The sequence below is a fragment of the Salmo salar genome, chromosome ssa12 (genome assembly GCF_905237065.1).
Source record: "Salmo salar chromosome ssa12, Ssal_v3.1, whole genome shotgun sequence".
NCBI classification, from domain to species: domain Eukaryota; kingdom Metazoa; phylum Chordata; class Actinopteri; order Salmoniformes; family Salmonidae; genus Salmo; species Salmo salar.
In genome coordinates, this window is record NC_059453.1 from 23,335,000 (window position 1) to 23,623,357 (window position 288,358).

The 288,358-nt window shown below is 43.3% G+C and overlaps 9 protein-coding genes and 1 pseudogene across 21 annotated transcripts; 4 read left to right on the forward strand and 6 right to left on the reverse strand.

The window, feature by feature from the left end:
* Nucleotides 1–5,898: 5,898 nt before the first annotated feature.
* LOC106564529 (Kruppel-like factor 1) lies at nt 5,899–9,328 on the forward strand. 2 transcript variants are annotated; one of them, XM_014130652.2, is made up of 4 exons: nt 5,899–6,299; nt 6,707–7,631; nt 8,833–9,027; nt 9,238–9,328. In XM_014130652.2, the coding sequence occupies exons 1-3, from the start codon at nt 6,222–6,224 to the stop codon at nt 9,006–9,008; spliced, it is 1,179 nt and encodes a 392-aa protein (XP_013986127.1). In that variant the 5' UTR covers nt 5,899–6,221; the 3' UTR covers nt 9,009–9,027; nt 9,238–9,328. The 2 variants fall into 2 exon arrangements, with proteins under 2 accessions (XP_013986127.1, XP_013986126.1); XM_014130651.2 differs by having other exon boundaries at nt 5,900–6,299; nt 8,833–9,328.
* A 41,945-nt stretch (nt 9,329–51,273) lies between these two features.
* On the forward strand, nt 51,274–54,979 carry LOC106564532 (nuclear factor interleukin-3-regulated protein). 2 transcript variants are annotated; one of them, XM_014130661.2, is made up of 3 exons: nt 51,274–51,542; nt 51,777–51,915; nt 52,476–54,979. In XM_014130661.2, the coding sequence occupies exon 3, from the start codon at nt 52,586–52,588 to the stop codon at nt 53,879–53,881; it is 1,296 nt and encodes a 431-aa protein (XP_013986136.2). In that variant the 5' UTR covers nt 51,274–51,542; nt 51,777–51,915; nt 52,476–52,585; the 3' UTR covers nt 53,882–54,979. The 2 variants fall into 2 exon arrangements, with proteins under 2 accessions (XP_013986136.2, XP_013986135.2); XM_014130660.2 differs by lacking the exon at nt 51,777–51,915 and having other exon boundaries at nt 51,281–51,542.
* Nucleotides 54,980–65,343: 10,364 nt separating this feature from the next.
* Nucleotides 65,344–76,356, forward strand: LOC106564531 (filaggrin-2-like; annotated as a pseudogene). Its single transcript, XR_006757927.1, has 2 exons — nt 65,344–65,662; nt 72,724–76,356. The product of XR_006757927.1 is annotated as a filaggrin-2-like (transcript).
* A 26,893-nt stretch (nt 76,357–103,249) lies between these two features.
* Nucleotides 103,250–122,489, reverse strand: LOC106564574 (ral guanine nucleotide dissociation stimulator-like 1). Of its 4 annotated transcripts, none has more exons than XM_045691108.1 (19): nt 122,175–122,489; nt 121,339–121,485; nt 119,490–119,706; nt 114,353–114,523; nt 114,027–114,175; nt 112,755–112,799; nt 112,503–112,672; nt 112,133–112,287; nt 111,750–112,037; nt 111,479–111,582; nt 111,195–111,279; nt 109,752–109,820; nt 108,709–108,795; nt 108,484–108,516; nt 108,153–108,370; nt 107,410–107,545; nt 106,859–107,134; nt 106,549–106,663; nt 103,250–106,313 (listed from the first exon to the last, which is right to left on the reverse strand). In XM_045691108.1, exons 3-19 carry the CDS (start codon nt 119,673–119,675, stop codon nt 106,159–106,161), a joined length of 2,442 nt encoding a protein of 813 aa, XP_045547064.1. In that variant the 5' UTR covers nt 119,676–119,706; nt 121,339–121,485; nt 122,175–122,489; the 3' UTR covers nt 103,250–106,158. The 4 variants fall into 4 exon arrangements, with proteins under 4 accessions (XP_045547064.1, XP_045547063.1, XP_045547062.1 ...); XM_045691107.1 differs by having other exon boundaries at nt 121,960–122,489; XM_045691106.1 differs by having other exon boundaries at nt 121,339–122,489.
* A 6,876-nt stretch (nt 122,490–129,365) lies between these two features.
* On the reverse strand, nt 129,366–140,497 carry LOC106564573 (outer dynein arm-docking complex subunit 3). The gene is made up of 14 exons (XM_045691110.1): nt 137,887–140,497; nt 137,246–137,367; nt 136,966–137,043; nt 136,653–136,832; nt 136,394–136,429; nt 136,131–136,232; nt 135,693–135,818; nt 134,946–135,068; nt 134,036–134,182; nt 133,559–133,719; nt 133,142–133,298; nt 132,833–132,982; nt 131,191–131,275; nt 129,366–131,102 (listed from the first exon to the last, which is right to left on the reverse strand). The coding sequence occupies exons 1-14, from the start codon at nt 137,963–137,965 to the stop codon at nt 130,972–130,974; spliced, it is 1,677 nt and encodes a 558-aa protein (XP_045547066.1). The 5' UTR covers nt 137,966–140,497; the 3' UTR covers nt 129,366–130,971.
* A 544-nt stretch (nt 140,498–141,041) lies between these two features.
* LOC106564572 (choline transporter-like protein 2) lies at nt 141,042–163,450 on the reverse strand. 4 transcript variants are annotated; one of them, XM_014130716.2, is made up of 21 exons: nt 163,202–163,409; nt 156,116–156,286; nt 154,737–154,785; nt 154,524–154,597; nt 154,052–154,136; nt 151,141–151,342; nt 150,990–151,050; nt 150,597–150,723; nt 148,840–148,923; nt 148,407–148,519; nt 147,872–148,003; nt 147,052–147,244; nt 146,620–146,704; nt 146,150–146,412; nt 145,699–145,793; nt 145,401–145,504; nt 144,843–144,916; nt 144,570–144,640; nt 144,357–144,445; nt 144,026–144,110; nt 141,042–141,454 (listed from the first exon to the last, which is right to left on the reverse strand). In XM_014130716.2, exons 2-21 carry the CDS (start codon nt 156,129–156,131, stop codon nt 141,342–141,344), a joined length of 2,115 nt encoding a protein of 704 aa, XP_013986191.1. In that variant the 5' UTR covers nt 156,132–156,286; nt 163,202–163,409; the 3' UTR covers nt 141,042–141,341. The 4 variants fall into 4 exon arrangements, with proteins under 4 accessions (XP_013986191.1, XP_045547069.1, XP_045547068.1 ...); XM_045691112.1 differs by lacking the exon at nt 141,042–141,454 and adding an exon at nt 141,771–143,772 and having other exon boundaries at nt 163,202–163,412; XM_045691113.1 differs by lacking the exon at nt 156,116–156,286 and having other exon boundaries at nt 163,202–163,450.
* A 5,937-nt stretch (nt 163,451–169,387) lies between these two features.
* On the forward strand, nt 169,388–176,906 carry LOC106564571 (glutaryl-CoA dehydrogenase, mitochondrial). The gene is made up of 12 exons (XM_014130714.2): nt 169,388–169,545; nt 170,001–170,119; nt 170,252–170,287; nt 170,481–170,621; nt 171,036–171,098; nt 171,220–171,390; nt 172,022–172,151; nt 173,110–173,326; nt 173,571–173,674; nt 173,893–174,018; nt 174,223–174,383; nt 174,871–176,906. The coding sequence occupies exons 2-12, from the start codon at nt 170,011–170,013 to the stop codon at nt 174,942–174,944; spliced, it is 1,332 nt and encodes a 443-aa protein (XP_013986189.1). The 5' UTR covers nt 169,388–169,545; nt 170,001–170,010; the 3' UTR covers nt 174,945–176,906.
* An 11,977-nt stretch (nt 176,907–188,883) lies between these two features.
* Nucleotides 188,884–193,759, reverse strand: ppa5 (Tartrate-resistant acid phosphatase type 5). The gene is given in 8 exon segments (NM_001141418.1): nt 188,884–189,415; nt 189,632–189,781; nt 190,748–190,930; nt 191,210–191,372; nt 191,830–191,954; nt 192,155–192,354; nt 192,769–192,859; nt 193,697–193,759. Coding segments are annotated over 7 exon segments (1,035 nt in total). The 5' UTR covers nt 193,697–193,759; the 3' UTR covers nt 188,884–189,292.
* Nucleotides 193,760–196,392: 2,633 nt separating this feature from the next.
* Nucleotides 196,393–211,629, reverse strand: LOC106564530 (interleukin enhancer-binding factor 3). Of its 4 annotated transcripts, none has more exons than XM_014130658.2 (20): nt 211,378–211,629; nt 210,641–210,801; nt 209,890–210,004; nt 208,649–208,866; nt 207,871–208,045; nt 207,377–207,554; nt 205,628–205,725; nt 204,903–204,998; nt 204,618–204,729; nt 204,373–204,470; nt 203,996–204,107; nt 203,728–203,847; nt 203,328–203,536; nt 202,788–202,907; nt 202,308–202,433; nt 201,824–201,991; nt 199,099–199,216; nt 198,808–198,846; nt 197,839–198,231; nt 196,393–197,192 (listed from the first exon to the last, which is right to left on the reverse strand). In XM_014130658.2, exons 2-20 carry the CDS (start codon nt 210,763–210,765, stop codon nt 197,059–197,061), a joined length of 2,754 nt encoding a protein of 917 aa, XP_013986133.1. In that variant the 5' UTR covers nt 210,766–210,801; nt 211,378–211,629; the 3' UTR covers nt 196,393–197,058. The 4 variants fall into 4 exon arrangements, with proteins under 4 accessions (XP_013986133.1, XP_013986132.1, XP_013986130.1 ...); XM_014130657.2 differs by having other exon boundaries at nt 204,014–204,107; nt 205,628–205,815; XM_014130655.2 differs by having other exon boundaries at nt 205,628–205,815.
* Nucleotides 211,630–214,900: 3,271 nt separating this feature from the next.
* On the reverse strand, nt 214,901–221,072 carry LOC106611398 (prostaglandin E2 receptor EP1 subtype). Its single transcript, XM_014211569.2, has 5 exons — nt 220,650–221,072; nt 217,999–218,126; nt 217,223–217,783; nt 216,600–216,860; nt 214,901–216,303 (listed from the first exon to the last, which is right to left on the reverse strand). The coding sequence occupies exons 2-5, from the start codon at nt 218,083–218,085 to the stop codon at nt 216,025–216,027; spliced, it is 1,188 nt and encodes a 395-aa protein (XP_014067044.1). The 5' UTR covers nt 218,086–218,126; nt 220,650–221,072; the 3' UTR covers nt 214,901–216,024.
* Between the last annotated feature and the right edge of the window lie 67,286 nt (nt 221,073–288,358).

A 288,358-nucleotide genomic window follows, 5' to 3' on the forward strand; every position in this document is an offset into this window, starting at 1 on the left:
AGGCCTGTTCCAACGCCCCGTGCTTGCCGGGCTACGGGGAAGATCCAGCCAGGACGGGTTGTGCCAGCCATATGCTCCAGACATCCAGTGCGCCTCCACGGCCCAGTATATCCTGCGCCAGTTCTACGCACTGTGTCGCCAGTGCGCCTGCACAGCCCAGTTCGTCCTGTGCCAGCGCCCTGCCCTTGCCGGACTAAAGTAAGCATCCAGCCAGGACGGGTTGTGCCAGCCCCACGCATCAGGACTCCAGTGCGCCTCCCCAGTCCGGAGCCTCCAGCGACGTTCCCCAGTCCGGAGCCTCCAGCGACGTCCGGTGAGAAGTGTTCCGGCTCCACGTAAGAAGCCTCCAGTGATGATCCATGGTCCGAAGCCTCCAGTGATGATCCATGGTCCGAAGCCTCCAGTGATGATCCATGGCACGAAGCCTCCAGTGATGATCCATGGCCTGGAGCCTGTAGTGATGATCCATGGCACGAAGCCTCCAGTGATAATCCATGGCCCGGAGCTTCTCGTGATAATCCATGGCAAGAAGCCTGTAGGGATGATCCATGGCCCGGAGCCTGTAGGGATGATCCATGGCACGAAGCCTCCAGTGGTAATCCATGGCCCGGAGCCTCCAGTGATGATCCATGGCACAAAGCCTGCAGCGATGATCCATGGCACGGAGCCTGCAGCGACGGTCACCAGTCCGGAACCTCCTGAGACGGTCCCCAGTCCGGAACCTCCTGAGACGGCCCGCAGTCAGGAACCTCCTGAGACGGCCCGCAGTCAGGAACCTCCAGCGACTGTCCGCAGTCAGGAACCTCCAGCGACGATCTGCAGTCCAGAGTCTTCAGCGGCGGTCTGCAGTCCAGAGTCTTCAGCTGCGGTCTGCAGTCCAGAGTCTTCAGCGGCGGTCTGCAGTCCAGAGCCTCCAGCGGCGGTCTGCAGCCAAGAGCCTCCAGCGGCGGTCTGCAGCCCAGAATCTCCAGCGGCAGTCTGTAGCCCAGAGCCTCCAGCGGCGGTCTGTAGCCCAGAGCCTCCAGCGGCGGTCTGCAGCCCAGAGCCTCCAGCGGCGGCCTGCAGCACAGAGCCTCCGGCGATGATCCACGGTCCGGTGGTACAAAAGCAGATGGATCAGCCGGCGGAGCGGGGACTACGCCCCGAACCGGAGCCGCCACCATGGGTAGATGCCTACCCGGACCCTCCCCTATAGGTTCAGGTTTGCGGCCGGGAGTCCGCACCTTTGGGGGGGGGGTACTGTCACACCCTGACCATAGAGAGCCCTTTTATTTCTATATTTTGGTTAGGTCAGGGTGTGATTTGGGTGCATTCTAGATTTTGTAGTTCTATGTTCCATTCTATGTTTTCTATTTCTTTGTTGTTTGACGAGTATGGTTCCTAATCAGGCAGCTGTCTATCGTTGTCTCTGATTGGGAATCATACTTAGGCAGCCCTTTTTCCCACTTTCAGTTGTGGGATCTTGTTTTTTTGTACAGCTCAGTTAGCCTGCAGAACGTGACGTTCGTTTTCCGTTGTTTATTGTTTTGTTTTAGTGTTCTGAGTTAAATTAAAATAACCATGAGCACTTACCACGCTGCACCTTGGTCTACTCCTCATTACGACGAGCGTCACACCGACAAAATTTACATTAGATCAGAAAACATGAAGTGGTGGCTACATGTTGAAATGGTTGGCAACTGTGCCAAAGGACAAGACCAGAGAACGTGGAGATCATTCCCACGTTGAAATGGTGAAGAAATCTACAAACGAAAGAACAATTATTCAGACTACAGCTGTTTAAATACTTTAGTCAGGGAAAATTCTAACAACATACGACTTTGATCTCCATGACTATCCAGCAGACAGACCGGCAATCGCAGAGAGGGACAACAAAGGCAGACACTTGTAAATATGTAAATTGACATTTATTTTTGAATGAGCAGTTTTTCATGTTCAAAGTATTAGCAATTTCTATGAGTGTAGTAATCCTCCATGAGTTTCCCACTTTTGAGCGGTCCCCACCCCCTTTCCTTTGTCTACCAAGCCGTCATATCGGTTTCGTCCGCTAGGGACTTTTTCTTTGTATCATGTTGAAACCAATGTGTGACTATTTGTGTGTGTGTTTATGTAATTCTGTGATTTATTTTAAGTTAGTTAGTAAATAAATAATTGATCCAATTTGTATGTCGCCGATTCATGATTCTATGCTGGGGTTCGTGCAGATATCCAAGGGTTTGCGACGTTCAATAATGATACTAATGAGGTAAAATTCATTAATAAACGACTGTTTTGATAAGATATGAAAATATCTGAAGAGTTATATTCAGGAAATTGAAACTCTATAAAAAACATGTTCCCGTGGTGCCTCAACTTCCTAGTTAATTAAAGTTACATGATTAGTTTAATCGTGTAATTAAATTACACATAGAGAATTGATTTGATATTATACAGTCTTCACATTTAATGATAGTCAACGACACGACACTGCTGATGCACAACCAAATTTTGAAATTGCACCTTATGCACCTATTATTCTAACTCTCAACAGTAAGTTGAGACCCTGACTGTATATAAATATATACAGTACCAATCAAAGGTTTGGACACACCTACTCATTCAAGGGTTTTTCTTTATTTTTACTATTTTCTACATTGTAGAATTTTAGTGAAGACATCAAAACTATGAAATAACACATATGGAATCATGTAGTAACCAAAAAAGTGATTCTTCAAAGTAGCCAACATTTGTCTTGATGACAGCTTTGCACAGTCTTGGCATTCTCTCAACCAGCTTCATGAAGTAGTCACCTGGAATGCTGAAACTGGCTCTCATGAGGACCGCCACAGGAAAGGAAGACCCAGAGTTACCTCTGCTGCAAAGGATAAATTTCATTTGAGTTAACTGCACCTCAGATTGCAGCCCAAATAAATGCTTCACTGAGTTCAAGTAACATACACTGAGTTCAAGTAACATACACATCTCAACATCAACTGTTCATAGGAGACTATTGTGAATCAGGCTTTCATGGTCGATTTGCTGCAAAGAAACCACCACTAAAGGACACCAATAATTAGAAGAGACTTGCTTGGGCCAAGAAACACGAGCAATGGACATTAGACCGGTGGAAATCTGTCCTTTGGTCTGATGAGTCCAAATTTGAGATTTTTGGTTCCAACCGCCATGTATTTGTGAGATGCTGAGTAGGTGAACGGATGATCTACGCATCTGTGGTTCCCACCATGAAGCATGGAGGAGGAGGTGTGATGGTTTGGGGGTGCTTTGCTGGTGACACTGTCAGTGATTTATTTAGGCACACAACCAGCATGGATACCACAGCATTCTGCAGCGATACGCCATCCCATTGGGTTTACACTTAGTGAGACTATCATTTGTTTTTCAACAGGACAATGACCCAAAACACACCTCACAGGCTGTGTAAGGGCTATTTGACCAAGAAGGAGAGTGATGGAGTGCTGCATCAGATGACCTGGCCTCCACAATCACCCGACCTCAACCCAATTGAGATGGTTTGGGATGAGTTGGACCAAAGAGTAACGGAAAAGCAGCCAACAAGTGCTCAGTATATGTAGGAACTCCTTCAAGACTGTTGGAAAAGCACTCCTCGTGAAGCTGGTTGAGATAATGCCAAGAGTGTGCAAAGCTGTAATCAAGGGAAAGGACAACTACTTTGAAGAATGTAAAATATTAAAGGTATTTTGATTTGTTTAACACTTTCTTGGTTACAACATGATTCCATATGTGTTATTTCATAGTTTTGATGTCTTCACTACTATTCTACAATGTAGAAAATAGTAAAAATAAAGAAAAACTTTTGAATGTGTACTGTAAGTTTGTCCAAACTTTTGACGTGTACTGTATATGTTTTTATTTTGTTACCCGTAAAACCTGATCAGAACCCGGACAATGTCGCCATGGAGAAAGAGCTGTTCTCTGAGCCCCTGCCAGAGTCATTGACCACAGCCTATTGTCTGCAGTTCGGCCCCAGTGTAAAATTCATGAGGATCTACAAGAGGGCGTTTGGCCAAAACCAGCAAGTGGCCAAGCACAAGCTCCATTGGAGGTCAACAAAGCTCTTTGTGGACTTTGATGCCACCTATAACATTGAAAACATGAATGCCCTCAACGGCTGCATGGAGGTATATTTGAACCTCTACCCGGAGGTGAAGCCTTTGGAGGAGGAAGATCTTCAAGAGGTGGAGCCTCTGGGGAAGGAGTCTCTATAGGTGAAGGCTCTGGAGGTGGAGAAGGAGGTGGTGGAGTAGGTAGTTGAGGGGGAGGTAGAGAAGGAGGTGGTGGAGAAGGTAGTTGATGTGGAGGAGGTTGAGATGTAGGTGGAGAAGGAGGTGGAGGTGAAAAAGGGTGTGGAGGAGGTTGAGAAGTAGGTGGAGAAGGAGGTGGTGGAGAAGGTAGTTGATGTGGAGGAGGTTGAGATGTAGGTGGAGAAGGACGTGGAGGTGGAGAAGGAGGTGAAGAAGGATGTGGAGGAGATTGAGAAGTAGGTGGAGGTGGAGAAGGATGTGGAGGAGTTTGAGAAGTAGGTGGAGAAGGAGGTGGAGGTGGAAAAGGATGTGGAGGAGGTTGAGAAGTAGGTGGAGAAGGAGGTGGTGGAGAAGGTAGTTGATGTGGAGGAGGTTGAGATGTAGGTGGAGAAGGACGTGGAGGTGGAGAAGGAGGTGAAGAAGGATGTGGAGGAGATTGAGAAGTAGGTGGAGAAGGATGTGGAGGAGGTTGAGAAGTAGGTGGAGAAGGAGGTGGAGGTGGAAAAGGATGTGGAGGAGGTTGAGAAGTAGGTGGAGAAGGAGGTGGAGGTGGAAAAGGATGTGGAGGAGGTTGAGAAGTAGGTGGAGAAGGAGGTGGAGGTTGAGATCAGGTCTTTCAGGGGAGTTTGGACATTTCAGACCAGCTCTTCCAACCTTCCCAAGGATGACTGAGCCCCACCTGAGCTGCCTGCATCTCACACACACACACACAGCAAAACATTAGATATATTTGCATAAAGCAATACTTGCAATGAAAAAAAATTGAATTGCTTGGAAAATATGAACATTGTGTCCTTGAGTTTTTTTACATTAATATAATCTGATTATTATTACAATTAATGTGTACCAATACAGTACATTGAACTTTATTACACCAATGATAGCACCAATTCATGATAATGATGATGCCATAATATAAACAGTATTTGTAAAAGGTGGCCATAGGGCATTCATAACAAACTGAAGTGTAGCTCCTTTCTAACACAAGGTTTTTCCCAAGTAACACTCCTCTGTAGACGGAAAGTGAAAGATTGTAAAAAAAAGAGTGAGAGAGTCTTTATCTGTGTATGGAGCAGTCAGCAGGGACAGGCAGTAGTCAGCAGCACCATTATCTGTTGTCAAACAGGGGCCTCTCTTGGCCCCCATGCACACTGATAAACACAGCCTAGCACATAATCACCTACTAGACACACAGGTCTTCTCAGAACCACATGTCCCAGAGGTGTGTGTACTGCTCAATGTGTGTGTAGCAGTTTTAGTAGTGGGGGAGGGGAGTTTGAGTTGGTTCATGAAGCTGAATGAAGAGGCGAATGCCAGTATGGTATTCTGCTTGCACTGTACGCCATAACATGTCAGAGAAACAACAATTCTAATACACTTGAAATTACATTTTCAGTTGTTTCGTGCAAAACAAAGTGCATAACATTCATTAGCTAGAATTACATCTGTTTATTGTTCTTTTTCAATTCTCTTTCTTTTTGGAATTGTTTTGCTGGCCATAGATTTCTGCTCAGGATCCAAAAACAGGGAGGGGTAGCGAGGGGGGAGATAGCTTAACTGTTCATTCACTCTTTCTCCTGGTTAAGAGGAGAGGACTGGAGTAAGAAAAGGAGTAGGCATAGAACACACACACACACACACTTACGTCCCACCCCCCAACAGTCATCAGAAGATACATGAACAGAGAAGATTTGAAGTCACGTTCACAACTGAGAGAGAAAGAGGGGGGGATACGGTAGACGGGTAGAATGGAGAGACGACAACTGTAAAAAGAAAGTAGGTTACTTGGCATGTGAAATTGGATAAGAGACAGGTGTAACTGTTTTCAGGATGACTGGTTACTTACAATTTGCAATAGTCTAACCATTGTGAGATGGTCATGTAAAAGAAAATACAAACCTCACATTACTGTCACCACTGTAACCTGTGTAAAGTTGACATCTAACTCGAACTGATCAGATGGCTGGGACACAAGCTGCTGTGCTACCATCCTTCAGCTCCTTCTCAAACTTTGTTCACTCTAATGACAATATGAAGGTACGTATTCCACTTGTTACTTTTATTTGGTTTCTACATTTTGCTGAAACAATAAAAAGGGTTGTCACTTGTATAACTTTGTTTTAAGCGGGTGAGTCTTGGGGCTAATAGCAGAGTGTCTAAATGCCATCAACTTTTCTTTGAACAAAATGTTTTGACTCGCAATGAAGAGGCCCTGTGAGCACAGCCTCATATCCCCAACACATTTAATACAATACGTTTATTTTGATTTAAGATCTGTTCAAATATCAAATGGATTTTATTTTAAAAGTTATTACAAAACTAGGATTTAATTATAAAATTGTTATTTTAATTTGTTAGTGGGTGTTGTTTGGTTATTTCCATATTTATGTGAAGCTAGTAAGAGAGACTCGATATGAACTGATGTTTTTGTATTGTCACACAAGGTGTGGAAATTTGAGGATGGCGCTCTCAGTCTGGACTCTCAAACCAAGAGGACGTCACCTGGCAACACCAGTGACCAGCAGCCAGTTCTTCCTCACCTGGACGATGAAAGTGAAACCTCATGGGACATGGAGTTCTTGTTGTCTGACTGGAGCAGCCCATCACCTGAGCTGAACCCCTCTCTGGACTACAACACTCAGCGTCTTCCTCAACCGGACCAAACTGGACTCTACCATGATGGAGGAGGGGTGTTGACGGACCAAATAAGTCCAGACAGGCTTCATATGGGCAGCAGTAGCCTGATGGTTGAGCTGCTCACCCCCTTGGAGACCATTGGTTCAGGCATACCAGAACTTCACAACCAACAGGTTTGGTCATCATCATCATTATCATCATTCCCCATTCAACCAAACGTGGACCAGTATGGTTTCAACCCCGGAAGCAACCAGGAGAGACATGGCAGAGATAGAGCCACTGCTGTCCTCACTAAGGCCAAATCATGGGACTTTGGAATGGGACACTACTACCCCCAACAACACACTTCCATGGTGACGTTTCAAGATGGCAGATTCCTCCAAGCCCCTGTCTCCATGACAACCTCTATGACCTCTGAATCTCGAACCCACCACTACAGCTTCCTCCAAAACTACCCCCACCACCTGGGTCTGTACCTCAACCAGAGAGACTACAACCTCCACAGCCACCACCACCAACAAGCCTCCTCCAACCACTTCCCCTACTCCCAGCACCAGCAGTCCCACCTAGCTATCACCTCCTCAAGGGTTCCCCCTGGAGGCTTGGAGGGGAAGAACGGCCGCAGGACTGTGGTGAAGAAGAGAGCTGCTACACACAGCTGTGAATACTCAGGTTGTAGTAAGAGCTATACCAAGAGCTCCCACCTCAAGGCTCACCTCCGCACGCACACAGGTAAGAATACATAAATTAGAATACATTACACAGGTAAGAATATATAAATGTATATAAATATAAATAAATATATATAGAAATATATTACACAGGTGAGATTAGGACACATTACACAGGTAAGAATACAGAGATTACATTACACAGGTAATAATACAGATATTAGAATACATTACACAGGTAATAATACAGAGATTAGAAAACATTACACAGGTAAAAATACAGAGATTAGAATACATTACACAGGTAATAATACAGAGATTAGAAAACATTACACATGTAAAAATACAGAGAGTAGAATACATTACACAGGTAAGAATACAGAGATTAGAATACATTACACAGGTAAGAATACAGAGATTACATTACACAGGTAATAATACAGATATTAGAATACATTACACAGGTAATAATACAGATATTTGAATACATTACACAGATAAGAATACAGAGATTAGAATACATTACACAGGTAAGAATACAGAGATTAGAATACATTACACAGATAAGAATACAGAGATTAGAATACATTACACAGGTAAGAATACAGAGATTACATTACACAGATAAGAATACAGAGATTAGAATACATTACACAGGTAAGAATACAGAGATTAGAATACATTACACAGATAAGAATACAGAGATTAGAATACATTACACAGATAAGAATACAGAGATTAGAATACATTACACAGGTAAAAATACAGAGACTAGAATACATTACACAGATATTGAGGCATTAATGCATATTCTAGGGATTGGAATACATTACGGCTAATAGGCAGAACTGCATGATGGACAACTTCATATGGATGAATAATGATTCATGGCTTTTAGTAGTAATGGCTATTGAATAGAAAAAGTCAACACGATCCTTGGGACGTCCCAACTCTGACGTCAACCCATTGAAGTTGTTAAAACAGTTAAGGAAAGGGTTAGGGTTAGGTAAGGGTTAAGGTTGGGTTAGGGTTAGGTTAAGGATAGGGGTTAGGGGTTAGTGTAGGGGTTAGGGTATGGACGTCCCAAGGATCTTTGATTGCATTAACCCTATTGAATAGGATACAACTTACACTATGAATTCTCAACACATTTTATCAACAAATGCAGAGGGACTACAATTGCTACGGAGTGTTTAAAACAAGTCACTTCTGAGCCAACTGATTTTGACACTGGTTGCTTTTGTGTGCTATTAATTCCATAGGGGAGAAACCATACCACTGTACGTGGGAGGGCTGTGGGTGGAAGTTTGCCCGTTCGGACGAGTTGACCCGTCACTACCGTAAACACACGGGTCAGAAACCCTACGCGTGTCTGCAGTGTCAGAGAGCCTTCTCCCGCTCAGACCACCTGGCCCTGCACATGAAGAGACACACATGATGAGAGGAGTGGAGGATGGGTATGACTGGGGCTGTGTGAGATCATACACACTAATATGTGTGTACCTGTATACACACACTCTCCACTGTCATTCTGGTTCTCATTCTCTCTCTCTTTTTTTCTCTCCCTCTCTCTCCCTCTCTCTCTCTCTCTCTCTCATTGTCTCCTATCTCTCGCACACTAATCTAATCAACACACGCGGTGCACACGCAACTACTGGGCAGAGTAGTGTTATCATGGATGAAGAGGAGACGTGACTACTCAAAGATATACAGTGGACACACACACGTTGTCCACACACTATAAACAGCTAAAGTAACGAAGAACCTTACAGTTACAGACTGACTTAACACTAAAAATAAACATTTACATTTTAGTCATTTAGGAGACGCTCTTATCCAGAGCAACTTCCAGGTAGAGTTAGGTGGGACAACCACATATCACAGGCATAGAAACTACTCTTCTCCTCAATAAAGTAGTTATCAGCAAAGTCAGAGCTAGAAAGGTGGGGGTGGAGTCAGGAGCAAGTGTTGGTTCAGGACTTTTAGATTTTTTTAATGTTTCTTTGGGGGGGGGCTCGAGGTGAGGAGGGGGATTATTTAAAATACTCGTTGAAGAGGTAGGGTTTCAGATGTTTTCTGAAGATGTGCAGGACTCTGCTGTCCTAGCTTCAGGGGGAAGATGGTTCCACCATTGGGGTGTTAGGACAGAGAAGAGCTTTGACTGGGCTGAGCGGGAGCTGCCCTCCCGTAGGGGTGGGAGAGCCAAGACACCAGAGGTGGCAGAACGAAGTGCTCGTGTTGGGGTGTAGGGTTTGAGCATAGCCTGAAGGTAGGGAGGGGCAGTTCCTCTTGCTGCTCTTGTAGTGGAGACGTCCAGTGGAATGCATTCTGGAAAGTAGGTTAGATAGAACATTAGCACCCAAAATGTATACAAAGTTCAAAGGTCAATACAGGCTGTGTCACTGGGGAGTGTCATTCTGGCTGAAACATTGTACAAGGAACTTCATACAAATATGGGTTGTTTCCAATATCCAACACTATATTTATGGATCTTAATATTTCCTGTAAATTATCTAAAGATGTTTTTTTTTAATTAAGGCTAAGATGTTTCTTGAATTAAGGTTGAGATTTGGTTAAGATATCAACTTTTCATGTGGTAAAAGTTGCTAATGTCTTAATTTCACGGAGACAGATCACCTCAACTGAACCACATTGAACATACACCAAGCAGATCAATTTTGTATCATTTCCAATTGAATAAATGTATTTCTTTGCAAGGCTTTTCATATTAATATAATTCATAACTTCATACTTTTTATATCACTTTGGTAATTGAGTGCTTTAAACTTTTCTCAAAAGTTTTATTTGTATAATTTGCAAATTGTAATACATTTATTTGACTCTGCATGATTGAGTTTGTTTCTAACTTCTAAGTTATCTGCATTAAAATGTAAGTTAATTTAATAAATGTGTACACTTATGAGTGAAGCGCAAATGTATAATTTAACCACTAGGTGTCTCTGTTCTATAGGGATATTATGAAGTGATCATTTTTTAAAACTTTTTAGTCATTTAACGGACACTCTTATCCAGAGCAACTTAGTTCATGCGTTCATCTTAAGGTAGGTAAGACAACCACATATCACAGTCATAGTAAGTCAAACTGTTCCACAATATCAGCAAAGTCAGTGATAGTAACAAAAGATAAGTGTAAGTGTTAGCGAAAGAACGTATACACTGAGTGGACAAAACATTAGGAACAGCCTCAATTCGTCGGGGCATGCACTCTACAGGGCGTTGAAAACGTTTCACAGTAAGCCTGGCCCAAGTTGACTCCGATGCTTCCCACAGTTGTGTCCAGTTGGCTGGATGCCCTTTGTGTGTTGGATCATTCTTAACACACACATCAAATAAAATTGTATTTTTTTTTATTATTTCGTATTTTTTTTTACGAGCCCTTAACCAACAATGCAGTTCAAGAAATAGAGTTAAGAAAATATTTACTAAATAAACTAAAGTAAAAAATGTAATAAAAGTAACACAATAAAATAACAGGTTAGTCATGGTAATTTGTACATGTAGGTAGGGGTAAAGTGATTATGCATAGATAATAAACAGCCAGTAGCAGCAGTGTAAAAACAAAGGAGGGGGGGGGGGGGCAATGTAAATAGTCCAGGTGGCCATTTGATCAATTGTTCAGCAGTCTCATGGCTTGGGGGTAGAAGCTGTTTAGGAGCCTTTTGGACCTAGTCTTGGCGCTCCGGTACCGTGGGGTAGCAGAGAGAGCAGTTCATGACTTTAGTGACTGGAGTCTTTCACCATTTTTGGGGCCTTCCTCTGACACTGTTTAGTAATAGGTCCTGGATGGCAGGAAGCTTGGCCCCAGTGATGTACTGGGCCGTACGCACTACCCTCTGTAGCGCCTTACGGTCGGATGCCGAGCAGTTGCCATACCAGGCGGTGATGCAACCGGTCAGGATGCTCTCGACGTTGCAGCTGTAGAACTTTTTGAGGATCTGGGGACCCATACCAAATCTTTTCAGTCTCCTGAGGGGGAAAAGGTGTTGTCGTGCCCTCTTCACGACTGTCTTGGTGTGTTTGGACTGTTCATTTCTAAATATCAGAGTAAGAACTCGACGTACACTATGAAAGCTTAAACCAAGTTTATTCACCCCAAAGGATCGAACACCTGGACAGACAAAAGACATATTCACACAAGCACTGATATTTAACTCTTTCTCCTATTTTGAGTCTCCTCCTACACATCTGAACAGCCAATGCATCTCTGTTGCTAGGCAAAACCTTAGTAATATCTGTTCTTCCTCACTTCATCTGACCTGATCTCTGCCCCAAAATGCTCACTGCTTCCCAACTCACGGCTGTCATGTTGACTCATAACAGACTGTGTCTCTTTTCCTCCCATAGGCTGACATAATTTAAATTGTATACATTACCCTCTCTCCCTCAGTGACATGAATAAGTATATTTCATATTCTCAGAACCCAACAGGACCATGATTGTTTGTTGGTGATGTGGACACCAAGGAACGTGAAACTCTCGACTAGCTCCACTACAGCCCCATCGATGTGAATGGGGCGTGTTCGGCCCTCCTTTTCTTGTACAAACGCGTGCGGTAGCAGAGAGAACAGTCGCACTACGCTTCGCTCCACAGGTAATATTACACTTCATTACATTACAACGGTTTGATTTGTTTGATCTGAGCAATTTTTCTTAGGTAGCTACATAGCCGTCTTTGTATCAAAGATAATCGTGTAGTTTAGAGTAATTAGAGTAATTATCGAGGTTAGCTATCTTCGTCCTCCTAACGTAGTCATCACTGCTAGCTAGCTAGTCAACACTGCTAGCTAGCCAACCAGCTAACTTCTACCGACTAGCAGCACTGTAGAAACTATTACATTACAACGGAACGACTTGATTAGTGTAGTGTTAGTGTTAGTTAGCCAGCTACATAGTTATCTTTGCTGTCTTTGCATCTAAGATAATTGTGTAGTTAGAGTAATTATCGAGGCTAGCTAGCCAGCCGCGACGTGACGCCAGACTTAGTCAACACACCTAGTCATCATTAACCCACTGCTAGCTAGCCAACCTCCTCCCAGAGTGCTAAGAACCTTGGAGTGACCCTGGACAACACCCTGTCGTTCTCCACTAACATCAAGGCGGTGACCCGATCCTGTAGGTTCATGCTCTACAACATTCGCAGAGTACGACCCTGCCTCACACAGGAAGCGGCGCAGGTCCTAATCCAGGCACTTGTCATCTCCTGCCTGGATTACTGCAACTCGCTGTTGGCTGGGCTCCCTGCTTGTGCCATTAAACCCCTACAACTCATCCAGAACGCCGCAGCCCGTCTGGTGTTCAACCTTCCCAAGTTCTCTCACGTCACCCCGCTCCTCCGCTCTCTCCACTGGCTTCCAGTTGAAGCTCGCATCCGCTACAAGACCATGGTGCTTGCCTACGGAGCTGTGAAGGGAACGGCACCTCCGTACCTTCAGGCTCTGATCAGGCCCTACACCCAAACAAGGGCACTGCGTTCATCCACCTCTGGCCTGCTCGCCTCCCTACCTCTGAGGAAGCACAGTTCCCACTCAGCCCAGTCAAAACTGTTCGCTGCTCTGGCACCCCAATGGTGGAACAAGCTCCCTCACGACGCCAGGACAGCGGAGTCAATCACCACCTTCCGGAGACACCTGAAACCCCACCTCTTCAAGGAATACCTGGGATAGGATAAAGTTATCCTTCTAACCCCCCCCCCCCCTTAAAAGATTTAGATGCACTATTGTAAATGGTTGTTCCACTGGATATTATAAGGTGAATGCACCAATTTGTAAGTCGCTCTGGATAAGAGCGTCTGCTAAATGACTTAAATGTAAATGTTAAATGTTGTAGTCCACGATCAGCTCCTTTGTCTTGCTCACATTGAGGGAGAGGTTGTTGTCCTGGCACCACACTACCAGGTCTCTGACCAGGTCTCTCCCTATAGGCTGTCTCATCATTGTCGGTGATGAGGCCTACCACTGTTGTGTGGTCAGAAAACTTAATGATGGTGTTGGAGTTGTGCTTGGCCACGCAGTCGTGAGTGAACTGGGTGTAAAGGAGGGGACTAAGCACGCACCCCTGAGGGGCCCCCATGTTGAGGATCAGCGTGGCAGATATACTGTTGCCTACCCTTACCACCTGGGGACGGCCCGTCAGGAAGTCCAGGATCCAGTTGCAGAGGGAGGTGTTTAGTCCCAGGGTCCTTAACTTAGTGATGAGCTTTGTGGGCATTATGGTGTTGAACACTGAGCTGTAGTCAATGAACAGCATTCTAACATACCGTTGAAGTCTGAAGTTTACATACACCTAAGCCAAATACATTTAAACTCAGTTTTTCACAATTCCTGACATTTAATCCAAGTAAAAATTCCCTGTCTTAGGTCAGTTAGGATAACTACTTTATTTTAAGAATGTGAAATGTCAGAATAATAGTAGAAAGAATGATTTACTTCCGCTTTTATTTATTTCATCACATTCCCAGTGGGTAAGAAGTTTACATACACTCAATTACTATTTGGTAGCATTGCCTTTAAATTGTTTAACTTGGGTCAAACGTTTCAGGTAGCTTTCCACAAGCTTCCCATAATAAGTTGGGGGAATTTTGACACATTCCTCTTGACAGAGCTGGTGTAACTGAGTCAGGTTTGTAGGCCTCCTTGTTCGCACACGCTTTTTCAGTTCTGCCCACAAATGTTCTATAGGATTGAGGTCAGAGCTTTGTGATGGCCACTCCAATACCTTGACTTTGTTGTCCTTAAGCCATTTTGGCACAACTTTGGAAGTGTGCTTGGGGTAATTTTTCATTTGGAAGACCCATTTGCAACCAAGCTTTAACTTCCTGACTGATGTCTTGAGATGTTGCTTCAATATATCCACATAATTTTTGTTCCTCATGATGCCATATATTTTGTGAAGTGCACCAGACCCTCCTGCAGCAAAGAACCCCCACAACATGATGCTGCCACCCTGTGCTTCACGGTTGGTATGATGTTCTTCGGCTTGCAAGCCTCCCCCTTTTTCCTCCAAACATAACAATGGTCTTCATGGCCTAACAGTTCTATTTTTGTTTCATCAGACCAGAGGACATTTCTCCAAAAACTATGATCTTTGTCCCCATGTGCAGTTGCAAACCGTAGTCTGGCTTTTTTATGGTAGTTTTGGAGCAGTGGCTTCTTCCTTGCTGAGTGGCCTTTCAGGTTATGTTGATATAGGACTCGTTTTACGGTGGATATAGATACTTTGTACCTGTTTCCTCCAGCATCTTCACAAGGTCCTTTGCTGTTGTTCTGGGATTGATTTGCACTTTTCGCACCAAAGTACGTTCATCTCTAGGAGACAGAACGTGTCTCCTTCCTGAGTGGTATGACGGCTGCGTGGTCCCATGGTGTTTATACTTGCGTACTATTGTTTGTACAGATGAATGTGGTACCTTCAGGCATTTGGAAATTGCTCCCAAGGATGAACCAGACTTGTGGAGGTCTACCATTTTTTTCTGAGGTCTTGGCTGATATCTTTTGATTTTCCCATGATGTCACGCAAAGACGCACTAAGTTTGAAGGTAGGCCTTGAAATACATCCACAGGTACACCTCCAATTGACTCAAATTCTGTCAATTACCCTATCAGAAGCTTCTGAAGCCATGACATCATTTTCAGGAATTTTCCAAGCTGTTTAAAGGCACAGTCAACTTAGTGTATGTAAACTTCTGACCCACTGGAATTGTGATACAGTGAATTATAAGAGAAATAATCTGTCTCTAAACAATTTTTGGGAAAACTTCTTGTGTCATGCACAAAGTAGATGTCCTAACCGATTTGCCAAAATTATAGTTTGTTAACAAGAAATTTGTGGAGTGGTTGAAAAACAAGTTTAATTGACTCCAACCTAAGTGTATGTATACTTACAACTTCAACTGTAGGTGTTCCTTTTGTCCAGTTGGGAAAGGGCAGTGTGGAGTGTGTGGATCTGTGGATCTATTGGGGTGGTATGCAAATTGGAGTGGGTCTAGGGTTTCCAGGATGATAGTGTTGATGTAAGCCATGACCAACCTTTCGGAGCACTTCATGGCTATCGAAATGAGGGCTACGGGGCGGTAGTCATTTTTTATTTTATTTTTTATTTAACTAGGCAAGTCAGTTAAGAACAAATTCTTATTTACAATGACGGCCTACACCGGCAAAACCCTTACGATGCTGGGCTGATTGTGCGCCGCCCTATGGGACTCCCAATCACGGCCGGTGGTGATACAGCCTGGATTTAGGCAGGTTACTTTCGCTTTCTTGGGCACAGGGACTATCGTGGTCTGCCTGAAACATATAGGTTTTTAAGACTCGGTCAGGTAGAGGTTGAAAATGTCAGTGAAGACACTTGCCAGTTGGTTTGCGCATGCTCTGAGTACACATCTTGGTAATCTGTCTGGCCACGCAGCCTTGTGAATGTTGACCTGTATAAAGGTCTTGCTCACATCAGCTACAGAGAACGGGATCACACAGTCGTCCGGAACAGCTGGTGCTCTCATGCATGCTTCAGTGTTGCGTGCCTCCCTTTGTAGTCCGTAATAGTTTGCAAGCCCTACCACATCCGATGAGCTTCAGAGCTGGTATAGTAGGATTCAATCTTAGTTCTGTATTGACGCTTTCCCTGTTTGATGGTTTGTCTGAGGTCATAGCTGGATTTCTTATAAGTGTCCAGAAACAGGAAACAGTTGAACGTGAAAAACCCAGCAGCGTTGCAGTTCTTGACAGAAACCGGTGCGCCTGGCACCTACTACCATACCCTGTTCAAAGGCACTTCAATCTTTTGTCTTGCCCATTCATCCTCTGAATGGCACACATACACAATCCATGTCTCAATTGTCTCATGGCTTAAAAATGTGTCTTTAACCTGTCTCCTCCCCTTCATCTACACTGATTGAAGTGGATTTAACAAGTGACATCACTTGGTCAGTCTATGTCATGGAAAGAGCAAGTGTTCCTAATGCTTTGTACACTCAGTGTACATACCATGTACATATCAACAGGGACGGAGCCAGAGGGGTGTCTGGGGTGGCACTGGACACCCCTGACATCTGATTGGCCACCCTGGGTACCACCCCAAAATGTAATTTGTTACTGGCAGTTTGATGCTGATTGACATCTCATTTCACCTCTTGTTGAAAGAAGCATTTATTTTGACGTTTGGCGACGCATTTTTCAAGTTGAGGACGAGGAATAGAAAATATTAACATTGGTTGCGAGATACAGAAGAATAATAAGAAGAAGAACATACAGAAGAAGAAGAGAGAATATTTCCACAGCTCCACAAACTCTTTTCACGATTGGCGAAAGCATTGTATTTGAAGTAAGTTTTAAGGTTTAGCATCGGGTTTAGGTTTCCTGAACAACTTTTATGAAAGTTGAGTCGCTGTGTAAGTTAACGTTAGACCTTTGGCTCCATTAACAGACAGTTAATCAGATAATAGAGATCGGTTCCCAATTTAGCCTAACATTATGTTTACGTCTGTGCTAGTAATACACGCATGTACAGAGTGCAGTGTCGTAAGTTACAGTATACAATTGTTTAGCTAATGTGGGGTAACTAGGACTAGGATTGGACTAAAATGTGGGTAATTGGATGCTTAGATGTAACCATAGACTGTCTGATTTTTGCATAGGGTCAATTACGTAAACATGAAAAGAAAGGGAGAGATATCAGACTTCTGTTCCAAAAGGACCCAATGGTAGGCCAGGCCTATACTTTAAACTACACATTTTAGTCAGCAGCTGTTAGTATATAATCTTGTGGATCCCTTACTTATACATTTCCATAGAGATATGACACATTATTTAATATGTATTTCAGACATTTCAAGATCCAGAGAAGAGGGTCCTGTACAGCCGTGTTTGAAAACATTACCCAGAACTCAGCATGGCACTAGGAAAAGGGCTTTCAACAGCTCCTGGTATAAGGAAAATTCATGGCTTGAATATTCTGTAATATTCTGACTTATTGTTTCGCACATACGCCTTTTTCTCTGCCCAATACACCTGAATCTGCCTTCACATCACAGTCAGGTTTTTGTAACTGGAAAAAGGCGCTGTTTAAAGATTCTGGGTTTAAGCTCCATTTGAAGGCAGAGCATCATATCAACGCTATGTTGTATGCTTGGAATCAGCATCAAAGGGCTATTGACAGCAACTCATCCATGTTAGATGTCATAAATGAGGGCCGGAAAAGAAAGTGGAAGAAAACTGTACTTACATTAAAATAATTGCAGATGTGCTCCTATTAACTGCCACTCAAAATATAGCGCAGAGAGGCCATCGAGAGTCTGATGACTCTCACAACCAGGGTCATTTGTTGACAATCTTAGAAGAAATAGCAAAGCATAGAGAAAAGAGAAAAGGATGAAGAGAAAAGGATGAACGCATGTGGCAATGCTAAGTACACAAGCCACCAAATCCAGAACTAAGTTCTTGAGGGCTGAGCTGAGATGGTGCAAAGTGAAATAATAAGAGAAGTAAAATAAAGGGACATTTTTTGGGTAATTGCAGATGAAACCAAAGAGTTAAAGAAAAAATAACAAATGTCTTTAGTTGTGAGGTACTATTACAACGAGGCCATCCACAAAAGCTTTTTACACTTTCAGTCAGCTGAAAGCTTAGATGCAGCAGGTCTCACAGAAATGATAATTGATTGCCTTGAAAAACATGGTCTGGACTACAGAAATAATCTTGTGGGGCAAGGCTATGACGGTGCATCTGTCATGAGTGGAAAGCATTCTGGTGTGTCTGTACGGATTAAAAACAGTAGAAGATTTTCATTGTATGTGCACTGTAATGTACATTGTTTGAATTTGGTTCTTGTCGATGCTGTAAAATCAGTGCCTGAGGCAGTTAATTTCTTTGCTCTCCTGCAAAAACTTTATAACTTTGTATCTGGCTCGTACGTTCATCTCAAGTGGCTTGCCGTTCAGAAAGAGCTTTATCCACAGCAGCAGCCCAGGGAACTACAGAGACTTACGGATTTAAGGTGGGCATGCAGATACATGGCATGCCGTAATCTAAGGGACAGGCTTCCAGCAGTTCTGAGAGTGCTACAGGATATCACACTTGAAAATAGTGGTGATAGATCAGTGGAGGCAAGGGGCCTTTTTTCTCAGACACATTTACATTTCAAAGGGCTTTTGGTTACCTTTGTAAAGTGCTTGGTGATGCCAAATGACTTTCTGACATGCTCCAATCAAGCTCTCTTGACCTAGCAAGGTCTGTGGATCTAGTAGGTGCCCTTACAGACACATTACAGGACTACAGAAGGGAGGGTTACTTTGGAGAGCTATGGAAAGAGGTTGAAGAGATTGCAGAGCATTGCAAAATAAGTGTACAAACAGTGTGTAAAAGACAGCCTAAAACAAACTTTAAGATTTCACGACTCATTGATGATGAGCACTGTAGGACAGAAAAATAGTGACCAAAGTGATGGTGAGAGCTTCCAAGGAGCTATCTTTTATCAGGTGCTTGACAGTCTCACAGCTGAGCTGCAGGGGCATTTTTCAAAGAAGAATTGCGAGATAATGCAAGGGGTCCAGTCTCAACCCAAAGAATACAACATTCTTGAATGAGAAGCCTCTGTTTGCCTTTGCTCAGACCTTTGAGTCAGATTTAGAGGTCCTCAAACATGAGATTTATCAAACCAAGCAGCTTCTTGATAGGAGAGAGAAAAGTGGAAGGGACAGACGTCTACTCTCCTTGACTCTGTTGTGCTTCTAGAACCTTATAAAGAGGTCTTCCATGAGCTATTTTGACATTGTAAAATTTCTGTTGTTACACTAGTCAGCAGTGCTTCTTGCGAGAGAAGCTTCTCAGCTTTAAAACGGATTAAAACCCACCTTAGGACAACAATGGTTGATGACAGGTTGTCACCTCAGAATTCTCAGTGTTGAGTCAAGGAGGGCACGCTCCCTCAACATGGATGAGTTTGTGAAACATTTTGCCAGTTCTCACCAGAACCGCAGAATTATGCTGTTTTAAATCTACCTAGGATAATTTGGCACATAGGTGGTCCCTCTGGTCATGATTAACACCTGCACTGTGTACTAGCTAGTACACTGACATTGTAAAATGATATATCCAAAGGGTATCATGTCACACAGATTTAATTTGGTCTTGATTAGGCCAATTCCAAAACTCTTCTTTGCTATTAGTTAACATAATATATATGAGGATAAATATGATACTGTACGTTTGTAATACTGATGGGCACCAAAATTACTTTTATTTTTCAACACACAAACGCTATCTTATCTCCTTGGTGCTTGAGCTTTATTTTCTGAAAATGTTTTGGATGTTCAACACTTATAGACCCAGATTATATATTCATGAAAACAGACTGACCCAAGTCTCTTCAGAATATGAATACAGTGTGTGTGTGTGTGTGTGTGTGTGTGTGTGTGTGTGTGTGTGTGTGTGTGTGTGTGTGTGTGTGTGTGTGTGTGTGTGTGTGTGTGTGTGTGTGTGTGTGTGTGTGTGTGTGTGTGTGAAATAAATAAATTGAGCTGCAGTTCCAAAGTAGAGACACTAACTATTCATGTTAAATAATTCTAGTGAAGTAACCCTTTTGGACCACACACTCCAGGTTAAGTGAATTATCACTTCAACCTCTAATCAGCAATCATAGGATTCATTCATGCTCCTTAGATGCCAGGTTAGGGTTACACACACATTTTCTGTCATGGTCTATGGACCCCCTGAAGTGGCCTTGGCCACCCCCTGGCCACCCTATGTATAAAACTGTAGTTCCACCACTGCATATCAAGTTCATCACTTCTTAGTTGGTTTGATTGTTTACCACTTAGATACTTGAAGTACAACCAGAGGTGTAATGGTATGAAGCACAAAGACATGGCGGTAATGAACGTGGTGTAGCCTCCACTTCCTCTAGTGGAGAAGTTGGTGCTCTTGGCCTAGCCGCGCCAGCCCACCACGACGGTCACCAGCACCGCCAGGTTCCTCTCTAGCCAGCCCACCATCTCCTTGCCGTATACTCGGTGGTCATCACAGCCACCGTATCAGCCGTACCTTCATGTGCCATTAGGACAGTGGCCTCCTTGGAGCTGTTGTTGTGGACAAGCACGATAGGGGCGTTGAAGGCCAAGGCGTTGAATATCTTTTTCTTGAAGGTGCAGTTGCCGCGCTGCAGCAGGGCCACCCAGTGTCCTGTCCGGGGGGAACCAGTAAGCGTGTGTGGGGGTCACAGCCCTGGCGTTCCACCACTCCATAATTCGGTGCAGGTGCAATCGCGATTCCTTTCGCCTCCACTTTTGGTGAATTGTAGCCATACAAGCCATCGTCCTTGGTTACAGTTTGAGTTGGATTGCCTTCGGAGTCAAGTACGGTGGCATTGACCGTAGCCCTAACATAGTCTCCCTTGCTGATGGGCAGAACTAGCACCAACAAGAGAATGGGGAGATAGCTGCATTGCATTGCTGCGGTCCACATCTTGGGCATCTTCTGAATGTGATGGTGCCCATGGACTTGACTGTGTTTGCTGTTGGTCAGATGGTGTTATTCACAGAGCTGTTGTGTTCTGTTCTACTGGCAGGCAGGAGGGATGAGAGAGAGAGAGAGAGAGAGAGAGAACCCAGCCGCACTGTGGTGATTCACCCACATTATGTCAGATGCAGCTCATCACTATGTTTGTTTATCTCTCTGTCTCTCTCGCTCTGTCTCTTTGTCTCTCTGACTCTCTTTCTCTCTCTCTGACTTTCTTTTTCTCTCTCTCTCTCGCTCAATCTCTTTTTCTCTCTTTCCCCCATCAATCGTTCTTTCTCTCACACGCCCACTCTCATTCGTACACGCTATGTTGTCTCTCACCGTCTTAACAGACCACATTTTATTCCAAATCCACATGATAATGTGATCTAAAACTCCCATCTGTCTGTTTGCTTCACATACCGGGCTTCGACAAAACGCCACACAAACACATCTCATCATATTCAGATCACAGTTTGAACACAAGCATGGATTTAAATGTATTATAAATAGTGTTTTTTTATTTAAAAGGGTCAGTGAACTGACATCCAAGCTTTATCATATTGATGATTTCTACTCATAATGGGCACAGTGTAATATTGACAGAACGTCAAGGGATGAGAAGGCTGACGTCTGTATTTGTAGGAGAGATGCGGACCGGAGCGTGTAGACCTTAGTTTGAAGCAGGGTCAGGGGTGAAGCAAGGTCAAAGTTGAAGCCGGGTCAGGCTATCTATTTCCATAGATTTATAGGTAGGCCTAAGTGGACTGGTGTCAAAGCCAGATATCTACTCTGTGCTACATTGGAAAAGCACACATACAGTAGGCTTAATACAAACATTTGCTCACTAAAAAAAGTCCCCCACTCATGATAATGCATGATCAATGATTACAATGGACGCACTGTCTCAAGGACACAAACTATTGGTATTTGCCAAATGGTGCAATATTGACATAGCACCCAGGGATGAGAAGGCTGACCTCAGTACGTGTACCTGTTGCTTACTGTAAGAGCCAGGGTTGGAGTCAATTCAAATTGAAGTCACTCAATTCAGGAAATTATTTGAATTTAAACTTCATAAATTAAACAACTTTTTTAATAAATAGCTTATCCTTTTCAGTTTTTTTTGACAAATCATTGAAATGAAATGTACTTTTTTCCATTATTGAATTTGATATTCAGTTTACTTCCTGAATGTGCTCAACCCTGGTAAGACTTATGCTAAACTAAGAGAGTGGGCCAGGGGGTGAGGCAGGGTAAGAGTTGAGTTAGGGTGAGGCACAGACACAGACACCCTGGCATCAGAACTGATGAAAGAGTTCCAAGTGTTCTGTTGGAACCCAAACATTCCAAATGTTCTGAGGGTTCTGTTGGAACCCAACCCCCTACAGATGTGTTGAGCTGGGCAGAGAATAAATAATTCATCATTGTATTATCTCATGTTACGGCCCTGTCATTGATAGTCATGTAGTGTAAGGCTCTCTGAGGATAAAACCGAGGGAAGCAGGGATGGAAGGAGAGGGAAGGAGAGAGGAGGAATGGAGGGAGGAAGAGAGGGACTTAGGAGGTAGTTTGAGAACAGAGGCTGTGTCATGGCCCACAATGCCACCTTTTCCCTACACCCTCCCTTCTTTCTTTTTCTCTTTTTCTCTCGTTCTCTCTCTCTCAAACAAAAAAAACAAACAGAAAAAAGAGAAGAAAATCACACATGTACACACACGCACGTGCACACACACACAAACCAACACACGCCATGAGGGGTGATGTAAGGGAAGATTTGGAACTCAGTGTCCCAACAGACTCTATGCATACTGCCCCTCAAATGAATGAATACATGTATTCAACTATCTTTCTCTGTCTTTCTCTCTCACTCTGCACAAAGAATCTGCAGAAAGGGGAAAACAAGAGACAATTCTCCCTGGTGTTCTTCGATGATCATCCTACCCTAACCCTAGTCTCAGCCCTAACCCTAACCCTAGTCTCAGCCCTAACCCTAACCCTAACCCTAACCCTAGTCTCAGCCCTAACCCTAACCCTAGTCTCAGCCCTAACCCTAACCCTAACCCTAACCCTAGTCTCAGCCCTAACCCTAACCCTAGTCTCAGCCCTAACCCTAACCCTAGCTTCATGTTCACACCTCGGTTCAACCCTAACCCTAGTCTCAGCCCTAACCCTAACCCTAGTCTCAGCCCTAACCCTAACCCTAACCCTAACCCTAACCCTAGTCTCAGCCCTAACCCTAACCCTAGTCTCAGCCCTAACCCTAACCCTAGCTTCATGTTCACACCTCGGTTCAACCCTAACCCTAGTCTCAGCCCTAACCCTAACCCTAGTCTCAGCCCTAACCCTAACCCTAGTCTCAGCCCTAACCCTAACCCTAACCCTAGTCTCAGCCCTAACCCTAGTCTCAGCCCTAACCCTAACCCTAACCCTAGTCTCAGCCCTAACCCTAACCCTAGCTTCATGTTCACACCTCGGTTCAACCCTAACCCTAGTCTCAGCCCTAACCCTAACGCTAGTCTCAGCCCTAACCCTAACCCTAGTCTCAGCCCTAACCCTAACCCTAGTCTCAGCCCTAACCCTAACCCTAACCCTAGTCTCAGCCCTAACCCTAACCCTAGTCTCAGCCCTAACCCTAACCCTAACCCTAGTCTCAGCCCTAACCCTAACCCTAGTCTCAGCCCTAACCCTAACCCTAACCCTAGTCTCAGCCCTAACCCTAACCCTAGCTTCATGTTCACACCTCGGTTCAACCCTAACCCCAGCCATTTCCCTAACCCTAATCCTAGTCTCAGCCCTAACCCTAACCCTAGTCTCAGCCCTAACCCTAACCCTAGTCTCAGCCCTAACCCTAACCCTAGTCTCAGCCCTAACCCTAACCCTAACCCTAGTCTCAGCCCTAACCCTAACCCTAGTCTCAGCCCTAACCCTAACCCTAACCCTAGTCTCAGCCCTAACCCTAACCCTAGCTTCATGTTCACACCTCGGTTCAACCCTAACCCCAGCCATTTCCCTAACCCTAACCCTAGTCTCAGCCCTAACCCTAACCCTAGTCTCAGCCCTAACCCTAACCCTAACCCTAGTCTCAGCCCTAACCCTAACCCTAGTCTCAGCCCTAACCCTAACCCTAACCCTAGTCTCAGCCCTAACCCTAACCCTAACCCTAGTCTCAGCCCTAACCCTAACCCTAGTCTCAGCCCTAACCCTAACCCTAGCTTCATGTTCACACCTCGGTTCAACCCTAACCCCAGCCATTTCCCTAACCCTAACCCTAGTCTCAGCCCTAACCCTAACCCTAGTCTCAGCCCTAACCCTAACCCTAACCCTAGTCTCAGCCCTAACCCTAACCCTAGTCTCAGCCCTAACCCTAACCCTAACCCTAGTCTCAGCCCTAACCCTAACCCTAACCCTAGTCTCAGCCCTAACCCTAACCCTAGTCTCAGCCCTAACCCTAACCCTAACCCTAGTCTCAACCCTTACCCTAACTAACCCTAACCCTAGCTTCATGTTCACACCTCGGTTCAACCCTAACCCTAGTCTCAGCCCTAACCCTAACTAACCCTCAACCCTTACCCTAACCCTTCCTGTCAAACGTATTCCTTTTTCTGTTTTCCTTCCTCAAACAGAATACAGTACAATAACACTAGTTAAGTAACTAAATGAATAAAACATGTTTTCAAATCAAATGTTATTTGTCACATATACAAATTTAGCAGATGTTATTGCGGGTGAAGTGAAATGCTTGTCACAGCAAAATGCTTTCCTTTACCCATTGGAACACGATGTACCATGATGCTCATCTCACATACAGTACATAGCCTACTGCTACACTTCCTGGGAATGCTACACTTCCTGGGAATGCTACACTTCCCTCTCTAAGCACTCTAGTTAGAGACACACAAAACCCTTTTTTTTTAACTTAATATCAAATCATTTCTGGGTGACAATTAAGTACCTTACTGTGATTGTTTTTAATAAAACATTATGAAGAAGAAACAAAAATAGCTTCTTAGCAAAAAGCAATTTCTAAAGCAAGAATTTAGCTTGGACTGTCTGAGTGAGGGGCCTAATTGGAGGAGCCTAGTGTTAGTGGATATGTAACCTGACAGTAGCTGTTATTGGCAGAGAGGAGGGCAAACTTTCTTTGTTATTGGTCTATTAACTTACACCGCCTGGTGATGTCACCAAAACCCCACCCATGCAAAACAAGCTGACTTTTCAAACAGCTAGCTCTTATACAAAATGGGCAATATCATTACTTTCACAATTTCACAGTATTATACCAACCTCATAGTGGGGAAATATTTATAAAACACAGGCATCCAAACAGCACCAACAATGGGAGACTGAGTTGACTAAAAGCTCACTTATCAAATATGTATCCTTCCTCTATATTTTTTACTCTGGGTTCTAATTACTTCCAAAGCCTGTAATCAAGGGGCATTAGAAGAGCATCTATGGTACTACTTTCTCTCAAGTGTCCACTGTCCTGGCCTACAGAGGCTAATTGCCAGGCAACCCCAGTCTGTAAGAGGATCAGTACTAGGAAGTGAGGGGAAGTTGTTTACTAGTTGTCCTAGTGTGACCTGACCCACATCATAGGAGAGTTCCTGGATGGGTACGGCAGAGCTTAAAAACAATAACAACAACTGTTTGTATGCAGGATAAGGGACAGGCATAGCTTTCTCTTTGGGGTTTTAGTCTGGGCATCTGTATACTGCTGACGTAAAAACTGCTGAAGTAAAAAGGGCTTTACAAAATAGATTTCTTTGATTGATTGAAAGGAAAATATATGTTTTGGTAAAAAAAAAATTACGCGAGATCCTATCATCAAATACAGATATACTGTGTGTGCATCAAATCATATTTTATGTTTTGTGAAATATCACTCCTTCAATACTAGTAGTTCCTGTACTGCACCAGTCAGTCTACTGTAGCAATGCAAAGTTACCATGTTATGTTACCCCTGTTATGTTACCCCTCCATATGTTATGTCACATCATGGTCATGTTATGAAGACAACAGACCTCTGATGTCATGTTATGATGACATCACAGACACTACAGAACCAGCAGCCCAGCCCGAGGAAGGTTCTATGGACTCCTGAGAATGTCCTGAGTATGCACGCACGCACGCACACACACACACACACACACACACACACACACACACACACACACACACACACACACACACACACACACACACACACACACACACACACTCCATCCAGAGGAATGTTCTAGATTTCTGACAATGCCATAAGTATGCATTGTACCCTGCATACACTCTCTCTGCCGCTCTCCCGTCCCTCCTAAAACTAGGCCATCTATATCCATTGGACCGTTGACTTCTCTCTTCACAGACGTACACGCTTACATAAGTACTCAGGCAGGGTGGATTACGCAACATATACCCCCCACCCCTTCTACCCCCTTCCTCACACACAGACACATGTCCCCCTTGCGCATATATACACAAACACTCCTTAATATTTCAACAACCCTCCGTCACTGAACATCTATAAAAAGATGTGTACTCTGCATTATTAAATGGAGCCAATTCAGAAATGCAAACATGTAGTGTATTCAAGTTTTAAAAAGGTTTATAAAGTTTGTAACCCCACTTTAACATTTCAGACTTGATTTACCCCAACCAAAAATGTATCAACCCCTAATCCTCGTAATAATTCGCATTTCCTGTTGAGCGTGACTACACTGAGTGTACAAAACATTAGGAACACCTACTCTTTCCATGACATAGACTGACCAGGTGAATCCAGGTGAAAGCTATGATCCCTTATTGATGTCACTTATCCACTTCAATCAGTGTAGATGAAGGGGAGGAGACAGGTTAAAGACACATTTTTAAGCCTTGAGACAATTGAGACATGGATTGGTGTGACATTCAGAGGATGAATGGGCAAGACAAAAGATTGAAGTGCCTTTGAACAGGGTATGGTAGTAGGTGTCAGGTGCACTGGTTTGTGTTAAGAACTGCAACGCTGCTGTTTTTTTTATACTCAACAGTTTCCTGTGCGTATTAAGAATGGTCTTCCAACCAAAGGACATCCAGCCAACTTGACACAACTGTGGGAAGCACTGGAGTCAACATGGGCCAGCATCCCTGTGGAATGCTATCAACACCTTGTAGTCCATGCCCCGACGAATTGAGGCTGTTGTGAGGGCAAAAGGGGGTGTAATTCAATATTAGGAAGGTGTTCCGAATGTTTTGGACACCCCAGCACTGAGAATACAACTCATTCATGGAGAACTTAATCTCTGCTGATTTTTGGTTTTTCCTTTCAATTAAGACCTAGACAAACAGGTGAGGGGAGTTCCTGACTAATCAGTGACTTTAAGTGATCGATGAAGTCTAAGGGAGGAGCGAAAACCCGCAAACACTAGGCCCTCCGTGGAATGAGTTAGACTCAGTGTATTTTCCTGCTGTAAGAAACTGGTCAAACTAAGATGGCAGATCTGTATAGCATGGATGGTTTCCTTGGCAATACTAAAATATCCATGGACTTGGATTCAGTCTTTTTTGTAAATTATTATGTTGTTTGACAGATTGTTGTTTTTGCAGAAGGAAGACAATAGCGTGTATGTCAGGGATAATTGAGGATATAGAGGGTGTTCGTAGGAAACTATGAATGGGGGGGGGAAGAGGGGGGGGAGAGATGTTTTGTTGACCTCTTTTGTTCAGGGCATGCCACACAACTCATTTAGACAGAGTACAGCCTTAGTGTGATCCTGGCACAATGCTGATTACATCCATTGTAATCCAATCTGGCTACCGTCCAGAGAACATTAGATAAACATTCCAGAACAGTGCAGAGAACGTTTGATGAAACTTCCAGAATGGATGGGGGCGAGCAGGATAAGGGGGTACATAAGCAACAATGAAAAGGCTTTACATTTCGATACTGTAGGATTATGGTATTTTACAATCACTTTTCTATGGTACACAACCCATAGACGGTGAATGGCGGTCAATAATAAGGCCATACTTCAGGCTCTTTAGACCAAGTTCTGCTCTATTTTGCATACGTCTTGTTGAATCCTCCTATTGTCTGTGTTCAATGGCCTTTTATAAGCTGGGTGGTTCCAGCCCTGAATGCTGATTGGCTGATAGCCATGGTATATGAGACATTATAAACTGTGTGGTTCGAGCCCTGAATGCTGATTGGCTGATAGCCATGGTATATGAGACAGTATAATCTACTTCTATGGTGGGTATGATCTTTCTCAGAAGAGCTTTGGACAAAAGAGGTTCTAGACAGTTTGGGTTAGTTTGGACAATGTTACTCTATTCTTGGAGGACATCTCATGACAATTTTCCATCCCAGTTCCTGTTATAATTAGAATAGGATATCTCTCTCTCTCTGTACTCAATATGTGGACAGTCACCTTAGTGTGAGGACAAAGGCAATATTGTTTCCTGAGCTTGTTATTCAGCAGAAAATCTGTTTATCCTGCAATGATCTTTTTCACACAAACATCATTTCAATCAGACTTTGTTCCAGTTGTTAGATGGTGGTTAGCTGGTAAGACCATTTGGCTAGTGGTGTGACTGCTACAGGCCTGTTGGTGGGTGTGAAAAACAATCAAGTTTGTATGTTACCTCTGCATTTGCGGTTTGTATCCTATCCTAACTCCCGTACCTAAAGTCAGTGTATCGCGTGTGGTGGATAGATTACTCAGATACTAATATAGGCACACACACTCACACACACACACACACACACACACACACACACACACACACACACACACACACACACACACACACACACACACACACACACACACACACACACACACACACACACTCTCTCTCTCTCTACTCCCCACAGTGGGTAAGCCAGAGTAAATGTTGGTATAGTTTTTTCAGTTATTACACAAACTCTCATAATGTGAACTTTGGCTCCCTGTCCATCTCCAGGATAAGGATTAGTATAAAGAGCTCTACTGCAGGTGAGTAGAGTGTTGTAGGGAGGGAGGGCCAGAGTCAGGTTAGGAGAAACTGACAGAGGGAGAGGGGGTGAGGGATGAGGGGAACAACAGAGAGGGATAGCGGGATGCAGGGAGAGAGGAAGGGAGAAGGGGTGATGAAAGGGGTAAGGGAAGAGAGGGATGGAGGGAGAGTCAAGTTATATTTGTCACATGCGCCGAATACAACAGATGTGGACTTTACCATGAAATGCTTACTTACAAGCCCTTTCCCAGTGAGTATTTTTACAGTGAGTATTAGGGTCAGGAGAAACAGAGAGCGAAAGAGAGAGATGGAAGGAGAGAAATAGGGGGTGAGGGGATGAAGGAAAATAGATGGTGTGATAGTTCAGGTTAGGAGAAACAGAGAGAGAGAGAGGGATGGATCCGGAGAGAACAAGAGAGGGATGAAGAGAGAGAGAGGGAGGGGTGAGACGCTTACTAGCCTCCTCTGTGAACTGCTAACCACGTACTGAGTCATACAAGACTTTCCAACTCCCCTCAAAGCTAATGTACACTTTGAATAGCTGTACGACTGTGTGTGTGTGTGTGTGTGTGTGTGTGTGTGTGTGTGTGTGTGTGTGTGTGTGTGTGTGTGTGTGTGTGTGTGTGTGTGTGTGTGTCTGATACTGTCCCCTTGGTTTGAGGTTAGTCAACGCGTGACCTTATTGTGCAAACATGCTTCAGTACACATCCCCCGCCCCCCAGCACACGCACTCACTGTAGTTGTATCGACCTGTGATTACATACCACTATCGCAACCATACCTAACTTAACCTCACTGTTAACGAACACACGTGCTGTACTTTGAACGGATGGCTTTATAGGCAGTAGGGTACAAAGTGAAGTGCATAGTACACACTGTGGACTATCCTTCATCTCAGTTCGTTCTATCATAGCATTAAGAATGTATCCACAATGAACACTTATGTGTGTTTAAATTGCACCCTATTCCCTATATAGTGTACAGGACTCTAGTCAAAAGGTGTGCACTATATAGGGAATAGGGTGCAATTTCAGATGCAACCATTGTCCATACACTTTAAATAGCATTGAGTGCTCTATTATTCCCAATCAGACCATTGAGATACAATTTTAGAATTTTATTAGGATTCCCATTAGCTGTTGCAAAAGCAGCAGCTACTCTTCCTGGAGTTTATACAAAATATTACATAATACAGGATATTAATGGACAAGAACGTCACAAGGACAGAGCTACATACATTTTAAATACATGTATAGAGGATACAGGATATACTGATTTATTGTCCAGTGGGATCAACAGTGTACTATTTTCACACTAAGCCGGTAATACCAGGAAGACCCTTATCAACACATCAACACTCGATGTGGTTAGGAAACCACTGACAGATAAGATAACAGGAATTACTCATTGAATTTGCTGTGTGTAGTATATCAGTTGTGGTTTGTTGTTGTTGCTGCTGCTGCTGCTGCTGTTGTTGCTGCTGCTACTGTTGTTGTTGTTGCTGCTAACTCATGTGGCCAAAGTAGTTGACCCTGAGGGGTAAATAACGTTTTTGAAATTGTCATTGGACTAAACTACAATACATTTTTTTTTATTGTTATTATTTCATTTTTTTTAGGGAGTAGATCAGCTTTAATATTGCAGATAGATTGTGGCTTCCATCAATGTAATTGTCTGCATCATGTGTGTGTGTGTGTGTCATGAAGCTGGTTGAGAGAATGCCAAGAGAATGCCAAGAGTACTTTGAAGAATCTAAAATCTAAAATATATTTTGATTTGTTAAAAAAACAACAGAAAAAACAATAGCCTAAAAAATTAACAACTCTCACAAATAAAGTACAAAGACAACTTTTGATTGTCTTTAAGACAGCCAACCCGAGCCGCCTACACGCCAGACCCCCACCAGTCTAGTCAATAACTTAACTCTTTCCCCAACACAACTTCCTTCCCATCTTTTTTTTATTTCTCAAGGGAAAGGTTTGGAAAACAAGAGTTGAATGAAAACACACATACACCTACACATTAACACACAGAAACAGTACACCCTCCATATAATTCATATAATAGGCCTAAAAGTACTGTAGAGCTCTTTTCACTTGCACACAATATAGCTGGGTCACCCCGTCCCTAGGGGTCCTCGGCCCTGTAACGCCCCAAACCAACACACCCCACTCAGCTTTCAGGTGTGTTAGGCCAAGGCCGGAGTGACAACAGTACAGCAGACCCCCAGGGCCAGAACTGAGCAGCCCAGCAGCTAGGGATTGCCTAAATAGGTATCTCCCCTGACATAGGCATGTTTTCAATACAGACTCCTTTTGTCGTACAGTATTCCATATAAGGCATCCAGACCTTATGAAAATTGCACAGTATACCCTTAATCTTAAAACAAATCTAGTGATACTGTACATAACTTGACATTTCTTCCATACATTGTGGGAGGATAACCGACCTTCCAATTAATGGCAATGCATGTATTAGCCACTATAAATGCTGGGTTACAAAGTTTCTTCTGATAACAGTCTCCAGTATCAACATTTCAAAGCAAACAAAAACAGGGAAAAGGGAGAATCTGTAGACATGCTGAGATAAAAGAACATACTCTTTGCCAGAATTCAGCCAGCCTTCACAAGACCACAACATATGCAAATATGTCCCATTTTGTGTTTTACGCTTCCAGCAGAATAATATAATTTCTGAGTGCATGATATTCAGATTCACTGGCATATAGTACATTCTATGGATGGTCTTAAACTGCAGTAATTTATGTCTGAGATTATATGAACACGACTGGGCATTCTAACATATCTGTATCCATTCATCATCATCAATAGTGTTTCCCAGGTCTTCCTCACATTTTTGCTTTACATGTTTTGTGTCATCGGGAAAAGCCTCTATCAACCCTTGATACAGTTTAGAAATCATCTTTGGAGGTTTGTCAGACTGCCTTAAAATAGCATCTGGCTTGTCCAGTGTTTGCTGGGCAGAGAGAATAAAGTGTTGTATCTGTAAAAATTCACCTCACGTCTGTCACAGACTGGTCTTTCCTGGCTGCCTGACCCTGCTGAGACCCCCATCACCAACTGATCCTCCTAAAATGACCTTGGTGTACATTTGTATATTATACACTGCTCAAAAAAATAAAGGGAACACTTAAACAACACAATGTAACTCCAAGTCAATCACACTTCTGTGAAATCAAACTGTACACTTAGGAAGCAACACTGATTAAAAATAAATGTCACATGCTGTTGTGCAAATGGAATAGACAACAGGTGGAAATTATAGGCAATTAGCAAGACACCCCCAATAAAGGAGTGGTTCTGCAGGTGGACACCACAGACCACTTCTCAGTTCCTATGCTTCCTGGCTGATGTTTTGGTCACTTTTGAATGCTGGCGGTGCTTTCACTCTAGTGGTAGCATGAGACGGAGTCTACAACCCACACAAGTGGCTCAGGTAGTGCAGCTCATCCAGGATGGCACATCAATGCGAGCTGTGGCAAGAAGGTTTGCTGTGTCTGCCAGCGTAGTGGCCAGAGCATGGAGGCGCTACCAGGAGACAGGCCAGTACATCAGGAGACGTGGAGGAGGCCGTAGGAGGGCAACAACCCAGCAGCAGGACCGCTACCTCCACTTTTGTGCAAGGAGGAGCAGGAGGAGCACTGCCAGAGCCCTGCAAAATGACCTCCAGCAGGCCACAAATGTGCATGTGTCTGCTCAAACGGTCAGAAACAGACTCCATGAGGGTGGTATGAGGGCCCGACGTCCACAGGTGGGGGTTGTGCTTACAGCCCAACACCATGCAGGACATTTGGCATTTGCCAGAGAACACCAAGATTGGCAAATTCGCCACTGGCGCCCTGTGCTCTTCACAGATGAAAGCAGGTTCATACTGAGCACATGACAGACATAACAGAGTCTGGAGACGCCGTGGAGAACGTTCTGCTGCCTGCAACATCCTCCAGCATGACCGGTTTGGCGGTGGGTCAGTCATGGTGTGGGGTGGCATTTCTTTGGGGGGCCGCACAGCCCTCCATGTGCTCGCCAAAGGTAGCCTGACTGCCATTAGGTACCGAGATGAGATCCTCAGACCCCTTGTGAGACCATATGCTGGTGCGGTTGGCCCTGGGTTCCTCCTAATGCAAGACAATGCTAGACCTCATGTGGCTGGAGTGTGTCAGCAGTTCCTGCAAGAGGAAGGCATTGATGCTATGGACTGGCCCGCCCGTTCCCCAGACCTGAATCCAATTGAGCACATCTGGGACATCATGTCTCGCTCCATCCACCAACGCCACGTTGCACCACAGACTGTCCAGGAGTTGGCGGATGCTTTAGTCCAGGTCTGGGAGGAGATCCCTCAGGAGACCATCCGCCACCTCATCAGGAGCATGCCCAGGCGTTGTAGGGAGGTCATACAGGCATGTGGAGGCCACACACACTACTGAGCCTCATTTTGACTTGTTTTAAGGACATTACATCAAAGTTGGATCAGCCTGTAGTGTGGTTTTCCACTTTAATTTTGAGTGTGACTCCAAATCCAGACCTCCATGGGTTGAAAAATTGGAGTTCCATTGATTATTTTTGTGTGATTTTGTTGTCAGCACATTCAACTATGTAAAGAAAAAAGTATTTAATAACAATATTTCATTCATTCAGATCTAGGATGTGTTATTTTAGTGTTCCCTTTATTTTTTTGAGCAGTATATTATCCAAGAATAGAATCAATGGTTCAATAATTGAAATGACCATTATTCCCAGATCCCAGACTGTAGCTTTAAGCTTAACCTGCTGTCCTAAGCCATGATGAGCACTGTGCTGTGTACTGACTGCACTAGAGGGCTGCATTCCCGCGGGATGCCCGTGGATCCCGACAGAGATCATTGCGGCGCATCTGCATTATTCATGCTGCAGGCGGCATCGGCGGTCAGACAGACAACTTTGGGATTCAAATATTTCTGTTGTCCCATAGATTATTTTGAAACAGTCCTCTTTCTGCTTTGTATGCGTTAGCCTACCTGTTGTATTAAAGCACATGTTTTTCTCATTATTCACACGCTCAGAATTCACTGCTTCATCTTCAGTAGCCTACCTCCTAGCTGGGCGTATGGTTTCATTGAAATAAAGTAGGCTGCCTACTTGGCCAGAGAATCACCTTTCAGTTCACTTGAATATGAAATGAACTTAAATATGATTAGACTGTGGTTTACTACAGTGTCTGTAAATAAATATTGATCATGAAAAGAAGTGGAGGGAGCTCAATCACAGTGAGTCGAAGTGCAATCAAAAAATGTAATCATGATTGAAAAGGAAAAGGCACATAGGTTAGGCTACTATGGTGAGCGAGTATTGAGCCTTTTCATTTTCAGTAAGTATGGATTACCCATTTATTTGTCTGCCTGCAAATTGTCCTCCTGAAAGTTAGGTTATATCCCATAGGACTATGCAAAACGTCGCTCTCATCATTATTGCTGCTTCCAGATTTTTATTTTTTATTTTTTATTTCACCTTAATTTAACCAGGTAGGACAGGAGAACAAGTTCTCATTTACAACTGCGACCTGGTCAAGATAAAGTTGTTCAGTAGCCATACCTGCGAGATCATCTGCACGTGGGGTCTCAATTAGAGTAGGCTATAGCCTATGTATACATAGGCGGAGAAGCATGGGGCAGTTATCATTCCAAGGAAATGTGCTTCCTAAATAGGCCTATGATTAGGCTATAGTTTGCCTAGAAATAGGTCTAAATATTGATCACCCATATTTCTCAGTCTGAAAATCTTCCCACTCCTAAAAGGTAGGCTATACAAATAGCTCAAGCGAAAGTGCAAGTCTCTCCAACTCTGCTCTCTTCAAACTACATCTAGCATATCGGCTGATATAATTTAACCTATTTCTTAAGTTATTTTTGCGTATTTGATATTGCCTATATGGCGCCAAATTGCTGGGACCATGGCTAGCACGTGAGCTGCATCACATACGCTTGAAATAACATTGTGGGACTGTGGTTGGGTTTGGGACCAGTTCTTGAGGTAGCGGGTGGGAATTGGACAGAAAGCAAGCGGTGTGGGCGGGAGCGGGATGAAAAAAATTGTTCAGCGCAGACCTGTACTGTACACCATGACAGTGAAGCCTGTAATGTTATAGCTGTTTATTACTGTGTCAGTGTGAAAAGTAAGGAATTAGCTGGGGAAACTGACAGATTAATATATTTTTTTATTTCTCCTTTATTTAGCCAGGTAGGCAAGTTGAGAACAAGTTCTCATTTACAACTGCAACCTGGCCAAGAATAAAGCAAAGAAGTTCGACACATACAACAACACAGAGTTACACATGGAATAAACAAAACATACAGTCAATAATACAGTTGAAGAAAATCTATATACAGTGTGTGCAAATTAGGTAAGAAAAGGGAGGTAAGGCAATAAATAGGCCATGGTGGCGAAGTAATTACAATATACCAATTAGACACTAGGGTGATTGATGTGCAGAAGATGAATGTGTAAGTAGAGATACAGGGGTGCAAAGGAGCAAGATAAATTAATTAATTCACTATGGGGATGAGGTAGTTGGATGGGCTATTTACAGATGGGCTATGTACAGGTGCAGTGATCTGTGAGCTGCTCAGACAGCTGGTGCTTAAAGCTAGTGAGGGAGGTAAGAGTCTCCAGCTTCAGTGATTTTCAATAACGTTACATTGACATACTGACTAATAAAACTCACATTGCACTGAAAAACGTCATAATATCAATCTTCAATCATTTGGCAGATGGTTTCATTGTTTGATCCAGGTCTAGTTTGAGTGAGGCAAAAATAATAGCTAATGTTAGCCAACTTTTGGCCAGCTCTCTCTCTAACGGTACATCAACTGGCGAAAGCTTGCCAAGTTCATTTACTTCTGAAATGTGGCAAAACAAAGGCTACAAAACATTCCCAAACAAACAACTGCTGTTAGATAGTAATAATAGCCACCTACAAACAGCCTACCCGACCGCTCGGAGGCGTCCACATGGTCCTAAAGTACACCGTTGCCATGTTTTGTATCACATTCCAATGATCAAACTGGGACAAAAATGCTATTTTAGAATGTGGGAGGGACATATCCCACCTACCCCCATTGAAAGTTGCGCCCCTGCTGTAGAGTATCATTCATCATGTTATGTTTGCTGTTCTTACCTTGGCAAAACCTCAAAAACGTCCGACATGACTGATTGCCCATAAAGTTCTTCTATTTGCTTCTGAGGGATTCCTAACATGCTCTGAAAGGTACTAAAGAAGGGGAAATAGATCTTGACTGTGTTGGTGAAAAGATGCTATTCCTTCCATCCGATACACACACGCGCACAGACGCACAGACACACACACACACACACACACACACACACACACACACACACACACACACACACACACACACACACACACACACACACACACACACACACACACACACACACACACACACACACACACACACACACACACACAGACTGAAGGAATGACTAACAGTATAGGACCAGCCATACACACTGAGGACAGCCAGGTATAATCTCCTTATTCTGAATAACTAACCTCACTCTCCATTTCTCTCTCCCTTCCCTCGCCCTCTCCCTTCTCTCTCTTCCCTCAACTCTCTTTCTCTCTCTCCCTTCCCTCTCTCTTTCTATCTCTCTCTCCCTTTCTTCCCTCGCTCTCTCGCTCACTCCCCATTCCTCCTTATTTCCGAGTAGCTAACCTCTCCTGACCAGAACCTCTCTCTCTCTCTTTCCCTGCCTCTCTCCCCCTCTCTCCCCATTTCTCCTTATTCTAATTAGCTAACCTGAGTCAACCTGGAACCTTCAGTTTACACACTAGTCCTCATATGGTCTGTAGAGGCCTTACATAATAGCACCAGCCCCCCTCCCATTGCTTTCCCACTCTCCTTTCTTTTCTCCATCGCTCTTTCTTAATCTGACTGCCCTCTTTTTCTCTGCTTTTCGCTTCATGTATAATGTATATTGACATGGCCCAGCATGAACCTTTGGGTGAATTAGTCACTTGCCTGTGTGTGTGTGTGTGTGTGTGTGTGTGTGTGTGTGTGTGTGTGTGTGTGTGTGTGTGTGTGTGTGTGTGTGTGTGTGTGTGTGTGTGTGTGTGTGTGTGTGTGTGTGTGTGTGTGTGTGTGTGTGTGTTTACCTCATATTGCCTCTTGTTTGATGCCTTACAGCATGAAGAAATGTATCATTACATGGATAGCCATGTAATGATACATTTTTTCATGCTGTTTCTCAGACGTCCTAGTACAAAGAAGTCCATTGTTTTGTTCTAGTCTGGTATAACCTCTAGTTAGGTGTGCTTGCTGAATGGAAAGCACAGCTTTAGAACCTGTTCATAAATCAAATAAAATCTAAGTTTATTTGTCACGTGCGCCGAATACAACAGGTGTAGACCTTACAGTGAAATGCTTACTTACAGGCTCTAACCAATAGTGCAAAAAAGGTATTAGGTGAGCAATAGGTAAGTCAAGAAATATAACAACAGTAAAAAGACAGGCTATATACAGTAGCGAGGCTATAAAAGTAGCGAGGCTACATACAGACACCGGTTAGTCAGGCTGATTGAGGTAGTATGTACATGTAGATATGGTTAAAGTGACTATGTATATATGATGAACAGAGAGTAGCCGTAGCGTAAAAGAGGGGTTGGTGGGTGCTGGGTGGCGGGACACAATGCAGATAGCAGATATCAAGGCAGATATCAAGGCAGTTAACCCACTGTTCCTAGGCCGTCATTGAAAATAAGAATTTGTTCTTAACTGACTTGCCTAGTTAAATAAAGGTAAAAATAAAAAATAAAACAATAGCCCGGTTAGCCAATGTGCGGGAGCACTGGTTGGTCGGCCCAATTGAGTTAGTATGTACATGAATGTATAGTTAAAGTGACTATGCATATATGATAAACAGAGAGTAGCAACTGTCTTGGTGTGTTTGGACTATTCTAGTTTGTTGCTGATGTGGACACCAAGGAACTTGAAGCTCTCAACCTGCTCCACTACAGCCCTGTCGATGAGAATGGGGGCGTGCTCGGTCCTCCTTTTCCTGTAGTCCACAATCATCTCCTTAGTCTTGGTTACGTTGAGGGATAGGTTGTTATTCTGGCACCACCCGGCCAGGTCTCTGACCTCCTCCCTATTGGCTGTCTCGTCCTTGTCGGTGGTCAGGCCTACCACTGTTGTGTTGTCTGCAAACTTAATGATGGTGTTGGGTGAACAGGGAGTACAGGAGGGGACTGAGCATGCACCCTTGGGGAGCTCCAGTGTTGAGGATCAGCGTGGCAGATGTGTTGCTACCTACTACTTATTATTATTCCGCTGGAACCTCTAGTGCCAAAACCGTAGAAGCTACCAACACCAGAACAACTTAAAAACGTCCAGACTACCATGGGTCAGTATGCTAAAAATACTGTTTTGATACTACTTATACTTTTCACACTAACACCATATTTGCATTAATCACAATGCATTTAATTGGTCTTAGGTTAACATGGTAAAAGTTTGAAGCGTAACTTATCGTCAACCATCAACGCCATTCAAACTACACCCAGTGGCCAGTTTATAAGTTACACCCATCAAGTACCGGGTTGGACCCCCCTTTGCCTCCACAACAGCCTTAATTCATTTCTCAATTGGTATGAAAGGACCTAACATCTGCCAGGATAACATTCCCCACACCATCGCCACTAGCCTGTACCGTTGACACCAGGCAGGATGTGGCCATGGAACCAGGATTCATCAGACCAGGCAATGTTTTTTTGTCCAGTGTTGGTGATCACATGCCCACTTCTTCTTGTTTTTAGCTGATAGGAGGGGAACCCAGTGTGGTCATCTGCAGCAATAGCTCATCTGTGACAAGGACAGACAAGTTGTGCATTCCAAGAAGGCATTCTGCACACCACTGTTGTACTGCACCGTTATTTGTGGCTCACCTGTTTGATTGCACAATTCCTTTTTTTTACCTTTTTATTTAACCTTTATTTAACTAGGCAAGTCAGTTATGAACAAATTCTTATTTTCAATGACAGCCTAGGAACAGTGGGTTAACTGCCTTGTTCAGGGGCAGAAAGACAGATTTTTACCTTGTCAGCTCAGGGATTCGATCTAGCAACCTTTCAGTTACTGGCCCAATGCTCTAACCACTAGGCTACCTGCTGCCTCATGAGCTGTTTTCGCCCACAGGACTGCCACTGATTGGATGTTTTTTGTTTGTCACACCATTCTCAGTAAACCCTAGACGTGTGTGAAAAGCCCAGGAGGCCGGCCGTTGCTGAGATACTGGAACCGTTGTGCCTGGCACCGACGATCATACCACGCTCAAAGTTGCTAAGGTCACTATTTTTGCCCATTGTAACGTTCAGTCGAACTTTAACTTAATGCCTCGGTGTCTGTCTGCCTGCTTTATATGGCAAGTCACGGCCACGTGACTCACTGTCTATAAGAGCGAACCATTTTGGTGAACCAGGTGGTGTACCTATAGCCTACTATACTAGCCCACTATAAGAAGTTCACACCTACAAACCACCTCAAAATAGGTCACTATAACTAACACATAGCCTATGAAAACCCTATTACTACCATTTATACTACTACTACTACTACTACTACCGCTACCACTACTACTACTACTACCACTACCACTACTGCCGCTACTACTACTACTACTACTACTACCACTACTACTGCTACTAATACTACTACTACTACTACTACTGCTACTACTATTTCACAACCATAAATACTTCAAGACTAGCAAGCACACCACATGTACTTCAGTAAATGTCCTTTTCTAGTTGGAATAACATGATATTGATGCGGTTATAGGAATTATAGTATAAATAATAACAGCTAAATAACGTATTGACTGATACAGTAAGAATGATAAGACCATCATGTGCATAATCAAGGGGAATTCAAGGTAGGTCTGTCTGGCAGGCACATGTTTTCAATGTAACCAGGGACCTCTCTCTCACCCTTTGCCTGTGTTTGGACACCTGTAGTTTGAGGTCATCTCCAAACAGTGTATATAAGGACAGTGACCCAGGTTGCCATACCTTGGGGCGGCAGGGTAGACTAGTGGTTAGAGCATTGGGCTAGTAACCGAAAGGTTGGAAGTTCAAATCCCCAAGCTACAAATCTCTCATTCTGCCCCTGGTGAACCACTGTCATTGAAAATAAGAATTTGTTCTTAATTGACTTACCTAGTTAAATGAATAAACTGTAGTCCAACACAGGTAGGCTAAACATAGTTAACCAGGGGACATATTCTTTACACCGATTCTGTTGTGAAACGTTTCTTAAGAACTGCAGACCCCATGGTGAACCACTGTGGTGAATGGGATACGGGATTATGCATTATATCTAATCTAGTTATCCTTAGATGCCCGCATCCAATTTTGGTTATCAAATCACTTTCTGAGAAGTCAGTTTGTTAAGTTCAATGGAAGACTAAAAGAAGCACTTAATATGCAACCATCACATTATTATGTTGACTGCCTACAGCAAGGTTAGGGACAAATCATTTATTGGAAATTCAATTACTGACTATGAACAGATTGGAAAACTAACCTATTCTTGACTGGTGATTCAATGCAATGCATTATTGAATTGAATGAGATGAGATTGTATAGAACCCTGACTCCGTTTTTTACCATAGTTTCGCAACTGGGATCGTATAAATAGCATTCCAATCCACATCTGAGTGTAATCGTATGCTTGCACCAGACGTTTTTCTTGGCTATGAGAACTCATCTCATTTGAGAACAGTGCAAGAAGGAAATATGTAAAAAGATAACAGACATGTACTGTACTCTAAATGGTCTAGAAGAGTGTAGCCTACACGGGATAAACAAGATTGGATCAGATCAAGGGTGGAAATTGTCTAGGACACATCATTCATTATTCTGTATGTAAATATGCTGTCCGTAGACATAACATCATATACAGATCATACTGTACATATTGTGTACATTGCTCATAGCTAATTAATCTACTGACACACACTATACAATACACGTAGATAGCCTTGATGATAATAACATAAAGTATGTTGGCTTGCTTCTTTTTGTGTCCTTCCAGCTCCAATAGATCCTGTTACTGTAAACATTCGGGAGCATTAGTGTATTTCCTCAGGGAGGGCAGACATTGGACAGAGAAGGGGGGGAAAGAGAGGCATAGAGAGAGGGGTGACTGGCTGTATGGTGTGTTTTCGTGCTTCTGACCACGTAGGACTACCAAAACCTTTTTTGCTCCCATTTTCTCTATCTGTGCATTCCTTCATACCATTACATGTTTTCATGTAACATACATAACATATAATATGTAAATAAAGTGCATTCCTTCATACCGTTACATGTTTTTGTGTAACATACTGTATATAACATATAATATGTAAATAAAGTGCAGTCCTTCTGTAGTTGTAGACTACATACAGTACCATTACATGTTTTACATGTAACATATACTGTACATACAAGTATAGTAAATTAATAACAAATAGCAGGTTTGCTTTCTGTAAATGTTGTCCTCTGAGTCATTCAGATGTTCATTGGCAGACTTCAGACGGGCCTGTATATGTATTCTTGAGCAGGGGGACCCTGCGGGCGCTGCAGGATTTCAGTCCTTCACGGCGTAGTGTGTTACCAATTGTTTTCTTGGTGACTATGGTCCCAGCTGCCTTGAGATCATTGACAAGATCCTCCCGTGTAGTTCTGGGCTGATTCCTCACCGTTCTCATGATCATTACAACTCCACGAGGTGATATATTGCATGGAGACCCAGGCCGAGGGAGATTGACAGTTCTTTTGTGTTTCTTCCATTTGCGAATAATCGCACCAAATGTTGTCACCTTCTCACCAAGTTGCTTGGCGATGGTCTTGTAGTCCATTCCAGCCTTGTGTAGGTCTACAATCTTGTCCCTGACATCCTTGGAGAGCTCTTTGGTCTTGGCCATGGTGGAGAGTTTGGAATCTGATTGATTGATTGCTTCTGTGGACAGGTGTCTTTTTTACAGGTAACAAGCTGCGGTTAGGAGCACTCCCTTTAAGATTGTGCTCCTAATCTCAGCTCGTTACCTGTATAAAATACACCTGGGAGCCAGAAATCTTTGTGATTGAGAGGGGGCCAAATACTTATTTCCCTCAATTTATAACATTTTTGACATGCGTTTTTCTGGACATTTTTGTTGTTATTCTGTCTCTCACTGTTCAAATAAACCTACCATTAAAATTATAGACTGATCCTTTCTTTGTCAGTGGGCAAACGTACAAAATCAGCAGGGGATCAAATACTTTTTCCCCCACTGTATGTATTATACATGCTTGTGTACTTTTTATGAAAGTGAATTCCATGAAAGTGAATTCATGGAAGGAAGGATTATAGGCTGCTTATCAACACAAAGTAGCTTAGTTGTGAAAGTTCAGCTAAGTTCAGCAATTTCTTTGGGAAATATTTTCTGATTTTATTGTACAGATAGAGAGAGGATGACACTGGGGAAAGATGGAAAGAGGTTGTGTCAAAGGACAGTAAGCTGGATTCAAACCTATAGCGACACCATAGACATAGTAAATGTACATTTGTTCCCCTCCAATTCATATGTACTACACATGTACTAAATGCTTATGTACTATACATGTCAGCCTGGCCTCTCAGAATAGACGTAACATAGTAAATGTACATTTGTGTCATGCTGGTGTAAAGGATTTGGAAACAGGCACAGGAATACATCATCTGGGTTTTTAATACACCCAAAACACTGGGATGTACCAAACAAAAGAGCGAGGGTAAACCTTTAAGAACGACACGGGACGAGACCCATAATACACAAAACACGCAGCACAGGCTGAGACAATGCATAGGTACTCACACGACCAACGGACATGGGAACAATAATCAACAGCCCAATGAGGAAACAAAGGGCACATTTATGCAAACACAATCAGTGAGGAATTGGAACCAGGTGTGCGTAATGACACAGTTCAGTGCAGCCTAGAAGGCCGGTGGCATCAACCTCCATCACTGGTGAACAGAATGAGCAGCAGTACCGGGGGGATCCATGACAATTTGTTCCATTCCAAATAGTATGATGTGTTATGTTTGGTATGGTTACATAAGAAAGAAGGTTATTTAAAGGGATAGTTTACCCAAATTACAAAATGACATGTTGGTTTCCTTATCCTGTAAGCAGTCTAGACAGGGAATGACAGAATCCATGCTTTGGTTTTATTTCCCTGGCACCATTTTCCAAATGCTAATGTTTTAGCATTAGTGGCATTTTTTCATTCTGCATTTTTCATGCATCATGTCTAAATCATCTGAATGTATTTCAAATGTATTGTGCTCAACAAAGTCACTTATAGATGATTTGAACATGATGGAAAAAAAGTACTAATATCGGTACCATGACTTGTATGGGATTCGTGCCACAAATGCTAATCAAATGTATGTTTACTATGGTACGTCAACCCCTGAGTCCATTATGTAAATGTAGCCTATACATACTATGAAAGTGATTTCCCTGGAGGTTTGATAAACTGGATAACTACCTGAGGTAGCTCTATTGAATGTTAGTCTGAGGACCATTCAATGGCTCCATCTGTGCAATCTTTCAGTATACATATTGTTCACATTTTAATTGAAAGACAATCGCAAAGTGTACATGCCATAATTACATGTTTACATGGAACATATAAGATAACAACACAGTATAGTAAATTAATAACAAATGGCAATTGCATTTTTGTTTTCTGTAAATGTATTACATATATGTACAGTACCAGTCAAAAGTTTGGACACACCTACTCATTCAAGGATTTTTCTTTATTTTTACTATTTTCTACATTGTAGAATAATAGTGAAGACATCAAAACTATGAAATAACATATGTGGAATCATGTAGTAACCCAAAAAGTGTATTTAAGATTTTAGATTCTTCAACGTGTCATGGTTCCACCTGTCACCAGAGAGCGGCAGAGACCGTCCTAGAGACATTAACGACACTCAGGTGTGTCCTATTTACTCATTATGATTTGCCTGTTAAACGAGGTGTGTTTTATGTTGTCCTGTGTTGAAGTTTGAATTGTGTGCCGCGTGCGTTTGTCTCCTGAGTGAGTTTTTGAGAGTGTTTGTGGTTTTCCAAGTGTTACTGTGATCCTTCCGTTACCATTTCTCAGTAAAGTATTATGTTTATCCTGAACCACTGATTCCTTGTCTGGTCTATTCTCTGCACTTGAGTCCAACCTCACCATGTGACAGCAAGATTCAGCCTACAACATGGACCCAGCAGAGAGCACCCAGATCAAGAATGTTGTAACCCACCAAAGAGCACTGCTGAGGCGGCAGCAAGAACAACTCTTCCAGATATCAGAAACCCTCCGGCCACTTACCGACTCCCTCCAACCACAGTCCAACCCCAACCCAGGAAGGGCCAATTCCCAAGTCTCATCACCCAGTGCTACAGGCGTCGCCGTAGTGTCTCCAGGGATCCTGCACTGAGAACACAAGATCCCAGCCCCCGAGCGGTATGACGGCCACCCGGGAGGATGCAAGGGGCTCCTCACCCAGTGCTCTCTGGTGTTCGAGCAACAGTCCTCCTCGTTCCACACCGATCGGGCCATGATCGCCTACATAATCTCTCAACTCTTGGGCAAGGCCCTGGCATGGGCAACGGCAGTGTGGAAACAGCAGCCACCATCCTGCAGCTCCATATTGGCCTTCACTGCCGAGCTGCGATGAGTCTTCGACCACCCAGTTGGCGGATGCAAAGCGTCCAGCCGACTGTTTAACATCCACCAAGGGGCCAGACCAGTGGCTGACTTCGCCATTGAGTTACGCACTCTCGCCGCGGAGAGTGGGTGGAATACAGAGGCACTAGTCACTGCTTTCCACCAGGGGTTGTCTAACTCGGTCAAGGATGAACTGGCCTCTCGGGAACTGGGAGAGGACCTTGAGTCCCTGATAACGCTGGCAAACAGGATCGACAACCAACTCCAAGAACGCGTGAGACAACGCTTTTTTGACACCAACCCAGTATCCCGGTTGCCTGAGCACCCCAAGCCCCCCAAACCCAGCATTGAGGAGCCTATGCAGCTGGGACACACACGTCTGAGCCCACAGGAGCGTGACAGGCTCATGCGTGAAGACTGCGGAGGTATCGGCCTTCTCCGTGCTACCTGCCTAGAGCTGACGGGCAACACCAGGACAGGGGGAGTCCGTGACGAGCTTTCAGTTACCTCCCGGTTACCCAGTCACCGTCTGATGCTACCCGCAACCCTCCACTGGGACAACCGCCAGCACCAGATTCAAGCCTTTGTGGACCCCGAGGCCGCCAATAATTTCATTGTTCAAGACTTCGCCAGAGAATTACAGATCCCCTGCATGAAATATCCCATCCCTCTGCAGATTCAAGCCCTCACTGGACGCCCCATTTTCTCCAGTCAGGTGGAATATCAGACCAAGCCCATTCTACTGCAGGTTGGGGTGAACCACTCTGAGACTCTTAGTTTTCTGTTGATCGCTGCTTCCGAGAAACCCCTTCTCCTAGGGTAGCCCTGGCTAGCGCTACATAACACACTAGTTTCCTTATCCACGGGACACCTGCTAGACTGGGGTAAAGACTGCCAGACAAAACGTTTAAGACCCCCACCAAGAGCCTCGCCGTGTCCTCCTGCATCCCTTGAAGACCAAGACTTTTCCGCTCTCCCTCCCGAATAATTCGATCTCCGGCCGCCACCCTTCCCCCTCATAGTCCTTACGGCTGTGCCATAGAACTCCTACCCATCGCCACACCTCCCCGGGGTTGTTTGTACTCCCCCTCAACCACTGAATCAGCAGTCATGAACAATTACATCCGGGAGTTGCTGGAGGCAGGTTTCATTCGCCCCTCTACATCCCCTGCTGGTGCAGGCTTCTTCTTTGTGGGTAAGAAGAATGGAGGCCTGCGTCCCTGCATTGATTACAGAGGGCTGAACCAGATTACGGTCAAGAATTGTTACCCCCAGCCCCTGATGTCCTCTGCATTGGGGTTGGTCCAAGGGGCCAAATTCTTCACCAAACTGGACCTCCGCAATGCTTACAATCTGGTGAGAATCAGGGAGATGATTGGAAAACTGCCTTAAACACCCCTAGTGGCCACTGAGTATTTAGTCACGCCCGTCGGATTATTGAACTCACTGGCAGACTTTCAAGCATTGGTGAATGACACCCTGAGGGATATGTTGAATTGGTTTGTCTTTGTTTACCTCGATGACATATTGATCTCCTCCAAAACCCTTCCGAAAGACATACTGCATGTCCGCCAAGTCCTGAGATGCTTCCTGCAGAATCAACTTTATGTCAAGATAGAGAAGTGTGAGTTCCACATATCCCCGGTTTCCTTCCTGGGTCACATTATGTCTACCGCAGGCATCCAAATGGACCCAGTAATGATTGAGGCGGTCGCCAACTGACCCCGTTTTTGGTGGACCCCCAAGGCTGACAGGGCATACATGGAGTTCAAGGGATGTTTCACCTCTAGATCCATCCTCGTTCATCCTGATCCGACTCGTCCCTTTGTGGTGGAGGTGGACACCTCGGACCCCAGAGCAGGCGCAGTCCTTTCACAGCGGCACGAGGAGGACAAGAAACTGCACCCATGCGCCTTTCTCTCCAAGCGGTTCTCACAGGCGGAATGCAACTACAATATAGGCAACCTGGAGCTCTTGGCAGTTAAGTGGGCTCTTGAGGGGTGGAGGCACCGGTTGGAGGGGGCTCCTCATCCTTTCGTGATCTAGATGGACCATAAGAACTTTGTTTCCATTCACGAAGTCAAGAGGTTGAACGCTCGCAAGGCTAGATGGGCTGTTTTTTAACAGGTTCGATTTCAAGCTAGCCTATCGCCTGGGATCCAAGAATCAGTAGGCAGACACCCTGTCCCGCCAACACGATGTCTCTAATGAGGAGAAGGACCTCGAGCCCATCATCCCCAGCTCACGCATTCTTGCCCCTGTGATATGGAGTATTGAGACTACGGTCCGACAAGCCCAGACCCGAGAACCTGACCCTGGCAGGGGGACCCACTAACAGACTTTACGTTCCGTGATCAGCTCAGGTGCCGATTACTGCAATGATGATTCTCTAAATTAACTGGACATCCAGGGGTTAATTGGACACTGGAGTTCCTGAGGCGGAAATTCTGGTGGCCCAACATGTTGGAGGATGTGAGATCCTTTGTTGCGGCCTGTTCCATCTGGGCCCAAAGCAAGTCTTCACCTCAGTGACCAGCCGGTTTGCTTCAACCTCTGCCCATCCCCAGCCGGCCCTGGTCTATATGTCTGGAGACTTTATCACAGGGTTAACTCCATCTCAAGGGCTTACCACTATCCTGGTGGTCGTTGATCGGTTCTCCAAGGCAGCCCATTTCATCGCCTTACCCAAGTTGCCCTCAGCAAAAAAGACCCCTGATATCATGTTTATCCATACACGTACTTCCCCAGGACATTGTCTCAGATCATGGGCCCCAGTTCGTCGTACGTAAATCAGGCCTTCATGGTCAAATTGCTGCAAATAATCCACTACTAAAGGACACCAATAAGAAGAGACTTGCTTGGACCAAGAAACACGAGCAATGGACATTAGACTGGTGGAAATCTGTCCTTTGGTCTGATGAGTCCAAATTTGAGATTTTTGGTTCCAACTGCCATGTCTTTGTGAGAGAAAAGGACTCGGTAAACACATGACCTCCGCAGGTCTGATGGTGTGGGGGTGCTTTGCTGGTGACACTGTGATTCATTTAGAATTCAAGGCACAATTAACCAGCCTGGCTACCACCGCAATCTGCAGCGATACGCCATCCCATCTGGTTTTCGCTTAGTGGAACTATCATTTGTTTTTCAACAGGACAATGACCCAACACACCTCTAGGCTGTGTAAGGGCTATTTGACCATGCAGGAGAGTGATGGAGTGCTGCATCAGATGACCTGGCCCCCACAATCACCTGACCTCAACCCAATTGAGATGGTTTGGGATGAGTTGGACCCCAGAGTGAAGGAAAAGCAGCCAACAGGTGCTCAGCATATTTGGGAACTCCTTGAAGACTGTTGGAAAAGAATTCCATGTGAAGCTGGTTGAGAGAATGCCAAGAGTGTGCAAAGCTGTCTCTAAGCAAAGGGTGGCTACTTTGAAGAAAATAAAATATGTTTTGATTTAATTAACACTTTTTTGGTTACTACATTATTCCATGTGTGATTTCATAGTTTGTAGAAACAATATAGAAAGTAGTAAAAATAAAGAAAAACCCTTGAATGAGGTGGTGTGTCCAAACTTTTTACGTGTACTGTATGTATTATACATGCCTGTGTACTTTTTATGAAAGTGAATTCATGGAAGGAAGGATTATAGGCTGCTTAACAACACAAAGTAGCTTAGTTGTGAAAGTTCAGCTAAGTTCAGCAATTTCTTTGGGAAATATTTTCTGATTTTATTGTACAGATAGAGAGAGGATGACACTGGGGAAAGATGGAAAGAGGTTGTGTCAAAGGACAGTAAGCTGGATTCAAACCTATAGCGACACCATAGACATAGTAAATGTACATTTGTTCCCCTCCAATTCATATGTACTACAAATGTACTAAATGCTTATGTACTATACATGTCAGCCTGGCCTCTCAGAATAGACGTAACATAGTAAATGTACATTTGTGTCATGCTGGTGTAAAGGATTTGGAAACAGGCACTGGAATACATCATCTGGGTTTTTAATACACCCAAAACACTGGGATGTACCCAAACAAAAGAGCGAGGGTAAACCTTTAAGAACGACACGGGACGAGACCCATAATACACAAAACACGCAGCACAGGCTGAGACAATGCATAGGTACTCACACGACCAACGGACATGGGAACAATAATCAACAGCCCAATGAGGAAACAAAGGGCACATTTATACAAACACAATCAGTGAGGAATTGGGACCAGGTGTGCGTAATGACACAGTTCAGTGCAGCCTGCTTTGGTTTTATTTCCCTGGCACCATTTTCCAAATGCTAATGTTTTAGCATCAGTGGCACAAATTCCATTCATGTCATGGTACCGATATCATTTTTTTGTGCATAATGTCTAAATCATCTGAATGTATTTCAAAGTCACTTATAGATGATTTGAACATGATGGGCAAAAAATGATAATATCGGTACTATGTACTAAATGCTTATGTACTATACATGTCAGCCTGAACTCTCAGAATAGACGTAATTAGTATGATATGTTGTGTTTGGTATGGCTGCCTACGTCAGCGGGCCTCCTAAGTAGGTAGGCTTGCTTCTTCGGGATCGGTGTCCCTTCCACGGGACAGTTGAGCTAATGTAGGCTAATGCGATTAGCATGAGGTTGTAAGTAACAAGAACATTTCCCAGGACATCGACATATCTGATATTGGCAGAAAGCTTAAGTTCTTGTTAATCTAACTGCACTGTACCATTTACAATAGCTATTACAGTGAACGAATACCATGCTATTGTTTGAGGAGATTGCACAATTTTGAACATGAAAAGTTATTAATAAACAAATTAGGCACATTTGGGCAGTCTTGATACAAAATTCTGAACAGAAATGCAATGGTTCACTGGATCAGTCTAAAACTTTGCACATACACTACTGCCATCTAGTGGCCAAACTCTAAATTGCACCTGGACTAGAATAGTTCGTTATGGCCTTTCTCTTGCATTTCAAAGATGATGGTACAAAAAAATACAAAATAACGGTTGGTTTTTTTCTTCGTATTATCTTTTACCAGATCTATTGTGTTATATTCTCCTACATTCCTTTCACATTTCCACAAACTTCAAAGTATTCCCTTTTAAATGGTACCAAGAATATGCATGTCCTTGCTTCAGGGCATGAGCTACAGGCAGTTAGATTTGGGTATGTCATTTTAGGCGAAAATGTAAAAAAAGGGGCGGATCCTTACTAGCCTGTGTTGCCTTTGGTCCAATTCAAAAATCACCTTTCAGACTAGCCAGCCTAATGGGAATGGTGATCCCAAGACATGAAGGTTATAGACCGCATTGGAAATCTGTTATAACCCCAATTGAACCCATTTTACATACTCTGTTATTATTATTAATATTAATATTAAGTGTTGTTCGGTGTTTACTGTATCTGTATTGTGTGTGTACTGTATATAGACTATGTGTAAATTCCTCTGTCTACATTCTGTCTGTATATTCTGTCTGTATATTTGCTCGCCCTAATATTAAAATGCCCGTCCTAATATTTATATATTTCTTAATTCAATCATTTTACTTTTAGATTTGTGTGTATGGTTGTGAATTGTTAGATACTACTGCACTGTTGGAGCTAGGAACACAAGCATTTCGCTACACCCGCAATAACATCTGCTAAATATGTGTATGTGACCAATAACATTTGATTTAACTTGATTTCAATTCTGGCAACAGGTCAAATTCCTGGTACATGTAAAAGTAAACTCCAATCATAACATAAACTGTACAAATATATAACAAATAGTAATTTAACTTTTGCTTTAATCATATCTGTACATATTTTGGTCATGTATCATGTATCCAGATATACTCACAGTCAGTGCATTCAACTAAGGTTGCAAGTAAACTTTCCTCAATAAAGCAGCTATCATTCAAATCAGTGCTAGTAAGATATGCTCCGTGTATTACACATGGAGGTGAATTCCATGGATGGATGGATAAATGTCAAGTCCAGTTGAGCACTGAGTCAGTGGGCATCCCAGTTCAGGAGAGAGCTCTCAGGTCAATCAACATGAGGGATTGGAGGTGTATGGACAGACAGCATGAGACATCATGAGACATCTGTATCTGTAAAACCAGAATCCAACCCCTATTATCAGTCAATGTCTTGCAAAAGGATATTTGGAGAGATGGTGGACTGGATTTGCAACTTATTTGGAGACATTAACATACAGTAATATGATCAAAGATGTTGAAAACATGGTTGAAAATCAGAGAAAGAGAGAGAGAGAGAGAGAGAGAGAGAGAGAGAGAGAGAGAGAGAGAGAGAGAGAGAGAGAGAGAGAGAGAGAGAGAGAGAGGTGGATTGGGGTGAGAAAAATAGTGTGTGACGCGTAGCAGCTGAAAGCGGATAGGCTCGCTCTGCTGTGACTGAATGGCGCATTGGCTTCCAGGCCGAGGGGGAGGCGGCTTTGCGTTCCATTGGTGGTGGTTCTATTATATAGGCTGAGGACGCGGGTTCAGGCGAGGTAAGGAGACAAACCTAGTTGAACCTATACTGGGTGAAGAAACAAATATGAGTAGCGGCAGTGTTCGCTGAGCAGAAACAAGCGCGAAGCGAACTGGGAGAGACGCGCCCTATCATCCAATCTATTGAGCATATGCAGTCTTTCTAATAACATTGTGGCCATTTCAGACCACTTTGAAGCACTTTGGAGGAGATTTACATGAAGAAGAGGAACTTCATCTGGCTATTTCACTGACAGGTAACCTCATCTCAAATGGAAAAGAAAATGTGGATGTATTATGCTATATAGAAATGTGACTAAAATGTGTTTTTTAATAATTGTATTGTGTGTGGTGCTGAACGAGTTATTTAAGGTGGATAGGGAAAATATAAAAAGTGGTTGATAAAGAAATGTAGTCTAAAGTTAGGACTAGGCACTATGCAGCATATCAAAACCAGATCAAGTTTATCGACTCCCTTGTTCGATTCTCAGTTACCCTGCGCATGCTGCCGCGGTTCTTCATCCGCCAGTGCTGTTTCTCAGGGACACCGGGTCAAATCATGCATAAGTGCATGTCTGTAACGTTGCGTAACGCGAGGGAATGATGACAAGCCTCGCGGCTGCCTTCTCGGTGGGTGCACTTAATTAAACTTGTTCAGACTGTGTGTGGGAGCAAATAGTTGTTAAAGACTGTTGCTGTGAAAACTACAGTATTCAGCGTACTGTTGAATAGACAGAAAGTTCACTGGATTCCTTTACACAACCTCTGTTATAGCCTATAGACGCTTTATTATAGGCTTTATTATAGGCGAGTAGCCTTGTGTTTGACATTCTTTGAAAATTCCCTCATCCCAATAAAACATTCAGGAATGTATTGCATATAACTGTATAGTCAACATAGAAATAATAGAATAGTATAGGATAGAATATTCTTCACAAATGAGCAGCTTACTTCCATCCTCAACTTGCTGATATCCTTCTAGCATGTCGCAAAATGGAATTGGCCTAGGGATGTTTTTCATAATGACAAATATTTGCGTGTTAACCATCTATGTGCATCTGTTCAGTACACTGTACACTACAGGAATGTTTGGAGCTGTGACAGAATGATATAACATTGTGTTGAACTTACATAAGGTTTACTCAAATCTCATTAACCTCCTCGCTGCCTTTTCTCTCTCTGTCCACTAGATGGTGGCATTGCAACGTGATCACAGCCACTCGAGCCAGCATCATTATCAAAACAACCAGAGAGCGTATTTCTAAAGTGAGCTATTAAACGAAACTCAAGCACACAATCTATGAGTTTGGCAATTACCCTATCACACCAGGGCTATACAAGCATGAAATACCATACTAGACCCACCAGTAGCGTCCTCCAGGATCTGTCTTGTGGTCCCTCCCATCTGTTGGGACTGGAAGGCCTGGACCCGAGGCCTCTGAGCGAGGCAATGTCCTTCACTGACGAGGCGGTCTCCATCCTGACCTCCAGCAGCCAGCTAGCCCGTTCCCTCCTGGGCTGCACCTCTGCCCTGAAGCGGAAAGAAAGCCTAGCCGCCACCGCTAACCATGCTAACGCTAATGCTATCTCTAACAATGACGGTGAGGATGACTTTGACGATGGCAACAGTGCTCTGCGCCGCAAACGCGAGTTCACTCCCGATGAGAAGAAGGACGACGGCTACTGGGATAAGAGGAAGAAGAACAACGAGGCGGCGAAACGGTCGCGTGAGAAACGACGTGCCAATGACATGGTCCTGGAGACGAGGGTTCTGGGGTTGTTAGAGGAGAACGCCCGGCTAAGGGCCGAACTCCTGGCCTTCAAGTTCCGCTTTGGCCTAGTCAAGGACACCTCCGACATAGCCATAATGCCGCTGTCCGTGCCTCCACCCAACCATCTTGAACCGAGGTACTACCTACCCCACGATGATGGTTCCTACCCCAATAACACCGCCGCCACCACCTCCCACCATCCCCACCACTCATCCTCATACGAGGTGAGGGGAACTGGGCTGCCAGCAGGGCGTGATGTGGGCAGTAGTATATCCAAGGACTCTGGTTTCTCCCCTGGAAGCTCCAACATCGGCAGCCCTGTGTTCTTTGACGATGGACTAGGGGACCACAGCCGAACTTCCCCCAGAACGGTAGAGGAACAGGGGCGTTATGAGCCTCGCGCCTCCCTGGAGGCAGAAGGACAGTACCACGGCAGGCAGGACTCTAGCCTACCACACAAACTGCGCTTCAAAACCCCCGGTGGAGGTAGCGAAGGTGGGGAGATACCAGCAAGGTCCCCTAATAGTAAACACCCTTGCCCCGTAGCTACAGTCGGACCAAACATCCAGAGGAGCCAGGCTGGACGGTACAGTCATAGGGGAGAGGGCCAGGCTGCATGGCCCAGGGAGGAGGCCCGTGCTGGGCATGATCAGCAGCACCACTACTCCCTCTCTGGAGGGTCTCCACACAGCCCCACCACTACCACAGACTCCCAGTATGTGGTGGAGAATGGCGCCCTCAAATCCCAGCTCAGTTCTCTATCGCAGGAGGTGGCCCAGCTCAAGAAGCTGTTCTCTCAGCAGCTGCTCTCCAAACTGGTCTGAGGTCAGCTTGAACACACTCACAGCCTCACCTTACACACATTTTTTACATTTACATACAGAGAAGAGCAACAGAGAGAAGGGGAGAAAGGGGTATAGACTCAAAGAAAGTTACATTCACTTCAACCTGAACATTGACTCTCACAGGACACTTTCACTGTGTCTCAGCTGAACTTGACTCACAGGGCACAGCACTGCCCATTTTTATTTGACCTAGGCAAGTCAGTTAAAAACAAATTCGTATTTACAATGACGGCCTAGGAACGGTGAGTTAACTGCCTTGTTCAGGGGCAGAACAACAGATTTTTTACCTTGTCAGCTCGGGGATTCAATCTAGCAACCTTTCGGTTACTGGCCAACGCTCTAAATACTAAGCTACCTGCCACCCCATTGAGCTCAAGCAAACAGCTACATCAACTGTGATGAAGCTGAGCGAACCATATGACAACCTGAAACCTACTTCAATAACACATTCTCCAGATACTACGATACAGTGGCCTTCACCACTATAAAAGCACACCAGCACAGGAAATACCAGTTACAATAGCAATCAGCAGTCGAAAGCAATACTTCAGGATACTCTGTTTGATTTAAAGTACTATAAAACAGCATTTATGGGTAACTTATATGATATACATTTTTGTATTTATATTTTTAGTAATTTAGCAGACACTCTTATCCAGGGCGACTTACAGTAGTGAGTGCATACATTTTCATTCTTTTTGTATGATATCTGAAATACTCTTTTTTTTGTACACTGATCTGTCCTGTTTCTTTGATATAGTTTCACATTCTTTCTTTAGAGACTTTTATTGAACAGGTCTTAAAACACTGGATTACACTGGTAAACACGAGTACATGCAGCGGTACACACACTGATGTCATAGATAGATCATTTGTAAACCCATTCTGTTTGTATTATTACTTTACATGTCTGATTATCCTGCTGCTGTAGGACATGGTATTCCTCACCTCGATTTGTTTCTACACAGTTTGACTTAAACGGTTTGGCTAAAAAATAGAAAAATAACAGATTCTATGTACATATTCTTTCATACTGTACATTTACGTAAATAAATAAACAGTTTTTCTTAATCAGTGTTTTGTGTCTATGAGTTTCTATTACCTGACTAATACACATTTATGATACTTTATTACGTGTGTCTTACACCGCTAGTCTCACATCCACTATTCTCTTAGAAATGCAGGGAGTCTGAAGTTACTAGTAGCCTTGTACACGAGGTTACGACCCCACACGCTCATATGAAGTGTTCTCGCAGCACATGACGAGTAGTCTCCGCTGAGTCATATGAGGGATCGAGATAGAGAGTAAAAAACAAACATGATGTATTCCTGAACAAACCAATGTGTTTCTACTGTGCTAAAAGCATGCATTATAAAGATCCACCAACACAAAATACATCACTAACAGCTGATCTAAATGGATTGACAGTATACACAGACCACCTTTCCACCTGAAGTGTTTAAGTGCTTTACATTGTAATGGAGGGAAATATCCTCATCCACTATGAATATATATAGCAGCCTTCCCACCCAGCTCGTGTTTTCTGCATCAGTGATAGACTATAATTGTGCTCTTTTCCAACCCTCTATATATACACTACTGTTTGCGTGCTTGAACCTAATGAGACAGGCAGGGTCCCCAGTGAGCTACAGAGGCCTTGCATCTCTCTCGCTCTCTGTCTCTTGTCTTTCTCTCTCTCTCTCTCTCTCTCTCTCTCTCTCTCTCTCTCTCTCTCACCAACGATGAACGGGTGATTTCTTTCTCCCTCTACCTCTCTTTACCTCCCTCCTCTCTATCCCCCCCTCGCTCTCTCTCTTCTTACGTACTCTCTCACTACCTCCCTCTCCTCCCTCCATTCCCATCCCTCTCTACCCTCCCTCACTCTCTGCAGCTCTGTGATGGCCTAAGGTTCACTAGCACGACACAGCAGTGCACACAGCTGAACAGAGCAAGGCGTTAAAGGGGGGAAAAGGAGGGGTTCTGTAGATACAATGCATCTCTACAATATTTACATGAAGGTAAAGTACGGACAGTGCAAATGTGTTACAATAAAATATAATAAAATGGATAAAAATGGAGATTTGGGCATAATCTAGGCCTCCCTCTCTGTTCAGTCATGGGATGGGGGGAGAGAGTGGGTCTCTGAGTGACTCATACGTACCACGTCAGCAGTAGCATCACACACACACACACACACACACACAGAGAGAGAGAGACAACGTCAGCAGCAGCAGGAGGAGAAGTTATTTTAAGCTTCAAGGAGAGGACAGGATATTGATTGGCCCATGTCAGGACGCACTTCTGGACCTGAATATGAATGGGACGGAGAGAAAGAAAGACTTAGAGACGAAAGAAGGAGAGGAAAGGAGGGGTAGAGAGAGAAGAAGAGTAGATAGAAGTAGGGAGGTCAAAGGAGGGAGGGGGAGAGACACTAACACAGGAGATATGAAGATAGTGTAGAAGACTATACACTTCGTATAGAGTAAGAGATGCTAACTGTTCACCACTGGCTCGGTGATATTCAGAGATACATACAGAACAGGTCTGGAAGCTGTTGTTCTTCAATGATCGAAACCCAACACCAGGTGGCATCTGGCACTCTCTGTAGCTGAACGCTTCACCGACAGCAGAAATATCCATTGAGGTTCTCAAATCGAGTAGTAGTCTCTCTACAGTGTATTTGTCAGAGCACATGCCTCATGCTACACCAGTCCTTATCGTTCCAGTAGTAGACTCTCTACAGTGGTTTGTCAGAGCACATGCCTCATGCTACACCAGTCCTTATCGTTCCAGTAGTAGACTCTCTACAGTGGTTTGTCAGAGCACATGCCTCATGCTACACCAGTCCTTATCGTTCCAGTAGTAGTCTCTCTACAGTGTATTTGTCAGAGCACATGCCTCATGCTACACCAGTCAGTATCGTTCCAGTAGTAGACTCTCTACAGTGTATTTGTCAGAACACATGCCTCATGCTACACCAGTCCTTATCGTTCCAGTAGTAGACTCTCTACAGTGTATTTGTCAGAGCACATGCCTCATGCTACACCAGTCCCTATCGTTCCAGTAGTAGACTCTCTACAGTGTATTTGTCAGAGCACATGCCTCATGCTACACCAGTCCTTATCGTTCCAGTAGTAGACTCTCTACAGTGTATTTGTCAGAGCACATGCCTCATGCTACACCAGTCCTTATCGTTCCAGTAGTAGACTCTCTACAGTGTATTTGTCAGAGCACATGCCTCATGCTACACCAGTCCCTATCGTTCCAGTAGTAGACTCTCTACAGTGTTTTTGTCAGAGCACATGCATCATGCTACACCAGTCCTTATCGTTCCAGTAGTAGACTCTCTACAGTGTATTTGTCAGAGCACATGCCTCATGCTACACCAGTCCTTATCGTTCCAGTAGTAGACTCTCTACAGTGTATTTGTCAGAGCACATGCCTCATGCTACACCAGTCCCTATCGTTCCAGTAGTAGACTCTCTACAGTGTATTTGTCAGAACACATGCCTCATGCTACACCAGTACTTATCGTTCCAGTAGTGAGCCTGGTTACTTAGACGTATTTAACGTATTTCGTACGTATTTAACGTATTTCCTGGCATAGGTTTATTATGTTTATATTCTGGTTCTTTTTCTCTCATCTTTCCTTTTCACTCTTTAAAAAAAATGAGTGTGAGATAACTGGTGATAACATGGAGAGTGTGAGTGAGACACCCCAGATATTGTTTTTGACAGGCATGGACTCCATACATGGTAACCCCCCAGTTCACTGAGTCTACCTCTGTCTGTCTCCTCCCCGCCTGCCTAACAATAACACTGAATAGCCCAATAGATACACATCAGTTGTTTTGTCTACACTACCCCAGTCCCCAACTCCCCTCCCTCTAGTCTAGTCTACAACCAACCCCCATTCCTATAATCCATAGACCATAAAGACAGTCTGGTTGCTGGTTGCTAGGCAGACGCTGGCTATGACGGTTGCCAAGGGAACACTGTGCAGCAGACGCAGCTCTGGGGGGAGTGCGTTGGGGGTTGGGTGGTTGTTGTCGGAGTAGAGGGGGTAGGAGCTACCAAGTTTAAGGTCAACGTCTCCCCAAGATTGTCTGACTGACGGTGGTGTGGTAACAAAGAGAGGGGGCGGGAAGGAGAGGGAGAGAGAAGGAGAGGGGGATGGAAGGAGAGAGGGGAATGGAAGAAAAGGGGAGTGGAAGAAGGGATGTATATGAATCTGTTCTTTCTTAATCCTTTCCAATTGATTCCTCTATTCCATGTGGCCAAAGGGGCTTCTCCATGACATATGTAAAAGCAATTATGTAACATTGTGAAAAAAAAGTTTTAATGAACATATGCACACTAAAAAAGTGGCAAGAAAAAGCATTTGAATTGGCATTGGAATTGAATGGATTCCAACTGGATATTGGAGTATAGAGTCAGATCTACTGTAAGATACCCTTCTCTCTTCTCTGTGTGCGTAGGGTTAATAAGAGAGATGACTAACCAGCGCAGAGGACGTAGGAGTAAATGATGAGCTGACCAATGTTATAGTCCATAAAGTTCAACGGGTTAAACACTCTACTGACACTGATAACGATACTATTCACGCTTTATGGCCTTTCCTCTTTTGTCTTACAGAGATAGAAACTCTCCTCAACACTACTTGTCGAAGGTTTATTGGAGGCAATGAAGAGATTACCATTAGATTGAAGAATGACGTGTGTGTGTGTGTGTGTGTGTGTGTGTGTGTGTGTGTGTGTGTGTGTGTGTGTGTGTGTGTGTGTGTGTGTGTGTGTGTGTGTGTGTGTGTGTGTGTGATAGGGATCAAGTAATAAGCATAAATAAGTATTTGATGTTTGATGTCTATGGAGAACAGGATTTCTTTGTGTTCATGTGTCTTTCACCCTTGTAGTGCAACAGGTTAGTTTACAAATTCCATATATCCAAAAATGCTTAAAGGCAATATGATAAGAAGTAATTCGATTTTCCCCCATTTTTATAACTCTGAAATGGGAGATGAAAGGGACAGCAGTATTGTATTAGAGAAAATGTGAGAGAATAACCACTTCTATTGAATGTGTGATAACCTTCTTCCATTGAAAACAACATCATTGCTTTCGCCAGTGGCTGTTATTTTCTTATCTCCAAGGTCATTGTGAATGGCAGGCCTGCTCTATGATACAATAGAGAAAACACTATGGACCGAGAATAAAAACCCATTCAGAGCGCCAATAGAATAACTGAAGCTGTCCTTGACTATAGTTATCTATCACCACGGACATCCAGAGAGACTCTTGATGTTGTTACAAAAATCTCCTTGGAAACAGCTTCTCTTATGACATAAAACGGAGCTTCAGGGCTCAATCGTTACGACATAAAACGGAGCTTCAGGGCTCAATCGTTATGTTCCCTATGTAATCCAAATGAGTGTCCTTGCGATTCAAATCTACATTGAGTGTACAAAACATTAGGAACACCTTCCTTGATACACAAGAGAAACTGTTGAGCATGAAAACCCAGCAGCGTTGCAGTTCTTGACACTTTCAAACAAGTGCGCCTGGCACCTACTACCATACCCCATTTAAAAGGCACTTAAATATTTTGTCTTGCCCATTCACCCTCTGAATGGAACTCATACACAATCCATGTCTCAATTCTCTCAATGCTTAAAAATCCTTCTTAACCTGTCTCCTCCCTTTCATCTTCACTGATTGACGGGGATTTAAGCTAGGGGGCAGTATTTTCACGTCCAGATGAAAAGCGTGCCCAAAGTAAACTGCCTGTTACTCAGGCCCAGAAGCTAGGGTATGCGTATGCATGGTGGTAGTGGATAGAACACACTCTAAAGTTTCTACAACTGTTAAAATAATGTCTGTGAGTATAACAGAACTGATTTGGCAGGCGAAACCCTGAGCACAATCCATCCAGGGAAAACATTTTTGGAGGTCATTGTGTTTTCTAATGCTTTCTATGGGAAACCTGATTTATTAGGACCCAGATTGCAGTTCCTATGGCTTCCACTAGATGTCAACAGTCTTTAGAAATTGTTTGATGTTTTTCTTTTGAGAAATGAACAAGTAGTCCTATTCTTTCCATGTGTCACTCAGATGGACTCAAGTCTTTTGGTGCGAGTAAACAGGAGCGCGCTCCTCATAATTTTTCTCCGGTATTAGAAACAGTTTATCCGGTCTTAAATTGTATCGATTATTTACATTTCAGGGTACCTGAGGTTTGAAATGTTTGGACCAAGTTTACAGGTAACTTATTAGATACTTTATAGTCATGTTGGGCGAGTTGGAACCGGTGTATTTCTGAATCAAACGCGCCAAATAAATTGACATTTTGGGGATATAAAGAAGGAATTTATCGAACAAAACGACTATTCATTGTGTCACTGAGACATTTGGGATTGCAAAAAGATGAAGATCTTCAAAGGTAAGGCATTTATTATATCGCTATTTCTGACTTTCGTGTCGCACCTGCCTGGTTGAAAAATGGTTTTCATGTTTTTGTATGCGGGGCGCTGTCCTCAGATAATCGCATGGTGTGCTTTCGCCGTAAAGCCTTTTTGAAATCTGACACAGCGGCTGGATTAACAAGAAGTTAAGCTTTATTTTGATGTATTACACTTGTATTTAGATGAATGTTAAATATTTATATTTCTGTAGTTTGAATTTGGCGCTCTGCAATTTCACCGGATGTTGTCAAATCTATCACGGTAACGGGATTCGAGCTTAAGGGATCTCAAATGGACAATGATCCCAGCATACTTCCAAAGTTGTGGCAAAATGGCTTAAGGACAACAAAGTCAAGGTATTGGAGTGGCCATCACAAAGCCCTGACCTCAACCCTATAGAGAATTTGTGGGCAGAACTGGAAAAGTGTGTGCGAGCAAGGAGGTCTACAAACCTGACTAAGTTACACCAGCTCTGTCATGAGGAATGGGCCAAAATTCACCCAATTTATTGTGGGAGGCTTGTGGAAGCCTACCCAAAACGTTTGACCCAAGTTGAACAATTTAAAGGCAATGCTACCAAATACTAATTGAGTGTATGTAAACTTCTGACCCACTGGGAATGTGATGAAAGAAATAAACTACTATTATTTTGACATTTCACATTCTTAAAATAAAGTGGTGATCCTAGCTGACCTAAAACAGGGAATTTTTACTAGGATTAAATGTCAGCAATTGTGAAAAACTGAGTTTAAATGTATTTGGCTAAGGTGTATGTAAACTTCTGACTTCAAATGTGTGTATATATATATATACTGCTCAAAAAAATAAAGGGAACACTTAAACAACACATCCTAGATCTGAATGAAAGAAATCATCTTATTAAATACCTTTTTCTTTACATAGTTGAATGTACTGACAACAAAATCACATAAAAATAATCAATGGAAATCCAATTTATCAACCCATGGAGGTCTGGATTTGGAGTCACACTCAAAATTAAAGTGGAAAACCACAATACAGGCTGATCCAACTTTGATGTAATGTCCTTAAAACAAGTCAAAATGAGGCTCAGTAGTGTGTGTGGCCTCCACGTGCCTGTATGACCTCCCTACAACGCCTGGGCATGCTCCTGATGAGGTGGCGGATGGTCTCCTGAGGGATCTCCTCCCAGACCTGGACTAAAGCATCCGCCAACTCCTGGACAGTCTGTGGTGCAACGTGGCGTTGGTGGATGGAGCGAGACATGATGTCCCAGATGTGCTCAATTGGATTCAGGTCTGGGGAACGGGCGGGCCAGTCCATAGCATCAATGCCTTCCTCTTGCAGGAACTGCTGACACACTCCAGCCACATGAGGTCTAGCATTGTCTTGCATTAGGAGGAACCCAGGGCCAACCGCACCAGCATATGGTCTCACAAAGGGTCTGAGGATCTCATCTCGGTACCTAATGGCAGTCAGGCTACCTCTGGCGAGCACATGGAGGGCTGTGCGGCCCCCCAAAGAAATGCCACCCCACACCATGACTGACCCACCGCCAAACCGGTCATGCTGGAGGATGTTCCAGGCAGCAGAACGTTCTCCACGGTGTCTCCAGACTCTGTCACGTCTGTCACGTGCTCAGTGTGAACCTGCTTTCATCTGTGAAGAGCACAGGGTGCCAGTGGCGAATTTGCCAATCTTGGTGTTCTCTGGCAAATGCCAAACGTCCTGCACGGTGTTGGGCTGTAAGCACAACCCCCACCTGTGGACGTCGGGCCCTCATACCACCCTCATGGAGTCTGTTTCTGACCGTTTGAGCAGACACATGCACATTTGTGGCCTGCTGGAGGTCATTTTGCAGGGCTCTGGCAGTGCTCCTCCTGCTCCTCCTTGCACAAAGGTGGAGGTAGCGGTCCTGCTGCTGGGTTGTTGCCCTCCTACGGCCTTCTCCACGTCTCCTGATGTACTGGCCTGTCTCCTGGTAGCGCCTCCATGCTCTGGACACTACGCTGACAGACACAGCAAACCTTCTTGCCACAGCTCGCATTGATGTGCCATCCTGGATGAGCTGCACTACCTGAGCCACTTGTGTGGGTTGTAGACTCCGTCTCATGCTACCACTAGAGTGAAAACACCGCCAGCATTCAAAAGTGACCAAAACATCAGCCTGGAAGCATAGGAACTGAGAAGTGGTCTGTGGTCCCCACCTGCAGAACCACTCCTTTATTGGGGGTGTCTTGCTAATTGCCTATAATTTCCACCTGTTGTCTATTCCATTTGCACAACAGCATGTGAAATGTATTGTCAATCAGTGTTGCTTCCTAAGTGGACAGTTTGATTTCACAGAAGTGTGATTGACTTGGAGTTACATTGTGTTGTTTAAGTGTTCCCTTTATTTTTTTGAGCAGTGTATATATACCCATTTGCGACCAAGTTTTAACTTCCTGACTGATGTCTTGAGATGTTGATTCAATATAGCCACATACTTTTCCCGCCTCATGATGCCATCTATTTTGTGAAGTGCACCAGTCCCTCCTGCAGCAAAGCACCCCCACAACATGATGCTGCCACCCCTGTCCTTCACGGTTGGGATGGTGTTCTTCGGCTTGCAAGCCTCCCCCTTTTTCCTCCAAACACAACAATGGTCATTATGGCCAAACAGTTCTATTTTTGTTTCATCAGACCAGAGGACATTTCTCCAAAAAGTACGATCTTTGTCCCCATGTGCAGTTGTAAACTGTAGTCTGGCTTTTTTATGACGGTTTTGGAGCAGTGGCTTCTTCCTTGCTGAGCGGCCTTTCGGGTTATGTCGATATAGGACTCGTTTTACTGTGGATATAGATACTTTTGTACCTGTTTCCTCCAGCATCTTCACAAGGTCCTTTGCTGTTGTTCTGGGATTGATTTGCACTTTTCGCACCAAAGTACGTTCATCTCTAGGAGACAGAACGCGTCTCTTTCCTGAGCGGTATGATGGCTGCGTGGTCCCATGGTGTTTATACTTGCATACTATTGTTTTTACAGATGAACGTGGTACCTTCAGGCATTTGGAAATTGCTCCCAAGGATGAACCAGACTTGTGGAGGTCTACAATTTTTCTTCTGAGGTCTTTGCTGATTTCTTTTGATTTTCCCATGATGTCAAGCAAAGAGGCACTGAGTTTGAAGGTAGGCCTTGAAATACATCTACAGGTACACCTCCAATTGACTCAAATTATGTCAATTAGCCTATCAGAAGATTCTAAAGCCATGACATCATTTTCTGGAATTTTCCAAGCTGTTTAAAGGCACAGTCAACTTAGTGTATGTAAACTTCTGAACCACTGGAATTGTGATACAGTGAATTATAAATGAAATAATCTGTCTGTAAACAATTGTTGGAAAAATTACTTGGGTCATGCACAAAGTAGATGTCCTAACTGACTTGCCAAAACTATAGTTTGTTAACAAGAAATTTGGGGAGTGATTGAAAAACGAGTTTTAATGAGTCCAGCCTAATTGTGTGTAAACTTCCGACTTCAACTGTATATATTCAAAAAGGTAGAAGTTTGTGATGCTATATATAACCCTCAAAAGGGGGGAAGCATGTACATAAAAACAGATTAATGATATGGTTATAAGCATCATTTTGAGGATTATACATGTTTAAGATGTAACACATCACCTAATAGGTCAAAGTTAGCGATTTATTGACTAATGTCATTATTTTATCTAGAGTGGTTTATTTGAACACTCATGCCCATTGTGATTGATGAGTTTAGTTTGAATGTATATTGACGCGAGCTGAATTGGGATAAACACTTTGTTTTTCTTATACAATATATCTCTCTCAGCCCTGAGTGCTTTTGCTATGAAAAATGACTTGGGCTGCTGTCACGCCCTGACCATAGAGAGCCCTTGGTTCTCTGTGGTGTAATAGGTCAGGGCGTGACTAGGGGGTGATCTAGTATGTCTATTTCTATGTTGGTGCTAATATGGTGCCCAATTAGAGGCAGCTGTTTATCGTTGCCTCTGATTGGGGATCATATTTAGGTAGCTATTTCCCCACCTGTGTTTTGTGGGAGATTGATTGTTAGTGTGTTTGGGCACTACGTCCTCACGGTCTTTGTAAGTTTTGTTAGTTTGTTTTGTTAGTTTCACTTAAATAAATATGTGGAATTATACTCACGCTGCGCCTTGGTCCGATCATTTTCAAGAATGTGACAGCTGCATCCCAATGCACCCTGTTCCCTATGTAGTGCACCTTTTTTGACCAGAGCCCTATGGGGTAAAAAGGGTGCCATTTGGAACACAACCTTGAATTAAATAGCAGGTTGTAACTGATGTAATTTTAGTTGTGTGATGAGGCTGATGACCTCATCCTTGCGTTAATTCTCTCTATGCCCCCATTCTGGCTCTTTTATGCACACACCTATAATAACACACACACAATGCAATGATCCACTTCAATCACATATGGTATGTTATATCTTGTATCTTGCACACAAACACACACACACACACACCTTGTGAGGACTTTTTGGGGATGAACAATTGATTTCCATTAAAAATCCTATTTTCCCTAACCGCTAACCCTGAAAGTAATCCCAAACCCTAAATGTAAACCTGAATCCTAATTCTAACTGTTAAGCCTAAAATACAATTTTTGCAAGTAAAGCAAAATGGCCTCACTTCTCTGAATTTTTGTTGGTTTACTATTCTTGTGAGGACTTTGGTACTTACAAGTATAATAAAATGTGTACACACGCACAGGTAGGCTAAACACGCTTTAGGCTATTTGTCTTCACCTCGCCCTTTGGGCAACCTAACCAAATCTTTGACCGAAATCTAATTCTGTCTGGCGCTAGTCACTTCAGATATCACTGGTCCGGTGGCCCGATCCTGCCAAATTGTGTTGCATCAGGTCGAAGCAATAGGGATCAGTACCGTGGGGCAAACAGGGAGCGCGCGCGCCAACAAAAAAGACGTGACGAGGCAGCCTATGAGTTGTTACGCAACCACTGACCCACTAACACACATTCTAGAGGGGAGAGGGAGAGAAACTGGAGCAAGCGCCCAACATAACAGTCAGGACTCAATGCAAAAGGGGGAGACACTGCTTCTAGTAAGCTACAACCAGACAGACTGACCTCAGAGCAAGTAAGAGGAGCTAGAGCTGCTCCCGAACGCTTTTTTAAAATTCTCTCAGACAACTGAAACATCTAGCTATTTGACCATTTCTGTTGAAAGAAATAGAGGATACGAGCCAACTTCAACTGCGGAAGGCGATTGCTTTGTGTCCGGCATTGTGCATTTTTTGCTGGAGACACGTCACTTGTTCGTAAAAGGTGCGTTGGAGTCCTATTGATGTGCTTAATTCTGTGCGTAAATGTTCGATTGGTTTGAATGCTGGATAACGAATTATTTCGAATTTGATATTTGTTTAAAAGTGCAACACTTGCGGATTCAGATTCTCATTATGCTTTTAGGTATGGGTATTGTTCACATGCGGGCGACTCGCCCCTACCGGTAGACAGCCACTGTATGTGTGACTTTCAGTTATGTGTAGTCATTGTGGTTTATTTGAAACCAGTTCCCTTTCCCAATTATTCATTCATACTGTATATTCCTCAAGCTTAGCAAATTCTCTGTTTTAATCAAGGCATTGTATTGTAAAGTCTGGATGCTGTTGTAAAAAGAAGCCGATTCACATTGCTCAATGCGCTCAATGTCAGGTCGGGCGTTTTTCCCTCATGGTATTTGTTCAATGGATGGGTAGTAAATCCACTGTGCAATAGATAGGAATATCAAACCGTTTTTGGGGTTGGCCTCTTGCTGTGAAGAGCATTGTCTGGAGTTATTGTAGTTTAAAACATGTTTTTTCTTTCTTTACTTAAAAATATTTGTTTCATATTTATTTAAATATTTGGTTTATTGACATGTTGCTAAATCTAAATAGCAGGTGTGTGACCTATATTTTATATATGAAGTTGTCATTAATAGCGTTGATACGTCTAATAATATACAGGTAGGTTAATTATAGGCAAAGTATACTGAAAACGAATAGAACATTTTTTTTGTTATTTCAGTGCAATAAATGGTCTACTGGTGCAGGCAAGTTATTGATTTCGTTCCTATCGGTGACCTCCTTTTGTCGTGTTGTAAGTCAGACCCTCAGACATTCCATGTGCCTGGCGAGGATGTTCGGCCGCCTTTCTCTGGAACTTGGAACAAGAGTGATTACTAGCTATAAGTTGCATTTGCCTCCATGCTATGCCATTAGTCATTTTATGTGATAAATATTTGGTCAAAATTAGATGTCATGGAATTTTGGCATAAAGGATAGTTATAATCATGTTATTACACATCTATAAGCAGTCCATAGAGTTTTTTTTAGTTGGGGGGGGCTGAGGGGTGGTATGGCATATGACATAATAGCTATGCACTAGTAAGCTACGCAGTAGAATGAGAGGAGGAGAATGAATAGAATCATGGTCTTTCATAAGGGCTGGGGGAAAGTTTGCAGAATTAATTCATAGACAAAGATCTGCAAGCATGTGCCTTGATATTTAATAATTAGGAATATCACATGTATTTTTAATTTTAAAAAAAATGTAATCTAGAGGTATTTGTATTTGATTGACCTGTTGCAAAGTAAAAGCAGGTGTTGCCAATCAAGACTTGTGCCCTGAGGTTTTCACCGGCCATATGTTTAATGTTTATCACTAGCCTGTACATGATTTCCCATAGCCTAAGCAGATTGCTTTACAGTCATCTCCCAGTCAGTACAACTATATTTTCTATTTATATATTTCTTGCGAAATCTGTACTAAAACAAAACACTCAAATCCTATTTAGATGTAATTACACCAATTATATCAGGTGGTTTAATTCTGGTATTTTCCGGCAGTCTGTATAAAGTTGCTTGTTCCCATAGGATCTTAATGAGACTAGCTCTATTGCGTAATTAAAATAATAACCAAAAACAGGGCTTGTGTGTGTTGAGTTGTCCAACTCCAGGACATGATGCAATAGAGGGAAACCCCTCAGTCGGCAGAGCTGCAGTCACTGAGCTTTTTAGGCTGCTGCCAGTTGGTCTGTTTACAGAACAGCCTTTCTTTCCCAATTTGAATATTGGTCAAACCAGTCTAACTCAGACTGGGGGAAAGCAGGATGTGTGGAAAGACCTAGAGCTACATTTTGGTCTACAACTCGGTTCACTGTAACATCAAACATAATCAGGAGGGCTTTTCTTTGACTTTGCCACACAGCCTCATTGACAGAATTCTTATTAAGTGTGTACCTGCCTGGTACAAGCTGGCCATATCTAAAAACACTAGAAGGCAAACGTTCTGAGGGTTCGTAGTACTTAGTTGACGCCACTCTTAGATTTAGCCTCTGTGGAATCTGAAGTAGCTGAACACTTTGGCTGCCCGATAGTGAAGTCACTTTTAGGGTACTTTAATCTAGGCTATAACCTTGAAGGATGCTTGGACTTACACCTAGCAAACAACACCCTCATTTTATTGCAAGTGAATGGAGAGCAGAAGTCCATGTTACAGTATTACAGATCTTTATGGGTAGGAAGTTGTAGAGGGATTAGAGATGTTTGGCACAGGTTTGGTGCCATCTATATTGGTCAATTGGACCGTATTGGCCTGTTCAAATGATGATAAGTACATCCTAAATGGACATTGATAAGGAACATTGAACATAAATAAAGTGCATTTCCCTAGTTGCAGATGGAAAAGAAGGGGGGCAGCCTAGTCCCCAAGACCATGTGACAGAGAGGACGATATGCTTAAATAGAACTCAGAGTTGACCTAGAAGGTCTCCCTAGATTCTAGGTGCCTTTTCTTAGAAGACAAAGCCAGAACCCAAAATGGAGGCGCCCTGACCGGCCTCTCCACCACATGTCCATTTATGTGGGTGGCTCATCATGTCTTGGAGATGGAGGGGAAAAGAGATGCTTTGCATTACTCAGTCTTGCCTTCGGGGGTCAAAGGTGGTGGTGAAATGCCTGAGAACGGCTTTGGCAGTGCTAACATTTCCCATCCGTCTTTAACATCTCCCCCCAGCTAAACTCGCTGGTGGTGAAATACTAGCTGTGAGTGAGTCATTCCTACAGCTTGATAATTGTGTGGGAAGCAAGGGAGATTCTGGCTTTTGAAAATCTTCAATGCTTTTTTCTTTGTATTATCCCTTTGGAATGATAATTTGGCTTTAGCATCCAGTATTTACTGCAATATTACAGAGAGAATTCAACCTCTAAAATGTACTCACCCTGACCTCCAGTGTGTAACCTGTAGGTGTGGCTAGTATTTCAGCATTAAGCAAGCTCTGCTTTGTAAACTTGTCACAATGACATTCAGAACACGAGCACATCAGCCCGGTCGCTCACAGCTCTATGAAATATGTTCTGTCGGATTTTGACATGGAACATGGGTGTGTGCCTTCTGACGTCAATATATATATATATATTTCACAAATGCATGCTGTTTATCGTCTGCATAGAGATAGAGTAGCATAGAGACCCCTCCCGGTGTCAAATAGAGTATCCAGGAATTAATGTTGCGTATCAATCACCAGGGGTTTTATAATCCGATTTTGCGCTGCTGACGTAGGCTATTCAAGTTAAAAAAAATGTTTTTTTTTACATCGTACCGCAGTGTCTGTAAAATTCCTTTAATGTCGTGTCCACCAATTGAATTCATCTAAGCCTTTCTCGCCAGCCTTCCTCCCCAATACCCCTTCTCTATCGCTCTATTTTTAGAGCGCACTGTAATCCCTCCCCCTCTCCATTTTCCTCCCTCTCCAGCTCTATTTACCTATTTTATGGCACGCAGTCAAAGGCAGAGAGCAAGCTCTGTTCAAATCAAATCACGTTTTTTTGTCACATGCGCCGGATAGAACTTTACCATGAAATGCTTACTTATGAGCCCTTTCCCAACGATGCAGAGTAATAAAAAAAACCCACAAGGAATAAAATACACAAGAATGAAGCTATATACAGGGAGTACCAGTAGTATATCAATGAGGCAGATGAAAATGCGCAGCGCTCCGTTTTTAGGTCAGTGGGACACGGAATGGCGCTCTCTCTCTCTCCCTTCTTTTGATCGACGAGTGGAAACATTGTGACCTTCCTGACATTCTAGTTTTCAGTTTTCCCTCGCAACTTTGTTTTTAAAACATACTACACCCTCTAGTATTGTGTCTGGGTGAAAACCGAGACAGAGGAAGAGATGGCTCATCTGGTGGCTGTGGTGATTCTTTAGGGGAAAGAAAGAGCAGAGCAAAATAGGAGGGAATTCCTAGCTGTCTGTCTCTCACTGTGAAAAAAAGACAGAGAAAAGTGTCCTGGAAGGTGTAACCACTAAAACTATTATGCAAATGAGGAAATGAGGAAGGGAGCTGCCACTGTGAGAAAGATATACTGTAAACTAGTATTATTATGTAATAAAATGGTCATACTCTAGATTGTTATGATGAGGTTGAAGCTAGGTCAAGTTGTTATGATGAGGTTGAGACTAGATCTATATTGTTATGAGGTTGAGACTAGGTCAGGTTGTTATGACAAGGTTGAGACTAGGGTCTAGGTTGTTATGATGTGGTTGATACCAGGTCAGGTTGTTATGATGAGGTTGATACTAGGTCAGGTTGTTATGATGAGGTTGAGACTAGATCTATATTGTTATGAGGTTGAGACTAGGTCAGGTTGTTATGACAAGGTTGAGACTAGGGTCTAGGTTGTTATGATGAGGTTGATACCAGGTCAGGTTGTTATGACAAGGTTGATACCAGGTCAGGTTGTTATGAAGGTTGAGACTAGGTCAGGTTGTTATGATGAGGTTTATACTAGGTCAGGTTGTTATGATGAGGTTGAGACTAGATCTATATTGTTATGAGGTTGAGACTAGGTCAGGTTGTTATGATGTGGTTGATACCAGGTCAGGTTGTTATGATGAGGTTGAGACTAGGGTCTAGGTTGTTATGATGTGGTTGATACCAGGTCAGGTTGTTATGATGAGGTTGAGACTAGGCAGGTTGTTTGATGAGGCTGTACCAGGTCAGGTTGTTATGATGAGGTTGATACCAGGTCAGGTTGTTATGATGAGGTTGAGACCAGGTCAGGTTGTTATGATGTGGTTGATACAGGTAGTTGTTATGATGAGGTTGAGACCAGGTCAGGTTGTTATGATGAGGTTGAGACTAGGTCAGGTTGTTATGATGAGGCTGATACCAGGTCAGGTTGTTATGATGTGGTTGATACCAGGTCAGGTTGTTATGATGAGGTTGATACTAGGTCAGGTTGTTATGATGAGGTTGAGACTAGATCTATATTGTTATGAGAGGTTGATACCAGGTCAGGTTGTTATGACAAGGTTGAGACTAGGTCAGGTTGTTATGATGAGGTTTATACTAGGTCAGGTTGTTATGATGAGGTTGATACTAGGTCAGGTTGTTATGATGAGGTTTATACTAGGTCAGGTTGTGTAACCCAGACAAGCTCTAGAGCCAAATGAAGTGGCTAGAAAGTACTCTACTTGTACTGAGTTCAGTTAGTGTGTCAGTGACAGATGGAGTAGAGACAGCTTTAGATTAGATCCCAAAAATAAAACCAGACCTTATTTAGTCTTACTTGAGCTATTGTTAGATATAGTGGTGGTAGCCTGATAGTGGTAGCAAAGACCAGAAATGAACAGATTAAATACCTAACATTAGAAACAATATTGAATCTATAGAAAAAAGAGATAAGAAAACAATAACTGACCAAAAGCTTCTGTTACTGATCTACGGGTTTTCCTGTTTGACTCAAATTTGAATCAATAAGACAGCAACCAATCAGAACAGGCCATCATGATTACCTCAGCGTTCTGTTTGATCTGTTATCAGAATCACAAACGGCAACGGACTCTGTCAATGTTTTGACTGATGCAGTCTTGTTGGCTCAGGGAGTTGCTTCAGAAAAAAAGAATGAACTAGTAATTGTAACACAGTAATGACCTAGATAGATTATTACGTTGAATCCTCACAGATCTGTTTTTCTGGTGGAGAAATAGAAAATCTAGATAGGACACACAGTGCCCTGTTAAGTGATGCATAATGAATGTCTCTGAATCATCAGCGCAACAGATCTAGAATTAGCGCATTTACGTTATGTAACATCTATATGAGTCAACTGAACTGCGTATGCAGCAACACCACCGACCGATGTTGGTGACTTGTGAGAAAAGGGGATGTTGAGCAATGTTTCCCGTCGGTAGAGGCACAGAATGCACTCGATACATACTTGAATAACAAGTGATATGTCAGCTTCGGGACATCAGCCCACTGTTATGACACATAGACAGACTAAGTTAGTGATTTGCAGAGGTGTATTTCTTTGAGTTGACCTCTTTGATAGATTATTGCAGACAATTGTGCCATAAGAGACCAATGTGACCTTATAGCTACATTTACAAATATCCCACCTGGCAACTGATAAAGGTTATAGAGGGACATTATTAGAGGTCGATACATAGACGGTTTGCCCTCCTTCCCTTTCTCCCTCCCTGATTGCCCATCGCTCAGTAACTGCAGCCCTGGCACTAGGTCAGACTGGCCCTCTTATGTGATTGTTGGATGCAGCGCTGTTACACAACACTGTACAGAGAGAGCTTTAGACACTGCAGCTCAGAACCTCCCTTACCCACACCACCTGCCTATTTTTTTATTTTATTTAACTAGGCAAGTCAGTTAAGAACAAATTCTTACTTGCAATGACAGCCTTCCGGGGAACTGCCTTGTTCAGGGGCAGAACGGAAGATTTTTACTGGCCCAATGCTCTAACCACTAGGCTACCTGCCGCCTAGCACCCTCTGAGCAGAGTTGACCTATATTCCTGTGAGTGGAGTGGAAAGGGTACCGGTCGTGCCGCTGCCCTACTCACCCTCCCTCTCTGTATACACCCAGGCTGGCCCACCCGCCTTCTCCTCCACAGAACTCCAATAAGGGTTACGTCTAGCAAAGTAAAGTCCTTTTGAGTATGAGGGATTGTGAAAGGTGATAAAAGGAATGTTCAGATTCAAATCCAAGATGAAACATTTCTTACATAATGTTATGATTATGTCATAGTAGCTCGTATACTTTCTGGGCACAAGCAAATGGTCACATGCCAGTGTATGAGTGATGGCAGATCCATTGCAGTTTGGATCAAGTGTCAAATTTGCAGTTATGAAGTCATGTGAACTCAAGAATACCCTGAACTAATCACATCATGAGTTTCTAGGCCTGTATGTTCTGTCTCGATCATCACCATTGTACAGTAACATTGAAAAACATTGAGTGCCTAATGTATGTCACAGTGGGAAGGCATAGTATTTATGGTAACTAATGAATGTTCTCTCTCTTATTCTTTCTCTTTCTATAGTGCGTTTCCTCGTGAGCGATCCCAGCCTACAAGAAAAAGTCTTCCAGTAGACCAACTGACCTACTTCACTTCTGCATCCTAGAGACTTCAACGATTATAGAAGAACCTACTGTGAAACTCAAATTTCACAAAACTTTGTCACATAATTTAACCAATGAGGTTCAGCCTTAGAGAAGCACAAATACCTCACCCCGAGTTTTTCGCAGATCCTGCGACTTAAAGAGAAAGTTAATACAAATAAGTCCTCTCCCTTACCCCCATTTGGCCTTAATGCCAGATCACCAATCTGGTCAAAAGGACTCAACAATGGAAAGCCTGAATCTTCACTTTGCATCTCCCAACAACAACAACGACCTGGACATAGACACATACTCTAACTACAGCGAGAGCCTCCCGCCACTGTCTCCCAGACCCGGTGACGATGACGTCCCGCGCCGCCAGACCAAAGGTGGCTCAAAGAACAGCATGTCCAGCCGTCGCAAGCGGGAGTTCATCTCCGACGAAAAGAAGGACGCTTCCTACTGGGAGAAGCGGCGCAAGAACAACGAGGCGGCCAAGCGTTCCAGAGAGAAGAGGAGGATGAACGACATGGTGCTGGAGAACCGTGTGATGGCGCTGAATGATGAGAACAGCCGCCTGAAGACGGAACTCCTGCAGCTGAAGCTTCGCTTCGGCCTCATCAGCACTGCTTCCTACATGGAGAAGAGCCAGCAGCTCTCCAACAGCGGAAATGGACAGTCCAGTGCTGGTAACCCCTACTTCTCCAGTAGCGGGTACTCCAGTGCCTGTGGTAACACTCTGCTGAACTCCGACTCGTCCGAAGCAGAACAGTCCACAAGAGGGGAACGCCACACCCCACTCCCAAAATACTCCCCAAGAGGATCCCTCTCCGACGGGTGCATGTCTGACGACTCCTCCAGCCCTGAGCCCATGGGCTATGAGATCAAGATGGAGTCCAACGACACTGACATGGATGCTGGTCTCCCCCACTGGGATCTCCTTCAACGGTGGCCACCAACACAGGTCCCAAGAGGCCGACTGTGCCATGGACTTCCACCACAACCATCAGAACGACTACCGCCAGGAGTCTGCCAGCCCAGCACCCCAGCAGGTAGCGGCCCCAGCCCAGAGGAGTGTGATCCAGATGTACCGCTCCCCCAGCTCCTCCTATATGGAGAGCCAGAACCAGAGGCATGCAGAGGACATGGAACAACAACAGTCCCAGGTCCAACAAAGCAGACAGTCCGAGAACACAGAAACCATTACAGAGGAGGTCCAAAGGTACCGAGCCCGCAAGGAGCAGCAAAGACATCAGGAGACACAGAGAAGCCAGTACAGCTCTTATCAGACCCAAGATGACGGCCACAAGGAAGGATTCGCCCCAGAGCTCCTCCACCACAGTAGAGAAGAATGCAACAAGTCAAGCCACTCCTCCAACCAGCACCACATCAACAACACCTATCTCAGTACCCTGGATGAGGAGGAGCCCCCAGTGCTCACTTACGAGGGCGGCCCCAGGGCCGGAGAGGACTACTACACAGAGTCCCACTCTGGGAAAGACACTTCGTCCAGTGATGGTGATCAAAGGAGCTCAGACAAAGAAGGTGGTTCCACTAGCGATGACGAGTCACCGTCATCTTCCGAGGTCGGAAGCTACAACCAGAGGGCGACATCACAGATGTCGGTGCCACAGAGTCAGAGGGGAGACGATCAGGCCACCTACCTGCCCCACAAGCTCCGCCTGAAATACAGAGCGCTGTCCAATCAGGGGGAGGCGCCAAACAGAAGCCCCGCCTCCTCCACATCCCCCTCCCCCTCTCATCCCCAGCATCCCTACCTGGCCCTGCCTAGCAACCACCAACATGGCGGCCATAGCAATGGGGAAAACAAAGAGGCAGAGAACGAGTCAGAGTTCTGCTAGCAGAGGGAAGCAAGAGAAAGAGGTGTGGAAGGAATACTAAAAAGGAATCCAACGCAGGGAGGAAGAATAAGAGGTGTGAATAAGGGAGCACCAAAGACTCTTTGAGATACTGCGACCAACAACCAACCTCAGTTTTGCTTCATCATCAGGTGTCTCGCTCCTTTTCACCTACCACTATGCCAACAGACACTCCTCTTCGATGATGATGATAATAACAAGGACAGTCAAAGTGATGTTCACAATCACCACAGACAGATTCAAAAGACTTGGTTCACTGTGTCACCATGTTTTTATATGGACCCTTCCCTCACGCCATGCATTTATCCAATCCATGAACAATGATAATAATAGATCACTTATTGATTCAGCAAATGTGATGGAGTGAAAATAATGAGGGGAATGGAATAAATGGAACTCACATTTTGTTTCCTTCGGGAAAAGACAAACATCACATCACAATGGAAGGTTAGAATAAACGTTAAAATGTAAGGCTGTTTTCAGGCTCTGATTTGAACTCTCAAATGGCCAATTGCTTTGTGGGTGGTAAGGCATTCTGGGAACATTCCCATGACCAAAGAAACACGTCCAACCCCCCTGACAATGAGTTCCATTCTTCCTCCCCACCAACAAAACAGCTGTACCAGTTTCCGTTACTCCCTAAACACCTATCCCTGCTTTATGCAGAATAGGACACCCAATCATTTTTCAAGCACTTGGATTGTACATAACTGTGATATATAAAATGTACATATATTTAAATATATTTTACAAAGAAAAAAATGAAAAACAACAAAAAATAACAAGGAGAAATGGAAGTGGAAAAAGAAAAGTTATCAGTCTGTCCTTGTGAGAAAGTGTTTGTACAGTCCGTTCTCAATGTCAATGAAATGCCTGAAGTTGTTTTCTTAAATGTCTGTATGAACCACCGCTTTAAGAAACTCTTTCTTTTAGATTCCATGTCACTAGCAAATGCCTGGAGCAACCTACCGTCAATTGACCTTTTACTGACCTCTTACACATACATACAGAAAGCCCCTGTTAAGGCCAGTTATGAACATATCACAAGACTACACACAACACCTTTTGAACGGTGAAACCATGAATACAAAAGCACATTGCAATCCAGAGCTCAACAAATTCTCAATTCATTAGACTTACTGATCATAGGAATCAAGTAGTAATTGCACTTGAGAAGCAATGGGGAAACTACTCTCTTCTCACTCAAAGGTGCCTCTACTTTTCATAGGTCAAAAGAACCAATCCCCAATCTTGGCCTTTACATTGAGTTGCTTTATCAGCTGTGGATCATACAGGCTGTACTGGTTAAACGTCTCACATCCACGTGCCTGCCTACTGGCCGTTCTGTATAAATGTAAAGTTCTCGATCTCTCTTGGATACTGTTATTATTATTATTTTATTATTATTTTCTATTTTATTCAGTTCTTTTGGGGGGTTATTGTGTGTTTTTCCGTCCCCTTGTATCTTCCTAATTGTGATACTGTAATGTATGTATTTTACCCATGTCCCTATCCCTTGACATTTGTACTCTGTGATATTGTTCAACGTTTGTGGTTTGCCGGATGGTTAAGGAAATTGATTGTCCAGAAATGGGTAATGCAATGGTTATAATGACAACAACTCATTCTGATTGTTGAAAGATTGAAAACATTGAAAAATAAAAGGATGTTGAAAAAGACATTATAAATTAAAAGTATTGTTTCATGTGATTTTTATACTTTTGTTGCGCTCTTTCTGGTCTAATGTTGAAACATCATTCACACAAACACATGATAAAATGGTCATAAATGGAACACCACTGAAGTTGAGGGGGAAAAAATATATTTCAATCAAGTTGGCAGATGACTTATGCAGTTTAAAAGTAGACATATTATATGACATATAAAACATATACATGTAGAAAACACCCCAAAATATGATTTATTACAGGACACATCTAGGCACAGAACACACTGATCATTTCGACTCTGTCCTGTACTCCTATAAACACAGCTACAAATCTGCAACATAAATATCTTCAGTATTTGAGTGTTCCTCCCCTCTTCTCCTCTGTCCATTCCTCCCTTAGTCCAGTTCTGTACCGAACAAAACTTTTAAAACGAGGCCGTCAAAATCTACACAGATACAAACACAAATAGCTTCAGTATTCTAGTGTTCCCCATCTCCTCTCCTTCTTTCCTCTCCTTTCTCCCTCCCATCTTTCCTGGCAAAGAGGATTAATAGTAATGTGAGGAGCATCAGTGTGACACACAAGCACACTGTGTCCCAACGGCCAGAAATACACAAACACACACACACACAAGCACACTGTGTCCCAACGGCCATGCTAGTTAGGGCACCGGAATCTAACATCCATGACGTAACCGTGGTGACCTACTTACTCATGTCATAAACTCTAAACTCCACCAACGGACACACACACAAGCCGCCGGGCAGCAGAGTCCTGAGTACAACACATAAACACACACTAAGCTACTACACACTCTCACACTCTAGTCAGTAATCACATAATGGGTGAGAGGCTTTTGCTCCTCAACATTTTGCAGAAAACTTTTGGGTTCAGTTTATATAATAGTGTTGCTACAGTGCATCATCTGTCTCTTGATAAACAAATATGCCTAACACAGTTATAATATAGTACACTATAGGCCCAGGCTTCCTGTTATGGAAATATCCACATAAACTAATTTGGCAATAGTATAAAGCTCATCTCTAAATAGATGAACCTTTTACTGCAGTAAATCAGGGTCACACCTAGTGTTTATTTTCTTGAAACAAAAGTATACACCTCACACACATGGTTATGGGCTTAAAAACAGAAGACACCTGTACCATGTCAGATATACAGTTGAAATGTATTACATTTAGAGTTTGCATCCCAATATTACTCATCACAGAAGACTGAAATAAAACAAAACCGTTTGACATAGAAACACCGGATTTTCGGTTGCTTTTAAAAAATAATGTTTATGAATTATGAAAAATATGAATAACATTCCACCCATGAGGCCACTAGGTCATTTGACTGCAGGAAAGGGCTACTACATGTAATTCACACATCTTACAAAGTGACATAATATATATTTTACAGTAGGTTTAGGCTGTTATGGAAATATCCACATAATCCATCTCATGAGAGAATAAACTAATTTGTCACCGTTTATATATCACTGCATCAGCTACAATATAAAGGTGTGTCTCTTTGTAAAGAAATACATCTACAGAATGAGGGTGTCCACAGAGCCCTATAATCATGAGTTATTAATGTAAACTCATTGGTCTCAGGTCAGGTTATGCTGTACAAGGTGTGTCTCTTTGTAAAGAAATACATCTACAGAATGAGGGTGTCCACAGAGCCCTATAATCATGAGTTATTAATGTAAACTCATTGGTCTCAGGTCAGGTTATGTAACACCATAGATGCTATGCTGTACAAGGTATGTCTCTTGATAAAAACTAATATGTCTAGTAAAGTGCTACATATCTACACCTACTTATACACATACACCCTATATACTGTACAGTATATACACACCACACACACACACACATACATATATATATATATATATACACACACATATATATATATACACATATATATATATATACATACACATACATATATATATACACATATATATATATATATACATACACATACATATATATATATATATATATATATATATTTACTGCTCAAAAAATAAAGGGAACACTTAAACAACACAATGTAACTCCAAGTCAATCACACTTCTGTGAAATCAAACTGTCCACTTAGGAAGCAACACTGATTGACAATAAATGTAACATGCTGTTGTGCAAATGGAATAGACAACAGGTGGAAATTATAGGCAATAAGCAAGACACCCCCAATAAAGGAGTGGTTCTGCAGGTGGAGACCACAGACCACTTCTCAGTTCCTATGCTTCCTGGCTGATGTTTTGGTCACTTTTGAATGCTGGCGGTGCTTTCACTCTAGTGGTAGCATGAGACGGAGTCTACAACCCACACAAGTGGCTCAGGTAGTGCAGCTCATCCAGGATGGCACATCAATGCGAGCTGTGGCAAGAAGGTTTGCTGTGTCTGTCAGCGTAGTGTCCAGAGCATGGAGGTGCTACCAGGAGACAGGCCAGTACATCAGGAGACGTGGAGGAGGCCGTAGGAGGGCAACAACCCAGCAGCAGGACCGCTACCTCCGCCTTTCTGCAAGGAGGAGCACTGCCAGAGCCCTGCAAAATGACCTCCAGCAGGCCACAAATGTGCATGTGTCTGCTCAAATGGTCAGAAACAGACTCCATGAGGGTGGTATGAGGGCCCGACGTCCACAGGTGGGGGTTGTGCTTACAGCCCAACATCGTGCAGGACGTTTGGCATTTGCCAGAGAACACCAAGATTGGCAAATTCGCCACTGGCGCCCTGTGCTCTTCACAGATGAAACCAGGTTCACACTGAGCACGTGACAGACGTGACAGAGTCTGGAGACGCTGTGGAGAACGTTCTGCTGCCTGCAACATCCTCCAGCATGACCGGTTTGGCGGTGGGTCAGTCATGGTGTGGGGTGGCATTTCTTTGGGGGGCCGCACAGCCCTCCATGTGCTCGCCAGAGGTAGCCTGACAGCCATTAGGTACCGAGATGACATCCTCAGACCCTTTGTGAGACCATATGCTGGTGCGGTTGGCCCTGGGTTCCTCCTAATGCAAGACAATGCTAGACCTCATGTGGCTGGAGTGTGTCAGCAGTTCCTGCAAGAGGAAGGCATTGATGCTATGGACTGGCCCGCCCGTTCCCCAGACCTGAATCTAATTGAGCACATCTGGGACATCATGTCTCGCTCCATCCACCAACGCCACGTTGCACCACAGACTGTCCAGGAGTTGGCGGATGCTTTAGTCCAGGTCTGGGAGGAGATCCCTCAGGAGACCATCCGCCACCTCATCAGGAGCATGCACAGGCGTTGTAGGGAGGTCATACAGGCACGTGGAGGCCACACACACTACTGAGCCTCATTTTGACTTGTTTTAAGAACATTACATCAACGTTGGATCAGCCTGTAGTGTGGTTTTCCACAATTTTGAGTGTGACTCCAAATCCAGACCTCCATGGGTTGATAAATTGGATTTCCATTGATTATTTTTGTGTGATTTTGTTGTCAGCACATTCAACTATGTAAAGAAAAAAGTATTTAATAAGATTATTTCTTTCATTCAGATCTAGGAAGTGTTGTTTAAGTGTTCCCTTTATTTTTTTGAGCAGTGTATATATACACACATATATATATATACAGTGGGGAGAACAAGTATTTGATACACTGACGATTTTGCAGGTTTTCCTACTTACAAAGCATGTAGAGGTCTGTAATTTTTATCATAGGTACACTTCAACTGTGAGAGATAGAATCTAAAACAAAAATCCAGAAAATCACATTGTATGATTTTTAAGTAATTCATTAGCATTTTATTGCATGACATAAGTATTTGATCACCTACCAACCAGTAAGAATTCCGGCTCTCACAGACCTGTTAGTTTTTCTTTAAGAAGCCCTCCTGTTCTCCACTCATTACCTGTAGTAACTGCACCTGTTTGAACTCGTTACCTGTATAAAAGACACCTGTCCACACACTCAATCAAACAGACTCCAACCTCTCCACAATGGCCAAGGCCAGAGAGCTGTGTAAGGACATCAGGGATAGAATTGTAGACCTGCACAAGGCTGGGATGGGCTACAGGACAATAGGCAAGCAGCTTGGTGAGAAGGCAACAACTGTTGGCGCAATAATTAGAAAATGGAAGAAGTTCAAGATGACGGTCAATCACCCTCGGTCTGGGGCTCCATGCAAGATCTCACCTCGTGGGGCATCAATGATCATGAGGAAGGTGAGGGATCAGCCCAGAACTACACGGCAGGACCTGGTCAATGACCTGAAGAGAGCTGGGACCACAGTCTCAAAGAAAACCATTAGTAACACACTACCCGTCATGGATTAAAATCCTGCAGCACACGCAAGGTCCCCCTGCTCAAGCCAGCGCATGTCCAGGCCCGTCTGAAGTTTGCCAATGACCATCTGGATGATCCAGAGGAGGAATGGGAGAAGGTCATGTGGTCTGATGAGATAAAAATAGAGCTTTTTGGTCTAAACTCCACTCGCCGTGTTTGGAGGAAGAAGAAGGATGAGTACAACCCCAAGAACACCATCCCAACCGTGAAGCATGGAGGTGGAAAAATCATTCTTTGGGGATGCTTTTCTGCAAAGGGGACAGGACGACTGAACCGTATTGAGGGGAGGATGGATGGGGCCATGTATCGCGAGATCTTGGCCAACAACCTCCTTCCCTCAGTAAGAGCATTGAAGATGGGTCGTGGCTGGCTCTTCCAGCATGACAACGACCCAAAACACAAAGCCAGGGCAACTAAGGAGTGGCTCCGTAAGAAGCATGTCAAGGTCCTGGAGTGGCCTAGCCAGTCTCCAGACCTGAACCCAATAGAAAATCTTTGGAGGGAGCTGAGAGATCGTATTGCCCACCGACAGCCCCGAAACCTGAAGGATCTGGAGAAGGTCTGTATGGAGGAGTGGGCCAAAATCCCTGCTGCAGTGTGTGCAAACCTGGTCAAGAACTACAGGAAACGAATGATCTCTGTAATTGCACACAAAGGTTTCTGTACCAAATATTAAGTTCTGCTTTTCTGATGTATCAAATACTTATGTCATGCAATAAAATGCAAATTATTTACTTAAAAATCATACAATGTGATTTTCTGGATTTTTGTTTTAGATTCCGTCTTTCACAGTGGAAGTGTACCTATGATAAAAATTACAGACCTCTACATGCTTTGTAAGTAGGAAAACCTGCAAAATCGGCAGTGTATCAAATACTTGTTCTCCCCACTGTACATACACATATATACATATATATACACACACACACACCACATACACATGTGTATATATATATTTTTACCCCCTATTACATCATGATTCGATTTTTCGTATACGATCGTCAAGGGTCACTAGCTCTGAAACAGTAACGGCTTTTACGTGACCGACTGGGATCCGTCCCAGAATGCACCCCACCACAGCGCGGATAACAAATTATATAACAGCTTGGATGAAAAAAATGCCTCTAGAGGAATTTGAGTAGGTTGGCACTTCAGTTGGAACATGCTGCCGATGTAGAGAAATAGCACAAGCTCTTCCTTTCACTGGGATGTCAGGAACAAGATGATATTTCACAGTATGGTTACCTGATAAACATTATAAATAGACTATTAGCAATTATGAGTAAGTTCTCAATAAATGATGTACAATAATATCAATCAATCGTTCTCAAGTGCCTTCTACAAGTCACTTTGATGCGGTGGTAATATTTCACAGTATTCTTACATGATGAGAATAACAGTGACTATGACTAGCTAGTATTTATAGGTTCTGATATTAATAATTCACTACTTGAAATAAAATAAATGAAACAGTCCAAGTGCCATTCACAAGTCAATACAGCATGATATTTATAATCAATCTATTGGGAATATGGTAATATATACCCTAAAAAGGTGTATTACATAATACATTCTATAACAAGCCTTGAACATAATTACAACAATCAAATCATTGCGTAATAAGCAAACATGTAAATGCAAGTCATTGCCTAACCACCACAACCATTAACCACTCATTTCCTGTAAAAAAAAAAGAATAACATCACTCAGTCTTCTATCAGTGAATCTATAGATACAGGAGAGATCTAAAGACCTAATGGTGTTCTGTGCATCTGTTCAGGAATACAGACACCCTGCTGTTGGTGATTAGTTACCAGAGAGCTGTGGGCTCTATCCTAGCTTGTACATTTCCCCTCTGGCTGGGCTTATAGATGTTGCCACGGCAGCCAGTCAGTCATAGCAAGGCTTTGTCCCAAATGGTGTCCTATTCCCTATATAATCCATATGGTTCTGGTCAAAAGTAGTGCACTATATAGGAAATAGATTGCCGTTTGGGACGTACTCAAGGTGACATTCCGTAGAAAACCGCAGTGCTTTGTGCATGTAAGTATAGATAGACTACTGGTTCACTTCCCTTCTCGCTCCCTCATCGCTCCCCCTCTCTTTTTTTCAACCCTTTTTTTTCAAAAGCTGTAGTATGCAGAAGCAGCTCAATGGAAAGTAGGTCATTAGGGAGGGGCAGAGAGGAGGATGAGGGGTTGAGGGAAGAGAAGGGGAATTCAGAGTGAGGAGTGGAGAGGGAGGGAGGGAGGGAGGGAGGTTACGTCACATGCCTCTGCAGTGTCAACTCGGACAAACTCATCAAAGCAGCACACGCGCACACGCACGCACACACGCACGCACACACACACACCAGTGACTCAACCCATATTAAACACAGCCTCCTCACATTGTACATAGCCAAATCACTATGGGTAGAACTACCTAATGCCAGAGGCCACAGACCTTGTTGACTTCCTGCTATTGGTCTTCCCTGTGGCTCAGTTGGTAGAGCATGGTGTTTGCAACGCCAGCATGGTGTGTGCAACGCCAGGGTTGTGGGTTCGATTCCCACGGGGGGCCAGTACAAAAAAAAAAATGCATGAAATGAATTGTATGCATTCACTACTGTAAGTCGCTCTGGATAAGAGCGTCTGCTAAATGACCTAAATGTAACTAAATTGTTACTGACGTAACTTCAGCTGAAGTAAAAGCAAAACAAAACGTGGCAGTCTGATGTTCACACTGATGCCATCTGATAAGCTCGTGCATGTTTTTCGTGCACGTTTTGATTAGGCTTGAAGGAAAGAAACTTGAGCGGTTTGAAGCTAAGGGCAAAAGGTAGTAAGGAGTGCCACCATTTTGGTGCAAAGACGTGTCATCATTGTAGAACAGGCAGGTTGACGTTTATTGTCATGAGTCTTGTCCTGGAGTAAGAACTGAGCAATTTCCCCTTAGATAGACAATTTTGACTTTGCAACTGACCTATGTAGTAAAAAGAAGGAAGGGAAGTCCTGCTAAGTTACACAATAGTAGGTTTTTATAGACAGAAGGTAAAAGTGGTGAATTGGTAATCAAAAAGAAAGTGCCTTTATTTGCATGGCATGTTCAATGGAAACAAAGTTTAAAAACTCCGACACGTTTCAGCTGATGGCATTCGTCAGGAAAATTGGCTATATTGTAAAAATTCATGAGATTATTTTTTTCTTTTTAGTCTTAATTTAAAGTTAGGGTTAGGCATTAGTGTTAACAGTGTGGTTACGGTTAGATTTAAAATCAGATTTTGTGGCTGTGCCAGCTAGTGACCACTCTGCAGAGCTGCCTCCAGAACAAGATTCATGACAAAAAACAGTAACCTGTGTAGAACAGCCACAGGTGGGATTTGAAATGGTTGCCATGACCAGTAGCAGGAAATAAGGTAATAGGTCTACCACTGTCCCGCCCTGTTACCCTGGGATACGCAGCACTAGAACACTGTTTTCTTTCATGAAGAAAGATTATATTCTGCTATTTTTATACTCTCTCTCACACACACACACACACACACACACACACACACACACACACACACACACACACACACACACACACACACACACACACACACACACACACACACACACACACACACACGTGTACAGTAGCCTATAATATAGCATTAGTGGCCCTGGTGTGGTTTCTGGGCTTCCGGTCTACCCAACTTCCTGTCTGGAAATACAGTTTAATACCGTAGAACACAATGCAGCTCTGACTGTAGGTTGTGTGTGTGTATATATATATGTGTGTGTGTGTGTGTGTGTGTGTGTGTGTGTGTGTGTGTGTGTGTGTGTGTGTGTGTGTGTGTGTGTGTGTGTGTGTGTGTGTGTGTGTGTGTGTGTGTGTGTGTGTGTGTGTGACTGCAGAGTGTATAGAGTCCGCCCCTCGGCGAAGCCAAGCCAATGCAATGGGTCTGGGTCTGAGCCTGTGGTGAACAACACAACCCAGAGTTACATAACCAGCACTCTGATGCTGGATGTAGGTCAGAGGGGAGGGAGGGATGGAATGAGGAGGGAGGGAGGCAGGGAGGAAAAACACAGAGTGTTAACACTATATGTTGGTGAGTGAGTGAGTGTGGAGGGGGTGAGGGAGTTAGTGAGTGCGTATGCATTTTGGGTTTCTACATGTTGTATGGGTGTGACTCGATGCAGGAAAGTAAATGAACCACAAGTAAATGCTGTACTCTGTTCTATCTCTCATATTTCCCTCCTTCTAATCTAAACCGAAGCGTGTTCTCTCAAATCAACAATCTTTGCCACTGCCTCATCTTACATGTGACAGGGGTGTGTGTTACGCAATAGTTACTTCTTTCCACAACCAACAGTTTCCACTCTCATCTGGCTGTCAGGTCATCAGGCTGTCAGGTCATCAGGCTGTCAGGTCATCTGGCTGTCAGGTCATCAGGCTGTCAGGTCATCAGGCTGTCAGGTCATCTGGCTGTCAGGTCATCAGGCTGTCAGGTCATCAGGCTGTCAGGTCATCAATCAATCAAATGTATTTATAAAGCCCTTTTTGCATCAGCAGATGTCACAAAGTGCTTATACAGAAACCCAGCCTAAAACCCCAAACAGCAAGCAATGCAGATGTAGAAAACTCCCTAGAAAGGCAGGAACCTAGGAAGAAACCTAGAGAGGAACCAGGCTCTGAGGGGTGACCAGTCCTCTTCTGGCTGTGCCGGGTGGAGATTATAACAGAACATGGCCAATAATTATCATAGTGGTTGTAGAGGGGGCAACAGGTCAGCACCTCAGGAGTAAATGTCAGTTGGATTTTCATAGCCGAGCATTCAGAGGTTGAGACAGCAGGTGCGGTAGTGCGGGAGGGAGAGAGAGAGAGAGAGAGGGAGGGAGAGAGAGAGAGAGAGGGAGCGAGATCTACTAACTTTTGTAAAAGCTTTATTTTCTAATTGTAGCATATAAGCTTCAGTATTAAAACATCAAGTCCTGGTCAAAAGTAGTGCACTGTAAAGGGAATAGGGTGGCATTTGGGACACACTCTTGGTGTAGTGTAGATGTGGGTCAGGGAGGGTAGGGGTTGTTGTTGTGTAGAAATAGAGACATGCCTCTCCAACATGCGTGGCTACATGCCTGTCTGCTGAGCAGTTCAGCTTACCCCTGTCTGCTGAGCAGTTCAGCTTACCCCTGTCTGCTGAGCAGTTCAGCTTACCCCTGTCTGCTGAGCAGTTCAGCTTACCCCTGTCTGCTGAGCAGTTCAGCTTACCCCTGTCTGCTGCCTAGCACCTCCCATTCCCCCAAACAGTTTTCTGTAAGAATTAGGTTAGATGGCTACACTCCTAGAAAAAAGGTGCTATCTAGATCCTAAAATGGTTCTTAGGCTGTCCCCATAGGAAAACCATTTGAAGAAACCTTTTTGGTTCCATGTAGAAGCCTTCACACAGAGGGTTGGAACCAAAGCAGGTTCTTACTGGAACCAAAAAGGGTTCTCCTATGGGGATAGCTGACAAACCCTTTTGTAACCCTTTTTTCTAAGAGTGTAGGTGTGTGTCTGGGGGTGTTTGTGTAAGTAGCTGTGAGGCTTAGACTGGCTGTTTTCATACCACAACCAATACTGATAGAAAGGAGGAGAGAGAGAGAAGGAGAAACAGTAAGAGAGAATGAAGGAAACTAATGGGGAGAGGGAGATGGAAAGGGAGAGAGAGAGAGAGAGAGGGAGAGAGAGGGGTAGAGGGGTACAGTAGAGGTAGAGAGAGAGCGGTAGAGGTAAGTAGAGGGAGAGAAAGAGATAGGGAAAGAGGTAGAGGGAGAGAGAGATAGTGTCTCATAAAAGCATTAAGGAGGGTAAGGCCTTGGGGGAGGGAGGGGCAAGGGGATAGAAGGGAGAGGGAGGAGGAGGGGGGGATCGAAGTGCTCAGTGGAATGTAGGTCAATCTTGGCCCTTCACACACAAACACCCCTTCAGGGCCTACATTGACCTTACAGTCGACAGATCTCCATGACTGTCTATTACATTAAGAGAAAGAAAAGGGGAAGAGGGGGAGAAAAGAGGGAGGGGGGGAGAAAGACCTTAACCAGGCAACCCTCATCAGGCCTTACATTTTATCGGAGATGGAGAGGCATTAACTTTCTGTGACACTATGGACATAATCTGGAAACACTAAAACCAGCACGCCAGACTAAAAAGCATTTTGACTCTAACACTTTCAACTTAATGTGGGAGTGGGATCAAAAAGGACAGCGGGTGGCAGAGACTTGAGACTGCAAAAATAGAACTAGGGGAACAGGAAGTAGGCCACTGGGCTAACTGCTGGTTTGTGTGTGTGTGTGTGTGTGTGTGTGTGTGTGTGTGTGTGTGTGTGTGTGTGTGTTTTTTTTTTAGTATGTCAAGGAGAGGCACTAACACCATCCTAGGTATGTTGGCATTTACAGATCCAACACATGATACTCACACAGTGCCCATTCCCTGCCTACTGCCTCTAGGACTGCCAATCAACTGTATGTTCTACTCTGTCACTACAGCAGGAAAGTGTTTAGAGAATGACCCAGTTCTGTCATTCCAAACATTGATTTGTGTTTTTACGTTTTTAGAACATATTACTACTATATGTTTGTATATGGCCTATACCAAGTTCTCCAACTCTGTTCCTGGAGAGTAAACCTTCTGTAGGTTCTCTTCAACCCCAGTTGAAACTAACCTAATTTAGCTTTTCAACCAGATAATTATTAGAATCAGGTGTGCTAGACTAGGGTTGGAGTGAAAACCTACAGGATGGTAGCTCTCCAGGAACAGGGTTGGAGAGCCCTGGCATATACACTGAGTGTACAAAACATTAACAACACTTTCTTAATATTCAGTCCTCAACTGGCAGCTTCATTAAATAGTACCTGCAAAACACCAGTCTCAACGTCAACAGTGAAGAGGCGACTCCGGGATGCTGGCCTTCCCGGAGTCGGTCGAGCAGGTGGATCTAAATACATAACTTTCATAGCTCTACAAGAAACAACGCCACCTACGAACTTCCTTAAACCTAAAATAGGTAAAAAAGTAATTTTGTGTGGAAGTCAATCAATTGTTTTATGTTGGCGGCAGAACGACAAAATCAAGCCCTTTACACAGCACCTCTCCCCTTGTCTATAGGAGGAAATAATGCTGTTTAAATGGCCCAAATGTTGGTTTAGACTTTCACAAATTGGATAGATTTTGACTATCACTCATGTCATGATATGTTTGGTAAAGTAATAAAGGTAGATAGATGTAGATGTTTCTAAAACAGATTATAACTATATATGGACATATTATAAAGTATGAAAAGGCAGATGAAGGGGGGACACTAATTCATTCATAAAATATTGCCCTCTTGCTAGATTGATGACTAAAACCATAACAAAACAGTGCAATAGGGCTGTCAGCTCAACTGGTTTCCTCCCCTTCATCTACACTGATTGAAGTGGATTTAACAAGTGACATCAATAAGGGATCATATCTTTCCCCTGGATTCACCTGGTCATGTTCTTAATGTTTTGTACAGTCAGTGTATATGCCTATACGACTCAATCTGCTGTATATTGTCAATAGTAACCAACATATCTGCTGTATTATACAATTGTAATGTGTAGATATTAATATGTATTTACCGGTAGGTCTGTAATGCATTGCATTTCCATTGACATATATACAGTATATTTGTATGTACAGTAACAGTATGACCCCATTCCAATATCTACACTAGCATATTCATTTGAATGAAGCAATGTATTGGGCATGCCGCTGCATGTATTTTAAGTGGCATGCTAGTGTGAAGACAGGAACGTACTGTAACTTATGAAATTTAAGCGTGTTAACCCTCACAACGTCGCCGGCCCAGATGGCATCGCAAGCCGCATCCTCAGACCATGTGTAGACTAGCTTGCTGGAGTGATACGGACATATTCAATCTCTCCCTATCCCAATCAGTTGTCCCCACCTGCTTCAAGATGTCCACCATTGTTCCTGTATCCAAGAAAGCAAAGGTAACTGAACTAAATTACTATTGTCCCGTAGTACTCACTTCGGTCATCATGAAGTGCTTTGAGAGGCTAGTTAAGGATCATATCACCTCCACATTACCCGACACCCTAGACCGACTACAATTTGCATACCGCCCAAACAGATCCAAGGATGACGCCATCACACTACCCTATCCAATCTGGACAAGAGGAATATCTACAGTATCTAAGAATGCTGTTCAATGACTACAGCTAAGCGTTCAACACCATAGTCCCCTTCAAGCACATCACTGACAACCTAAAATTGTCCATCCACACAGACAGTGTGGTAAGAAGAGCTGTTGCGCCTTCTTTACCACACTGTCTAGGACCCCCTAGGAACCTCAAACTTCTACAGATGCACCATTGAGAGCATCCTGTCGGGCTGTAGCACCGCCTGGTATGGCAATTTGGCAGTCCGCAACTGCAGGGCTCTCCAGAGGGTGGTGCGGTCAGCCCAACGTATAACCAGGGGAACACTGCCTTCAGGATATCTACAGCAGTGGTTCCCAAACTGTCAGCCATTGCATACCTTAGAGAGCTATTCATAACTTGTCAGAATTGTCCAGATCAACTAGCCCATGTCAGCTAACATTCTTTAGCTAGATTTGTTAGCCCACAGATTTTGTTGTAATGTTTGAGTCACTCAAATATCACATGAATACACATTAAACATGGCAAAATGTATAGAATTGCAAGACAATTAGCTTTTAAATGGCAAAAATTTGGCACCCCACGACAAAATGTGTAGAATTGCAGGAAATAAGCTATAAACCAGAAAAATGTTCTTTCTACCAATAGAAGGGGTGTGAACAGTTTGTGTCATGAACAGTCCTTGTGCCGATAGAAATGCATGTGCGCAAAATAGGGGCCTGAGAGAAACAGTTTGGGAACCCCCAATCTACAGCACCTGTTGTCACAGGGAGGCCAAGAAGATCATTAAGGACCTCAGCCACCCAAACCACGGCCTGTTCACCCTGCTACCACCTAGAAGGTAGAGACAGTACAGGTGCATCAAAGATGGGAGAGAGAGACTGAAAAACAGCTTCTATCTCCAGGCTTGTTAAATAGTCACCACTAGCCGGCCTCCGCCCAGTAACCTGCCCTGAACTTACTCAGCTACCACCCGGTACTCCACCCTGCACCTTAGAGACTGGTGCCTCATGCTTGGCATTGCGATCTTAGGTTTGTGTGCGACTGCTCGGCCATGGAAACCCATTTCAAGAAGCTCCCAATGAACAGTTATTGTGCTGATGTTGCTTCCAGGGCTGTTTGGAACTCGGTTGTTAGTGTTGCAACCGAGGACAGACAATTTCTACACGCTACACGCTTTAGCACAGGGCGGTCCCCTTCTGTGAGCTTGTGTGGCCTACCACGTCGCGGCTGAGCTGTTGATGCTCCTAGACGTTTCCACTTCACATTAACAGCACTTACAGTTGACCGGGTGTCACGACTCCCGCCGAAGTCGGCTCCTCTCCTTGTTCGGGCGGCGTTCGGCGGTCGACGTCACCGGTTTACTAGTTGCCACCGATCGATGTTTCACTGTTTGTTTGGTTTTGTCTTTATTGTGTACACCTCTTTTTGATTTTTCCCTAATTATGTTCATTATTTAAACCTCTGCATTTCCTGTTTGTCTTGTCGGTGATTGTTTCCTGTTTTGTGTGGTTGGAGGTGTTTCTCCGCGATACGTATTTTTTATATGAGAAGATTTATTGAATTTTTAGTGTAAACACGTTTGTTTACATTGATCCCTGTGTCCTGCGCCTGACTCCTCTACTTCTTTAAGAAAAACCATTACAGAATCACCGACCAGCATGGAGTCAGCAGGAGCAGCCAGCCCTCCGATTCATATAGAGGAGGGCGTTCAGCAGCAAGAGAACATGATTCAGAGTCTCATGACTGCCATGGATTGCGTGCTGCAGACCATGGAGAGAGTGGAGAGGAAAAGATGTCCCATCAACCCAGCCACACCACCACCAGTCACACCACCACCAGTTGCTTTCTCCTGATGAACACATTTCTACCCATCCTCCGTCTGTATCCAGTGGGATTCGGCTCTCGCTCCCAGGAGCGTATGATGGAACAGCTGCCGGGTGCCAGGGGTTCCTACTCCAGCTGGAGCTCTACCTGGCGGCTGTCCAGCCGGCACCCTCGGGAAGCAAGAGAGTGAGCGCTCTCATCTTCTGTCTGACTGGTAAAGCCCTGGAGTGGGCCACCGCCATCTGGGAAGAGAAAGGCCCGACTCTGGAGGACTACGAGGACGTCTCCCGCCGCTTTCGGGCAGTATTTGATCATCCACCGGAAGGGAGAGCGGCGGGAGAGCGCTTGTTACATTTAAGACAGGAGATGAGGAGCGCTTAGGAGTTTGCAATGGACTTTAGGACTCTGGCGGCTGGTGCGGGATGGAATGAACGGGCCCTGATCGATCACTACAGGTGTAATTTGCGAGAGGACGTTCGTAGGGAGCTAGCCTGCAGGGACACCACCATCCACCTGGACCAGCTGGTGGACTTATCGATCCAGCTGGATAATCGGCTGGCCTCCCGCGGACGTCCGGATCGGGGTCCGTTGGTTCCATCCCCCAGTCCCTTAGATCCAACTCCTATGGAGTTGGGAGGGGCTGGGACTAGGGAGACCGGAGGGGAGACCATTCCAGGCACTAGAGGTGACCGCAGAGGGTACACTGCTGGTCGGTGCTGGGGAGGTTTTCCAGGGAGTCGAGGTGGTAGGCGGAACACTGGTGGTTCATCTCAGGTGAGTAGGCACACGACTCACCCAGACCCCCCTGTTGCTCACATGTGGGTATCTATAGGATTTCCGGGGTTTTCCCCGCATTCCCAGCATAAGGCGCTAGTAGATTCAGGCGCAGCTGGGAACTTTATTGATCGGTCCTTAGCCCATAGATTAGGGATTCCTATTGTTCCTGTTGATGTTCCCTTCCCTGTACATGCCCTAGATAGTCGTCCGTTGGGGTCGGGGCTTATTAGGGAGGTCACAGCTCCCATTGCTATGGTAGCGCAGGGGAGTCATGAAGAGAGTATTAGTCTCTTTCTGATTGACGTTCCTGCGTTTCCCGTTGTGTTGGGTCTTCCCTGGTTGGCTTCTCATGATCCTATTATTTCGTGGCAACAGAGGGTTCTCAAGGGATGGTCCAGTCAGTGTTCGGGGAGGTGTTTAGGTGTTTCCTTAGGTGCCACTACGGTGGAAAGTCCAAACCAGGTTTCCACCATGCACATTCCTCCCGAATATACCGATTTGGCAATCGCCTTCTGTAAAAGGAAGGCGACTCAATTACCACCCCATCGACCGGGGGATTGTGCGATAAATCTCCTGGAGGGCGCTGCACTTCCCAGGAGTCATGTGTATCCTCTGTCACAGGAGGAGACGGCGGCTATGGAAACATATGTCGCTGAATCTCTGGGACAGGGATACATTCGGCCCTCCATTTCACCTGTCTCCTCGAGTTTCTTTTTTGTGAAGAAAAAGGATGGTGGTTTACGCCCGTGCATTGACTATCGAGGTTTGAACCAGATCACTGTTAAATACAGTTACCCGCTGCCTCTGATCGCCAGTATGACAGAGTCATTGCTCGGGGCACGCTTCTTCACAAAATTGGACCTCAGGAGCGCGTACAACCTGGTGTGTATCAGGGGAGGGATGAGTGGAAGACGGCATTTAGCACCACTTCTGGGCACTATGAGTACCTCGTCATGCTGTATGGGTTAATGAATGCTCCATCCGTCTTCCAATCATTTGTGGATGAGATCTTCAGAGACCTGCACGGGTGGGGTGTAGTGGTGTATATAGATGATATTCTAATATACTCCACTACCCGCGCAGAGCATGTGTCTCTTGTACGAATGGTGCTTGGTCGACTGTTGGAGCATGACCTTTACGTCAAGGCGGAGAAATGTCTGTTCTTTCAACAGTCCGTCTCCTTCCTTGGGTACCGTTTGTCCACGTCAGGGGTGGAGATGGAGACTGACCGCATTTCAGCCGTGCGTAATTGGCCGACTCCAACCACGGTAAAGGAGGTGCAGCGGTTTTTAGGGTTTGCCAACTACTACCGGAGGTTTATCCGGGGTTTTGGCCAGGTGGCGGCTCCCATTACCTCCTTACTGAGGGGGGGACCGGTGTGATTGCGGTGGTCGGCTGAGGCGGACAGAGCTTTTGGTAACCTGAAGGCTCTGTTTACCACAGCTCCAGTGCTAGCGCATCCTGATCCCTCCTTAGCGTTCATAGTTGAGGTGGACGCATCCGAGGCTGGAATAGGGGCTGTGCTATCTCAGCGCTCGGGTAAACCACCAAAACTCCGCCCCTGTGCTTTCTTTTCGAAGAAGCTCAGCCCGGCGGAGCGAAACTATGATGTGGGGGATAGGGAGTTGTTAGCTGTTGTCGGGGCTCTGAAAGCGTGGAGACATTGGCTCGAGGGGGCTAGACACCCTTTCCTCATTTGGACTGACCACCGAAATCTGGAGTACATTCGGGCAGCGAGGAGACTGAACCCTCGCCAGGCTAGGTGGGCCATGTTTTTCACACGCTTTAATTTTACTCTTTCTTACAAACCAGGTTCCCAGAACGTCAAGGCAGACGCACTGTCCCGGCTGTATGATACAGAGGAGCGGTCCACAGAGCCCACTCCCATAATCCCAGCTTCATGCCTGGTAGCACCGGTGGTATGGGAGGTGGACGCGGACATCGAACGAGCATCACGTGCTGAACCCACCCCCTCCCAGTGTCCCATTGGGCGCGTGTACGTGCCGTTTGATGTTCGCGATCGTTTGATCTGTTGGGCCCACACATCACCCTCCTCTGGTCATCCTGGTATAGGGCGGACGGTGCGCTGCCTTACGGGGAAGTACTGGTGGCCCACGTTAGCCAAGGACGTGAGGGTTTATGTGTCCTCCTGTTCGGTATGCGCACATTGCAAGGCACCTAGACATCTGCCCAGAGGGAAATTACAACCCCTTCCCGTTCCGCAACAACCGTGGTCACACCTATCGGTGGATTTCGTGACGGATCTTCCCCCGTCACGGGGTAACACTACGATCCTGGTCGTTGTGGATCGGTTTTCTAAGTCCTGCCGTCTCCTTCCTTTGCGCGGTCTCCCTACGGCTCTACAGACTACGGAGGCCCTGTTTACCCATGTATTCCGGCACTACGGGGTGCCTGAGGATATAGTGTCTGATCGGGGTCCACAATTTACGTCTAGAGTCTGGAGGGCGTTTATGGAACGCCTGGGGGTCTCGGTCAGTCTTACCTCAGGGTTCCACCCCGAAAGTAACGGGCAGGTGGAAAGAGCAAACCAAGAGGTGGGTAGGTTTCTGCGGTCCTATTGCCAGGAGCGGCCGGGAGAATGGGCATCATTTATCCCCTGGGCAGAGATGGCCCAAAATTCCCTGCGCCACTCTTCCACTAACCTTACCCCTTTTCAGTGTGTGCTAGGGTATCAGCCGGTCCTGGCACCATGGCATCAGAGCCAGATCGAGGCTCCTGCGGTGGATGAATGGTTTCGGCACTCGGAGGAGACGTGGAACGCTGCCCATGTACGTCTTCAACGAGCCGTCAGGCGGCAAAAGGCGAGTGCCGACAGCCACCGCAGTGAGGCACCGGTTTATGCACCGGGGGATCGGGTCTGGCTCTCGACCCGAAACCTGCCCCTTCACCTGCCCTGCCGGAAGCTGGGTCCGCGGTTTGTGGGGCCATTTAAAGTCCTGAGGAGATTGAACGAGGTTTGTTATAGGTTACAACTTCCCCCTGATTATCATATTAACCCCTTGTTCCATGTGTCTCTCCTCAGGCCGGTGGTGGCTCGTCCGCTCCAGCAGTCAGAGGTGCGGGAGGTTCCTCCGCCCCCTCTGGACATCGAGGGGGCCCCGGCGTATACAATACGAGCCCTTATGGACTCTAGACGTCGGGCGAGGGGTCTTCAGTACCTCGTGGAGTGGGAGGGGTACGGCCCGGAGGAGCGAATCTGGGTACCGGCGGAGGACATCCTGGACCCATCATTAATCCAGGATTTTCACCGCTTCCGTCCGGATCGCCTTGCTCCCAGTCCTCCGGGTCGTCCCCGAGGCCGGTGTCGGCGCGCTGCTAGAGCCGCGCGTCAGGAGGGGGGTACTGTCTCGACTCCCGCCGAAGTCGGCTCCTCTCCTTGTTCGGGCGGCGTTCGGCGGTCGACGTCACCGGCTTACTAGTTGCCACCGATCGATGTTTCACTGTTTGTTTGGTTTTGTCTTTATTGTGTACACCTGTTTTTGATTTTCCCTAATTATTTTCATTATTTAAAGCTCTGCATTTCCTGTTTGTCTTGTCGGTGATTGTTTCCTGTTTTGTGTGGTTGGAGGTGTTTCTCCGCGATATGTATTTTTTTCTATGAGAAGATTTATTGAATTTTTCAAGTAAACACGTTTGTTTACATTGATCCCTGTGTCCTGCGCCTGACTCCTCTACTTCTCTAAGAAAAACCATTACACCGGGGCAGCTCTAGCAGGGCAGAAATGTGACGAAATGACTTGTTGGAAAAGGTGGCATCCTATGGCGGTGCCACACTGAAATTTACTGAGCGCTTCAGTAAGGCCATTCTACTGCCAATGTTTGTCTTTGGAGATTGCATGGCTGTGTGCTTGATTTTATACACCTGTCAGCAACGGGAGTGGCTGAAATAGCCGAATCCACTAATTTGACGAGGCGTCCACATAATTTTGGTGATGTACTGCAGTTTCAAGCATAGTGTTGGCTGCATCATGTTATGAGTATGCTTGTAATCATTAAGGACTGAGGAGTTTTTCTGGATAACATATTTTACAGAATGGAGGTAAGCACAGGCAAAAACCTGGATCAGTCTGCTTTCCACCAGACACTGGGAGAAGAATTCACCTTACAGCAGGACAATAGCCTATAACACAAGACCAAATCTTGACTGGAGTTGCTTACCAAGAAGACAGTGAATGTTCCTGAGTGGCCGAGTTATAGTTTGACTTAAATCTTCAATGAAAATCTATGGCAAGACCTGAAAATGGGTGTCTAGCAATGACCAATAACCTCTTTGACAGAGCTTGAAGAATTCTGAAAATAATCAATGGGCAAATGTTAAACAATCCAGGTGTGTAAAGCTCGTAGAGACTTACCCAGAAAGACTCACAGCTGTAATCGCTGCCAAAGGTGATTCTAACATGTATTGACTCAGGGGGTTGAATACTTGTCTAACCAAGATACAGTATATCAGTGTTTTATTTTTCATCTTTTATTTTACAAATGTTAGATTTTACTTCGACTTTGACAGAGTATTTTGTGTAAATCGTTGACGAAAAACGTAAATTAAATCCATTTTAATCCCACTTGTAACACAACAAAATGTGGAAAAAGTCAAAGAGTGTGAATACTTTCTGAAGGCACTGCAGTCGTTAAACACTGGTCACTTTAATAAGGTTTACCCACTGGTTTACCAACTGATTTTTATACTGTATTCTAGTGAAGGCTCATCCTATATAACTAATGCTGTACACACATTTTCTATTCATATACTGTCCATGCAGTATATACACACCATCATATATTCTGGACTCTGATATTGCTCATTCTGATATTTCTTCATTTCGATTTTTTGAATTTGTGTGTATTGTATTGTTTGGTATTACTTCACTGTTGGAGCTAGAAACATAAGCATTTCGCTGCACTGGTGATAACATCTGAAAAACATGTGTAAGCGGCCAATAAAATTTGATTTGGCTCCATCTATTAGCCAACAGCAACCTACAGTAAGCCCAGTAAGTGTAAGTGTGTGCTAATAGTCATGTGTCTAAGTAGTGTTAGCCTGTTGACAGTGATGGACTCCATGAGGTTATGCAATGTTATCTCCAAAAGCCTAAGTACATGTAGGCCTTCAGTATAAATCAGCCTATTAGCCAGCAGAAGCTTATGTCTTATGTGTTGAAGTACTAGTAGTAACCAGGGCCGGACTAACGTATGTGGGGCCCCGGGGCATCTACCTCCAGAGGGCCCCCCAACTCCCAAAACTTCCTGCATTTCAACACATTTTGCCATTGGGCAGAGTGAGAAAATTGCAGTTGTATAATGCTATTCTACACATTTTGTCATGAGGCGGAGAGAAAATGTTGCCGTTTTAAGCTAATTTCCTGCAATTCTACACATTTTGCCATTGCTTATGACGTGTTCATATGCTATCTGGGTGGCCCCCAACCGTCAACAAAAAACCCTGCTTGGCCTTTCAGTAATCCGGCCCTGGTAGTAACCAGCCAGCGTGTTGACAGTCAGTGATGGAATCCATGATGTTCGCTGAATTCTCTATAAGCCTAAGTAGGCCTACAGTACATTTGTATGTACAATATAAGTCTCAACCTATTAGCCAGCAGTACACAGTATATTCCATGGTTAAGTAGTAGCCAGCCTGTACACAGTCAGTGATGGACTATATTTGTATGCACAGTACAAGTCAACTTAATAGCCAGCAGTAGCTTATGTGTTGAAGTAGTAACCAGCGTGTTGACAGTCAGTGATGGACACCATGGTGGGCCTATAACCAGATTAGCTGTTTAGATTAGTCTCAGCCTTTTACTCCATCTGGCTGTTACACACACACACACACACACACACACACACACACACACACACACACACACACACACACACACACACACACACACACACACACACACACACACACACACACACACGTCATGAAAAGACACACCCACAGCCCCCAACCACCTGCTGTTACGGGACATAACAGGCGTATTGCTCTTGCCCCATACCTGCATCATGCAACTAAACAAGCACATACACCATCAGCAGCAGCAGACACATGTATCCAGCCACACATGTATCCAGCCAGACAAGTATCCAGTCACATATGTATCCAGCCACACATGCACCCAGGCATACACAGATGTACATGAAAGGGACACACAGGTAAACACACCACCCACTCACACACACAGGCCTACAGACACGCATGGACAGACACATAGACAGAAACACACACACACACACACACACACGCATGCACATATACTGATCTCTGATTAAGACTGCTCCTGAGTTTTCAGTCATGGTTGAATAAATTAGAGACATTATAAATACAGGTCTACTTTAAATAAAGGTCAGCGTCCCAAATAGCACTCTATTCCCTATACACTGAGTATACAAAACATTTAGGACACCTGCTCTTTCCATGACATACAGTGCATTCAGAATCCTTCCCTTTTTCCACATTTTGTTACGTTACAGCCTTGCTTGTAGTGTCATACCCAAGAAGACTTGAGGCTGTAATCGCTGCCAAAGCTGCTTCAACAAAATAAGTAAAAGGTCTGATTTTTTTTTACTTGTAATAAATGTGCAAACATTTCTAAAAACCTTTCCTTTGTCATTATGAGGTACTGTGCGTAGATTGATGAGGGGAAAAAAACATGTTATACATTTTAGAATAAGGCCGGTAACGTAACAAAATGTAGAGAAATTAAATTGGTCTGAATACTTTACAAATGCACTGTAGACTGACCAGGTGAAGGCGATGATCCCTTATTGATGTCACTTGTTAAATACACTTCAATCAGTGTAGATGAAGGGGAGGAGACAGGTTAAAGAAGGATTTTTAACCCTTGAGACAATTGAGACATGGATTGTGTATGTGTGCCATTCAGAGGGTCAATGGGCAAGACAAAATATTTAAGTGTCTTTGAACGGGGTATGGTAGTAGGTGCCAGGCGCACCGGTTTGTTTCAACAACTGCAACGCTGCTGGGTTTTTCACGCACAACAGTTTCCTGTGTGTATCAAGAATAATCCAGCAGTCAAAGGACATCCAGCCAACTTGACACAAATGTGGGAAGCACTGGATTCAACATGGGCCAGCATCCCTGTGGAACGCTTTTGGCACCTTGCAGAGTACGTCTCGACGAATTTAGACTGTTTTGAGGGCAAAAGGGGGTGCAATTCAATATTAGAAAAGTGTTCCTAATGTTTGGTCTACTTTTGACATTGGCCCTGGTAAAAAAGAAGTGCACTATATTGGGAATAGGGTGCCATTTGGGACGCAGTCCTGATCAGTGTGTTAGGGTCCAACTGGCTGGAATAGGTGACGCACAACTCTAGACCACAGCTGTCGGTCTGTCTCTATGGACGGAAATAGAGGCAGGCGCGTGTGTGTGATGGACACACACTCTCTCTCTCTCCCTGTAATGGAAGCAGCCTAACTGGGTTAGAGCAGGCATGTTCACGTGGAGCGAGAAGGAGGCCAGTTAGTCATTATGTCAGTGGGGCAGCCTGACACTGATCCACATACAGGTAGTAAGGTAAAGTTACACAGTGGGAAGGATAAAGGAGGTTACATACACAGATTACACACCAGTTGTGTAGTGGAGGGTAAAAGCACGTATATGCCGCTTACACACCTTTTGTATTGACCGTCACCGTTTACCCACCTATCGTGGAAAATTGCTATGAAAACATAAGGACGGTGGCTTTATTCACCATGAAAAGCCGCAAATGGCCTTGAGCGTTTACCCACCTATTTTTTGTTACTGATGCACACATACACACTCACGACCATACACACACTCAAAGTCAGTCAGTGGGGCAGCCTGATACTGATCTGTAAAATGACACACTGGGAGGTTTAACGTAGGCTACATAAACACACACAGACTCCCACACAATCAGACGGAACAGAACTACTCCTACAAAGGCCCAGGTAGTCAGTGGCTCAGTGTCAGTAGGGCAGCTTCACACCGATCCACAGGTAGTCAGTGGCTCAGTGTCAGTAGGGCAGCTTCACACCGATCCACAGGAAGTAATGTAAAGTTACACTCTCCATAGAATAAAGTGGGCTACATATGACCCACAAACTCTAACACACACACACACACGTTCAAACCTCACAGAAATACACAATACAAAAGCACAACACAAATACAAACCACATACAGAATATTATCCTATCAATTACCTTCCAGTGCCATTTTAACTTGTTTCCAATTCTTACCCAAACAAGCTTGAATACCTGCCTACTACTCAGACTGTTCATAAGCCCACACACCTAGTTTAAATAGAAAGATTTACATTTACATTTACATTTAAAAAAAAAATAAAGAAAGATGAAGGGAGAAGGGGAGTGGGGGATAGTGGAAAGGTTAGAGAGGGATAGAGAGAGGAATAGGAGAAAGGTTAGAGAGGGATAGAGAGAGGAATAGGGGAAAGGTTAGAGAGGGATAGTGGAAAGGTTAGAGAGGGATAGTGGAAGGGTTAGAGAGGGATAGAGAGAGGAATAGGGGAAAGGTTAGAGAGGGATAGGGGAAAGGTTAGAGAGGAATAGGGGAAAGGTTAGAGAGGGATAGAGAGAGGAATAGGGGAAAGGTTAGAGAGGGATAGAGAGAGGAATAGGGGAAAGGTTAGAGAGGGATAGAGAGAGGAATAGGGGAAAGGTTAGAGAGGGATAGAGAGAGGAATAGGGGAAAGGTTAGAGAGGGATAGAGAGAGGAATAGGGGAAAGGTTAGAGAGGGATAGAGAGAGGAATAGGGGAAAGGTTAGAGAGGGATAGAGAGAGGAATAGGGGAAAGGTTAGAGAGGGATAGAGAGAGGAATAGGGGAAAGGTTAGAGAGGGATAGAGAGAGGAATAGGGGAAAGGTTAGAGAGGGATAGAGAGAGGAATAGGGGAAAGGTTAGAGAGGGATAGAGGAAAGGTTAGAGAGGGATAGAGGAAAGGTTAGAGAGGAATAGGGGAAAGGTTAGAGAGGGATAGAGAGAGGAATAGGGGAAAGGTTAGAGAGGGATAGAGAGAGGAATAAGGGAAAGGTTAGAGAGGGATAGAGAGAGGAATAGGGGAAAGGTTAGAGAAGGTTAGAGAGGGATAGAGGAAAGGTTAGAGAGGGATAGAGGAAAGGTTAGAGAGGGATAGAGAGAGGAATATGGGAAAGGTTAGAGAGGGATAGAGAGAGGAATAGGGGAAAGGTTAGAGAGGGATAGGGGAAAGGTTAGAGAGGGATAGGGGAAATGTTAGATGAGGACAGAGAGAGATTAGAGGGGGGAGAAGACACAAGAGGTCAAAGTCTGTTTTAAGTGGGCGCCAATGTGCCTAGGGTGAGTGTGAGGCAAGTGTTTACAGTAAAGAGGGAAGTACATTGCGTCAGGGTTGCGTAAACCCACACACTCACCCTCACAAACTGCACACATACTGCCTCCCTACCGTCAACACACCAAAACGTGAATTCAATTACATATTTCTTTTTACAACTTCAAATTCAAACAGCATGCAAAATGTTTTTCACACTCATCTGCAACCCTAAACCTAAACCTGGCCTAAACCCATGTTTTACTTCCATACACAACCCTAAACCTAACCTAAACCCATGTTTTACATCCATACACAACCCTAACCCTAAACCTGACTTAAACCCATGTTTTACATCCATACACAACCCTAACCTTAAACCTGACCTAAACCCATGTTTTACATCCATACACAACCCTAACCCTAAACCTGACCTAAACCCATGTTTTACATCCATACACAACCCTAACCTTAAACCTGACCTAAACCCATGTTTTACATCAATACTCAACCCTAACCTTAAACCAGACCTAAACCCATGTTTTACATCCATAAACAACCCTAACCCTAGCTAACCTAAACCCATGTTTTACATCCACACACCCGATGAGAGGTCAGAGGTTAAACTGGAGGCCTGGTTCATGGTAATGAGGACCCGTGAAGACCACAACAACATCGACCACCACCGAGAAGGACCACCCCCTCCCCCACACAAGGAATGTGCTAGACAGGGTCACAACCTTTGGAATGCTGGGTTCGCCAGACAGCGGTCACAAGGAGGAAGGGAGGACCTTATTTCCTTATTTGGGGTGGATACTTAGAAGAGGTGTGTGATGTCTCGGCCCTGGCGGACTGTCATTGGGTATATTTCTATCTATAAAGGGCTCACATGAGCATCTGGCACTTTGACCTCTGACCTCTGTTTGGTATCCTAACCAGTGGCTGAGACGGATGTCGTTCTTTCTCCTTCCCCCATGGCCTTCAGCTTATCGTTGAGGATGTGTTATGATTTCAATTATGGAATATTGACGTCAATTGACTGACTAGTCTTTTGGGTTCTTTTTGAATACGGTGTGAAAGAGACGCATCGTTTTTCGAGTTAATAGCCTTGTCGTTTTTTAACTTTTGTATGGTTTTTGAATTGTATTCAATGTGCAAAAACGTTGCGCAATAGACTTCGGTGGCAAAACTTCATAAAATTCATCCAGACACGTGTTTTATTAAATTACAGATTTTTCCTGAATTTTATATAATCATCAAACCCATTCAAAAGATTAGGGGACAGCAACAGGAAGGATGATGTAGTAGGACAATATCACTTTCACATGTATTGGTCATTTTAATGTTAAGGCTATGCTTGCCGTAGGCCATTTTAGAAAACATGAGTTAAATCCAGACTCGCCCTGTTTCAGTCTGTCCTCTCTGGTACAATTAAAAAGAACAGCCAGTGCTGAACAAAGTGGTTAGATCACAGTGCACTCCACATTCCCTCATGGGGTTGTGGTGTGCCTGTCTGTTGATGTTTGTTTAGGCAGCACAACGATAAGGCGGTGAACGGTGAACATTTCAAGATTTACAGTTTCATAATGTGTACAAAACATTAAGAGCACCTGCTCTTTCCATGACAGACTGACCAGGTGAAAGCTAAGTTCCCTTATTGATGTCAATAGTGTTAATGTCAAATCAGTGTAGATGAAGGGGAGGATACAGGTTAAAGAAGGATTTTTAAGCCTCGAGACAGTTGAGAAATTGATTGTGTGTGTGTCATTCAGAGAGAGAATGCGCAAGACAAAAGATCGACGTGCCTTTGAACAGGGTATGGTAGCAGGTGCCAGGCGCACTGGTAAGTGTCAAGAACTGCAACGCTGATGGATTTCACACTCAACAGTTTCCCGTCTGTTTTAAGAATGGTCCACCACCCAAAGGACATCCAGCAAACTTGACATTGCTTTCAACACCTTGTAGAGTCCATGCCCCAATTAACTGAGGCTGTTCTGGGGTTCTTAATGTTTTATGAACTCAGTGTATGTACATTCCAGTGGTGTTGAAATGGATTTGGAACAGTCTTACATTCTCTTCATTGTTCTTTGTCTCTTCAAGCTCTTCTGCCCACTAGTGGTTGAAATACAGACTGGAGTCAGCAGATAGGAGACTGGTCTGCCGATCACCCCTCCCTACTCATCAAGCGGACCGCTGGCCGGAACCGGACCCAGAACGGGGGGCAATACGGACCGCGATTCAAGACTAAAAATAAATAAAAAATGTAGGCGAACTCAGTCGGGCTTCGACCCCTAGTATCATATGAACATACATAAGACATGGACAACTGTGTAGAATTGCCAACAAAAGGGGTGTAAACGTTTTTGGATGGCATGGTTTGCGAGGGGTGGGTGTTTTACTACAGCGATACTTTTCAATATCCATTTGGACCTTTGTCAAATAATACTTGACCCCGGCCGGCTCTATCGGTTTCATAGTTTGACTAATGCCACCATGTGGCGAGAAAGAGCATAACCCAAATGAAATGTCATACATTATTTATTCAACGCTTAGAGGACAGGTTCAATATCACATCTCTATAAAACAGAATAAACTTCAAAACAAAGATACTACTGCAGTGACAGTAATGTATTTTAACTGAAAGCAATAAATAATGCAATAGTCTGACAGACTCAAACACTAACAATCGAAGTAAACACACAGTGCAATTACCTTACCACACCCAAAACATTTCTTCAAACAGCATGGCTCTCCAAATGGTTCTCAACACAGCATAACAACGACACCACACAGTCTCTTGAAACTATAGGTACAAAAATGCTCACCTGCATAGGTCTAAGGGATGCTTTTTTTTGTTTACTTTTTAACCGGTCCCTCCCTATTTATAGTCCCAGGGGAAAGACTGACCAAAACTGATGTTCCTACCCTATCACAACTATCATGTAAAATAAAGCTATATTTTTTGCATGGACTAGGTGATAAATAGCATGGACTAGGTGACTAGTGCGTAAGATATAATGCAAAGTCAACATGAGTTGAGTATATTAATCTTTATTAATTAATATCCCATAGTTTAAAACAAAATTACATTGAAAGAAAAGTGCTTGAATTAAAACACCCAACTATGTCTTACTATACTTGTGAGGACCAACAATGATTCCCATTCAAAATCCTGTTTTCCCTAACCCTAACCCCAAACCTTAACCCTAATATAGCCTTTTATAAGTGAGGACCGGCCAAATGTCATCATTTCTCTGAAGTTTTGTTGGTTTACTATTCTAGTAAGGACTTCGGGTCCTCACAAGTTTAGTAAAGTACACACACGACAAATGGCTCTGTGAATAAAACACTGATAGGAGTTTCAGCTAAATCTTAAGCAGCACAAAAGGTCAATTCATGCTTGTTCTCTGTTGTCTCCCCATCTGACTTGTAAACAGTTCTACACTTCACAACACTATCAGCAATACCCACATTTACCAACCACCCACTGCCCTCACACTGGTTAATGAATTCACCATAAATAACACCATCACATTCTGTGTCTTTCCACATTCAATAGCCATTCTCATGTAGTTATGTCCCCACTGAAATCAAATGGGCCTGTTTTAACCACGGGGGGGGGTATTATCAGACATTGTTTGGGGGAAACCCTCTCCCTCCTCCACATTTCTTCAGAAAGCCTGTGGTCACGTACACCTTCCTAATATTGAGTTGCGACCTCTTTTTTTCCCCTCAGAACAGCCTCAATACATCGGCACATGGACTCTACAAGGTGTCGATAGCCTTCCACAGGGATGCTGGCCCATGTTGACTCCAATGCTTCCCACAGTTATGTCAAGTTGGTTGGTGGACCATTCTTGATACACACAGGAAACTGTTGAGCGTGAAAAACCCAGCAGCGTAACAGTTCTTGACATACTCAAACAGGTGTGCCTGGCATCTACTACCATATCCTGTTCAAAGGCATTTCAATCTCGTATCTTGCCATTCACCCTCTGAATGGCACACATACACGTCTCAAGGCTTAAAAATCCTTTAACCTGTCTCCTCCCCTTCATCTATATTGATTGAAGTGGATTTAACAGGTGACATCAGGGATCATATCTTTCACCTGGTCAGTCTTGGAAAGAGTCCTTAATGTTCTGTACACTGTTTATATCCTTCATTTGACATTCAAAATAACAGTCTGATAAGAGACTTAAAGTGCCATCTTCCCATTATAGTTAAGACATTAAACATACTGTACATTTACCAGGCACTGCCCCTCCCTCCATTGAACAAATCACTCAAATTACAAATAACATCACGTTATAATTTGTAAAAAATTAAAAAAATCCCCTCGCTCAAAGATGAAACGCAACATAGCATTGAGAATAATTACTGAAACGATCTGGTCTATATACATATTGCTAATAACACTATCATATCTACTGTTATTAATTTCTGTCTCGGTCTGTGTAAATATATCAAAAGCCTATAGCACACACCCTGCTCCAATACTTAAACGCACCTTTCCTTCCTCACTTTCTGAAATGTTAGGACCGTGCACCAAGGGGTGTGGACCATGTGAATGGTCATCCCCTCAGCCCATACAGACTGCATCATGTGAGACCTACACACCCCACTCAATCATGTTGGACACTTCCAACGACCCAGGGTAAATGACATGCATGCCCTTTCTGTTGGAAGATAACACACCTATTTAGAGTAGAAGGGAAGATTTCCTTCCTCCAGGTTCCTTTTCTTTACAAATAAGTAGATGCATAGTCACTTGTGTTGATAATAGTCTTAGCTGTTCGGAGCTAAATTAATGACGTGCAGTGCATTTGGAGTGTTGGTTAGATACACTGGTCAACATTCTAAAGTGCCATAGTATATTTGTTGACATTAGCTGGTGTTAGTCTTGTGTAGAAAATAAAAAATGGTTGTGGTTGATTTCTCATGTCTTCCATTGACATCCATATGGCTTAAATCCACCGAAGTGGTTATAAGGCCACATAATGTCTGCTTGCGTCACTTCAATTCACCTGTTCAGTTTCAATCTCTGAGTACACACCTCCACATACTTATCCCCTCAAAACGGCACCTCTTGGCATATCTCTCTTGGTTTTCAATCCTTCAATATGGAACCTCCTGGAATGCATCTAGTCCCATCCTTGAATCCATGAGTATCAAAATAATCTCCTTTCCAATGATGAGTCAACCACATCCTGGTGCAGAAGCTTCATAATGGTGTTCACAATGCAAGTTCTCAGGCTGTGGCCAATGAAAGGCTTAAATGTGCATTTCTACCAAGCATCAGCAGCTAGCTCAGTTACTGTCCACATATACAGTGAATACACCATGGTTCCAGTGGGGCACAATTCCATTTCCACCCTTTTCTTTTGCTGTAGTTCTCCCTCCAGACTAGGAGGTGGAGCTGTGGTGCCGTCTACTTGGCGTGGCGTCCCCTGGCCTGGGCCCCGGGGCTAGAAGAAGCGCCCAGGCGTCTGCTGTGGCTCCTCCAGCGCTGGCGGAGGACAAAGTCGTAGTTGGCCGAGGTGGCCATGGCGTAGAACACGTTGGCCTTGTCAGGGATCTGGAGTTCTGGTGGGAGAGAAAGGGAACATATTGATCAGTATGGGTTGTATGGGGATTATATTGAGTGTCATACACCCCAAATGTGTATCTCAATAGTCTATGGTGGCTTCTTTTCCTTGTCTCCTCTCCTTTATCTGTACTGATCAACAACCGAGGGGAACGCAATGCAAAATGTAGTTTAAAAGTGCAGAGGAAGAAAGGAGACAAGGGAGAGTAAGCTTCTTTCCTACTCTGAGCTCACCTTTGTCCTGGGACAGCAGCTGTGTGAGGCTGAAGTCTGTACAGCTCATGTTCTCCAGGTTGTGTTTGTCCAGGGCCCTCTGGATCACCTGGGGACTGTGGTCCTGACTGGTCAGCTGGACAAGAGGAACATAGAGACAAGGTTAGTAGAACACACTGGACATATAAGCTGCTTGATGTGTACACTCTTATGAGGTGGAAACCCCAATTATTATTATTACAATCTAGAAAATCAACTATCATCCCTAACCAGTAAAGAGAGAGATCTACATTGGCGCACTTTAAGGGAGTATTTGTTAGAGTTCACTCACCAGAATGCTCTTATAGACGTTGCCGTTGTTGCCGCACTCCACGCTGACCCTCACGATGCAGGAGTCAGCTACCTGCTTGTTATAGACGGGTTTAGAGCACGGAGGAGAGGAGGAGGAGCAACAGGAGGAGGAGGAGGAGGAAGAGCAGTCAGGGCTCATGGCCGTAGAGGAGTAAGAGAGGTCGGGCTGGGAGGAGCTGCAGGAGGCGTTGGAGGGAGTGGGGGAGGTGTTGGAGGAGAGGCCTTCAGACACGTTGTGGAGTGAGCCTGACAGAGACTGGGAGAGAGGAGGCATAATAAATGCTCCATGCTAACTGGCTAATAACTGTTATACATAAACAAGGTCAACATATAACTTCAGACCTGGATTCAAACAGACTTTAGCTGTGCTTTGAGCTTGCCTGGCACATTGGAACCAATAGAACACTCCCCAAAGTGCAAACCCCACCCAAATGGCTCTCCAGGTAGGCTCAATCAAAACGCAAAAACATATTGGAAAGAAATCAAATATTTGAACCCAGATCTGATTGAATCCTTGACATGGTTATCTACCTTGAGTTTGACGCTGAGAGGAGAGGGCTGTGGTGAGGACAGATCCTCCATCTCAGAACCACTGGAGCCTGATGATGACACACTGAGCTGGTCTGAATGGGTCCTTCTGCTGGAGACATCAGTGCCCGACAGCAACCTACACACACATGAAAACGTAAAGAGTTCATTAAAGTGCTCACAAATACCTCAAACACTCACATGTTCAATAGAGATGAGGTATAGACAGACACCCTGATGAAGGCATTAGCCAAGACGCGCTGGTGTGTTTTAATAATGCTGTAGCCCACACAAAGGCTTTTTAACTTTCAAACCCACACGAGTGCCTGGACTTAGATTTTTTTAACACCGCTTAACAACCATTTGTGGATATAAGTTTTCCTTTAGCTTTTCAATGACTATTCCCCTCCAAGAGCACCTGCTGCTGTTTGGGAATACCTGCAGGACTCTTGCTACTTCTTTTCCCTCAATAGATTAAGTATATTCCTAACATATATTGTCTTTGGCCAATGACAGGTGTGCATTCTGTATTTATTAGGATGCCCATTAAATCACTAAATATACTCCTGTCATTGGCCAAAGACAAAGAGATGACAGGAGTGGAATGTTAGCTAGAAAAAGACTGGTACCCACCCTTGCTACAACACAGTGGAGTATTGTATTTGGGTAGACAGTGGCACAGGGTAAATAATACATTATGTCAGAAAGGATTCTTGACATTCTGGCCATAGGAAGGTCAGACTTACGAGGCAAGCTTCTTGTTGAGCAGGCGCTGGCTCCAGGAAGAGGGCGAGTTTGGACAAGGGTCGACCGGATGCTCCAGAGCGCGGGACAGCTCATAACTCTCCTGGTCATTGAGCATGGTGTGGTTCTGCAGCCAGGCTGAGATGGTCTGGTCTACCGGGAGGCTGTAGCAGGAGCAGAACGCCTGCAGCTGGCCGATCTGAGACAGGATCTCAAACTCCTGATAGAGGGAGGGAGGGTGAGAATGTCATGATACAGCCCACTCACACAGTACTGTATGGTTACTGAGATTGGTTGCATTTCTTTTAAAAACCACTAGGGGGTGACACTTACCCGTCTACGTTTCTCAAAGTTAATGAGGCCACCCTGTGAATTGGGATACAAATAGGATTGAAATGAGCTCATATCAGACCATTGTAAATGCAGACAAATAATAGACAAGGAAAGTGGGTCATATAAATAGGAGTGAAAAGTTGGGATGTTCTGACCACCAAAAGGTCTAGGAAGGCCACACTCGTATTGAATACATTGGGTTAGATATTAGAATTGTGATCTCACCTCTACTGTGTCTGTGAGTGCAGTATCCAGCATGGTGAGGACTGTCAGGTAGGTGCCCAGGTAGGGGACTACACCACTGGTAGGGCTCTGTTTGAGGGACGATAAGACACTACGTCATACAGCAGCCTATCCTAGATTATACACGCGTCCCAAATGGCACCCTATTCCTGCCTAGTGCACTCATTTTCACCAGAGCCTTGGTCAAAAGAAGTGCACTAAATAAGGAGTCATTGGGACATGTTCTAACCAATGTAAACAATTTATATTGTGTGAAGGACAATGGGATGGTACGTCATAAAACAGTTCACAGCGATTGTGTTTACACAGAAAGCATAGACAAAATCATTATCACCTAACCTTTATAACATTGACCTGATGATGATCCACAAATGACTAAAAAGGGTCTAAGTTAAGTTAACTTTGTACAACAAAAATTCAAGTGTCATTAAAGTGAGCAAAAGACAAGTGTTGTGATTTCAGCTGACTAAGAGTTTCCACTGGACGAGAGGACGGAAATTAAAAGGAGGAAGGTTGGAACGGAGAGAGATCTATATTAGGGAATCACGGTGTGACCCAAATGGCACCCTATTCCCTAAATAGTGCGCTACTTTTGACCAGAAAGTATTGCACTATATAGAAAATAGGGTGCCATTCGGGAAGCATCCAGTATCACAGACAGAGGCTGCATGTAACTTGTTTCGGAGAAGTCGAAACTAGGACGGGTCAGGACCATTAAGGGGTATTCCTACCTCACTTCCACTTTTCGCTCTAAAGCATTAGGAAGAGATTTGTTTGCTGAGCTAACAGTATTATTTTAGTCTTCTCCATGTATCTCGTGCTCTGTGGTCCAAAGTCAAAGAATAAGGAAGCCACATAATGTCGGCAGATTTTAATGGATTCGCACGATTGTTGTGGACAGTAACTGAATATTATCAGCATGCTAGCTGTTCATACAATATACTGTAGGTGCTCAGACATAAGTTATACAATTTTAGTACAGATCATGTTAGAACATCTAAAGCACAGGCAGAAAGTAGTCTTACCATCTGTTTAGACATGGGGCACAGCTGGGGTGACTTGGGGGTGGCGTTGTCATCCGGCTGGCTGCCATCCTAAAGAACAGCAAAAACAAGTCACATTAGGCTTGGTTTAAAATGGGCACGGAAAATCATTCAATTGCCATCCATTAGCCAAGAATCAATAAAGTCTTCTAAAGGTTCCTACACATGAGAGTGCTTGAAATAGCGTGCATTATTCAGTCACACTACCTGCATCTACTTGTTTTGGGCTTAAACAAGTACATGGAGTTTGATATGAGATGGGTGGGGCAATCATAGCAAGCCAAATAGCTGTTCTATAATACTTCCTTGTACAGTGAGTGCAGTACATAGTTAAGTTAATTAATAACTACTTAGTTCTTGTTATTATTGGGTGTGGTGTCTGATTGGTTGTCCCCCGTCATGATAAGGCTGAGATTGAATCACGTATAAAACGCAAGCAAACACCCTTCTTTAGACAATCAGCCAGTGGTGGCACTTTAAATGGGAGGACGGGCTCATAGTAATGGCTGGAACGGAATTAATGGAATTTTATCAAACACCTGGTTTTCCATGTGCTTAATACCATTCCATTAACTCCATTCCATCCATTATGAGCCATCCTCCCCTCACCAGCCTCCACTGGAATCAACACACACCACGCCCGGAGGCGTGTGTGGGTTCAGTCAAAGCGGTGTGACTCAATGTACCCAGCCTCAAACTGGCAGTCATATTGACTACGCCACCTTTAGATGTGGGCAGTTTACAAAGCCAACAAGTAAAAGTGAATATAATATGATAGACAGTGATATCGGATATGACTGACCCTATTTGATTGTGTAGCCAAAGTATAAAGTACAATGGCTCTTTTGTGCTGAAGTGTACACTTCCGATATGATAACAACCCTATCATTATACTGTATTAACACCCATATCAGTCTTTTAGTAGGCGGAAAGTAGCCTAGCAGTTAAGAGCTTTGGGCCAATAACTGGAAGGTCGCTGGTTCGCATCCCTGAGCTGACTAAGTGAAAAATCTGTCAATATGCCCTTGAGGATGGCACTTAACCCTAATTGCTCCGGATAAGGGCATCTGCTAAATTACTAAAATGTAAATGAAAAAAAATGCTTATGGAACAGAACAGTAAATGTTGCTACTCAGGTGGAAAATGTATTTTTAAGTGGTGTTCTTACTGTTGAACTAGAACTCTACGGTTGTGGTGCCATCCTGTGTTTATTTTTTTTAATTGAACCTTTATTTAACTAGTCAGTTAACAACAAATTCTTATTTACAATGACGGCCTACCGGGGAACAGTGGATTAACTGCCATGTTCAGAACGACAGATTTCTTTGTACCTTGTCAGCTCGGGGATTCGATCCAGCGACCTTTCGGTAACTGGCCCAACGCTCTAACCACTACCATACTTGGGTTCTATTCTGTGGTTCTTACCTCCACCAGGATCTCTCTGCTGGTCAGAACACAGTTCTCATCTGGGAAAGTCTCACACAGCTGGTCGAAACAGGCCATACAATCCCTAAAATAAAATTATTGTCCGTTTTCAGAAATGTGCAGTATGCATCTCAGCCACCATATTCAGGGTTGCTTTCCCCTCAAAGAAGAATATCCAAGTGGTTTTCAGTTCAGAAGTAGAGTAAATCTGGGTCTGAAAACTTACCCTCAGAATCACTGGCTGACAAAATGTAAACCTGCTACCGTGCCTCTGCATATCTCACCTGTTGACGGCAGCCCAGGTCTTCTTGAGGCGGTACACAGCGTTGGACTGCAGGGCTGACAGGATGGCTCTCAGAGAGGAGAAGTTCTTCAGCGTTCTGCACTCCTACAGAGGACAGGACCGAACACAATGCCTACATTTAGCCACTTAAGAAACAGTTTTCCTGTTGCTTTCCTAAATATCTACATATTTTTTTAGAGCTAAACATGTCTCTAAAGATCTCAAAATGTAGATAAATATATGTTCTAAGTATACCATCTGGGCTTGCTGACCTGTGCTATGGAGATCCACCACTCTATCACCCTGGCCCTGAGGGTGGGGCTGGTGTGGGGGAGGAGAGGGGAGCTAGGGGCCATAGATGGACTCGGGGTTGAGGAGGAGACAGAGATCGGAGACGTTGACGAGGAGCACAGCAGGGAGGTGATGACCCGGTTGGTGACAGCGTTGAACTGGGCGATGGTGGCGCGGACGGTGGGCGCCACGTTGCGGCTCTCCTTCTTGTCCCGCTGAGACCAGACACAGCCCAGGCACTGGAACGGGACAACCTTGATGAAGAGGTCCTATAGGAAGGAGGGAAATACACTTTGTAAGCTTTGTCATTCATGCGGAGTGATTGAACAGAAAGGGTTGGGTCATAAAGATGATTAAAACTTACAGCGTCCAATCGTGTCAGCTGCTCTGCCACGTCTATGACAGGGAAGTCCATAAAGTCTCCAGTCGCCTCCTTCGGTACTTCCTCTCCTGATCCCTCCTCTTTCTGCTGACAATCACTATTGCCTATTGGTGCAGACTGATGCAGACTAATGCGATCTAGGAAGAAAATAAGCAAAAAAAATAAGCAAAAATCACAACTTGTAAGACTTCTACTGGTGAGGTAGGATGCAGTTTTTTGCTTGTGAAAGAAAGGGGCAAGGATAAAAACTTGAAACAGCAAGGTACTACCTACATTTGTCCAATATAAAGCCAGAGTTTGATTTCTGTTGAAAAACCTTTTTCTACAGTTTGCCTTACTGAATGCTACCAACCTTCTTCCTGGAGCTTTTTGAGCAGCGTCTCAGCTGTTTGTGCCAGGCGACGGAAGGCGAGGCGGTGGCGGAGGTGGAAACAGAGTAGCCTCAGGGAGGGGTGCCGAGGGGGTTCCCTGAAGTCCTCCCTGTGTTCCTCTAGCCAGGTTCTGATCAGGGGCACCAGGGTGCTGGGGGGGGGAATTAATATCAAGGGTGTTTTATGGTAAGAAGACATTGTAGAAGTAGTTGAGAGAGTGAAGTTCCTCATACCTCCTTGGGCAGACTGTGTTGTCCAGGTTGGCAATCATATCATCCCTATGGAAATAGAGACATGCAGTACTTAGAAAAAACCTGAATGTTTGCTCAATGGTTACTGCTCCTACAAGGGATTTAGAGGTACAAAGCAATGTTTTGACCAACATGGTCTTTGTCAAATAAATAGTTGGCCCTCTGCTACTCTCCTCCCACACCATGAATCTGACAAGCAAGAGTAGCCCTTTACTAACATATAAACTACAGAGACCTGACCTTCGGTGGAAAGCCCATTGCTGTCGATTACAATCCATGTGCCCTGGGGCTAGCATATGGTGACGTCAGTTTCATAAGGAAGCCTGTTGCTACCAGCGCTGCAGAAATGAGGATGACAGCTTAACAACCAATTAATCATTATCTCTAGGGTTCTAAATGTCATAGGTCAAAGCAGATAGCCTTTTACTGGAGTTTAATGCTAACTACTGAACTGGTAAAGGGTCTTACTAGTCGATAGCTCAGAAAAGTTCAATACAATGTTATCACAGAATGAGGTTCCCAGATTTTCCAGAAATCCCATTTAGAGAATTCCTGGATATCGTGAGGGAATAAGCAGGAGATGCAGGAATCCTCCAACTACGATATCTGGAAAACTTCAGTTTTATTTGTTATTTATTTTACATAAAATATTATGAATAACCTATGAGGCAGCATTTTTAAAAAGGAGTCTTTAGACATTCTTGTTAGACCCGTCATGTGGTAGGTAATTAGGAACCGGTTAGGCAAACTCATAACTGAGTGACTGTCGCCTCCCACAACATCACACAAATATGTATGGGGTGAAACTGAATTATTCAAACTAGGAAAGACTTACAACATTAGACTGGTAGTCCTGCATCATGCCAGATGCCTTCCAAATATTGTTGAAAGAGGTGCAACCAAAGTGCAGCCTCGGAGATTAGTCAGAGGTTATTAGTCTGATAAGATTTCAGGTCATTTTGTATGGGTCCTATCTAGGCCAAGGACTCCAGGCCAGACTCAAGGGTTTACTTTACAAGATGTCTTTAGTCAACTGTTTTCAATGACTTTTCCCACTTACCTTTTAAATGCATGCGTTTTTGTATCTTAACAGTAAGTGTCTGCTAAACACATTATCATATCATCAGATGATCTCTGTAACCATCTCACCAACAGCACAGTGCCACATACTGAATTACATTTGGGTTAAACGTATGTTGCTCTGAATAACAACAAAAAACAACAACCACCATGAAATCCTATTCTGTGTCTCACCTCTGGAAGAGCAGTTCTATGAGTGTGTTGGTGGTGGTGAAGGTTCTGTAGGTGGACAGAAACACTCTGACATAGTCAGATTCCTGGTGTTCTGAGTCCAGCAGGTGGGTTACCAGGCGCTCCAGGGTCCCCGCTTTCAACCGACGCACCTTCAATCAAATACAAATCCACTTCATTCATAATGAACTTTTTACATTAGCAGTTGTCGCAAAGTGCTCGTCTCCCTCTCCCTACATCTTTCCCTTTCTCCGCCTCTCTTGTCCTTTGTCTATCCCCAGTCTTTCAACATCTCTCTCTGATCATTCATTCTCTCAAAGTGCTTTTACCTTCACTGTGTGGTACTGGATGAAGTTGAAAGCCGATGGAGTCGACGGGGACATAGTGAGAGGCTCTGAGGGGTCCTGGGTGGAGGGGCTGGGGAGCACAGGCTCCCTACATAGCGTTATGCCGAACACAGCCCCCTCTTCCACCTCCTCCCCCCACTCCTGCACTGGGTCCTGGTGGGAGACAAAGGGAGTGGAGGTGAGACTTCAATAGAATAGAATAGTAATTGCACATTAAGGGTTGTTGACCAATTAGCCAAAAGTGCCATAACACACAGAATTAATCAAAATAGTTTGACGGTCCCACTAAATTCACATAGACGTTCAACTTCAACTGCAGTGAAGTGGCCTACATTTTCCTCATGCTCTGTGACAAACACCACAAGTCACATGTAGAGATGTTCACATTCAAAGCATTCAGGCAATGAGCAGTTTAAGTGAGAAGGTTAAGCACAGCTACGTCAATAGCAGCGTTCCACAGATGCTGCTTTCAAACAACATAGAATTCTCAGTTCAATCTAGGCAGGCACTGCAGAGGCATCAATTAGTCTGTCTAGCAGCTGGTATGAGAATTTTTTAAACATTGATTGCACATCTCACAATGTAAAGGGACCAAATGTAAAAGGTGTGGCATGTTTTTAGCTAGACATCCATCTATGCAAATGTAAATGCTGCAGAGGCGCCTGCTATTAGACTGCATGCCTGTACAGCAACAGGTATGTGACGTCATTAAATAGATATTATACATTCACAATGTTAGGGACCTAAATGTCAACATGTGGCATGTTTTCAGCTAGACATGTTTTTGGTAACAGATGAATTTACTATAATGTATGATTATATCCCATCTGACTGGTATGGGAGCACATTATACATTTTGAAATGTATAATTGCTAGTTATAGACCTCCATGTCTAAAATGTGGAACGTTTTTAGCAAGACATGTGCAACATCATTGCTCCCTCCACTCAAGCTATACTACATCAACTCCCATTCCATCATCCAGAGCAAAGTAAAGATAATATTCAATATCCATCAAAGAGAACCACAATGGAAATACATTTAAGTTCTCCTCAACGTTTTTTTAAATGCATTGCATCCATGTGTTGTTCAATTGCGCTATTAAATGGTCAAATAAATACAATTGCAAAAGTAGTGTACTAAATAGTGAATTGGGTGCCATTTGAGACACAGCCAGACACTTCCTGACATACAGAAAGAGGCCCACATAGCCCATATTAGCCCAACATCGTATAGACTAGACAGAGGTTATACCCTCACCATGTAACCAGAGGATCAGGTTTCAGTTTCACTGATAGGGCAGAGTGTAGAGTGGGTAGGGTGTGGCGCTACCAGCTCTGTAGTCCCTAGACTTTGACCCGACTGGGTGGGTAGACAGACAGAAGACCCTACCCAGACCTGTAGCTTTTAGACAAAGCAGAACTCACTGTATCCATGGGGCCTGCCTACCCATGCACTGGAGAGCACTACAGTACCTCTCAGTATCTCGGTCTTCTGTTCACATCGGTAACAAAATCGGAGTAACACATTTCAGTAACATCTAGCAGTTCCCAGTCCCTGGAGAGAGCCCATGAATTCCATATAATAACTTCTAGGGTGAAGATTCTAGCTAGTATCCCACTGACACACAATGGAGAATCAAGCCATAAATAGAGGATGAGGAAACAAGGAAGTTTCCACCCGGTCAGACATATTGGAACTGAGTCATATAGACGGCAACGTCCAAACTCTCTCTATATCCGTCTCTGGTTGATGCTATTCACAGCCACTAAAAGCCTGTCGATATCCATAGTCTGTCGTAAAGAACATTGACAGGCTCCAAATGAGTGTTCTGTTGTCATTATACAACACCTAATTGAGTCTGGCTGGCTGCAGAGGGAACAAGAACAAGGGCCACTATTTACTGTGCCCTCCATATCTGTGTCCTCCATATGACAGACATGCAAGTTTTGTTGATAACTCTCCATGGTACACTGGTCTGGACCAATAGGCTACCTCAATGTTTTGTCCCTGTCTGGTGTGTGAACACATACACACAAAAGCACCTTCAAGCACCTTCAAAATAATTTAAAAAATGACAAAAACCTAAATATGAAATCTTGAAGACAATACTGAGTTAAAGTTGTGATTACACTATATGGAAAACAAAATACTATTAGCAGGAGAAAAAAATAATAATAATCACAATATGGCCCTATAATAATACTTTTGATTCTTTGCTTTGTCAGTAAATGTATTAATTATTTGATAAATTAAGGAGGTTTCATTATTTTAGGCTATTCATTTTTTAAATAGTAAAATCTCACAGGATAAAAGGCTGTGTAATTAATTGATTGCATGCGACAAAAGTAGACCAAGTAACCTAAAATAACAGAGACATTTCAAAAGTACAGTAAGCAATGAATAAAGGTAAGACTAATACCATTGACAAACGCCATTTCCCCATATTTCCCAATCGTTTTAGTTGATGAACGAAGGTAAAGTTTCCAGTAGTTTAGGGAGCCATTTCTTCTGTTTTGCTGCTGGTAGGTACTGATATTCCAATGAAGTAATCCGTGAGTGACCGAAATAAGTATTGGATGGCACAGCCAGTAGCCTAGTTCCGCAAATTACCTGGGATGTCGCTGATCCGACCAAAAGAACAATTCTGAATTGCGTATAATATAGAGTATATTTTATATACTGTAGCAACTCAAACGACATTAATAGATGAATATACTTCTAAGCAGGCTTCAAAGTCGATAGGCTGTGTAGCGGCTAGGCTGTCTGTGTGAGCTTCGCTATGAGCTGTGCGACAGCCGGTTTCTATGCAAGTCGCAGTGACTGATTGCACCTGAGCGCGAGAGCAGAGACTGTACTAGCAGGTGAGGGCAGGGCGGGAATCTCGATACCACGCGCTTTTACGTCAACATATTTGGTGATAGCAGTGTCACAAACAGACGGTAACAGGCCATGTCAGTCACAACTTTCACACTTGTAGTATTTTTTTCAGATTATTTGGGCAAATTAAAATAATTTAAAACAATGTAATAAACAAACATTTGCACCATCTTAGTAGGTATAGATGATGTCTGATTACTGTAGGCCTACTATAGCCATAAAGGGAACATTTGCATTTTTCCTTAAATGCATTAATCCTCTTTCTATTCTCTAGGTACAGTATGTTAAAAAAAAAACTGGAGGCACTATGAGCTTTTTGCTGTTAGTGTTTTGGGAATTCTTAAACCATCACAAGTCTGAGAAAATTCTTCAGGCAAGAACCATGTGCCTGTAATGTGCTTCTCAGGTGACTGCTCCTGGTATCTCCTTCATACCTTACTGCCACTATTCTAAAATCCAGTCGGGACAGTTCTCAGGACTGCTCTCAACCCATGGTGTCTGTAAGAGGTATGGCATGGTTGGAAATTCCACAGAAAACTAGTCTGTTTTGTTCCTATTGAGTGTTCCAAGCCAGTGTCACCTGTTGCTGTCCTTTTCTACTGGCTGGCTGAAAGTTCCAAAATGATGTAGAAGCAGACCATATTTATAATTTGGTGAAGAGAAACATGTAGGGTTTCTGTTGAGCTGATCAGTAGGTCTATAGTCCCAATGTTCTTCTAGCCTTGGCTTGTGCGAGCCAGAAAGAACAGCTCATATAGCAGGATCCTATCTCCTGTTTCTGTAGCGCGAGGCAGCTTAATGTACAAGTACCCCCCTGGACAGGACACTAGTCTATCGCAGGGCCTTACCCCCAACATATCTCCTTAATTCTGAGTACCACTCGAGACGCATCGGGTCCCGTTTTTACAGCCTTTGGTATGACTCGGCCAGGGATCGACCTCCCAACCTTTCAGTACTCATATCTGATTATACAATTGTCACTGTAGTCTAATCTACTTTTATCCCTAAATTGTCCCAATGAGAAAGCGCCTTGACCGCCCCAATGATAAAGTGTCAACCATCTCTAGCTCAGCAGATGGCGTTTGATCAATGGCGGTTTCTATTATAAACCCCCCTCATTAGCAAACTGTGGGTTTCAAAAGGGGAGAATGGGTAACTGTTGCTTAATGAGTTTTTTTCCCCCTCTCTCCTCTGAATATCTGAACCATGACCATCTAATGCCACACTCTGCCAGTCCAGAGGCACAAAGAGAATGAAAGAGGGTAGCCGAGGGGGCAGGGTGAATAATTAACGTTAATGAGACACACTGAATTCACAACAATTGTCCAATTAGATGACTTCAAAACAAATTCATCTCGATTTTGTATAATCGATAACATGAGTAAACTGTCTTTTTGGAACAATATTTTTGTTGGTATGAAATACGGATTACAACTGTGGGTCCTGTCCAAATTATAGCCCTTATCAGAAGAGGCATGTTAAAACCAGCACGCTTCAGAAGTGACAGACACACTTCCTGGTGGACTTCCTTCCTCCTCAGTGTCAAAATAGCTACTGTGTTCAACAACCCAAACTACTGAAGAAAAAGGAAACAAAAGCAGCAGCCTACATGAGAACCACATCTGCTCTGACGTAAAACCACCTCACACTGAGGTACATGACAGTTGTTATACAGCACACTGATGACCCCTCCCTCTTACCATTTACGCAGTAACCTAGACAGTAAAGCTGGCCCCTATAAATCTCAACCCTAGCTCTGCAACTGACGTCACTGGAGATGTCAGGCTCTTATAAATCAATTCTGGTAAGAGGAAGCTTCCAAAAGTAAGGCAACAACTGGATATTCTGACACAAGAAAAGTGTTTGTCATATTCAGGAAGCTCCCGCTCACTGGTTTCACTTGCCAAGTCCCTGTAGGTCTAATACCTGAAATTTATTTGGTTTTAATGGAGCTACCAAGCTAACTGACTGCTCAAATGTGTATGCACAATAACTAAATAAGGTATCAGTCAGACAAAACCCTTCAGCCTCTACACATTGAGACTCAAGCAACTCTTTTACCTAACTGGAAGGGGGAAACGCCATGCCACCAAATCTAACCTCCTAAATTAATACATTACACAATACTGAGTCAGACAGACCTTTAATCCTCTACGCATTGACACTCAATGCAACCCACTCCACTCTCTTTGGCCCTTAGCTATAACGAAAGAGCAAACATCACCTTTCCACCAACTCACCTCAGTGACCTCTGCGTCCAGCAGCTGGAAGCGCCTCAGCCAGAGCCCCGGCTCCATGTCCGTCAGGACGTCCACACGGTGGGTGTGTCGAAGGCACAGCAGTCTCTTCATCCTGCCTACCCGGGCTTTCAGGCCCCTGCCCTCCCCTTCTCCTCCACAGAGAGAGAGTGTAGACCGCATCCTCATCCACAGGTAGTAGAGTCATCAAGGTTCTCACCTGACAAGGGGAGAGTAGAGAGAGCCCTTACCACCACACTATAGTACAACTATGAAGGACAAGTGACAATAAATGACTGACAGATCTACAGGACAGAATGAAAGTCATCCTTTGTTATGTTACATTCCGATACTTTGCCAATTTTCTTGGAAATTCAGTAATCTTATGTTGCGAGGAAGACGTTCAATAAAGAAGACGAGTCATTCAACAGTACAGTACTTTATGGGAATTTCTTAATGGCATTTAGAGGGCTGGATAGCAAATATTTTGGAACATTGAATTCCTGTTCATTACCCTAACATATTCATTGGTTTATAGAAGCACAATGACATCCATTTTCTGACCCAATTCCATGAAAAGGGAATGTTGTCTACTTTTAAGAACAGGAAAAATACCCAAAATAATTTTAGACAACTCCTCCAGTCAATCTCTGAAACCATGACCACGTCAATCAAGTCACCATCTGTCTACGTCATCACTGCTCTTTCCATTACCGACAGGCTTTGTTCGCTCTAAACCCATATAATCCTTTGTTGACTCCACACCTTTGGAGGCATTAACATAAGTGACAAAATATTATGGTTACAGTTTTGTCGTCACTTAAGTTGATCTAAATAATGGTCCACAATAGTGTACTGTGTGAATATGAGTGAGGCTGGTCATACACACCAATCCGATTCACTATAGTCTTTTACATGCATCTCAACCCGTCCCTTCACCCAAAGGTGTAGACAACACATAGCCTGGTGCAAGACTATGTTCTGTAGCCACAAAGAGGAGTTGACTGAAGAACAAAACAGACTATATTACCAGGCTAGGAAACACAAACAGTAACTTACATTTGATTGGTGAGCTACTCCTTAACCACAGTTTAACAGATCAGCCCAGATTCATCTTTGGAGCCACGATTGACGGCTGTACAGTTTCTCTCTGAGTCATGAAAATAACATTCCATACAGGGAAACTGTGTTGAGATGCCATATGATTTGGCAAGACTACAAACAGATCTAAGAACCACCCAGCCTTTTCTTGCTAAGACAGATGAAGTAAATACAAACAGTACAAAATATATCTGTTGTGTCAACAAGAAGATGCCAGACAACATGTGTTGTCACAACATGCCCTTTTGTAAATGGGGCTTCTTTTACCAGCTTTACGGAGAAATAGGGAAAGGAGGCATAGCATGACCTATAATAATAACAACACAGCCATTTTTATCCATATAATCCTTTGACTCCACACCTCCATCTTTGAGTCATTAACATAAGTGGTGCCAAAAATATACACAATCAAATATTTAGAAGACAAAACGGAATGGTCACCCAGTGATTGTTGATTGTACTGGTTGGTGCTTTAACAACTTATGGTTACATTTTGGTTGTCACTTGGGTTGACTTAAATAATGCTCCGCAATAATGTATGAACATGAATGAATGACAGTATTGGTCACAATCTGATTGACTATTTTTCATATGCATCTCAACCCGTCCCTTCCCCCAAAAGGACCTAGACTTTAAGAGTTCTGTAGCCAACTCTTCATGGCAATGAATGAACACAGAGAGGAGTTGGCTAAAGCAAAAACAGACTCGATTCCCAGGCTAGGAAACACAAATAGAAAGTACAGTAACTTACTGCATTCGATTGGTGAGCTTCTCCTAAACCGCAGTTTGGCAGATCAGCCCAGATTCATCTTTGGAGCCATGATGGTTTTACAGTTTCTCTCTGAGTGATGACAAGAGCATTCCATACAGGGAAACTGTGTTGATGGGGAGCTTGGAGCTGGAGAGAGTGGCATTGAATGGTCACTCAGTGATTGTTGATTGTACTGGTTGGTGATTTAACAGCTGAACTATGGATAGAGAGAGGGAAAGAGAGAAAGAAGGGCGGGTGGTCCCCTTTTTTTCTCTTTCCCTGCTCTCCTCTTCTCCATTGTGTAATACGGTCCTGTATAAGTAATCTGTTGATTACAGATCTGTCAGGTCCAATATCTTTCCGCTTAACTTATCTCTTCATTAAAAGTGAGCGAGCCCCCAACTCTGCCGCCTCGCTTTTGTTTTCTTGTTGGCAAACCATCAACAATGAAGAGATGAGCCATGCTACTGGCTCTCTGTGTGCATCGTGCCTGTATTTCTGACAATTAATATATAAGGAAATACTAGGCCTAAGGCCTACAACTATTAAAATGAAACCAGTTTTGACCGTCAACTATATAGACAATGGCTTGTTTCTTACCTGCGAATATCCCCACATTACCTGTTTGCATTGATTTTTAACCAGGGCTGATGCATGTTTCATTATCATTTCACATGATGGTCATTTCATAAACATTGTTTTGATTAGAAGTCCATGCATACACACTGGCCTCATTGACAGAGTGTGTGGAGTGGAAGGGTAGTTCAATTTAGGAAAACACAGGTGTACAATGACTAATTGATTGCCTAGCTAATTATCTTAAAGAGGGAGGGTACCTGTTGGTCTCTCTCAAGTCATCAGGTTGAATAAGGGCATGAGGTAGCATGCCTTGAATGATGTTCAGTCAGGTTGTCAGAACATTCTCTTCAAGAGAAAGAAAAATGTCATTTGGAAGGTGTGTCTCATAGGCTACGTTCACACAGGCAGCCTAATTCACAAAAGATCTGAATTAGGCTGCCTTTGTAAACCTATGAGTTTTATATCCAGAACTAAGATTAAAAGCACACAAATCATGAACATTTAAAAGCTTAAATTAACGGTATAGGCCTATACATGAAAAGTGAAAATGCACAGATGCTTCCAAACCTTATTCCTTATGATGTATTTGTTTACAGGTATGTTTTGCCATTTATGAATGTGTCATTCAATGAGTTTATATGGGCTATAGCAGTAAAGGCCAAATTCAATATATATATATATATATATACTGCTCAAAAAAATAAAGGGAACACTTAAACAACACAATGTAACTCCAAGTCAATCACACTTCTGTGACATCAAACTGTCCACTTAGGAAGCAACACTGATTGACAATACACATGCTGTTGTGCAAATGGAATAGACAACAGGTGAAAATTCTAGGCAATAAGCAAGACACCCCCAATAAAGGAGTGGTTCTGCAGGTGGAGACCACAGACCACTTCTCAGTTCCTATGCTTCCTGGCTGATGTTTTGGTCACTTTTGAATGCTGGCGGTGCTTTCACTCTAGTGGTAGCATGAGACGGAGTCTACAACCCACACAAGTGGCTCAGGTAGTGCAGCTCATCCAGGATGGCCCATCAATGCGAGCTGTGGCAAGAAGGTTTGCTGTGTCTGTCAGCGTAGTGTCCAGAGCATGGAGGCGCTACCAGGAGACAGGCTAGTACATCAGGAGACGTGGAGGAGGCCGTAGGAGGGCAACAACCCAGCAGCAGGACCGCTACCTCCGCCTTGGTGCAAGGAGGAGCAGGAGGAGCACTGCCACAGCCCTGCAATATGACCTCCAGCAGGCCACAAATGTGCATGTGTCTGCTCAAACGGTCAGAAACATACTCCATGAGGGTGGTATGAGGGCCCGACGTCCACAGGTGGGGGTTGTGCTTACAGCCCAACACTATGCAGGACGTTTGGCATTTGCCAGAGAACACCAAGATTGGCAAATTCGCCACTGGCACCCTGTGCTCTTCACAGATGAAAGCAGGTTCACACTGAGCACGTGACAGATGTGACAGAGTCTGGAGACGCCGTGGAGAACGCCTGCAACATCCTCCAGCATGACCGGTTTGGCGGTGGGTCAGTCATGGTGTGGGGTGGCATTTCTTTGGGGGGCCGCACAGCCCCCCATGTGCTCGCCAGAGGTAGCCTGACTGCCATTAGGTACCGAGATGAGATCCTCAGACCCCTTGTGAGACCATATGCTGGTGCGGTTGGCCCTGGGTTCCTCCTAATGCAAGACAATGCTAGACCTCATGTGGCAGGAGTGTGTCAGCAGTTCCTGCAAGAGGAAGGCATTGATGCTATGGACTGGCCCACCCGTTCCCCAGACCTGAATCCAATTGAGCACATCTGGGACATCATGTCTCGCTCCATCCACCAACGCCACGTTGCACCACAGACTGTCCAGGAGTTGGCGGATACTTTAGTCCAGGTCTGGGAGGAGATCCCTCAGGAAACCATCCGCCACCTCATCAGGAGCATGCCCAGCCGTTTTAGGGAGGTCATACAGGCACGTGGAGGCCACACACACTACTGAGCCTCATTTTGACTTGTTTTAAGGACATTACATCAAAGTTGGATCAGCCTGTAGTGTGGTTTTCCACTTTAATTTTGAGTGTGACTCCAAATCCAGACCTCCATGGGTTGATAAATTGGATTTCCATTGATTATTTTTGCGTGATTTTGTTGTCAGAACATTCAACTATGTAAAGAAAAAAGTATTTAATAAGATTATTTCTTTCATTCAGATCTAGGATGTGTTGTTTAAGTGTTCCCTTTATTTTTTTGAGCAGTGTATATATATTTTTTTATACAGTTACACTTTTAAGAATGAAAAGCCTGTTGTATTAAATGAAGTGCCCTTTAATATAGACCACATGGAGAATTCAATAAAACTGCAAAAATGTATGTCACATTCGATCTATACATTTCATGTGTGTGTATGGTGTGAGAGCAACCAATGGAAATCTAGCTCTGTATTAGGCCCTTTGAAATGAAGTCAATATTGTTTCCTGCTAGGAGAAAAAATAACAAGAATAACAAAAATACACACCCTTTATACCCTGGCCTTTGTTCTGTCTCTCTGCTTGACATTCACCTCTTACACTCTGTAGACCTACTGCGTCATAACTTCAGAAACGTCAAACGCCCAATCTAAAGCAAGCACATCCTTCTTTCTTGTTGCGTCTGTGGAAAAAAATGTACTGCTTAAACATTGGTCGCTAAGGCCTGTTACAGCCCTTTGAGTATCAATAATGAAATATCTGATAGAATTGCAGGTGCTGCAAAACTACAAAAACTACTAATTGAAACCTGTTCTCATTAACCAAGCAGGGCTAAAGCGATTTCCAAGTACGTTTCTTCTCAGTACTCCTACAGTACACTGTCTGAAACATGTTGTACACAATGCATGCCAGGCACATACTGTCAAACTCACACAAACACACACAACAAAGAACGCTTAATCCCAATGACTCATTGTGCTGGTTTGAAAAAGCATTTGTCCCTCTGCATGTCCCTCACCCCCAGCTGTCTGTCTGTCTGTCTGTCTCTCGTTACGTAAGTCACACAGCCAGCATCATGTGAGCGAGCATGGAGAGAAGAAGGAAGAGAGAGGGACGGAGGGGAAGAGATAGGGAAGGAGGGGAAGAGAGATAGAGATGGAGGGAGGGGAGAGAGGTGGGGGGGAGAGAGAGACAGAGAGAGGAAAGGAAGGAAAGAGAGAGCGAGCGAGAAGGAGGGGAAGAGAGAGACAGAGAGAGGGGGGGAGAAAAAGAGAGAGACGGAGAAAGAGGGAGGGAGGGGAGAGAGAGAGAGAGTTCTTGGACTTGCATCTCTGATTCTATGATATGAGGAAAGGTTGTCCCATCAACAAAGTGTTGGGAGGAGATGACAGTATCATTAGTCATAGTTCAACTGAAGCACTAACAACTGGGTTGTTACACCAAATGAGTGCCTTTTGCATCCCTTTGATATTTTAAGTAGAAATTGTGCATCAATATTGAATTTTAAAAGCCTGTTATATTAAATGAAGTGCCCTTTAGTATAGACTACATGGAGAATTCAATAAATCTGACTAACTAGTGGCAAAATGTCTCTCCGTGCATCCTCTGTGACTTCTAGGAAGATTTTAACTCACAAAACCCCAACATTTCTCCAAGTTTCTCTTGTTTTAATATGGTGAAACTTTAAATAAAAAAATATATAAATAAAATTCTCAAAAGAAACATTGAACATCTAATAGTCAAATCATAGTGTAAAAGTAGACGAGGGGCCTCCCGAGTGGCGCGGTGATCTAAGGCACTGCATCGCAGTGCTAGCTGTGGCACTAGAGATCCTGGTTTGAGTCCAGGCTCTGTCACAGCCATCCGCGACCGGGGAGACCCATGGGCGGCGCACAATTGGCCCAGCGTCGTCTGGGTTAGGGGATGGTCTGGCCTGCAGGGATGCTCTTGTCCCATTGCGCACTAGTGATTCCTGTGGCGGGCGGGGCGCAATGCACGCTGACACAGTTGCTAGGTGTACAGTGTTTCCTCTGACACACTGGTGCGGCTGGCTTCTGGGTCTAGCGGGTATTGTGTCAAGAAGCAATGTGGCTTGGCTGGGTTGTGTTTCTGAGGACACACGGCTCTCGACCTTCGCCTCTCCCGAGTCCGTACGAGAGTTGCAGCGATGGGACAAGACTGTAACTACCAATTGGGTACCACAAAAAAGGGGTAAAAAACAATATTAAAAATTTTAAAAAGGAGATGAGCTTTGGTATATTTATGTTTACCAATAGATGGCAGTATTGACTCAAGACGGGTTTTCTTTTCCGCATCAGTAGCCATTTTCTGTCTGCCATATACAGTATAACCATGCTTGAGAAAGCCTCAGGTAGCTTACGCCAGGTGCATTAGGGAATGTTATTCTAAGTTACAATTAAATACTAAAACGAACTTATGTGTCCGGTGTCATCAATCTAAGAAGCATTTTAAGATACTGTTCTACTCTTTTTGGCCAATTTTCAGGTGTTTTGTGGTGGGAAACTGAGTGGGTTAAGCATAACACGTCAACCCTGTTACCCAACTTGCATTCAATTGCACCTCCCTGTGGTTCACAACAAGCTTCCATTCCCCCTGTCACAAGGGAATTTATGGCTGATTTAAGATGAAATTGTCAACCCTGACACGGTTGACCCTGTTACTTTATTTGGCACTTAATAGGCATTTAGTATAGTATTTTTATGTATTTAACCTCTTCAGATGGTAAAATGTGTTTTTATGAAGTTGAACATTTTCAACTTTATGACAGAATGTAAAAAGTAGGTGACCAAGTTACACTTCTCAAAAGGCAACGGATTGGTGGAACGACCCAACTAATTGAATGTCAGGTATAAAGGAGAAAGCAAAAAGAGTCCATTTTTTTTTTCTTAATTAGGACACTAGATAATTGAATCATAGCGCAAGGGTGTAGGTTACGGTTCAGACTGACAGAAAGCATGTCTTTAGATCAGTAGCGTGAGGTTCCCTGTAGTTCCTCGGAGGTGAGGTGTGTGTCTTTCCCGTAAGCCCACTGATGTTACACAGGATCTCATGCCAAACATGGACAATGGCACTCGTTTGTTAAGTAGTGTAGTGTATTGGATTGTAAGATGACCCCTTTATTCACAATAGATGGGTTTGGACCATAAAGAGAGAAAAAGTAAAGAACAGAAACAGGTGACCTGCTCTTATGAAACCAAGTGATGCTTTCATACTATTCACAATACCTTAGGTATATATATATAGTGGATGTGTCAATATACTTGGTAGTTTCATTCAAATACACTATATTGTCAGGGTAAACACTTATTCAATTATTTTCAGTTTCAGTGCGTACAGTACACTAATTAAAGTTGGTGTTTGGTTTCATATTGTAAAGACATACAGTACATAATGGTGTGATTGATGTGATTGATGTGTAAAGACAGTGGGTCCAAAATGTTAATGAAGCCAGATAATATTATTTCAATGTTTTATATATTTAACCAGGCAAGTCAGTTAAGAACAAATTCTTATTTACAATGACGGCATACCCCGCCAAAACTCAGAGGACGCTGGGCCAATTGTGCGCCGCCCTATGGGACTCCCAATCATGGCCAGATGTGATGCAGCCTGGATTTGAACGAGTGCCTTAGACCGCTGCGCCACTCCGGAGACCCAAGTGTGAGTAATAGTGAAAGAAATGTTTTCGTGGGTAGGCTACCATGTTTGGCATGACAATGACCATATGATTTGGCAAGACAGTACAAACAGATCTGAGAACAGCCCAGCTTTTCTTGCTAAAACAGAGGAAGTAAATACAAGCAGTACAAAAGAGAGAGAATATCTGTTGTGCCAACAAGAAGATGCCATATAACATTTCTGTTGTAACAACATGGCCTGTTATAAATGGAATTTCTTTTACCAGCTTTACGGAGAAATAGGGAAAGGAAGCATAGCATGACTAATTCAACAGTTTTTTCTATTGTATATTCTACTAAATCAGGGATCATCAACTAGATTCAGCCGCAGGACAATTTTTTCTTGAGTGGATGGTCAGGGGATCGGAACATAATTAGAAATAAATTGAGGACCCGCGTGCCGGCAGTTGGAAAACCCTGTACAAAATTAGAGCAGGAGTGCCTCATTCAGTCTTCCCCGAGGTCAAGAGGGCCTCATTTTAGATTGATTATGTTTCCTCGCTGTCAAAATTAGCAAAAATCTCTATCCATTGCTTTTGGAATTTTCCCATGCTCCCTGAATGTCTAGCTTTCGTTCCGATGACGGTTATGAATCTGGGCAGAGTGAAGAGACTGTAGATGCAGTAGCGGTTCTAGACCATTTCAACTGGGGGGGCCAAGCTGGGGCCAGTTGTACTGTTAGAGGGGCCAGTTACATTAGACGTTATTGTTGTCATATTATTTTCTTCACTGCATTGCAGGCATTAGCAGGCAAAATACCATGTTCATAATCATCATCGTTGCCACTGTCTAATAACGGATGTAAAAAAAAGAATGATAGCAAAAATTAGTTATGTAAAAAAACATTTAGGGGGACCACAAGGGGGTCCAAAATTGTTGTCACAGGGGCACTGGCCCCCCCAGAATCGCTAGACTGTAGATGTAGGGCCATTATAATTTCCAAGGCTCGACCTTAAGGTTTGTCCACTTGCCTGGGGCAAGTAAAAAAATGTTTTTTTAATTATTATTATTTTTTAAATCGGACAATCAGAATATATAGATTTCAGAAAAAAATAATCACAATATCAAACAATTACTCCGATCAGAATTGGATCAGACAGCAGGGTAGTAAATTGCCTATATTCCTATTTGCTATAGCCTATTTCAATAAATGTTATATTTACAAAAAGCAAGAGGACAAAGTAGACAGAGCTAAGAGTCTCACCAAAGCAGCGCAAAATATCCGGTCAGAATCGTAATTTTTTTTCTCTCTTTCTTGAATATCAGATGATCTGGGCCAATAGTCAAAGTCTATTTTAATAGCGGACACTCCGGTGTCTTACTGTTATAGAATCCCAAATGTTCTATTTCCTCTCCGTTTTATATGAATATGACTTGGCCTAGTACACCATTCTTTCAGCTAAATGCATGCTAGGTTTCTCCTGCCGCGCAATTTTATGATCAAACATTGAATTAATCTAACGGAGTTCTAGGCTATCTCAGAAAGTTTTAAGTTGTTTTTGAATAACCCAAACACGTGGGAGGACTAAGGTAATAATGAGAGAGATATAAGACACAATAGAAAGATATAAAAAATCGAATGAGAATTTTGAACAAACCATGACAGTTGACCAACGCATTATAAGACAGAAATGATGCATGCATTCTAGGAACGCGAACTGAACGACCAAAAGCCTAATCCTACTAACCGAAATATCATAAAAGCATTGACAAATTAAAGTTATGTGTGTTTAAGTCCTAAAGTTGCAGCTTTCAAAGGGGAAAAATTATGAAAATCGGAGTCTATGCTATTCTCATTGCCAGATTTATTTTGAATTACATATATTTTAGGCCACAAGAACTGAAATTGAGCAATACCAAGATGGACAAATATAATGAGTAGTCAAAAGAAAACTTAGGCTTCAGCTGAGGAAAGCTGATGAAAGAAATGATGCTTAGTTGGCCTAGACCTATTTCCATGTTATTCTAGCAATGTGAAACCTACCTACAACACATACTGGCATATAGTAAGTAGCCTAGATGTGAATCAGTGTATAGTTATCCAGTTGTGAGGAGAGCAGAGTTGTTCTGCAGTCCATGATGATTTACAACCCATCACAAGACGCACAGCCAGCCATCGTAGACTGTGTCACTGCTCCATCTGCACACTTCCGCACATACAGGGTCATACAGCAGTAATCATACAGCAGTAATCATACAGCAGTAATCATACAGCAGTAATCATACAGGAGTAATCATACAGCAGTAATCACACAGCAGTAATCATACAGGAGTAATCATACAGGAGTAATCATACAGCAGTAATCATACAGCAGTAATCATACAGCAGTAATCATACAGGAGTAATCATACAGCAGTAATCATACAGCAGTAATCATACAGCAGTAATCATACAGCAGTAATCACACAGCAGTAATCATACAGGAGTAATCATACAGGAGTAATCATACAGCAGTAATCATACAGCAGTAATCATACAGCAGTAATCATACAGGAGTAATCATACAGCAGTAATCATACAGCAGTAATCAAGGCCTAGTGCACCAATTTAATCACCAATTGTGATTTATCAGGGGGTGCTGCTGCACCCTCAGCACCCCTAATTCCCACAGATATGTGTACTTCACTCATTTTCAGTCAGCCTTTTGGCCTGTGTTACATACCTTTTTGGGGGGGACAAGTGACTTCAGTAAACAAGTAAAAAATCTGTCCTACTTGTCCGACGGACAAGTGGCTAAAAAGGTTAATGTCAAGCCCTGATTTCTACAGTTTCAATTTTTAAGTCATTTCAATGCCGATTAAAAAATATATATATTATACAAAAAAACGTCCCACGGGCCGTATGTTTGACAACCCTGCATTAGAGCAATCCTACCTATCCAAAGATTGAGTAATTCTTCAAATCAAGCATTTTATTGATTTTCATTCCTATTTTAATTACAATTTTATAATCTACAAATCAGTGGTGCAAGTGGGAAATCAATTATTTTGTGTTGAACTGCTTGTGATAAAAAGTAGCTAATGCGGTGACTGCAAGGTACTATATGATCTGCCACCACAACACAACGTTCCCATAGCTACAGTACTACTTACGGCTACTTTCATCCCAAATATAAATTTACTGTGCATTCCATTAGTTAATAAGGAATACAATTATTTAGCTAACTGAATAATTATATGAGAGGAGTAAGATTTCCCTAAAGTCTGCGATGCCATCTCAAGCAAAGGTATTTTCACTCAATCCAGGGCACAAATATGACCTATGACCTCACACTAAACACAAACTCATGGCTGCTCTCGTCATAGAAATATAATTACTAGAGCTGACATCCCCATTCTAGCAATTATATTTCTATGGCTCTTGTGACCTCTAGCCAGCCTAACTGATCTAGGATCAGAGCTTGCCCTTTTTCTTCTTGGTCCTGGTCTTCCTCTTAGTCTTGGAGTCGATGATGAGCTGAGACTGGTGCTTCAGTATCGCCCTGGTGATAATGTCACCCTCATCGTCCCCGCTCTCCTCCTCTTCTGAAAGAGAGGGAAAAGAGAGAGGAATTGCGAGATAGAGTGCGTTTGTGTGTGTGTGTATGCAATTATGCATCTGATCCCATCTCACCATCATATGGGTCCTGTCTCTGAGCCTCAGGCAGCTTGATGCGGGTGTTGCAATGGGGCAGCTTCCCCTCGATGCTGGCATGGAACTGACACAGACACAGAGAGACAGTTGTTCTCATCAAAATAAGATGTCAAAGGGAACATTTTAGTCAAGGAGATCTGTTTATTCAACCATAGGAGTTGGCTATAAAGCACAAAGATCTGAGACCAGGGCTTATGCCTTCAAAATGCAAAGGCATACAACTTGAGACCAGTCAAAGCCAACGTCATTAGAGAATCCCAGACAGACATTGCTACATCACAAGCGCTAACGGTGTACCACTACCCGTACCCTCCGACTCCTGATCTACCCGTACCCTCCGACTCCTGATCTACCCGTACCCTCCGACTCCTGATCTACCCGTACCCTCCGACTCCTGATCTACCCGTACCCTCCGACTCCTGATCTACCCGTACCCTCCGACTCCTGATCTACCCGTACCCTCCGACTCCTGATCTACCCGTACCCTCCGACTCCTGATCTACCCGTACCCTCCGACTCCTGATCTACCCGTACCCTCCGACTCCTGATCTACCCGTACCCTCCGACTCCTGATCTACCCGTACCCTCCGACTCCTGATCAACCCGTACCCTCCGACTCCTGATCTACCCGTACACTCCGACTCCTGATCTACCCGTACACTCCGACTCCTGATCTACCCGTACCCTCCGACTCCTGATCTACCCGTACCCTCCGACTCCTGATCTACCCGTACCCTCCGACTCCTGATCTACCCGTACCCTCCGACTCCTGATCAACCCGTACCCTCCGACCCCTGATCTAACCGTACCCTCCGACCCCTGATCTACCCGTACCCTCCGACCCCTGATCTACCCGTACCCTCCGACCCCTGAACAACCCGTACCCTCCGACTCCTGAACAACCCGTACCCTCCGACTCCTGAACAACCCGTACCCTCCGACTCCTGATCTACCCGTACCCTCCGACTCCTGAACAACCCGTACCCTCCGACTCCTGAACAACCCGTACCCTCCGACTCCTGATCAACCCGTACCCTCTGACTCCTGAACACAGTGTTCTCAAACACACACCAGGGGGTGACTTCGAGGTGGCCGGCTGGTTGTGACTCATTAATAATCAAGATCAAACACCTAATGGCAATATTTCCATCCAGGAACAGATAAGCTATTCAAGCACCAGTGCACAGATTAAAGAACATGGTCTGTATGTAGCATCTAGTCTGGCTGGCGTGGCTGGTAAAAACCTTGGGAGTACAGTAGCGAATGGATGGAAAATAAGCAGATGGTTTCAGGTCATAAAGCTTTACCCTGGCAGGACCTATTTGAGTAGATGCTCCATGTACTGTCTGAAACACCTGTCTGTCTCTACAATACCCAATTCACTGTTGGGAGCAGCAGCCACCGAAAAATAATGAGTGTACACATGTGTACTGTCAAATTGGCCTAGTCTAAGGGGCTTATTCCCATTCATTCAATCTATGGAAACAACAGTCAATGTTTAATGAATAAGGAAGAGTCCTATCTCTGATCCTCTCCTCCATCTCCTTCTTGATGGCAGCCATGTCCTTCCCCTCTCCCTCTCCCTCCCCTTACCCCCACCTCTCCTCCTCCCCCTCCTCACCTCCTCTTCCTCCATCTCCTTCATGACGGCGGCCAGGTCCTTCCCCTGGAGCTCCTCCTGCAGTAACAGCAGCTTCTGCTCTGACTGGGACAGCAGCTCCACCACATACTCCTCTGAGCCGGGGGGCAGCTGGGGCTCCGGGCCCTCACCCTGGAGGAGGGGAGAAGGTGTTTGAGGACACAATTGACATAATGTTTCTGAGCACCGTCATATTTTTATTTACAAGGTTTCCCAATGCAACTTGATCTAAATAATCTGACAGGTCTCAGGTCAATGTACATTATATTGTTAATGGGGTCTTCTCTGTACCAGCTTGATGTGCTGCAGTTTGTCAGATAGGTGTTCCACCCCGGCCCGGACCGTGTTCAGGGTACGGCTCAGCCAGTCCAGACGCTCCTTGGCGGCGTCACGCCTCCCCTGCTCCGCCTGCAGGTGGCGCTTACAGTCCTCCAGCATCTGCTGACCACTGTAGAAGACAGGACAGTAAGAAATATCCATCAGAATGACTTTACAGAAACACTCAACTCAACACTAGGAGAGGAACCTTTCAGACCAACTTCTGTACCACAACAAGTTGCTTGATTGGTCTTCTCCCACAAATTACAATCCTCAAGGATCTGTTCTGAGGGTCACTGTTTTATTAAATAATACCTTCCGTTGAAGGTGTCAGCATCCGCTTACAACTTCTCTGGTCTGCTATGTAATCCCTAACCCCTGCCCACTGACCTGGAGAGCTTGGTCTCCCCGGAGTACTTGATGTCCTGGAAGTGTTCCTGCAGACGGTCCCTGTCCTCCTTCAGCTGTAGCAGGGTTCTCTGGTTCTCCTTCTTCAGATCCTCCAGGTGCTGCTGGGTGTCTCCCTGAGAGATGAACCTCTCCACCACCTCCTGCATAGGGACACGGAGATGGATGAACACACACACACACACACACACACACACACACACACACACACACACACACACACACACACACACACACACACACACACACACACACACACACACACACACACACACACACACACACACACACACACACACACACACACAGATATAGATTAATACACATGCATACACAAACATGGATACAGTAGGTGCATAAACAAACTAACACACATGTACCACGCACACACTTGCATACAAAGACACACAAACCGCACACAAAACGAAAGAATCATATAAAATGACCTCTTCTCCGTACCCGTGTGTCAGTGACCCCCGTGGCCTCCTTGATGCGTCTGAAGGCCTCCTCGAAGGTGGAGATGGCCCTCTCCTCCTCCCCCAGCCCGGTGGCACTGCGCTGGGCGTCGCTACTCAGCTCGTCAGGCTGCATGGCTGTCCGCTGGGCCTGGAGGGAAGAGGGAAGACATCAGGACATTTACTCTGTAGACTAAGTGATATGTAAGAAGTGTAGATATATAGCTAAATAGAATGGACACAGTACCTCATGATATATCTCTTGATATGGGTACACCCAGTGCCGTCTCTAGGCATAAGCGACATAAGCGGACTCTTAGGGCCCTGCGAACCCCCCCCCCACAAAAACAACATTTATTTAGATTTGTTTTAGGAAGTCAGTCGGGGTCTTAACTTACTGTTAGTTAGAATAGTAGAATACACAAGGTGCAATTTTGAAATGTGTTTGTGCATAAGCTGTTTTTCTCTTGTTATGTCAGTCACTGACAGTCACTCAATTAGCCATGTCAGCTAACATGTTAAAGATTGCTAGGTAAGTTGCTATCTAAACCTTGTAGTATTCCTGGCCGAATTACTGACCGGTCACGCAAGGCACCTGCCCAGGGGCCAAAATTAGTAGAATCACATATGTTTAAAACTGCTAAATGTTCTCTCTGCCCCATGGAAAAACATGTAGAATTGCAGGTCAGTAACTTCACAATTTTCCAAGAGGGTGGCCACTGAAATGTTTTGCCCGCTAGGTGGGGGAAGCCCCCAACCAAATCTCGAATAGGGCCCCCAAAATGCTAGAAACGGCCCTGGGTACACCCAATACGGCAGCCGGTCCAGCCATCATGGAACGTTGACTTGAATAGGAATATCCATTCTTGTCATTGTTATTCTATGGATGTAAGTGTAAAGTGGTGGGGACCAACCCTTCTCTCCACTCTCTCAGCCTGGGTCTTACGGTCCTCTGCCTCTTTCTTGTAACGGGTGAGGATACACTCTCTGTCCTTCCTCTCCCTATACATCTGTTCTTCTTGACGCTGCAGCTCTGCCTGAGAGAGAGAGAGAGAGAGAGAGAGAGAGAGAGAGAGAGAGAGAGAGAGAGAGAGAGAGAGAGAGAGAGAGAGAGAGAGAGAGAGAGAGAGTCAAATAACTACTGTTTATTGTACAAATAGCAAAGAAAAGCATTAACTCACAACAAATAGCTGTAAATGCAGACAGCTGGACTTTACATGATGGACACATCAATGACCGTAAGGTGATGCATGAGGGGGAGAGGTACGGGACAGTCCTCAGTTACAATAATAATACCCATGCTGGTCACCTTGGCAGTGTCTTTGGAGAGCAGTGTGTATGTGTGCTGGTCACCTTGGCAGTGTCTTTGGAGAGGAGTGTGTATGTGTGCTGGTCACCTTGGCAGTGTCTTTGGAGAGCAGTGTGTATGTGTGCTGGTCACCTTGGCAGTGTCTTTGGAGAGCAGTGTGTATGTGTGCTGGTCACCTTGGCAGTGTCTTTGGAGAGCAGTGTGTATGTGTGCTGGTCACCTTGGCAGTGTCTTTGGAGAGGAGTGTGTATGTGTGCTGGTCACCTTGGCAGTGTCTTTGGAGAGCAGTGTGTATGTGTGCTGGTCACCTTGGCAGTGTCTTTGGAGAGCAGTGTGTATGTGTGCTGGTCACCTTGGCAGTGTCTTTGGAGAGCAGTGCGTCACTGTTCATGACCTGCAGGTCCTTCAGCTCCTGTCTCTGTCTCAGGATCTCAGCCTCTAGTTTATCCAGCTGGGACTGGAAGGTCAGGCTCTCCTCCTAATTATAATATATCCCAATTAGCACACGCCTTTATCCAAAGCTACTTACGTCAGTGAGTGTATACGTTTCCGTATGGGTAGCACCTGCGGAAATCAAACCCACGACTTAGCCACTGAGCCACACAGGACAAAGAGCGAGGTAGGGTACTTTATCATCTATTAGGAAATTAGAGTAGGTCATGGAAAAGGATTCAACTACCCAAAGAGCACATTGGAGAGGGTGTGTAGGCATGGCTTGGTTGCATAAAGTTAAATGTGGGGCGAGTTGGCGAAACAGCATAAAGAGATCTGGGACCAGGCTAGGACTAACCTGTAGGTGGGCCTTTAGTTTCAGATAGCCCCTCATGATGTGTTCAGCCTCCTGGCACTTCAGCTGAGCTTTCTCCAGACGATTCTCCAGCACCCGCAAGCTCTGGAAAACCCCACACACACACACACACACACACACACACACACTTATAGATGGTTGATTGATCCTGAGCTGGGCATGCTAAGTGTTTGAAAAGTTTCTTATTGTGGATAAGACTGGCTAGAATCAGAGGGGTGAGGCAGCGTGGAAGGAAAGAGTGTAACCTTTTGGGGATGCTCCTCAGCCGCCTGTCCTTCACTCTGTGGACCAAGGGCAACACATCAGTCACCTCCACTATATTCATACCACTATATTCATATTTTGTGTGTGTGTGTGTGTGTGTGTGTGTGTGTGTGTGTGTGTGTGTCTGTCAGTCAGTCAGTCTGTCAGTTAATCAATCAGTCAGTCGGTCCTGCACTACATAGAGAATAGGGTTCCATTCCAGTCGCACCCTCTGCTGCACTGTTTGTCTCTATATAGTACCTTGGCCTCCTCGTTGCGTCTCTCCGTGTCTCTCTCTGGTCCCCTGTTCTCTAGCTTCATACTCTGGTACAGTGTCTGTAGGTCCTCCAGGCGACGGCGGTACGTCTGGGTGGTGTGCTTTAGAGCATTCAGCTTCTTCATCTTGTCACACACCTTCTGGTCCAGCACCTTGAGAGCAGCCTGCTCACCAGGATGCAAAGTAGATCATCTTGATTATCCCCAATGGGCAATTTGCTTTACAGATGACAGTCAATAATACATAAAAATGCACATACATCAAACAAACATAGCTATGTGTTTGCGATGTCCCCACCTTCCCTGACATGTTTCTGAAGGCAGCTTTCTCCATGCCTCTGCTTTGGAAGGCCTCCTTTATCACCTGCTCGTCCCCCTGGAAGAGAGAAAGAAAACGGTCTGTAACAGGGAAGGACTATCTCAACTTGTCCAATAATAAATGCTCCTTTTCATTTTCAGTTCCAAAATGTTTTGTTACGATGTGCACTAATGAATATGACCCTGCACTCCAAAGTTCTAACAGGGAAAAACAACCTGGGAAGTACAAGCTGAGCATTGAAATAACCAGTTTTACTTACAGCAAGAGCATTTGCCAACTTCTTGTGTAGTCTCTTGTTCTCTTGCCTCAGCTGAAGGATAGAATTCCTGTTTTTCTTGATGCTTGACTGAGACATTTCATAGTATGCACTTCTGTCGCCCTCTGTTGGACAAATACACAATTTCGTTATTTCAGCATCCTCTGACTGACTTTTGGCCTTCTCTTCGTCTAATTCAAAGAAACAGGGAACTAGCAATTACATAACAAGTTGAATGCCATTTATATTGTTGTGTCCCAAACCGTTCCCCATTACTCTGGGAATGTTAATGGCTAGGAAGGTAGCAATAATTTTACTATTTCTAGTTAAGCCCATTTTGCTGGCAACATAGCCTACAAATCACCTGACCTTGCAAAATGATTGCAACAAAGTAGCTAGTAGTTAACGTTCTATCTTTCATCATAGCTTCATGTGGCCATACATTTCCCAGCGAGAGTAAATTAACCTGTAAGTAACCTCACAGATGGAGGTAGCTAATAATCTTTAGTAAAATGTTAGCAAGATAGCGCTAATGCAAAGTCTGAATTTGCTATCAACATTGTGTTTACACACACAACTAGGCCTAGCTATCTAACTAGCATAAATGACCGGTCCTAGCTAACCGGCTGCAAGTCTTAACCTACCAAGAAGTTGAATTTTCCTCTGCAGTTCTGTTATTTGGTCATGAAGGGGCGGCTTAATGGCCTCGGCGCTGAACGGCATTTTCAGCGTGCACTAATCACAAACTAATAGTTGACTTTAGAAGTAGCTAGCCAGCATTAGATGCAAACTGACGCACTTTTAGGTAGTTTTGTCCTTCAATGAGCGGATTTCGCGTGAAAACACCGTCGTTCAGAGAGCCTATCGTTGCCTAGCAACATGTACACTGACTTTCCTGTCAGGTCGAAGCTCGACACCGAACACAAATTTAGAGCAAACCGAGCAACAAAGCAGCACTGACTTGACTTCAGCTCACTTTAATTATGTATTTTTCTAGATACAATAACTTTAAATAATAATTTAGTATGTAGCAGTAAAACATTTATTTACTTAACACATCCTGCTCCAAAAACACACGTTTACACAATCCTTCTCTTGAAAATGAAATATACAAAAGCTTGCATTTGAGATTAAGTAAATAGTCCATGGGCCAGCAGGCCAAATTTCACATATTTGTCTACTTTGGGGTGGCAAAGTCTAATGATGATTTTCATTTAGGTCCATGTCAGTGGGTTACATGTTGGTATGATACCCATGATTCTGAGGTATGTGTGCATTTTATGTTTTGACCCCCATGCGGTTAGTTGGGCCCACAGGATTGACGGTATGAAATAATGTTGTATTATCTGGGAACAATCTTCTCAAACGAAGGGAATTGTATATGTTATTAACTTCATAATACAAAATATTAAGGTATGAAACAACTGGAATGGTAATGACATCTTTCGGGGTCAAAGGTCATAAATGTATGCATTTTGGGGTATATCAAGACAGAATGGGAAGTATAGAAATATCTAGTTCCGCTATTTGTAACAGTGTTGTTTCAACGATGAGTCAGTCTAGGTAAATCACTTTGAAGAGATGGCAAAAATGTGCCAAATACCATGTTTTTACAATGAGATCCACCCAATAGAATGTACCAAATACCATGTTTTACAATAAGATCCACCCAATAGAATGTTCCATTGTTGTTTGATAGTCATTTCAATGAGCATGTGAACATTCCAACTTGCCTTAAAATGTATTTATCAGCCTGCAAGCAATCTATTGCATAGACTCCCATACAACAAGACATATAAAGGTGTGAAAAGCATAGAAAGCTACTCTTTTGGAGTGGGTATCATATCTATTTGTTCATAGGAATGGGGGGAATAAGAAGAGACTATGAAACCTTTACTACCCCAAAGTGGACTAGATTTTTCACTGGCCCATGGACTACTTAACAAACCTTCAGTCCCAAAACTAATACTGCATTAGAACATGTTTTCTTTACTTTGGTAAGTTACAGTAAATGTACAATGCAATATGCAGCCATTATACAAAGATCAACAGCAGCAATAGTGCAAAATAATATTATTAACAAACCTGATGCAAAAATTATTTAGCATTTAAGCAAAACATTTTTTGTAAATTAAATATAAGAATCTATGTAACTCATTATACATTTGAGAAAACTTACAAAAACTTGGAGAATTCTCATGTGATCAAATTGAACACATTATACAGAGTCAGCCACAAAAAAAAAGGTATCAAAGTTTTGTATGTTCAAAGAGAGTTTCAAGAGGACTGCAGAAAGTAAAACAGGCTAGCCAAAGTAAAACAGGCTAGCCAAAGTAAAACAGGCTAGCCTAACAGAAGGCACAACAAAAAGCAACAACAAAAATTTGAATAAAACAAGAACAGATTTTCATCTTTAAGAAAACTAAATATTATAAGCTCTGTCATAGACACCTTCTGTGGGAAACACAACAGGATGTGTTGGCTACTCATTCAGACCTCTCTGTTTGTGACGATGGCATCCTTGTGTAGCCATACAGCATCATGATCTTAACTTGTTGGGGATAGGTGGCAGTATTTTCACGGCCGTATAAAAAAGTACCCGATTTAAACTGGTTACTACTCTTACCCAGAAACGAGAATATGCATATAATTAGTAGATTTGGATAGAAAACACTCTGAAGTTTCTAAAACTGTTTGAATGGTGTCTGTGAGTATAACAGAACTCATATGGCAGTCAAAACCCTGAGACAAATCCTAACAGGAAGTGGAAATCTGATTTGTGGAATCACTTTCAACACTTTGCCTATGAAACACACCGTGAGTTAGGATTCATTTAGCACTTCCTAAGGCTTCCACTAGATGTCAACAGTCTTTACAAAGTGGTTTGAGTCTTCTCCGGTAAAAACTGACCAAACGAGAGGCCTGGAAAGTTTGTCATAGAGGGAGGGCCATTACTACTATGATGCGCGTGCCCGTGGGTACTCTTTCGTTCCGATACATTTAGTAAGACAATGCAATCGTCCGCCTTGAATATTATTGAAGTTCTGATTGAAAAAGGCCCTAAAGATTTATGTTATACAACGTTTGACATGTTTGAACGAACGTAAATACATTTTTTTTGCACATTCGTGAGGACAAGTCCCGCGCGCTTTGTACATTATGAGTAAACGCGCTAACAAGAAGGAGCTAATGGGACATAAATTATTAACTTTTTCCGAACAAAACTACATTTGTTGTGGACCTGGGATTCCTGGAAGTGCCTTCTGATGAAGACAATCAAAGGTAAGTGAATATTTACAATAGTATATTTGATTTTAGAAGACTCCAAGATGGCGCTAACCTGTATCGCCTAGCCTATTTTTCTGAGCATAGCACCTCGTTTATTACAAAGTGTGATTTCCCAGTAAAGTTATTTTTAAATCTGGCAATGCGGTTGCATTCACGAGATGTTAATCTATAATTCTTTGAATGACAATATTATATTTTACCAATGTTTTCGAATAGTAATTTTGTAAATTGTAGCGCTGATTCACCGGAAGCATTTGAGGGAAAATATTTTCTGAACGTCAGGCGCCGATGTAAAATGCTGTTTTTATATATAAATATGAACTTTATCGAACAAACAATGCATGTATTGTGTAACATGATGTCCTAGGAGTGTCATCTGATGAAGATTGTCAAAGGTTAGTGCTGCATTTAGCTGTGTTTTGGGTATTTGTGATGCATGCTAGTTGCTTTGAAAATGGCAGTGTGATTATTTTTGGCAGGGTACTCTCCTAACATAATCTACTGTTTTGCTTTTGCTGTAAAGCCTTTTTGAAATCGAACAACGTGGTTCGATTCAGGAGAGGTGTATCTATAAAACGGTGTAAAATAGTCATATGTTTGAGAAATTGAAGTTATAGCATTTATGAGGTATTTGTATTTCGCGCGACGCGATTCCACTGGCTGTTGACTAGGGTGGGACACAAACGTCCCACGGTTCCCAGACAGGTTAAGGCACATTCGATACACACAGCACACTGCGCAGGCAAGGTGGCTTGACCTCATCTTTCTCTGTTCTCCTCACACATACACGCACGCACGCACACACAAACGGCTAGTCTACAGTCTTGGCCTGATCCTCGTTGGACTTCTTCAGAATGGTGAGAAGGTTCTGAGACATGAAGTAGGGTCTCTCTGCAGTTCCGTCATTGCGTTCCAGGTCTTCCACTGGAAAATCAATGAATTGATGAGACAACAATAAGAGAACCAACCATTGTCAAACTCAACATCTCTTCAGGTAAAACAGTATCCTATTCCTAACAACATAAAGGGCCGGTTTCCCAGACACCGTCTAAGGTTAATCCTGTACTGAAAAGCATGCATTGATGAAAGTGCTTGTATAGTTCAGGACTAAACTTATTAAGTCTGTATCTGGGAAACTGTACCAAAGTGAATAGAAACTCACCATTGTGTCATTCTCCCACTGTCTTATCATCATTCAATATGATTACCTTTGTCATTTACATGCAAAAAAAACTATATATTGATCAATACAACAAACTTTAATCAACAGCAGCATCCAACAGAAGCAAACTGAGTGGAATGTATGATATATAAGTAAAATACTACACCAGCTAACATGTTTACAATGTGACACACACTGACAGAAACAGATAGAAAACATTGGCAGAAGGTTGCAAGGTAAGTTTTGATAAAGCACTCAATATGCAATGTTACTGAAACACCATGCAGCACAGAGATGGGAAGAAGAGAGAGAGAGCAAGAGAGAGAGACAGAAAGAGAGACAGATAAAGAGCGAGACAGAAAGAGAGACAGATCGAGAGAAAGAAGAAAACAAAGGCAAATAGGGTCAGTAAACATTGAACAGGGTTTGCAGGGTCGAATACATTAGGCCATGCAGCGGAAAACGCTTAAAAACATTTTGCAACGGAAAACAAAAACAAGTTCAGGTACGCCTCATAATAAGGCTGGAATGGAGTAAATGGAATGGCATCAAACACATGGAACCCATGTTTTCGATGTATTTGATACCATTCCACTGATTCCGCTCCAGCTATTACCAAGAGCCTGTCCTCCCCAATTAAGGTGCCACCAACCTCCTGTGATTAATACGACCCAGATCTGAGAGGTTAAAACGATTGCATCACAGAAACACAATCACAGCAGTTAAGCCAGTTCGAAATTCCAAGGCAAGTAGTTTGTGGAATATCACTACAATACATTGAGTCCAAAAACGTGTTCTTGGCTGGAGGGAGCATCTATATAATTGATACAGAACTTAAGAAGCAAAATAAATAATTACATACAGATGTAATAAGACATAATAAGCATACTAATTAATAAATACATACATACTGTACATACACATTGATTCCATTGGAAATCACATTGTCATATCAAAGGATATCAAAGGATTTACCATTTGGTGTCAGCTGGTATCAATGTAAACATTGTTCATTTTCACCGTTAGTTGAAGTTTTGTTTTGATTGACTGTAAACATTGTAATAGTGAATTCATAGTGCATTCATTACTCATTAATGATATTAAGACAATTAAATATTCATAATAACAATTGTAGTAGTCAGGCACAGGTTCAGCACTCACAGATCTACAGATCCTCAAGATAAAAAACCATCACTGTCTAAACCCAAACCAACACAATAAATTAATAATCAATAAATAAACATAATATTTTCAAGCTACAGAGATGCACTTGGTTTTTGATCAGCCTTTTACAACCACAGGACCTTGTTAAAACCATCTACCTTTACGTTAAAATAAACCTTATGTGTGAATACAATACATTACACTGTGAAAAGTCTTGCATTTAAAAGCTGGTCATACATTTAACTGGTTCAAATCACACAGTCGTTAGCATAGAATTACATATTACGTCGTTAGTAACAGGTACTGTATACGGGCTCCATACGGCACATGTTATATATGAGTAGGGCCAGGAGCATTTCCTGACCTAGTTATGAGGTTTACCAAGCTTCACGTCTCCATGACAACGTAAACTACTACTCCTGGGGTGTAGAAGGAGGGTCTTTAGGCTCCGCCTCTTGAGGTTTCTTTTCCTCCGTCTCTTCCTTTTTAGGTTCTGTCGGCTGGTGATCCTTCTCTTCAGGCTTGTCCTCCTTTGATCCCTTTTCTTCCACTCCTTCCTCCTCTTCTGGTCCCTTCTCTTCCTTCTCCTCCTTCACTTCAGATTTCTCCTCTTGTGGTTCTTCCACTTCCACCGCTTCGGTCTTCTCCTTCAGAGGTTGCTCCTCTTCGTTGGCCTGCATGAACACATCTTGGCGTTTCAGTTGTATCTCTCCATCTTGTTCTTTCAGCGGTACTTCCTCCTCCAGGCGAACTTCGTCCATCAGTGTAGGTTCACTTGGGTCAGCGCCTGGCTGTTCCGTACCATCTTTGTTGTCCTCTTCCTCCGCCATTTTAGTTTTGGAGAGAATCTCGTGAAGCTCCGGAGACATGAAGTAAGGCCTTTCTGGAGAGCCGTCGTTTCTCTCCAGGTCTTCGCCTTCGTTGTGTGTGTGTGTTTCATGTGTATTATGGGGTTATGTTTGTTCGGGTTAGTGGGAAAAAAAAGAACAGAAGCAAAAAGTGCAGAATAAGAAATAGTGAAGTGTGGAATAAGGAGGGAAGAGACAAAGAGAAGAAAAAGTCAGAAACATGGCAGGCAAAAGAGGAATCTCAGGTAAAAAGAGCATTTCAGATTTGGAAAGTTGCGTGAGTGACTAAAGAGCATACCAATAAAATAGGATATTACTCACAGAAGCAGAGGAAGAGTGTGTCCACACACATAGCGTACACACTGAAGAATCCATGGGCAATCAGGTAGGATCCCACCACCACCGTCTAGGAAGAGAGAAACAGGCACACACACAGTGTTGGAATAAATACAAACAACACTTACAGACACTCTAAGGTAGTATTTCTCAGCCTTGGGTCAGTAGACCGGCCCTGGGATAATGTTGACCAGTTTCAATGTAAGGCTCCTATGAATAAGTATGACCCTTAGCTTACCAATCCCTAGCACAAAAAAACATTGAGAAACATGGCTTGAAGTAACAGTATAAGAGTTCATTCAAGCCTGTCTCTCACCAGAATGGGAACCCAGTAGTAGTTGAGAGAGGGGGCAGTCTGCTCCACAGCCTTAATCCTCCCAGAGAAGAAGAAGAAAGAACAGATTCCTAGCAAGAGAAGAAGAGATGCATATTATTAGGATATGAGGGCTCACTGAAAGGTATCACAGATGGTGGGAAACTGTACAAGGTGTAAATAAAGTCTCTGCTTGTGTTTCTGAGGATCACTTACCCACAATTCCAACGATGAGGAGCTTCCCCAAAAACAATAGGAAGTCAGTCACTTTGTCCAAGACAGCCACCCTGAGAAGCCAACAGAGAAATGAATCATAAGAGACAGAAAACTAAAGAGATACATGAATACTGTATATATGAATGGAGAAGAGAAGTTGTTAAAGATGCTATTGCTCTTCAGAAAAGGTCCCAGAGACTGGGGTTTGAGAAGGAGTTGTGAAGGGTTTATGGAGGGTTTATGAAGGGCGTCTCAGTAGTCAACAACAATCACCTGATTATATTTCTCATGAGGAGGAAGAAGGCATCTCTGGCTGAGGTACAGAAGCTTTTGCCATATATTGCCACCTAGGGGAAACATGTGGTGTTACATACAGTGTCAATTCACACTGTCTTCAATTCACACAGTTCACACTGTCGTCAATTCACACAGTTCACACTGTCTTCAATTCACACAGTTCACACTGTCTTCAATTCACACAGTTCACACTGCCTTCAATTCACACTGTCTTCAATTCACACAGTTCACACTGTCGTCAATTCACACAGTTCACACTGTCTTCAATTCACACAGTTCACACTGTCTTCAATTCACACAGTTCACACTGCCTTCAATTCACACAGTTCACACTGCCTTCAATTCACACTGTCTTCAATTCACACAGTTCACACTGTCTTCAGTTCACACTGTCTTCAATTCACACAGTTCACACTGCCTTCAATTCACACAGTTCACACTGCCTTCAATTCACACAGTTCACACTGCCTTCAATTCACACAGTCTTTAATATACAAAGAACTTACATTCGCACAGTTAGGTTGATGAACTCACCATGATGTAGGCGTTTCTGTTGAGGAACTTGATGAATTTCTCCAGGCACCAGAAGCAGCACTTCAGGCAGCTGAGCAGGAACTTGGCAAAGCGATTCTGGGCAGCTAGTGGGGTACATAACAACAAACAGGAGATAATGACATCTGTTCCTGTTCATTTAGATAACAACCATCTATTCAAATGTAATAATTAGTAGTGACATTTTTTGGTCCATTTCCCACTGTATGATGTCAATGAGGAAGTATCCCAGTTATTCACGTCTGAGAATGGAACAGGATATGTGAGAACACCACCTCACCTTTCAGCTTCTGGTCCAGGTACTCCAGCAGAACCCTGATGACCTGAACCAGAGACAGGATGAGGGAGCCAAAGGCCAGGGAGCCTGTATGGTATCTTGACAGGGGGAAGAAGGTAAAAGATTATGTCCAAATTATTGGTCTCTCACTAACTCTCCATGTAACTCTTTCTTTCTTTCTTTCTTTCTTTCTTTCTTTCTTTCTTTCTTTCTTTCTTTCTTTCTTTCTTTCTTTCTTTCTTTCTTTCTCTCTCACTCACACCTCCCCTACCCACTTTCTTTCTTTCTTTCTTTCTTTCTTTCTTTCTTTCTTTCTTTCTTTCTTTCTTTCTTTCTTTCTTTCTTTCTTTCTTTCTTTCTCTCTCTCTCTCTCTCTCTCACTCACTCACTCACACCTCCCCTACCCACATGCACCCAACCCCCCCCCGCCCATCCCACACACTATCCCTCCTACCTGAGGGCTCGACCAAGTGAGGAGCAGATGGGATTGGCTGGGATGTCGTCAGGCTTCTTGAAGGCCCAGTAGTAGGATGCGAAGGCTCCAGCCAGGGTCACCTGACCTAGCGCCGTCACAAAGTTAGCACACCAGAAGAAGAGGAACACGTTGTAGAACTGGAACATGATGAGGTATTTATGGTAGTAGGTCTCGCCTCCGTAGAAGGCAAACAGGCACTCGGCGTCCGGGCACTGGGCTGTGATGTTGGTGGTGTTGAACGTCTGAGGAAAGAGGGGAAATCTCTGTGATATTAGCACTTCTGCTGGTATTAAAGGAGTAGTCCACTTATATTCAATAAATGAGGGAAAAAAAACTGTTTTTGAACACTATATACAGATAGAATAGAAAGAACATATTAAAGTTCACAAAAAATAAGCCTGATATGTAAACAGGCAGATATGGAAGAACAGAGACATCTTGTGGCTCACCTCGGGTTTGCAGGTGTCTCTGGAGTACTCACACTCAGTGGTGTTGAACACTTTGTACACCTGTTCATTGGAGGTGGACAGGAAGCTGGGAAAGGCAGTCAAGGAGGTTCCATCACTAAGGAAGTAGATACTGAGACATGTCATACAGACGTGACCATCTGCATGGAAACTTTCTTGATACATTTAGTTTCTGCAGCGATGACTTGTGGAGGAGTCGTCCCAGTTATTTTCCTTGACGGTCTCAGTCTGTCCACATTTCAATCTGCACGGTTCCCTTCACCATCTATAGCGATCTAGACTAGCGCTACAACAAAACCTATAACTAAAAGTCATCTAGTACATCTCACACCATTACAAGGACCGTTACAGGAGCACTTCTTTCCCTGGACAGACATGTAAACATGAATAACATGATTGACAGCTGAAGGATACACAGCGGTGATGGCCCAGTAGGCTATGACCAGGGCCAGCAGGGCAAAGGTCAACAGAGGGTAGAGCAGTGATGACATCACATGGCCAACAGCCCTGCTGGCCTCCTTGATGAGGGCGATGGCGATGAGGACTCTCTTCCTGAGGAAGATGAGCAGCAGGATGACAACCACCTCCACGATGGACAGGATGATCACTGACGGAGGAGCGGAGCGCAGTTAGAGTCTTTGTGTGTGTGTGTGTGTGTGTGTGTGTGTGTGTGTGTCTCAACTTGAGTTGAATGTGTTGATGTGAGAGAGCGAGCGCGGGAGAGAGAGAGAGTGGGAGAAAGAGTATAGAGAGGGAGATTTGAAATCCAAATTTGAAATCCTTATTCAAGGTTTCAAAGACCTCTCTGATGAAAATAGGCTACCCGTCCTGTTGGGGGAGGACGCAGAGAGCTGTGGGTTGGCAGCGCACTACATTGCTACCTGCCATAACATGAGGGACAGTGTCTGACAGACCAACCAACCTGCAAATGTCCTCTATGCTTATTGTTATTGTTCATTGTATGGTTATTTTGACCCTTGATTATTGTTGTTACTGTTGTCCTGTTGACTATATTGATTATTATTATTTTAATTATGTTAACATTGTAAATCTCCAAAGTAAGCTTTGGAAATATGTACATCATCACATCATGCCAAGAAAGCAAATTCAAATGAATTGAGAGAGAAAGAAAAAGTGAGAGCGGAAGAGAGAGAAAAATAAATAGAGAGGGAGAGAGGGAGAGAAAGAGAGACAGAGAAAGAGAGAAAGAGGGAGAATGAGTGCATGTACTCACTGAAAGCCAGCCAGGTCTGTCTGATCTGCAGGTAAACAGAGAAGTCTGTCTGCAGTCCCAGATCCCGGATCGTGACGTCAGAACCCGGCTCTCCCTTCAGGTTGCGGTACTCCATGGCACAATGGAAGATCCCTAAACATTTTAAAGGTAAGAGTCAGCGAAATGACGTTGCACGAGCAGCACTGCAGTTATTGCGATGAGCAAGATGAAATACTTCGCTCTCACACAGTGACACAGAGTATCTGGACATGTGTACGGGGTTTGCTTCACACTGTTACAGACTGGTAGCCATGGGACCAAATCAGCTGAGAAGTTTAGCCTCGCACTTCAACGCTCTTAGTTGTTGCGGATATTGACCCACTGTGCTGTTTACTTAGTGCACCTACTTCATATCACTGAGCCTACCTCTAACATTTCTTAATGGCTAACTTGATAAAGCACAATGTTGATATTATTCTTTTGAATGTTACTTTAAATAGTTAAAACAACAGTGTGTTTTCAGTTAGATAGGTTTCAGGAAAGGGGAATATAATACCATATCCGATGACCAGTATCACCATGACGATCATGATCCAGATCATGATCCCGGCCAGGTAGCGCAGGAGGACGATGAAGATGAGACTGACCACCATGGCTATTACCAGACCACTGCAGGAGAGACAGGAAATAACATTCACATTCACAGAACCCCCCCCCCACTATCACCAGACCACTGGAGGAGAGACAGGAAATAACATTCACATTCACAGAACCCCCCCCCCCACTATCACCAGACCACTGGAGGAATACAGATAATAATATTCAAATTCACAGAACTTCGTTGTTGCTGTGAGGGAACATTTATATCTATGGGGAAATGTTGGCTCAGCATTACATTATTGGGATAATAGGGGTAACTGGCCTATAGAGTGTGCAACTTTCTTTATTGTCTTGTGTCATGAGTGTGTTTACCAAGGAGAGACACTCACATCAGTATCCAGTACCAGGACACAGTGTAGTCCTCAAAGATCCTCATGGCTACCTGGCGAGCCTCAACCACCACATTGGACTTCCTGTAAGAACAACAAGTCCACTTAATACTTTGCTAACAATTGACAGACAGACAGGTGGGTGGACAGACAGACAGACAGACGGACAGACAGATTAAAAGGATGGTTGGTAGGTTGATTGATTAATTCATACAGTACCAGTCAAAAGTTTGGACACACCTACTCATTCAAGAGTTTTTCTTTATTTTGACTATTTTCTACATTGTAGAATAACAGTGAAGACATCAAAACTATGAAATAACACATATGGAATCATGTAGTAACCAAAAAAGTGTTTTCAAAGTAGCCACCCTTTGCCTTGATGACAGCTTTGCACACTATTGGCATTCTCTCAACCAGCTTCATGAGGTAGTCACCTGGAATGTATTTCAATGAACAGGTGTGCCTAGTTAAAAGTTAATTTGTGGAATTTCTTTCCTTCTTAATACATTTGAACCAATCAGTTGTGTTGTGACAAGATAGGGGTGGTATACAGAAGACTAAGTCCATATTATGGCAAGAACAGCTTAAATAAGCAAAGTGAAACGACAGTTCATCATTATTTTAAGACATGAAGGTCAGTCAATCAGGAACATTTCAAGAACTTTGAAAGTTTCTTCAAGTGTAGTTGCAAAAACCATCAAGCGCTATGATGAAACTGACTCTCATGTGGACCGCCACAGGAAAGGAAGACTCAGAGTTACCTCTGCTGCAGAGGATAAGTTCATTAGAGTTAACTGCACCTCAGATTGCAGCCCAAATAAATGCTTCACAGAGTTCAAGTAACAGACACATCTCAACATAAACTGTTCAGAGGAGACTGCGTGAATCAGGCTGTCATAGTCGAATTGCTGCAAAGAAACCACTTCTAAAAGACACCAATAATAAGAAGCGGCTTGCTTGGGCCAAGAAATGCGAGCAATAGACATTAGACCAGAGGAAATCTGTCCTTTGGTCTGATAAGTCCAAATTTGAGGTTTTTGGTTCCAAACTCCGTGTCTTTGTGAGACGCAGAGTAGGTGAACGGATGATCTCCGCATGTGTGGTTCCCACCGCGAAGCATGGAGGAGTGAGGGTGTGCTTTGCTGGTGACACTGTCAGTGATTTATTTAGAATTCAAGGCACACTTATCCAGCATGGCTACCATAGCCTTCTGCAGCGATACACCATCCTATCTGGTTTGCGCTTAGTGGGACTATCGTTTGTTTTTCAACAGGACAATGTCCCAATACACCTCCGACTGTGTAAGGGCTATTTGACCAAGGAGAGTGATGGAGTGCTGCATCAGATGACCTGGCCTCCACAATCACCCCACCTCAACCCAATTGAGATGGTTTGGGATGAATTGGACCGCATAGTTAAGGAAAAGCAGCCAACAAATGCTCAGCATATGTGGGAACTCCTTCAAGACTGTTGTAAAAGCATTGCAGGTGAAGCTGGTTAAGAAAATGCCAAGAGTGTGCAAAGCTGTCCTCAAAGCAAAGGGTGGCGACTTTGAAGAATCTAATTTGTTTAACACTTTGTTGTCTACTACATGATTCCATATGTGTTATTTCATAGTTTTTATGTCTTCACTATTATTCTACAATGTAGAAAATAGTAAAAATAAAGAATAACCCTTGAATGAGTAGGTGTGTCCAAACTTTTGACTGGTACTGTATATTGACGGTGATTCAGGTTGAGGCATGAGGACTCACTTTGAAGCGTCCAGAAAATCCGTGGCGTTCACCTTCTCTCCCTCCCCGTTGTCAAAAATAGTCTCGTTGCCAATGACGACCACACCACCTTTCATGGTACTGAGAGCTGGGAGGCACCGACGAGTGACTGGAGGGAGAGGAGATCAAAAATCACTAACTGTGTGGTCACTATACATTTACTAAGTTTTTATAAAAACACAAACGCGTGTGCGCACGCTCCACCCACACACACACACACACACACACACACACACACACACACACACACACACACACACACACACACACACACACACACACACACACACACACACACACACACACACACACACACACACACACACACACACACACACACACACACACACACCCATGGCTCGTGAGAAGACTTACATGGTTTGCTGGACATGAGCATCGAAGGACACAGGCCATCCCTCAGGATCTCGGGAGCACTCTGCGAAACACAACAAAATCACCCTTAGTTACACATTATTTCCCTAACTACCTACTTTGCCACTGCAAATGTATCTCCTCTGTCACCCACCATTTTGGAGAAGTCCACTCCTTCCTTGCAGAACTGCTTGTAGTACTCCTGCTCTCCTTTGTTCAGGTAGGCTTTCAGCAACGTCATGTGTTTGGTAGGACAGCTTTCCACACATAACTGAGTGGTGGGGCACTGGAACTCCAGCAGGGTCAGGGGACTGGCACACTTCAGGATGTTGAAGTAGAACAGGAGAGGTTTCTTCCTGTTAGAGACAGTTACAGTTGAAGTCGGAAGTTTACCTACACCTTAGCCAAATACATTTAAACTCAGTTTTTCACAATTCCTGACATTTAATCCCAGTAACAATTCCCTGTCTTAGGTCAGTTAGGATCACCACTTTATTTTAAGAATATGAAATGTCAGAATAGTAGTAGAAAGAATGATTTATTTCAGCTTTTATTTCTTTCATCACATTCCCAATGGGTCAGAAGTTTACATAAACTCAAATAGTATTTGGTAGCATTGCCTTTAAATTGTTTAACTTGGGTCAAACATTTTGGGTAGCCTTCCACAAGCTTCCCACAATAAGTTAGGTGAATTTTGGCCCATTGCTCCAGACAGAGCTGGCGTAACTGAGTCAGGTCTGTAGGCCTCCTTGCTCGCACACGATTTTTCAGTTCTGCCCGCAAATTTTCTATGGGATTGAGGTCAGGGCTTTGTGATGGCCACTCCAATACCTTGACTTTGTTGTCCTTAAGCCATTTTGCCACAACTTTGGAAGAATGCTTGGGGTCATTGTCCATTTGGAAGACCAATTTGCGACCAAGCTTTAACTTCCTGACTGATGTCTTGAGATGTTGCGTCAATATATCCACATAATTTTTCTTCCTCATGATGCCATCTATTTTGTGAAGTGCATCAGTCCCTCCTGCAGCAAAGCACCTTGTGAAGATGCTGGAGGAAATAGGTACAAAAGTATCTATATCCACAGTAAAACGAGTCCTATATCGACATAACCTGAAAGGCCGCTCAGCAAGGAAGAAGCCACTGCTCCAAAACTGCCATAAAAAAGCCAGACTACGGTTTGCAACTACACATGGGGACAAAGATCGTACTTTTTGGAGAAATGTCCTCTGGTCTGATGAAACAAAAATAGAACTGTTTGGCCATAATGACCATCGTTATGTTTGGAGGAAAAAGGGGGACGCTTGCAAGCTGAAGAACACCATCTCAACCGTGAAGCACGGGGGTGGCATCATCATGTTGTGGGGATGCTTTGCTGCAGGAGCGACTGGTGCACTTCACAAAATAGATGGCATCATGAGGGAGAAAAATTATGTGGATATATTGAAGCAACATCTCAAGAAATCAGTCAGGAAGTTAAAGCTTGGTCGCAAATGGGTCTTCCAAATGGACAATGACCCCAAGAATACTTCCAAAGTTGTGGCAAAATGGCTTAAGGACAACAAAGTCAAGGTATTGGAGTGGCCATCACAAAGCCCTGACCTCAATCCTATAGAAAATTAGCGGGCAGAACTGAAAAATCGTGTGCGAGCAAGGAGGCCTACAGACCTGACTCAGTTACACCAGCTCTGTCAGGAGGAATGGGCCAAAATTCACCTAACTTACTGTGGGAAGCTTGTGGAAGGCTACCCGAAACGTTTGACCCAAGTTAAACAATTTAAAGGCAATGCTACCAAATACTAATTGAGTGTATGTAAACTTCTGATCCACTGGGAATGTGATGAAAGAAATAAAAGCTGAAATAAATCATTTTCTCTACTATTATTCTGACATTTCACATTCTTAAAATAAAGTGGTGATCCTAACTGACCTAAGACAGGGAATTTTTACTAGGATTAAATGTCATGAATTGTGAAAAACTGAGTTTAAATGTATTTGGCTAAGGTGTATGTAAACTTCCGACTTCAACTGTAGTAGTTCATATGTAGAGACAGTTATATAGTAGTTCATATGTAGAGACAGTTATTTAGTAGTTCATATGTAGAGACAGTTATTTAGTAGTTCATATGTAGAGACAGTTATTTAGTAGTTCATATGTAGAGACAGTTATATAGTAGTTCATATGTAGAGACAGTTATTTAGTAGTTAATATGTAGAGACAGTTATTTAGTAGTTCATATGTAGAGACAGTTATTTAGTAGTTCATATGTAGAGACAGTTATTTAGTAGTTCATATGTAGACAGTTATTTAGTAGTTAATATGTAGAGACATTTATTTAGTAGTTAATATGTAGAGACAGTTATTTAGTAGTTAATATGTAGAGACAGTTATTTAGTAGTTAATATGTAGAGACAGTTATTTAGTAGTTCATATGTAGAGACAGTTATATAGTAGTTCATATGTAGAGACAGTTATATAGTAGTTCATATGTAGAGACAGTTATATAGTAGTTCATATGTAGAGACAGTTATTTAGTAGTTAATATGTAGAGACAGTTATTTAGTAGTTAATATGTAGAGACAGTTATTTAGTAGTTAATATGTAGAGACAGTTATTTAGTAGTTAATATGTAGAGACAGTTATTTAGTAGTTCATATGTAGAGACAGTTATATAGTAGTTCATATGTAGAGACAGTTATATAGTAGTTCATATGTAGAGACAGTTATATAGTAGTTCATATGTAGAGACAGTTATTTAGTAGTTAATATGTAGAGACAGTTATTTAGTAGTTAATATGTAGAGACAGTTATTTAGTAGTTCACATGTACAGGAAGTACATATACAGCAGCTATAATACATCCTTCAGGACGTTCTTTTTTATCTTCACACAGCAGGGTGTTACAGGCTCACCACAGAGCATCAGGATGATACCACAAAAGACATATTAACACAAAGAGACAGATAATATCTTGACATGTGAATGGACAAGAGGAATTCTAAAGGATCAGTACTGAAGAGAGATGTTCAAAGGCAGAATAAATAGGGGAGTAATGGAAGGGGCTTACTCCAGGGGGGTCCCGGCCTGGCCACAGAACTGTCCTCTGCTGTCAGTCGGGTAGATAACCTTCCTGGGGTCCCCCTGAGACCAGGCTGGAGTAAGAGGAAGTACAACAACACTGTAGTTCAGATACTGTCCAGTTATCATAACGACACACAATGGAATAGAATCACTTCAAATAGAATAGAATATCACTTTACTGTGTCTTGTTAGGGCCTTGTGTTTTGGTTAATCATGTCACATGACCTGGAATTTAAACTTTATTTAAAGCTTTTTCATCAAACTGTCCCCTTTTCTTTTTATGTCAGACGGCCCAGCACCATCCTCAGACAATTGCTTACATTTTTGGTCAAATTTCCATTTCTGGAAAAGGCTTAAAATAAAAGCTAAAATACAGGTCATGTGACATGATTAACCAAAACACAGGGCCTGAGAACTGATGTAATGGCCAGTAATCGTGTAGTTGTGGAGACACTGACCCAGGATCCCCACAGCAAAGTATCCCAGTATGGCCAAGATGAAGAGAATACAGCAGAACACATCTGTGCAGCCCCTGGCAACCACAAGAGCAGAGAGGGAGAGAGAGAGATGGTTCGACTGCTATGTTTTGACGTTGAGCTTTATTGAGCTTTACGATGTGGGTAATTGGTAGAGTGAGGATTGGCTGTCAGAGCTGATAATGAGATGATTACCTGTTGTGGATGGGCCCTTTGAAGGTAGGGTCAAACCTCCGTGCTTCACCTGTGAACAAGCAAACAGAGAAAGTTTAATATGTTTATTTACATTTATACACAGACGTGTGTCTGTCTGTGTGTGTGTGTGTGTGTGTGTGTTTATATCTGTGTATCAGTATATCTGTACGTGTGTGTACACATTAACAAAGCTGAGACGTATTTTCCATAACAAAAGGATTCTCCCGCAAGACTGACATGCCTAGCAACCCACAAAATGGCTCCCCGGTGACTCAGAGCTCCCGGTGGACATTCTTAGGCGCCATAGTAACACTATGGTAACACCTCAGAGACTAGGCAGGCGCCACATCAGACAGCGCATCTACTCAATTCACCATAGTCTGGTAGCAGAGCAAGACAATTATAATGTTGTGTATACAGTCTGAATGGTCCTGATACAATGTATTTTACATAACATCTAGAAACTAACACAAAAAGCTCAATCATCCAATAATATTTTTAGTTCTTAGTGACTTACAGTACTGTGCACACATTGCACACATTGTCGTTCTTTCCCCCCCGTGGAAATCAAACCCACAACCCTGGCGTTGCCAACGCCATGCTCTACTAACTGAGCCACACAGTTCCACAATACGCAAATGATGTGGGGCAACATTGTATTTCCTGTTTTGCATCTAAGATCTTGATCCTTATCCTGTTATGACATATGGCCATGTGTCTGGTTAATGAACGTGTCACATTCTTTTCTGAACATAGAGCACAGTGTGACTGAGAACATTGTTGCAGCTTCTTGTGGACATGATATACTGTTCTGTCAACGTGAGATATAACGGTGAGGCTTTTCATCCTGCTCAACGAAAAAATAGGAAACACCCCTTTTCTTCGGATGGCAGAACAATTAGTTTGACTGTACAGTATCTAAGAACATTATTGTATGAGTGTTGGAAATCCCATTGTACACAACGGCTGCAATGTGATGACACACTGTAACCTACACTCTTAGAAAAAAGGGTTCCAAAATGGTTCTTCGGCTGTCCCCATAGGAGAACCCTTTTTGGTTCCAGGTAGAACCCTTTTTGGTTCTAAGAGTGTACACTATTTCACTGTGTCATCAGATCACACACGTTGCAACCATTGAACACCCAGTGTCCCACAGAATAAACCATATTGGTTTATAAACAAAAGTGAGTTGGCTCAGTCTCAACCACATTCATTTACTGTCTTTAATTACAGTCCATAATGTTCCGTTCAAAACATAAACAACGCCACAGACAACAACTGAAAAGGCTACTCCCATCATGCCCTCAATCAGTGAGAAGTGAAAGAAACAACAGGCACAACAAAAACCGTTACACCGCTGTCCTGAATATTTACAATACCTTTATTCTTTGCCATTCTCACTCCTCAGTCACTCCTTTTCTGTCTTTTTCATCAACAGGTTGGCTGTATTCATGTGTTGTGTTGCGTTGCCTATATTTCTTTCAGTACGCTTTACTGCGTTAAGTGTGTCTCGACTCTAGACCACCACCTTAGACCTCACTTCCTTCTTCCTGTGTATTGCAAAATAAAGAACGAGTCAAATCTTGTATCTCGCAGAGTTCTGCCTTCCTTTACCGTTACGCTCCCTCCTTTCCCTCGCTCTCTTCATTTCTCCCTCTCTTTGCCTCTTTTACTGGGCTCTTATCATGGGAATGGGTGGCACACAGGAGGGTTGGAGAGGAGGGAGAGAGAGGTAACAGTGTTTTTCTTTTCCCTCGGCGGGATTACTTAACCTTTTTCACTCCTAAAATGACTTTGGTGAGTACACCCTAATTGAGTGGATTTTAAAAGCTGTACAGGACTTGCATCTATCCTAAAATAGATGGGTGTGGATGCAAAAGTCCGGGTGACTAGAAACGAAGCTAAACATCTATCACTGTCATCTAGGTCAAGTATGTAAGACACTGATATAATATGATCATTCGTAAAACTCAACTGCAGTTCCTTTCCAATTCTGGGGATAGCAACAGGCTATGCACCTAACTGGGTCGACTGCAAACACCCAGTATGTGGTGCACTGTGCATGACTTAGTTAGGTCTAGTGGTTCATACAGAATGTTCCTTCAAATAACATATGCAACCTTATATCTGTAAAAAGCCTACAGGAAGAGGATCCTTCATATGATTCGGTAGTTCTCTCGCTAGCCAGCGATGATGGGACTTGATGGGACTTCTCTGAACTGTCTAACTTCTTGTTTCAAAGTTAAGACGTATTTTCTAACTTTCACTCCTCTGATTGCCTTCACAACCGTGCTGAAAGTATCTATAACTAGACTACATATGATTTACAAACAACTGATTAACTATCAAATATATGATCTATAAGTCTATAAATGAGTTTTCAACAAAACACTGGCAATGTTTGTAGTCTACCCAGCATTTTCTTTTGTACTGTATTGTATTTTAATGTGTATTTTAATGTGTATTTTATAGTGCATTAGACAGGGCGCATTTGGAAAAGAGAGCTCTCAATATGTCTTCCCTGTCGAAATAAAGGTTCAATCAAAAATGAAAATGCAGCCTGCATAGACCACCATACATATCTCAGACGGACTGTTCTGGAAGGATGATACGCCCTCCTACATGTTCTCCCTGGTCTGGCCATGACACCTTCCCGCCTCCAAGGCCATGTGATAGACAGACAGCATGGTATAGACAACACTGACTAGTGTGTATTGACAGATTTCAGTCTGACAATGGGACATCGAGTGGGAGTGCTGTTTGTGCTGTCTTGTCCATTGTCATGGCATGACAATGACGTAAGCAATAAAGTTCAAACAGATCTGAGGCCAGCCTAGCAGAAGCTTTTATCCAAAACGCCCAGTTCAGTGAGTCTTTTCACTAGGGTGACCCCAGTGGGAATCGAACCCACGACCCTGACGTTGCTGGCGCAATGCCCTTACCAGCTGAGACACACAGTGCTGTCATGATGGACATGTTCCACTTCCAGACCCAGTGGGACTATTGAATGTCCACTACCTAGACACTCTTAATGGGGTTGTGGTCTAGTGATCTAATGGTTTAGTGTCTGCTGGTCTGTTGTGGTCTAGCACACAGAGACAGGGCCTCACCGCCACGGCTGGATGGTCATCATAGCAGTAGCTGCAGATAGGTGGTGGAGAAAGAAGCCTCTCGTTCCAATGCTACTCAAAAACATTGCATTTGAATGTGGATATGAATCTTGTATATTGATGAGTTATTACTAATTCCATGTGTCTGTACAGGAATAGGTTGGAAGGACTTGGCTAATAACACAGGCTACTATAGTGGCAGGTAGCCTAGTGGTTAAATTGTTGGGCCAGTATCAAAAGGTCACTGGTTCTAATACCTCAGCAGACAAGGTGACAAATATGTTGATGTGCCCTTGAGCAATGCACTTAAACTTAATTTGCTCCAGTGGAGCTGTACTACTATGGCTGACCAGGTAAAACAACACATTTCACTGCACCTATCTGGTGTAGGTGACAATTCAACAACAACAGTACATCATATTGATGTGTATATGGAATAGGTCATGGTGTAGTTTATACTGCACAACTCGACTGCTTCCAGAGTAAACTTTTCTTTGGCAGTAGCCTGAGAGAAGCCATCCTGAGACTGAAGGGGGGGACGTGTCCAATTCCCTTTTCTGAAACTTGCCGCTCGTTGCCAAATAAATCCAGCCCAAATCCCGCCTGCCGCTCCCCTCTCATTCCCCTACGATCACACTAAGCAACTCTGTCTAACAGTTTTGCTGTGACCTGACAGCCAGAGACAGCATGACAAAGGATCATTGTGAAACAACACACTCACTCATATGCTGTGTGTGTGTGTGTGTGTGTGTGTGTGTGTGTGTGTGTGTGTGTGTGTGTGTGTGTGTGTGTGTGTGTGTGTGTGTGTGTGTGTGTGTGTGCGCCACTTGAGTTCATGAGTTGACTCAGTGCCCCTAGACTCAGTGTGATGAGTGGGTCTGGGTACATCAGACACTCAGCAGCAGGCCTGTGCATGCTGCTACCGCCGGGTGCTTTAGACTAGACAAGACATCCAGCCGGCACACTGGCCCACTCATACACAGTCAGAGTATATTCATATAGACAGACAACATGGCAGGAAACTAGCCTGGTCCCTGGGCTGTTTAGTCTGTTTTGCTGTCTACAGGTTGTTGGCAAAACAGCACAAAGAGACATGATACCAGGGCCTGTATGTGTCTCACAGTACTGCTGATCTAGGATCAGTTTCAATACTCCTACCTCCTAGATCAGCACTCCTACCCCATAGATCAGCACTCCTTCCCCTAGATCAGCACTCCTACCCCCTAGATCAACACTCCTACCCCCTAGATCAGCACTCCTTCCCTTAGATCAGCACTCCTTCCCTTAGATCAGCACTCCTACCTCCTAGATCAGCACTCCTTCCCCTAGATCAGCACTCCTTCCCCTAGATCAGCACTCCTACCCCCTAGATCAGCACTCCTACCCCCTAGATCAGCACTCCTACCCCCTAGATCAGCACTCCTTCCCCTAGATCAGCACTCCTTCCTCCTAGATCAGCACTCCTTCCCTAGATCAGCACTCCTTCCCCTAGATCAGCACTCCTTCCCTTAGATCAGCACTCCTTCCCTAGATCAGCACTCCTTCCCTAGATCAGCACTCCTTCCCCTAGATCAGCACTCCTTCCCCTAGATCAGCACTCCTTCCCTTAGATCAGCACTCCTTCCCCCTAGATCAGCACTCCTTCCCTTAGATCAGCACTCCTTCCCCTAGATCAGCACTCCTTCCCCTAGATCAGCACTCCTTCCCCTAGATCAGCACTCCTTCCCCTAGATCAGCACTCCTTCCCCTAGATCAGCACTCCTTCCCCTTAGATCAGCACTCCTACCTCCTAGATCAGCACTCCTTCCCCCTAGATCAGCACTCCTTCCCCTAGATCAGCACTCCTTCCCTTAGATCAGCACTCCTACCTCCTAGATCAGCACTCCTTCCCTTAGATCAGCACTCCTACCTCCTAGATCAGCACTCCTTCCCTAGATCAGCACTCCTTCCCTTAGATCAGCACTCCTTCCCTAGATCAGCACTCCTTCCCCTAGATCAGCACTCCTTCCCCTAGATCAGCACTCCTTCCCCTAGATCAGCACTCCTTCCCCTAGATCAGCACTCCTTCCCCTAGATCAGCACTCCTTCCCTTAGATCAGCACTCCTTTCCTTAGATCAGCACTCCTTCCCTAGATCAGCACTCCTTCCCCTAGATCAGCACTCCTTCCCCTAGATCAGCACTCCTTCCCCTAGATCAGCACTCCTTCCCTTAGATCAGCACTCCTTCCCTTAGATCAGCACTCCTTCCCTTAGATCAACACTCCTACCCCTTAGATCAGCACTCCTTCCCTAGATCAGCACTCCTTCCCCTAGATCAGCACTCCTTCCCTTAGATCAGCACTCCTTCCCCTAGATCAGCACTCCTACCTCCCTAGATCAGCACTCCTACCTCCTAGATCAGCACTCCTACCTCCTAGATCAGCACTCCTACCTCCTAGATCAGCACTCCTACCTCCTAGATCAGCACTCCTTCCCCTAGATCAGCACTCCTACCTCCTAGATCAGCACTCCTACCTCCTAGATCAGCACTCCTTCCCTTAGATCAGCACTCCTACCTCCTAGATCAGCACTCCTACCTACTAGATCAGCACTCCTACCTCCTAGATCAGCACTCCTACCTCCTAGATCAGCACTCCTACCTCCTAGATCAGCACTCCTTCCCCTAGATCAGCACTCCTTCCCCTAGATCAGCACTCCTACCTCCTAGATCAGCACTCCTACCTCCTAGATCAGCACTCCTTCCCCTAGATCAGCACTCCTACCTCCTAGATCAGCACTCCTTCCCCTAGATCAGCACTCCTTCCCCTAGATCAGCACTCCTTCCCCTAGATCAGCACTCCTTCCCCTAGATCAGCACTCCTACCCCCTAGATCAGCACTCCTACCCCCTAGATCAGCACTCCTTCCCCCTAGATCAGCACTCCTACCTCCTAGATCAGCACTCCTATCCCCTAGATCAGCACTCCTTCCCCCTAGATCAGCACTCCTTCCCCTAGATCAGCACTCCTTCCCCTAGATCAGCACTCCTTCCCCTAGATCAGCACTCCTTCCCCTAGATCAGCACTCCTACCTCCTAGATCAGCACTCCTACCTCCTAGATCAGCACTCCTACCTCCTAGATCAGCACTCCTACCTCCTAGATCAGCACTCCTTCCCTAGATCAGCACTCCTGCCCCTAGATCAGCACTCCTACCTCCTAGATCAGCACTCCTACCTCCTAGATCAGCACTCCTACCTCCTAGATCAGCACTCATACTCTGAGACCCTTTATGAATACAGGCCCTGGCTAGCAGAAAACTGGGATCCAGGCTTTTACGCTCTATAGGTACCTGAAACATTGGTTTAAAGGCCTTCCGTTTAGTTTATGACCTTTCTGGCTGATGTGTGATGTGGGGGCAGGGAGCTGACTGAGGACAAGGCCTGTTTACATGGCAACAGGAAAGTCACACGGATACTGTACTGACATCAGTGGCTCCTTAGATAAACCATAGAGCAGGGATCATCAACTAGATTCAGGACAATTTTTTCTTGAGCGGATGGTCGGTGGGCCGGAACATAGTTACAAATCATTTGTAGATTGCAAATTGACTGCAAGAAGCCCAAACAGATCGTAACATAATAATTTCAAACCTTGCTTACATTTGTATACGATCATGTCTCTCTATTATGCGTGGGAATACTTTGTAACAGATTTCCAAAATTAAAATCACTTGGAGCTGATTTTCTAGTGTTTTTACAGTCTTATGTCCACCAATGAAAATTCCAACAAAATATGATGATTATTCAAATACATTTTTGTTTGGCTCAGATAACTTGGGGGGCCAAATAAAATCACCTGCCAGTTGGGGAACCCTGCCATAGAGAATGTCAACTATTGTCCGTCTCTCACTCCCTTTCTTACAAACTAGTCATACTGGATGGATATCAGTGAATCCAATTTAACATGACTTAGATTACATTGGAATTAATGACTGTAAGTCGCTTTGGACAAAAGTGTCTGTTAAATGGCATATATTATATATATTATTACAAACCTAGGCCTCTATCTTCATCATAATATGACTAGGGTGGGGCCTAAATGCTGAATTACCGACAACGTATTGTAAGCCTGCTATGTTGGTAATCAGTTGAGGTTTGAAGTGTAGGTCTATTCTAACATGTGATGACATTGACTGGAGGGATTAAGGCAAGATAAACAGGATGGAGGACCTCGATGACTCAACAGATCTTATGAACAACAACTCAACCCAAAGTACAACCACCATTTGGAAGTACAACTGCAGCGAAGGACAGGCTGACTATCAGTCTACCTCTTGAGAGACATGTGACATGCCACGCAATGAGTGACGTTTGATAAAGTCGTTATGGCAAAACTTAAATAAAACAGTGTTAATGATGCACCATAGCGGAGGGCCAATTGCTTCCGCTGCGGTGGTGTGTGTGTGTGTGTGTGTGTGTGTGTGTGTGTGTGTGTGTGTGTGTGTGTAATAACCATATGGCATTCTAGATATCACCACATGGGTGTTGTCACACAAACAACTTCTGTGAGAGAGCAGACTGAGCCAACCTCACAGTTATACATTTTAAAATTGTACCGTTATTTAACTAGGCAAGTCAGTTAAGAACAAATTCTTATTTACAATGACAGCCTACCAGGGAATAGTGGGTTAACTGCCTTGTTCAGGGGCAGAACATCAGATTTTTACCTTGTGAGCTCGGCAACCTTTCGGTTACTGGCCCAACACTCTAACCACTAGGCTCCCTGCCGCCCAAGCTGTCAACACACATTCATTGTATTGATTATTCTGTTATAGAAATGAATTGGTAATGAAATATACATTGCCTGCAAGGCAACATTTGACTAATAGCTTTGTCTAATATACTTGTTCAAGTCAAATGGAAAAAGGCTGTAGAATAGACTAACCGACTTTGATATCTGATTCTTCTGATTCCAATTAGTGGGAACAATGGACCGTGTGGGAGACATCAAGGCCTAGGCCATAGGGGGTTATTAATTTCCATATGATCAGTGTACATAATAGGGCAACAATGAATATCACTTAGTCCTTAAATTGAACATAAACAGCACATTTCTTGAGAGATGTAGGCTGGTGCAGCACAGCTGCAAGCCTTTGATAAATGCAGGATTGTTTCTTTGTAAAGGGTATTTTTAATGGGAACCGTAAACTATTATTCTGCACACTGATTAGGATGATGTTGTTGCGATTTAAATCTGTTTGGGAGTGTGCCACACGCGGCCGGTCCCCACCCATCATTCACGAGTCATTGTTTCCATTTTTTTCCACCCACACCCCTTTTTTTAAATAACGGTGCGAAGAAAGGGAACATTTCTTACCATATTTCGAGTCCGGAGTCGGATTCTTCTCGTTTAGCTCCATGGTTGAATACTTGGGTGTTCTCGCTGCTGGCTGCTGATCCAATTCTGGACAGTTACCATGGAAATGTCGAAGAAAAAAAACATCAATAACACAGTGAGCGATTCCCTATTCGCCGTCAAAACCGAACGTACTGTGGCAAGACCATCCCAAATCATGATACATTCCATACCACGAGAGAGAGAGAGACAGTGGCCAATCAGATATAAAAACTAACAACTGACAGCTTGCTCGGCCAATTAAATAACCCTGAAGGCCGGACCAAAACTATTTATTTCTTGCTGCCACTTCAAAGGAATGTGAAGAAGGGTTGTGCTGCCAGACACTATGAATAGCCTATTTTAATTTAAAAATCATTAGGCAAAATTATTCTTTACAACATGCAAATCAAATGTAGAGACTGTAAGTTGTTTAAACTTAAAGGAAATCTCTCACAGCTTTGAGTGGAAAAATTCACTTGATATCAACAAAATTGAAAAGAATGCAAAAAGTAAAAAGGTGCATGCAGTGAAGAGAGGAAGAAAGAGAGCACTTGTGTTAAAATAACAGAGTTGGAGAGAGAGAGAGAGAGAGAGAGAGAGAGAGAGAGAGGAAATACTGGATGGGGTCTGAGGCTTTTGGCCTAAAGAGCAGGAACCTAGACTTCACCAAAGAAATCAGAAATATAGACATTGTCATCCTGCAAGAAACATGGTATAAAGGAGATGGACCGACTGGTTGGCCTCTAGGTGTTACACGGGGAAGAGACTCAGGGGGTATGCTCATTTGGTATAGATCATACTTAACCCACTCCATTGAATTAATCAGGATTAATTTGGGGCGGCAGGTAGCCTAGTGGTTAGAGTGTTGGACCAGTAACCGAAAGGTTGCAAGATTGAATCCCCGAGCTGACAAGGTAAAAATCTGTAGTTCTGCCCCTGAACCTTGGCAGTTAACCCACTGTTCCTAGGCCATCATTGTAAATAAGAACTTGATCTTAACTGACTTGCCAAGGTAAACAATGTGAAAAAAAATATATATCATTGAGTTAATACAGCCACATACAAACATGGTCTATTTTTTGTTTTCTTGAGTAAGGAAGCTCCAAAATGACAGTGTTTCAGCCTAGCTAAGTGCTTTCTGTGGTGGTGGGTCAAGCCAACAGAAAATACGGAGCTTTAAATATTGAAGAGAAATTATAGATAAAACGTATCGGTGCTCATCGGCCATTGGACATAAACATTACACAACAAGTTGGAAATCGTAAGTTCAACAATGAGTGGTTTGGAAGGAATCAGTGACAGTGGCTGTGTGGTCCCAAATCTGGGATTTTCCTAATTTAAAATTATAAACATTCAACATTGGCAATGCTGTCAATGAAGTGTGATTTGTGCCACGCTCAAAACAACTGTTAACTCGTAACTGCAAAAACTTGACTTCAGTGAGTTCAAGACAACTGGGAAGTCGGGAATAAACGAGCTCCGGAAAAGTTATCAACGGTCATCCAACTCGGAATTGTAAATCTGTCCTCTTTCTAGAGCTACCTGAAAATCAATGACGTCATCATATTTCGACCAAGTTTTTTTCAGAGTTCCCAGATGTTTTGAAAGCACCATAAATCCAGAGAATGACAAACTTTGATATCAACATTTGACCATGAAGGACCGCCGCTCCACCTTCCTGTTCAAGTGAGCACAGCACAACAAGGTGTGTCCAAAAATGTATTGTATGCTGCTGCATAGATTATGTACTATGCCAGGGAGTAGCTAAGAAAGTAATACCAAGTGTATGTTGTGTAGTAAGATGTGCCTCACCCTAATAATTTGGTCTATTTACCCCTCTTAATTTCGCCTACTGTTCTGACTTGGTGGTGCACATGTAGCCTATAGCCTGTTTAAGAGAAAGGTTTTAGAGAATATTGTAAGAGCTTTCATTGTGTGTTTATATGCCCCCTTTATTTATTATATGGTTCTGACTTGGTGTACAGGGAGAACACTGTAAGAACAGCCCATGTTCTGAATTCTGTCGCTGTACATTTCAAAAGTGCTTAAAAAAATGTATATTGACTACGTCCATCCTAGCTCACTCATTGATGTTTTAATCAAAATTATGGATTGCCTTTTATCCGCTTGTCGTCCCCTTATGCCACAGTTTGTACATGTACACATTTGTTTAAGCAAGTCAGCCATAGGAGCTATGTTTTTTTAAAAGGCAGTAAATGAGGCTGAATGACTGTTTTGCTACCAGACAAGGCTCCGCTGATAGCCAGGTGTAGCAGTGGTAAAATGTTGGGACTGCTGTTTGGACAGCTTTATGTAGGCCCTAACAGTTTGTGGGAACCGTTTATAGTACAATTAATGTATTGTTTAGTGTTGTGTTGTGGCTTTGCTGGCATGCATCCCACTTTTATTTATTTTTGCCCCACCAAGATTTACATGCTAAAATCGCCACTGCAAAGAACTATAGCTACCTCGGCCTAAACATCAACACCACAGGTAACTTCCACCAGGCTGTGAACAATCTAAAAGGTAAGGCAAGGGCCTTCTACGCCATCAAAAGGAACATAAAACTCGACATCACAATCAGGATCTGGCTAAAAATATTTCAATCAGTTATAGAACCCATTGCCCTCTATGGTTGTGCAGTCTGGGGTCCACTCAGCAACCAAGAATTCACAATATGGGACAAACATCCAAAAATATACTTTAGGTACAACGCAAAACCCCAAACAATGCATGCAGAGCATTAGGACTATACGCTCCAAAAAAGAGCTGTTCAATTATATAACCACCTAAAAGGAAGCGATGTTGACACGTTCCACCACAAAGCTCTCACCTGCAGAGAGACAAACCTAAAGAAAAGTCTCCCCAGCCAGCTGTTTTTGCTCCTCAGCCAGCTGGCTGTGTTCACAAACATAAAACGACCCCACAGAGCTCCAGGACAGCACACAATTACTTGACACACTGGAAAGAATCAACCATGAAACAGAGAAAATTGGAATGCTATCTGGCCCTAAACAGAGAGTATACAGTGGCAGAATACAGGACCACTGTGACTGACCCAAAATTAAGAAAATCCTTGACTATGTACAGACAGTGAGCATAGCCTTGCTATTGATAGAGGTCGCCATAGGCAGACCTGGCTCTCAAGAGAGGACAGGCTATGTGCCCACTGCCCACAAAATGAGGTGGAAACTAAGCTGCACTTCCTAACCTTCAGAATGACAATTTTAGAGATACATATTTCTCACAGATCACACAGACTCACAAAGAATTTGAAAACAATCAAACATTGATAAACTCCCATATTTGTTAGGTGAAATACCGCAGTGTGCATTCATAGCAGCACGATTTGTGGCCCGTTGCCTTGAGAAAAGGGCAACCAGTGGAGCACAAACAACATTGTAAATACCACCAATACTTATCTGTTTATTTATCTTCCCCTACTATTCGTACCACAATTATTTTGCACATTGCTAAAACACTGTACATAGCTGATAATATAACACTTGAAATGTCTTTATCTTTCTTTAAACCTTTTTCAGTGCAATATTTACTGTTAAACTCAAATCGGTTTTTGTTGATGTTTTGTATCTTCTCACTTTTGTTTATTGTTTATTTCACTTGTTTTGGCATGGGAAACATGTGTTTACATTGCCAAAACAAGTGAAATAAAGCCCCTTTCAATTGAATTAAGAGAGAGAGAGATCGTACCTCAGCAACCGTGTAGGCCGGGTGACATAGCAAATAGAGGCTATTGTGGTCAGCCCTGACAACCCTATCCTTGCTTTCAGGGGTGTCATGTGGATGAACTATGCCAAGATTCGTCTAACATAACATACCATGAATAATGAATGAGGTTCCGCTTCTTATATTTAGTTTTCTGGCCTTTGAATGCTTGGAAGTAATCATTTTTGCCTAATTAATCCTTTCTGCATAATGAATTTTATATTGTTGTTAATTTGCATTGACAACTGTAATCATTATACACACATTTCATTCAGCAAACTGATCTATTCAAAGTATCGTGTTGAGCTATTTACTTTTTCTATATGAAAATATCCCAACCACACATGTTGTTCACCAAACAAACAATTTTAGGCTTATCTCATTCAATTCTGATTAAATGCCACATAGCCTAATATCAGTGGCGTAAAGTACTTAAGTAAAAATACTTTAAAGTACTACTTAAGTAGTTTTTGTGGGTGTCTGTACTTTACAATTTATATTTTGGACAACTTTTACTTCACTACATTACTAAAGAAAAGTATATAATTTTTACTACATACATTTTCCCTGACACCCAAAAGTACTCATTACATTTTGAATGCTTAGCAGGACAGGAAAATTGTTAAATTCACACACTTATCAAGACAACATCCCAGGTCATCCCTATTGCCTCTTATCTGGAGGACTCCTTAAACACAAAGGCTTTGTTTGTAAATTATTGCCTAAGTGTTCGAATGTTCCCCTGGCTATCCATAAATAAAAAAAACAAGCACATCGTGCTGTCTGGTTTGCTTAATGTAGGGAATTTGAAATGATTTATACTTTTACTTTTACTTTTGATACTTAAGTATATTTATAACCAAATACTTTTAGACTTTACTCAAGTAGTATTTTAGTGGGTGACTTTCACTTTTACTTGAGTAATTTTCTATTAAAGATATCATTACTTTTACTCAAGTATGACAATTGTGTACTCTTTCCACCACTGCCTAATATAAAGCCTACATTTCATTTCTCAATATGTTTAATTGAAAACGTTCAACAAATATGTTTTTTGTTTTTTAACAAATATATGTATGGTATGGTAAATAAACACTATAATTGGATAATACTTTTAATACTACACTCCTATACAATTGTGGTGTCTTCGGGCTTGGTTTAAGATACAGTATTTTGAACCTAGTCTTCAGAAGCACATGGCCATTTGCCACCTGGACCTATTTTTTACAATCTAGTGGTGCATTCAAGACATCTGGGAACTCGGAAATATACGAGATCAAATTATGACGTCAGTGATCTTCAAGTCGGAAAGTCTCTAGGCCCGAGTTCCCGAGTTGGAATTCCGACTTGGATGACCGTTCAAAATAATATTTCCCAGTCAGAGCTCGTTTTTTCCGAGTTTCCAGTTGTCTTGAGCGCACTGAAATCGGAAGTCGGAGATTTCCGAGTTCCCAGTTGCCATTTGTTTTGAAGGCGGCATATGACGAACATATATATATTCTTTCAATTCTTTTTTATTTCACCTTTATTTAACCAGGTAGACTAGTTGAGAACAAGTTCTCATTTACAACTGCGACCTGGCCAAGATAAAGCAAAGCAGTGTGACACAGACAACAACACAGAGTTACACATGGAGTAAACAATAAACAAGCCAGTAACACAATAAACAAGTCAATGACACTGCAGAAAAAAATAAAGTCTATATACAGTGTGTGCAAAAGGCATGAGGAGGTAGGCAATAAATAGGCCATAGGAGCGAATAATTACAATTTAGCAGATTAACACTGGAGTGATAAATGAGCATATGATGACGTGCAAGTAGAGATACTGGTGTGCAAAAGAGCAGAAAAGTAAATAAAATAAAAACAGTATGGGGATGAGGTAGGTAGATTGGGTGGGCAATTTACAGATGGACTATGTACGCTGCAGTGATCAGTTAGCAGCTCAGGTAGCTGATGTTTAAAGTACGTGAGGGAAATAAAAGTCTCCAAATTCAGCGATTTTTGCAATTCGTTCCAGTCACTGACAGCAGAGAACTGGAAGGAAAGGCGGCCAAATGAGGTGTTGGCTTTGGGGATGATCAGTGAGATATACCTGCAAATAGAAAAAATTCCGAGTTCCTAGTTCCGACTAGCATTTGAACGCGGCATTTATATACTCACAGCCAATGAGATGGGAAGGAAGTGTGCCAACGCCCACGACATGCCCTCGGCCAGATGGCTATACATTAGCGCCATTTTGAGTGTGGCATTCTTCACTTTTGGAAAAAGTTCCAAAAAGAAAAATCAATGACAAAAAGTATTTAACCCACACATAACTTTATGAATCATTACACTCTAAATAGTTTTATAATGCAAATATATATACATTTTTTGTAATGCTTTAATTCAAGGTTAACAAAATCTAAGTTTCATAACGCACTCTGTTGCATAATCTTCTACTTCACAGGTGTCGTGTCTATTGGCTTGTAAAGCTGTCCCCACGCCCTCACGTGGAGCCATTTGACGTCACACTCCAGCGATTACAAAACAACCAGCGTTGCCTGAGATAAGGCCAACATTATCAGATCATCGGAAATAATTATCAGACAAGAACAGGTACAGTAATGATACTATGTTGTGCATGAAGTTGCTCACTGCAATCTTACATTATTGCGGAGGAAGACTTGTTTTTACTGCTACTGTTTAACATGTGTTATACAATGTTTTGTAACAGGCTTGTGTAATGAAGGACAGCTACCATAAAACATGACATTTCTTATCTTATTCGTTCAAATAGAGCTATGGAACACCAGGAAAATTATATTAAAACAAGAATCTGTACCATAGGATTTTTTTCCATTTGATTATAACTGCCATTATTGGTACAGTATGTTACAGTATTGTCACTAAAATGCTTCAAATGTGATTTTTGACCATCACATTGTTTTAAATGTCATACATTTTTCTCAAAATGAATAATTCATTTGATAATATGATAATATCATGTTTTGTAAATGTATACTCTTCACTCTCCTTAGTATACCGTTAAATGTGTCTTGTGTTTCTTTCAGACTGTGTACCATGGCTCTCAGAGGTGCTGTGACTCGTTTGCTCTCCAACGCTAAGAAATGTGCTGCAATCTCAGCCTCCCGGGCACAGGGCACAGCAGCAGCTTCACCAGCCCAAAACGGTGAGTTTACATGTGAGCATATAATAACATAGAATGGGATTGAATTAAAGTGACATTTTTAAGAGTCTAGAATGTATTGCTGCTTTTTTGTTGGTCTCGGTTGATTACTTATTGTGCAGTTGACTCTTTCAGAAGCCGAAGTGGTCGCCAAGAAGCCAGTTAAAACACGTAAGTAATTTATACAAGTTAAACTTGTAAAGCTACAGTATTGGACAAACCGCATCATGTGTACATTTCACCGCTAGGTGCCACTGGCTACACATACAGACATGGTGTATTATATTATGAAACGTGGTGGTGGACAGTATGACATCACCATGTTTGTGTCGCCTCATGTTCTAATTCCCATGGCCCTCTACAGCCAAGGTGCAGTTTAACTGGCGTGACGCCCTGGAGCTGGACGGCCTGCTGACAGAGGAGGAGGTGATGATCAGAGACTCTTTCAGGACCTACTGCCAGGAGAAACTAATGCCACGCATCATCATGGCCAACAGACACGAACGTAAGCACTGACGCAGTGTGTAAGCACAGACATAGGCTGAGGCATGGCCATGGCCAACAGCGACAAGCTGAGGCACTGACAAATGGCCAGCGGACACGAATGTCAGCACTGACACATGGCCAACGGAGATGAATGTCAGCACTGACACATGGCCAACGGAGATAAATGTCAGCACTGACACATGGCCAACGGAGATAAATGTCAGCACTGACACATGGCCAACGGAGATAAATGTCAGCACTGACACATGGCCAACGGAGATAAATGTCAGCACTGACACATGGCCAACAGACACAACTGTAAACACAGGCTGAGGTGCTATTCCTGGAGAGACGACTTCTCATGTTGCACAATGAACTTCTCTATAAACTATTTATTCATGCTCACTTTCTGTTTGTTTGTTCCCCCCCACAGATTTCCATCGTGAGATTGTCTCAGAGATGGGAGAGCTGGGTGTCTTGGGGCCAACCATCCAAGGTAAATAACATATGAAACATGCATCATCCTTTTATTGATGTGTTCATATTCAATCTTCATGCTCAACTCGATTAGTCCACTAATTGTCCTTCTTCCTCAACTTTGTCTCTTCTTCACCCAGGTTATGGTTGTGCCGGCACCAGCTACGTGGCCTACGGGCTCATTGCCAGGGAGGTGGAGAGGGTGGACAGTGGCTACCGGTCAGTCATGAGTGTCCAGTCCTCACTGGTGATGCACCCCATCAACGCCTACGGCACAGAGGAACAGAAGGAGAAGTGGCTACCCAGGCTAGGTAAGCAATAACTACTATATATTCCATAGTAAAATGACACATGGTATAGATACTAGAGCTGGGCGATATGGAAAAAAATCCATATCCTGATAAATTGACTGTAGTATCACGATAAATTGAACGATAAATTCATAACGTTAATGTGTGCCAGTTACTTTTTTACATTACCCTTAAAACTACTTCAACTACTTTAGATGTTGTAGCTATCGATTGAAGAAAGGAAAAACCCGCACTCACTCAGATATCAATTGTCCCATTAGCAATAGCCCATATTAGCAATAGCCCAGACTTACTTCATTTCAAACTTCACATTCCTATAGTAAAGGCTACTTATTGTTATTATCGATATCAATGTCCTCAATAAATGGTTGATACTGACCGAACCAATAATTTTCGGTTTAGAAACTGTGTTGGGTTTCAGTTCATAAGTATGAAGAAAAATAATGTAGATGAACAAACAACAAGTGTTTATACATAGTTAATATTGGCACATAGACAAAAGTCTAAGTTGTTGTACAAAGTAATTGTGGTGTGAAATTGAGAATTCAACTAATGCAGACTGAAGCAGAGCTCATATTCCAGTTAGATAAGGCCTCTTCATAATACCATCTCTCTCTGTGTAATGCTGCAGCTCGTGGGGAGATCTTGGGCTGTTTCGGCCTGACTGAGCCCAACCACGGCAGTGACCCCGCGGGCATGGAGACCAAGGCCAAGTACAACCCCTCTAGTAGCACCTTCACCATCAGCGGAGCCAAGACATGGTAAGGTTCTTCTAACCTGGCTACCAGTCTATCTGACCAGTCTGCATGTATGTCTGACTGGGTAGGTTCTAGTCTGGGTTACCATACCATTCTGTTTCTGCTTTAGTTCACTTCTTTGAAAGACCAGGCTAGGTAGGTAGAGTAGTTATGAGTCAATTAACCCTAACCCTAATGTTTACATACCCTACATTACTCATCTCAAATGTATATACTGTACTCTATACCATCTACTGCATCTTGCCTATGCCGTTCGGCCATCGCTCATCCATATATTTATATGTACATATTCTTATTCATTCCTTTACACTTGTGTGTATGAGGTAGTTGTTGTGAAATTGTTAGATTACTTGTTAGATATTACTGCATGGTCGGAACTAGAAGCACAAGCATTTCGCTACACTTGCATTAACATCTGCTAACCATGTGTATGTGACCAATAAAATGTGATTTGTGCTATAAAATGTCCCAATGAGGAGACATATCCCTTCAGTTATATGGATGCTGAAAAATGCAGGTGTAAAAAACAGTACTTCCACAATGTTTGTTGTCTACACTGTGGGAACTTTAGGTGGCATGACATAAAGGTTAGATGTACGTGTGACTGTCTCATTATGGAAAGAACGTAATGAGAGGGACCTCATGCACAGCTTCATGCATAGCAATCCATATATAGATGCAGTAACCTTACACCAGTTGTTGGCAAAGCCCATGCCAGACTGTTTGCACTGTTACGTCTCTATATATGTTTCGTAATGCAAGCAGTATCCACATTGCCCTTGTATTAAAACTCAGGGCCATAATTATGAGCTCTTATAGTTGGCCCTCTAGCTTTTCCCTGCCTGCGTCCCCCCCACCATATTATATGCCCTTACCCTCGCATATGATGTAGTTGAACCTATAATACCCTAACTCTCACTATGGGTAACTAACTTAACGTATTCTCTCCCCTATCCCCCAGGATCACCAACTCACCCGTGGCGGACATCGCGGTGGTCTGGGCTAAGTGTGAGGATGGCAGGATCAGAGGTTTCATCCTGGAGCGTGGCATGAAGGGCCTGGCAACGCCTAAGATCGAGGGCAAGTTCTCTCTGCGGGCGTCGGCCACGGGCATGATCCTGATGGACGAGGTGGAGGTGCCCCAAGAGAATATGTTGCCCAACGTCTCTGGACTGGCTGTGAGTAAGCCTAACTGTTGGACTCAAACAAATAATGCTGTTTAGAATACTGTAAATGGAATTATTTACTATAGGAACAATTCTGACTGAATCAAAGCTGCTGGCCGAGATACTGTATGTTTAAGGGAACTCTCGAGATGTGATCTAGAAAACAAAGTCAGTTCTCTAAAGATGAAGAAAAGGTGTTCTGTTAAAATATAATATATTGAACTGATCATACTGTATATGTCTCATTTGTGGTCAGGGTCCCTTCGGCTGTCTGAATAACGCCCGCTATGGTATCGCCTGGGGAGCTCTGGGTGCTGCCGAGTTCTGCTTCCACGCTGCCCGCCAGTACACACTGGACAGGTAAACACCTCTCCCCCTACTCATTATGTCATCAACTCTATTATTTCAGAGCACTTTTTGGTATGAACGGATGAAGTAGCTTGTTCAGGAACACGTTAGCTCAGTAGTAAAGAGTATTGAAGGGAGTCAAGCTGCCATCCTGACTTCTTTCAGCATTTTAGGACCATATTATATGTTGCTGACATCTGATTCGCTCTCTTTTGTTTTGGTCCATTCAGGATCCAGTTTGGCGTGCCCCTTGCCAGGAACCAGCTGATGCAGAAGAAGATGGCGGACATGCTGACAGAGATCACCATCGGCCTGCAGTCCTGTCTGGCCCTAGGCAGACTCATCGACGACAAGAAGTGAGTGGAGTACCCACTGAGTGAGCGAAATGTTTGCTTTTGGATGTGAGGAGAGACTGCAGTGTGTGTTTATGCATTGGTCTGTGTACTAGTTTCATGTTGAATATGTGAAGAGAGACTATCTCTGTGTGTGTACTGTATGTGTCCATCTTTCTTCATTATATTAAACACTGACCTCTATCCTGTCTGTCTTCCCTCCCTCAGAGCGGCCCCTGAGATGATCTCCATGCTGAAGAGGAACAGCTGTGGGAAGTCCCTGGACATCGCCAGGCAGGCCCGAGACATGTTGGGAGGCAACGGCATCGCAGACGAGTACCACATTATCAGACACGTCATGAACCTGGAGGCCGTCAACACATACGAAGGTGAGGAGAAGATTGATTGAATATGGTGTTTAAAGGATGGAAAGGTTGGATAGAAGAACAGGTGATTGGAACATGAGCAGAAAGTAGTCTGGATTGGAGTGAGACAATGAGACTGGATAACCAGCAGAGGTCAGTAGTGTACAAATTAAGTGTTACAGTTACTTGTTGTTTTTGTGGTATAAATCTCAGTCAGTGGAGGCTGCTGAGGGGAGGACGGCTCATAATAATGTCTGGAACGGAGTAAATGGAATGGCATCAACCATGTGTTTGATGTATTTGATACCATTCCACTTATTCAGCTTCAGCCATTACCACGAGCCCATCCTCCCCAATTAAGATGCCACCAACCTACTGTGTTCTCAGTATGTATGTATTATATATCCCTACAATATCTAATGTAATTTAAATCCAAAGTTTAGCCTCACTTGCACATTTCTCTTATCAAATAATCAACCCACAATGCCGTTGTCTTTGCTTGTTCTTCTAGGTACCCATGACATCCATGCCTTGATCCTGGGCCGAGCCATCACTGGCCTGCAGTCATTCACTGTTGAGAAGTAAACTCTCCTCCTTGTCCTATTACAACGGACTGAATAACGGACTTAAAGTAGACTGGGAAAGCCTTGAGCTACCCATCTATCTGTCTTCTGAGAAGTAATCACTGAGGGTGTGTGCCTGACTCCTGATGGACTTCCATCCCCAAGTGCCTCTGTTTGGTGAGAGTATATTAAAGTAAAAGTCAACCTGAAAGAAACACTAGGTCCAAATATGAGACGGTTTTGTTTTGCTTATGTACCTGTACTCAATCAATCGACGATTGAAATACTATGTCAGCTTGAATGTTGATACAGTAGCTTCAGTCTCCTATTACGGTGATACGGGATCTGTATAGATTAGAAATATAACTTATTCCATAACATATCTTAATGGGTGAGAGGTTGAACCTGAAAGAAACACTGTGTCCAAATATGAGACGGTTTTGTTTTGCTTTAGAGATTTGACCAGATTTGATTAGACCAGATTTCACAACTGGTCTATTTGATTTATTTCTAGGTGAAAGAAATGAACTGAACATAAAGCATATTTTGAAATTATGAATTGTATAATTTCGTAATTGTGATACCGACGGCTGACTTAAATCAGTGCCCTTTTTGAGGACAGAGAATGTCCCAATTCAATGATCTGCCATATCGAAATAGTCATAGGATTAGGGACTCACTTGCAAAGGAATTTTTTTTTCTCATTATTTCACATTATCTGGTCAAAAAAGCCATTGACATGCAATCACACTAACTGAAATGACAAAGAAGCGAGCCATGGCTTTGTAACAACACACTCAGGTTTATTAACCAAAACAGTACTTCCAAAAGCACCAGACTTAAAACTGCAGAGCAGGTATATTTAATTAGCTAGTCTACACTTGAACCAGCACAGTTATTCTATAACCAACCACCGCACGGGGCTGGCACAGTACAGTGGGGTCATCAATGGCTGTCCAAAGGCTGTCAAACTACACTTAGAAAAAAGGTTTCCAAAAGGGCTCTTCGGCTGTCCCCACAGGAGAACCCTTTTTCGTTTCCATGTAGAACCCTCTGTGTAAAGGGTTCTTTATGGAACCCAAAAGGGTACTACCTGGAACTAAAAGGAAACTACCTGGAAGCAAGAAGGGTTCTCCTATGGGGACAGCCAAAGAACCCTTTTGGAACCCTTTATTTATAAGAGTGTAGTCACTCACTACTCCGGTGCAGAGTCAGGCCCCTGTTGAGTCCTGCCAGGGCCTGGGAGACGGCGTGTAGCTCAGTGTTGAGCCTACTGCAGCTCTCCAGCACCAGAGTAAGCTCCTGGAGCGTGGCCTGCATGGCATGGCTGTTTTCCTCGTAGACAGTGTACATGTGCTCCTTCATCTGCCCGCAGATCTCACCCACCTGATGGAGAGCATTGACATAGAATAGTATGTAGAGTACGCTATAATGAAACTGTTGGACAGTCTATGACAATGTTGTACAACACAATGGCCTACAAATATAACATACCCATTTATACATATGTGCATTTGGTTTCTTGAAGTAAATACACATTGGGAAAGTACATTTTCAATTGTTGAGCAACTGATGTGATAACTATGCCCTATGTACATAGTCATTGAACACTGGTCACTTTAATGACCTTTACATACTGTTTTACCCACTTCATATGTATATACTGTATTCTAGTCAAGGCTTTTCCCATATAACTACTTCTGTACACAGCTTTTCTATTCATATACTGTCCATAATGCCTTAACACACACATATATATACATATATATATATATATATATATATGTGTGTATATATGGACTCTGACATTGCTCGTTCTAATATTTTTATATTTCTTAATTCCTTTTTTATTTTGGGGATTTGCGTGTATTGTTAGGTATTACTGCACTGTTGGAGCTAGGAACATAAGCATTTTGCTACCCCCGCAATAACATCTGCTAAATATGTGTACACAACCAATAAAATGTGGTTTGATAAACCGTGATGTTGGCAGTTAGCTACATACCTTTTCCACTAGCTTGTCCTGAAAGTTGTCCATAATCGTCTGGTCCATGGTCCGGCTGTCGTTTATCTTCCCAACCAGGTCCTGGACCTTCTTGCCAATGTCATCTATCCTGGAACTTAAAGCAAGAAAGTACATTTAGTTAATTCATCTTAAATCAACATTAACGCATTGGTTGACTTTCCACAGATTAAGTGACTTTCCTTTGAGTTTCTTCCTTTACTATGTGTCCCCAAATCGCGCGACAAATGAGCTGAAACGGAGAACGGAGTAGGACTTGAACTATTCACGAACAAATAAAGAGTCTTGACTAGGGATTTAAATACCTTATCTGGTGTTCCTGACTCTCATTAGTGCTCATGGTCATGAATGAAGATCGCTCATTGGTTGAATCGTGGTCAGTGCCAAGACCTTCATCAGGGTCCATCTGGAGGCAGGAGACATTAATCTGCAATCACAAGAACATACAGCGGAACTATTAGAATCAACGATGTAAATCCATTTAACTATCTACTGTAACTAGATATATAATGTCAGAAAAGGTCAATCAATAGCTGTACCTGGGAAGTCTCATGTCTGGGTTTAGGAGTTGATTGTGAGGTGGAAGGCAGCTTGTCAAAGAAAAAGGCATCCATTTGCAGATCTTCAGATTACATATGAGAAATAAATGTGAATGTTCAGACTTTCGCCATATATCTGGAGGTACAATGGCAATGCACTTCGCGTGACAGAACAGTGGGGGTCGCTGTTTCAGCTAACGTTAACTAACTGTTAGGTAGGTAACGTTAGTTGGTGGATAAGAAATGAACTAGCCAGCTGTGACAGTAGGATGGACAGGAAACATTTTACTAACTGCACTGGAATGAAAAACGACGAACCCTATAGAAGACAGCTATTTGAAAAGTCTGTTTCTACAGGTAACATTACCTAGTTGGCTAGCTTACGTTATTGCATTTTGTCTAGTACTGCCGTTACATTCATTAAAACCCGAAGCTCGCTTGCACCGACGATGCGGCTTGTTTACAAGCTAACGTTAGCTAGCTAGTTTTGGTACTATATCCTGGCTTGCAAGCTAGTTAATAATGGTACGACCTTTTTACAATTCTCTGAGTATAATGTTTCAAAAATAGCTAGCTACTTACTACAAGCGTCGTGTAAGAAAAATAAACCTTTGTTTTTGAGATGGAATGTCAAATTACGCGCCTGTTAGTTTCCGGGAAAATAGCTAACTAACGTTAGCCTCGAGCGCTAGTGGGGCAATATTGAGAGCCTTTCAGGATCAGCTATTTATTTTGAGGGAATAACATTTGATTTGAGTTAACACAGCCACAGTCGAACATTATACAATCCTGCTGATGCTGCTGATTGTTAATCTAGGTTACTTTAGAAGTACAATTCTCTTGGGAATGAAGTAAAATATTTCCTGTTTTACTTCTGAATAGAGTACCATAATATGAGGCCTAATACCCATAAAACCTGACAGTCAAACACAGAAATGGTTCCAATCGTTTTTCCACCATACATTTTTTTTCCATAGGGGATTTTAGAAACACTTAAAATGTGGGCTGTGTCTTGTGTAGGCTTAAATATTTTGTTATTTGAACCTCTAACTAGGCAAGTCAGTTAAGAACAAATTCTTATTTACAATGACAGCCTTCCCCGGACCAATTGTGCACCACCCTATAGGATTCCCAATTACGTCCGAATGTGATATAGCCTGGATTCGAACCATAGACTGTAGCGAAACCTCTTGCACTGAGATGCAGTGCCTTAAACCTCTGCGCCACTCAGGCTTACCCTGGCATGACGTTTTGATAACCGTGTAAATCTCTTTAGGACAAGGTGACTACTATTACAACTTTCCAGAGTAAGTTGAAAGCCGGACTGAGTTCCCTGCCGAGCACGTACCCCACAGTTTGGGAACCGCTGGTCTAGTGGACTCCACTCCATGGTGAAGGAGGTTTATGTAGATTCCACCAACGGAGTGGAGCAGAGACCAGGCTTTGTGGAATCTAGTTCAGACTACATCGATACAACCAAGGTCAATATAAAAAAATTATAATAATATGAAACACCTACCTGGTACTTATGTTTGTCCTCTGTAGTTGCATATCTGTCTTTGTTTGGTGAAATTAGAGGTTGACCGATTATGATTTTTCAACACCGATACCGATTATTGGATGACCAAAAAAAGCAGATACCGATTAATCCGCCGATTTTTTTTTAACGTTTTATTTTTATTTGTAATAATGACAATTACAACAATACTGAATGAACACTTATTTTAACTTAATATAATACATCAATAAAATCAATTTAGCCTCAAATAATGAAACAATTTGGTTTAAATTATGCAAAAACAAAGTGTTGGAGAAGAAAGTAAAAGTGCAATATGTGCCATGTAAGAAAGCTAACGTTGAAGTGCCTTGCTCAGAACATGAGAACATATGAAAGCTGGTGGTTCCTTTTAACATGAGTCTTCAATATTCCCAGGTAAGAAGTTTTAGGTTGTAGTTATTATAGGAATTATAGGACTGTTTCTCTCTATACGATTTGTATTTCATATATCTTTGACTATTGGATGTTCTTATAGGCACTTTAGTATTGCCAGTGTAACAGTATAGCTTCCGTCCCTCTCCTCGCTCCTACCTGGGCTCGAACCAGGAACACATCGACAACAGCTACCCTCGAAGCAGCGTTACCCATGCAGAGCAAGGGGAACAACTACTCCAAGTATCAGAGCGAGTGATGTTTGAAACGCTATTAGCGCGCACCCTGCTAACTAGCTAGCCATTTCACATTGGTTACACCAGCCTAATCTTTGGAGTTGATAGGCTTGAAGTCATAAACAGCGCAACGCTTGAAGCACAGCGAAGAGCTGCTGGCAAAACACACAAAAGTGCTGTTTGAATGAATGCTTACGAGCCTGCTGGTGCCTACCATCGCTCAGTCAGACTGCTCTATCAAATCATAGACTTAATTATAATATAATAAACATACAGAAATACGAGCCTTAGGTCATTAATATGGTCGAATCCGGAAGCTATCATCTCAAAAACAAAACGTTTTTCCTTTCAGTGAAATACGGAACCGTTCCGTATTTTATCTAACGGGTGGCATCCCTAAGTCTAAATATTCCTGTTACATTGCACAACCTTCAATGTTATGACATAATTACGTAAAATTCTGGCAAATTAGTTTTGCAACGAGCCAGGCGGCCCAAACTGTTGCATATACCCTGGCTCTGCGTGCAATGAACGCAAGAGAAGTGACACAATTTCACCTGGTTAATATTGCCCGCTAACCTGGATTTCTTTTAGCTAAATATGCAGGTTTAAAAATATATACTTCTGTGTATTGATTTTAAGAAAGGCATTGATGTTTATGGTTAGGTACAGTCGTGCAACGATTGTGCTTTTTTCGCAAATGCGCTTTTGTTAAATCATCCCCCGTTTGGCGAAGTCGGCTGTCTTTGTTAGGAAGAAATAGTCTTCACAGTTCGCAACGAGCCAGGCGGCCCAAACTGCTGCATATACCCTGACTCTGTTGCAAGAGAAGTGACACATTTTCCCTAGTTAAAATAAATTCATGTTAGCAGGCAATATTAACTAAATATGCAGGTTTAAAAATATATACTTGTGTATTGATTTTAAGAAAGGCATTGATGTTTATGGTTAGGTACACGTTTTTTTTCACTCCCTCAGCTTTGAGGGACACTTGTGCATATGGCGGAGGTGCGTGTGAAGGCAAATGGAGGGCCGAGGGGCATGGGGAAGGGGGTGATTTGGCATTCAGTCATTACCTTAGTGCAAAAGAAGGAAGCAAATATAGCCAATTTTGACTTTGTAGCTGTGGAATCTAGTGGAAACCTTTTATCATCTGCACATGGGCTTGAAAATCACCACACCATCTTAAGCACCGCCTTCAGTGAATAAATGACGAAAACCCCAAACCAGGAACTACTGCTGCTCGTAATCACAATTCTACGTGAGCCTTGAGAGATTCTCGCCGTTTCATCTGTCCACGAGAGATTAGCTGATTGTCAACCGACACTACCTTCTTTTGCATTGACTTCTGTTCTGATCCTCTGGTTTGATCATGGGGGATTGGATTAGGGGGCGGGACTACCCAAGGTTTCTTGTTCTCTCGCAGTAATCTGCCAATCCTGTCTCGGTGCGCTATTCTCTCATCGCTGTTACCAGAGGGTACTGCCAGAGCGCCTTCAGCACCCTGGACAGTGGCCACCGCACGTGCTCTCTGACTTACACTAGATCAAGCTCTCCTGCTAAGGAACCTCCCCTGCTTGCTCACCTAGGCAACACTGGAACACTTTTTCAAAGGGTTATGCGTGATCACATATCCCAATATAATTGAACATAAAAGAACGGGTGGTTGTGAAGACATGATCAAAGTTGAGGATTTTGGCGGACAGCATTCACTTTACAATTGAATAACTGAAATTCCAAGGTGAGCGTTTTATGTTTTTCCCTCAGCCTATTTGGGTTTAGAAGTGGTACTTGAAATCAGTCTCTATCAATGACTCATTTTCTTTTTATGATATTGAGTGAATAATATTCCATACGTTTACTTTTGTGTCCATTTGTTGAAATGAATACACAGTCAGTTAATGTACTTCTTATTCCGTGTATTTAAGTCTGCATGCAGCATTGACTCATTGAAAGGCTTGGATAAGAGAATCCTACAACCTTGGGACATTGTGGAGTAACTTTGTGGACGTTGTGAAGGAACTCATCGCAGAAAACATCCTGCATTACAAAGCAGCGGACCACCACGAACACCGCCAACATGGATGTCGTGAAAAGTTTAAACCTAACAGACAAAGCAGGACATTTGATAAAAATCTTTATTAATGATGAGGATGTTCTCTATAAGGAATATAAGCCTCCTCCTAGGGACATTATCCAGCTGCCTAAATCCATGCTATATCTGCTGATGGCAGCTGTCGTGGTGGTGGCTGTGGCTTACGCTATCGTCGGTCACCTCATCAAGGACCTGGCCCTGGACATAGCAGGTAGTTGGGGGGGGGGTACTTTAAGGACAAGGAATGTTACTGGACATTGTGATTAGTTTAATAGGTAACCTGCACATACTGTAATAGTGTTCTAGTTTAAAGTTACAGTACTATATTGATCAGAGTTTTAAGTAGAAAGAACATACCGTATGTAGTGTACACTGGAGTGTATCAATCTATTGATGGATAATTGTACATTTGAGACATGTTTTAGCCTATTAGGTTTTTGACTGTACAGCAGTTGAAAGGTTCGAGGGGGTTACCTAGGGGATAAGGAATGAGATTCAGACTAACATGTTGACTGCACACATCATTATGTATAACTTCATCAGCACTGTAGGCTAGAATGGAGTATTAATAGATCATTGCAATTGCAGAATTTCTTAGAGAAGATACTTTGGACCCATTGACTTTATGTTAGCAGGTCTCTGTGGAAAACAATTTTGACTTCAAGCAAATGTAATGCTTTTGTGAGAGAATCTACTGTATAGGAGGGATTGTGTAATACCGGCCCTCATTCGTTTCTATCCTACTAATCACCGAAGCGCCGTGGATAGCCTATGCTCCTTGAGGCATGATCGGCCTAAGTAGGTACAAAGTAGGCCCTAAATCACACCATCCACCTCTCTCTATCCACAGACTGCCTGCTGAAGACATGTTGTACCCATTGTGTTTCTGTTGTTTAGCAGGCCTCTGTGAAAGATTTGGATGTGATAATAGCCTACATTTTATGAACTGGGGAAACCTAGGAGAATGGAGTCATATCTCTAACCACCATTCATTTATATGCTGCTAATCACACCATCTATCCCCACTTCTCTCTCTCTCTCCACACAGACTGCCTGCTGGGTCCCGTGGAGCCTGACCCCCTGAAGGATGGTGACCTGAAGCCCTGCGGTCCTTCCCACATGCCCCCCATCATGACCAACTCCCACCACAACGCCTTCCACGTCTGGGACACAGACAACGTCATCATCCCCATGACCCCCATCGAGGGGAGCCCTCTGGCCAGCCCGCTGCTGAATGTCATAACCCACATACCCTCCTTCTTCCCGCACTCGCTCAGCGTCAACAGCCCTGCGTTGAGCCATTCCCTACCTGGCCGAGAGATTAGAGAGTCGGACGCCTAAGGCCGACCACTGGAGGCAGGTAGCCTAGCGGTATGAGCGAAATGTCGCTAGTAATGGCCAACTCTGGCCTTGACCCCATTCTCCGAGGGTGTCTCAGGGAAGTGGGATATGCAAAATCACATTTTCCAATTCACACACTTGTACATGTGTGAAATAGGACAAATATAAGCACTGACCCACAAGATACGGTGAAATAACCACAAAGAGAGCAAGAGGCCTAGGGACCACCCATGGAATGATGCAATAATTACTTTATCAAAGGTGACCCACCTGCTCTGAAGATGGAGGATTGCTTAGCATGAGTGTCTTGTCTAGAATAATCTGAAGCCATTCGAGGCACGGTGCAATAACACTCATTTTAATGGTTCTTTTGAGGACAGTAGGCTTAGAGTCAAAAAGGTACATTTTAATACAGTACTGGTAAACCATATTTAGTTAGCTATTCCATTAGCGGTTATTCTGGTGTTCTTCTTAATTTGATTCATATGGCTCATGTCATTTTCAGTACCAAACCTGTAGCATGCTAGCAGATCTCTATGCTGTACCAAACCTGTAGCATGCTAGCAGATCCCCATAGACTTCCAGTCATTGCGCTAACGCTAGTTAGCATTGACTTGTGAAACTACCTCTAATTTCCTTCAAACTCTTACTGGACACAGAGACATAAAAATGGTATCCACAAGTTCATCTAACTCGGGGGAAGTAGATAAAGGCCCTCATTGCCAAAATCCCGAAGTATCCCTTTAACAGTACCAAACTTCCTTGTTTAGCCTCAACACATTCCATCCCAAAATGTCAGTGGAGCAAAAGAAAGACTTTTAAATGTTTTGGGCACATCATTGTGTATTCACCGGGTGAAAAGAAAATCACGGGACATCGTAGGACTGCACACAATCGATTGACGGTTTTATGATGCTTTTGTAATTTCACCAACTTGGTTGGAGAGTTACAGATATCCGTCAAGCTTAATGTATATGGACGGACCTTTTCTGGAGTTGGCCAAAGTGGACATATTCTTCACATCTTTCCTATCAAGGAAACCCCAGTTGAACAGGCAGGGATACTGCCTCACTTGGCCAGGTTTCCCTTGGCAAAGAGGTCTTCTGACCTCAATGGGACCATCTGGTTAACTAAAGGTGAAACTAAAGGGGGATCTAATTTAAAACCAAAGTTGGTGGGAGCAGTGCAATGACGGAAACGGAGTGATGGAAGTGTTACCTATCATCCCTCTTTAAAGCTTGAGGGGATAGCATAAGATTGACAGTTGTGTATTAATGGCGATGGGACAAGGAGGGATGCCGGACTTCCCCTGTGAACTTTCCATCGGATTTGTGCCAAGTCACCACACTTCCTTCCTCTCTTTGACACCACCAGACTAGTGACTTTTCCTCCTCGAGCATTTAAACATTAAAACTACCAATAAACACAGAAAAACGGCCACATTTGCATATTTTATAATGAATCTAATGTTGAGTGTTCGGTAGGCCTATATATCTGTGGTCTATTATTTCTTTACCAATACGGGTGTCAAAAGCAAAGGCAGCTGGTGGCATCTTAATTGGGGAGAACGGTCTCATAACTATGGCTAGAACAGAATGAATGGAATGGTATCAACCACATGATTTCCATTCCAGCCATTATAATGAGCACTCCTCCCCTCACCAGCATCCTGTGGTCAAAAGTTATGGTAAAGTGAGTGTGGGATAACATTCAAAACTTCAACTTAAAGAGGACTTTGTGTAAATATATGTTTGTGCGAATATGGTATTAGATTTATTATGTTTGATAACACCTGATACTAAGGTTATTTCCAGGCTTCAGCAGGATTAGCTTAGTTCATTTACTAATTAACTAGTAGGGTTGAATTAATTCAGTTAGTAGGGGTGAGGTTAGGTTAAGGTGAGTCTGTGATTCCCATACAGGTGGCCTGGGAAGAGGTTCGGGATAGGCCTATCTAAACAGTATTTTAAGTGGAAACACACTACCTTATGCAAACAAATACTAGAGGGTAAGCACACAGTAGTAGAATTCAAGTACAGTGTAGTATATTTCAATCCTGTTGCTTCCTGTGGCTAGTTATGTTCCATAATTGATGTCGTTTTCCAGAAAGGTATAGTGTTACACAACTTAAAACAAACTATTCTTATTTAAGCTGGATGTTACCTGATATTGCATATAGGATCTGATATTGTTATGCTATTTTATTGCTTTTATCGTCAAGCTTGATTGCGACTGTGCTCATCCCATCTGTGCGGGTCTTTCAAGTGCCTGTCTTCCTTTATTTGGAGAGCAGAAGATGGGGATTAAAAAGAGAAGATTACACATGCAGTTTAGCCCTCTCTAATACAGACTCCTTTTATTACTTTTCAGCCAGGGAATTAGAGGCTCAGAGAGCAGTTTAATCTGAGGCAGAAGCTCAGAACCTCACAGACAGCTGTTATGGAATGATCTTATCAGGACAGCAGCTTAGTGTACCAACGGGAAATGAGATATATTGTCACGTTAGTCTCGATGGATCCATCCACAGTGTTCTCCCATCTCAACCATTGATTGAACTCTGGCATAGTCTGCCATCCTAACTGAGCTGCCAGAGAGGAAGGTAACTAACTGTTCAGGGATGTGACCATGAGACCAATGGTGATTAAAACAGCTGTTTCCGTCCTCTCTGGCAGCTCAGTTAGGATGGCAGAACATCACACTATTACTATGGAGACGGAACAGAAGTTCATCTGAGTTAATTTCATCCCCAGCTTTGGAGGACAATGCTCAACCTCATATAGGGTAAACCTATCAAACTATTAGTGTTACTGTCAATTGGATTATAAACCTTGACTCAACTGTTTGACCATGACCAGAGGATGTAAACCAACTACTCTGTACACATTTTAGTAGGAAACTATATATGAGAGAATGTGTGTAAGTTGACAAAAAATATCAAAGACGACACCTGCAGGACCTCTTGGGGTGGTGAGGTATATCACATTGTCTTGGGCAGTCAGCACATGGCTGAAGCTACCTGCCCTATTAAGAGCAGATCTAGGCCTAATAAAAAGCATAAGCCCAGCAGTGACACTGTTTAGACACGTTGACGTTGGGAGTAGGTATCGCTCCACACCGGTAAAGAGGGCTTACTGCAGGACTAATGAGGACTCCGCAAAGGTCGTTCTTACTCAGACTAACTGGGACACTGCTGGAGTTCCACTTGAATGTTCTAGAACTGACTCTAGAATTTTTATGTCAAGTTTCTAGAATGTCAATGTGCGAGAGACAGTCTTACTGGATTTTGAACCACTCATAAACGTGTTTATACAAGGAAAATTAATGTTTAACTTGGTTATCCAATAAAGATCAGGCCCTGATGTCAGTCCACAGTGGGAGAATAGGCCTGCTAGGTAGAGATACAGTATAACCAGTGCGGTAGAGGACATTTTGGGATAATCCTAAAACGGATTGGAGATTGGAACATGTGACGAGTGGATTACCGCTCCCTGCAGTTTGGGACATTGTAGGGATATTGTAGTGACTGGCAGGTTTGGCCAAACTGGAGGATTCACATTTTTCTACACCTGTGATGGTGCATGCAAAGTTGTGCTGTGATTTAACTATTGTAGGGAGACAGTGACTGCCAAATTATACAAAAAGCACAGCTGGTTTGAGGGAACATTGTGTGTAGACAATTGGTTTTTGACATCCTCAGCTATATGGGTAATGAAATGTCTTCATAATGTTGCAGTTAACATAATGCTAGAAGAGAGAAAGTTTCATGGCGTTGCAGTAAACATGCCACAGTATCTAATAATGTAAACATGCTACATGATCTAATAATGTAAACATGCTACTGTATCTAATAATGTAAACATGCTATAGTACCTAATATTGTAAACATGCTACATGATCTAATAATGGTAACATGCTATAGTACCTAATAATGTAAACATGCTACAGTACCTGATGTAAGCATGCTACAGTGTCTAACAATGTAAACATGCTACAGTACCTAATAATGTAAACGTGCTACAGTACCTAATAATGTAAACGTGCTACAGTACCTAATAATGTAAACGTCCTACAGTACCTAATAATGTAAACGTGCTACAGTACCTAATAATGTAAACGTGCTACAGTGTCTAACAATATAAGGGGTGGCAGGTAGCCTAGTGGTTAGAGCTTGGTTGGCAGGTAGCCTAGTGGTTAGAAAGGTTGCAAGATCGAATCCCTGAGCTGACAAGGTAAAAATCTGTCGTTCTGCCCCTGAACAAGGCAGTTAACCCTCTGTTCCTAGGCATCATTGAAAATAATTAGTTTTTAACTGACTTGCCTAGTTAAATAAAGGTACAAAAAACATGCTACAGTATCTAATAGTGTTTCACAAGGGCTACAAAGTCAGGTAAAAATATATGTAATTCATGTATCTATTCATTAATTACATTAACAATTCAGACATCTCGATTTAGTCGAAACAGAATGTTGTAACCAACCCTACCCATGACCCTTAATTGGGAATATCACTCAACTCTTGTTTGGTATTTAAACTTGACTGCTGACACGCAAAACATTTTGGGACTGAATCAAGTGGACTAATGAAAAAAATATATATATAATTTTGGAGTGGAATTCCACTTTAAGGTTTTTACCCCATGCTAAGAGGACCTGGTTCCATGGTGTGACTGACTCGGCCATCTGGCTACATGACCTGTTCTCGGTAAGTCTCTGGCCCTATCCCGTTCTGTCCCTGTCCTGCTCTCAGGTCAACTAAGCTCAGCTCCCTACTGTACCGTGACGATTGCAACTGGATGATCCGGGCCTGCCTGGCTACTACACAATTGGCTTATATTTAAACTAACAATTATTTTCTAGTGTACTTCATGATTTGCATGCATACATTGGTAAATAACAAATGGATTGTGCAATGTGGCCAAGGATAAGATGTTGGCAAGGTATTGTAGGCTACCTCACGCAACATGCATTGACATCAACCTAGGACAATACTGGTAGGGTGTGTTTGAGGTCAATCCTATTGGTGGGTCTTGACAGTGCCAACACCATTCAGCCCTTATCCCTATTGGTCTTCTATTGGCAACAGACCAGAGGCTCTCCTCACCCATGGACAAAAGTGCATGGTCAGCAGCACAACCAGAGACAACCTACTCCCTCATTTTATCTGGTTCATATGCAGTCAATGAACTAAAGCAGACCAGACCCAGACGCTAATGCATTGGTGCCTACAGTATGGGCGCGCCACCCCTTAAGCGGACAGTAACTGACCATTTTGTTCCATATTAAGACAGCGTCAGCGGGACATCATTTACCCACCATCTTTAAAAAGAGCATGGTCAGCAGCACTCACCCTAACTGCAACACAACCACCTCTGCTCCCTACAACCAGTGGGTTCAGGGGATCATGGCGAGACTGGGGCATGTATTTTAGATCTAAATAGAGCAAATGTTTGAAAAAGAAGTGGACAGACATCAAGCTGTCCAACTACCTAAGACCAATTTGATCATGACGTTTGGACTTAGTGAACACCCTTCAGTTGAGTCATTACAGTCATCAACCCTTGTCAGAGCCTGGCCTTTGAGTCAATTCATTTAGGACACTGGAAGACGCTTCGTCACTGTTTCTTAACTAGCGGTGCAGTGAAATAGCCTAATCACCAGAGGGCAGCATGTACAAGGACAAATAGATGACTTGGTCCTTCAACGCCAATGTAATGGGCTAATGTTGAGGCCCAATATAGCAAGCCCTGAAATATCTAACAGATTGGCATCAATATGTACAAATGACAGGAAAACAAATCCAAAAAGTTATTTATTCTTTAAATGAACACAAAAAAAATCTTACATTTCATTAAAAATAAAAATCCTGTCATTATTTGTGAAATACATTATTTTCCTTTATGCTACATTTAGGCAAACTCATAATGCCAAGGTTGTTTTCTAAAAACTCAACCTGAAGTCGTCCATCCATCAAACATAAGCTATAATAACTACCAGTCTTGTATCCACACCTCAGCCATCCATCCTATTGTACATGGTCAATATCTAGTCCTTACGAAGGACTACATTTGAGTAAATTGTACTTTGACAGAATTGAACTGCTAAAGTAGAATTATTGTAAAATAAATCAATGTAGTCCTTAATTTAAGGGCTAGGTCATATATACACGTCAATTGTGACCGTTTATTTCGTCATCTCTTCCACTAGGGCTAATCCTTGTCCTCGTCGCTGCCATTTTGGTCATCGTCGATGTCCCTGCGTGGCAAGACAGTGCGGTACAGAGACGTCCCTTTAGCCTGGATAAAGGTGAGGGTCATCTTGTCCTTGGTTACCTTCAATACAATACAACTTTATTGATCCCTCAGGGAATGGCAAATGTACGTCTGAAATGGCACCCTATTCCCCATGTAGTGCACTATTGACCAGAGACTATTGAGAACAGGCTGCCATGTAACACATCTAAAGTCCATCTACAAGTATCAAAACCACAAACAGTATACAGACAATTCAATAAAACGCTAGAATGGACAATTCTATTTATGACTGACCTCTCCGTGGACAAAGCCTCCCAGGGTAGAAGCCTGGCCTGTAAAAAACTTGAGGGTGTCTTTGGGGACATGGTGCCAGTGACGCGTGTCTGGGTCCAGGAAGTTACCGGCACCGCTCACTACATAGCCCACACCAGACTCCTTCAGGTACTGAGGAGAGAATAGGGAGAGGGGAAAATCAGTCAAGGTCATGTTTGGCAGAGCGCAAACATTTTAAAACAGAGCCACTACCTGAAAATATTTTTTAATTGTGTTGAAAAATGTTCTACAGTTTGCCATTCCAAATGATACCAAGATGCAACTTAAAAAACCTCTTAAGGATCCACCCCTTTTTTTCCCCCAATTTTCACCTAAAATGACATACCCAAATCTAACCTCCTGTAGCTCAGGCCCTGAAGCAAGGATATACATACTATTGGTACCATTTGAAAGGAAACACTGAAGTTTGTGGAAATGTGAAAGGAATCTAGGAGAATATAACACAATAGACCTGGTGAAAGATAATACAAAGAAAAAAACCAACCATTCTTTTGTACCTTCATCTTTGAAATGCAAAAGCAAGGCCATAATGTATTTTTCCAGCCCAGGTGCAATTTAGATTTGTCACTAGATGGCAGCAGTGTATGTGCAAAGTTTTAGACTGATCCAATGAACCATTGCATTTCTGTTCAGAGTTTTGTATCAAGACTGTCCAAATGTGTATAATTCTTTTATTAATAACTTCATGTTCATAATTGTGCACTCAAACAGCATGGTATTCTTTCACTGTAATAGCTACTGTAAATTGGACAGTGCAGTTAGATTAACAAAAATGTAAGCTTTCTGCCAATATCAGATGTCTATGTCCTGGGAAATGTTCTGTTACTTACAACCTCTTGCTAATCGCATTAGCCTACGTTAGCGCAACCGTCCCATGGAAGGGTCACCGATCCCGAAGGAGTTTTAACATTATCCATCAATAAATCGAGAATGCTAAAGTGACATGCTAAAGTAAACAATCTTCCATATGGCCTTCCTTTATCTAACAGCAACCCTCTGGTTGATAGAATAGTTGGTTACACCACTAGTAGTTTAGGAGAAGACTATGCGAAATTAACTTTCAAAACCTCCACAAACCTGCAGGTTGTGGTCGTGACCACAGAAGTATGCAGTGGCCTTGTGTTTGACCAGAAGGGGGCGTAGTCTCTTCAGGAGGCACTCTGTTGGGCCGTGCTCGGACACTGACCACACCGGGTAGTGACCAGCCACAAGCAGGAAGTCAGCCTTGGACCGGGCCATCCTCTGTTGCAGCCAGGTCAGCTGGTAGGTGGATACAGTAAATTAAGACTTAGTTATTGATCATTTCCTCTATTACATTGTTTTTTTGAATTTCTGATGGAGAATTTGTCAGCAGTTGCAATTAATTAACCATAAGGACAAAAGAATAACAAGTGTCAAAAGTACATCCAGTTGCAACAATGGTCAGGTTGACAGGGTCGGTGGAACAAAGAAAGTCAATAGAATCTCAAATCTTAAAGTGACTTTAAAAGTTCAAGCCAAAAACATTTTATTTAACAAAGCCCAGAATAATCTGTGTACCTGTCGGTTGGCCTCAACGGTGCTGAGTGGTCCACGGGGCTTCTCATCAATGTAGTCGTCAGAGTTACCACACAGCATCACTGTATCCAGCATCATGATGCTCAGAGTGTGCTTGGTGTTGGGGATACGGAAGTTCAGCTCGTAGTAGTAGTGAGGGAACCGCCTGAGGGGGGAATTGAGGCACAATGAATGAAGACTGCTCAATGAAGGTTAAGATAGAAACAGCTCAGTGAAAAGGTCTGCATCCCGAATGGCACCCTAATCCCAACAGTGTACTATTTTAGACATTTGGGATGCAGACTAGGATTATGCAGTGAAAAGACTGATTCTGCTGCATGATACAACATATATGATGAAGAGAGATAAGGAAAACTTAAAGGTTTTATACTGTCAAAGACTTGCATAAGGTCTAAGCAAAGACAGTGGATAAATGAAGATGTCCCACTCCGGTGGTTTACCATTGAAAAAAAGGGTCACAGTTCCATTCTGCTGAAGGGGTGGCTGTCCCATAGGCACCAATGCATTATCAGCTGGGTCTTGCTTGCTTAGTTCATGAACCAGAAAAGAAGAGCGAGTGAGATATCTCGCCTCTGTCTCTGGTCTAAGTGTCCATTTCTTACCATCTGTCAGACTTGCGGCTGTAGTCGATCTGAGCCTTGACGTTGCCCGCATGGTCGTGGTTTCCAGCCAGGATGTACCAGGGAATGTTGAGAGAGTCAGCCGTGTACACACGCTCAAAGGTATCCTGAGAGGGCAGAGGTAATTTTAGACAGATTGATAAACAAGCACATTCCCATTCTGTTTTCAAACAGTACACATTTAAAATTCCTCAAGACGTAACACACAGCAACTAACCATTAGGATCAGAAAAACATTCACAGCAAAGAAAGTACAGATATTTGATCCATTTTGCCATAGCTGGAGTAACTCTGCTTAACAACTGACCTGGAATCTTGGAGAATCTGCACTATTCACTCCAGAGTAGTAGAAGTTATCACCCAGGGCAAGAACAAAGTCTGCGCCCATCTGCTCTGCTATCTTGCCCATCTCCCAGGCTGTAGCCTTCTCCACTGGTGTGATGTAGGGAGGGTAGGGCACCCCGCCCCAGTCCCCCAGAGCCAGGAACCGGATGGACGTTTGGTTCTCTGGGGGAGAAACCACCACCATACATGTAGTATTATAGCCATTTAACAGACACTTTTAACCAAAGAAATGTACAGTTCAAGTGTATGAGGCCCATGCAGGAATCAAACCCATTACATCCTCCAACAAACGCATAGCGTCTCAGAAAATGTAGTGTATATACACACACAACTTACTATAACAGATTGATTTGTAGCCAAATGGGATGCGTCAGTGGAAGTATAACTGAAAAGCAGTGGAGACTGGTGGGAGGTGCTATAGGAGGATGGGCTCATTGTAATGTCTGGAATGGAATCAATGGAACCGAGTCAAACATGGGTTTTCCATATGTATGATCCCATTCCATTTATTCCATTCCAGCCATTACATGACTGTCCTTCTATGACACCTCCCACCACTGTTGAAAATGTACATACTGCTGCTTTGCTCCAGGTCCTGGAAGGCAGTGGGGAGGCAGTGGACCACAGGGAGGGCAGTCAGCAGGAGGGTAAACAGGGGAAGGGCCATCTGAAGGACAAAAACAAGTCATGATAACTTGCTTTGGTTTTATTTGACAAAATCCAAGTCCAATGTTAGGACTACAGAAGAACTGAAAATACCCTGATATGGCACTTTGTAGCATTTTCCCCGACAAAGCACAAACTACAGATTGAAACTGAAACATGCAAACACTGCCAACTCAGCACGAGCAATAACCTTACATTGCACTAACTAAGAAAACAAACTACCACAAGTAACAAAGGCTCTCGCATCATGTGTTCTCCATCTTCCCCAGAGCAAGCACCACTTCTTGTAAGTCCAAAATGGCAGCTTATTGATTGTTTAGTGAGTTGACCAATCCCAGCTGGGACTCGCTGTTGCCAATCAGAGTTCTAGTACCACTGTGGCAGGGAAGATCGTATTACAGCTTGTCAGAGTTGACCATTCGTAGCCGGTTAGGATAATTAGGTTAATATTAGGGTTAGCTAAAATGGTAACAAATTCAACTTTTGAATTCAATTTGACATAAACTGTATCCTGTCAAACCATGACCCAGGGAAGGGTCATGACTCGTGATCTCATCTCTCTCATGCCCGTTGCATTAGAAGTGTCAAAGAATGAATATAGCAGAAGTTTTGTACCTAACAAACTATTTTAAATAACCTATATCTCACCTACAGAACAGCTTCTCCAAACCCCAGATACAGAGCAGTCAACTTTACACAGAGTAAAAACAGAAAATGCAGATCTATTTAGCAAAAAACAAATAGCCAGCCTTATTCAATATGAAAAAAACCTGAAAGTGCTGTTTCTCCTACACTGAAAACCTACAGGTTGATAAGAATGTCATGTAAATATACTCACTGTGATAAGTGATGGTAGAGAGTTGTCCTGAGTGTCCTACTGCAGCCGGGCCAACACTCATCTGTCTATTCAGTCTCCACTCCTCTTTTATCAGCTCCTGTCTGTCTGTCCTGATAGAACCAAGGTAACCCCAGGGCCAGCCCCGCCCCACCCCAAAGCCCCACCCACAACCCCAGGCCAGTCTGTGATCAAGCCCAGACTACCACCATGCCACTGGAGCATGACAGTTGCTCACACCCTTGACCCTGAGTCAGTCTTGGGATCAGAGGAGTGCTAGCAGCATGTGACTGACATTGGTTATAAAAGCTAATGGTCAGACTCCACATTTTCCACCTCAGTGTTAATCAGCGTTTCTCCTTTTCTGTCTCTCAAACTTATTTTTTTTCTCTCCTCTGTTTACTCTCTCTCTCCTTATCCTCTCTTCACCAGTATCTTGAAGGCTTGATGGATTGCTTTTGAGCAAGGGGTCTTCTTCCTTTTCTTGGAATGCCCCCCCATCATGTTTGCAAAAAAAAGGTAGTTTATTATAAATCACAGCTAGTTTAACTTCACTGTTTACTACTGTACATTTACCTCTATGACCCCACTTCACTGTTTACTACTGTACATTTACCTCTATGACCCCACCAGGCCCCACCTAGCAGCATTGTGTGACCTTGCCATATTCACTCATCTGTCAATGTATGAGCAGATTCTCAGAAACATGACCTGAGAGGTCCTGAGGTCAAAGGAGCTGCACATCAATGATCTAACAGTACACGTGTCAAACCACAGATTATCCATTATATTGACCAGATACTCAATTGGCCGCTCTAACAATAATAAACAATAATAAATGTCTTCAAAAATGGAAGGGAGGAGGCAAGATCAGGTGGGACCATTCTAGCTAATGTGTTTGGACACACCTACAAATTCTAGGGTATTCTTTATTTTCTACATTGTAGAATAATAGTGAAGACATCAAAACTATGAAATAACACATATGGAATCATGTAGTCACAAAAAGTGTTAAATCAACATTTATTTTATATTTGAGATTCTTCAAAGTAGCCACCCTTTGCCCTAATGAAGCTGGTTGAGAGAATGCCAAGAGTGTGCAAAGCTGTCTTCAAGGCAAAGGGTGGCTACTTTGAAGAATCTCACATATTCTTTTTTTTAATTTGTTTAACACTTTTTTGGTTGCTACATGATTCCATGTGTTATTTCATAGTTTTGATGTCTTTACTATTATTCTACTATGTAGAAAATAGTAAATAAAGAAAAACACTTGAATGAGTAGGTGTGTCCAATCTATATATATATATACACACACACGTATATAGCAGCATTGTATAGATAGGTATCTATACTGATGACTATTTTTCAATGACACTTTTAACTTATCCAATCACAGCTGTGAAACACAGAGAGACTTATGAGGTCTCCATGTTTGCAGCAGACACGATCACGGTTCAATAGAAAATGCTGGTGGCGAGTGATTGATCCATTTGATAAACTCCAATAGTGTTTTTTCTCAAATTTGACGGGATGTTACCTATCCTACTAATATAAGTAGACTCAGAACAACCTAAGCATTACAAAACGTACATTTGATCAAATAAGCCACACGTAGTAAAATAAGCCATTACATTTTTTGTTAACCAAATTCGACACTCATTGACCTCCACACAAAAACGACTAGCTTGGCGAGCGAAAAAAACGCAACCCGATGGAGAAAACAGATTTTGGGCCGTAATCCCTCTCTTGTTGCCTCTCCCTCTCTGGTCAAACGTATTCCATGGAAGGCTGTGCACGACCCTTACCTGGTTAGCCAGGTCTTAAACAAAAAAACAGCAGACAATAGGCCCTTCATGGAATGAGTTTGACACCGCTGTAGTAGTGGAACAGGACATTGATAATGTATGGTGGTTAATCGGAATTGTGGGGAAAAGCTGTGAATAAAACTGTATTGCATGTATATGGGGCAAAATTTAAATGCAAAATCTACACCACAATGGATGTTTTTCCATTTATGTCATATGGTTTTTGAATGATTAAGAAGCAGACGTTCTCAATGAACTGATAGTTGTAAATTGCAAACAAACTCTTCTAGCTACAGTACATACAGTGGGGTATGGTAGGCCAGGCTCTAGAACCACAATGAGGAAGTGCATTCAGTGGTTATTGGCTAAGTAGAAACTAAAGCATAGCATACCTTCAGAGAAAGCATTTGGGCTATTGGCTCCCAATGCATGAGCCATGATCTGCATCGTAATGTTACTTGTGAGGAACATCCCTGGGATTTTAAAGTGATGCTCAAGATGAGCTAGCTACATAGTCTTTCTAGGCATTTAAAATGTAACCACCGCCAGTCAGGTCAACTATAGGATTTAGTCTATATTCAATACAGAACTAAAAGTAATAAATAACATGTTGGCCTGCAGCATGAAAACATGTCAGGGGATCGGTTGCCATGTGGAGAAGAAGCCTAAACACAGTAGACCTGGGTTCATTAAGTACTTGATACCTTTCAAATACTTTGAACGTTTGCTTTAGGCTGCCTGGAGTTTGAGTTTGCACTTTTGGGACTTTCCTATTGTTTGCATTGCAACAGGCAAGTTCAATCAAGCACAGATAAAAGTATTTGAAATTATTTCAAATAGTATTTAAACCCAGGTCAAAACAGTGGTCAGTGTATGTAAAGTATGACACTTTGCTCCAAAATAAAAGTAATTTATTCTTACAAACAACCAGATACAAGCCTTTTACCGAAACCTTACAATGAAACAGCAATTAACACATTTCCATTGCTCTTTCACATTCAAATCCAAGTTACTGTCAACTTATTTTTGTTTTTTTACCACACTGCTGGTTAATATAATAACAATTAAAACATAAAATAGTGATTCAAATTAAAAATGGAAAGAAAACAAGTCTTTGAAACAGACATTTTAAAAGACTAAGAACAGATTCTCCGTTTACATTCACATTCAACCTCAGGTGGCTTGCCAACAGAAAAACAAAGTGTACATTTTTTTATTGAAAAAAATTATAATAAAAAGACTTGAACAAAACAAGAAGTATATGACCCAAGATAGCATCATTCCGAAAGCGCTATTATTATTTCCTTTTTGTAATCCCTATACAGAACTGAACTACTTGTTAGACACATTTAGGTTACATTTACCACATGGTAAATAAAGAAATGGATAGTCTGGTTTAGGAAATAAAGTGATGGTGAAAATGACTGAGGGTTTAGGATTAATCAATTTTAGATCAATATAATGAAAGTAGAGAAAGACATGAGGGTCTTCTTTTCCTCTGGGGGAAAGCTTTAGAGGGTTGGTGGGGGGCTTGAGAGAGGGATGTGTGTGTGATACCTCCTATTTGTACTGATAGTTCATGTTTCCGTATCCCGTGGGGTAGGAGGTCTGCTGGGTCTGGGGAGAAGCAGCCGCCCCGTAGCCCTGGGAGGAGGCGTTCCCGTACATGCTGAAGCTTGATTGGTTGCCGTAGCCTACGGACCAATGAAACATCAATAAGAACAAGGCATTAAATAATCAACCAATCAGATGCTCTACTAACACTCTTTAAACCATTATTAAGACCACATTTGGATATCAAGTGACTAAAGACAGACCCAATATCAGAAATAATATCAGATAAAAATCTCTATATATTGGTATACACACACATACAGTGCCTTCAGAAAGTATTCCCACTCCTTGACCTTTTTCACATTTTGGTGTGTTACAGCCTGAATTTAAAATGGAATAAATGTGGATTTTTTTTGTCACTGGCCTACACACAATACCCCATAATGTCAAAGTGGAATTATGTTTTTAGAAATGTAAAAATTGGAAAAGCTGAAATGTCTTGAGCTAATAAGTATTCAACCCCTTTGTTATGACAAGGCTAAATACGTTCCAGTATTTAATGAGTTGCATGGACTCACTGTGTGCAATAATGGTGTTTAACATGATTTTTGAATGACTGCCTCATCTCTGTACCCCACACATCATCATTATTATTAGTATTATTATCATCATCATCATCAGTAAGAATACTTTCTGAAGGCACTGTTACATCGGGCAGTTACCAGTGTATGAATGCGTGTGAGTGTGTAGGGCCTCCTTTGGCCCCTTATATAGATTTCCACTCACCGTAACTGTACATTTGGCCCCCGGTGACAGAGCTGGGGTAGGCTGTACTGTACATAGAGTAGTCCACCTGTTGTTGCTGGGTCTGTTGGGCTTGAGCCTGAGCTGCAGTCAGCAGACTCTTCTTATCCCCTCCGTAGCCATAACTATAGGGGCTCTGCTGGTCCAGGGGAGGGGGCACCGACTGGTAGGCACCCAGGGAAGATGCACCGACCTGGGCGGTCATGGCGGCCGAGGTGGCGGAGGCGGTTATGGCCGGTGTGGTGTAGGATGATTCGGGGTAGAAGGTGCCGTAGCCGGTGGTGTTGCCGCTGGCGTCTGGCTCTGTGGAGGCGTCACCGGTGGAGGTGGTTGTAGAGGAAGCAGCCTCTGTTGCACCCATACTGTACAGATTGTCTGAGGGAGAGATGGACAATGAAGTTACGATAGTGTGATTGGTAAAGGAGGACATTTAGTATTGGTTGGAGGAACACTTAGCAAATGCTTTGAAGGGGATATCTTTTTGAGAAAAACTGAGAAATGTATAGTGATCGTCTCTGTATCTAAGCCAAACAACTTCAACTAGGAAGTAAAAATACTGTATATTTTCCTTTTAATTAGTCTTATTATGACAAATGCTCAACATTGTGTTGCAGCCCAGCCCCAGCATTCAAGTCAACATGATGGAGAGAGATGCTAGGGTTTAAATAAGAGAAGCAATGTGTAAGTGTTGAGACTCAACTTAGAGGCCAAGGAGGACAGAAAAGGTGATGCAAGGGGGGCACATGGCTATCTAATTCATGGATTTCTAGTGATTATACTTGAAGGAAGGAAGTACTTAAGGAATTCAAATGGGTACCAGTGACTCAATAGACTATAGTGGCTATAGAATAGATAAGGCTAAAGGGATAAGTTACCAAACACAAATTAACACACCTAATCTATCACTCATTAGTTCCCTTGACAACAGTGTGGAGAGAAAAAAACACTTACGATAACCAGAGCCAGCACTGCTTCCATAACGGTAGTTTGCTGTTAACAAGAAAAGAGAGATTTATTACCTTAACGCAAAGGAGCCCAAAAGAGTTGTACGATTTCCTAACAAGCTCTCTAGAACAGTCCGACTATAGGCTTATTGTCTAGTCATTAACTTATTTACTAAATAATTAAAATAAGCCATATTTGAATGATTTTCTGATAACCTCATCTCTGTGAGAACATGCTTTTAAAGGCCTTAAGTCCAGTCTAGATCCTGAGATAGACAGTCCAAGTGAAGTGTCCTACTTTGGTTGTAGCTGCTGCCAGTCGTAGGCTTTCCTCGACCCCTGCCTCGCCCGTGGCCCCGGTTGTTAGGCTCCGTGTCAGTTGGAATGCCTCGAATAGTGCCAAAGCCTGGGATATGCTGTTGAGGGAGGGTCAGAGGTCACTAAAGGGTTCCTACTCATGGTGTCTGTGTGGATTAATTAATGGCTATTCCTAGTCATGATTCTATAGTATTGTGAGGTGCATTACAGTGCGTGTACGAAAGATAAACTCAGCAAAAAAAGAAATGTCCCTTTTTCAGGACCCTGTCTTTCAAAGATATTTGGATTTTTACAAACTAACTTCACAGATCTTCATTGTAAAGGCTTTAAACACTGTTTCCCATGCTTGTTCAATGAACCATAAACAATTAATGAACATGCATCTGTGGAACGGTCGTTAAGACACTAACAGCTTACAGATGGCAATTAAGGTCACAGTTATGAAAACAAAGTTCACTAAAGAGGCCTTTCTACTGACTCTGAAAAACACCAAAAGAAAGATGTCCAGGGTCCCTGCTCATCTGCGTTAACGTGCCTTAGGCATGCTGCAAGGAGGCATGCGGACTGCAGATGTGGCCAGGGCAATAAATTGCAATGTCTGTACTGTGAGACGCCTAAGACAGCATGGAGAGCTGATCGTCCTCGCAGTGGCAGACCACGTGTAACACCTGCACAGGATCGGTACATCCGAACATCACACCTGCGGGGCAGGTACAGGATGGCAACAACAACTGCCCGAGTTATACCAGGAACGCACAATCCCTCCATCAGTGCTCAGACTGTCCGCAATAGGCTGAGAGAGGCTGGACTGAGGGCTTGTAGGCCTGTTGTAAGGCAGGTCCTCACCAGACCTCACCGGCAACAACGTCGCCTATGAGCACAAATCCACCGTCGCTGGACCAGACAGGACTGGCAAAAAGTGCTCTTCACTGACTAGTCGCGGTTTTGTCTCACCAGGGGTGCTGGTCGGATTCGTGTTTATCGTCGAAGGAATGAGGGTTACACCGAGGCCTATACTCAGGAGCAGGATCGATTTGGAGGTGGAGGGTCCGTCATGGTCTGGGGCCGTGTGTCACAGCATCATCGGACTGAGCTTGTTGTCATTGCAGGCAGACATCCTCCTCCCTCATGTGGTACCCTTCCTGCAGGCTCATCCTGACATGACCCTCCAGCATGACAATGCCACCAGCCATACTGCTCGTTCTGTGCGTGATTTCCTGCAAGACAGGAATGTCAGTGTTCTGCCATGGCCAGCGAAGAGCCCGGATCTCAATCCCATTGAGCACATCTGGGACCTGTTGGATATGAGGGTGAGGGCTAGGGCCATGCCCCACAGAAATGTCCGGGAACTTGCAGGTGCCTTGGTGGAAGAGTGGGGTAACATCTCACAACAAGAACTGGCAAATCTGGTGCAGTCCATGAGGAGGAGTTGCACTGCAGTACTTAACTTCAATAAGGTAAGGGGCAGCATTCGGAATTTTGGATGAAAAGCGTGCCCAAATTAAGCTGCCTGCTACTCAGGCCATGCATATAATTGGTAGATTTGGATAGAAAACACTAAAGTTTCCAAAACTGTTAAAATAATGTCTGTGTATAACAGAACTGATATGGCAGGCAAAAATCTGAGGAAAATCCACCCAGGAAGTACTATTATTTTGAAAGGCTGTTTTTCCATTGAAAGCCTATCCACCATACAAAGACTTAGGACCCAGTTCACGATCTCTTTGGCTTCTTCTACATGTGGCCAGTCTTTAGGCATTGTTTCAGGCTTTTACTCTGAAAAATGAGGGAGATACAGCACTTTCAATGAGTGGACAGTGGAAATTTCCAGACATGAGTCCACCGTGTGATCGGGAGCGCACCTTTCTCGTTTCTCCTTTTCTATTGACGAAGCTTTTGTCCGGTTGAAATATGATTAATTATTTATGACAAAAACAACCTGGAGGGTTGATTTTAAACATTGTTTGACATGTTTCTACAAACTTTTTGTACTTTTTTGACTTTTCGTCTGGATGTTGAGAGCGCGTTTTGTGCCTTTGAATTACTGAACTAAACGCACCAACAAAACGGAGGTTTTTGGACATAAAGAGGGACATTATCGAACAAAACAAACATTTGTGTAACATGGAGTCCTGGGAGTGCCACCAGATGAAGATCAAAGGTTAGTGATTCATTTAATCGCTATTTCTGACTTTTGTGAGTCCTCGCCTTGGCTGGAAAATGGCTGTATGGTTTCTTGTGGCTAGGCGCTGACCTAACATAATCGCATGGTGTGCTTTCGCCGTAAAGCCTTTTTGAAATCGGACACCGTAGTTGGATTAACAAGAAGTTTATCTTTAAAATGGTGTATAATACTTGTATGTTTGAGGAATTTTAATTATGGGATTTCTGTTGTTTGAATTTGGCGCCCTGCAATTTCACTGGCTGTTGTCGAGGTGGGACGCGAGCGTCCCAATGATACCAGAGGTTAATGCCGCTGGTGGTCACACCAGATACTGAATGTTACTTTTGATTTTGACCCCCCCCCCCCCCTTTGTTCAGGGACACATTCCATTTCTGTTAGTCACATGTCTGTGGAACTTGTTCAGTTTATATCTCAGTTGTTATGTTCATACAAATATTTACACGTTAAGTTTGCTGAAAATAAACACAGTTGACAGTGAGAGGACGTTTCTTTTTTTTGCTGAGTTTATATCATGTCTTACCATGGAAGTGTATGTGACTGGTTTCTTCTTCTTGGGGTCAGAGTGAGGGTTATAGTAGGGCCCCGCCCCCTCGGGGAAGAGTTTGTCCAAAGCAGCTAAGGCTGCGTAGGCTTTGGCCTCCTTCTTGTTGGAGCCTCGACCTTTGAACTTCTGTCCATCTACCTCCACCTGTGAGTGGCGGAGGTGGTAACAAAGAGACACATGCTGGTTACTGTGTTTCCACATCCTGCTCTGTCAACTACATCTGGGCCCATATTCATAAAGCGTCTCAGAGTGGTAGTGCTGATCTAGGATCGTAATGAATAAGATTCTACATAAACATGGGGGACCTGATCCTAGATCAGTACTTCTACTCTGAGATGCTTTGTTGATACGAGCTCTGACCTTACTGGTTATTCATCTACTCTAGTTTTCAAATCCTTGCGCAATGAATCAATAGAATTGTCCCAAGCATGCAAACCCCGCCCATCTGCTACTGACTGACCTCCATGACGAAGCACTTGTCATGGCTGCCCCCGGTCTCAGCAGAGAGCTCGTACTTCAGGCTGCGTCTCTTCTCGTTCAGCTCCATCACTGGGTTCTTCCCGTGCTTGGTGAGGATGGGACCGTTCTGATAGTATGGAAGACATAGCAGAACAGTCAAGTCCAATGAACATCAACAACAACTCTATTGCAACATAACTGCTTTATGAAAGTATACTGTGAGATTCTGGCATTTAAGCCCTTGTTCTACGTACCCAGAGTCAGAAACTCACGGATACCATTTTTATGTTGTTACATGCAGTAGGAAGGAAGTGGTAGTTTCATAAGCTAATGCTAACTATCGTTAGCGCAATGAATGGAAGTCTACAGGTACAGTAGCAATGCTTTGTGCTGCTTTATGAAAGTATATTAAGTCAACCATTTTAAAAAAGTCACAGGGAAAAGTCAGAAAACATAGGAGATATGAAGAGAGAATGACTACCTCGTCAGATGCCATGGACGCATCACTTGCTGTAGGTGTGGATGGTACGTTGGCTCCTCCCTCTTCGCCTGGTTCAATCTTCACATCCGCCCCAGTGGGCAGGCCCAACTTCTGCAGGACCTGAGACGGACAGGGAGAGAGAGGACTTGGTGGACGGCAGCCATTATAAACAGAGTCAATACAGACGACAACGCATTCAATGCAAAACCAGTGGATTACATTCTTCGAGAACAATGACATAACACTTTGATGACAGCAAGCGAGGGTTACAGAGAGAGGAGAAAGACTACTGTTTCTTTCAAAGAGAGTAACATTTGATTTCAGGGACCAACTTGTGTTGTACCAGTTAACCATCATCTTAAAGGGATAGTGTGAGATGTGTCTAGTTACCCAGAGTCGTGGATACCATTTTTGTCTCTACGTGCAGTATGAAGGAACGTGCAGGTAGTTTTGCACGCTAATGCTAACTAATGATAGCACAATGACTGGAAGTCTACTGGTACAGCTAGCATGTTTTCGCCTAGGCATACAATCCCTTACCTTGGCAGCTAGGTGGAGTTTGGCTGTGCGTTTGGACGGCCCTGAGGCCTCGTATGTATCGCCGTCCACGTCTACGGACATGGTGAACACTGGGAAGTGCACTGGACCGCTCTGACCCGTCAGACGGTACTGCAGACCAGGCTTGTGCTGGTTGAGACGCATCAGGGCGTTCATGGCCATAGGAGAGTCCCCGGGCTTCTCTTCTGTGGCTGGGGGAAGGGAGAGTGAAAGAGAGACAGGGAGCGATAGTGAGAAAGAGAGATGGGGGAGGGGGGAGAAAGAAAGGGAAAAAGAGAGAGAGAGCATATCAGAACAGGAACAAATGTAACCTCCTCAGAAAGAGCCTCAATGGTAGAATAGCTACGAAATATCCCATTCGAAGACCACTTCGGATACATACACGACTTTCTAGGAAATTTTGGATATTTCTGGAACTTCCTCTTCTTGCTGTCGTCTCCCCCTTTGTCCGCGGCATCATGAGGTCTCTTGGGAGGGTAGGTGGAACTGGCCAGGATCTGAGCTGGTAGGTACATGGAAAAGGGACAAGGTTCAGGAAAAGTTCAAAATCACAACACATCAAGACTACTACTAGACAGCTAATATGAAAGTCACATTTGAGAAGCATGGGACAGGCCAGGAAGATCGCCAAAAACTGAGGGGATACTAACAACCGTAGTTTCTGAGACCTGGCCCTATGGTTCTCCTTGGTTCCCTGGCAGGCAGGGAATCCATCCCCAGCACCTTGTACAGCTGTCCGAACGCAGACAACCTTAGGGCATGCTGACAGGGAAAAACAAACATAGAACACAGTCAATCACAAAAGGAAGCACATAGGAGAGAATAACACAATTGATATTCTACCTGGGGCGTGTTAAGGACGCAACATAACAGAAATTTCAGCGACAAAAATCTTTTGGGTAGAACAGATAATATCGTTTTTCAAGTAGAGTAGGGAATCATGTCAGATCCATTTGTTACAATTCTACCTGGAACGTTATAGGCATAAATATTTCACCTAACCGAATAAAACTGATGCCTGTTTTACCTGGGCACTCTGTGTAATGTCTTCACGTTGCTGAGTGTCCAGGTGGCTGATGGCGTCCACATTCTCCTTCTCGCAAGGGTCCTTGATACCCGGACCATCTTTGAACAACAGAAGAACATTTGAATTAGTTTAATTTAGTGGACGTCATTTCTACATTGTTCTGAGAGGTGTTCCGCAAGGCTATGCTCTAGGCCCTATATTTTCTCTATTTACCCGATACAGGTCTTTAGGGATAAAAGACTTACCGGCCATCAGGATTCCAGACGCCAAGCACTCTAGAACTCTGCGGAAAGACTCTCCTGCTCCCATTGGCCGATCGCAGGTTCCAATGGCCTTCTCACACAGCAGCTCTAAAGGCTAGACAGAACAGAGAGAGAACAGTAGTTAATGAATCTAGTTCAGACCTGGATCCCACCGCTTCCACCAAATGAAATAATATTTATTTACATATATTTCATAATTTATTGTATATGACATGTATATCATTATAGTCAATATTACATGTATTATATTAGTTTGACTTGACTCACCCATCCTCTGAGTGGAGCCCAGGTGGGGACACGGTTACACAGGTCTCTCATGATACGGATCACGATGGCGGCCGACTTCAGGTCGTTGACCTTAGCCTGAGAGAGACAAGCACGGGCCGAGCTAAGTCAAAGAGGGTGCGATATCCAACGACCTACCTACCTAGAGCACTGGCAAATAAAAAATAAAAAGGGGTGCAATATTCCAGTAGCCTCACGAGCCGCATGATCCCGCGAGCTTACATGAATGCGCGCTGCAGGCAGCTCACGAGGCTAATATTCCTGGACAGCACAAAGGAAAAGTGTGATACGAGTCGAATTCAACCAATTGTGTACGTACTGAGTCATCAGGAATATTGCACCCAGGGTAGCATAGGAAGGTTAGTGCAGTATCCCTCCAATATACCATTGGAGCCAAATAATTAGGAGGGAAAGGGGATACCTAGTCAGCTGCACAACTTAATGTATTCAACCAAAATGTGCATTTAACCCAATCCCTCTGAACGAGCGATGGTTACATAGTGTTTAGGGACCCTTAAAAACAACGTAGCTACAATATAATTTGTACTAGCAAATAACAGCAATATAGTTCCAAGGAAGACAGAATGAAATCATAGAAAACAATGAGGCATTGTGAGAGCATACAAACTCACAACTCATTATGGGATAAGGCAGAATAAAAGGCACATTTGAACACTTTATTTGACAAGTAAAGACAGGATGCAAACCTGGAACCACTTGGCGTGGCGGAGAGATGCCAAGGCAGTTAGGCATTTCTGCCTGTCCAGAACGTCCGCCGGCGCATCGCTGTCGACCGTTAGCTTTTCTATTGGTCGATGGGTGGGATAAGAAGACAAGGTACGGTTTGACCAAGGGGGGGGTTCTGTCTCGAGGCTCGGGGAGGAGGCAGCTTTTCCTAAGGCAGGACAAGGACTTCTACATCTGCATTGCTTGCTGTTTGGGGTTTTAGACTGGGTTTCTGTACAGCACTTTGTGACATCGGCTGGTGTAAAAAGGGCTTTATGAATAAATTTGATTGAAGGGGACTCCCCGCATTTATAGAGAATGGATTTACCCACCCACCCTGTAGCACAAAACCCTATGCTAGGTCTAAGTGATGAGAGTGTACTCTAGCCATCAGATTCACAGTGGGTACCAGAGCATAATATTTCTCAATATAAGGTTTTGCTGGGGGGGATTTCTTAGTCTTAATCAATCCTAGTCTTAGTACCCCTTCCCTCCGCCCCAGTGGTTTGGGTCATACTGCTCTGCCCCTTTCCGAGACAGAATGAGATGCCAGTTGGTCAAAGGTCCAGCGTCCCTAAAAACTGACACACTAGAAGGCTTAGTAAGAGAGAATCAATCAGGTTTGGAATTACTGTACAAGGCAGTTGGAATCAGAATGCATCTGTGGTCGGCTCAGTACTGCAGCAAAACTGATGACTGCTTGGCTTCAGCTTGGCTTCCCCCAGCAACCAAATCTGGCCTTGATCCAAGACAAGGCCATTTTCTTGGAGGACGTAGCTACTAAAGCTGATTAAACTCAAAATGCCCTTTTCCTGACTTAATTAGATCACATTCATCCCTTTTGCCTCGCTCTCACATACACCTCCATGCATTACTCACTCACACACACATATTGCTCTCTCTCACATACACTTTCCCTTCCATATCCTTTGCTTGTGACTGGTTGTGTTCCCATTCAACCAGGCAGGTCAAAGGAAGGGTCCAAAAACATTACCTGTCATGCCGATCAGTTTTGCTGCAATACGAGCCTCACGTTACACTGTTCTGCATTAAAAACACATGCAATCAAATCTATATCCGCGCATTGGCTGGCATTCTCAGAAAAGCCTTCATTTCTTAACTTGAACAATACAATTAACTGTAAATTAAGTCGTACATTACTGTTATTAAAATCATCAAAAACATTATTACACAATGCATTATTAACGACTAAAAGAGGCATTGTAGCGATGAAGATTGTCGCCGTTTTGTTACATAATTACAGCGAATAGAAGAACTCTGAGCTCCAGTGAAGAACCAATCAGATTGTTTGTTCACTGTCATCGGTTCTAAAGTAGCCACTGTGCAGGTTCCACTAACCTCTATATTGACTGATCAGGTATTTAAATGGTGTCTCAGTGTATGGATCAGTAGGGAGCTGCACAGTAACATGCTTTAAGTGAATAGTAACACACAGATTATCAGCTGTTGCTGTAGCTGATCTGAAGTTGCCTGCTGTTAAGTGCAGTCCAGGGCTGCCTACATTCAGCAAAGCACAATGTTGTGGAACATTGCAGATAGAAGTATCACACATAATATCTATTGGTGCACATATCACAAATAGATCTCTACATCATATTTCTATCCGAGACGTCCCACAACGCTGTGCCCTGAACACAGCCGTGGTACTGTTGGGTAGTCCCAGCCTCCTGGCCTGGTTTGAGGCTGGTCCCTGGGAGGGGGGGTCATACCTCCAGGTGGTCCTTCCAGGGGGGTGGTAGCTCCGGCACCCTCTGGCTCAGCCTCCATGCGGATCATGGGGGAGGTCAGGTGAATGGTTAGGGTCAGGACGGGCTCCTTGATGCTCTTGATCACAATCTCCGCCTCCTCTGGGATCTGGGTGACCTCGTACTTGTCCTCTGTGACGAGCTTTAGTAGAGTTGGAATGATGGGAAAATAAATCAGTTAGGATTTTGGCTTACAGAAGGGTTGGCTTGGCTTACAGTACAGAAAGAGAGAGAGACAATATTAGCATAGAGGGGGCACCTTTCACAACCAAAAATACCTTTTTAAATATAGGTCCTATTGCAACTCTCTCGGTCACTCTCATACTCTCACTTCAAAACGACCAAAGAGAGAGAGCGTTAACATCATCGAAGGATATCGGTCTCCATTGGGAAAGAGGTCTTCTGAGCACAATGGGACTTCCTGGTTGAGTAAAGGTTAAATGAAATAGATACACTACCTCAATCTGGGTGGAGAGGTTCTCAGCCACCTTCTTGAGCAGGGTGACGGTGGGTTTCTCAGTGCAGAGCAGCACCAGCTCCAGGTCCATGTCTCCCTTCAGCAGCAGGCCCTTGGCCACCAGGCCCACCCTCATCACCCCACGCAGGATACGCTCTGGAGGGGGAGCCACCTCACTGGGACAGGGGAGGGAGTACCAAGGAAATGCTTATTCAGAGACAAATGCAATAAGTAAATCTACAAGATATGAAGAACCACACATATCCAAGATTAGATGTACTGTTATCCTTCACTTTTCTTTCTCTCTAAAAATGCATCTTGCCTTCCTATGTTGAAGTATTCATTACATTTTAGACTTTTAGCAGATGCTCTTATCCAGAATGACTTACAGGAGCAAATAGGGTTACGTGCCTTGCTCAAGAGGACCAACAGATTTTTCACCTAGTCGGCTTGGGGATTCGAACTAGCGACCTTTTGGTTACTGACGAAACGCTCTTAACCACTAGGCTACCTGCAGCCTAAGAGTCACAGAGGTGAAATGACTATGCACAGATAATAAACAGCAAGTAGCAGCAGTGAACAAAAGGCAGGGAGGGGGGTAGAAGCTGTTGAGGAGCCTTTTGGTCCTAGACTTGGTGCTCCGGTACCGCTTGCCGTGCGGTAGCAGAGAGAACAGTCTATGACTTGGGTGACTGGAGTCTGACAATTTTACGGGCTTTCCTCTGACACCACCTGGTATAGGTCCTGCAGTACCAGGGTCTTTGATCAGTCTTTCTTACCTCTCCTCTGCCCCCTCCACAGGTACAGGCGCCACCCCGACTCCGGCCTCCACATCCAGCAGGTCAGAGACGGTCTTGAGGGCACACTCCACGTGGGAGATGACTGTCTGCACCGCCTCCAGCTCCTCAGACGATGGGTACACTGCCGCGTGCTTCGCCATCATGTGTCGGTCGTCGCTCACGAAGATACGCATGGGAGGCGTGCGCACCGGAGGGGCCTGGAAGAGAGAAGGTAAGATGGAAAAGGGTAAGTGAGATGTGGGTCGTGTTCAGTTGGGCACACAGTAGGAAAACGATTTGTAAGGGAAAACTGAAATCTATGTTCTTATTGTAATAAATCAACCGTGCGTCTTGCCTTTTTGAATGCCCAGCTATCTATAGGCAGATGTTCGTTCCACAACACAAAATTCTAAAACAGGCTAGTTTTGTCTCCTCTAGTCTCTCCTTATATTGGCTGTTAGATGTGAAGTAGACTTATTTTACTTTAATGCTTTTGGGTAAAGTTTGTTAACTTAAATTTCTTTTAAAATGTTATGGTATTAAAACAGCTATTGTATTTTCATGGCGGTCTTCATCCATAATTGTCGGTTACATGATTATACAGTTACCATGCCAGCCCTAAGCACTGCTTTAACTTGTTCCAATGGAATAGGATGTGTGTGAATGATCTGGAAAACCAGTATGACTAGTAAGTACAAATAGACTGAGGGGAAAAACTGCGACTGGAAAATTATAGTTACTGTATCATCTACAACTTCTGCATTTACATGCCTCTTAGCAAGAAGGGAAATAAAATATTTTATTAATGGCCATCATGTTGGAAACAAATCATAGGACCATTTGTCCAACATATCAAAGTAGGTGCAATTGGCTTCTCGTGTTGGCCTATAAACAGTATGCATAGCAGAGGAGGCTTGTGAGGGGAGGACGGCTCATAGTAATGGCTAGAACAGAGTGAATGGAATGGTATTAAACACATCACAGTTTCCAAGGGCTTGATACCATCCCATCCACTCCATTCTAGCCATTATAATGAGCCATCCTCCCCTCTCCAGCCTTCTGTGCTGTACAGGTGAAACAAATTGTTCTTCAAGTAGAATTCAACACAACACCTAGGGATAATTCTGATTCTCCAAACCTTGTGTTCTTTCGGAGGTGACAGGCATGAGCCAGCGCTACATTCACACACACAGGGAATTTGTATTGACATGAAGGGAAACGGTCGAGGTGGAAGTTTGAACCTCAGTTTGGAGTCGGTTCTCCTCCATCTCCTGTATGGCGGCGATGTACTCATCGTACTGCCTCAGCTCCTCCTCGTAACAGAGACAGTCATACCAGTAGCGCAGCTCCTCATATCTGGGAGGGGAGAGAGACACAAAGTAGTTAGAATAGAAACCAATTACAGTACTAAGTTCACCTCTGTAGATTCAACATCGACCAATTTTGGCAGAGATTAGTGCAACCTTTGGAGCGAATTGAAATGCCTTGTGTGTAGAAATACTACATTGTAGTTGTCATAATGTAACATTATTATAACCAGTCAATGTGTGAAATAAGAGTAAAGGCATGGATGAGAGAAGGCACTGCTCTTCAGTCAAAGTGTTCCTTGCATTTCCCCCCACTAATGGTTAAAGTAAAATTCCACCCAACAACTCTTAGTCCATTGTTGATATAGTCCCAAAATATTTTGCATGCCAGAAATAGTTTTCCAGACATAACTTTCAAAATACATAAATACAGCCAGTATGATGCATTTTGCACCATATAATGCAAATCCATCATACCGGCTATATTTTTGTATTTTGAAAGTTATATGTCTGGAAAACTCTATATTTCTGACATGCAAAACATTTTGGGACTATATCAACAATGGATTAATGAAACAAATACCCAAATATAGTTTTAGGTGTAGTTTTCCTTTAAGGTTAGGATTGGGGATGTGGATCCTAGATCTATACCTCATTGAAACTTCACCCTGGAGCGATACAGTACCTGTCAAAGTCGTGTGGTAGCAGGCGATGGCCTCGCTGTATCAGGCTGTCCCAGTACAGGAGCTCTTCATAGGCCTGCCGTTCGTCCCAGACTGCATCTGGCACTGGCTCTGCTGCCATAGCCATGAGCTTGTCTTTTTACTGCCACCTGTGTGACACCTGCTGTAGCCATAGAAACAGAAACACTGAAAATCACTCTCTCTACAATGCACCACCTCATGATAAACACATGGTAAAGAAAACTATATACCGTTTGTATAAAAACATTTGGTGAAACTGCAGTTAGTGTGACGTACGGCAGGCTTGTACATCACGTGACATCCCTGAGGTAACTACCTAGCTAACATTCGTAAACATACCGGGGAGTTGTACAACGACGTGCAGGTAAACTATGCTAACTAACTGTTTGTTTACCACCAAATGTGTAAGCAGCTGTCCATACCGCTTTTGATAATTTGGGTTTAAAACAAAATTAAACACGCTGCAAACCAATAATTATTGGGCTAACAGAATTTATTTTCAACCTGCGGTGCCGACGCCATTGTTATGGCAAGATAGCTAGAATGATACTACCAGATCAGAGACCGTACCAGATGCTGTAGTTAGCAAGGTAAGCTAATACTTTTTTGACGCTTAATTCAGCACATAACTGCAATTAAATACATCGCTAGCAGAATGTCTGTATTAATTTACAAACACTAAAGTAACAACCTTTTCTAGATCGTTAAAAACACTCACCTGAGAAAGGAGGAGGCACGGTAATGTCGCGCTATTTGGGGGCGTGGAGCTGCGCGGTGTCGCGCAATAATGACGTCTTTTAGCAACACCTTGCTGGTTCCTTCTTCTGTGGGACAATGGCGGACTACAACCACAAAAGGTGTATTGCCGCCACCCACTGGACGGGTTGAAAAACCAAAACAAGGTAAAAATAAAATCCATATGTGATAGGGAAACTAACTTAATACACCTAAATAAAAATAGTACATTGACCAAAACAAAACTCCTACTTCTTCCTTCTTTCAAATCTCCATATCTCCCTTCTCACGCTCTAGGGCCTGAAAGGGTGGTATGGCTTGTGACAATATTTCAATGTAACTCATCCACTGTGAAGTCTTCCAGTTCCAGGAACCGCTCTGCCACATCCACAATGATACCTATTTTCCTATACCTTCTCTCCACCTTGGCAGGGCCATTAATCACCATAGCTATGAAGGCCACCTTCTTAACCTTTAAATGCCAGGTCCTGCTGGTGAAAGGCAACCCCTGCAGCCTCCAGTGAAGGCCTAACTACCACCATCAACTCTTCAGGAGCACCTTTCAAACCCTCAACCCTTTTAACAGCTGCTGCATATGAAATACTCTGGACATCCCTGGATTTGGCCACCTCATTCTCTTTCACCCTTGTAGGGCAATCGAAAAATGTAGCTTCATGGTTCCCACCACAATTGCAACATGTCACATTTTCCTTACTTTTAAAACACATGATATGATATTTTCCACAACTTGGACATCTCGGTTTCTCCCTTCTGCAAACGCTTGAAACATGACCAAAAGCTTTACAATGGTCACACTCCATTGGTCTTGTGATAAATGCTGTGACTCTGTAGTTTATATACCCCAACTGCACTTGAGTAGGGAGAGACTCCATATCAACAAATAAAAGAACAGATAAACTCTTCACTTTTTCACCATTCACACGATTCATCCGACATTCATCAATCACTCCAGGAATATTTTTAATCTCTTCAAAATCGACTTCTCACGATATGCCAGATATAACCCCCTTGAGGGGTGCCCTGTTCCCGAAGAGACACACACGACACTTCAAACTTATCAAATCGGGTGAGACGCAACGCACGTTCCTTCTGATCCGCAGAAGCACAACAAATCTAAACAAGCCCGCCTCTCGTGATCCTCACAGCCTTCACTTTACCCAGCACTCTCTCCACCAGTTTGGATATCTCAAATAACACCTGGCTGCCACCTACTATAGGCCTAGATATGGCCTAGATATGGCCTAGATATGGCCTAGATATGGCCTACAGTAGGTGGCAGCCAGGTGTTATTTGAGATATCCAAACTGGTGGAGATACATTTGAAGTCGGAGGTTTACGTACACCATAGCCAAATACATTTAAACTCAGTTTTTCAAAATTCCTGACATTTAGTCCGAGTAAAAATTCCCTATCTTAGGTCAGTTAGGATCACCACTTTATTATATGAATGTGAAATGTCAGAATAAAGTAAAGAGAATGATTTATTTATTTTATCACATTCACAGTAGGTCAGAAGTTTACATACACTCAATTAGTATTTGGTAGCATTGCCTTTAAATTGTTTAACTTGAGTCAAACGTTTCAGGTAGCCTTCCACAAGCTTCCCACAATAAGTTTGGTGAATTTTGCCCCATTCCTCCTGACAGAGCTGGTGTAACTGAGTCAGGTTTGTAGGCCTCCTTGCTCAGACACACTTTTTTAGTTTTGCCCACAAATTTTGGTGTTCTTCGGCTTGCAAGCCTCCCCCTTTTTCCTCCAAACATAACGATGGTGATTATGGCCAAACTGTTCTATTTTTGTTTCATCAGACCAGAGGACATTTCTCCAAAACGATCTTTGTCCCCATGTGCAGTTGCAAACCGTAGTCTGGCTTTTTTATGGCGGTTTTGGAGCAGTGGCTTCTTCCTTGCTGAGCGGCCTTTCAGGTTATGTCGATATAGGACTATTTTTACTGTGGATATAGATACTTTTGTACCTGTTTCCTCCAGCATCTTCACAAGGTCCTTTGCTGTTGTTCTGAGATTGATTTGCACTTTTCGCACCAACGTACGTTCATTTCTAGGAGAGAGAACGCGTCTCCTTCCTGAGCGGTATGACGGCTGCGTGGTCCCATGGTGTTTATACTTGCGTACTATTGTTTGTACAGATGAACGTGGTACCTTCAGGCATTTGGAAATTGCTCCCAAAGACGAACCAGACTTGTGGAGGTCTACAATTTTTTTCTGAGGTCTTGGCTGATTTCATATGATTGTCCCATGATGTCAAGCAAAGAGGCGTGAAAGTAGGCCTTGAAATACATCCACAGGTACACCTCCAATTGACTCAAATGATGTCAATTAGCCTATCTAAAGCTTCTAAAGCCATGACATCATTTTCTGGAATTTTCCAAGCTGTTTAAAGGCACAGTCAACTTAGTGTATGTAAACTTCTGACCCACTGGAATTGTGATACAGTGAATTATAAGTGAAATAATCTGTCTGTAAACAATTGTTGGAAAAATGTCTTGTGTCATGCACAAAGTAGATGTCCTAACCGACTTGCCAAAACGATAGTTTGTTAACAAGACATTTGTGGAGTGATTGAAAAACTAGTTTTAATAACTCCAACCTTTTTGGGAAAAAATAAATAAATAAAAATCTATGAAATGAAATGTATGCATTCACTACTGTAAGTCGCTCTGGATAAGAGCGTCTGCTAAATGACTAAAATGTAAAAATGTAAATGTAAACTTGCGACTTCAACTGTACATATGTGGCTACCACAATTTTATTTAGTGTTGCTTGGAGTCAAAAATGTTATAGGAAAGAACTATGAGTGTTATTTATTGACTGCCATGGTCGATATAATTTGCTATTTAATTTACTTACTCTAAGCCAGCATTCCTTTCTTGCTCTTGTCCCATGGGAATCACATTTCGAGCATAGTTTCCAGCATCTTATCATTTGAATGAAAAAAATACCAAGTCAGACAGAATATATGAATTGTAGACAAGACTAGAGACTATAGAGGAAGGATTGTAATGGGCCCTGAGAAATAAATAAATCAAGCGTTGGACTTAGAACTGAACAGGGATGTTTTATGAGGTGTTATGATGACCCTCAGTCCTGGTTTGCTGGGTTGGCTTGTGTTGTTGCATGTGTTTTGGGAATTTGGTGTTTTGCTGACTTTGGCCTTTCTCCAAATGTATGATTTAAAAGCTCTGTCAAATGTACAGTTATGTGAGAGGAAAGTTTTCAGAGAAATACTTAGGCGGTAAGCAGGCTGCAGCATTAATCTTCAGTTTCCTATCGAAGAATATTCACTTGAGCATAATAGTCACTGTTTACTAGAATGGGCCCAGTTACACCATTTGATTTCTTTGCATTGTGTGTTTTCCCACCATATATTCAGGATACTGTACACCCTTTGAACATACTGTATTATTGTAATACTGTATTTAATACCTTGGCAGAGAGGAGAAAAAAAAGGACAACAACGGTATCTAATTCAGTCAAAACATTCTTCTTTATTTCATCACATTCAATTGCTTTACATTCCATAACTTCTTTACACGTCCCCAGAGAATTGAGGAAAAGCAATAAATATTTATAACTTGTACAATATTTGACATGAAGTAGCATTTTTATACATCAGAAGCTCAGGAAAAATCATAGTTCTCCCTTTACTTAACAAGCGATCTTAATCTTAGCATAACATTTACATAGCATACAACTCCGTTTTTTTGGAATCGTTCTGGAATCGTTAGACATCGGTGATGTTAAAATGTAATTGTTAAACCTTAACCAACAGACTCCAGAATAATCAAACATAACGTTCCACAAATGAGATCCAATCAGTTGAATGAATTGTGATATTTTTCTGCGTTACATTCTATTCATGAAGATATGTAGCTAGGCTTTGACCTTCTGATCTCTCAGATGAACCTCTGTGCTGATATAGCTGCACATTTTCATACGCTTCAAGCCTTTGACCTACTCACTATGCAAGTGTGTTTCTCAACTCTCCATCTGTGGGGTATTGTGTTTCTCAACTCTCCATCTGTTGGATAATGTGTTTCCCAACCCTCGGTCCTTTCGATAATGTGTTTCCCAACTCTCCATCAGTGGGATAATGCAGACTGACTGGTCCAATAGACCGTACTCGGACACCGGGTATGTCCGTACTCAATTCCTAGTTTTAATTTAAGAGATATCCAAAGGAGGATGATCTTAGCTTGCCAGTCACTGTGATGAAGAAGATTGAGAGATACTGCCATGGCTGAAGAACATGTAATCCTCATTTTTCAGAGCATCGCATCCTTCACTATACGTGACAACAGAAATGCCCTCTTTTTCTGTCGGTGGCCACCACAAAGTACCAAGGACCACGCTCGCTGCATGATGAGTAACTTTGCCTGAGACCTAAAGAGTTGCTTTGGCTCCCTGGTCAATACTAGGCTTTAGCTTAGCAGGCTAATGCAGTCTTCTTCTGGCACTCGCTCGAACACCGTCAGTCACACAGTCATATCCTGTTGACCTTATTCTTCTCCAAGCTTTTACTCTGAAAGGGGTTCCACTCCCAGCGTAGCAGCACACTCCCCTTCACATCGGCCTGGTGCTTGGTTATGATATCATATCCTGTTAACGGGATTGTTCTCCGAGCTCTTGGTCTGAAACGAGTTCCCCTCCCAGCGTCGGAGCACACTCCCTTTCAAATCGGCCTGGCGCTTGGTGATGAGGTAGATCTTGCGGAGGACGGCCCGACGCAGCAGGATATAGACCCAGGGGTCCAGGATCTGGTTCCAGGAAGCCAACCTCACGCCCATCAAATTCAACGTCTCGTAGGTGGCCATGTCAGCTTTATCAATGGAGCCCCTATAGGAGCGCATCACTGACATGAGCCCGAAGATCTGGGGCATAATAGAAGAGATATAATTGTTCATTGTTATACTTTGATCCAGCAGCATCATGCAACCTATTTTTTTGATGGGGCATTGACAGCCTAATTCCATTTTTTTTTAATAATCTTGTGTATTTTCAGTGTACAAATGGATCAAACTGAAGGGGCCTGTGGCCAGTCTTTGTTGTTGGGTGACTTTTTTCTAAATGTGTAGCGGGTGTAGGGAATAGGCATGGTGTGGTGGATGGAATCAGTAGCATCAGCGTCTACACTTGTTCATGACCTATTCCCACTTGTCCCACTCACCAGCAGAGGGCTCCAGCAGATACAGGACGTGACCATGATGCCCACCAGCTGCACTACCATCTCTATATCGTGGCTCTTGGCCACTGAGCGGTGGCTGTGGGACGATGAGTAGCCTGAGGGCCTCCGTCTCAGCCTGGCCAGAACCAGGGTCAGCCCGCTGATGGTGTTACACACCAGGGCCACCCCCAGCGACGTCAGGCCCAGCCCGGAGAAGAGCGTAACGAAGGCTACGTCCGCTTCCTGGGTGTCGTTAGCTAAGACCTTGATGAAGGAGAAGACAGACATTTAGTCGTTGTTGTATATAACGCTGTACTTTAACTCTGTACTTTATCCTGTGTTATTTCTATGAAGCTTTTTGTGCCTCCATTCACTTTAATGGTGGTAGGCAGATTTATTAAACGTCACATTGTTTAAATAACTGCCATAGAACTTTGAGAATGTTCAACCTAAAGCATTAGGGGAGCTCAGTATCTGGCTGCCAGGGCTGGGGTCTATTCAAATGTAATTAAATCAATAAATAATACATAAAAACGTTTTTCCATTTCTTAAATTTTTTTATTAAAATCACTTTCTGAACTGACAGCTGTGAATTCGAATTCACCCCAGCCCTGCTGGCTACTGACCTTGATAAAACACCAGCTGTTGGGGTGCTGGTAGGTGTATGACCCCAGCTGGAAACAGGGCAGCAGGGCCACGCAGAGGGCCACCAGCCAGATCCCAGAGAGGGACAGCTTGGTACGGGTGGTGGTAACTAAGGAGGAGTGGAGCAGTGGCTGCGTAACACCCAGACAGCGCTCGGCGGCCATCGCACAGCCCAGGAAGAGCGGACACAGGCCGAAGAACACCATAGATCCACCTAGGAACTGGCACATGGGGTCGGTCGAGCCGTTTGAGGAAGCGGCTGCCGCCTCAGGGAACACCCCTCCGGAGTGGTAAAGCCGGAGGACCAGCACTCCCGGGATGATGTGCCCAAAAACATCTGTCAGTACCAGGGAGCTGGCAAAGAGGAGGAAGGTGGCTTTGGAGCGTCGGCGCTGGTGGGAGTAGGCGTTGGCCAGGATGAACAAGGCCACGATGTTGGAGATGACGCCCAGGGTCATTGAGAGAGCGGCTGCGATCGGGCCTCCGGATATAGGTTTGTCCAAGGTGAGGTTCCCCAGGTGAGCCAGACTCTCCATTTCCACCTATACAATATGCAATATACAATACAACTTTATGTCCAATCACAATCTGAACTGTGTCTTTTTGCTGTCTAATGTTATCCAACCCACCGGACATCACACATACACACACACAGAAGTGAAACCAGCCTCCCTCCATTAGCTAGTTCTGGCCCCCTGGACTTTAACCAGTGACCTTCCGGTTACTGTTCCACTTCTCTAATATCTGGCCTACCTACCATCTCCATGTCCCACTGGCTGAGGTTGGAGAGGGGGTCGAGGGCCCCCGGGGGCCCGGAGAAGTTGTTGTGATTCATGGCTAGCATCACTGGGCTTTGAAGGTCAGGAACCCCATCACTGAGAGAGGCTGTGAAGACAAGGAGAGAGACAATATGATTATAGTGGTATTTCAGGCTTCAATGACCTGTAAGTAACATGGGGGAATGGGGTCATCGTATAGGTAGCAATATAAATGGAAAACACACACAGTCAATACTAGAATTCAGACTCTCAAGTTTCAGCAACACAACATGTCTTCTTCCCTATCTAGCTATCTACTAGCTATAAAATATCACGAGGATGAGTAACTCATGAATGACAACACAGTTCTCTATACTATTTAACCCACATAGATATAGAATATGCTTTAAAGCCCCTTTAAACTTAAACTTGACAAAAATAGCTATTTGCACCTCAGAGAATATCTGTACCTTAGAGACTGTTTGCATTAACTCTCCACACATCCAACCCTTACACAAGCACAAACACAGAAGCACACATAAACACACACACACACACACACACACACACACACACACACACACACACACACACACACACACACACACCTCAACACTGCTGTTCTATTATATACCATTTATTCAACTGCGCAACCAAGACACTATCCACTTTATATTTGTAACACAGTCATACTTGACATAACACATTCATTATCTATACTGTATATTCTATTGTGTACATATCAGTTTTCAATGCATACTACCTTCCTCTAATTACTCATTATTTTGTATTTACTTTTGATTTTTATTGATATTGTACTGCAATGTTGAGCATCTATCACGCAAGCATTTCACTTAAACTTTTATACCTGCTGTAAACTGTGTACATGACGAATAATGATTACAATTTATTTTAAATGTTTATTTGAGGTAATAGCACCTAACCCCTAACCACAGCTATAGGATCAGCTCATTCTATCCCAATTCCCAAACATAACTATTAAGGAACCATTAAACAATATCTGAGCCTGTATCAGCGGTTCGGGACAGCTTCCACCTAATCCCACAAAACAGCTGCTCTATTCACACTAAGGTTGTACAATTGATATACAACGCATTTGACACAATAGTTGTGATACAACTGATATTTGCGTGATACAACTGAGAGGTTGTCTGCACACAAATATAGACACAACCATTCTGCATTGTCTCCACACACTGGTGTAATGACTTTTCTGCTGAAAAACTCTCTGTTGTATCATACAATCTGTTGTACATTAGTCATACGCCACTGATGGGTTAGAACTAAGGGCAAGTTATAACAGTTCCCTGTTGACAAGCACATAACTATTGAGACACATTCCATGAGCAGCTTCAATCCCTCAGGCTCTATTCTAGACCAGGGAGGCAGCAGGCAACACACGTTCTCGCTCTCTCTCTTGACAAAATGGTTTCCTCACATTAACACTTGTCTTTGGGAAGCATGGAAACATGGACATTACATTGAGGTGATGGTTATTTTTAAACCGCCTCAAATGGTCTGTGTTCGTTGGTTTAAAAGTAGACTTTCAAGCAATAAATCTTAAGCAAAAACGCATTTCTGATAACTCTACACACATGTTTGTGTTTCAACAGTGTCTATATTGTATTGATGTGGCAGACAGTACAGAGGCTATGTTTCTAATACAGATTTGTCTGTTTTATTCAGTGGTCTAATGTCATTAATAGAGGTGATATATGCTGCCAAGCTTATTCTACCCAACTCAATTAATAACTAGGCTATTCTACCCAACTCAATTAATAACTAGGCTATTCTATTCTACTCAATTAATGACTATGCTATTCTACCCAACTAAATTAATAACTAGGCTATTCTACCCAACTCAATTAATAACTATGCTATTCTACCCAACTCAATTAATAACTAGGCTATTATATTCTACTCAATTAATAACTATGCTATTCTACCCAACTCAATTAATAACTAGGCTATTCTACCCAACTCAATTAATAAATAGGCTATTCTACCCAACTCAATTAATAAATAGGCTATTCTACCCAACTCAATTAATAAATAGGCTATTCTACCCAACTCAATTAATAAATAGGCTATTCTATTCTACTCAATTCTATTCTATTGTTTTCTGTTCTATTATAGTAAAAAAAAAAAATAATCCAACAGGTGGTGCATTCAATATAAATGCATATATGTGTCATGAATAGACCTACATACTCACTAAACTTGAGGAAAACAGTTCTCCCGGCACAGCTCACCCTTACTGTAAATGAAACTAAAATAGGTTTAGTATCAAGTCACTGAGGATGAATCAGAAAACATCCAAAGACATTTTCTGGATTGACCTGTCACTGTCATCCTAATCACCCTACTAAATGACAAATGATTACCTTATCGAGTCAACCTGTAATTATTATTGAGGTCAAGGTGTGTTTAGCTATTTTAAATATGCACTACCATGCCTTACATACCACTGACATGTCTTTGTGGCTCTGAAACATTCTTAACATAATTTCTTTGAGGAGGGTTATTTTTTTCCAAAGCTGTCCATTTGGTTACCCTTTATTAATACTGTTGCCATACACAAAAAGCCATCATAATTATGATAAGAAAATATTTAATGAATAATCATTACCATTACAGATTGGGCTGAATAATTCCAGTCAATTGTGATGTCCACCCTGTTAACGGAATTGTCCGCGGTGTTATTCAAAATCCAGATTCCAGAAAGATATACAGGTATCTATCTATATAATCCAAAGAAACCGTTGAAAACGAAACACATTCACCGAAGTCTTCCTAAATCGACTGGGGCAGAATAAAAGTACTCTAAAAGAAGAATCATTGTTCCATGATATCTCTTCGGCAGGATGATGACACTGAGTTAATATTCCCCATTGTTCTCGGAAAACAAATGTTCAACAACTTCCCAACAGAATTGCCTTCATCGCTTTTAATTCCGTTTATTGGAGTTTCATGATCAGGAGAGTGAGCGCGTGGAATATTCCAATGCTGCGGATAGGCTGTACCGGAGCTTCTCTGACTCGTGCTTCTCAATAGCGTTTTATATAGCGCGGTGTCCTAAAGGATAGGTAGCCCATGGGCGGCCCCGTGAGTCAATTTTAAGTCATATTATTTTCAGACATAGAAGAACACTTTTTCATGTCATTTGTCCATGTTTACATGTACGTTTTACGGTCACTGTTATACTAGGCTACTGTAGCCAATGTGAGTCACATTACTTTTTAATATCAGTCTGTATATACATGGTTCAGGAAATAATAACTCAAATAGCATTACAATAACCAGCTGCCAAACATCTATAGTTTAAAACAGATACCTAAATATTTGTTTGTTTTTAAATAGCCATTATTGATTAATTTGATCATTATTGCTCAGTAAAAATTACATGAACATATGGTCTATAGCCCATCATTATAAGAGGTGTGTCATTGTCGTGTGTGTAGGTGGCAGGGAAGTCAGGCGCAGGAGAAACCAACTTGGTGGAACTGGAGTAGTTTAATTATATTAAAACAAACTCCAAGAAACCAACGTACATTAAAGATAAACATGGGTAAGCTAACCCGTCGCACACCTATACAAAATACACGAACACATAACCACAACAATCTCCGACAAGGACATGAGGGGAAAGAGAGGGTTAAATACACAACATGTAATTAATGGGATTGGAACCAGGTGTGTAGGAAGACAAGACAAAACCAATGGAAAATGAAAAATGGATCAATGATGGCTAGAAGACCGGTGACGTCGACCCGCCGAGCACCACCCGAACAAGGAGGGGCATCGACTTCGGCAGAGCCGATGTGCGGCTCCAGCAGCGCGTCGACACCGGCCTCGGGGACGACCCAGAGGACGAGGTGCAGGGTGATCCGGATGAAGATGATGGAACTCTCGCAGCAGGGAAGGATCCACCACCTCCACCGGAACCCAGCATCTCTCCTCCGGACCGTACCCCTCCTAGTCCACGAGGTACTGAAGGTCCCGACGTCTCGCCCGACGTCTCGATTCCAGGATGGATCGAACAGAGTACGCCGGGGCCCCCTCAATGTCCAGAGGGGGCGGAGGAACCTCCCGCACCTCAGCCTCCTGGAGCGGGCCAGCCACCACCGGCCTGAGGAGAGACACGTGGAACGAGGGGTTAATGCGGTAATGGGGGGGAAGCTTTAACCTGTAACATACCTCGTTCACTCTCCTCAGGACTTTAAACAGTCCCACAAACCGCGGACCCAGCTTCCGGCAGGGCAGGCGGAGGGGCAGGTTTCGGGTTGAGAGCCAGACCCTGTCCCCCGGTGCAAACACCGGGGCCTCACTGCGGTGACAGTCTGCACCAACTTGGTGGATGTGAGCAGTGTCCCAGGTTTCCTCCGCGCGCCGGAACCAGTCGTCCACCGCAGGAGCCTCGGTCTGACTCTGATGCAAAGGGGCCAGAACCGGCTGATACCCCAACACACACTGAAAAGGAGAAAGGTTAGTGGAGGAGTGGCGGAGCGAGTTCTGGGCCATCTCTGCCCAGGGCACGAACGCCGACCACTCCCCCGGCCGGTCCTGGCAATAAGACCTCAGAAACCTACCCACATCCTGGTTAACTCTCTCCACCTGCCTGTTACTCTCAGGGTGAAAACCCAAGGTAAGGCTGACCGAGACCCCCAGCCATTCCATGAACGCCTTCCAGACCCTTGACATAACCTGGGGGCCCCGATCAGACACTATATCCTCAGGCACCCCGTAGTGCCGGAAGACGTGTGTAAACAGAGCCTCCGCAGTCTGTAGGGCCGTAGGGAGACCGGGCAAAGGGAGGAGACGACAGGACTTAGAAAAACGATCCACAACAACCAGGATCGTGGTGTTACCTTGTGAAGGTGGAAGATCGGTTAGGAAATCCACCGACAAGTGCGACCACGGTCGTTGTGGAACGGGTAAGGGTTGTAACTTACCTCTGGGTCAGTGTCTAGGAGCCTTGCACTGGGCGCACACTGAGCAGGAGGAAACATACAGTGGGGGGAAAAAGTATTTGATCCCCTGCTGATTTTGTACGTTTGCCCACTGACAAAGAAAGGATTCGTCTATAATTTTAATGGTAGGTTTATTTGAACAGTGAGAGATAGAATAACAACAAAAATATCCAGAAAAACGCATGTCAAAAATGTTATAAATTGATTTGCATTTTAATGATGGAAGTAAGTACTTGACCCCCTCTCAATCAGAAACATTTCTGGCTCCCAGGTGTCTTTTATACAGGTAACGAGCTGAGATTAGGAGCACACTCTTAAAGGGAGTGCTCCTAACCGCAGCTTGTTACCTGTAAAAAAGACACCTGTCCACAGAAGCAATCAATCAATCAGATTCCAAACTCTCCACCATGGCCAAGACCAAAGAGCTCTCCAAGGATGTCAGGGACAAGATTGTAGACCTACACAAGGCTGGAATGGGCTACAAGACCATCGCCAAGCAGCTTGGTGAGAAGGTGGCAACATTTGGTGCGGTTATTCGCAAATGGAAGAAACACAAAAGAACTGTCAATCTCCCTCGGCCTGGGGCTCCATGCAAGATCTCACCTCGTGGAGTTCCAATGATCATGAGAACGGTGAGGAATCAGCCCAGAACTAAACTGGAAGATCTTGTCAATGATCTCAAGGCAGCTGGGACCATAGTCACCAAGAAAACAATTGGTAACACACTACGCTGTGAAGGACTGAAATCCTGCAGCGCCCGCAAGGTCCCCCTGCTGTAAACCCTCACGTCCTTAACCTGTTGGGGATTGGGGGCAGTATTTGCACGGCCGGATAAAAAAACGTACCCGATTTAATCTGGTTACTACTCTTGCCCAGTAACTAGAATATGCATATAATTGTTTGATTTGGATAGAAAACACCCTAAAGTTTCTAAAACTGTTTGAATGGTGTCTGTGAGTATAACAGAACTCATATGGCAGTCAAAACCCTGAGACAAATCCTGACAGGAAACTGAAATCTGATGTGTGGATATCACTTCAAACATTTGCCATTGAAACACACAGGGGCTTGTGAATCATTTAGCACTTCCTATGGCTTCCACTAGATGTCCCCAGTCTTTACAAAGTGGTTTGAGTCTCCTACTATCAAAATTGACTGAAAGAGAGGCTGTTTATCTTGGTCACAGGGGATGGGCCATTACCATTGTGACGTCGGCGCCCATGGGTACTCTCCCTTTTCGAAACGTTTTGAAAGACAATGCAACCGTCCCAATGGAATATTATTGAAGCCCTGGTTTAAAAAGCCCCTAAAGATTTATGTTATACAACGTTTGACATGTTTGAACGAACTTAAATATATTTTTTTTACTCATTCCTGACGACAAGTCAGACGCACACGGTACATTTTCACTAGCCTTCGGAGCGCGCTAACACTATTGGGACATAAATTATTTACTTTTTTGAACAAAACTACATTTGTTATGGACCTGGGATTCCTAGAAGTGCCTTCTGATAAAGATAATCAAAGGTAAGGGATTATTTACAATAGTATTTTTGATGGTTGATCGTTCCAAGATGGCTCCAACATTTATAGCCTAGACTTTTTTTCTGGGCATACCACGTCATTTATTGCAAAGTGTGATTTCTCAGTAAAGTTATTTTTAAAATCTGGCAAAGAGATGGCATTCAAGACATGTTAATCTATAAATCTTTGAATGACAATATTACATTTTAACAATGTTTTCGAATAGTAATTTTGTAAATTGTGGCGCTAATTCACCAGAAGCATTTGAGGGAAAAGATTTTCTGAACGTCATGCTCCGATGTAAAATGCTGTTTTTATATATAAATATGAACTTTATCGAACAAAAAAATGCATGTGTTGTGTAACATGATGTCCTAGGAGTGTCATCTGATGAAGGTTGTCAAAGGTTAGTGCTGCATTTAGCTGTGTTTTGGGTATTTGTGATGCATGCTAGTTGCTTTGAAAATGGCTGTGTGATTATTTCTGGCTGGGTACTCGGCTGACATAATCTAATGTTTTGCTTTTGCTGTAAAGTCTTTTTGAAATCGGACAACGTGGTTCGATTCAGGAGAGGTGTATCTATAAAACGGTGTAAAATAGTCATATGTTTGAGAAATTGAAGTTATAGCATTTATGAGGTTTTGCATTTAGCGCGACGCGATTCCACTGGCTGTTGATTAGGGTGGGACGCAAGCGTCCCACTGGCCCAGACAGGTTAACTAAAGTGGGCCACCAGTATTTCCCACTAAGACAGCGCATCGTCCGACCGATCCCAGGATGACCAGAGGAGGGTGACGTGTGAGCACAGTAGATCAATCGGTCACGGACAGCAGACGGACCGTACAGACGCCCAGCTGGACACTGAGGGAGAACGGGCTCTGCACATGACGCCTGCTCAATGTCCGCGTCCAGCTCCCACACTACCGGTGCCACCAAACAAGAGGCTGGGATTATGGGAGTGGGATCTATGGACCGCTCCTCAGTGTCATACAGCCGGGACAGTGCATCTGCCTTAACGTTCTGGGAGCCTGGTCTGTAAGAGAGGGTAAACACAAAATGGGTGAAAAACATGGCCCACCTTGCCTGGCGAGGATTCAGTCTCCTCGCCTTCCGGATGTACTCCAGATTGCGGTGGTCAGTCCAGATGAGAAAAGGGTGTTCAGCCCCCTCAAGCCAATGTCTCCACACCTTCAAAGCCTTGACGACAGCCAACAGCTTCCGGTCCCCCACATCATAGTTTCGTTCTGCCGGGCTGAGCTTCTTAGAGAAGAAGGCACAGGGGCGGAGCTTAGGTGGCGTACCCGAGCGCTGAGAGAGCACAGCTCCTATCTCAGCCTCAGACGCGTCCACCTCCACTATGAATTGCAAAGAGAGATCCGGATGAGCCAAAACAGGAACCGAGGTAAACAGAGCCTTCAGTTGCCTAAAAGCCTTGTCCGCCCTAGCCGACCACTGCAAGCGCACCGGACCCCCCTTCAGCAGTGAGGTAATGGGAGCAGCTACCTGACCAAAACCCCGGATAAACCTCCGGTAGTAATTGGCAAACCCTAAAAATTGCTTGGAGTCGGCCAATTACGCACGGCTGCCATGCGGTCACTTTCCATCTCCACTCCTGACGTGGATAGCCGATACCCTAAGAAGGAGACGGACTGTTGAAAGAACAGGCATTTCTCAGCCTTGACATACAGGTCATGCTCCAACAGGCGTCCAAGCACTCTGCGCACCAGGGACACATGCTCGGCGTGTGTAGCGGAGTATATCAGAATGTCATCAATATACACCACTACACCCTGCCCGTGCAGGTCCCTGAAAATCTTGTCTACAAAAGATTGGAAGACTGATGGAGCATTCTTCAACCCGTACGGCATGACGAGGTACTCATAATGCCCTGAGGTGGTACTAAATGCTGTCTTCCACTCGCCTCCCTCTCGGATACGCACCAGGTTGTACGCACTCCTGAGATCCAGTTTGGTGAAAAAGCGCACCCCGTGCATTAACTCAATCGCCGTGGCGATCAGAGGTAGCGGGTAACTGTACCCCACCGTGATTTTATTGAGACCTCGATAATCAATGCACGGGCGCAGACCTCCATCCTTCTTCTTCACAAAAAAGAAACTCGAGGAGACGGGTGAAATGGAGGACCGAATGTACCCCTGACACAGGGATTCGGAGACTTATGTCTCCATAGCCAACGTCTCCGCTTGCAACAGGGGATACACATGACTCCTGGGAAGTGCAGCGTCTACCATGAGATTTATCGCACAATCCCCCTGTCGATGGGGTGGTAATTGAGTCGCCTTCTTTTTACAGAAGGCGAGAGCCAAATCGGCATATTCGGGGGGAATGTGCACGGTGGAGACCTGGTCTGGACTTTCCACCGTAGTAGCACCAACGGAAACCCCTACACACCTACCTGAGCACTCTCGCGACCACCCCGTGAGAGCCCTCTGTGGCCAAGAAAAAGTGGGGTTATGACAAGTTAACCAAGGTAGACCCAGCACCACGGGATACACAGGAGTGTCAATAAGGAAAAGACACATTTTTTCCTTGTGACCCCCCCTGCGTCACCATACTCAAAGGAGCTGTGGCCTGCCTGATAAACCCTGACCCTAATGGTCGACTATCTAAAGTGTGAACGGGGAATGGCACATCCACGGGTACAATGGGGGTCCCTAAACTATGAGCAAACGCTTGATCAATAAAATTCCCAGTCACGCCTGAATCTACTAGCGCCTTATGCTGGGAACACGGGGAAAAATCTGGAAAAGTGACAGACACAAATATATGGGCAACAGAGGGCTCTGGATGAGAATGGTGCCTACTCACCTGGGGTGGCGCCAGAGCGCCCTGCCTGCTACCTCGCTTCCCAGAAGAACCTACCCTGCACCGACCAGCAGTGTGACCTCTGCGGTCACAGATGGTGCATGAGCGGGAACCCCCTCCGGTCTCCCTCTGCACCCTCCCTCCCAGCTCCATGTGTATAGGAGAGGGGGTGCGGGAGGATGGAACCACCAGACCCCGATCTGGATGTCCGCGAGCAGCCAGCAAATTGTCCAGCCGGATGGACAGATCCACCAGCTGGTCGAAGGTGAGGGTGGTGTCTCTGCAGGCCAGCTCCCGACGGACGTCCTCACGCAGACTGCAGCAGTAATGGTCGATCAGGGCCCTGTGATTCCATCCCGCACTGAACTCCAGGGCAAAATCCTGGACGCTCCTCATCTCCTGCCTCAGATGGTAGAGGCGCTCACCCGCCGCTCTGCCTTCGGGTGGGTGGTCGAAGACTGCCCGAAAACGGTGGGTGAACTCCTCATAACGGTCCAACGCCGCATCTCCTCCTCCACACACAGCGCTGGCCCATTCCAGGGCTCTCCCGGTGAGGCACGAGACGAGGGCGAAACTCTTCTCACGGTCTGATGGAACTGGGTGGACCGTGGCCAGATAAAGGTCTAATTGGAGGAAGAAACCCTGGCAGCCGGCAGTATTTCCGTCATACCCCTGAGGCATGGATATACGGATTCCACCGGGTTCAGGTTGAGAAGGGGCGCTCAGTATAGATCTCGGTTGGGCTGGTGGAGGTGCTGGAAGAACTCCCTTTCTCTCCCAGCGGTCCATATTCTGGACAACGCGATCCATGGCGGCGCATAGATGGTGAAGCTTCTTCGCATGCTCCTGGACGCGCTCCTCCACCTCCATGTCCAGGGTATCCTTTCCTGCTGACTTCATAATTTTGGTCGGAGAGTCTGTCATTGTCATGTGTGTGGGTGGCAGGGAAGTCAGGCGCAGGAGAAACCAACTTGGTGGAACTGGAGTAGTTTAATTATATTAAAACAAACTCCAAAAAACCAACGTACATAAAAGATAAACATGAGTAAACTAACCCGTCGCACACCTATACAAAATACACGAACACATAACCACAAACAATCTCCGACAAGGACATGAGGGGAAACAGAGGGTTAAATACACAGTATGTAATTAATGGGATTGGAACCAGGTGTGTAGGAAGACAAGACAAAACCAATGGAAAATGAAAAATGGATCAATGATGGCTAGAAGACCGGTGACGTCGACCCGCCGAGCATCACCCAAACAAGGAGGGGCATCGATTTCGGTAGAAGTCGTGACAAGGTGAAACACTACATGCAGTAGGTTTGACAGTATAGTGCAGCCTGTATAGGAAAGTGTGAAATGATACTTATACTTATAATTCACCATTAAATACTGGTATACAGTAATTCAGGCTATTTTCTGTGCTCCTGTAAAAATAAATTTGTTGCAAGTGTTTTTAACGTGTGCATCTCAGAGTGTGCCTTGAGGTATTGTAGCAAAAATATATATGTTTTATTGTCACATACACCAGATAGGTGCAGTGAAATGTGTTGTTTTACAGGGTCAGCCATAGTATTATGGCACCCCTGGAGCAAATGAAGGTTAACTGCCTTGCTCAAGGGCACATAAACAGATTTCTCACCTTGTCGGCTGGGGTATTCAAAACAGCGACCTTTCGGTTACTGGCCCCACGCTCTATTCGCTAGGCTACCTGCCGCCCTAGTGAGATCTATCTGATTTCTCTAGATCAGTGTTCTTTTTCCAGGTCTTAGGATCAATGCTTGGTTTCAAATTGATGATAAAGTGCAAACCAAGACGAGAGATGGCATTTCTCTCTTGCTACGCTGACGCTGCATATGAAACATGATGTTATAAATAACTAGAGGTGTCAACTATCAGGCCAGACCCAGTAAAAGTTGAATACTTTGCGGAGGACATACTATAGGCCTATGAGGTAGGCAGACTGGTTCTCTAGTGGCTTTTTACTCTCCTGTCTAAATGTATGATATAGGCTAATATTAGGCAAATATATTCTAAACCAGACACTTAATTCATGCAGTGATTGATTATGACAGGCTTTATTAGCCTGCTATAGATAGCCCAGATATCAAGGGAATTAATTCACTCTGATCAGCCCAAGAATTATTAATGTTATACTACTTACTGTAGGCCTGTGTGTTATCCCACTCTGGTTTTAAATATATTGAATGTCATTTTAATACTCACTCATATGGTTACCCAGAGACCATGCAGCTTAGTTAGGGAACTCCTTTCCATCCTCTACTACTAACATTATTCATTTAGTGCTGAAACTGTCTGTCTTTCTCTCTCTTTGATTGACAGCTTAGTATAAAAAGAGGTGATAGGAGGAATGTGTCAGGTGGTCCAACCAAAGCGTGGCGCTCGTCTCGTACTGCCCACTGGAGACAGGTGCGCGTGTTTGTTTAATTAAATCATTATTTGGCAACGCCAGGGCAGACACAGGCTTGTGGCTTGGCATTGGATTAAGAGCAAAAAGAAGTGGATGGAAAGAGAGAGAGACAGAAAGAGACAGAAAGAGATAGAGAAAGAGAGGAGGGCAAGGAAGAGAATAAGCGACAGAAAGAAAGAAAGAAAGAAAGAAAGAAAGAAAGAAAGAAAGAAAGAAAGAAAGAAAGAAAGAAAGAAAGAAAGAAAGAAAGAAAGAAAGAAAGAAAAAAGCAAGAAAGAAAGAGAGGAGGGTGAGGAAGAGAAAGAGACAGAAAGAGAGAGAGAAAGAGACACAGAGAGAGAAAGAGACAGAGAGAGAGAAAGAGAGGAGGGTGAGGAAGAGAGAAAGAGAGGAGAGCGAGGAAGAGAAAGAGACAGAAAGAGAGAGAGAAAGAGACAGAAAGAGAGAGAGAAAGAGAGAGAAAGAGACAGAAAGAGAGAGAGAAAGAGACGAGAGAGGACATTCATGTTTAGTATGGTTCTGAGGGAATACTCTGAGACATTGGTTTGGTATTCCATTGGACTGGACCAGGTCTACTAGGCCTTCCAAATGATTCAAAACATCTCTCACAAAGAGAGGCTTTGTGAAGGCTGAAATGGCGAGAAAGATGTCTGGCTGAAGAGTAGTCTATCAACAAAACCAGAACACAACGTAAGAACCACAACATCTGTTAGAGTGAAAGAAGGTGAGAGACGGTGAGAATGATCAAATGCGCGATCAAGAAACAACCAGTGTGTGAAAAGTAAATGGAATGCCGCATAAAAAATTGAAAAGGGAATTTAACGAGGTGCATCAAAGGAGGGTTTGACCTTTTGATCTAAAAAATCGCCGAAGCAATCTAAGAAGTGAAAACATCTCCTTCATTTCACTTCCTACTTTCTCTGTAATTCCTTTCCCATTTTAACGTGACATTCCTGAAAATCAATCAATCAATGACATTTAATTATAAAGCCATTTTTACATCAGCAGATGTCACAAAGACCTTATACAGAAACCCAGCTTAAAACCCCAAACAGCAAGCAATGCAGATGTAGAAGCACGGTGGCTAGAAAAAACTCCCTAAAAAGGCAGGAACCTAGGAAGAAACCTAGAGAGGAGCCAGGCTCTGAGGGGTGGCCAGTCCTCTTCTGGCTGTGCCAGGTGGAGACTATAAGAGTACATGGCCATTAAGGCCAGAAAATAACGACATCAGTACCAGCCAGACTACCTTCACCTCACACATACGCACCAAACGGGCTTAACAGTGGCAGGAGATGGTTTCTCTTTCAACGTTCCTCAGTAGGAAGCCAGGATCTGATAACACGAGCAGGAATTGCGTGACAACCGACGACCTTGATCATCCAGAAGCGCAAAACAGCGTTGGAAGTTCAAAGGATTGGAATGGCTCAAACCTTCCCCATTAGTACCATGTCTACGTCCCAAAATGCATCCTATTCTCTACACAGTGCACTACTTTTGACCAGGACCTGTAGGGTTCTATAGGGAATAGGTTGCCTTTTGCGACGCACCCCATCTCAAAGAGCGCCACAGTTGTGGGAATATTGATCTTGGGAGTTGGATCCGGAATCCAGGACCAAGAAGAAGACAACTTTCGTTCTTTTTTTAACAGCTGGGGTTGTCAGAGTCAGACCCGTAGAGCAGAAGTTAAGTCAAGCACTTGGCCCTGACGAGACGTCCCCCCCTCCCCCGGCCCCCTTTTTCTATGAAAAATGTTCCCCATTCTGATCTCTTTCCCCCATTTTCTTGGTAATTTGCGCTCGCAAACTTTGCCATTTGGCCTGTGCAATGGCCCCGTTGTCCTTCCAACACCCAGTCTGGCTCTGAGGCCTCCTTGGGCTCCCTCGGCTCCTCAATCTCCCCCACTGACCACAAAGTGGTCCTGAAAACCACTGACTGCTCTCCTCTTCCTCTCTTCCCCCCTTTTCTGTCTCAACAGTGAACCTTCCGGCCTTTGAACCGCTCTCCGATGGAGCAGCGAAATGGAGGATTGGAAAAGCCAGGCAAAAGGTTTTGGATAAAGATCTCTCTCTGTTGATATCAAGTTGGAAATGCTAGACTAAAGAAAAGCACAGAGTTAAGTACTCTTTGGTCACTGCAAACCGTTTGCGTGCGCGGCACTTCGCTCGTCCAAATCTGCATCCCATGCGGTAAGAAAAAAAAACATATTCTGTCTGTATCGCTGAGCACCCCATATCTCAACCTGTCTCAGGCGTTTTAGTGTCACCCTCAAACCCAAGAATAGAGATGGTTGTGCCTCTCCGATCAGTTTCTGATGGAAGTTCCTTCTGTGCCGTCTCTCCAGTCTTCATTTGCACTAAATTCTTCAATATCTTATGCAATAAACCCACGTGATGTTGAATTAATATGAATTAAAGGAACCCTATCAGATGCAGTAGCTGCTGACACTGTGTCTGATGTCACTTTATTATGGGGTCTTTTGTCTGTATTTTGCCTTCAGAACAACCTTTCCAACTGCAGAAATCTTGACACCCAGGCAACAGCAGCTGCAGTCCTAAATAATTTGAACAGCTTTGTTTGCCAAACTGCCCACATGCACACAGCACCGTGAGTGTTATTTTGAATAAAACAATATGCAGTCATACAATTTATTCACAGAGACAAACAGAAACCACAAACCATATCATAATCTGTCCCCCTAACGTTTTACAGTGAGATGTTTTGCTGTCATGATTGGAAAGCCATATGCTATCTAGCCACTCTAGAATCAACAGGATAAATTGGATGCCTACTGGAATGTCTATAGTACATCACAATATGCAAATCAGCATCACTGACTCTAAGCACTTAGTCCATTCATAAAGAGATGACTATGATGAGTGGAATGGAAGGAAGATGGAAGCTTGTTTGTTCTGGAACGGTTGGATGGGTTCTTTCGGTTCCGCTGGCAGGCTACCTCACTACTTTTCTCTGTGGGAGGGGGTGACAGTCTGACAGACAGACACTCAGACAGACAGAGACAATAGTGGTTCTTAGATTTACCACAGTGATGGATTCATGGAATATTCCACACTTTCTATCCATCACGCGGTGTAAATCTACCAGCACTGAGCACTCACACATTTCAATCCCCCGACCTGGGGTATGCTAATATAGGTGTTTATCGTGGCCAGGCCTTCTCTCCACCAGAACCCTATGTTGAAACCAAGAGCAGAGACAAAGAGGAGAAAATGGGTTTATTGATCTTCTGGGAACTTGGGGCTGAAATGCACTCTGGGTAGTCTTAGGCTTCGTCCCAAATGGGCTTTCCCTATATAGTGCACTACTTTTGACCAGAGCCCTATGCACTATGTAGGTAATAGGGTGCCATTTGGGAAGTAGGCCTTATAGTTTCTGAACAGCACTGTCAGTGATGGATTGTCTTGGCTCCCACAGCTGAACATGGAGGAATGGACATGGACTGATACAAGACAGGTGTGCAGTAGAGAAAGGCTTGCCAATTAAAAATCCACTTGTGTCTAGTTCACAATCAAATTCCTTTCAAGGGCAAACATTTCCAGTAATCAATTTAGTTAGATCTTGTCAAAGAAAATGGTCATGCATGTGTTTTTGATAAATCACTGCACTATCAGTATATTCATATTTCAGTAACCAACAATCACACCCAAAAATGATTTTTTTTTAATAAGATCGTGCCCCCCACACACACACACACACAATGTTTTTTTTTTTACCTGTCTCCATTACCAATAATAGGGGAAGATGTAGTCATTGCGGGCTAGGAATATGGGACCAAAAACTAAACTAATATACAACAAAAAATAGAAAATAAGCATCCAACAGATTTTAAAACCATATGATTATGTTGGAAAGCAACCATTACCTACATGGTAACAAAAATAGCTCATGTACAAACCAGATGTTGAGGACAGGGGGAGGACATGTTGTGTTGTTTAGTGGGTCAGTTTAGTATTTCTCTAAAACGGAAAACAGCAGTCATCATCCCAAGAGGTTTGAACCCACAGATATAGATAAATAGATGTAGCTCTAGGTTTGAACCGATAGATGTAGGATCTTAATTTGATCAGTTGCAGGTGAACTTTCCTGCAATGCAGGACATTTAAAACGTGTAGTGTATTTGAGGTTTAAAAAGGCTTCGGTAACTTCCACATTTAAATTTCAGACTTGATTTACCCTAACGAAAAATGTATCAACCACACCAAGCACACCAGACTTGATTTACCCTAACGAAAAATGTTTCAACCACACCAAGCACACCAGACTTGATTTACCCTAACGAAAAATGTATCAACCACACCAAGCACACCAGACTTGATTTACCCTAACGAAAAATGTTTCAACCCCTTCAAAAATGTCCAATATTTATAATCCACGTAATAATTATAATTTCCTGTTGCTGCATGATTATTTTCCTGTTGTAGCAAACTGGTTCAAATTAAGATATGGCATCTGTTCAGCAGCATCGACTTGATTCTAGTTTCTCTCTCCACTCCATAGCGTCACCAAGTAGAGTGATATGAGCTCAAAGCAACACAAGCTGTTACGTGGAATCCCTGACATTTGTATAAAAGACCCTATCTCAATATTGTATTTAGCTTTCACACTAGCACACCTAACCAAAGGCCACTGTGATCCTGAACATCGCTGAAAGCTAAACCCTTTGTTCGTCTTTAAACTTACTCAATGCACTGTGGCTTGTCGAAATTGTGCTCCATAAAACGGTTTTATTATTTATTGCTTATGAATTTGGGCCAAAGCCTCTGGCGCTCTTGGTGGTTCATACTTTGAACGAGGCCCAGTAGAATTTCAACGAGGGTTCGAGATGGAGGAGAGGAGAGGCCAAGTTTGATTTAAGCTGTGGGTCAGTGTGGCATTTATTTTCTCTCTCTTTGCAATAACAACAATTAGCCTGAAATTCCACGGATATAATAAGTATGCAACCCAAATGCTTAAAATATTTAAGCCTGACACTTTAGCCCGATTCCAGATCTGTTTGTGCTGTTTAGCCAACTCCTGTGGTCATACATGAAAACACAAACAGTTCTGGGATCAGTCTAAAGTGTCAGGCTGCCGAGCTGCCAGAAAGAGATTTGCAACCATTATTAAATGTCACTAGAGGTACTACTAGACTGATTCCAGATCTGTTTGTGCTGTCTAGCCAACTCCTATGGTCATACATGAAAACACAAACAGATCTGGGATCAGTCTAAAGCACTGGTTCTCAATCCTGGTCCTGGGGAACCAAAGGGGTGCACGTTTTTGTTTTTGCCCTAGCACTACACAGCTCATTAAAATGCTTTGATGATTTGAATAAAGTTTGTAGCGCTAGGGCAAAAACAAAAATGTGCACCCCTTTGGGTCCCCAGGACCAGGATTGAGAACCACTGGTCTAAAGTTTCAGGCTGCCGAGCTGCCAGAAAGGAATTTGCATCTGTTATGAAATGTGTCAGTAGAGGGACTACTAGACTGGTCCCGTGTAGCTCAGTTGGTAGAGCATGGTGTTTGCAACGCCAGGGTTGTGGGTTTGTTTCCCACGGGGGACCAGTACGGAGAAAAAAAATGTATGCATTCACTACTGTAAGTCACTCTGGATAAGAGCGTCTGCTAAATGACTAAAATGTAAATGATTCCAGATCTGTTTGTGCTGTCTAGCCAATTCCTAAGGTCATACATAAAAACACAAACAGATCTGGGATCAGTCTAGTAGTCCCTCTAGTGACACATTTCATAACGGATGCAAATCCCTTTCTGGCAGCATTTTGAGGAAAACCCTGAACTTGTCTTTTCTAAATATCATTAGACTGTCTTATTATGCGTCTGATTTGTGTTGTGATGGCTAACTCTCTCTAATGCCCATATGCTCCTGTCAACACATTTCATCACTTCTCCCTTTTCTGGCCAAAGATCTGAAACCTTAACAAGGACTGAATCTATCTATTCTAATGTGAAATATCAACATTATTATATTGTCAAAGTATGCGTCAGATTTTTGTTTTGATAGCTAAACTAGTCATTCCCACATTCCCACATGCTGTTATGTTGTCTCATTTCTCCATCTTCTTCACTTTCCCTTTTCTGGCAAAAGACCATATCTGAGTAAACATTAGTTACATTTATCTATTGTGAAACATAAATAAACAATTCCAGAAAAGTAAGCGTGGAAGCATGCAAATAATTTCCTGTTACTCCCTTGTAGCCTACCAATAAGGCTTCAGTGTGGGCGACAAGGTTTGAGGTCAAATTACTGTACCTTTGAGCTTGAAGATTGCACAAATTATGTTTTAGATTCAAATGAGAGAAAAGAAAAGCTGAGCTGATGCCACAGTTGTTTCTCCTCCATTTGGTAACACAGGCAATCATATAGAGATCATCCTTTACAGTTAGTATATAGTGTTAACCTCCTGAACTATCTTATCATTTACATTTTAGTAGACACTCTTATCCAGAGCAACTTACAGTAGTGAATGCATACATTTCATGCATGCATTTTTTTGTGTGTACTGGCCCCCCATGGGAATCAAACCCACAACCCTGGTGTTGCACACACCATGCTCTACCAACTGAGCCACAAGCAAGCTAGACAAACAGCCATTAAACACTACTTTAACTTTGTTATACATTTTATACCATGCCATCCATTGGCCTAGATATATGAATACTTACTTTGTAAAATACTTATGTCAAAATATATATCTATTTTTTAGCAACCTATTTTCTTTTTAAATCACGTGTCATCATCATTCCATGGAGGGCTGAGTGTCTGCAGGTTTTCGCTCCTCCCTTGTACTTGATTGATGAATTAAGGTCACTGATTAGTAAGGAACTCTCCTCACCTGGTTGTCTAGGTCTGAATTGAAAGGAAAAAACTAAAACCAGCAGAGACTAGGTTCTCCATGAATGAGTTGGACACCTCTGTATTTAAGTCATTCAACAATGGCAATCAGTAATTTAATCCCAGTTCATATGCAATGAGGCCTACAGCAGTATGAGAGAAGCCATAAACCTGTTGATCCAGTGGAAGCATCTATGGCTTTGAGGTCTGTGTCTGCAGTATCACTGTGTCTGCAGTATCACTGTGTCTGCAGTGTCACTGTGTCTGGAGTATCACTGTGTCTGCAGTGTCACTGTGTCTGCAGTATCACTTACCTCCTTCTGCATAAATCAGACCTGATTTAGATCCTGTACTAGGAAACACGTGCGCACGCACACACACACACACACACACACACCCACACACTCAAACACACACACACACACATTATGTTCTTCTATCCTCGTGGGGACCTAAAATAACACACACACAAACACACACTCCAGCATAAATCATCCCCGTCCTGTACTAACACAGACCGACCAGAGAGACAGACCGACCAGAGAGACAGACCGACCACAGCTGGGAGGTCTTCAGAAGAATTCTTCACAGTTAACCTCTTTCCACTGTTGAGACCACAGATTATGGGTCTGAAGGGGGGGGTCAAAGGTGCAAAGTGTGTGTGTGTGTGTGTGCGAGTGTGTGTTGAAGCTGACAGTCAAAGCTGAAACAGGGGAGTGATTGGGAGGTCAATAGCCCCAGCTCATCCCTCTATCCTTCCATCCCCAAATTCCTCTTTTCCATCTCTCCGTCCGATAACCGCTGTCTTGTATACCACACGCACATCAAAATATCAGGGGTTCTGAAAAAAAGAAAACATCCCTTCTTCCCCCTTTTCCTTCCACATCTGTAACGCCCTGGCCATAGAGAGGGGTTTTTGTTCTTTATTTTGTTTAGGCCAGGGTGTTACATTGGGTGGGCGTTCTATGTTCCTTTTTCTATGTTTTTGTATTTCTTTGTTTTGGGCCGTGTGTGGCTCCCAATCAGACACAGCTGAAGCTCGTTGTTGCTGATTGGGAGTCACACATAAGGAGCATGTTTTTCCTTTGGGTTTTGTGGATAATTGTTTCTGTTTTCAGTATTTTCCTAACAGGACTGTTTGCTGTCGTTTTTTTGTTCATTTTTGTAGTGTTCTCTTTTTGTTCTAATTAAATTTCAAGATGAACACTAACACCGCTGCACCTTGGTCTCTCTCTCACGACAGCCCTTACAACATCTCTGTGCCCCAGATGGAAAGGCAATGTGGGGCTTGTGGGTTTGGATGGGGTGGGATAAACGGAGCTTGGAACATGGAATGCCAGCGCCTCAGAGAGAATAATAACTGATTGATATTGGTGACATGCCACTAGGCCGTTTGTGAAGTGTTGATATTGATTAGGAGAGAGAGGGAGAGAGAGAGAGAGAGAGAGAGTGACAACATGGTCAACAAACTAGTGGGATGATGAAGACTAAATAAGATGTAGCTAAGAACATCAGACAGAAATATCTCTGAATCCGTCACAGCAATCCTAGATAATATATCTAGATCAGGCCACTTGTCTTCAAATGGTTGTCTCATTTGTTGCTTTACTCATGGATCGACCTGTGATCTTTATAGCGATGTGATCGTTTTAGAAAGCAGGCACGTGATCAATCAATACAGAGCCCTTGGCATCAATAAGTTAGTGGTGTGTGTGTGTGTGGTGTTTGCGTTCCTCTAATTGACATGATGAAGACAGTTCCTGCTGGCAGTTGCATTCCCTCCTGAGACATACAGTACAGAACGTTGACCTATAGGTGGGTTGATAACTCTCCATCAATCACTGAAGATGAGTGTGACTGTGAATTTGTATAATAAGTAAACCCATCCTCAAGGACAAGAACAGAACAGAAGTTATCCAATGTGAACGACGTGAACAAGGACCCAACAAGCTTTTGGTTTTGCTATTCAGGTGTCATATAAACCAGGGATCTTTTGATGAGCTTCATTGACCTTTACTTTCAGTTTAACAGCCATTTAAGATGTACTAAAGAAAGGATTTGGACTACAAATTGGATGACCTATTATGCATCAGCACAGGAATCGAATAAACCTCCTTTTGTCACGTTTGTGATTTGTAATAGCCTACAAAGCTTTAATAATATAAAGTTTAATTTATTAATCTGTGCATTTATTAATGTATGCACTGGCAAAGTGCGGAAGATATATTGTATAACTTAAACAAAAAATCGAATCAAATCAAATGTATTTATAAAGTCCTTCTGACATCAGCTGATATCGCAAAGTGCTGTACAGAAACCCAGCCTAAAACCCCAAACAGCAAGCAATGCAGGTGTAGAAGCACGAACCACTTTAATGAATATTTTAATTTAGCTTTTAGCGATTTCCAGGACCCTTTTTGCAAAGAAGAGAAACCTTTCTAAATGTCCTCCTCTTCACTAGAGCACTGGAGTGCGCCAATATCACACTTCCTCTCTATGCTTTATAAAGTCACTAACTGGCTCTTTACCTGTCCAGACTAAACCGATGACAGCTTTCCACATACTTCCATAGCTTTCTAATGGGCACCATCTTCCTCAAACATTGGTTCATTATTGTCGGCCATCTTGGCCCTCGCCAAACAAAACCTAACTAGCATCCCTAAACAAACACACCACCTCTCTCTCTTTCTATCTCTCTCTCACTCTCTATCTCTCTCTCTTTTTTATCCTTCTCTCTCTCCTGCTCTCTCATTCTCTCCCTCCCTCTCTCTTCCTTTCACTCTATCTCTTTATTTCTGTCTCTTTATCGATCTCTCTCTGCCTCTCCTTTCTCCTTTCTCCATGAGAACTTGACTCTCATAATGTTTACTATTCACACTGAACAGTTTGGCTCATGATATGGCAGCAGCCATTATTGTTTTGCTTTTCTTGGCCCCATGCATTAGCCCGCAGCAGACCTGGGTTCAAATCCTATTCGAAATCCTTTAAATTACTTCAGCTGGACTTGATTGAGACTGCCTGACGCAATGGAACCAAAAGAATAGTCGTAAAAGTGCAAAGTGCAAACCCCGCCCTTCTGGCACTTCAGGCCGGCTAAGCAAACGCTACATTTTTTTGAAAGATTTAAAATAGTATTTGAACCCAGATCTGACTGGCATTGCTTAAAAATCCTTCACAGATTACCTATTTGCTATTACACGTTGTTCATGTGTGGATCGGCATGCCAGTGGAACATGGAGTCAGAATGACAATAATTGGAGATTTTTGTTGTTGTTGTCTTTCTCTGCAGTCTTGACATATCTTCCTTCCCCATTCAGGAAGACAGCCCAGAAGTAGGAAATGCATTAATAAGAATACATTGCCAATCTGCCTTTGCAGCAGAGATAAGCGTGAATTGCTTTTGCAGTAAATGTCAGAGGGTGCGTTGATGCATGACACCCCCCACCACTATACCTCATGGTCGTGCCGTGTTTTAATTCTCCATCGGTGGCTTTGCTGACGTTGGTAAGAACAACATTGGTGGTAACGGTCTGTGGGAGGTAGGAGGTGGTAGTGACTAAGGAATGCCCTGTCGACACAAACACACACACTGTCAAGGGATATAAAGGTAGACGAAGCAGTGATTAAAGTGGGCCTGCAGAACAGAGAGATTTAAGAACTGAAAGCTGTCTGCTAGCAGAGTCAACATTCAGCTAATTAATGACTGATGCCATGGTACCAACACACGTAGAAACACACACACACACACACACACACACACACACACACACACACACACACACACACACACACACACACACACACACACAGGTATGCACATGCCCTACACTACAATACATGCACGGTGCGAACACACACAACACACACTCAATATTACACACACACTTGTAGGCATGCACATAGGCGACAGAGAGCAAGTATAGTATAGACTCAAATATAGTATCGACTCAAATATAGTATAGACTCAAATATAGTATCGACTCAAATATAGTATAGACTCAAATATAGTATCGACTCAAATATAGTATCGACTCAAACATAGTATCGACTCAAATATAGTATCGACTCAAATATAGTATAAACTCAATTATAGTATAAACTGGTTGGTTCAAACCCTGAATGCTGATTGGTTGACAGCCGTGGTATATCAGACCGTATACCACGGGTATGACAAAACATTTATTTTTACTGCTCTAATGACGTTGGTAACCAGTTTATAATAGCGATAAGGCACCTCTGGGTTTGTGATATATGGCCTAAGAACATCCCTTAGCTGTGGTATATTGGCCATATACCACACCTCCTCAGGCTTTATTGCTTAATTATCCATCAGGCCATGCTCCATGGGGAGACAAACACTATCGATGATGAGGCTCTCAGAAATCAATGTAGAATAATTACTGAAATAAGCCCCTGCGAGTATCTTATGAAAACAAAGTGACTGAACCTGGCCTGAAATTACCATGACACACACACACGTGCGCACACACACAAGCATTAGTGTGCACACACACACACACAAACACACACACTAACACAGGAACCATTAGCCAAGAACACTCTGAGAGCCAGACGGTATCGAACGTGTCCCGAATCCGAGTGGAACGGTTATTGTGTAAAACTGCAGGACAGAAATGAGATGATGAGAATTAGAGCTCAGAGGTAGAAGGAGACGTAATGAGATAGTTACAGATGTAGGATCTTAATTTGATCACCCTGTTGCAGGATAACTTTCCTGCAATGCATGAAATTAAAAAACTTGGAATGTATTTGTGTTTCAAAAAGGCTTCTGAAGTTTGATATTTCAGACTTGATTTTCCCTAAAGGAAAAATGTATCGACCCATACAAAAATGTCCATTAATTATAATCCACAAAAATAATTCACATTTCCTGTTGCTGCAGGATTATTTTCCTGCTGTAGCAAACTGGCTCAAATGAAGATCCTACATCTGTAGTGTCATTCAGTTGTTCTCAACATGGGGTACTACTCAAAAGAACATGGGCCTAATGATCAGATGCACACAAGGGGACACTTTGGGCAGTGCAAAACATGATTGAGGGTTCAATACCAAAAAGATTGAAAACCACTAGTACAGCCTGCTCAACAACTTAACAATTCAACTTGATTATCTTTTTCAAAACTCATTTATCTTTTCAATACCAAAAAGATTGAAAACCACTAGTACAGCCTGCTTAACAATTCAACTTGATTATATTTTTCAAAACTCATTTATCTTTTCCTTAGAAAGCCATTTGTTTGAATGACCACTACAGTTGAGATGAATGACCACTACAGTTGAGATGAATGACCACTACAGTTGAGATGAATGACCACTATACTTGAGATGGATGACCACTATACTTGAGATGGATGACCACTATACTTGAGATGGATGACCACTATACTTGAGATGGATGACCACTACACTTGAGATGGATGACCACTACACTTGAGATGGATGACCACTACACGTGAGATGGATGACCACTACACTTGAGATGGATGACCACTACACTTGAGATGGATGACCACTACACTTGAGATGGATGACCACTATACTTGAGATGGATGACCACTACACTTGAGATGGATGACCACTATACTTGAGATGGATGACCACTACACTTGAGATGGATGACCACTACACGTGAGATGGATGACCACTACACTTGAGATGGATGACCACTACACTTGAGATGGATGACCACTATACTTGAGATGGATGACCACTATACTTGAGATGGATGACCACTATACTTGAGATGAATGACCACTATACTTGAGATGGATGACCACTACACTTGAGATGGATGACCACTACACTTGAGATGGATGACCACTACACTTGAGATGAATGACCACTACACTTGAGATGAATGGCCACTATACTTGAGATGAATGACCACTATACTTGAGATGAATGACCACTATAGTTGAGATGAATGACCACTATAGTTGAGATGAATGACCACTATACTTGAGATGAATGACCACTATAGTTGAGATGAATGACCACTATACTTGAGATGAATGACCACTATAGTTGAGATGAATGACCACTATAGTTGAGATGAATGACCACTATACTTGAGATGAATGACCACTACAGTTGAGGAAAAATAATCCTGCAGCAACAGGAAATCGGAATTATTTTGTGGATTATAATTAGTGAACATTTAGGGAGGGGAAGATACATTTTTAGTTAGGGCAAATTAAGCCCAACATTTTTATTTAGAAATTACACATTTTAGAAGCCTTTTTAAACTTTGAAAACACTACAAGTTTGCATTTCCTGCTGTACAGCAAATTAGGATCTGACACCTGTAGCATATTGTGGAACTCTCTGTGCTCAACACCACTGATCTGTCCCTAAAATTGAACCCTGTTGACAAAATGAGTCTGCAGTGGTGTGCCAGAGACAGTGTTTGCCTCAGTTTGACAGTAATTAGTTGAGTTAAGCCCTAATGGTAGACATGTGTCTATTGGTTCTCTTGTTGATTTAACACACTCGTGTTCTGGTTTCACTTAGTTATATCCAGTTTATGTCTTAAACTGCATTATGTGTATGGATTGACTAACGATGTCCTCTGATTATCTCCATTTGATTGTGATTGTATTTAATAATTAGGGGGTGCTTATATAGTTCAGTTTCATTGTATGTACAAGTGTGTAACCTGTACTGGTGTGAGGTGTGAAATTGAAATGTGTTTTTGGCATATCCCATTACCCCTGAGACACCCTTAGAGAGTGAGGTCACAGCCAGGGATCAGCCATTATTGATGGCGACCCTGGAGCAATAAGGGTTAATTGCCTTGCTCAAGGGCCGAATTACAGATTTTTATGTTGTCGGCTCAAGGATTCGATTCAGAATCTTTTGGGTTACTGGCCCAACGCTCCTATCCACCAGGTTACCTGCCACTAAATCACATACAGAGAGAGATCTATCACTAGATTTCTTTGACAGTACTCCTCTATGCTTTCTGATACTGCAACATGTTTTGGTGAGATATTTAGCCTATGCTCAGATCCCCAGATCCATTGTAATAAAGCCTCTGAACTGATGACCGAGACTGAAACTGATGTTCTTTTAACGTTCCTGAATTTTCATAAATAACCACAGGAAGATGTCTCCCACCCTGTCTAAGAATGTGTCTAAGAATTCTGTAAGGATTGCCACAGTACAATAACATTGGCAAGCTAGTGACTTGAAGATGATGTCCTCTTGTAGCCTACCATTGACACTGATGTGGATTTAATACCAGTGCCAGCAGTGCAAGAAATCATACTTCCCTACATTTGATCTACTTCACCAGCTGTACTTGGAATTGAGTGGCAATTTGCCTCACAAATAGTTTGATCATGATAGTAGATCCAGGCAATTGGCTGTATCAGAATTGGTGGCTGCAGGCTAAGTGTATCATGTGTCAACCTGGTCTCAGACCATTTAGTATTATTCTGTACATAAATCCAAGACAAACAATTTAGTTTGATATGTTACGTTTTGTATGGTATGTATTAATTTGTAGATGTGGCAAATTACAATTCATATTAAATGAGGTTACGAATTTACAAACATACAATATGTTACGAATTTGCTAAACGTATGATATGTTACGAATTGTATGATATGTTATGACTGCTGAACAATTAATCAAAAGGCCACCCGGCCTACCCCCCCCCCCCCTGTTTTTATACTGCTGCTACTTGCTGTTTATTATCTATGCATAGTCACTTTACCCCAACCTACATGTACAAACTACCTCAACTAACCTGTACCCCCGTACATTGACTCGGTACCAGTACCCCCATGAATATAGCCTCGTTATTGTTATGTAATTTTATTGTGTTTCTTTTAAAAAAAAATTTACTTTACGTTTACATTTAAGTAATTTAGCAGACGCTCTTATCCAGAGCGACTTACAAAATGGTGCATTCACCTTATGATATCCAGTGGAACAACCACTTTACAATAGTGCATCTAAATATTTTAAGGGGGGGGGGTTAGAAGGATTACTTTATCCTATCCTAGGTATTCCTTAAAGAGGTGGGGTTTCAGGTGTCTCCGGAAGGTGGTGATTGACTCCGCTGTCCTGGCGTCGTGAGGGAGCTTGTTCCACCATTGGGGTGCCAGAGCAGCGAACAGTTTTGACTGGGTTGAGCGGGAACTGTGCTTCCTCAGAGGTAGGGGGGCCAGCAGGCCAGTGGTGGATGAACGCAGTGCCCTTGTTTGGGTGTAGGGCCTGATCAGAGCCTGAAGGTATGGAGGTGCCGTTCCCTTCACAGCTCCGTAGGCAATCACCATGGTCTTGTAGCGGATGCGAGCTTCAACTGGAAGCCAGTGGAGAGAGCGGAGGAGCGGGGTGACGTGAGAGAACTTGGGAAGGTTGAACACCAGACGGGCTGCAGCGTTCTGGATGAGTTGTAGGGGTTTAATGGCACAGGCAGGGAGCCCAGCCAACAGCGAGTTGCAGTAATCCAGACGGGAGATGACAAGTACCTGGATTAGGACCTGCGCCGCTTCCTGTGTGAGGCAGGGTCGTACTCTGCGAATGTTGTAGAGCATGAACCTACAGGATCGGGTCACCGCCTTGATGTTAGTGGAGAACGACAGGGTGTTGTCCAGGATCACGCCAAGGTTCTTAGCACTCTGGGAGGAGGACACAAGGGAGTTGTCAACCGTGATGGCGAGATCATGGAACGGGCAGTCCTTCCCCGGGAGGAAGAGCAGCTCCGTCTTGCCGAGGTTCAGCTTGAGCTGGTGATCCGTCATCCACACTGATATGTCTGACAGACATGCAGAGATGCGATTCGCCGCCTGGTTATCAGAAGGGGGAAAGGAGAAGATTAATTGTGTGTCGTCTGCATAGCAATGATAGGAGAGACCATGTGAGGATATGACAGAGCCAAGTGACTTGGTGTATAGCGAGAATAGGAGAGGGCCTAGAACAGAGCCCTGGGGGACACCAGTGGTGAGAGCGCATGGTGCGGAGACAGATTCTCGCCACGCCACCTGGTAGGAGCGACCTGTCAGGTAGGACGCAATCCAAGCGTGGGCCGCGCCGGAGATGCCCAACTTGGAGAGGGTGGAGAGGAGGATCTGATGGTTCACAGTATCAAAGGCAGCAGATAGGTCTAGAAGTATGAGAGCAGAGGAGAGAGAGTTAGCTTTAGCAGTGCGGAGAGCCTCTGTGACACAGAGAAGAGCAGTCTCAGTTGAATGCCCAGTCTTGAAACCTGACTGATTAGGATCAAGAAGGTCATTCTGAGAGAGATAGCAGGAGAGCTGGCCAAGGACGGCACGTTCAAGAGTTTTGGAGAGAAAAGAAAGAAGGGATACTGGTCTGTAGTTGTTGACATCGGAGGGATCGAGTGTAGGTTTTTCAGAAGGGGTGCAACTCTCGCTCTCTTGAAGACGGAAGGGACGTAGCCAGCGGTCAAGGATGAGTTGATGAGCGAGGTGAGGAAGGGGAGAAGGTCTCCGGAAATGGTCTGGAGAAGAGAGGAGGGGATAGGGTCAAGTGGGCAGGTTGTTGGGCGGCCGGCCGTCACAAGACGCGAGATTTCATCTGGAGAGAGAGGGGAGAAAGAGGTCAAAGCACAGGGTAGGGCAGTGTGAGCAGGACCAGCGGTGTCGTTTGACTTAGCAAACGAGGATCGGATATCGTCAACCTTCTTTTCAAAATGGTTGACGAAGTCATCCGCAGAGAGGGAGGGGGGGGTGGAGGGGGAGGAGGATTCAGGAGGGAGGAGAAGGTAGCAAAGAGCTTCCTAGGGTTAGAGGCAGATGCTTGGAATTTAGAGTGGTAGAAAGTGGCTTTAGCAGCAGAGACAGAAGAGGAGAATGTAGAGAGGAGTGAGTGAAAGGATGCCAGGTCCGCAGGGAGGCGAGTTTTCCTCCATTTCCGCTCGGCTGCCCGGAGCCCTGTTCTGTGAGCTCGTAGTGAGTCGTCGAGCCACGGAGCAGGAGGGGAGGACCGAGCCGGCCTGGAGGATAGGGGACAGAGAAAATCAAAGGATGCAGAAAGGGAGGAGAGGAGGGTTGAGGAGGCAGAATCAGGAGATAGGTTGGAGAAGGTTTGAGCAGAGGGAAGAGATGATAGGATGGAAGAGGAGAGAGTAGCGGGAGAGAGAGAGCGAAGGTTGGGACGGCGCAATACCATCCGAGTAGGGGCAGAGTGAGAAGTGTTGGATGAGAGCAAGAGGGAAAAGGATACAAGGTAGTGGTCGGAGATTTGGAGGGGAGTTAGTTTAGTTAATTACTTTAGTTAATTTAGTAAATATTTTCTTAATTCTATTTCATGAACTGCATTGGTTAAGGGCTTGTAAGTAAGCATTTCACGGTAAGGTCTAAACCTGTTGTATTCGGCACATGTGACAAATAAAATTTGATTTGATTTGAATTAAATTGTAGCTAGGTGGCTAACGTTAGGTAGCTTGCTAACGTTAGCGGGGCTAGGGGTTAGGGTTAGGGGTTAGGGTTAAGTTTAGGAGTTAAGTTAAAGTGTTAATGTTAGAGTTAGGGTTAGGGTTAGGGGAAGGGTTAGCTAAAAGGATTAGGGTTAGGGGAAGGGTTAGCTAAAAGGATTAGGGTTAGGATTAGGGGAAGGGTGAGCTAACATGCTAAGTAGTTGCAAAGTAGCTAAAAAGTAGTAAGTAGTTGAAAAGTTGCTAATTAGCTAAAATGCTAAAGTTGTCCATTATGAGATTCGAATTTGCAACCTTTAAGTTATACGCCCACCCATCCACCCGACCAATCACCTTCTTTTTGTTTTTGCCTTAAGTAACCATCTGTCTTATGTAACCATACCAAACATAACATAGCATACTTTTATTTCTATTTAATTTTCTGAATGGAGTTTCTCGGATTTACGTATAGAATAATACGAAATGCTCTGAGACCAGGTTGCATGTGGATGCAGGCAATGGTCCATATCATCACATAGAGATGAGAACGCATAGCTCACTATTCTCCACCACTTCCGAGGTCAAGCTGAAACACGCATCTCTTAGGACACCCCTTTGAACATGTTCAAAATAGCCCCCCCCCACCCCCCCTCTCGTTCTTTCTCCCTCCCTCTCTCTCTGAAGATAGACTAAGCTGTGTTGAACTAATGTTCATTGATTTTAATAACACAGAGAGTATGTTGAGCTTACCTCAGCCCACGTTCATTCTCTCTCTTTCTCTCAATATTTATCATGCTGTGTTGAGCTTACCTCAGCCCACGTTCATTCTCTCAATTCAATTTAAGGGCTTTATGGCATGGGAAACATATGCTTGTATTGTCAAAGCAAGTGAAATAGATAATAAACACTTTGTGAAATAAACAAGAAAAAAATTACAGTAAACATTACACTTACAAAAGTTCCAAAAGAATAAAGACATTTCAAATGTCATATTATGTCTATATTTTTTTATTTAACTTTTATTTATATACAGTGTTGTAATGATGTGCAAATAGTTAAAGTACAAAAGGGAAAATAAATCAACATAAAAATAGATTGTATTTACAATGGTGTTTGTTCTTCACTGGTTGCCCTTTTCTTGGTCACAAATCTTGCTGCTGTGATTGGACACTGTGGTATTTCACCCAATAGATATGAGAGTTTATCAAAATTGGATTTGTTTTTTAATTCTTTGTGAGTCTGTGTAATCTGAGGGAAATATATGTCTCTAATATGGTCATACATTGGGCAGGAGGTTAGGAAGTGCAGCTTAGTTTCCACCTCATTTTGTGGGCAGTGTGCACATAGCTTGTCTTCTCTTGAGAGCCAGATCTGCCTTCGGCAGCCTTTCTCAATAGCAAGGCTATGCTCACTAAGTCTGTACATAGTCAATGGTTTCCCTAATTTTAGGTCAGTCACAGTGGTCAGGTATTCTGCCACGGTGTACTCTCTGTTTAGGGCCAAATGGCGTTCTAGTTTGCTGTGTTTTTTGGTTAATTCTTTCAAATTTGTCAAGTTATTATCTTTTTGTTTTCTCATGATTTGGTTCGGTCTAATTGTGTTGCTGTCCTGGGGCCCTGTGGGGTCTGTTGGTGTTTGTGAACAGAGCCTCAAGACCAGCTTGCTTAGGGGACTCTTCTCCGGCTTTATTTCTCTGTAGGTGATGGCTTTGTTATGGAAGGTTTGGGAATTGCTTCCTATTAGGTGGTTGTAGAATTTAACGGCTCTTTTGTGGTTTTTGATAATTAGCAGGTATCGGCCTAATTCTGCTCTGCATCCATTATTTGGTGTTTTACGTTGTACATGAAGGATATTTTTGCAGAATTCTGCATGCAGAGTCTCAATTTGGCGTTTGTCCCATTTTGTGAATTCTCAGTCGGTGAGCAAGGTGAGCAGTGAGCATACCTCACGTCAATAAAGGGCAATGGGTTCTATAACTGATTCAATTTTAGGCAGATAAAATTGGTATGTCAAATTTTATGTTCCTTTTGATGTCATAGAAGGCCCTTCTTGCCTTGTCTCTCAGATCATTCACAGGTTTGTGGAAGTTACCTGTGGCACTGATGTTTAGGCCGAGGTATGTATCGTTTTTTGTGTGCTCTAGGGCAACGGTGTCTATATGGAATTTGTATTCGTGGTCCTGGGAACTGGACCTTTTGTGGATCACCATTATTTTTGTCTTACTGAGATTTACTGTCAGGGCCCAGGTCTGGCTGAATCTGTGCAGAAGATATAGGTGCTGCTGTAGGCCCTCCTTGGTTGGTGACAGAGGCACCAGATCTTCAGCAAACAGTAAACATTTGACTTCAGATTCTAGTAGGGTGAGGCCGGGTGCTACGGACTGTTCTAGTGCCCTCGCCAATTCTTTGATATATATGTTGAAGAGGGTGGGGCTTAAGCTGCATCCCTGTCTCACCCCACAGCCCTGTGGAAAGAAATGTTTTTTTTTTTTTTTACAATTTTAACCGCACACTTGTTGTTTGTGTACATGGATTTAATAATGTTGTATGTTTTTCCCCCATCACCCCTTTCCATCAATTTTTATAGCAGGCCCTCGTGCCAAATTAAGTAGAAAGCTTTTTTGAAATCAACAAAGCATGAGAAGACTTTGCCTTTGTTTTGGTTTGTTTGTTTGTCAATTAGGGTGTACAGGGTGAATATGTGGTCTGTCATACGGTAATTTGGTAAAAAACTAATTTGACATTTGCTCAGTACATTGTTTTCGCTGAGGAAATGTATGAGTCTGCTGTTAATGATAATGCAGAGGATTTTCCCAAGGTTGCTGTTGACGCATATCTCACTGTAGTTATTGGAGTCAAATTTGTCTCCACTTTTGTGGATTGGGGTGATCAGTCCTTGGTTCCAAATATTGGGGAATATGCCAGAGCTGAGGATGATGTTAAAGAGGTTAAGTATAGCCAATTGGAATTTGTGGTTGTTGTGGAATATTAACTCAGAAATATAACACTCTTACGAGAACTTGTGAATTCAATATAGACTTTAATACAGAGTAGCAAAGCCGAGCCCTTCCATGGAAGGACCCTATTACACACGTAACAGAGCCGAGCCCTTCCATGAAAAAGACTAAATTCTCATATTACAGAGTCCTACCTTTATAGGATTCTGTCTTTGCATAACGCATAGAGTCCCCTCCCTCTATATGAAAATAGCTTTCCTTGACCTTTCTCCATTATTATCTTTCCATCTCAGTTCTTGCTTGTTAACGCCCACATCTGACAGCTGTATAGGTTATAATGGTAGCAGGGCCTGGTCCTATATGTTCCATTTCTTATATGGCTATTCTGTCTCAGCTCTTCAAAGTGGACAGCCTAAATGCTGCTAATAATGGAAATGTAATCATAGTCATGAGTTTTGCTCCCACATGGTCTGTATATTTTATCATTTCATTTAGGATACCATCAACCCCACAGGCCTTTTTGGGTTGGATGGTTTGTATTTTGTCCTGTAGTTCATTCAATGTAATTGGAGAATCCAGTGGGTTCTCGTAGTCTTTAATAGTTGATTCTAAGATTTGTATTTGATCATGTGTCACGGCTGTCTAGGACCAGTGGAGATGTGGAATCAGGAGCAGGAGACAGAGGGCCGGAGCAACTGTGTTTTAATAATAATAGCAAAACGCAATAGCCGTAGGGCACAGGGCGCGTGGCGAAGTCCGCCAGGGGAAAACACCTTCCCAAAATAAGCGCACTGGAAAAAAAGCGCACGGGGCGCAGCCTGGCAATATAATGGACAATAACAGTTTACACTCGCAACTGTCCTGAGTGGACAATAAACAATCCCGCACGAGAACCCCAACTGAAAATACACACTAAATAACCCCCCACTAATGACAAACACAAAACAGGTGCGGGATAGACAGACAAAACCAAAAGACACAGAAACAACGATCGGTGGCAGCTAATAGGCCGGCGACGACGACCGCCGAGCGCCGCCCGACCGAGGAGGGGCGCCACCTTCGTTAGATACTGTGACATCATGTATATGTTTTTGCTGTTTGATCTTTGTTATGGAGCCAAAAAGATTGGAAAAGTGGTTTATCCATACATCTCCATTTTGGATAGATAACTCTTCATATTGTTGCTTGTTTAGAGTTTTCCAATTTTCCAAGAAGTAGTTAGATTCTATGAATTATTCAATTACATTGAGCTGATTTCTGATGTGCTGTTTATCTTTTTTCCATAGTGAATTTCAAATCAAATCAAATTGTATTTGTCATACAACAGAAGAAATGCTTACTTACAAGCCCTTAACCAACAACGCAGTTTTAAGAAAAATACCTAAAGAAAAATAAGAAATAAAAGTAACAAATAATTAAAGAGCAGCAGTAAGATAACAATAGCGAGGCTATATACAGGGGGTAGCGGTACTGAGTCAATGTCCGGGGGCACCGGTTAGTCGAGGTAATTGAGTTAATATTTGCATGTAGGTAGAGTTTTTAAAGTGACTTATGCATAGATAATAACAGAGAGTAGCAGCCGCGTTAAAGAGGGGGGCAATGCAAATAGTCTGGGTAGCCATTTGATTAGATGTTCAGTAGTCTTATGGCTTGGAGGTAGAAGCTGTTCAGAAGCCTCTTGGACCTAAACTTGGCACTCCGGTACCGCTTGCCGTGCGGTAGCAGAGAGAACAGTCTATGACTAGGGTGGCTGGAGTCTTTGAACATATTTATGGCCTTCCTCTGACACCACCTGGTATAGAGGTCCTAGATGACAGGAAGCTTGGCCCCAGTGATGTACTGGGCCGTACACACTACCCTTTGTATAGTGCCTTGCGGTCAGAGGCTGAGCAGTTGCCATACCAGGCAGTGATGCAAATGTTTTAGTGATTCACCATAGTGAAGGCGTAGGCTCAGGTTTTCTGGGTCTCTATGTTTTTGGTTGTATAGGTTTCTCAATAATTTTCTTAGGTTGTCTGCTTGAAATGTTTAGATTTGATAGGGAATTTGAGAGGTCAAATATACTGTTTAGGTTTTCTACTGCCAAATGTACACCTTCTCTATTACAATGAAACATTTTGTCCATGAAATTGTCCAGAAGGGATCGAATTTGTTGTTGCCTAATGGTTTTTTGGTAGATTTCCACACTGCTTTCCTTCCGTCTATAGCATTTCTTAATATTATTCAGTTCCTTTGAGTTTGATGCTTCATGATTGAGTATTGCTCTGTTCAAGTAGACTGTGATTTTTCTGTGATCTGATAGGGGTGCCAGTGGGCTGACTGTGAACACTCTAAGAGACTCTGGGTTGAGGTCAGTGATAAAGTAGTCTACTGTACTACTGCCAATAGATGAGCTATATGTGTACCTACCATAGGAGTACCCTCGAAGCCTACCATTGATCCCCTGCTGATTTTGTACGTTTGCCCAATGACAAAGAAAGGATCAGGCTATAATTTTAATGGTAGGTTTATTTGAACAGTGAGAGACAGAATAACAACAAAAATATCCAGAAAAATGCATGTCAGAAATGTTATAAATTGATTTGCATTTTAATGAGGGAAATAAGTATTTGACCCCCTCTCAATCAGAAAGATTTCTGGCTCCCAGGTGTCTTTTATACAGGTAACGAGCTGAGATTAGGAGCACACTCTTAAAGGGAGTGCTCCAAACCGCAGCTTGTTACCTGTAAAAAAGACACCTGTCCACAGAAGCAATCAATCAATCAGATTCCAAACTCTCCACCATGGCCAAGACCAAAGAGCTCTCCAAGGATGTCAGGGACAAGATTGTAGACCTACACAAGGCTGGAATGGGCTACAAGACCATCGCCAAGCAGCTTGGTGAGAGGGTGACAACATTTGGTGCGATTATTTGCAAATGGAAGAAACACAAAAGAACTGTCAATATCCCTTGGCCTGGGGCTCCATGCAAGATCTCACCTCGTGGAGTTGCAATGATCATGAGAACGGTGAGGAATCAGCCCAGAACTACACGGGAGGATCTTGTCAATGATCTCAAGGTAGCTGGGACCATAGTCACCAAGAAAACAATTGGTAACACACTACGCCATGAAGGACTGAAATCCTGCAGCGCCCGCAGGTCCCCCTGCTCAAGAATACATATACATGCCTGTCTGAAGTTTACCAATGAACATCTGAATGACTCAGAGGACAACTGGTGAAAGTGTTGTGGTCAGATGAGACCAAAATGGAGCTCTTTGACATCAACTCAACTCGCCGTGTTTGGAGGAGGAGGAATTCTGCCTATGACCCCAAGAACACCATCTCCACCGTCAAACATGGAGGTGGAAACATTATGCTTTGGGGGTGTTTTTCTGCTAAGGGGACAGGACAACTTCACCGCATCAAAGGGACGATGGACAGGGCCATGTACCGTCAAATCTTGGGTGAGAACCTCCTTCCCTCAGCCAGGGCATTGAAAATGGGTCGTGGATGGGGATCCAGCATGACAATGACCCAAAACACACAGCCAAGGCAACAAAGGAGTGGCTCAAGAAGAAGCACATTCAGGTCCTGGAGTGGCCTAGCCAGTCTCCAGACCTTAATCCCATAGAAAATATGTGGAGGGAGCTGAAGGTTCGAGTTGCCAAACGTCAGCCTCGAAACCTTAATGACTTGGAGAAGATCTGCAAAGAGGAGTGGGACAAAATCCCTCCTGAAATGTGTGCAAACCTGGTGGCCAACTACAAGAAACGTCTGACCTCTGTGATTGCCAACAAGGGTTTTGCCACCAAGTACTAAGTCATGTTTTGCAGAGGGGTCAAATACTTATTTCCCTCATTAAAATGCAAATCATTTTATAACATTTTAGACATGCGTTTTTCTGGATTTTTTTGTTGTTATTCTGTCTCTCACTGTTCAAATACACCTACCATTAAAATTATAGACTGATCATTTCTTTGTCAGTGGGCAAATGTACAAAATCAGCAGGGGATCAAATACTTTTTTCCCCCACTGTACATACCCAGCGTCTGACAGAGCTGCAGGATTTGTGACCCGTTTTTGTTGGTTATGTTGTTGTAGTTGTGTCTAGGGGGGCATATGGGGGAGGGAATGCTGTCACCTGCAGGCAGGTGTCTGTCCCCCTGTGTGCTGAGGGTGTCAGGTTCTTGTCCAGTTCTGGCATTTAGGTCGCCACAGACTAGTACGTGTCCCTGGGCCTGGAAATTGTTGATCTCCCCCTCTAGGATGGAGAGGTTGTCATCGTTAAAGTATGGGGATTCTAATGGGGGGATATAGGTAGCACACATGAGGAAATTTTTCTCTGTTGAGATCATTTCCTTATTCATTTCAATCCAGATGTAAAATGTTCCTGTTTTGACTAATTTAATAGAGTGGTTTAGGTCTGCTCTATACCAAATTAGCATACCCCCTGAGTCTCTTCCCTGTTTCACAACTGGTAGTTTGGTGGATGGGACTACCAGCTCTCTGTAACCTAGAGGGCAACCAGTGGGTCCGTCTCCTTTATAAATGTGTTTCTTGTAGGATGACAATGTCTGTATTTCCAATTTTTTAGATGAAGTCTGTGTTCCTGCTCTTTAGGCCAAAGGCAGATGACCTCAGACCTTGTATATTCCAGGATGAGATAGTAAAAGCTTTATGTTCCATGGTGTCTAGTGTTGTTTTTGTGTGATTTAGGCCCGGACCATCACACTAGGTGTGAGCAGAGCATGTTGAGGTTCTTGCCGCAGGGGCGGGAGGCATGGGGTGGGCAGAAGGGGCATAGGTCTGATATGGGGGGGCCAATATAGAGTGTGGCCAGGGTTTGCTCTCTCTCTCAATATTTAACATGCTGTGTTGCGCTTACCTCAGCCCACTTTCATTCAATTCAATTCAATTCAAATCATTCTCTCTCTCTCTCTCTCTCTCTCTCTCTCTCTCTCTCTCTCTCTCTCTCTCTCTTCTCTCTTTCTCTCTGTCAATTTAATTCAAAGTGGCTTTATTGGCAAGGGAAACATGTTTACATTGCCAAAGCAAGTGAAAAAAAGAAAAACCAAACAATAAGAACAAAAACCAACAAAGTAAATTAAACAAAACAATCAGACATTAACAGTAAACATTACACACAATGTTTACATTACACACAATATTTACAAAAAAATAACATTACACACACATTACACACAATCTCTCTCTTTCTCTCTCTCTCTCTCTGAATAAAACTGGCATCAACAGAAAGCTGGCGTTGGAGTGGACCCTTTGTAACAGAGTACAACTCACTGAACAGCACGACAATCCAGTAACAAAAGCTAAGCTGTGCAAGTATAACTGTCAAAGTTTGACATTGTCATTCATTTGGGATGTGAATGTAAATTAGCCTACTAGGATACTGGCCAAATAGATATTGTAGTGTATGTTGTTTTAATGGAATCAGACTATTATCGGTGAAAGGTTTCAGTGATTAAAATCTTCAAAAGACTTGGTTCACACAAGCACCATGTTGTCGATGTTAGCTGATATTATAATCAGTATGGAAACCCCATCGAGGACTCCAGCAGAGTTCTCAAACACTCAAAGTAGATCCCCATGATAGAATAATATTACTTGAATGTAATACCAACATTATTAATAACAAGCATAGTACTGTACAATCAGAGATGCTTCTGGATTGTTTGTTGTGAGGAGGGATCTCTATTTCAGAAAGTCTTTGATGATAAGGATGACACTTATCTTCTGCTGCTGGGTTCTGGTGTGTATGCTCACTGCGTGTCTCTTACACACAGACAGTGGTTATCTGCCCTCTCCTCAACCCTCTCGAGGCCCTGATACAGGATCAAAGCTGAATCATCACTGTGCTCTGTGCCAAAACATTAGTGCTGTCCAGGGACCAAGCCTGGCTGAACCAGACTGAATGCTGCTCTGACTCACTAGCAGGCGAGTTCTGACTGGTTTGGCCAGGCTAGGGTCCAAGCCAAGGCATTGCACCACTGAACTGGAAATCACTGTCTGTGGTTTTATTAGGTTACATATGGAAATCATATATTATTACACCATAGTCATGGTTACTGTTGCTATTATTAAGGTCACATCTCCTGGCATGTCGAATATGTAAATATATATGTCTGCAATTTCTATGAATAAATATAGAAGTGAATGAACTTTATCTAATTGAGCTTTCTCTAAATGATTTATGATTTTTCTCTCATTTAGTGTCAAAATCAGTTGCTCTTATGATGTTGATTTAGAGTTGAATTAAGGATCATTTTACCCAGATTGGAAATACTACTGACCTTTTTGATAGTAAAAAGCAGTTTGAAGTCAATAGCGTAGTTGTTGTACATTGTTTTCCAGAGGACATTGTGGAGCCACGTCTATATCAGCAACGATGGAATGTGATATTAACTTCTACCTGTCACACCCTGACTTGAGACAGCCGTTTTTCTCTGTTTGGTTAGGTCAGGGTGTGACATGGGGTGGGCATTCTATGTGTTATATGTCTATGTTGTCTTTTTCTTTGATTGGCCTAGTATGGTTTCCAATCAGAGGCAGCTGTCTATCGTTGTCTCTGATTGGGAATCATACTTAGGCAGCCCTTTTTCCCTCCTTCAGTGTGGGATCTTGTCTTTGTGTTGCATGCCTAGCTTTTCGTTCGTTGTATTGTTTATTGTTTTTTCTGGTTCTCATTTATCAATAAATATGATGAACCCAACTCACGCTGCGCCTTGGTCTCCTCCTAACGACGAACGTCACACTACCAGCACTTACTTACTTCAAAAGTAAATGCGCTCTTTACATTGTTTTATGTTTTTATTTTGAGACTTTAACGTTTGTAAAACTGTTTCAAAATGTACAAAAATCAGCCAAGTGTAATTGGGAAAGGTTTAGGCCTCCCTTCATTTTATGGCTCTCATAACATTGTTTAATAAATTCTTGGCATGCTCGACTGTCACGATCGCTGTCTTCAAACTCCCTGTCGTAAATAAACCAAGGCGCAACGTGCATGGAATTCCACATCTTTTAATGACGATGAAACTCACCAAAAAAACAAAACAGAAGGAAAAACGAAACGTGACGTTCTGGGCTGCTCACAGGCAGCTACACAAAAACAAGATCCCACAATCACAGGTGGGAAAAGGGCTGCCTAAGTATGATCCCCAATCAGAGACAATGATAGACAGCTGCCTCTGATTGGGAATCATACCTGGCCAACAAAGAAATAGAAAATCTAGAATGCCCACCCAAATCACACCCTGACCTAACCAAATAGAGAAATAGAAAGGCTCTCTATGGTCAGGGCATGACAGTAACCCCCCCCCCAAAGGTGCGGACTCCGGACGCAAAACCTGACTCAATAGGGGAGGGTCCGGGTGGGCATCTAGCCTCGGTGGCGGCTCCGGTGCGGGACGTAGACCCCGCTCTGCTCGCGGATCCGCTGAGGATGGCGACTCTATCTCGGGGGTCGTTGCCGAAAGCTCTGGACCGTGGATCGTTGCCGGAGGACCCGGACCGTGGATCGTCGCCGGAGGAACCGGACCGTGGATTGTCGCCGGCGGAACCGGACTGCCGGCCACCGCCGGAGGAACCGGACTGCCGGCCGCCGCCGGAGGCTCTGGACTGCAGACCGCTGCCGGAGGCACTGGACTGCAGACTGTCGCCGGAGGCTCTGGACTGCGCACTGTCGCTGCAGGCTCCGAACCGGAGACTGTTGCTACAGGTTCCGCGCCATGGATCATCACTGGAGGCTTCTTGCCATGGATCATCACTGGAGGCTCCGGGCCATGGATCATCACTGGAGGCTCCGGGCCATGGATCATCACTGGAGGCTTCGGGCAATGGATTATCACTGGAGGCTCCGGGCCATGGATCATCACTGGAGACTTCATGCCATGGATCATCACTGGAGGCTTCATGCCATGGATCATCACTGGAGGCTTCGGACCATGGATCATCACTGGAGGCTTTGTATGTGGAGCCGGAATGGGTCTCACCGGACTGAGGAGACGTACTGGCAGCCTGGTGCGTGGAGCTGCCACAGGGCTTACCAGGCTGGGGAGACACACTGGAGACTGGATGCGTGGAGCAGGCACAGGGCTTACCAGGCTGGAGAGACGCACTGGAGGCCGGGTGCGTGGAGCAGGCACAGGATATACTGGGCCGTGAAGGCGCACTGGAGGTCTGGAGCGTAGAGCTGGCACAACCCGTCCTGGCTGAATGCCCACTCTAGCACGGCAAATACGGGGCGCTGGCACAGAGCGCACCGGGCTGTGAATGCGCACTGGAGACACAGTGCGCATCACCGCATAACATGGTGCCTGACCGGTCACACGCTCACCACGGTAAGCACGGGGAGTTGGCTCAGGTCTAAACCCTGGCTCCACCAATCTCCCCCGTGTGCCCCACCAAACTGATTTTTTTGAGCTGCCTCTCGGGCTTCCATCGTTGCCGTGACTCCCGATCTCGTCGCCGTTCCTCCCTCGCTGCTTCCACCTGTTCCCATGGGAGGCGATCCCTTCCGGCCTGGATCTCCTCCCACGTCCAGGATCCTTTGCCATCCAGGATGTCCTCCCATGTCCAACTCGTCTTCCCCGTAGGCGCACGCTGCTTGGTCTTTTTGTGGTGGGATCTTCTGTCACGATCGCTGTCTTCAAACTCCCTGTTGTAAATAAACCAAGGCGCAGCGTGCATGGAATTCCACATCTTTTAATGATGATGAAACTCACCAAAAAAACTAAACAGAAGAAAAACGAAACGTGACGTTCTGGGCTGCTCACAGGCAGCTACACAAAAACAAGATCCCACAATCACAGGTGGGAAAAGGGCTGCCTAAGTATGATCCTCAATCAGAGACAACGATAGACAGCTGCCTCTGATTGGGAATCATACCCGGCCAACAAAGAAATAGAAAATCTAGAATGCCCACCCAAATCACACCCTGACCTAACCAAATAGAGAAATAGAAAGGCTCTCTATGGTCAGGGTGTGACATCGACAAAACATAATTTTTCGCTTTTGCTGTCCATCTTTCTTTCTTTCTTTCTTTCTTTCTTTCTTTCTTTCTTTCTTTCTTTCTGAACTCAAATCAAATCAAATCTTTTTGTAGTCAACTGTAATTCAATTCTGAACTCAAATCAAATCTTTTTGTAGTCAATTGTAATTCAGTTCTGAACTCAAATCAAATAAAATATTTTTGTAGCCAACTGTAATTCAGTTCTGAACTCAAATCAAATCAAATATTTTTGTAGTCAACTGTAATTCAGTTCTGAACTCTCTTTGTATTGATATTTGTATTGATTCTGGGCTCCATGTTGCACTGTGTTCAGTTCCAATCCAGTCCAGGCATTTGTAAAATGTCTCTGTCTTTATTGATGAACCTTTACAGAGTTGCAGGGGCGGAAATCCCGGGGGGGACGGGGGGGGACACGACCCCCCATCCTGGGAAAAATATGATTTGTCCCCCCCAATATATCACTGAAACATAACTATGTAATTTAAATAATATTAATAATACGCAGTGAAAGCAATTGTGCTGATTATAGACACTTAATAGCGCGTTTTTAAGTTTCAAAAGATTGCGACCCCCCCACCCTTTTCCTCACAATGGTTTGATCCACTGGCAAGGTAACAGAGTGGTCGTAGCCACTGTCTGAAAGGCACTCAATGAACGTAACTGACGTGAGGTTAATCCAGTCAATCACGCACACACACTAGCTGAATATGCAGAGCTAGTGCGCAAATATTAACTATTAAGCTAGCTAGTACCTATTCCATTTATGTGGCCTCATCAAAGATGGAATCTTTGCTATCGTCAATCTATTCCGAGATCAGCATGCAGATGATGTAAGTTAGTGCTTCAAAGTCCCTGTGATAAGGTTAGCGATAAACTGAAGTCCAAACTGAACAGAACTACACTCTCTTCTACCATTGTCTTAAATATATTTAATGGTCTCGTTGCAAAAGCTAAATTGTCGCAAGGGAACTTTTATTTATTTATTTTATTTAACCCGGGTAGCAAAGATTATAGCAAACACCACTGAAACTGAATTGGTGCTCGCTAGCTTTGCAAATTCAGCTATTGTTGGAAGCCAGCCAATATGAAAGAAACTATTAAAATTACAAAAGGTTGCAGCATATGTTGTGTAAATGGTGAACTCATACAGCTGTCAACTCTTGTCATTTTAATCCGTTTCACATTTGCTAGCTACCTTTTAGATCGAAGCCCAAATAGAATGATAAAAGATAAGATGATAGAAGCCCATCTCCTACTGTAAATAACCTACACACTGTGTGTGTGTGTAGCCAGCCAGCCAGGTAGAAAAATGTCAGAAAAATAAAAGACGGACATCAGAGTATTTTTCAGTACACCAGAACGCAAAGTAAGAACCCTAGTAGCCTAATATCTCAAAGACTAGTTGATAAAATGTTCATAAGAAAGAAATGAAATTCTAATGGAAATGTTTCACAATGATGTCATTAGGCAGAGCAGGCAACAGATGGCACACAGACAGCAGAGTTGGGGACAGATATGCAGGGACAGACTGGCAGAGACAGGGAGTTACAGGTAAGTTTGTTGAGTCTTTGTTTGGCAACATTATGAAAGGTTCTCAATTTTTTTGACTTGTAAAATAGGAACATAATTGGAAAATGCCATGGATACCCCCACTCTCAACTTAAACTGGTGACTGAACTAAGATTTGTTAAAGGCAATGGTATTGCTGTTGTGAGTAGTTGTGTAGTTTTGGGTACCGGTAGTTAGGAGTACCTTATTTCTTTGGTTCCTCAATATACATTTACCATATTACAATGTAGGCTATGTGTTACAGCACTACTTTTGGTGTCCCCCTCAGGAATTGCTCTTGAGAAAATTTCATGTAATTGTCCCCCCCAAAGTTGATATCAGATTTTCGCCCCTGCAGAGTTGCCGCAGTGTTTTATTTGTAAACCACTAACACGTCCATGTAGGTGGCCCCGGTGGAGAGAGGCACCAGTCAGAGGAACAAATACTGGACTAATGTGTAAGGAAGAAATATAGAGCTGACAGTAGTGATAACAAGACGGGAAGACAGTAATACTGTAATAAGAACACATACAGGGCCTTTAGAAACTCTACACCCTCTGGAACTTTTATCACATTTTGTTGTGTTAAAGTGGGATTGAATTAGATTTAATGGATGTACACAAAATATTCCATAATGTCAAATTGAAAAGAAAATGTGCCAATTTTTAACAAATTAATACAAATTCAATAACTAAAATATAGTTGTTGCATAAATATTCACCCCTTTGTTTAGGCAAGCCAGAATTAGTTCAAAAGTAAAATTCTGCTCAACAAATCACAAAATAAGAAATGGTCCCCAATCAAGTATTGAATTTCAAGCACAGATTCAACTAGAAAGACCAGGGAGATTTTCAGAAGCCTCATAAAGAAGGGCAGTTGATTGGTAGATGGGTAACAACAACAAATCAGACATTGAATATCTCTTTAAGCATGGTCAAGTTAATCATTATGCTGTGGATGATGTATTAAACTACCCAGACACATTAAAGATGGCCTAAATGCAAAGTGTTATGTTTGGGGCAAATCCAACACAGTACATCACGGAGTAACTGCGTACTTATTTTCAAGCATGGTGGTGGCTGCATCATGGTATGGGTATGCATGACATCAGCAACGACTGGGGAGTTTTTCAGGATCAAAAGAAATGGGATGGAGCTAAGCACAGGCAAAATCCTAGAGGAAAACCTTCAGTCTGCTTTACACCAGACCCTGGAAGAGGAATTCACCTTTCAGCAGGACAATAACCTACAACACAAGGCAAAATTTACACTGGAGTTGCTTACCAAGAACACAGTGATGTTCCTGAGTGGCCAAGTTACAGTTTTAAATTTGCTTGAAAATCTATGGCAAGACTTGAAAATTGCTGTCTAGCCATGATCTCCAACACCTTGACAGAATTTTGAAAAGAATAATGGTCAAATATTGCAAAATACAGGTGTGCAAAGCACTTATGAGACTTACCCAAAAGGAATTGCTGTCAAAGGTGTTTCTAACATATAGGTGGTGAATACTTATCTAATCAAGGTATATTGGTGCTTTATTTTTAATGAATCTTTAAAAAATGTTAACATTTTTCTTCCGCTTTGACAGTGTAATGTCAGAGTATACTTTCTATAGCCACTGTAAATACAAGCAGGCAAAATCGACAGACAGACAGAGAGAGAGAGAGAGAGAGAGAGAGAGAGAGAGAAAGAGAGAGAGAGAGAGAGAGAGAGAGAGAGCATTTATGCATGCTTGCACACATGCTTGTGCAAGTCTGTGTCAGGTGTGTCTCTGTGTCTGTCTCTGTACAATAACAACCATGTTCCAGGTTGCCAGGCCGACACTCCTTGGCATCCCGGGACAGTGTAAACCTAAAACACATGGCTTGGCTTCGAGTCACCTGGCGCTTCGCTGGGATGGCAGAGACTGTACAGCATGTGGGGTGGGCACTGCCACAACTAGAACACTGTTCTGCTTGGCCACAGCAGTGGAGGCTGCTGAGGGGAGGACGGCTCCTGATAATAGCTGGATTGGATTAATTCCGTTCCATTCATTACTATGAGCCGTCCTCTCTGCAGCCTCCACTGATGTACTCTTGGTGTAATGTGGTCTCTGGTCTACTTTTCTGTGTTTTTCCATATGTCTATTGCCAGTTCAGCTATGGCTATGTTCCAATGTCCATACTAGCATACCACCTAGAAAGCATGCCCAATGTATTGCTTCATTCTAGGTAATAACTAGAATGGGGCGGCAGGTAGCCTAGTGGTTAGAGTGTTGGGCCAGTAACTGAAAGGTTGCTGGATCGAATCCCCGAGCTGACAAGGCAGTTAACGCACTGTTCCCCGGTAGGCCGTCATTGTAAATAAGAACTTGTTCTTAACTGACTTGCCTAGTTCAATAAAGGTTAAATTTAATAAAAAATATATATAAGCTAGTGTAGTAGTGTAAATGTTGGAAAAGAGCCTATTTCTCGATTGTTGCAATTGAGACCATACAAAAAATTGTAGACCTCCACAAGTCTGGTTCATCCTTGGGAGCAATTTCCAAATGCCAAGGTACCACGTTCATCTGTACAAACAATAGTATGCAAGTATAAACACCATGGGACCACGCAGCTGTCATACCGCTCAGGAAGGAGATGCGTTCTGTCTCCTAGAGGTGAATGTACTTTGGTGCGAAAAGTGCAAACCAATCCCAGAACAACAGCAAACGACCTTGTGAAGATGCTGGAGGAAACAGGTACAAAAGTAAAACGAGTCCTATATCAACATAACCTGAAAGGCAGCTCAGCAAGGAAGAAGCCACTGCTCAAAAACCGCCATAAAAAAGCCAGACTACGGTTTGCAACTGTACAAACTTTTTGGAGAAATGTCCTCTGGTCTGATGACACAAAAATAGAACTGTTTGGCCATAATGACCATGGTTATGTTTGGAGGAAAAAGAGGGAAGCTTGCAAGCCGAAGAACACAATCCCTACCGTAAAGCACGGGGATGGCAGCATCATGTTGTGGGGGTCCTTTGCTGCAGGAGGGACTGGTGCACTTCACAAAATAGATGGCATCATGAAGATGGAAAATTATGTGGATATACATTTTACATTTACATTTTAGTCATTTAGCAGACGCTCTTATCCAGAGCGACTTAGAGTAGTGAATGCATACATTTTTTCAATTAAAAAAAAATAAAAAATCCCCGCCATACTGGTCCCCCGTGGGAATCGAACCCACAACCCTGGTGTTGCAAACACCATGCTCTACCAAGCAATATCTCAACACATCAGTCAGGAAGTTAAAGCTTGGTCGCAAATGGGTCTTCCAAATGGACAATGACCCCAAGCATACTTCCAACGTTTTGGCTAAATGGTATTGGAGTGGCCCTCACATAGCCCTGACCTCAATCCTATAGAAAATTTGTGGGCAGAACTGAAAAAGCGTGTGTGAGCAAGGAGGCCTACAAACCTGACTCAGTTACACCAGCTCTGTCAGGAGGAATGGGTCAAAATTCACCCAACGTATTGTTGGAAGCTTGTGGAAGGCTACCCGAAACGTTTGACCCAAGTTAAACAATTTAAAGGCAATGCTACCAAATACTAATTGAGTGTATGAATGAGTGTATGACCCACTGGGAATGTGATGAAAGAAATAAAAGCTGAAATAAATCATTCTTTCTGATATTACTCTGACATTTCACATTCTTAAAATAAAGTGGTGATCCTAACTGACCTAAGACAGGGAATTTTTACTAGGATTAAAAGTCAGGAATTGTGAAAAACTGAGTTTAAATGTATTTGTCTAAGGTGTATGTAAACTTCCGACTTCAACTGTAAATAGGCTACGCTGCTAAATTGTTGAGGGAATGAAGCATAAAACAACAGAAAGACGATATCAGATTACATTGATACATTACAACTGTAACAAATGAATTCATCCAAGGTGTTTCAAGGATTTCTGGCCCAGAAATGACATTATTCTCATTTCACACGCAAAAATTACGACTTACCCGACCGAACTCTAGTCTCAAACACTGTCTGGCAACTTCAAGCTTCAAGCCTTTGAAAATATGGCAGGTTCAACCCTTAGTATTTCACAGTTGCATGATAGACAAAAATGCCATGCATTTTATACTGCAAACAGTCAAATTACATGGTTTTGTAATTGAATTAAACATTGCTGACTACAAACACCAATAACACAATTTATTGTATATCATATTACTTATAACAACATGAAATTGTGACTGCCTCCCTGTATTGATTCATTAATATAACGAAGCATTGATTGAATCATTACTCATAACAGGGCCTGATTATAAACATGACTCACACTGTAGGCCTATCTATTGGCTCTTTCCCAAAGAAAAAACAGGAAATCTAGTTCAACTTTTCCTTTCGGATAAACTCTCTGTTTATGTTGTTTTGGCTCATGTATTTTCTTCTCATGAACCACTTCATCCATGTTGGCATTCCCGCCCACAATGATTGGGTGCTTTCCATCTTATCTCTATAGTAGACATGCATGCATGCACACAAGCAAACACACACAACTTTGTGATTATTTTTATACCATGCCATCCATTGGCATAGATATATGAATACTTACTTTGTAAAAGACTTATGTCAAAATAATAAGATTTGTGGTCAGCCCCCCCCCGAAAAAATCGACCTATTTTCCTTTTAAATCATCATCATCATTCCATGGAGGGCTGAGTGTTTGCAGGTTTTCGCTACTCCCTTGTATTTGATTGATGAATTAAGGTCACTGAGTAGTCAGGAACTCTCCTCACCTGGTTGTCTAGGTCTGAATTGAAAGGAAAAAACTAAAACCAGCAGAGACTAGGTTCTCCATGAATGAGTTTGACACCTCTGTATTTAAGTCATTCAACAATGGCAATCAGTAATTTAATCCCAGTTCATATGCAATGAGGCCTACAGCAGTATGAGAGAAGCCATAAACCTGTTGATCCAGTGGAAGCATGTATGGCTTTGAGGTCTGTGTCTGCATTATCACTTACCTCCATCTACATAAATCAGACCTGATTTACTGTAGATCCTCTACTAGGACACACACACACACACACACACACACACACACATTTTATGTACAGTACCACTGAGAGAGTTTAGTAACATAAACAGGATGGTATGATATGAATATTGGATACATGGATGTTGTTCTCCAAGTAGGCCTATAGATCTAATTTACATGTAATTCAGTATAGAATCAATAAAACACGTACGTTCGGCATATAAAACATAAATGAAGATTGCACAATGTATCTGCTGATGTTGAATCCAAGTATTAGCCTATATAATATGGAAAGCAATAAGCTCAAAATAAGGCAGCTCTGTATATAAAACGTGAATGTGTTTAAGATTGCACAATTCATCTGTTGTTTTTGAACACCAGTATTCAATTCAGTCAATTTCCTACAATTAGGGACAGCCAGCCATTCTGGGACAGATAAGTATTAATTTCAGTCAGTTTCCTACAATTAGGGACAGCCAGCCATTCTGGGACAGATAAGTATTCATTTCAGTCAGTTTCCTACAGTTAGGGACAGCCAGCCATTCTGGAACAGATAAGTATTAATTTCAGTCAGTTTCCTACAGTTAGGGACAGCCAGCCATTCTGGAACAGATATATATATATAAATTCTAACTGAAACACTGACTATGTCTGAAATGGCACCCTTTTCGCCATGTAGTGCACTACTTTTGATTAGCACCCTGTGGGAGCCTTATGGGTCCTGGTCAAAAGAAGTGCACTACATAGGGAATAGGTTTCCATTTGAGGGGCAGGCACTGTCTGAACGTACCATCAGTAACAGAGTGGAATGAAGGTTTCTGAAGAACAATAAATCCTAAATTGAAACTCGTAAAGCACATTGGGATTTCCACGCGGTAAACTTGTGAGCGCTTCGTCTAAAGCCCCCTCCATAAAAAAACGAACATATAGAGTGTTTTTGATTAGGTCAAACAAATCAATGTCCCAATATGGCACTACTTATTCCCGCTCCACCAGATGCCCCCTATTCCAGAGAAATTGTTTAAATCTGGAAGGAGAAAACAAGATAATGTGCTGCCAGCATAGTTATTGCATTGGCTTAGTTTCTGATTTTACTGGAATAAGTGGTGTAGTTTGTAATGAGATAATATTCCCTGTTAGTGTTTCATTCCCCTTCATGTAGCATTCCCCTTCATGAGATGTTCATACAATAGAGTTACGGGGGGGGGTTGTGTTGAGCAAGCCCAGCTTACATAGCTTCTCACATAAAGTACAGTTCAGGGTTGGGGGTCAATTCCATTTCGATTCAACCAATTCAGGAGGTAAATTGGAAGTCCAATGAATTTTTGTATATTTAATGGATTGACTGAATTGAAATGGAATTGACCCCAACACTGAACTACATCATAACGGAGAAGCTATTGACCAATGGCATTGGGAAATGATAGGCCTATGTGATTCCCTGCACTCCAGCACACATCCTGAACTAAGAAAGGCCGTGTGAAGCATCTGGACTGAACAAGTCTGTTACTATCTACTAGATTAGGGGTACTCAACTCTTACCCTACGAGGTCCGGAGCCTGCTGGTTTTCTGTTCTACCTGGTTTACTGTTCCGGAGCCGGCTGGTTTTCTGTTCTACCTGGTTTACTGTTCCGGAGCCGGCTGGTTTTCTGTTCTACCTCGTTTACTGTTCCGGCGCCTGCTGGTTTTCTGTTCTTACCTGATAATTAATTGTACACATCTGGTGTCTCAGGTCTAAATCCGTCTCTGATTAGATGAGAACAATGAAAAAATGCAGTGGAACTGGCTTTGAGGTTCAGAGTTGAGTTTGAGGGTACTAGATGCAGACTGACAGTTAGTTGCTTAGTAGCGTAAAGGGAACGACAGGACTGGGTGGTTCTCTGCAGCTGCATCCTCCATGATCAGCCAAGAACTCTGCAAGGGCTGGGGGGCTATTTACCGTCACACAGTCCCAAAAAAAGAAAGAAGAATGATTAATTGCAAGAGAAAATAAAAAAATAAGCATGTTAGACTGTTGCATAAAGTAGACACTATTCTTCTGGCACAACGCTGTTTGTTTTCCTGCTAGGGTAAAGGTTGAAGTTTGTCTGTCGAAATGCTCCTTTTGTTACCATATATGTGTCTGGTCACGGCCTACTAGAACAGATGGAGACAACTGGATATTTTAGACAAAAACAAACAGAGAGAGAGAGAGAGAGAGAGAGAGAAGAGATCAGCCATATTTATCTCATGACTGAAGAGACACTGTTAGAGTCTCTTATTAAGTGTTTTATCTCATGTTTTAGAACAGTCCGACTGTTTTTGACAACAGTCACCAACCTGGCTGGGGTCTGGAAAACCTGACTGCATAAATTACCATTGGCCCATGGAATTGATTTAATCAGGGTTATACCAAAATAAAATAGACTCGCTATCCCTCATCCCCAGTCCCAAATACTCCTCACATTATCCAACCTTCGTATCCAAGAGTAAAGAGGAAAAATCAAGTTCCCTTTGGTCAATTTACCAGGAGAGGAAATTAGATTTAGCAAGATTCACTCACACTTCAACGGCCGGTGCCTTGGACTATAATTCCTTAAGCATTAGGGCCACTTTTAATTTACTGAACACACAATATTTTTCTGGCTCAAGCTATCATAGCAGAGAGAGAGAGAGAGAGGGAGAGAGAGAGGGAGAGAGAGGGAGAGAGAGAGAGAGAGAGAGAGAGAGAGAGAGAGAGAGAGAGCCTTTAGACATAGATCAGATGATCACTACACCACAGCTGCATAATGAATGATGCCAATACAAACCTGCCTGTCTCCTTTGAACTCTCCCCGCAGTCTGAGTGCTCTGGCACTCTCTGCTTTACAAGGCCAGTGAAGTGAAATATGGGGTGTACAAAATCAGAATAATGCGCCCACCAAACTCTGGAGCATGTAAACCAATCATCTCTCATGCTTCCCAAATATACACTGCTCAAAAAAATAAAGGGAACACTTAAACAACACAATGTAACTCCAAGTCAATCACACTTCTGTGAAATCAAACTGTCCACTTAGGAAGCAACACTGATTGACAATAAATTTCACATGCTGTTGTGCAAATGGAATAGACAACAGGTGGAAATTATAGGCAATTAGCAAGACACCCCCAATAAAGGAGTGGTTCTGCAGGTGGGGACCACAGACCACTTCTCAGTTCCTATGCTTCCTGGCTGATGTTTTGGTCACTTTTGAATGCTGGCGGTGCTTTCACTCTAGTAGTAGCATGAGACGGAGTCTCCAACCCACACAGGTGGCTCAGGTAGTGCAGCTCATCCAGGATGGCACATCAATGCGAGCTGTGGCAAGAAGGTTTGCTGTGTCTGTCAGCGTAGTGTCCAGAGCATGGAGGCGCTACCAGGAGACAGGCCAGTACATCAGGAGACGTGGAGGAGGCCGTAGGAGGGCAACAACCCAGCAGCAGGACCGCTACCTCCGCCTTTGTGCAAGGAGGAGCAGGAGGAGCACTGCCAGAGCCCTGCAAAATGACCTCCAGCAGGCCACACATGTGCATGTGTCTGCTCAAACGGTCAGAAACAGACTCCATGAGGGTGGTATGAGGGCCCGACGTCCACAGGTGGGGGTTGTGCTTACAGCCCAACACCGTGCAGGACGTTTGGCATTTGCCAGAGAACACCAAGATTGGCAAATTCGCCACTGGCGTCCTGTGCTCTTCACAGATGAAAGCAGGTTCACACTGAGCACGTGACAGACGTGACAGAGTCTGGAGACGCCGTGGAGAACGTTCTGCTGCCTGCAACATCCTCCAGCATGACCGGTTTGACGGTGGGTCAGTCATGGTGTGGGGTGGCATTTCTTTGGGGGGCCGCACAGCCCTCCATGTGCTCGCCAGAGGTAGCCTGACTGCCATTAGGTTCCCGAGATGAGATCCTCAGACCCCTTGTGAGACCATATGCTGGTGCGGTTGGCCCTGGGTTCCTCCTAATGCAAGACAATGCTAGACCTCATGTGGCTGGAGTGTGTCAGCAGTTCCTGCAAGAGGAAGGCATTGATGCTATGGACTGGCCCGACCGTTCCCCAGACCTGAATCCAATTGAGCACATCTGGGACATCATGTCTCGCTCCATCCACCAACGCCACGTTACACCACAGACTGTCCAGGAGTTGGCGGATGCTTTAGTCCAGGTCTGGGAGGAGATCCCTCAGGAGACCATCCGCCACCTCATGAGGAGCATGCCCAGGCATTGTAGGGAGGTCATACAGGCACGTGGAGGCCACACACACTACTGAGCCTCATTTTGACTTGTTTTAAGGACATTACATCAAAGTTGGATCAGCCTGTAGTGTGGTTTTCCACTTTAATTTTGAGTGTGACTCCAAATCCAGACCTCCATGGGTTGATAAATTGGATTTCCATTGATTATTTTTGTGTGATTTTGTTGTCAGCACATTCAACTATGTAAAGAAAAAAGTATTTAATAAGATTATTTCTTTCATTCAGATCTAGGATGTGTTGTTTAAGTGTTCCCTTTATTTTTTTTAGCAGTATGTTTTCAGTTTGTATGGGAATTAGGTAGCTATGCGGCTATTGTTCGTATGTATTCTTGTCTAGCTGGGTTTATTAAAAAATCTGGTATTGGAATTAAGCTTGTTGGGTTTTCAACGAAACACCTGTTGGATTTCACCATTGAGTCCCAATTATGAGATGGACCTGGTCCATTTTTAGCCCACGGTCATGGTCATGGATACACCATTTCAGGAGATCAATTACGAGCATGAGTTCAAACCATTACCAGTTCATTAAAATAATAATGATTATCATAAAATAATCCAACATTACATCATTTTAGAACAGTAAAAGCAAAATTGGGTTTATTCTTTGTCCACTAGATGTGAAAAACGTGATTTTCATCATTCAGCATCTCTATCCAACCCTTGTTTTGGTTTTCACCACAAGGAAACATACACCGAACACTTATCTAAACACAACCAGACAGCAACAATAAAACCCTCATCTTCTTGTCTCTCGTTGTCTAACCTCTGTCTGTAGAACAGGACCATAGAGCCACACACACACACACACACAACCTTCGGACCATAGACTGCAAACCCAAAGGGAGATGCTGTAGAAATCTGAAAGTATTTAATGCATTAGGTAAACCTTCCTCCCATTTGGAAAGGCAGGCTCATAAATCACACTTTCCCCCTGTCCTCACGGTTTGCTGTGAAGGAGTTATTAGTCCGTGGTAGCCATCACTGGCATTAGTTTGTGTCCCTGGCACGAGCTGCAGCAGTTTCACAACCGTTGAGACCAACTGTCCTGAGCCTGGGTCTGGTGTTGAGGCCCCCCAGGGGGTTAGGATCAGGTCCACTGCACTAACTGGATAATCATGCATAAAAATGTAGGGGGGGAGAGAGAAAGAGGGAAAGAGAGAGAGAGCGAGAGAGAGTGAGAGTGTTTAGGACTCTTTAGGAGTGGTTCACAAAGTATTAGACATTGGCAACAGTGTGTCTGTTGGCCTGTTTCTTTTGCTATCTAGTAGATGTCCAAATCCTTCTCCGGAGTCCCATCATTTAGCCCGGAGGAACCTCAGATATCCGGATATAACCTCCAGGTCTCTCTTGCAAAAGACATTTGATTTCTTAGGAATTAAACTGCACTCTGTTCTTTCAGAGTGCCCCGGGGTGGCTGACAGTTAAGAGTGGTCAACGACAAGCCCATAGAAATATAATTAGACCTACTAGATTGGATAAAGACCTGTTACGGGAATTAAGTTATCAATGTTCTTAAACCGAATTTCAATGAAACTACTCAGTCTGCCCCCCCAGAGTGTGTAAGATTCTGGTTGAATGAAGCAGACGGAGAACCAGCCTACAATGGTCAAAACATTTATTTATGAGAGCTCTAAAATTCATACAATGCACACAGCCTTTTATATTACCACACACACACACACACACACACACACACACACACACACACACACAAATAAACTTACATCAGTAGAGAACTCCACCCCGCTTTAGGCGGCTGTATTTTTCCACAGTACACATACATTGCTTATCAAACCTTGCCACCTGTCTTCTAATCTCCTGCCAACTAAGCCGTTCCCAGGCCGTTGTTTCTCTCCCTAACTTAGGGAGGCCTCTTCTCCTGTTCCTTTCCCAAGGTTGTCTTATCAACTCTGCCCTGTTCATTTTGAAGTGGTAACAGTGCCTTAGTCTTAAACCATCTCCTCACACACAGTATTCGATTATAGTTTTTAACATATTATTATAGCCTTATAATTACCTAATACATTTCAACAGGTTATATGGTTTCTGAGTGAAATCATTTAGTCAAACCTTTAATCATATAATTTCCATTACAATCCACCCGATTGGCTGAATATTAAACATACACTATAACACATCTATTTTTATTGGATTCAGAAATGTCACACAAAATCAAACTAATTCAGAAATGTCACACAAAATCAAACTAATTCAGGACATCAAAGAAAACAAATGCATATACTGTCAACACATATTATCGATGACTGTTCTAAGCCTATCTCCAATCATAACACTTCGGATCAGGATTTTCGTTATGATCTTCATTTAAAGATACAGTCTTCCTAAACATTAAAGATGGTCTCATCTAACATGGGCTCCTTATAATTGAATGAATCCTCCACCAGGCTCGGCGGTAGGTATTTGTCGTCCCACTGGTCTGAACTCGGAATCGGTCCTAATCTCACCATCTGCTCCGTTATCGATCTCTCCAGAACCCTGGAAATGAGACCTCTCGCACACGGGACCAAACAATAACCACACAATACTAACACATTCATACAGGTGAAAGCAGCCCATAATACAGTTCTTACAACACTTTTCCATTTCCCAAACATGAGCTGTGTTATCAGGAATGTACGTGCAGCAATGAACCTAATCATTCTACCTACACCGCCCTCTTCTGCCAATAACATATCGAGAGTCAGTCTATTTTACCAGGTCATGAGGGAGGTGGCGGATAATTGGTCAGAGAACCTCTTTACTGCATCCCCGGTTTCATTCATGAATCTCTGTTGATTATAATAGATGTCCTTAATCCTATCCACATTTTTATTTATTGTCAACCACCAATATAATGTAGTGTTAAAGCCTTCACATATTTGATTCATAGCTTTGTATTCATTCATCTGTTGCTTCCCTGAGGATGCCAATAGCATCCATCTAGACAAAGCTACTCCCATCCTGGTCAAAACTCCTCCTGTGCCTACTTTAGCCACCTATACCTGGCCTCTGATGACTAACTCGAACTGGTTGGACCAATAACCCCAGTGCGCAAGTTCCTAACCACCCTTTGTGGTAATTTCTGTTGTATGCGTCCTTTGCTGGTACTAGCCCACCCTACATCAGTTATAGGTGCTGTGAGGTTAAGAATTTTCTCCTGTACTTCTAAACCTAAGTCAGTCACATTAACGATTGCATTACAGCCATTAACATCATCTAAGTTCTCGGTACCATTCTTGTATCTATAACACTGGTACTCATCAGGAATTTAAGTGAACCGAGGTGGGTTGGCTGAGTACTTCAATCTGGCCCACCCAATCCCTGTAAAGTTATTTGCTTTCCTAGGGAATTGTTTAATGTTTACCTTAAATTCTACATCTTGATCTTCTTTGGCTCCTTATTCTGTACGTCACTCATCAGTATATTATATAGTTTATCTTTTCATTCTTATAAATGACAACAGTGTCGTATGATTAGTACCGGAAGGTGGTGGATCTGAATGTATCAGAAAGGTTACCAAGACTATGATGAAGCTCAGAGTCTCTACTCTTCCCAAAAACCGCCAACCCTGTCCTGCCCTTAGTCGCTCTGCTAGGTACCACCCCATACTCACACCTCTAGGAGCACACACAGTGATGAACGTTCGGGATAGGGAATCTTCGTTAACCTGTTAGGGCTAGGGGGCTATTTTAAAATCGGACATATCGAGTGCATAGAGGAGTTCTGTATGTATAATTCTTAAAATAATTGTTATGTTTTTTGTGAACGTTTATCGTGAGTAATTTAGTAAATTCACCGGCAGTGTTCGGTGGGAATGCTAGTCACATGCTAGTCACATACTAATGTAAAAAGCTGGTTTTTGATATAAATATGAACTTGATTGAACAAAACATGCATGTATTGTATAACATAATGTCCTAGGGTTGTCATCTGATGAAGATCATCAAAGGTTAGTGCTGCATTTAGCTGTGGTTTGGGTTTATGTGACATTATATGCTAGCTTGAAAAATGGGTGTCTGATTATTTCTGGCTGGGTACTCTGCTGACATAATCTAATGTTTTGCTTTCGTTGTAAAGCCTTTTTGAAATCGGACAGTGTGGTTAGATTAACGAGAGTCTTGTCTTTAAAATGGTGTAAAATAGTCATATGTTTGAAAAATTGAAGTTTTTGCATTTTTGAGGTATTTCAATATCGCGCCACGGGATTACACTGGCTGTTGAGTAGGTGGGACGCAAGCGTCCCACCTAGCCCATAGAGGTTAAGGAGGTAACCCCCGGACCCTGTTGGTACTCGGTTCTTCTCCTCTGTCTAACACCTTAGTTCCTGAAACCAACTACGCTTTCATTCCCCTTTTAGTTAGGGTAACAACTACTTTCAACAAAATTGTCATATCTCTTCCTAGCGAATTTACCAAACATAAACTTAAAATCAAAACTAAAATACATGCCAATGGAGCCGATAATCTCTCCATGAATTAATATCCTAAAGCTAAGCGAACCTGAAATAAATTCTCTTACTGTCTTCTCCTGCTGGCCCCCCTCCTTTCTTCCTGCTACTCCCCAACCCTCAGCCTTCCCTGTAGCTCAGTTGGTAGAGCATGGTGTTTGCAACACCAGGGTTGTGGGTTTGATTCCCACGGGGGGCCAGCACAGAAAAAAAATGTATGAAATGTATGCATTCACTACTGTAAGTCGCTCTGGATAAGCGCGTCTGCTAAATGACTAAAATGTAAATGTTTCAGCAGTGCGGGGGAGGACTTCTCCATCTGCCCTTCCTTCTATCTGTCTGTCGCTCTTTCTCATTACAGTCAGTGTTAAATACTGGGTGTTTCCAAATATTGACTAAATGTCTCACTGTCTCCCTGGTTGCACTCCTGAATTTTAGAAAAACCAACCTGTCTTATGGTAGTAATATCAAGATTATTGCATCGTTAAGTAAGTTTATCTGTTACTCTCAATGATCCTGGATCACAGATGTCATATATCCCTGTCCTGTTAGCTTAGAATATGTCCTAAATACTTGACATAAGTCTACCATTATTAAACTTTTCTTGCTAAGATTATAGCCTTATTCCACATTGCCCCTTTCAGTCTTCTCATTGGTTCAAATTACAAATATGTCTAAGAACTTTAAGCTCCATCATCATTATCAGTTATACAAATTCCCTTCAAATTAGTATAACAAATGACCTTAAATTCACTATCCAAATGGCTTTTCAATGAGGCTGATCAGACCGCAAAGGAAAAGTCACCAGAGAAGTCAAAAGTCATACCACCCTTTCAGAACAGTGTTTCTTACTACATTAGACAAATGAAAGCTAAGAACTTTAAACTTTATCTACATTTTGTATCCCAGGTTCCCAGAACATTCCCTATCAAAAGAATTTCACGTGTTTAATTAAAACACAGAAAACAAAACTTCTACGATTCCATGTGTGTGTAACTTCTAAGATTCCATATGTGTGTGTACCCCTTTAAGATATAGTGGCTTCTAGGTGTACAGCAGGAACACTATTAGCTCTCCAATTTAGCTTCCTGCGATACCTATCGGTTGAGGAACTGTGTTGATCTCCACTAATCATGTCTACCCAGTCTGTGATTTTCCTCCCCTGTGACACCCACCGGCCCATGTCCTCCCACCTTTCTGAGGGCTCCCTGGCGAGAGATACATGGGGGCTCCACCTTTCTCTGAACAATGTCTGGTTCTGTGGAAGTAGCTCCACTTCCGCAGCAACATGAGTGCTGTCATAGTGTAACCACTTTAACCCAATAGTTCTCTCTGGGGTTTTAAGTAATGCTTCCTCATAGACTGGATCTGGACTTGGGTGTTTGTTATACCAGAGAGTACAGTGTAAGTCATCGGGGGACATTTTAATGAGTCCTGGTACTAGTTGGTCTGAGAGTTCCATCAAGGTTTTAGGAATATCTGTTATTCTGCTAAATGACTAAAATGTAAATGTTTCAGTGTTATAGGAGCAGATAACTGTTCCATGAATTGATGTCCTGATGCTGACTGTACTATTATCTGTTCCCCATTACTCTTTACCCCATTGGGAGCATCGTCTGCACAGATTGCTGTGCGACACGCACCAGTATCACACAGAAATGTAATTCTCTTTCCCCTTACTGTTAGTGTCAAATAGGGTTTCTGTTCCTGTTGTAATGCCAAATCAATCGTAGCCAATTCAAAAACTTCACAATCACTGTTTATAACCAAATCCTCCTTCCCCTCACTAGAGTCTGCTCCCCCGCTCTCCATAGTTAGTCATGCCTCCTCTTCCTCCTCCTCTGAGTCTGGCTGTGGGCGCCTGACCTTTTTCTCTCTGTATTTGTCTCGACCCCCTCTCTTGCCTCTCCCGTCTTTGTTATTTTTGCAGTCTCGGTGATTATGGCCTACTTTATTGCAGTGTTTACACGGCTCCTCACATTCTCTAGCAAAATGTCCTGTCTCGCCACAATTGTAACATCTATTTCCCCCTTTCTCTCCTGCCTTGCTATTTTTTCCTCCCCTGTCACCTCTACCCTTCCCTGCGATCTCTCCTAGAGTGGCCATCAAATACTCCGCTCTCTTCCGTTCCTTCTTTTCTTTCTCACTTTTCCCGTGCTGCTCATAGTGGACTGCATATCTCTTTACTTCCCTCAGATCTGCTTGCCCCTACGAGGTTCTGTTTGATGGCACGACTTATCTCGGGACGCATTCCACTGAGGAAAGCAATTTTTAATTGCTGATAATACGGGGCATTAAATCCATCCACTACCGGGGATTCTATTAACCCACTATTTGCGTTGAACACGTCCTTTAATCTCTCTCGGTATTGGCTTATAGTCTCACTGTCTTCTTGTTTACACTCGTGGACCTTAGAGATATCTGCATGTCGGTGATAGTGGTCCCTCAGATTATTACACAGCTGTGTGATTTTCTCGACATACTGTCCATCTATCGCCCAGGGCACTACTATCAAATCACCATGTCCTGTTACCCAATTTCCACAAACTGCTGCCCAATCTTTTCCCACCAGCTGTCTAACTGCTCTCTCTACTTCACCCATCAATAACCAGAAACTATCACAAAGCTTTAACGATTCAACTATCCAAACCTGAACCGCTTTACAGCCAATATATACACTGCTCAAAAAAATAAAGGGAACACTTAAACAACACATTATAGATCTGAATGAAAGAAATAATCTTATTAAATACTTTTTTCTTTACATAGTTGAATGTGCTGACAACAAAATCACACAAAAATAATCAATGGAAATCCAATTTATCAACCCATGGCGGTCTGGATTTGGAGTCACACTCAAAATTAAAGTGGAAAACCACACTACAGGCTGATCCAACTTTGATGTAATGTCATTAACCTGTTAGGGCTAGGGGGCAGTATTGACACGGCCGGATAAAAAACGTACCCGATTTAATCTGGTTACTACTCCTGCCCAGTAACTAGAATATGCATATAATTATTGGCTTTGGATAGAAAACACCCTAAAGTTTCTAAAACTGTTTGAATGGTGTCTGTGAGTATAACAGAACTCATATGGCAGGCCAAAACCTGAGAAGATTCCATGCAGGAAGTGGCCTGTCTGACAATTTGTTCTCCTTCTGTGGCATCTCTATCAAAAATACAGGCTCTCTGCTGTAACGTGACATTTTCTAGAATTTTTTTGTCACGAATTGCGCCATGCTCGTCACCCTTATTTACCCTTTCGGATAGTGTCTTGAACGCACGAACAAAACGCCGCTGTTTGGATATAACTATGGATTATTTTCAACCAAACCAACATTTGTTATTGAAGTAGAAGTCCTGGGAGTGCATTCTGACGAAGACAGCAAAGGTAATAACATTTTTCTTATAGTAAATCTGACTTTGGTGAGTGCTAAAGTTGCTGGGTGTCTAAATAGCTAGCCCTGTGATGCCGGGCTATCTACTGAGAATATTGCAAAATGTGCTTTCACCGAAAAGCTATTTTAAAATCGGACATATCGAGTGCATAGAGGAGTTCTGTATCTATAATTCTTAAAATAATTGTTATGCTTTTTCTGAACGTTTATCGTGAGTAATTTAGTAAATTCACCGGCAGTGTTCGGTGGGAATGCTAGTAACATGCTAGTCACATGCTAATGTAAAAAGCTGTTTTTTGATATAAATATGAACTTGCTTGAACAAAACATGCATGTATTGTATAACATAATGTCCTAGGAGTGTCATCTGGTGAAGATCATCAAAGGTTTGTGCTGCATTTAGCTGTGGTTTTGGTTTTTGTGACATATATGCTTGCTTTGAAAATGGCTGTGTGATTATTTTTGGCAGGGTACTCTCCTGACATAATCTAATGTTTTGCTTTCGCTGTAAAGCCTTTTTGAAATCGGACAATGTGGTTAGATTAACGAGAGTCTTGTCTTTAAAATTGTGTAAAATAGTCATATGTTTGAGAAATTGAAGTTATACCATTTTTGAGGTATTTCTATTTTGCGCCACGCGATTCCACTGGCTGTTGACTAGGGTGGGACGCAAACGTCCCACCTAGCCCATAGAAGTTAATCATATAATTTCCATTACACGACCCTCCGATCGAGGCAATTTGGCTGGTACTGGTACACTCATGGGTACACTCAATATGGATGACATGGTGTTGTGATGCATCATTACTATGGTCATTCTAATTCTATGCACAGGCCCATGTCCCTGCTCTGCAGTGAGAGAGGGGGGGGGGGGGCAGAGAGAGAGAGAGAGACAGAGAGAGAGAGAGAGAGAGAGAGAGAGCGTGAGCGAGAGAGATGAGGAACATAAAAGAGGGAGAGAGAGAGAGAAGGGAGAGAGACAGATAGAGGGGATGCAGAGGAAGGCAGCCACTATACTGTGTTCACTGAAATTGTGACATATTTTATATTTACTAAGCCCACATGAATTCCTCTGTCTTGCAGGTTCGCCTATAACACTTTATGGCAGGCACGTGGAAAGGCAGCTATGAGGGCTGATTTATAGTAACTGAACTGGAGAATGATGAGCGAGAAAAAGAGAGAAAATCCCATGTTTACATTGTCACCTACTCTCGTTCTCCCTGCACCCACTTCCTGCTTTGCTTCAAATTGATCCCTTCCTCATCCCCAACGGCAATTAAGCACATTGTAAATTACACCTTTCCAAACAAACGTATCTACCCAGAGCCCTGACATAAGAACGTTGTCACGCTCTGACCTAGGAGAGCTGTGTTTTCTCTGTTTAGCTAGGCCAGGGCGTGATAGGTGGGTGGGCATTCTATGTTTTGTTTTCTATGATTTGGCCGGGTATGGTTTCCAATCAGAGGCAGGTGTCTATCGTTGTCTCTGATTGGCAGCCATACTTAGGCAGCCTGTTTTTCCTTAGTTTTTTGTGGGTAGTTGTTTTCCGTTTAGTTGTAAGTAGCTGACGGAACTGTCGGCTGTCATTTTTGTTTATTTTGTAAAGTGTTCATTCTTTCATTAAACTACAAGATTAACATATTCCACGCTGCACCTTGGTCTACTCATTTTGACGCTTGTGACAGAACTACCCACCACAAGAAGACCAAGCAGCGTGGGCAGGATGAGTGGACCTGGGAGGAGATCCTAGATGGGGCAGGACCCTGGACAAGGCCTGGGGAGTATCGCCGTCCGCAATGGGAGATAGAGGCAGCGAAGGCGGAATGGCGATACTGGGAGGAACGGGCAGGCAAGCAACAGGAGGCCGAGCTTACCGTGGGGAGCGAGTGACCGAGCAAGCACTGTGTTATGCGATGATACGCACTGTGTCACCAGTGCGTACTCACAGCCCGGTGCGCTCGGTGCAAGCTCCTCACCGTTGCCGTGCTAGAGTTGGCCGACAGCCAGGGAGAAGTGCACCGGCTCAACGTATCTGGTCTCCAGTGTGTCTCTTCGGCCCAGGTTATCCTGCGACTGCTCTACGCACGTGTCGTGTCTTTGGGCATCATTAACTTGAAGACATGTTTATCAAATAACTCTCTGTAATTATTATTACGCGATTAAACTGATTAATCATGTAACTGTAATTAACTAGAAGGTCGGGGCACCTAGGAAAATATTCAGATTACAAAGTTATAATTTTCCTAATATAACTTCAGATATCATAATATCTGATCTGAGTCTTCTGATTTATGATGTATTCTTTAACCCCTTCAGTCTGATTCCAAACGTCGTAAATTGTTGTTATCTGCATGAACCCAGTCTTCACTAAGTCATCCATACATCAATTGTCTTAAAATCATTTATTTACTAAACTAAGTAATTCACAGAAAGCATACAAAACAGTAGGTATCGTTACAAAGCAATGGTAGAGGAATGTGCCCTAGTGGGCTAAACCGGCATGGCGGCTTGTTAAACAAACAAGGGGGGGGCAGCGGAGAAGACACTACAGAGTTGATAAATATTAACAATAGATATGCTAATCCTTTGCACATGAACGCTCACTCATTCGGAAACAATTGCAATCAATATATATAGTTACGCTCAGTGTGTCGTCGTGATCTTTGTTGGAGAGTTTCGTCCTCTCTCTCTCTCTTGGTTAGAATGGATCTTTCAAAGCGACATTCATTAATGACATTTTAGAAAGAATGTTCCGTCGGTCTTCGCGTTCAATGATACCGAATCCCTAGCTGCAGACTAGTAATTAATATCAAAGACTTGTTATTATTCTGTATCGATAGTTTAACCACGTGGTATGGTTAAAGTTCAGTAGAGGAATGCATGGTCAAACCTTGGCCCTCTCTTCTCGAGGTAAGCTGGTCTAAAGAAAGAAACCCTGGGTAGGGATTCATATACTGAACTTAGAAAAGGCTGTCACATGACGCCTTGTCCTATCTGTGTCCCTGGGGGCGTGCCGGTGACTTGGTAAAACTTTAAGTAGAAAATACAATTCTCTCACATTAACTTCTTGGGGCTATGTGGGACGCTAGCGTGCCACCCGTGGTGCACCCTATCAACAGCAGGTGCATTTCAAGAGCGGCAAATTTGAAACCAAATAAATGTCAAAATTCAAATTTTTCAAACATACAACTATCTTACACCCTTTGAAAGATAAACATCTCCTTAATCTAACCACGTTGTTCGATTTCAAAAAGGTTTTACGGCGAAAGCATAAAGTTAGATTATGTTAGGAGAGTACATTGACAATAGCTGTGTGTAATGTTTTGTCAATTCAAGGACAGGGTCACCAAAACCATAAAACCAGCTAAAATGATGCACTAACCTTTTACAATCTCCATCAGATGACACTCCTAGGACATTATGTTAGACAATGCATGCATTTTTAGTTCTATCAAGTTCATATTTATATCCAAAAACAGCGTTTTACTATGGCATTGATGTTGAGGGAATCGTTTCCCTCCAATAACCGGCAGTCAAGTCAGCACCACAAATTAAATAATTAAAATTAGAAAACATTGGTAAAATATTATATTGTCATTTAAAGAATTATAGATTTACATCTCTTGAACGCAATCAACTTGCCAGATTTAAAAATAACCTTACTGGGAAATCACACTTTGCAATAATCTGAGCACTGCGCCCAGAAAAATATGCTTTGCTATACAGACAAACGGCCATGTTGGAGAGATCTAAAATCGAAAATACTATGTAAATAATCCATTACCTTTGATTCTCTTCATCAGATGTCACTTCCCGGATTCCCAGGTCCATAACGAATGTAGTTTTGTTCAAAAAAGCTCATCATTTATATCCAAAAAGATCCGTGTTGTTAGCACATGATCTAAGCCAGCCGGACTTCTCGTCATGAACGAGGGGAAAAAATATATTTACATTCGTTCAAACATGTCAAACGTTGTATAGCATAAATCATTAGTGCCTTTTTTAACCAGAACATGAATAATATTCAAGGTGGACGAATGCATTCTCTTTTATAACGTATTGGAACGAGGGTACCCAACATGAACTCGCGCGCCAGAGTCTAATCGGCCATCACCGTTCCATGGCTCTTGTTCGGTCAGATCTCACAGTAAAAGACTCAAAACACTTTGTAAAGGCTGGTGACATCTAGTGGAAGCAATAGGAAGTGCCAAAACATTAATCAACCCCTGTGTGTTTCAATGGCATAGGCTTAAAGGTAATTCAACACATCAGGTATCCACTTCCTGTCAGAAAATGTCTCAGGGTTTTGCCTGCCAAATGAGTTCTGTTATACTCACAGACACCATTCAAACAGTTTTAGAAACTTTAGGGTGTTTTCTATCCATATATAATAAGTATATGCATATTCTAGTTACTGGGTAGGATTAGTAACCAGATTAAATCGGGTACGTTTTTTTATTCGGCCGTGAAAATACTGCCCCCTAGCCCCAACAGGTTAACATCTTACAAGCATCCCAACATATTCCAAATAGGTTTATCCTTATTCATTAATTGTATACAACCATTTAGATGTAAGTCTCATAGCTGAGGCTATTATATAAACATTATTATGGTAATATGGCAATATTGTCTCTCATGAGTTTCATAAAATTGTACCAAATGGACCAGTTCGTAGCTGGATTCTTCACCGATCTTTTATACCTTCTCCAGAACATAAATGTCGTTTGGTTCTCCAATTCTGTGAGGTGGAAGAATCCTTTGTTCTCTCCATGAAAACACTCTGTCTCTTTATACTGTGGCCATGAGGCAGGACATTCTCCTTTGGAATTTTACGACCCCTCTCACAGGGCCTGGGTAGGGGGAGGTAGGTAGGGGGATGGTGCATAGAAAACCCAGAGGGCAACGTCATGACACACGGTACCCCTCATTCACCAGCACAGCCCAGTTCGTCCTGTACCATCGCTCCGCCCTTGCCGGGCTATAGTCAACATCGAGCCAGGACGGGTAGTGCCAGCCCTCAGTGCCAGACCTCTAGTAAGCCTCCAAGGCCAAGTATACCCTGTGCCTGCTCCGCGCACTCTCCCTCCAGTGCGCCACCATAGCCCAGTACGGCCGGTGCCTGCTTTGAGCACGCGGTCCTCAGTGCGTCTCCCCAGTCTGGTGAGACTGGTTCCAGCTCCCCGTAGGAAGCCTTCAGTGATAATCCATGGCACGAAGCCTCCAGTGATGATCCATGGCCCGGAGCCTGTAGGGATGATCCATGGCACGAAGCCTCCAGTGATGATCCATGGCCCGGAGCCTGTAGGGATGATCCATGGCACGAAGCCTCCAGTGATGATCCATGGCCCGGAGCCTGTAGGGATGATCCATGGCACGAAGCCTCCAGTTATAATCCATGGCCCGGAGCCTCCAGTGATGATCCATGGCACAAAGCCTCCAGTGATGATCCATGGCGTGGAACCAGTAGTGATGATCCATGGCACGGAGCCTGCAGCGAAGGTCCCTAGTCCGGAACCTACAGAGATGCTCCTCAGCCCAGAGCCTCCAGCGACGCTCCTCAGCCCGGAGCCTCCAGCGACGCTCCTCAGCCCGGAGCCTCCAGCGACGCTCCTCAGACCGGAGCCTCCAGCGACGCTCCTCAGCCCGGAGCCTCCAGCGACGCTCCTCAGCCCGGAGTCTCCAGCGACGCTCCTCAGCCCGGAGCCTCCAGCGACGCTCCTCGGCCCGGAGTCTCCAGCGACGCTCCTCAGCCCAGAGCCTCCAGCGAAGCTCCGCAGCCCGGAGCCTTCAGCGGCGGCCTGCAGCCCCGAGTCTTCAGCGGCGGCCTGCAGCCCCGAGTCTTCAGCGGTGGCCTGCAGCCCTGAGTCTTCAGCGGCAGCCTGCAGCCCCGAGTCTTCAGCGACAGCCTGCAGCCCCGAGTCTTCAGCGATGGTCTGCAGCCCAGAGTCTTCAGCGGCGGTCGGCAGTTCAGAGTCTCCGGCGCTGATCTACGATCTGGTTCCTCCGGCGACACAGAAGCGGGGGCATCAGCAGGCGGTGTGGGGGCTACGCCCCGAACCAGAGCCGCCGCCAATTATAGATGCCCACCCGGACCATCCCCAATAGGTTCAGGTTTGCGGCCGGGAGTCCGCACCTTTGGGGGGGTACTGTCACGCTCTGACCTAGGAGAGCTGTGTTTTCTCTGTTTAGCTAGGCCAGGGCGTGATAGGTGGGTGGGCATTCTATGTTTTGTTTTCTATGATTTGGCCGGGTATGGTTTCCAATCAGAGGCAGGTGTCTATCGTTGTCTCTGATTGGCAGCCATACTTAGGCAGCCTGTTTTTCCTTAGTTTTTTGTGGGTAGTTGTTTTCCGTTTAGTTGTAAGTAGCTGACGGAACTGTTGGCTGTCATTTTTGTTCATTTTGTAAAGTGTTCATTCTTTCATTAACCTCTCTAGGGTATGTGGGACGAAATCGTCCCATCTACTCAACAGCCAGTGGAATCCCGTGGTGCGATATTCAAATACCTTAGAAATGCTATTACTTCAATTTCTCAAACATATGACTATTTTACACCATTTTAAAGACAAGACTCTCGTTAATCTAACCAGACTGTCCGATTTCAAAAAGGCTTTACAACGAAAGCAAAACATTAGATTATGTCAGCAGAGTACCCAGCCAGAAATAATCAGACACCCATTTTTCAAGCTAGCATATAATGTCACATAAACCCAAACCACAGCTAAATGCAGCACTAACCTTTGATGATCTTCATCAGATGACACTCCTAGGACATTATGTTATACAATACATGCATGTTTTGTTCAATCAAGTTCATATTTATATCAAAAAACAGCTTTTTACATTAGCATGTGACTAGCATGTGACTAGCATTCCCACCGAACACTTCCGTTGAATTTACTAAATTACTCACGATAAACGTTCACAAAAAACATAACAATTATTTTAAGAATTATAGATACAGAACTCCTTTATGCAATCGCTATGTCCGATTTTAAAATAGCTTTTCGGCAAAAGCACATTTTGCAATATTCTGAGTAGATAGCTCGCCATCACGGGCTAGCTATTTTGACACCCACCAAGTTTGGCACTCACCAAACTCAGATTTACTATAAGAAAAATTGGATTACCTTTGCTGTTCTTCGTCAGAATGCACTCCCAGGACTTCTACTTCAATAACAAATGTTGGTTTGGTTCAAAATAATCCATAGTTATGTTCAAATATCCTCTGTTTTGTTCGTGCGTTCAAGACACTATCCGAAGGGTGACGAAGGGTGACGCGCGAAGCATGTCAACCGCTGTTTTAAATCAATTTTTATGCGATTTTTTTCTCGTAAAAAAGCGATAATATTCCGACCGGGAAACCCTGTTTTCGTTCAAAGACTAAAAATCTAAAATGGACTCTTCTCGTGCACGCGCGCGCCAGTCTCATTGTTCTCTGATCGACCACTTACCAAATGCGCTACTGTTTTTCAGCCATGGCCTGCAAAGTCATCATTCAACGTTCTGCCACCTTCTGAGAGCCTATGGGGCTCTCAGAAGTGTCACGTTACAGCAGAGATCCTCAGTTTTCAATAAAGAGAGTGTAGAAGGCCAAGAAATGGTCAGAGAGGGCACTTCCTGTAAGGAATCTTCTCAGGTTTTTGCCTGCCATATGAGTTCTGTTATACTCACAGACACCATTCAAACAGTTTTAGAAACTTTTGGGTGTTTTCTATCCAAATCAAACAATGATGTGCATATTCTAGTTTCTGGGCAGTAGTAATAACCAGATTAAATCAGGTACGTTTTTATTCGGCCGTGCAAATACTGCCCCCTACCCTAGAGAGGTTAAACTACAAGATTAACATATTCCACGCTGCACCTTGGTCTACTCATTTCGACGCATGTGACAAACGTAAACAAAATGTATTATTAATGCTCAATTACTGTCTCTGAGGCTCCAGTGGCTTAGGCTATAAGTGATCTCCTGTAGATAGCAGTAAATGATCTGTAGAGCGAAATTATCCCCCCCGAGTTATGGTCCCTATAAAGTGGTAGTGGCGTTCCACGTGACAGACTTTCCTATAGAGGCCAATAAACCTTTCTATACCGAAGAAGAAGAAGAAAGTTATATAACAGAGCAGCAGAAAGAACACTGATGAACAAATTATTCTTAAAGAACATGAGTCATCTCTAATTCAGGAGCCAAACTTTGCTTGGGTGTCCTTCTCCTCGGCCAAGTCCCAGAACAAGAGTAGGAGTCAGTAGACGTTTACTGAACGTTAGACGTGTCAATATAAACAACCCGGGAGCACAACCATTTATCAACTTCTTACCGAGAAGTCAAAGATAACCACATTTTCTGGACCGTTGTTTGGAATTTGGCTTCGTTTTTTTATTGCGCCGCAAAGACGAGGAGGATATGTGTTTATGTGTGACGCAATGAAGAGTCACTGAGTTGAAGGGCTGGATTCAATCAATAGCGCCGAAGATCAGCGTTGTAGAGTGATTGAAATGTAAAGGCAATGTTTCCACGTTCGCAGAGACTGCAGTCCCGGTAAACACTGCATATGTCTGCTCAACCCCGCTACCACGCTGATATTCAGCGCCCGAATGGAGTGTGACTTCCTGCCGTTTGACTTTGTCACATATTTGGAAGAGTGTGTGTGAGTAAGTGTGTGTGTGTCCTCAGATGCACTACGGCAGATAAGGAGCCGAGAGTTGACCCTGCTCTGTTTCTGAGTGATGCAGGGAAGTCATCAGGGTTTACACAATGGTTCAGACACACACACACACACACACACACACACACACACACACACACACACACACACACACACACACACACACACACACACACACACACACACACCAAGCTGAGACACCTATAAAGTGCTTGCTTTCCCTCCAGCTGACCCCCCACCTTGTATCAGTACGCATTTCTTTCCTGGAATACATTTTGACCATGTGTTGACTCAGTAGACTAAACCACTGGCTTGATAGAGAAGAGATATCAACCCCTATCCATCGCAGGCTCTGTCTTGTTTCATGTGCTCTACTACTGCACGACACTACTCTCTCTAATCCAGCACCTGGATAAATGTTTTAAGGGATGTGAGCATCACACCTGGGTTCAAAAACTATTTGAAATGATTTCAAATACTTGTATCTGTTCTTGATTGAGCTTGCCTTACAATGGAGCCAATAGAAAAGTCCCAAAAAGTGCTAACCCCTTCCACCTAGCACTCCAGACACCGGCTAAAGCAAACAATCAAAGTATGAAACATTTCAAAAAGTATTTGAACCCAGGTCTGGTGAGCATACCACCCCTATATGCATTGTAATCAAGGCTTAGATGAAGTATATGTCATTCTGCCATTGAGGTACACAGACAATATCCTGCTCATTTACTCATCCTCTCTTCTGGTTTTATACTGGTCTACTCTAATTGGTTACAGAGTTTAAGTGTTGCCATAGCAGCCGAGACAACCTAAACCTAAGAAACAAAAGATCCTTGAATATCCGCAGTACAAAAAAAAAAAAAAAATCAACCGTATTCACAGACCCACCACCACCAACAATAAAGGGACTTTGGCTACTAACTCCAATCTGTCTGGATAAAATAATAAACCCATTGGAAGGTTGAGTGAGTAAGTTCTTGGAAATGGAAAGGAGACACCTGACAGCGGACCATTCCCACAATGACTGAAAAAGCCACCCGCTCGCTCACAGCAGTTACAACAGATGTTTAGCCTAGCCCTTCCTCAATGATGACCATGCCACTTTCTAGATGCACACACATGAACAAAGCACACCTGTATGCGCACACGCTTGCATACACACACACACACACACACACACACATTCTCTCTCACTCCCTTCCAGCCCAAGGTCATCTGGTTTCCACTGAAGCATGGAGGATGAGATTTCATGGAGGAGTCATCAAATCCACCCAGGTTATAAATGGATCATAGGTAACGTTATACAGTGTTGGGAAGGGAATGGGAGACCAGGCCTGGATTGGGAAGATTAGATGAAGATCAGATCTGAATTGCAAGAGAGCCATCCAAAAGCCTTGTGCAATCCTTAAAGCCTTTATCATTTCAGAATAGGAATATTTCTTTCCTTGATTGGTATCTAGGACAGAAGGAAGACAGAGATATGTTTCAGTAGCAGAGCTTCCTTCTGTTCTGTGTAATAACCATGGCAATCGATCTTCAGTTTAGAGGTTCCGTTATGGTCCTCAGGAAGGAACACAACCCCAAACTAATATTTTCTGGTAGATCTATTTCATCATCCACCCACCAAGGTCAACTATATCTGTTGAAGGAGCGTATGTTCATGACATTAAAAATGTCTGCTTTCATTAAATATAACAGTTTGATTAATTGGGTTGGCTTTCCTCCTTTCAGCAAGAAAACAGTAACTCTGGACTATATTCAATGCTCATCACTTGCGTCCCAAATGGCACCCTATTCCCTATATAGTGTACTACTTTTGACCAGGGTCGTATATATAGGGAATAGGATGCTGTTTGGGACGGACAAGTCTTTTTGGACTATAGTCAATACAAATCAAGTACAGTTATATGGAAAGAGTTGAAAGGAGCAGAATTAAAGCTATTGAATGAAATGAATGATAGGGTTGCTGACTGAAAGGAACAATTATTGGGTCATTCTACGAAAAGAGTGCCTTTAAGTAGAAATTGTGGACCAATATTGAATTTT

Coding starts and splice junctions, on each gene's coding strand:
- LOC106564529 (XM_014130652.2), top strand. CDS start 6,222: ATGGCTGGGACACAAGCTGCTGTGCTACCATCCTTCAGCTCCTTCTCA. Junction 6,300..6,706: donor ACTCTAATGACAATATGAAG/GTACGTATTCCA, acceptor TTGTCACACAAG/GTGTGGAAATTTGAGGATGG. Junction 7,632..8,832: donor TCACCTCCGCACGCACACAG/GTAAGAATACAT, acceptor TTAATTCCATAG/GGGAGAAACCATACCACTGT.
- LOC106564532 (XM_014130661.2), top strand. CDS start 52,586: ATGAGTTTGGCAATTACCCTATCACACCAGGGCTATACAAGCATGAAA.
- LOC106564574 (XM_045691108.1), bottom strand. CDS start 119,675: ATGAGGATGCGGTCTACACTCTCTCTCTGTGGAGGAGAAGGGGAGGGC. Junction 112,800..114,026: donor ATAGAACTGCTCTTCCAGAG/GTGAGACACAGA, acceptor CTATTTCCATAG/GGATGATATGATTGCCAACC. Junction 112,038..112,132: donor AGCTGACACGATTGGACGCT/GTAAGTTTTAAT, acceptor TCCTTCCTATAG/GACCTCTTCATCAAGGTTGT.
- LOC106564573 (XM_045691110.1), bottom strand. CDS start 137,965: ATGCCGTTCAGCGCCGAGGCCATTAAGCCGCCCCTTCATGACCAAATA. Junction 137,044..137,245: donor AGTTGGCAAATGCTCTTGCT/GTAAGTAAAACT, acceptor TCTCTCTTCCAG/GGGGACGAGCAGGTGATAAA. Junction 135,819..136,130: donor AACTAAAGGCCCACCTACAG/GTTAGTCCTAGC, acceptor TATTATAATTAG/GAGGAGAGCCTGACCTTCCA.
- LOC106564572 (XM_045691111.1), bottom strand. CDS start 163,244: ATGGAGCTAAACGAGAAGAATCCGACTCCGGACTCGAAATATG. Junction 154,137..154,523: donor CTTTGCTGTGGGGATCCTGG/GTCAGTGTCTCC, acceptor CTCTTACTCCAG/CCTGGTCTCAGGGGGACCCC. Junction 148,924..150,596: donor GATTTTCTGGACGCTTCAAA/GTGAGTCCTCAT, acceptor TTGTTCTTACAG/GAAGTCCAATGTGGTGGTTG.
- LOC106564571 (XM_014130714.2), top strand. CDS start 170,011: ATGGCTCTCAGAGGTGCTGTGACTCGTTTGCTCTCCAACGCTAAGAAA. Junction 170,622..171,035: donor CATGGCCAACAGACACGAAC/GTAAGCACTGAC, acceptor TCCCCCCCACAG/ATTTCCATCGTGAGATTGTC. Junction 174,019..174,222: donor AGACTCATCGACGACAAGAA/GTGAGTGGAGTA, acceptor TCCCTCCCTCAG/AGCGGCCCCTGAGATGATCT.
- LOC106564530 (XM_014130655.2), bottom strand. CDS start 210,765: ATGGCTATGGCAGCAGAGCCAGTGCCAGATGCAGTCTGGGACGAACGG. Junction 210,005..210,640: donor CTACCACACGACTTTGACAG/GTACTGTATCGC, acceptor CTCCCCTCCCAG/ATATGAGGAGCTGCGCTACT. Junction 202,908..203,327: donor AACTCCACCTAGCTGCCAAG/GTAAGGGATTGT, acceptor TGTCCGTCTCAG/GTCCTGCAGAAGTTGGGCCT.
- LOC106611398 (XM_014211569.2), bottom strand. CDS start 218,085: ATGCTAGCCATGAATCACAACAACTTCTCCGGGCCCCCGGGGGCCCTC. Junction 216,861..217,222: donor ACAGCTGGTGTTTTATCAAG/GTCAGTAGCCAG, acceptor TCCTTCATCAAG/GTCTTAGCTAACGACACCCA. Junction 216,304..216,599: donor TCTGCTGGAGCCCTCTGCTG/GTGAGTGGGACA, acceptor ATTATGCCCCAG/ATCTTCGGGCTCATGTCAGT.